The following is a 288,358-nucleotide window of genomic DNA, read 5'->3' on the forward strand; positions in this document are numbered from 1 at the left end:
GTGGATGACGGACACTGTTATGGGGGGATCTGTGGATGACGGACACTGTTATGGGGGGATCTGTGGATGACGGACACTGTTATGGGGGGATCTGTGGATGACGGACACTGTTATGGGGGGGATCTGTGGATGACGGACACTGTTATGGGGGGGATCTGTGGATGACGGACACTGTTATGGGGGGGATCTGTGGATGACGGACACTGTTATAGGGGGATCTGTGGATGACGGACACTGTTATGGGGGGATCTGTGGATGACGGACACTGTTATGGGGGATCTGTGGATGACGGACACTGTTATGGGGGGATCTGTGGATGACGGACACTGTTATGGGGGATCTGTGGATGACGGACACTGTTATGGGGGGATCTGTGGATGACGGACACTGTTATGGGGGGATCTGTGGATGACGGACACTGTTATGGGGGGATCTGTGGATGACGGACACTGTTATGGGGGGATCTTTGGATGACGGACACTGTTATGGGGGGATCTGTGGATGACGGACACTGTTATGGGGGATCTGTGGATGACGGACACTGTTATGGGGGGATCTGTGGATGACGGACACTGTTATGGGGGGATCTGTGGATGACGGACACTGTTATGGGGGGAACTGTGGATGACGGACACTGTTATGGGGGGATCTGTGGATGACGGACACTGTTACAGGGGGGGGGATCTGTGGCTGGCACTGTTACAGGGGGGGGGATCTGTGGATGGCAGTGTTATATATGTGCCATCCACAGACCCCCCCACCCCATACCAGTGCCATCCACAGACCCCCCACCCCATAACAGTGCCATCCACAGACCCCCACCCCTTAACTGTGCCATCCACAGATTCCATGTAAACACCCCCCCCCCAGTATACAAATATAAAATGTATTATTGAATTAAAAGTTATTAAACATGCCCCCCTCACTCCTAATTGTACCGTATATCTTAATTGCTTGTGTATAATGCCGGCAGGCAGGACGGGCAGCCGGCGCGTCACTCACTGACGTCACTTGCCTGCGCCGCCTGCTTCATTCATAAAGGAGGCGGTGCAGGCACGTGATATCAGGGCGTTACGCTGCCGCCCGCCCGGCCTGCATTCTACACAAGCAATTAGGATATACGGTACAATTATTTCCTGTGTAGAACGGCCAGCGACGCTAGAGGGCAGATGTTCTCTGGCTTGTAGGCTGCCGCGCATGCGCTGAAGAGGCGGCTTTCTTGTGTAAAAAAAAAAAAAAAAAAGCGAGAATAAAGAGGTGAAGGCTGGCGGCCGGCGGCGGCTGCGCGGGCCACATGACGAGGTCTGGCGGGCCGGATTCGGCCCGCGGGCCTTGTGTTTGACACCCGTGGTCTAGCAGATTTGCCAACTCTTCCAGGAGTTTGGGTGGTCTCCCTACGGGATCCTGTATATGTTCTGGGGGAGTTGGCAATTATGATTTAAAGGAAGAGTGAATTCACTATCTGCCAGGCAAATACTTCATCTACATGGTTGTCCATGTAACCATAGACAATAACTGGAACAATAAAAAAAAAAAACTGGAGCATGGAGACATCAAACAATAAGACAATACATTTTGACTCACCTTAAAAAACACAAAATTTAGAAAACTAATCTTCTCAACAGGTTATAATATATACAAACTTCCATGTATAATGGTGATGTTATCTCATTTTATATTTTTTGTTAAACTTGTATTATTTTGCTATTATATTTGTTAATAAAACAAAAATTTACAAGAAAACTAATCTTCTCAAAACTTTTCATGGTTTGACTTGTTTGACATGCTGTCCCTTTAATTTACTGGGCCAACACAGACTTATTGGATAACCTAATCTTGCTATTTACGTGGCGTCTCTGCAAAGCCAGTTTTTCAGTTTCTGATTATCACGCTCAACTGATAATAACTTTCTTTCCTAATGTCACTAATATGGAAGTGTATTTTATTTATGGTTTCCAGTTTCTCAGCTGCATTTTGTGAACTCTATCTGACACAGTTCTTTGTTTGTCCGCTTTTTTTTCCAGAAAATCTGGAATCAGATTTACCATGTTTTTTTTCCCAATTAAAAGGGTTGTCCCATCTCGCCATTTCTACTGTGAGATGGGACTCGGTGCCGGAACCAGGTGGTGGGGCTTATGGACACTGCTGAGCGGGCCAGCGCTTTGCTGTTTGTGTAGCATTGCAGTGAAGGGAGCTACACAAAACGCTGTTTTCATAGCTCGGGAGTTATACAGGGAGTGCAGAATTATTAGGCAAGTTGTATTATTGAGGATTAATTTTATTATTGAACAACAACCATGTTCTCAATGAACCCAAAAAACTCATTAATATCAAAGCTGAATATTTTTGGAAGTAGTTTTTAGTTTGTTTTTAGTTTTAGCTATTTTAGGGGGATATCTGTGTGTGCAGGTGACTATTACTGTGCATAATTATTAGGCAACTTAACAAAAAACAAATATATACCCATTTCAATTATTTATTTTTACCAGTGAAACCAATATAACATCTCAACATTCACAAATATACATTTCTGACATTCAAAAACAAAACAAAAACAAATCAGTGACCAATATAGCCACCTTTCTTTGCAAGCACACTCAAAAGCCTGCCATCCATGGATTCTGTCAGTGTTTTGATCTGTTCACCATCAACATTGCGTGCAGCAGCAACCACAGCCTCCCAGACACTGTTCAGAGAGGTGTACTGTTTTCCCTCCTTGTAAATCTCACATTTGATGATGGACCACAGGTTCTCAATGGGGTTCAGATCAGGTGAACAAGGAGGCCATGTCATTAGATTTTCTTCTTTTATACCCTTTCTTGCCAGCCACGCTGTGGAGTACTTGGACGTGTGTGATGGAGCATTGTCCTGCATAAAAATCATGTTTTTCTTGAAGGATGCAGACTTCTTCCTGTACCACTGCTTGAAGAAGGTGTCTTCCAGAAACTGGCAGTAGGACTGGGAGTTGAGCTTGACTCCATCCTCAACCCGAAAAGGCCCCACAAGCTTATCTTTGATGATACCAGCCCAAACCAGTACTCCACCTCCACCTTGCTGGCGTCTGAGTCGGACTGGAGCTCTCTGCCCTTTACCAATCCAGCCACGGGCCCATCCATCTGGCCCATCAAGACTCACTCTCATTTCATCAGTCCATAAAACCTTAGAAAAATCAGTCTTGAGATATTTCTTGGCCCAGTCTTGACGTTTCAGCTTGTGTGTGTTGTTCAGTGGTGGTCGTCTTTCAGCCTTTCTTACCATGGCCATGTCTCTGAGTATTGCACACCTTGTGCTTTTGGGCACTCCAGTGATGTTGCAGCTCTGAAATATGGCCAAACTGGTGGCAAGTGGCATCTTGGCAGCTGCACGCTTGACTTTTCTCAGTTCATGGGCAGTTATTTTGCGCCTTGGTTTTTCCACACGCTTCTTGCGACCCTGTTGACTATTTTGAGTGAAACGCTTGATTGTTCGATGATCACGCTTCAGAAGCTTTGCAATTTTAAGAGTGCTGCATCCCTCTGCAAGATATCTCACTATTTTTGACTTTTCTGAGCCTGTCAAGTCCTTCTTTTGACCCATTTTGCCAAAGGAAAGGAAGTTGCCTAATAATTATGCACACCTGATATAGGGTGTTGATGTCATTAGACCACACCTCTTCTCATTACAGAGATGCACATCACCTAATATGCTTAATTGGTAGTAGGCTTTCGAGCCTATACAGCTTGGAGTAAGACAACATGCATAAAGAGGATGATGTGGTCAAAATACTCATTTGCCTAATAATTCTGCACGCAGTGTAGAAGCAGCGTAGCTTGTTCTGCTAGTCTGGTTACGTAGCTGCCATTCACTGCAATGGAAAGAGCAGATCACTGGCCTGCTTGAAAGTTTCCGCAAGTCCAGCCACCTGTTTCCACAGCGAGATGGGACAATGCTTCAAATCCCATTATGTTGAAAATCCCATGTGGTTTTATGATCCATAACAATATTTTGCTACAACAGATTTTATTTTTTTATTTTTTTTTCTGCTTCCTATCAGATTGCTTCTGTTTTGTGTGAACGTTCCCTTAATCCTCTAAATTAATTCTTGACTTGTCCTCATCTGCCAAATTATTAAAAGTTTCGTTTTGGAATTGAAAAGCCAGGTGACAACTAGTATGACCAGTTCAATTCTGTCAGGGGTTATCACTCAGTTTCTGTAGTGGTGCATGGTTTACAACATCCGTTCTGCAATTATGCGGAACGGGTGCGGACCCATTAATTTCCGTTCCGTTCTGCGGCCCCGCAAAAAAAAGGTGTCCTATTCTTGTCCGCAATAAGCCTGTACAATCAGCAGCAACCACTACAGAGTGCTGGTAAGGGCTTGTTCACACAGCCGTTGTGGTTCCGTTCCGTGCATTGGGGACCGCAATTTGCGGCCCTCAATGCACGGGCAACATCCGTGCAGCGGCCAGGACAGATTGAGACCCATTCAACTTGAATGCGTCTATGATCCGTCCGCACCGCCAAAAAAATAGCGCAAGTTCTATTTATTTTTTTTGCGGTGCGGAGGCACGGACAGATACACCACGGAAGCACTCTGTAGTGCTTTCGTGGGGTTCCGATCCATGCTTCAAGTGAATGGGTCCGCATCCGTTATACGGAGTGCACACAGGCCGGTGCCTGTGTATTGCGGACCCGCCGTTTGTGGGCCGCAATACGGCCACGGAACCACAACGGCTTTATGAACAAGCCCTAATACACAGGGCAGTCATACTACATATCACTTCATGACTGGAGTTATAGCATCCATTCCACACACTAGGGAACCTTTATACATAAACTCTATCGCCCTCTTGTGTTGGTCAAGCTTAATTACACGTCTATTCATGAGACTAGCTGTCGTGTCATTCACGAGATACAGTAGACCAGTGTGCAGGCACTTCCTTGTTTCCACTGACGTAGTAGGCTGCCCCTGATTTTGGTGGCGTGTCTCCTCTGTGCCAGCCCAGATCCTCCTATGTACTGTGCCTGATTTGCTGGGCAGTGCATATGACGGGCAAAAAATGTGTGTTGGCACTATGTTGGCACAGTGGCTGTAACTTCATCTCCATGTTCCCTGTGGGTCTTCTACAGTCGACAGGTAGGTGCAGTGTACTGTTACTGTAACGTAATATGCAGCTTCATCTCTATGGTATTAGGGTCATTTCATGTGCCTTATCCATGTAATATGTACTCTCCAGGTTAGGAAACATGTTCTACTAAGCAGAGACCTTGATATATATATATATATATACCGGTGTATGTGTGTGTGTGTATATATATATATAGTATAAATACATAGTATACATTCATAGTATAAACTGGGTGACACTACAGCAACTCACCTCACAGCTGCTCCAAGGGCTTTCTACTAGTAGTTTAGTGTTGCAATCCTATATACATTCAGACATTGCGATCTGTTCAGCACATACTGTGATTTCTTATTATTTTATTATTTATTATCGATATAGTCCGAAACTATTGAACAATGCAGTTTGTGGTGTCCGAAGGCTATACAAGAAGATAGCTCTGCTGTAGGACATTTATTTTACATTGTTATAATTATTATTAATTATAATTAATATTATTAATAAAGTGCTATTTATTCCATGGCGCTGTACATATGATAATCGGTTAACATACATAAGGCTACTTTCACACTCACGTTTTGTGCGGATCCGTCTTGTATCTATACAGATGGGAGACGGATCCGTTTTCAATTGCACAATATTGTGTCAGTGAAAAACGGATCCGTCCCCATTGACTTACATTGTAAGTCTAGACGGATCCGTTTTGCTCCGCATAGTCAGACGGTCACCAAAACGCTGCAAGCTGCGTTTTAGTGACCGTCTAAAAAATGCAACGGAGACCAAACGCAGCCAAAGCGATGCATTCTGAACAGATCCTTATCCATTCAGAATGCATTGGGGCTTAACTGATCCGTTTTGGGCCGCTTGTGAGAGAGCCCTGAAACGGATTTCACAAGCGGACCCAGAAACGGCAGTGTGAAAGTAGCCTAATACAGACAATTGCACTAAGCATGAACAGGACGAGTTATAGGCTGGCACAGAAGGAGAGAGGGCCCTGCCCGTGAGAGCTTACAATTAGAGATGGTTTGGTGGTAAAAGCAGAATTGCGTTATGGTTCCATAACGCAATACTATGATGGAATGCATAACGGTATGCCTTTAGAGGCATTCCGTTATTCTTTCCGTCATAATAGAAGTCTATGGGCTGCAAAACTGATCCGTCCAGTTTCCGTTATGCAGGGGAGTCCTCTCCTGCATAACATGAAATTCGCTCATCTCTACTTACAATCTACAAGGGATGGAGTAAGGACACAGTAGGTGCGGGTGAAGCTGGTCATGGCGGTATAGAGGCAGCAGGGTCACTGGTTGTAGGCTTGTCTGAAGAGGTGGGTTTTCAGGTTTCTTTTGAAGAATTCCACTGTAGGTGAGAGAACGATATGTTGGGGTAGAGAGTTCCAGAGTATGGGGGATGCACGGGAGAAATCTTGGAGGTGGTTGTGGGAAGAGGTGATAAGAGGAGAGGAGAGAAGGAGGTCTTGTGAGGATCGGAGAATACGTGTGAGGATGTATTAGGAAAGTAGCTCAGAGATGTACCTTTATATTATATATATACACACACGCACACATATTTTCCAGACTATAAGATGCACTGGTTTTAGATGGAGGAAAATAAGGAAGAAAATATTTTGAAATGAAAATTAGAAATAAATGAGGAGTCAGTTATTATACAGACTGATGAATAAGCCCTTTATACCATGCAGAGGGTTCAGTTTATTTTCTTCACTCATCTGATTTATAATCACATATCTCGGAAGCCCCCTGGAATACAGTGCCCCCTTAGTTCTACACACGGCTGTATATAACCATAGACAAAGCATACTACTTTCTATCTTCATGGGCACGGTCCAGGCGGGGCAGCTAAAGAAAGACTGCACCTTCTCCAACACCCACTGTGCATCTTCAAACAATGACGTTCCAGCCGCACAGACCAAGACTGGGGGCTAAGGCGCCTCCAGGATGACCAACATCACCGTCATTCAGTAGATATTGCACGCCCCAGCAGTCTCTACCTTGTCACTATGTCTGTGCAACGCAGCCTGCCATTATCCCTATCCAGCACAGTAGTGCATGCTGCAATGTGTATTGTAGAGACCCTGCTGCATAGATGGGGCTGTCTTTTTTCTATTTTTACATACAGTGGGGGAAATAATTATTTGACCCCTCACTGATTTTGTAAGTTTGTCCAATGACAAAGAAATGAAAAGTCTCAGAACAGTATCATTTCAATGGTAGGTTTATTGTAACAGTGGCAGATAGCACATCAAAAGGAAAATCGAAAAAATAACTTTAAATAAAAGATAGCAACTGATTTGCATTTCATTGAGTGAAATAAGTATTTGAACCCTCTAACAAAAAAAGACTTAATACTTGGTGGAAAAACCCTTGTTTGCAAGCACAGAGGTCAAACGTTTCTTGTAATTGATGACCAAGTTTGCGCACATTTTAGGAGGAATGTTGGTCCACTCCTCTTTGCAGATCATCTCTAAATCCCTAAGGTTTCGAGGCTGTCTCGGTGCAACTCTGAGCTTGAGCTCCCTCCATAGGTTTTCGATTGGATTAAGGTCCGGAGACTGACTAGGCACTCCATGACCTTAATGTGCTTCTTCTTGAGCCACTCCTTTGTTGCCTTTGCTGTATGTTTTGGGTCATTGTCGTGCTGGAACACCCATCCACGACCCATTTTCAGTTTCCTGGCAGAGGGAAGGAGGTTGTCGCTCAGGATTTCACGATACATGGCTCCGTCCATTTTCCCGTTTATGCGAATAAGTTGTCCTGTGCCCTTAGCTGAAAAACACCCCCAAAGCAAAATGTTTCCACCCCCATGCTTGACGGTGGGGACGGTGTTTTGGGGGTCATAGGCAGCATTTTTCTTCCTCCAAACACAGCGAGTTGAGTTAATGCCAAAGAGCTCTATTTTGGTCTCATCAGACCACAGCACCTTCTCCCAGTCACTCTCTGAATCATTCAGGTGTTCATTGGCAAACTTCAGACGGGCCTGCACATGTGCCTTCCTGAGCAGGGGGACCTTGCGAGCCCTGCAGGATTTTAATCCATTGCGGTGTAATGTGTTTCCAATGGTTTTCTTGGTGACTGTGGTCCCTGCTAATTTGAGGTCATTAACTAACTCCTCCCGTGTAGTTCTAGGATGCTTTTTCACCTTTCTCAGAACCATTGACACCCCACGAGGTGAGATCTTGCGTGGAGCCCCAGAGCGAGGTCGATTGATGGTCATTTTGTGCTCCTTCCATTTTCGAACAATCGCACCAACAGTTGTCACCTTCTCTCCCAGCTTCTTGCTAATGGTTTTGTAGCCCATTCCAGCCTTGTGCAGGTCTACAATTTTGTCTCTGACATCCTTGGACAGCTCTTTGGTCTTTCCCATGTTGGAGAGTTTGGAGTCTGCTTGATTGATTGATTCTGTGGACAGGTGTCTTTTATACAGGTGACTAGTTAAGACAGGTGTCCTTAATGAGGGTGACTAATTGAGTAGAAGTGTCTAACCACTCTGTGGGAGCCAGAACTCTTAATGGTTGGTAGGGGTTCAAATACTTATTTCACTCAATGAAATGCAAATCAGTTGCTATCTTTTATTTAAAGTTTTTTTTTTGATTTTCCTTTTGATGTGCTATCTGCCACTGTTACAATAAACCTACCATTGAAATGATACTGTTCTGAGACTTTTCATTTCTTTGTCATTGGACAAACTTACAAAATCAGTGAGGGGTCAAATAATTATTTCCCCCACTGTATATACACAGAGGATGGACAGGACAGACTGGGGTAATGTGGGCTGTGGTAATGGAGACTGTAAACAAGTGCTGCCGCTCATTACCACATCCCCATCCTCCTCTCTGTACTTCATGTCTCCTCATGTCTCCATTCCTACAGATTCAGCTGAAGATCATATTATAAACTGCATTTAGGATCATAATTCCTGACAAGTAGAAGAGGAGGATAAGGCAGCTCTGACAAAATGCTAACATAATGCTGTCAGTGTTATTTAATAGATTCCAGAACTGTAAGGCTTACATAGCATCATAAATCAATATAATGCTATGCGACCCCGGCAGTGCTGAGAGGTCAGGACGGGAGCTGCCTCATACTTACGCTGCAAGTCCGGAGTGTCCAGCTCACTCGTCTAAAAGCGGCCTAAGGAGCTATAGTTTGAACAAAAAATTCATTAAACAAAAACATTTTCTACAGTTTCTCCCCAAAAAAACTAAACAAAATACTTTATTATGCCCTATGTCTCACTTAAAAAATGTTGCAAATATTATTTTGGTAGTCCAACGAACAAAAAAGTTACAACCTCTAGAACCACCTGCGCTAAATTGCAAAAAAGTGTCTGATCATTCCTGTAGGCCCCTGAAACAGAACATTCATACTTTCCTGCTCCGTACTCCCCCCGCTATCTCCATCTTACAGTCCCTGCACTGTTTACACTAGCAGTGCATGGACATTGTCACATGCACCGCTCCAGCAAATGACTGGCTTCAGTGGTGACATGCTGCTTGTGGACACATCACCCCTGAAACATTCCATGTCACTATGCCCACAGCCCGCCAAATGTAAACAGCACTGGGACTGGAAGATGGAGGCAGCAGGGGGAGTGCGGAGGACTGGAGCGACGAGGAGCAGGTAAGTATAACTTTTCGGTTTTATGGGCTATGCTGCAGGAACTTGTTAAAAAATCATTTTTACCGGGAAATCCCTTTAAGCCCCTGTTACACGGCACAATATTCAGGACAATTACAGGGAACAAGTCTTCGTAGGAACGCTCATTTCTGATATCTGGCCAGTATTATTGTGCCGCTGATCAGCCGATAAACTAGGGATCATTCATTTGTTGGTTGACTTGCATAATTTATCAGGATGAGAGATGTACGATAATCGTCAGCACATCTCCCTGCGTAATAACGGATGTGCTACCGATAATGAGAGAACTGAATGAGGGAGCAATGACTGTGCTAGTGATTATTCCTCCCCATTCACTTTGCATCTGGCCTATGTAATAGGCTGACGCAAACCAGCGCCGATCGCCTTTTTTTCCTGTGGCCCCTTGAAATAAAGCAATGTGACAATGCAGCCCCCAGACCAAAAAAGGTTGTGCGCCCCTGCTGTTGGTCATTTTTTCATGAGGAGGGCTCGGGCGGCCCTTTGGGCATCAGCCCACCGTCAAATTTCCCTGTAGAGTCTATGGCCAGTCTGCCCCTGGGTGCTAAAACTACATAGTTCTGTCCATTATGTTGTAGATACAACTGGTTACTGCCAGCTCGGTCCATTACACAATGGATGGAGCTGTGTAGTTTTGGTGCTCATCAATGGGGCCAAAGATGTTTTATTATCCTGCCCCCCCCCCCCCTTTCTTTGTGACATTGATGACCCATCCTGAGGATAGGTCATCACTATCAGAATACTGGATACCCCCTTTAAAATGACCATTCCATAAACTCTGTATGTTTTCTTCTGACAGACAATCACAAGTCAGTAAGGTTGATTCAGGCTGCTACTGCCCCATTCTTATAGTCCAGCAGGCATATTATAATGATTGAACATATTTGAGGAATGACAAAGCATGTTTATGTTGTTTGCAGAATAAAGAAAATGTCTGGTAATGAAGATTATCACCTACTGGTCCAAGGTATCTCTAGTATAAATGTCTCTGGGAACTGTGTACCGTGCCAACTTCTCCTGTCTGGTGATGAGGCTTTTCCAGTCCTAGCAAGTCCTGGAAAACATGTCCTCATTGCTGCCTCCAAGTATGGGAAGGGACGTGTTGTGGTCATGAGCCACGAGGGATTCTTGAACCTGCCACAATTCATGGATTTCCTAAAAAATGCAATCTCTTGGCTGAAACCTTCCTCAGAAGCCGTAATTGGTGTAAACAGCAACCTGGGTGATTTGGAACAGACTCTTTCTGCCTCTGGACACAAGACTGAAAAGATCTCTGGTCTGAAGGAAGCTCTAGGAGTGCTCTGCACAAGTGGATATAGTGATGGCCAGGCACAGGAAATAGTCTCCTTTGTTAAAAAAGGAGGAGGTCTTCTCATTGGAGCTCAGGCTTGGCACTGGGCGCAATGCCACAAAGAAGACAATGTGCTGTGTAATTTTCCTGGGAACAAAATAACATCAGTTGCTGGGATATATTTCACTGGTCAGTATGGAGAAACAGGAAATTTTAACGTGAGTGAAAAAATACCATGGTGCCCTTTCTACAAAAAGTAAGTACTATTGATTGTGTTCCAGTAGTCATCTAGAAAATAATGGATGTCTTTAAATATTCTGTCTCATTTCTCATTTCTTTAATATTATTATGTTTTCCACAGTGTGAACTTTTCAGCAGATCTAAAACATCTGATGCAAGGTGTTAGTAATATGGATATTAGCGGACAATGCGTCCCCTCAGAACTTCTCCTTCATGGACCTCTGACTTTTCCAGTTGGTCTGACCAACAGTAACCAGTGCTTTTTTGGTGCTGCGTATTATGGAAGAGGGCGTGTTGTTGTGGGGACACATGAAGGCTATCTTTGGAAACCAGAGCTGAAAACCTTTCTGCTCAATGCTATTTCGTGGCTGGCTATGGGAAGACAAGGAAAGATTGGTCTTGTTGAAAAACTGAACAATCTTGCACGTGTCCTACAGACTGAACGCTTACAATATGTGGTCTCTAATTTAGTCCCTGATCTCAGTGTGTACTGCTGCACATCATACTCTGACGCCGAGGCAGAAAAAATCCAGCAGTTTGTGGCAGAAGGTGGGGGGCTCCTAATTGCTGGCCACGCCTGGTACTGGTCTTACTCTCACCCAAATGTGCTTTCTCAATATCCAGGAAACAAAATCCTCAACAAGCTTGGAATAAGCATTTTAGGGAGCACTGCTGCTCAGGGGATTTATAAGGTTCTGGATCCTCAGGGAGAGGCTACTATCTACCATTTTCCTAGAGCAGTCTGTGAACTGTTATGTGACTTGAAGAGTGGGGCCGAGTTGACACCACATCTGAACAACTGGCTGCCTAAACTCAGACAAGATGTTTCTGCTTTCATGAAGTTGCCATCCAGCCCTCTTGTTTCATCTCTACAGGAAGAACTGGTACACCTAGTACATGGTTGTAGTATGCCCAGCATCAGCAAGCAATGTCCAGCAAAAAGCTGCTCCAAGGAGGCTTTCATGATGTGCCTGGCGCAAGAAGTTAGTTGTCTGGATAGACTACATGATGTAGAATGTGATGGTGGTCCATGCAAACCCCCTGTCACAGTGGAAATTGATGCCACAAACCCTGGTAGTGTATATTTCTTATATCTGAGTATATGTGACCAAATCTGGATGGGAATTTTCACAATGTTCATACAATCCATCAGATATGTCTAGTTTGCATTAAAGGGAACCTGTCATCAACTTTGTGCTGCCCATACTAACGGCAGAATAAGGCCTCCTGCAGACGAACGTGTGCTGCGGTTGCCGTATTGCAGACCACATTTGCAGATCCGCAATACACGGGCACCGTTCCGTGGGCGTTCCGCATCACGGATGCAGACCCATTCACTTCAATGGGTCCGCAAATCCAGAGATGCGAAATGGTGCCGAACGGAAACCCACAGAAGCACTACGGAGTGCTTCCGTGGGGTTTCGTCCCGTACTTCCGTTCCGCAAAAAGATAGAACATGTCCTATCTCTTTACGGAACGGGCGGATCGCGGACCCATTAAAGTGAATGGGTCCGGGATCCGCTGCAGCTGCCCCACGGTCGCAATTTGCGGGCCGCAGCATGGCAACGGGGCGCACAGGTTCGTGTGCAGGAGGCCTAAAGTAGAGACAGGTAAGTTGATATCAGCGTTCTGTGATTTAAAAGTTAAAAGTAAGTGGTTGCCGAGAACCAACATCACAATCATTGCAGACTAGGCCTGGAAAAGAGTCATGGCCACCTGAGAAGAGTCCTGGTTATCCATGAATTCCTGCTCTCCCTGCCCACCTGCTGATGACTGACAGTCTTCTCCCTTTCTCTCTTGGCCAATCTTCAGCAGGTGGGCAGGGAGAGCAGGAGATTATGAATAACTATGACTCTTCTCAGGTGGCCATGACTCTTTTTCAAGGCCTGGGCTGTAATGATTATGATGCTGGTTCTCAGCAACCACTTACTTTTAGCTCATGAGTGACACACCGCTGAAATCAGCATTTCTGTCACTATTTTATGCTGCCCTCAGTGAGATCAGCATAAAGATTCAGGTTCCCTTTAAGTTTTATGCAAGATACTGTATGTGTTTGACTTGTATAAAAGCTTTTCTGTTGGGGCTTGTTCACATACAGTAGGCAGTGAAATTAGCTTTCCTGCCTATAAAAAAAAGCCAGATATTTACCCATATGTGGTATCTTTCCTTTCCACCTGGCAGGACATTGGCTTAACAGTACCAGTTTGATGGCACACAGATTGTGACATTCCTTTAAAGAGGACCTTTCACCGATTATTACACTATGAACTAACTACACTGACATGTAGAGCGGCGCTAGGGGATCTCACTGCACTTACTATTATCCCTGGGCGCCGCTCCGTTCTCCCGTTATGCCCTCCGGTATCTCCGCTCACTAAGTTATAGTAGGCGGAGATTCCAGTCACTAAGTTATGGTAGGCGGAGTCTACCCTTGTTCTGCTCTAGCGCTGGCCAATCGCAGCGCAGAGCTCACAGCCTGGGAGGTTATTTTCTCCTGTGAGCTCTGCAATGCGATTGGCCAGCGCTACAGAAGAACAAGGGCAGACTCCGCCTACCATAACTTAGGGAACGGAGATACCGGAGGACATAGCAGGAGAACGGAGCGGCGCCCGGGGATAATAGTGCAGTGAGATCCCCGGGCGCCGCTCTACATGTCTGTATAGTTAGTTCATAGTGTAATAATCGGTGAAAGGTCCTCTTTAAGCTTAACCACTTGCCTACCGCCGCACGACTTTCTACATCGCGGCGGTATAAAACCCGATGTATAAAAGCGTTTGATCCTGGCAATATGTGATATGTTTATTTATTTATTGTTTATATATTTTATATGGGAAATTGGGGGATTTATACTTAATATTTTGGTGGGGTTTTTTAACTTTTTTTTTTTTTTACTTTTTATTTAATAACTATTTCCCCCCTTAAGGGCAAGAACCTGGAATCTTTTAATCCCTTGTCCTATTCACCCTGAGAGAGCTCTATGAGGGTGAATAGGACTTCACACTCTCCCTGTTGCCCTGTGCTCTGTGCAAACGGCAGCAGGGAGATTACCATGGCATCCATAGTAACCGATCGGAGCCCCAGGATTTCTCTGCTGGGGCTCCGATCACAACTGCCACTGTACTACCACCAATGAAGAGGAGGGGAGGGGACCCTGCGGGCACTGCCACCAATGATTTTAATACTGGTGGGGGGGGCACACTGCGCCACCAATTACTCTAATACTGGGGGGGGGGCGCAGGGCGCACTGCGCCACCAATGTTTTTTATACTGGGGAGGGGGAGGCGCACTGTGCCACCAATGAAAATTAAAGTCTAAATACAGATACAGGAGGAGGGTGCGGTGGCAGAATCACATAGCCGGCACCCTACCTCTGACAGGAAGATGCGATCAGCGGCAGTTAACCCCTCAGGTGCGGGACCTGAGGGGGTTAACTGCCGCTGATCGCAGCGCCCTGTCATAGAGGTCGGGTGTAGGCTTTGTGATTCTGCCGTCGCACCCGCTTCCTGTATCTGTATTAGACGTTAATTTTCATTGGTGGCGCAGTGCGCCCGCCCCTCTCTCCTCATTGGTAGAGGCGGCACAGGGGGAGGGAGAGAGTGACTCCTTCTCCCCTTCGCTGCTGAGGGAATATGGCACCCGCTGACAGCAGCGCGCTCCGTGTTCTCTGATACTGGTCTGCGCAGTAGCGCAACCTAGTATCGATAAAAGGCAAATTCCGGTACCGAACCGATACCGGGACAAAAGTATCGATTGGGTATCGATATTTTGATACCCGAAACGACCCTAGCCCATACATCTACCCTCCTGCCTTGCACCCTTTTAACTATCCACCATCAAGGGCATCCCAATTACCACAAAACAGAAGCCCCAATACCAGGGTGCACCTACCATTCACTGCATGGCCCCAGGGAGTGTAGGAGTGAGGGCATACGCTGTGAACTGCTACAACTCCCATCATAGCCATTACCACTCCCATCCTGCTCACAGTACTCCCCCTGTGGGCTGCCTTCTGGAAATATACCTTCCATTATAATGCTTCTGACATTTTGATATATGTTTACTCTGTCCCCAGGTGGTGATGCATGGAGAAGCACAGGGCTCTACTTGCCCCCTCGGAAAACAGCAACACTTGTTTTTCCAGCCTCAGCCGTGGGGAAAGGACTGCAGGTAATCTCCAGGAATGTCTCTGCGTTCCTATCTTCTCCTACTGTTTCTTGTATAATACATTATCACTTCTTGCGGTGCTACTTGTAGTAAAAGTCAAATTTATTACAGGTGCAGGTCGGCTGTCACTCCGATGACCTGAGTGGTGCGCAGCAGTTTTGTCGGGCACCAGTGGTTGTGAGCAAGAAAAGTATTGTTAATGAGAAGGTTTCAATATCCACAGTCTGGGGTGGACTTCTATACATTATTGTCAAAGACAAGAGCCAACTAGGCAGTATTCAGATTTCAGTGCAAGGAGTAGAACTAGCTCCTATGTTTATAAAGGGTAAGTATGCAATGCCCTGTTTTTTTTCTAAAATGTCCCAAGGTTAAACGGGTTATACAGAGGATAGGTCATCAATATAGATCAGCGGGGTTCTGACATTATCAGCTTTTAGAGGACGCCTGTGCTCCGGAAGCACTGTGGCCTCTTCCTAGGCCATGTGTTGTCACCGTACATCGGTCACATGGCCTAGTTGCAGCTCAGCCCCATTGAAGTGAAAGGGACTGAGCTGTAATACCAAGCACAGCCACTGTACAATGTATGGCGCTATGCTTGGGCGGCGGGTCCCTGTAACAGCTGATCGACGGGGGTATCAGGACTTGAACCCCCGCTGATATGGTAATGATGAACTACCCTGAGGTCATCATTATGTTTACCTGGATAACCCCACAAAAAATGGTAGAACAGTGCTTCAGAGTTGTATTTTATATACTTTGAAGTCTGCCTTATTTAAAGCGGTTGTCCCACAAAAAAATATTTTATATTTTTCAAACCAGAACCTGGATCTGAATAGCTTGTAATTGTAAGTAATTAAAAATGTAGTATAGTCCCTGAATTATTCAATAAAATGTATCTATACAGCGCCACCTGCTGTTTGTTCTTTTCCTCATTTCTCTGTCCACCTCAATAACATTGCTGAGTTAGTCGCACATGCTGTGACAGTTACAGGGAGAGAGCTGCAGCAGAAAGGACACAAAACCTGAGAAAGGACATACTGTACCCCTTAGCTGTGATAAGGAGAAAGCTGCAGCAGAAAGGACACCCATCCTGAGACAGGGCACATCCCCTGAGTGGCCTCGCTGAAATGAATCTGGCAGAGCAAATACAGCAATTCATGGGGAGATCTCTGGATCCATGTGAGGTACAGGGCTGGGTCTAGCTTTGTTAGAAAGAGATTGTCGCGTACTAATACTGTAGTTCTGTACTAAGCCATATTCTCAAATGACAGAACCTCATAGAACTCCTGAAAAAAACATAAGTACTCTGAAATTCTTCATTCCCCCCCCCCCCCCTTAGGTAAGACTAAGCGGGCATCTTGGGTGCAAAACATTCAGAAATATCCATCTCCTTGGGCTGAGCTCATTACAGAGAACATTATCCTTACTGTCCCATCTGATGCAATCCGCTCACTAGAAGATCCAGATGCCTTAATGTCTCAGTGGGATACGATCATGGAAGCGATAGCTGATCTAGCTTCAGTTCCAAAGAAGTTTCCACGTCCAGAAAGATTTGTTACTGATGTTCAGATATCAAATGGTAAGTGGGTTGCAAACGCTCATCATGGAAGTCAGTAGTTTACAATTTTAGTGATGTTTTAATTCTGTTAACTATTGTCATATGGATAGAACATTTATATTTTATTATAGTAGAAAGAATATCTTTCTACTACTTATAGATAGTTAAATAATTCTTCACTGGCACTTCTTCAGGGGTACACTTCTCCATGGAAATGATGGGCAGATGCTGCTGGAGAAGTTCCATCTTGAGATCATCAGTATTCAGACTTTTATGTAATCCAGTTGACAGTGTCATAGATTTGCTGATTTGAAATCCCCAGTAACAATGTTTTAATTTATCGCCGTAGGTTGGATGCATTCTGGATACCCAATAATGTGTCATTTGCCAACAGCATCTACTTTAGTAAGTGTTGCAGACATAAAGAAAGGTCTGTGGGGGCCTATACATGAGCTTGGTCACAACCAGCAGAGAGGAGTTTGGGAATTCCCTCCTCACACCACAGAAGCCACCTGTAACCTGTGGTCAGTATATGTGCATGAAACCGTACTGGGGATCCCAAGGGATAACGCTCATCCTGCTCTTAAGCCAGGAGACAGAGAAAAAAGAATCAAGCAGTATCTGACGAATGGAGCCAATCTTAATGAGTGGAGCGTGTGGACAGCACTTGAGACTTATCTTCAGGTACCAAAAATCACAGTAAAAATGGTGGGAGTAACAAGTATGTCACATAAGATGCCAACACCTTTTTATACTTTTGTATTCCTATATTTGTCCATTTTGCCGATATTTTCTGTTTTTGTTGGACAACTGGTATAGATTACAAGATGTCTTCCTAAATTGTGGGCATGGTAACAGTCTATATGTGTGATCCGTTATGTTGTTTCTACTTTTTCAGTTACAAGAGGCCTTTGGTTGGGAGCCATTTAAACGGGTTTTCTCAGAGTACCAAACAATGACAAAGGTCAGCAACAACAAGAATGATAAGATGAATCTTTGGGCGGAAAAGTTCTCTCTTGCAGTCAATAAAAATCTGGCTCCATTCTTCCAGGCCTGGGGATGGCCCATTAATGACACTACCAGCAGCAAACTGTCGATGTTGCCTCAATGGGACAAGGATCCTATGAAATCTTATGTCAGTTCAAAGTAAACCTTAAAGGGGTATTCCGGTTCACTGGATTGGGTCTGCTTTGAAAGCATTGTGCAAGTTTTCCAATTCTCTAATATACTGTAATAAACATTTTTGCACTGTTCTCTAATAATATCTACTTACTTCTTAGTCTCCATCTGCCTTGTTTACACTCCTGCATCTCCTAGTTACCACCTGTCTGCTCTCCTGCTGCTGGTCGATCATGCTCTGTGAAGCGCAATCTCTTGCACCTGGGACTAACTCTGATCCGGGCTTCTCTGCTCTGAACTTCCTGTCTGCTGAGAGAGGGAGCTGTCGGCGGATTCCACAAGGCATGTAAGGGAGCTATGCTCTACATCACCTGGTGGCTTGCTGAATAATCCTGACATGTAGCACTAAGCAGCGGTTTGGTTGTATTTTTTTTTTTTTTATACTTGCCTGTGCTCATTGTCACTTGGTGTTTCCCTATCTGCTTCATCTGTTACTTGCTGTTTCAAACTGCTTTGTGTGTCTGTGTCTTGATGCTGGTATATTTCTGCCTTTTACATAGCTGTCTGTCTGGATTTCTCTGTTTCTGCATTACTGTGTGTCTGTCAATCTGTCTGAGCCTGTCTGTCTGCAAATTTTACAGAGTGACTGTATGTTTTTCACTATGTATCTCTTAAAATTTTCCATATCTCTCTCTGTACGTATTGTTCTGTCTTTCTCATAAACATCAAATGTCAGAGGATGCACTCTACTGTGTGTTTCAAGAAATAGAAGAAAACTTCGAAGAAGTGGGGTTCATAATTCACAGTCACTTCAGAGGCAGATATGTATCAGGTTAGTTTAAGCGCACCACATACACACCAATGCCACAGGAGTTAAAAATGTTACATAACTGGAATACCCCTTTAAAACTCAGAAAGCCAGAACGTGAATTGTATACTGCCAGTTATTTTCATAATCATTCAGGAACCAAAATAAAATGCAATGCCCTGTATTTCTGCTTATCAATGTGGATGTTTCAAGTTGTAGATCACATATCACATTTTTATTGTAATCTTCTTTTTTCCATATGAGTCTGATTGAAAATAAGCATTGTATAAACGACTGCTTATATAGTTCCAGCCATAGTCACTGAGGGACCACTTGTACAATGCTTTGTATTTGTACACTTGTACAATGCTTTATATTTGTACACTTGTACAATGATTTGTATTTGTACACTCGTACAATGATTTGTATTTGTACACTCGTACAATGATTTGTATTTGTACACTCGTACAATGATTTGTATTTGTACACTCGTACAATGATTTGTACAATGTTTTGCTTTAAAGGTGTTCTCCAGGCTGTAACCCCTTCGCTACCAGCACTGTAAATGTACGGCGCTGGAGCGAAAGGCAATCATGGCTGTTTCAAACAGCAGAGACCCGTGGCTAATGACTGCAACCAGCAATAATGCCGATTACGGTCATTAAAGCCTTTAGATGACATAATCAAGTGTGATCACGTCATCTAAAGGGTAAAAAACTCAGAAGCTTGCGCTTCCAGGCTTACCGGCATCCTCCACAGCCAATGAGAAAGCCGATAACTGATTTCAATAAACTAGGTCTCTCTGAAGAGACCCAGGGTATTGAAGCTGCAATTCTTATTTTGGCCAGCAGGTGGAAGGCCAACCTAAGAAATTAATAATTCTGTACCAATATGGTTATATAATAAACTTATTGGTACAGAATAAAATTAAAAAAAAGACACCGTTTTGTAGCCTCAAACACAAGCTACAAAACCATAAAAATAAATACATAAATAAAAAATATAAACATCATGGGCATCACTGCATCCGAAAACTCCCGTACTATTAAAATATAAAAATATTTTTCTAATATGGTGAATGGTATAACGGAAAAAAGGGTCAAAATGGACCATTTGCCATTTTTTCATCGCTTCCCTTACCCAAATTTTTTTTTCAAAAATGTGATAAAAAAAAGTCACACACACTCCAAAATAACTCATGAACAGCGCCCTCTATTGGTTGCATAGTCTTATGACAAGACTATTCGCTGTTGTGAGATCGTGAAAACTCAGATCCAATGGTATATTCTAACCTGAGGCGTTCCCATAGTAATGGGGATGCTCTATCGCACGGCAACGGTCACTGTCTGGAGCGGGCAGAAATCCTAGAGAGCCCGGACAGATAAGAACAGTTTTTTTGGGAACCAGACACCCTAAGCAGGGAGGAATCATGCGTGTACTGTTCACTTCAGATGGATGATGAAAAATGACGAATATTCTAAAAACTATTATATAGCAATATATTCAATATATTGCTATATATTCATTTTTTCCGAATATATGACAAATATTCTACAAAATATTCGGCAAATATCGCGAATTCGAATATAGCCCCTTCCGCTCATCACTAGTGATAGGGCAGTATTTTGTGCTGCACTGTGGTATCTGGTTTTGCTAAGGCGATATTTTGATCTGCACTACGGTATTGCTGGCTCTGTCTGCTTCTGTTGTCCCTATCTACTTGTGGCTTGTGTTGGACTCGCCTACTTATGTTGGCCCTGCCTTCTATTAATTTGGACTCACCTACAAGATGGGGCCACTTTTTTTTTTCCAGGGCTACTTTAAAGGGATTCTGTCACCTCGTTTTAGCTTATAGAGCTGCGAACATACACGGCTAGATTGCCGCTAGTATGTCCGCAATATACCTGTCCCATAAAGCTGTGTCCTTTTATTGTGTTTAAAAAATTATTTTATAGATATGTAAATGAGCCTGGTAAGGTGCCCAAGGGGCTGTACTAACCTTCTTGGTGCCCAGTCACGCCCCCCTGTGAAGGAGCCCAGCGCCGCCTGCGTCCTCCGAATCTCCTCCTTGCTCAGAGTTAGATTGCCATAATCTGGCGATGCGCGAGCTCGCGCATGCTCAGTGCCGGTATAGTGTTCCTTCCCTGTGCTGGCATCAGCCTCAGGGAAGGAACTGCGCATGCGAGATTACGGCAATCTAACTGTGAAGAAAGGAGGAGATTCGGAGGACGCAGGCGGTGCTGGGCTCCTTCACAGGAGGGCGTGGCTGGCCTCCAAGAAGGTTAGTACGGCCCCTTGGCCACCTTACCAGGCTCATTTACATATCTATAAAATCATTTTTTAAACACAATAAAAGGACACAGCTTTATGGGACAGGTATATTGCGGACATGCTAGCGGCGATCTAGCCGTGCATGTGCGCAGCTCTATAAGCTAAAACGAGGTGACAGAATGCTTTTAAGTTCCCAGCCCGGCCATGATTGTAAGTAATTTCTTGTATAAAGCACACTCACACTCACAATCTGTCACGGATGTTGTAGGGGAGAACACCAAAGGACAACAAGAAGGAAGGGAAAAGACACTAGGCCTCACCGCTAGGGAAGGAAAAGGGTCAGCACCTATAAAACCCTGCTCCTGGCCCTAACTCCTATCCGTATGGGCACCTCTCGATGGTAGATATGCCCATACACAGGAACCTAGAAAACCCTGGTGGCCCTCAGTTGCCCTAATAGTAATGACCGGGCAGAGACAACCCGCTCCTTCCCTGGTGAAGGAACCAGCGTCTCGCTGAGGCCTAGTAAACAACAAAGGTGGGCGGGAATACAAAACACAACAAGCGGAACACTTAACTTCTGAGGCTGATGGATGATGGACAAACAGGACTTCACCATGAACCACACTCCAGCTCTTCCAAAAACCAAATGAAGCTATCCAGAGCAAGGAGTGATGGGTAAAGTGAGACTAAATAGGGGGAGGTGAAGGTCACATGATCCACACCTGAACAGGGGGTGTGGACATACCAGCAACACACAGACAAAGTGAAACCAAAAGAGGCTGTCCGATAACTAATGTGCAGATATTCTTTCAGACCTTCTCAAACCTGTCACCGGCGTGACACTATCATGACATAACCACAATAGGGTACTGACTGTAAAAATTGATTATTGTAAGAATCACCAAAGAGCACAACATAGATTCACATACATTCCTAATATAATTACAACAGGGCTATATAGCCATGGCTGGCCACCTGATGATTTATTCTCCCTTAGGCCTAGTTCACACGAACCGTTGGCTTTTATAGTTTTTTGCGATCCGTTGTTTCGTTTTTGAGTTCCGTTGTGTTTCCGTTTCCTTTCCGTTTTTCCGTATGCCATGTACAGTATACAGTAATTACATTGAAAAAATTGGGCTGGGCATAACATTTTCAATAGATGGTTCAGCAAAAACGGAACGGATACGGAAGACATACGGATGCATTTCCGTATGTGTTCCGTTTTTTTTGCGGACCCATTGACTTGAATGGAGCTACGGAACGTGATTTGCAGCCAAATATAGGACATGTTCTATCTTTCAACGGAAAGGAAAAACGGAAACGGAATGCTTACAGAACACATTCTGTTTTTAATGCGGAACCATTGAAATGAATGGTTCCGTATACGGAACACAAAAAAACGGTCCGTACACTCGCAAAAAAAACGATCGTGTGAACTAGGCCTTAAGCCAATATGTCGAAACCGTAGATCATTTGTATGTAAGGGATGTATTGTGTTGGGTTTTGGCTTTATATTACAGCCGACAACCTTCCGCAGTGACTAGAGTTGGAGATGACCCCGATCTTGGTCATTTGGCTCCTCAGATGCCACGATCAATAGCAAAACAGTATCTGAAACTAGGACAGAGGGAGTGGGATCCTGCTGTCCTTCAATTGGAGACCACGTGGTGAAATTGTAGGGTTCCCATTGGTTACTATGGCATCTTGGAGGCTTGTGACGCTGGGTTCACACCTGAACGTACTCTGTTGCGCTCTGTATGCGCGATTTTATCGGGCGTTTACATACGCGGCTCCGGAAACAAGCAAACGCCCATTGTCGCACGTTCCCGGAAGTCTATGTATGGGAACGCGCGACATTACGCCCCAAAGAAGCTCCTGTACTTCTTGGGGCGTAGGGCGTTTTACAGCGCGTTCGTACGCACTGTAAAACGCTCAGGTGAGAACCATGCCCATAGGGAATCATTGGTTCTTGCCTGTTGAACGTTTTACAGCGCGTAGGAACACGCTGTAAAACGCTCAGGTGTGAACCCAGCCTTAAGGTTATCAGGCCTGACATAGGAAACTGATTGCAGCAGGGCTTAATCGGAAGCCTGTAAACTCTCAGACTGCAATAGTACACTATTGCATTCTATGGTATAAGAGGTCAGAGGATCACATGTCCCCTAAGGGGACTAAAAATTACAGTAAAAAAAATATGAAAAAAGCACATAAATATAAAAGATTTAAATCAACTACCTTTCCTAATTTTCGATATAATATAGTGCAGCTATATTCTTCAATGATAATAATGCCCATATAGTGCACCTGGTAATAATAATGACCCCATACTGACTCACTATTAAAAATGCACCCTTGGGTAATAAAAATAATCCCTGTGATGCCCCAGTAATAATAATGTCCCCACAGTGCCCCGCAGTAATATCCCCCACTGCCCCCAGTCATTTTGCTATAGTGACCCCAGTAATGTCCTTCCACTGCCCCAGGTAATATCCCTATAATGCCCCCCCCCCCGAGTAATGTTCATCCCCCCACTGCCCCCAGTAATCTCCCTATAGTGCCCTCCAGTAATTTCCCCCACTCTTCACTCACATGTAATGGGGCTCCACCCACCCACTTGGTTTGAATAATACTGGTAGGGCAGCGCTGAGGCCTGATAGATGCCAGACAAGTGGATGGAATGCTGCTGTGATGAGCGCACTGACGGCGGCCCCGGCATGAAGTATAGTAACAGTGCCGGGCCCCATAACATGTGAATGCAGTGGCTCCCCCCACCACCCCTGCCGAGCCTGTTTGCGGTCGCACCCTCTACGACCACGATCATTATGTCTCTGTATCCTTGTATCTTGAGGGACCACTGTATACACATACATACATATACACACACGTCTGTGTGTATAATTATATATATACACTCACCTAAAGAATTATTAGGAACACCATACTAATACGGTGTTGGACCCCCTTTTGCCTTCAGAACTGCCTTAATTCTACGTGGCATTGATTCAACAAGGTGCTGATAGCATTCTTTAGAAATGTTGGCCCATATTGATAGGATAGCATCTTGCAGTTGATGGAGATTTGAGGGATGCACATCCAGGGCACGAAGCTCCCGTCCCACCACATCCCAAAGATGCTCTATTGGGTTGAGATCTGGTGACTGTGGGGGCCATTTTAGTACAGTGAACTCATTGTCATGTTCAAGAAACCAATTTGAAATGATTCGAGCTTTGTGACATGGTGCATTATTCTGCTGGAAGTAGCCATCAGAGGATGGGTACATGGTGGTCATGAAGGGATGGACATGGTCAGAAACAATGCTCAGGTAGCCTGTGGCATTTAAACGATGCCCAATTGGCACTAAGGGGCCTAAAGTGTGCCCAGAAAACATCCCCCACACCATTACACCACCACCACCAGCCTGCACAGTGGTAACAAGGCATGATGGATACATGTTCTCATTCTGTTTACGCCAAATTCGGACTCTACCATTTGAATGTCTCAACAGAAATCGAGACTCATCAGACCAGGCAACATTTTTCCAGTCTTCAACAGTCCAATTTTGGTGAGCTCGTGCAAATTGTAGCCTCTTTTTCCTATTTGTGGAGATGAGTTGTACCCGGTGGGGTCTTCTGCTGTTGTAGCCCATCCGCCTCAAGGTTGTGCGTGTTGTGGCTTCACAAATGCTTTGCTGCATACCTCGGTTGTAACGAGTGGTTATTTCAGTCAACTTTGCTCTTCTATCAGCTTGAATCAGTCGGCCCATTCTCCTCTGACCTCTAGCATCCACAAGGCATTTTTGCCCACAGGACTGCCGCATACTGGATGTTTTTCCCCTTTCACACCATTCTTTGTAAACCCTAGAAATGGTTGTGCGTGAAAATCCCAGTAACTGAGCAGATTGTGAAATACTCAGACCGGCCCGTCTGGCACCAACAACCATGCCACGCTCAAAATTGCTTAAATCACCTTTCTTTCCCATTCTGACATTCAGTTTGGAGTTCAGGAGATTGTCTTGACCAGGACAACACCCCTAAATGCATTGAAGCAACTGCCATGTGATTGGTTGACTAGATAATTGCATTAATGAGAAATAGAACAGATGTTCCTAATAATTCTTTAGGTGAGTGTATATATATATATATATATATATATATATATTTTATATATATATATATATATTAGCAGAAGGACCCGACTTTGCACGGGTATATTTCACTTAATGCTTGTGTGTGATATTGACAGTATCCCGCATAACAGTGAACTCCACAGCCCCCCCACCCCTTAACACTGACACTCCCACAGTGCCCAGCCTTCTTAAAATGGGACCCCCACAGCAGCCCATCCCCTTAACTTTGACCTTTACAGCAGCCCACCACTTTAACAGTGAGTTTTACAGCACCCCACTTCCTTGACATTGACCTCCTCAGGGGCCCGCCCTCTTAACAGTGACCTCTACATTACCCCGCCCCTTAACACTGAACTCCATAGGGGACCGTCCCCTTATCTGTGTACTCCACTGTTCCCTATTTTCATATAGTGCAATACTACTAATTGCCTACTCTTGACATGTGTAATTAATCATTGACATTAAAATATAGCTTTTATTACTAACTGCTTAAAATAATTATTTTAAGCAGTTAGTAATAAAAGCTATATTTTAATGTCAATGATTAATTACACATGTCAAGAGTAGGCAATTAGTAGTATTGCACTATATGAAAATAGAATCATTAATGCCTCTACATGTGTATGGTATATCTTTGGAACAAGTCTCCACTGTTCCCTGCTCCCTTAACAGAGAATTCCACAGCACCCGTCCCTTTAACAGTGACCTCCACAGTACCCCTCTCCCTTAACAGTGACCTCACAGTACCCTGCTGCCGTAACAGTGACCTCCACAGCAGATGCTCCTTTAATAGTGGCCCCTGCCCCCTTAACAGTGACCTCCACAGTGCCCGCCCCTTTAACAGTGACCTCCACAGCGTCCTGCCCCCTTAACAGTGACCTCCACAGCAGCTGCCCCTTTAATAGTGGCCCCTGCCCCCTTAACAGTGACCTTTACAGCGCCCAGCCCCTTTAAGGCTAGGGCTACATGACGACATGTGTCGAGCAACATTTTGTCGTACCAATGTCGAACAACAATTTTTTTAAGGATAGGCTATGATGTTGCACTGCAACATGCTGCGATTGCGACACGACAGTAGCAAAAAAAATCAATCCAAGATGGATGCATGTAGCAGTGTAGTTGTGCCCTATGTGTCATGCAGCCCTAGTCTAAAGCTGACCTACAGCAGTGAATAAAAATGACTGGGTTGTTATGGAAACCTGGAGTAAAACTGTGCGTATGTGGAGACTAAGGGCCTGCAAGCTTCTATTGGCTGATAAGGGATATGTGACCGTGTGTATGGTAGTTGGGATATGAAGAGAAAGACTTGCAGGCTTGTATTGGCTAATGCAGGTAATTTTTTGGGAATATCCCAGGAACGGTACATCCTAGAGAGCTGTGACCCCACAAGATTTCTTTCCAGGTAGCAAAGGATGTGTATACGAAGTTTCGTTGAAATCGATGGTTGTGTTTTTGAGTGATCGCGGAACATATATACAGTGGATGTAAACAGTCTACACACCCCTGTTAAAATGTCAGGTTTCTGTGCTGTAAAAAAAATTAGACAAAGATAAATCATTTCAGAACTTTTTCACCTTTAATGTGACCTATAAACTGTACCACTCAATTAAAAAACAAACTGAAATCTTTTAGGTGGAGGGAAGAAAAAAAAAAAACTAAAACAATGTGATTGCATAAGTGTGCACACCCTCTTATAACTGGGGATGTAGCTGTGTTCAGAATTAAGCAATCACATTCAAAATCATGTTAAATAGGAGTCAGCATACACCTGCCATATATACGTACTTCATATACACTGCTCAAAAAAATAAAGGGAACACTTAAACAACACAATGTAACTCCAAGTCAATCTCACTTCTGTGAAATCAAACTGTCCACTTAGGAAGCAACACTGAGTGACAATCAATTTCACATGCTGTTGTGAAAATGGGATAGACAACAGGTGGAAATTATAGGCAATTAGCAAGACACCCCCAATAAAGAGGTGGTTCTGCAGGTGGTGATCACAGACCACTTCTCAGTTCCTATGCTTCCTGGCTGATGTTTTGGTCACTTTTGAATGCTGCCGGTGCTTTCACTCTAGTGGTAGCATGAGACGGAGTCTACAACCCACAAAAGTGGCTCAGGTAGTGCAGCTTATCCAGGATGGCACATCAATGCGAGCTGTGGCAAGAAGGTTTGCTGTGTCTGTCAGCGTAGTGTCCAGAGTATGAAGGCGCTACCAGGAGACAGGCCAGTACATCAGAAGACGTGGAGGAGGCAGTAGGAGGGCAACAACCCAGCAGCAGGACCGCTACCTCCGCCTTTGTGCAAGGAGGAGCACTGCCAGAGCCCTGCAAAATAACCTCCAGCAGGCCACAAATGTGCATGTGTCTGCTCAAGCGGTCAGAAACAGACTCCATGAGGGTGATATGAGGGCCCGACGTTCACAGGTGGGGGTTGTGCTTACAGCCCAACACCGTGCAGGACGTTTGTCATTTGCCAGAGAACACCAAGATTGGCAAATTTGCTACTGGCGCCCTGTGCTCTTCACAGATGAAAGCAGGTTCACACTGAGCACATGTGACAGAGTCAGGAGACGCAGTGGAGAACGTTCTGCTGCCTGCAACATCCTCCAGCATGAGCAATTTGGCATTGGGTCAGTAATGGTGTGGGGTGGCATTTCTTTGGAGGGCCGCACAGCCCTCCATGTGCTCGCCAGAGGTAGCCTGAGACCCCTTGTGAGACCATATGCTGGTGCGATTGGCCCTGGGTTCCTCCTAATGCAAGACAATGCTAGACCTCATGTGGCTGAAGTGTGTCAGCAGTTCCTGCAAGACGAAGGCATTGATGCTATGGACTGGCCCGCCCGTTCCCCAGACCTGAATCCAATTGAGCACATCTGGGACATCATGTCTCGCTCTATCCACCAACGTCACGTTGCACCACAGACTGTCCAGGAGTTGGCAGATGCTTTAGTCCAGGTCTGGGAGGAGATCCCTCAGGAGACCGTCTGCCACCTCATCAAGAGCATGCACAGGCGTTGTAGGGAGGTCATACAGGCAAGTGGAGGCCACACACACTACTGAGCCTCATTTTGACTTGTTTTAAGGGCATTACATCAAAGTTGGATCAGCCTGTAGTGTGTTTTTCCACTTTAATTTTGAGTGTGACTCCAAATCCAGACCTCCATGGGTTGAAAAATTTGATTTCCATATTTAATTTTTGTGTGATTTTGTTGTCAGCACATTCAACTATGTAAAGAACAAAGTATTTCAGAAGAATATTTAATTAATTCAGATCTAGGATGTGTTATTTTTGTGTTCCCTTTATTTTTTTGAGCAGTGTATATATATTTATATATACACTTCAACAGGTAGGGCAGCACTTCTCCAAAACAGCAATTCTGGTGCCAGTGTTCGACCCTTGATTCCAGGTGTATAAGTAGCTATAGAAATCCACGGCACACCTCTGTAAATGGTGAAAAAAAAAATGTGTGTCTTTATTCACACATGTCACAGCTGCTGTGACATGTGAATAAAGACAGATTTTTTCACCATTTACAGAGGTCTGCCATGTGTTTCTATATATATATATATATATATATATATATTTGTGGTCACGGCTGCGGATGCGAAGACCTTGTGTAAGAAGAGGGGGACAGGTTTGCCCTGTTTACTTACCTCATACCTGGACTTAATGGCTGGTGGTGTGCCCTTAGCCATGAACGAGGGTAGGCCTATAAGGGGGCATACCCTGGTAGAAGTAGAAAATGAGGGAGGGTGGGAGGGGCACAGATAGCTCATGAGCAAGGAGGGACGCGCGCCCCGGCTATTTAAAGGCACCTCCGCCCCTCCCACAAATGCAGGCTGACATGTCAGCCTTAACTACTTGTGGTCACGGCTGCGGATGCGAAGACCTTGTGTAAGAAGAGGGGGACAGGACTGCCCTATTTACTTACCTCATACCTGGACTTAATGGCTGGTGGTGTGCCCTTAGCCATGAACGAGGGTAGGCCTATAAGGGGGCAAAGAATAAGCCAGGTAGAGTAGAAAAGGGAGTTTATTGTACATGCATAACGTCATAAAACCAGACTACAGAAGGCCTCGGATATCTCTTGGTGTGGATTCGGAATGTACCGCCCGTAGCATGCAGAGTGCCAGCGACCCATTTTTGGGATGATGTGAGCTGGGACATTATGCTTTGATGCTGCGGATGCAGCCCCAATACGGAAAGAATGCCCCGAAATGGATTTTGGATCATGACCTAAACCCGCCACTAGGGAACGGATGTGTGAAATGAATTGGGATGACGTGATGGATCTGACTTTGAAGGGAAGCAACGGGCTGTCTTGGGCCGAATCGCCCAACACCGCCAGAAGCTGCTGGAGGACCTGAACCGGGCACCATTCGTTGAAAGTGGGGAAGTACCTGATCCCCACTGGTGGACCGACTTGGGATGTCTTGGATGAAGCGAGGTACAGGATGAACTGGTCGCCCTGCCGGACCAGCTGGCCCCTGGTTAAGCCTTTGGTTTTAGCAGAGGAGTTGGTGAACTCCCCTGGCCTTAAAAAACGTAAAAGCTGAGGTACATGGCCGCTTTGACCACGGTACTAGCAAGGAGCCCTAAAGGATTACCATCTAGGGAGGTGGATAACTTCCTGAAGAGTTCTCCTGACACCGGCTGTCTAAGAGAGCTTGGGCCCCCGCTACTTTTTTGAATGCCCCTAAGGGTGGCTTTTATCGGCTGTGACAGGAAAATCGACCCACAGTCCGGATCTTCTAATGAGAGGAAATGCTGTACGCCGGCCAGGTATAGCTTTATGGAGTTGTAGGACAGTTTGAGCTCCAAATGGCAGTATGCCAAGAAAGCCATGATGTATGCAGTCTTGCCGGTATTATGTCTTGGGTGAAGGAGCGTGAACTTGTGGAACACATTCCAGCCTGTTCTATAGTTTCTGGACGTGTTGACCGATAAAGAATTTCTCACCAGACTTTTTGCTGAATCAATGAACGATTTTAATCCAAAATCAGAGTTTGGAACGCAGGAGGGGATAGACCCACTTGGTCCGCCTCCGGCATTGCCTGGAAAAAATCATGAAAATGAAATCGTGACAAGGCATCTGCGGCGATATTTTGTTTACCCTGGATATGCCTGCAAGTGACATGAAAATTGTGACGGAGGGAAAGCCAGACCAACCTACGGACAAATGACATGATGAACGGAGATTTTGACCTGCCTTTGGCGATTATGTCTACCACCGCCTGATTATCCGTGACAAAAACTACAGATGAATTGGCCCATTGACTGCCCCAAACCTGAGCCGCCGCTACAATGGGGTACACTTCTAGTGAAGGGGAAGATTTTAAAACTTGCTGCGCAGAAGACACCTCTGTGGGCCAGGGACCAGCGAACCACTGATTCACGCTTATTGCTGCGTAACCTGCAGAGGCAGCGGCGTCCGTGAAGATCGTGGCTGATGTGGGACCCCATAGTGGCACAAACATGGAGACACCGTTCCAGCTGGCGAGGAACGTGTTCCACATTGCTAAATCCGCGATCGCTTGGCTGTCTAGGCAGATGAGACTATTCTGCTCGGGGGCTGATGGAAGCAGCTGTAGCAACCGGGAGGTGAAAGCTCTGCCCTGCGGCATGATCCTAGTAGCAAACTTCAACATACCCAGCAAAGATTGTAACTCAACTTTAGTGAAACGCCTGGAGCCTGCTGCCTTGGAGATCTCTTCCCTGATTTTGGCAAGCTTCTCCTCCGGAAGCCTGGCTTGCATTTTAACGGAGTCCAACACTATCCCCAGAAAGGTAATTACCGTTGAAGGGCCTTCTACCTTTGAAGAGGCGACGGGAACATTGAGCTCAGAGAAGACCCGGAGAAGGGACCTGAGCTTGCTGGGTCTGTTGCCTGGGGATTCAACCAACAGGAAATCATCCAGGTAATGGATGACCAGTGGGCAATCGCAGCAGTTGACTAGAATCCAATGCAAAGCCTGCGCAAATTGGTCAAACAGCCAGGGGCTGCTCTTGGATCCGAAGGTCAGATGGCTAGCAAAATAATAAAGATTTTGCCATTTGATGCCATACAACCTCCAGAGCTGCGGGTGAATGGGGAGCAATTTGAACACGTCTGCGATATCCGCCTTGGATAGCCAAGCCCCTCTGCCTACCTGGAGAATGAGATGTATGGCTTCATCCACTGAGGAGTACCTCATGGAGAACTCTTCGGAGGGAATCAGAGAATTTAAACTCGGGATGTCGGAACCATGAGGCGCAGAAAGATAGTAAAAGAGACGTTTTTTATTTGAAAACTTTTTTGCCACAATGCCGATAGGACTGACCCTCCAAGAATCAAAGGGGACAGTGGAAAATGGCCCTATGAGGAATCCCTTCTCCAGCTCCGATTGTATGAGGACTCCTACCGAGTCGGGATCCTTGGCCGCTGAGAGGAGATTGGGACCCTCCCAAGTGGACTGGGGAAGTGCGACCAGACCCGTGTGGAAACCCTCGGAAAACCCGACTGTAAGAAACTGAACAAAACGGGGATTGGGATGGTTGTGTAGGAGAGTTGCCAGGAGATGCACGTTGACTCCGACTAGTCAGGAGGTCCTGGAGGAACGCTGTGGGCATGTTGTAATGCGGTGGGCTCTAAAGCAACCAGAGCAAATGTGCAGGGCTCGGCATTTATTATAATTACATATGGCCATGTTGTAATTGTTGCACAATTGACTATTACCCAGGAAAACTATGGGGCGGCCTAATTTATCGGTGGATGGAGTGGGTCTTTGTGCGAAACCAGAGGTGCTGGGAAGGAACCTGCCCTGGGAGACGGGAGGGACCACGTTGGGGCACCAATCTGATGAGTGGAGGATGGAATTACACGACGCACAAGCTGGAGCCTTGAGACCAGCAAAATGGCGACAAAAGAGCTCCATATCCATGGATGCCCAATTGGTGGTGTGGTGGAACTGGGCCAGAGTGGCGGCCGCCTTGGCCGAAAACGAGCGATGGTAATCATAGAAGGCGTGTCTGCCATACTTGTGGCCCAGATCCGTGACCCTGTACAGGTAGGTGTCCAGTTTCTCCCGTCTTCCAGGGCAGGCGGAGCAGATGTGTCCCTATATAAGCTGAAGGCCAGGACAAATTCGGGGATAGACAATTTTTTGTTGAGGCGGACGTCCCTGGCTTTTAGAGTGATGGAAACGTCGCCGCACACAATGGTCCTATTGTCGATGGTGTCATGGGTAGCAATGAGAATGCTAGCTAAATTGACGTCCCTGCCGTCTAGAATATCCCTTCTAATGTTATCTGGGACAAAGTGTGCCGGAGCTACCTCAGGTGTAAATGAAGCTCTACCTGGGGAATGGGAACACAAAGCAGTGACCAATGGAACCGGAGGGACTAGGTGACAGCCCTCTGGATTCTACCGCCACCAGTCTGGCCTGCATATCAGAGACAGAAGTGGCAATGTTATTGATTGTGGCATGCAACTGTGCCAATGATAGCTGAATAGTTGACATGGGCACTTGATCCGCTGGAGGGGCCGTGGGCTCGGACACCAGGAGTCGGTATAGTTCCGCCTTCCGAGCAGACGCAGGGTAACAAATCCCTCGGCTGTTGAGCTCTTTGATTAATTTTGGAATTGTCCAACTCCTGAGCGACATGGTGCTGCCATGGGCGGAAGAGTCAGGGATGGATAAGGAATCCTCGTGGTCTGATAGATGGGACATACTGTGGGAGTGAGAAATGATGACAGAGTTAAAGGTCAGAAGACCCCGGAGTAAACAGTGCCCCGTGATTTTTTTTTTTGTGCTGGTGCAGACCGGAGTGTGAGCGCTTACCTGTGTGGACCTGAAAAGAAAATGACAACTGGCGATTATGACGTGACTTAACCGTGGAGGGAGTGTACTGTGAAAAAGGTGCGCACCGAAGTGATAAAGACTAGACGGTACCTGAAGAATGACCCTGGAAAAACAAAGAAGCGCAACAACTGGCCCCGGACCTGAAGTGTACAGGACGATGATGTTAGTACACATGAGGCTGGGAGAGAAGAATCGAGAACATTGCCAAATTTTTTTTTTTTTTTTTTTTTTTTTAAAGGCAGAAAACCTGACCACTACAACAGGCCATGGGTACTTGACAAACCGAGAAAACATGGGCCCACGTGAACGGTTAGATAATGGTGAGTTTTAAAAACGTAAGCCTGAAAACGAACCAGGCAACAGAATTATTAATTTAAAAACGTAAACGAGCATAACGTAACAGGTAACGAAATTATAATCAGAGTTAAAAACGTAAATCTGGATGACGTGACAGGCAACATATTGAAGTTAAAAACGTAAGCCCGACAACGTAGCAGGCAACAGAATTTATAGAATTAAAAACGTAACCCTGCAGAACGTAACAAGCAACAAAATTATACTCAGAGTTAAACGTGAACCTGGATGACGTTACAGGCTGCATATTTAAGTTGAAAACGTAAGGCCAAAGACGTGGCAGGCAACAGAAAATCATACATGAATGTATTAAAGATGTAACCTGGACAATGTCGCAGGTATTCACCTGAAATGCTTAGTTAAAAACATGTGGCTGGGAAAAGAGTGACAGGCCCCAAACATGCAATAATCAGTTAAATTAAGAGTTATTTATATGAGCGGGAAAACGAAAAAACATGAACCCGAACGACGTACCCGCCCCTATGCCAAGACGGTGACCTACGGGAACAGTGGGCAGCCGTGTTGGGCAACGAAAGCGACTGATGATGAAGACTGGCAGTGTTTTTTTTTTTTTTTTGGTGGGTTAAGTATTTATGAATAGTTATTTATTTATTGTCAATTGTTTATGTAATAATTGTTTAAACTTTATTTTCCCCCAGGTTGGGCTTTGAATGAAACTTAATTACTTCCGCATGTTTCCTATGGATCCAGATGTGCTTGGCCCCTATTTTTTTTTTTTTTTTTTTTATAACTTTAACTGACAACCTCGGGTAACTTATGGTTGTCCTGTTTTTTTTTTTTTTTTTAACTTTATTGTCCCCCTCGTGTCTCCATGCTGCCAGCCTGTGAAGGACTCTGAGCGGCAGCAGGAGCAAGGAGGTGCCGAGCTATCGCGGGACTTGCGGCACCTGAGCGAGACCGAGGGATGCAGCGACGGGGGAGACAGCTTGTTGTAGGATCCGACGCCCGGCTCAGCCGCATAAACCCCGGCGACCAGAGCTGAAGGAAGCCAACGGTGGCCAAGGTACAGGGGGCAGCAAGCAGAGGACCGGAATGGCAGAACCTGGGAAAAAGGGGGGGCAGCCATGTTACCTGTGCGTTCGGCCGCAGCGCACCGGAGCAGCTTGTCAGTTGAAGGGAGCAGCGGCCCCAGCATACTTACGGGTGGCTGAATGAACTTGTGTGTTGGCAACGTGAGCACGGCGGGAAACCAGCAATAACTCCTCCTTGCACAGATAGCTCACGAGCAAGGAGGGACGCGCGCCCCGGCTATTTAAAGGCACCTCCGCCCCTCCCACAAATGCAGGCTGACATGTCAGCCTTAACTACATATATATAAAGAAAAAAGTGGCAGCACCGTATCTAATGCTAACAAGAGGGTGCAGCTAGCCCAATGTGGATATAAGCAAATCCAATGGATAGAGATCAAAAAAATGGGCAGCACTCCATGAAGTAAAAAAATACAAAAAATCTTTATTTACCCAAGTAGGACATGCAACGTTTCGGCTCTATGCTGGAGCCTTTCTCAAGCAGTGTACAGTCGTGGCCAAAAGTTTTGAGAGAATGACACAAATATTAGTTTTCACAAAGTTTGCTGCTAAACTGCTTTTAGATCTTTGTTTCAGTTGTTTCTGTGATGTAGTGAAATATAATTACACGCACTTCATACGTTTCAAAGGCTTTTATCGACAATTATATGACATTTATGCAAAGAGTCAGTATTTGCAGTGTTGGCCCTTCCTTTTCAGGACCTCTGCAATTCGACTGGGCATGCTCTCAATCAACTTCTGGGCCAATTCCTGACTGATAGCAACCCATTCTTTCATAATCACTTCTTAGAGTTTGTCAGAATTAGTGGGTTTTTGTTTGTCCACCCGCCTCTTGAGGATTGACGACAAGTTCTCAATGGGATTAAGATCTGGGGAGTCTCCAGGCCATGGATCCAAAATGTCAACGTTTTGGTCCCCGAGCCACTTAGTTATCACTTTTGCCTTATGGCACAGTGTTCTATCGTGCTGGAAAATGCATTGTTCTTCACCAAACTGTTGTTGGATTGTTGGAAGAAATTGCTGTTGGAGGGTGTTTTGGTACCATTCTTTATTCATGGCTGTGTTTTTGGGCAAAATTGTGAGTGAGCCCACTCCCTTGGATGAGAAGCAACCCCACACATGAATGGTCTCGGGATGCTTTACTGTTGGCATGACACAGGACTGATGGTAGCGCTCACCTTTTCTTCTCCGGACAAGCCTTTTTCCAGATGCCCCAAACAATCGGAAAGAGGCTTCATCGGAGAATATGACTTTGCCCCAGTCCTCAGCAGTCCATTCACCATACTTTCTGCAGAAGATCAATCTGTCCCTGATGTTTTTTTTGGAGAGAAGTGGCTTCTTTGCTGCCCTACTTGACACCAGGCCATCTTCCAAAAGTCTTCGCCTCACTGTGCATGCAGATGCGCTCACACCTGCCTGCTGCCATTCCTGAGCAAGCTCTGCACTGGTGGCACTCCGATCCCGCAGCTAAATCCTCTTTAGGAGACGATCCTGACGCTTGCTGGACTTTCTTGGACGCCCTGAAGCCTTCTTAACAAGAATTGAACCTCTTTCCTTGAAGTTCTTGATGATCCTATAAATTGTTGATTGAGGTGCAATCTTAGTAGCCACAATATCCTTGCCTGTGAAGCCATTTTTTTGCAATGCAATGATGGCTGCATGCGTTTCTTTGCAGGTCACCATGGTTAACAATGGAAGAACAATGATTTCAAGCATTACCCTCCTTTTAACATGTCAAGTCTGCCATTTTAACCCAATCAGCCTGACATAATGATCTCCAGCCTTGTGCTCGTCAACATTCTCACCTGAGTTAACAAGACGATTACTGAAATGATCTCAGCAGGTCCTTTAATGACAGCAATGAAATGCAGTGGAAAGGTTTTCTTTGGGATTAAGTTAATTTCCATGGCAAAGAAGGACTATGCAATTCATCTGATCACTCTTCATAACATTCTGGAGTATATGCAAATTGCTATTATAAAAACTTAAGCAGCAACTTTTACAATTTCCAATATTTATGTAATTCTCAAAACTTTTGGCCACGACTGTCTACAGACAAAGTGCCAAGTATATATAGCAGTGTGCTGATTCATAATAATTTACATAACGTGTAACCAATTCATAGCAATTTAACAAACAATCACAAAATAATACGGTGCAACAACAAAATAATAAAATGTGACCAAGACTATCAGTATCTCATGATCATATTATATATGACAGTAATTTAGGTGCAATCAAAAAATACAACCCATAAGTAAAAAATTCATATGTATACAGGGTGGGCCATTTATATGGATACACCTTAATAAAATGGGAATGGTTGGTGATATTAACTTCCTGTTTGTGGCACATTAGTATATGTGAGAGGGGAAACTTTTCAAGATGGGTGGTGACCATGGCGGCCATTTTGAATCCAACTTTCGTTTTTTCAATAGGAAGAGGGTCATGTGACACATCAAACTTATTGGGAATTTCACACGAAAAACAATGGTGTGCTTGGTTTTAACGTAACTTTATTCTTTCATGAGTTATTTACAAGTTTCTCTTTGTTTACAGCCATTGACATGTCGCCGAGGTTAACACGTGAGGAGCGGATAGAAATTGTGTTGATGTCTGGTGAACGCAGTAACCGGGTCATTGCAGCAGATTTCAATGCAAGACACCCTACGAGACCACCCATCTCCCATGCTACAGTTAGCAAACTGCTTGCTAAGTTTCATGAAACTGGTTCAGTGTTGGATTTACCAAAATGTGGACGCATGAAATCTGTCTCTAATGAAGAAACATCAGTGGCTGTCCTAGCTTCATTCAGCAAGAGCCCACAGCGTAGCACTCGCCGCATGTCACTGGAGGGTGGCATTAGTCGAACATCCCTTTGGTGGATATTAGCTGCTCACAAATGGCACCCTTACAAACTTCAGCTACTGCAGCATCTCAATGAGGATGACCTAGATCGGCGCACTGAATTTGCAGAATGGGCAAAACAAAAATTGGAACAGGACCCTCAGTTTACACAGAAGATTTTGTTCAGTGATGAGGCAAACTTTTATGTGAATGGTGAGGTTAACAAACAAAACCACCGCTATTGGTCTGACACTAACCCACATTGGATAGATCCCTCCAAGACTGTTGGAACAAAAAAATTGATGGCATGGTGTGGTATATGGGGTACAAAGATAGTGGGGCCATTCTTCATCAATGGAAACCTCAAGGCCACTAGATATGCGAAATTGCTACATGATGATGTGTTTCCCTCTTTATGCACTGAAGCTGGCACGTTCCCTGAGTTTTTCCAGCAAGATGGTGCACCACCGCATTATGGGTGTCAGGTCCGAGCATTCCTAGATGAACAGTTTCCTGGAAAGTGGATTGGTCGTCGTGGGCCAGTTAAATGGCCCCCAAGGTCTCCCGATCTGACCCCCTTAGACTTATCTTTGGGGTCATCTGAAGGCAATTGTCTATGCTGTGAAGATACGAGATGTGCAGCACCTGAAACTACGGATACTGGAAGCCAGTGCTAGCATTTCTCCTGCGGTGTTGCCATCAGTGTGTGAAGAGTGGGAGAAGAGGGTTGCATTGACAATCCAACACAATGGGCAGCACATTGAACACATTTTATAAGTGGTCAGAAACTTGTAAATAACTCATGAAAGAATAAAGTTACGTTAAAACCAAGCACACCATTGTTTTTCTTGTGAAATTCCCAATAAGTTTGATGTGTCACATGACCCTCTTCCTATTGAAAAAACAAAACTTGGATTCAAAATGTCCGACTTCAAAATGGCCCCATGGTCACCACCCATCTTGAAAAGTTTCCCCCCTCACATATACTAATGTGCCACAAACAGGAAGTTAATATCACCAACCATTCCCATTTTATTAAGGTGTATCCATATAAATGGCCCACCCTGTACATAATTGATATTAATGTCATCATCAGTGCCATGTGTAATCAATAATATAAAGTGCCGAGTGCTTACTGGAGGGAATTACAAACGGAGGGTGAAGGAGGAGTGAAGAGGCGAATGGCTACCATCCGTAGTGTAGCGTGCAGTCCGGCGTTGTCATGGTCTTACCTTCTTGCTGTTCTCCTTCGTTTGACATGTGCTGGCGGCCATCTTGGTTTCTGGGTTTCTTGTAGCCTTCCACCCTGCGGCTCCTCCTTCCCACTGGGAGGAGCTGGATGCCTAGCTCATATATATAGGAGGTCTGTGGCTTCAGTTCCTTGCTTGGTCCTCTTGTGTTCACATGCTTCTAAGACTGCTGCTGCTTCTGGTTCCTGATCCTGGCTTCGTCTGACTACCCTGCTGGTTCCTGATCCTGGCTTCGTCTGACTACCCTGCTGGTTCCTGATCCTGGCTTCGTCTGACTACCCTTCTGGTTCCTGACCTCTGGCTTCGCAAAGACTCTGCTCGGTTTCACCATCCGTTTGGACTTTTGCTTTACAGCTTTATTTTCAATAAAGCCTTCTTATTTTCACTTATCTCTTGTTGTACGTCTGGTTCATGGTTCCGTGACATTAGGACCAAGCCATGAATTCTGACGGTACAGGGCCATCCTCGCTACCCACGCTGGTTGCCAGACTTGATCAGCAGGATCACCTGTTGGGTCGGTTCGCTGTGGCGTTGCAAACCCTGCTTGAACCCACGGCTCATTTCGCTCCCGTTGCCGATGGGTCGGTTGTCGCTCCTGGGCTCGCTCCTACGGCCGCTCCGGTTGTTGCGCCAGAGTCTACCCCGACACCTGTTGTTGCGCCTGCGGTGTTTCGGGGTATGATCGGTTCTGCCCCTCTTCCACAGCGCTTTGGGGGAGAGCCAACTCAGTGCCGAGGTTTCCTTAACCAGGTGGGCATTTATTTCGAGTTGCTGCCACATGCCTTTCCCACTGAGAGATCAAAGGTGGGCTTCTTGATCTCGCTGCTCTCGGACAAGGCCTTGGCCTGGGCCAGCCCTTTATGGGAGAACAACAATCCGGTGGTTGCCGAGTTTTCCGGTTTTGTTGCTTCTCTTCGGAAGGTATTCGATGTGCCGGCTCGTGCTGCCTCTGCTGCGAAGCTCCTTATGTCCATCAGACAGGGTTCACGATCCGTAGCTGAATACGCCATTGAGTTTCGTACCCTGGCAGCAGAGGTGGGCTGGAATAATGAGGCTCTGGTCGCTGCTTTCTCTCATGGTCTCTCGGATGCCTTGAAGGATGAGGTTGCAGCTAAGGACCTACCAGTTGAGCTCGAGTCTCTTATTTCTTTCCTGATTTTGATTGACACCAGACTCAGGGAGAGACCTTCCTTTAAGGAGAACCTGCGGAGGTCTTCTAACAGATTGGTGCCTACGTTTGCTGTCCCACCCGTGCCTCCCTCTCCTCCCACGCCTCCTGGGGATGACTTGTCTGGGGGTGAACCCATGCAGCTGGGGTTTGCTCGCCTGTCCGAGGGGGAGAGGGCACTCCGGAGACGCGAGGGCCGATGCATGTACTGTGGTCTCGGTGGGCATTTTCGGTTGGCATGTCCGAACCGTCCGGGAAAACGCTCGTACCTGAGATCCTGTCGGGGGCAGATCTTGGGTGGAGTCTCCTCGTCCCCGGTTTCCCGTGTTGACAAACCACTGATCACTGTTGTCCTCTCCTGGGTCGGGGGCTCGGTGACGACCCAGGCGTTGGTGGACTCTGGTGCTGGTGGTTTGTCCATTGATAGTGTGTTCGCTGCCGCCAATTCCATTCCTCTGCAGGCTCGAGGTTCCCCACTGGCTCTTGAGGCGATAGACGGCAGACCCCTTCTGCCGCCACACGTGACTCATGAGACCCTTCCAGTGGGGATAGCCATTGGTGCCGTTCACAGAGAGTCGGTCTGCCTCCAGGTTATTTCGTCTCCACACTACTCGGTGGTCTTGGGGTACCCCTGGCTCCAGAAGCATAATCCGACTTTCGATTGGAGATCGGTCGAGATCCTCTCGTGGTCACCGCAGTGTGGGGCTAGTTGCATCCATGGGTCTGTCAAGTTGCTGTGTACTTCCTCGGACTCTCTGTTGCCTCCTGAATACGAGGAGTACCGGGATGTATTCGATAAGGTGCGCGCGGTTGCCCTACCTCCGCACCGCCCATACGATTGTGCCATAGAGTTACAATCTGGTGCCGTTCCTCCTCGTGGCAAAGTCTATCCACTGTCGGTAGCGGAGAATGAGGCCATGGAGGAGTACGTGAGGGAGGCGCTTTCACGCGGACACATTCGCAAATCTTCGTCCCCGGCAGGGGCTGGATTTTTCTTTGTGAAAAAGAAGGGCGGTGAGTTGAGGCCTTGCATCGATTACAGGGGTCTCAATCGCATCACGATCAAGAACGCTTACCCGATACCCTTGATTTCCGAGCTGTTCGATCGCCTTAAAGGGGCCACGGTCTTTACCAAACTCGACCTGAGGGCGGCATATAACCTGGTAAGGATCAAGGCGGGCGATGAGTGGAAGACCGCGTTTAACACCAGGACCGGTCATTACGAATCCTTGGTTATGCCCTTTGGGTTGTGCAATGCGCCCGCAGTCTTTCAGGAATTCATCAACGATGTTTTCCGTGACCTGTTGCAGCAGTGTGTGGTGGTCTATTTGGATGACATCTTGGTATATTCTGAATCCATGGAGGCCCACATTCTGGATGTCAGACGAGTGTTGCAACGGTTACGAGAGAACAAGCTGTTCGGTAAGCTTGAGAAATGCGAATTTCACCGATCCCAGGTAACCTTCTTAGGTTACATCATTTCCGCTGAGGGGTTCTCCATGGATCCTGAGAAGGTTTCGGCTGTCTTACAGTGGCCCCAGCCCAGTGGTCTTCGTTCCCTGCAGCGCTTTTTGGGCTTCGCCAATTATTATCGGAAGTTCATCAGGGACTTTTCCATGCTGGCCAAGCCTCTCACGGATCTGACCAGGAAGGGCAGTAATTCCCAGGTCTGGCCGCTCGAGGCCATCCGAGCTTTTGAGGCCCTAAAGTCCGCCTTTGTGTCGGCTCCGATTCTGTCGCATCCCAACCCTTTGTCCTCGAGGTGGACGCGTCTGAGACGGGAGTAGGCACCCTTCTGTCTCAGCGTAGAACACCAGAGGGTCCTCTGCTTCCTTGTGGGTTTTACTCCCGGAAACTGTCTTCCGCGGAGTGCAACTATCAGATTGGTGACAGGGAGTTATTGGCCATCGTGCAGGCCCTTAAAGAATGGAGGCACTTGCTCGAGGGTTCGGTGGTTCCGGTTCTCATCCTGACGGACCACAAGAATCTGACCTACCTTTCTGAGGCCAAGAGATTGACACCACGTCAGGCCAGATGGGCTCTGTTCTTGTCACGTTTTAATTACGTGGTCTCCTACCTACCCGGTTCCAAGAACATCAGGGCGGATGCCTTATCACGGCAGTACTCAGAGCTGTCCAGGGAGGAGTCGATTCCGACTTCGGTCATACCTCCGAATCAGATCCTGGCCGCCATTCGCACCAGCCTGACCTCTCCCCTGGGTGAGCAGATTTTGGCGGCTCAATCTGGTGCTCCCTCTGGGAGACCCAACGGCAGATGTTTTGTGCCTGAGGAGTTGCGCACTCGGTTGTTGCGAACCTACCATAACTCCAAGACCGCGGGGCATCCTGGAAAGAATCAGCTGTCCTGGGCTGTTTCACGTCTGTTCTGGTGGCCTTCCCTACGTTCCGACATCGCCGCATATGTATCGGCATGCTCCGTTTGTGCCCAGAGTAAGTCCCCTCGGCACCTTCCGTTGGGCCTTCTGCAACCCATAGCCACCGGGGAGCGCCCATGGTCACACCTGGGGATGGATTTCATTGTGGACCTCCCTGCATCCCGAGGCCATACGGTCATTCTCATGATTGTGGATCGGTTTTCCAAAATGTGCCACTGTGTTCCTCTCAAGAAGTTACCCTCTGCACAAGAGTTGGCCACGATTTTTGCCAGGGAGGTCTTCCGGTTGCACGGTTTGCCCAAGGAGATTGTGTCGGATCGGGGGAGTCAGTTTGTGTCCAGGTTCTGGCGCGCCTTTTGCTCCCAGTTGGGGATTCATCTCTCCTTCTCCTCGGCCTACCACCCTCAGTCCAATGGGGCCGCAGAACGATCCAATCAGGCCTTGGAGCAATTCCTTCGTTGCTATGTCTCCGATCACCAAGACAATTGGGTTGACCTCCTGCCTTGGGCTGAGTTTGCCAGGAACACGGCGGTGAACTCTTCCTCTGGGACGTCTCCCTTCATGGCCAATTATGGGTTCCAACCTGCCGTGTTACCGGAGGTATTCTCTCCCAAGGATATTCCGGCTGTGGAGGACCACCTTTCCGTCCTACGTGCTTCTTGGGTACAGATCCAGAAGTCCCTTGAGGTCTCTGCGCAGCGCCAGAGACTCCAGGCTGATCGCAGACGAGCGCCTGCTCCTTCCTACCAGGTCGGAGACCGTGTATGGTTGTCCACCCGCAACCTCAACCTTCGAGTGCCCACTCCCAAGCTGGCGCCTCGCTTTGTTGGTCCCTTCCGAGTGCTTCGCAGGGTAAACCCGGTAGCCTATGCCCTTGCGCTTCCTCCTGGCATGCGGATCTCCAACGTGTTTCATGTCTCCCTGTTGAAGCCACTGGTGTGTAATCGTTTCACTTCCTCGGTTCCTCGGCCTCGTCCGGTCCAAGTGGGCAATCGTGAGGAATATGAGGTGAGCAATATCCTGGACTCACACCTGGTCCGCGGTCGGTTGCAGTTTTTGGTCCATTGGCATGGTTATGGTCCAGAGGAGCGTTCCTGGGTTCCCTCCGCAGATGTCCATGCTCCTGCCTTGCTCCGAGCCTTCCACGCACGCTTCCCTCAGAAACCGTTTTGTGCTCCGCGGAGGAGGGGCCCTTGAGGGGGAGGTACTGTCATGGTCTTACCTTCTTGCTGTTCTCCTTCGTTTGACATGTGCTGGCGGCCATCTTGGTTTCTGGGTTTCTTGTAGCCTTCCACCCTGCGGCTCCTCCTTCCCACTGGGAGGAGCTGGATGCCTAGCTCATATATATAGGAGGTCTGTGGCTTCAGTTCCTTGCTTGGTCCTCTTGTGTTCACATGCTTCTAAGACTGCTGCTGCTTCTGGTTCCTGATCCTGGCTTCGTCTGACTACCCTGCTGGTTCCTGATCCTGGCTTCGTCTGACTACCCTGCTGGTTCCTGATCCTGGCTTCGTCTGACTACCCTTCTGATTCCTGACCTCTGGCTTCGCAAAGACTCTGCTCGGTTTCACCATCCGTTTGGACTTTTGCTTTACAGCTTTATTTTCAATAAAGCCTTCTTATTTTCACTTATCTCTTGTTGTACGTCTGGTTCATGGTTCCGTGACAGGCGTGCCTAGAGCGCAACAGCGCATGTCAGAATGATGTATGTTTCTCATTTCCAAGTTCCACCACCCTCGTTACCATGCAGTTGCGCACTGTTACCCTGACGTCAAGTCAACCATTTTGGGTGCGGGAATAACACATAAAGTATCGGGCGCATGCACGTTAATGCGGGTCCCATCTGATACACACAGGATCAAGGTAGTATTGCACATATGCGTGCATTAAATTGAAACAGGTGGCTATGTGGGATCAGATTAAGGCTACCACAACATGAAGGCTCTCTTTTTGTCCTAAAACAACTGCTAACTGGTTTGAACTTGAATTTGATTTACATGCCTTTTTTCGAGCTATTAAGTTAAAAGTCTGGTTTCACAATAGGGAGCGGATCGACCATGCCAAGACTAGCGAGTTGTCTCTTGGTAGGTTCGATCTTTCCCTTAAAAGTAACTTTAACCTTGTTATAAATGAACCTGCAATTGAGGCATACATGGCTGCTGTAAAATCTGACATCCAGACACTTAGAGCGATGCACTCTGAACAACCTTTTGGTCATCCCAATGTGACTGCTGATGAGATGGTGGCCCTTAGTGAATTAAAACACGACCCCGAGCTTACAATTAAAGCCGCTGATAAAGGCGGCGCAGTGGTCGTGTTGGATACCCATAAATATATTGCCGAAATTTTAAGGCAACTGGGCGACAACACCGTCTATAGACACATTGACTCTGACCCCAAGTTCAAGATTGCTGGGCTCATCAAGGATGTTTTAGCTGGGGCTTTGCGGGCGGGGGTCATTGATGAGGGACTTGTGGATTACCTTACTGTAACGCATCCGGTCACCCCGGTGATCTATGTGTTGCCCAAGATCCACAAGTCCCTCATTGACCCACCCGGCCGCCCCATTGTATCGGGCTCTGACTCAATCTTCAGTCATATTGCCATTTTCCTTGATAAAACATTGCAAAGTTTTTCATGTGGAGGCAGCTCCTATATACAGGATACAACGGATTTTTTGCTCAAATTGCAGATGATCAATTTGGAAGGTATACAGGGGGTGACATTAGCATCCTTTGAGGTCACCTCCCTTTATACCTCGATTGATCATCAAAAGGGGCTACTTGCTGTTTCGGGCATGCTGGAGAAATCATCACTCACTGGTGAGGCTCAACAATTCATAGTATCCCTTTTGGAGATTGTTTTGAGGTTTAATTATTTTTTGTTTCAGGACTCCTATTATATGCAAAAACAGGGCGTGGCCATGGGGTCCAATGTGGCCCCAACCTACGCCAATATTTTTATGCGTCGATTTGAGGAGGATGTCTATGGAAGCCACCATTTCCAGCATGTTATGGGGTGGTGGCGGTACATAGACGACATCTTCCTCATCTGGACGGGCACAGTTGAACAACTTTGCAGCTTTCATGTATTCCTCAATGGGATTGATAGTGCTCTTCAATTCACATTGGTGCATTCCCACACTGAAATGCAATTTCTGGATACTAACGTGATCTTGAGAGAGGGCAGGTTGCAGACAGAGCTGTTTACCAAGCCCACTGACAGGAACACGTTATTGACATACAGTAGTAACCACCCTAGACCAATGGTTAGATCTTTACCATATTCGCAGTTTCTAAGGGCCAGACGTATAGTCTCAGACCCCGGTGTGTTTGATAAAACTTTGGACACACTGATGAATAAATTCCACAGGCGGGGTTATCCAACCAAATTATTACACAAAAAAAAGGAAATGGCTATGAAGCTAAATAGGGAAGACACTCTCATAAGGAAGACACTACACTCTAAAGCGGTCAGGATTCCTTTTATCTCGACGCACTCTGAGCAGAGCGTGGATATAGGGAATATCATTAAACGCCACTGGAATATATTGGGAGGTTGTCACAATACAATTGAGGAATTCCACTCTCCTCCATTGATGTCTTACCGTAGGTCCAGGAGTATAAAGGACCAATTGGTTAAGGCTGATGTGGGGACACTGAAAACAACTAGACAGACAACATTGACCACAATTAGTGTTGGATGTTTCCCTTGTCTGACATGTGTCAATTGCAAATACATCATTAAAGGCAAAACCTTTGTATACCCTCAGACTGGCATCGCACATAAGATACGACATTACCTGACTTGCGATTCCAGCTATGTTATATATGTGCTTGTATGTCCGTGCAATCTGGTGTATGTTGGTGAGACGACCACTGATTTCAAGTCACGTCTCAACAATCATCGATACAGCATAAGGAAAAAATGACTCGATTTACCAGTTTCAAAAGCATTTTGTTGAGTTCAAGCACACAGAGAGAGATATGAAGTGCTGCATTATTGATTCTGTACCAATGCCCAGGAGAGGTGGCAATAGAACCAGTCTATAAAAAAAAAAAGGGAATTACAGTGGATTCATACACTGAATTCTCTAAAACCGCATGGTCTCGTTGATTACAAAATTGGAGCGATTTAGGATCGTGGCTTGCCCTCGTTCCATTTTCTGATTTGTTGTACTGTCCCTGTGTATTTTTGTGATTTTTTGTATTGGACAAAGTATATGTTCTTTATGAATTTTCACTTTTTTAATACTTTTTATTTATTCTTTATCACAGATGGTATGCCACGGAGTATGGAGAGAGGAAGTTCGAGGCTACATCAAGGAATGGCGTGCAGTCATTATTTACAATCTGTAGAGGATGCTTGTCTTTTAGCGTTTATTATTTTTCTTGGTCATATTCTGTTGTTATTCACTTGGAAGGTGGTTTTGAGTTGAGGAGAACCCTCTGGAAAGGTGGTGACAAGTGGGCTAGGATCATGGACACAGTGTGAGCCTGCACTAACGTGTGGGCTCGTAACTGATCGGTGGTCACGGATGGAGGCTCCATCTCTATTATGTTGTGGTAGCCTTCATCTGATCCCACATAGCCACCTGTTTCAATTTAATGCACGGATATGTGCAATACTACCTTGATCCTGTGTGTATCAGATGGGACCGGCATTAACGCGCATTCACCCGATACTTTATGTGTTATTCCAGCACCCAAAATGGTTGACTCGACTTCAGGGTCACAGTGCGCAACTGCATGGTAACGAAACATACGTCATTCTGACATGCGCTGTTGCGCTCTAGGCACACCGGACTGCACGCTACACTACGGATGGTAGCCATTCGCCTCTTCACTCCTCCTTCACCCTCCGTTTGCAATACCCTCCAGTAAGCACTCAGCACTTTATATTATTGATTACACATGGCACTGATGATGACATTAATATCAATTATGTATACATATGAATTTTTTACTTATGGGTTGTATTTTTTGATTGCACCTTAATTACTGTCATATATAATATGATCATGAGATACTGATAGTCTTGGTCACATTTTATTATTTTGTTGTTGCACCGTATTATTTTGTGATTGTTTGCTAAATTGCTATGAATTGGTTACACATGTTATGTAAATTGTTATGAATCAGCACACTGCTATATATACTTGGCACTTTGTCTGTATACACTGCTTGAGAAAGGCTCCAGCATAGAGCGAAACATCGCATGTCCTACTTGGGTAAATAAAGATTTTTTGTATTTTTTTACTTCATGGAGTGCTGCCCATTTTTTTGATCATATATATATATATATATATATATATATACACACACACATACATACATACACACACACACACACACACACACACATTGAACAAAAATATAAAACGCAACACTTTCGGTTTGGCTCGCATTTTGCATGAGCTGAACTCAAAGATCTGAAACATTTTCTACATACACAAAAGACCCATTACTCTCAAATATTGTTCACAAATCTGTCTAAATCTGTGTTAGTGAGCACTTCTCCTTTGCCGAGATAATTCATCCCACCTCAAAAGGTGTGGCATATCAAGGTGCCGATTAGACAGCAAGAATATTGCACAGGTGTGCCTTAGACTGCCCACAATAAAAAGCCACTCTGAAATGTGCAGTTTGATCACACAGCACAATGCCACAGATGTCGCAATGTTTGAAGAAGCGTGCAATTAGCATGCTGACTGCAGGAATGTCTACCAAAGCTGTTGCCCGTGCAATGAATGTTCATTTCTCTACCATAAGCCATCTCCAAAGGAGTTTCAGAGAATTTGGCAGTACATACAACCGGCCTTACAACCGCAGACCACGTGTAACCACACTAGCCCAGGACCTCCACATCCAGCATGTTCACCTCCATGATCGTCTGAGACCAGCCACCCGGACAGCTGCAGCAACAATCGGTTTGCATAACCAAAGAATTTCTGCACAAACTGTCAGAAACCGTCTCAGGGAAGCTCATCTGCATGCTCGTCGTCCTCATCGGGGTCTAGACCTGACTGCAGTTTGTCGTTGTAACCGACTTGAGTGGGCAAATGCTCACATTCGATGGCGTCTGGCACATTGGAGAGGCGTTCTGTTCACGGATGAGTCCCGTTTTCACTGTTCAGGGCAGATGGCAGACAGCGTGTGTGGCGTCCTGTGGGTGAGCAGTTTGCTGACGTCAATTTGTGGATCGAGTGGCCCATGGTGGCAGTGGGGTTATGGTATGGGCAGGCGTATGTTATGGGCAACGAACACAGGGGCATTTTATTGATGGCATTTTTAATGCACAAAGATACCGTGACGAGATCCTGAGGCCCATTGTTGTGCCATTCATCCACGACCATCACCTTATGTTGCAGCATGATAATGCACGGCCCCATATTGCAAGGATCTGTACACAATTCCTGGAAGCTGAAAACATCACAGTTCTTGCATGGCCAGCATACTCCCCGGACATGTCACCCATTGAGCATGTCTGGGATGCTCTGGATTGGCATTTACGACAGCATGTTCCAGTGCCTGCCAATATTCTGCAACTTTGCACAGCTATTGAAGAGGAGTGGACCAACATTCCACAGGCCACAATCAACAACCTGAACAACTCAATGCGACGGAGATGTATTGCACTGCGTGAGGCAAATGGTGGCCACACCAGATACTGACTGGTTTTCTGACCCCCCTCCCCAGTAACGCAAAACTGTGCACATTTCAGAGTGGTCTTTTATTGTGGGCAGTCTAAGGCACACCTGTGCAATATTCATGCTGTCTAATCAGCACCTTGATATGCCACACCTGTGAGGTGGGATGGATTATCTCGGCAAAGGAGAGGTGCTCACTAAGGGTACTTTCACACTAGCGTTTTTCTTTTCCGGCATAGAGTTCCGTCACAGGGGCTCTATACCGGAAAATAACTGATCAGGCATATCCCCATGCATTCTGAATGGAGAGTAATCCGTTCAGGATGCATCAGGATGTCTTCAGTTTAGTCATTTTGACTGATCAGGCAAAAGATAAAACCGTAGCATGCTACGGTTTTATCTCCGGCGAAAAAAAAATGAAGACTTGCCGGAAAGCCTGATTCCCCATAGGAATGTATTCCTATGCATTCAAAATACCGGAATGCCGGATCCGTCCTTCCGGCCTACGCAAACCAGTAAGAATGTGAAAAAAGATACAAGATGGATCCGTCTGTCCACATGACAAGCGGAGAGACGGATCTGTTCTTGCAATGCATTTGTGAGACAGATCCGCATCCGGATGCGTCTCACAAATGCTTTCAGTCACATCCAGATCGGCGGATCCGGCGGGCAACTGCCCGCCGGACCACACTGACGCAAGTGTGAAAATAGCCTTACACAGATTTGTGAACAATATTTGAGAGTAATAGGTCTTTTGTGAATGTAGAAAATTTTTCAGATCTTTGATTTCAGCTCATGCAAAATGGGAGCAAAACCGAGAGCATTTATATTTTTCTTCAGTGTATATATAGATTACACATATATATATATATATATACACACACACACACACATACATACATACACACACACACTAGCAGAAGGACCCGGCTTCGCACGGGTATATTTCATTTAATGTTTGTGTAGGTCATTAAAAGATCGACAGTATCCCCCTTAACAGTGATCTCTACAGCACCCAGCCCATTAACACTGACCTCCATAGCAGACCGTCCCCTTAACTTTGACCTCCACAGCAGCCTGCCCCTAGGGTGGCCAGAGGTCCGGTTTTAGGCTGGACAGTCCGGCTTTCAGACCTTCTGTCCTCCGTCCGGCGCAGGGCCTAGACAGACACAGGGATGTTCTTTTGACCAACTCACTCTCAGACAGAAGCACTGTGCTGTCTGAGCATGAGCTGCAGTAGGAAAATCACAGTCCTTCCCACCCCTGCATCTGACAGAAGTTGATTTTTGCCTTCACCTTTTCAATCCCTGTCGGCTGCGGAGTGGGAGGGTGTAAAACTGGGTGTACAGTCGTGGCCAAAAGTTTTGAGAATTACATAAAAATTGGAAAAGTTGCTGCTTAAGTTTTTATAATAGTAATTTGCATATACTCCAGAATGTTATGAAGAGTGATCAGCTGAATTGCATAGTCCTTCTTTGCCATGAAAATTAACTTAATCCCAAAAAAAACTTTCCACTGCATTTCATTGCTGTCATTAAAGGACCTGCTGAGATCATTTCAGTAATCGTCTTGTTAACTCAGGTGAGAATGTTGACGAGCACAAGGCTGGAGATCATTATGTCAGGCTGATTGGGTTAAAATGGCAGACTTGACATGTTAAAAGGAGGGTGATGCTTGAAATCATTGTTCTTCCATTGTTAACCATGGTGACCTGCAAAAAAACGCGTGCAGCCATCATTGCGTTGCACAAAAATGACTTCACAGGCAAGGATATTGTGGCTACTAAGATTGCACCTCAATCAACAATTTATAGGATCATCAAAAACTTAAAGGAAAGAGGTTCAATTCTTGTTAAGAAGGCTTCAGGGCGTCCAAGAAAGTCCAGCAAGCGCCAGGATCGTCTCCTAAAGAGGATTCAGCTGCGGGATCGGAGTGCCACCAGTGCAGAGCTTGCTCAGGAATGGCAGCAGGCAGGTGAGAGCGCATCTGCACACACAGTGAGGCGAAGACTTTTGGAAGATGGCCTGGTGTCAAGAAGGGCAGCAAAGAAGCCACTTGTCTCCAAAAAAAACATCAGGGACAGATTGATCTTCTGCAGAAAGTATGGTGAATGGACTGCTGAGGACTGGGGCAAAGACATATTCTCCGATGAAGCCTCTTTCCTCATCTGGAAAAAGGCTTGTCCGGAGAAGAAAAGGTGAGCGCTAACATCAGTCCTGTGTCATGCCAACAGCAAAGCATCCCGAGACCATTCATGTGTGGGGTTGCTTCTCATCCAAGGGAGTGGGCTCACTCACTATTTTGCCCAAAAACACAGCCATGAATAAAGAATGGTACCAAAACACCCTCCAACAGCAACTTCTTCCAACAATCCAACAACAGTTTGGTGAAGAACAATGCATTTTCCAGCACGATGGAGCACCGTGCCATAAGGCAAAAGTGATAACTAAGTGGCTCGGGGACCAAAACGTTGACATTTTGGGTCCATGGCCTGGAAACTCCCCAGATCTTAATCCCATTGAGAACTTGTGGTCAATCCTCAAGAGGCGGGTGGACAAACAAAAACCCACTAATTCTGACAAACTCCAAGAAGTGATAATGAAAGAATGGGTTGCTATCAGTCAGGAATTGGCCCAGAAGTTGATTGAGAGCATGCCCAGTCGAATTGCAGAGGTCCTGAAAAAGAAGGGCCAACACTGCAAATACTGACTCTTTGCATAAATGAAATGTAATTGTCAATAAAAGCCTTTGAAACGTATGACGTGCGTGTAATTATATTTCACTACATCACAGAAACAACTAAAACAAAGATCTAAAAGCAGTTTAGCAGCAAACTTTGTGAAAACTAATATTTGTGTCATTCTCAAAACTTTTGGCCACGACTGTATGTGGAGACTAAATACCTGTGCGAGCTTCTATTGGCTGATAAGTGATATGTGACCGAGTGTATGGCAGTTGGGATATGAAGAGAAAGACCTGCAGGCTTCTAGTCCTTCTTTGCCATGAAAATTAACTTAATCCCCAAAAAAACTTTCCACTGCATTTCATTGCTGTCATTAAAAGGACCTGCTGAGATCATTTCAGTAATCGTCTTGTTAACTCAGGTGAGAATGTTGACGAGCACAAGGCTGAAGATCATTATGTCAGGCTGATAGGGTTAAAATGGCAGACTTGACATGTTAAAAGGAGGGTGATGCTTGAAATCATTGTTCTTCCATAGTTAACCATGGTGACCCGCAAAGAATCGGCAGGATTATCATTACGAATGCTCGCTCCCGATAAAATGTCTGTGTAAATGTGCTGCCGATTACCTGACGAACCAGTAAACCGCTCGTTCATCAGGTGAAATGATCTTTCATGCAGCACATTAAATCATCGTTTCTGGGCAGCAGATCCGCTGTCTAAACAGTGGTTTTCTGCCCAGAAACAATGAATCTGTATGAGGAATAGCGATGGCAGTAGCCACTGCTTGCTGCGATACAGTGGAGGTGATTTCTGCATGTAAGTACAACTTCACTGACGAGTAGAGATGGCCTTGCGGTTCACCTGGTGATCGTTTTGCGGCGAACTTTGCTCGTTCGCGATTTGCAGAACATGCGAACAAATGGCGATATTCACACGAGCCATATTTTTTCGCATAGCGCCGAACTTTGACCCATGATACATCAGGTGGGACAGGACAGCCAATTGAGACGTTTCAGCACATGGACATACCCCCTACTTTATAAATAAACCTGATCTGGCCACCATTTTACATTCAGTTTTTTGCCAGTGTAGGGAGAGGTTGCTGTGTGGAGCAGGGACAGACTGTTAGGGATACCAAACGCAAGCTAATAGGGCCACAAAAGTCCTTTTAAGGACTGGTATAGGTGTACTATTGATAGGTGTGACATACAGAGGGGTGTAATATACTTATAATATACTTTCTAACATAGAAAGTATATTATAGTGCATTTGTATTGTGCAGCAGTTGTGTGCGGTTCTGCTGTGATACCGCAGCTATATAGAGGGACAAACGCTATTGGAATAAGTAATTGCAACAGGTGTGATATACCTGTTGTCCCAAAAAACAAAACTGATAGAGGGGTGTGATATACCTATAATATACCTTCTAACATAGAAAGTATTTTATAGTGCATTTGTATTGTGCGGCAGTTGTGTGCGGCTCTGCTGCGATACTGCAGCTAGATAGAGGGACAAACGCTATTGGAATAAGTAATTGCAACAGGTGTGATATACTAGTAGGCATTTATAGGTAGCACTTATGATGCTGAGTATCTCACATATAGCGCTCACAGTGGCATAGCGCATAAGCAATGAGTGTTGTTCATATATTGGTAGACAGTTGCAGGTAGCGCTTCAATTAAAAGTCTGTAAAGCTCAGCACTTACCCGTTAGTTGATACCCAAGGCGCTGGTGGCTCTGAGGCTTGGCGGTGGAACGCTTACCTTGAAGATGGATTACAGCAAGGATTTACGTCGAGTTGGAGCTGGATAGGCTATGGGGCTGTGCACTCAACCCCGCCTTATCTGGATCACGTTACCGCTCTTGCTGCTCCCCGCTATTGCTGGTAAATAAGGTGGTGTGCCTCTACACATTTTATTTCTATTACTTTTATAGAAATGGAGCTAACAGACTACCTTTAAATGCTGCCAGACCGTGAGTCCTGCTTTCTCCCACCCACACAGAGTGACTAGGAACGTTTCCTGTACACTCCAGTTGCTTTTTACAAGCCAATATTGCAATCAACTCATAGAAAACAATTTATCATTGAACTTGATGGACTTATGTTTTTTTCAACCATATTAACTATGTAACTCTAATTGAACACAAGAGACTGTCACGGCCATGGCTATTGCCGTGACTCCTTACCGCATGCGGTTGCCTGCGGTTTAGTTTGTGTGTTCAACCACAGGTGAGTGTCGCTGTGTGTGGCCTCACTTGTGGTTGCCGCGGGCAACTAGTTGTGTTCTGTAATTGTCAGCAGAGCAGTCTGAGCGGCGCTAGGCAGCTTGCTGCTTTGGCATGCGGTCTCACCTGACTTCCTTTATGTTAGGTGTGTGTGTATGTATGTTTGGTGTGCACTGTTTTATGTTACCTGTGCACCGGGACCTTTCCCCTCACTGTGGCTGTCCGTGGCAACGTTTAGTATGTGTACATGTGGTGGCAGTGTCCCGGCCTTCGGGCTGACTCCCAGGACACGCTTGCCACCCATGTCGTTGCCTGCGGCAACAGCCACGGTGTGTTTGTAGTTTGGACACTTCCCTTTTTAGGTTTCCCTTCCCTGTTGCTGGAAGGGTTAACTCCCTTTCAGTGTGTGTGAGTCATGGGGTGTGTCTGACTGTTGGGTGTGGCCTCTTGGCCTATAAAGCCTCAGTGTTTGGCATGTCTCAGTGGGTTGCTTCAGCCATGTGTAGCTGGAGCAGCCTCCTGTGTATATCACCTGCCAGTGGGGGCCACCCTTGTGGTCATAGCTTTATCTGTGTACTTTATGTCATGATGTTCAGTTGATGTTTTCCTTTGTCTCTGTTTATTGCAACTACGGATGTCCTGGGTACCTGTGTGTTATGTGTGCTATGTCCCTTTGTGTTCTGAGGACATGAGTTGGCATGCATGGGCTCCAGTCAGCGTGGCTGTGACAGGTATGTGTGGAACTTGTTTAGTTCGCCTGTCATATCTGTATGTTGTATGTGTTCCCCCATTCCTTGCAGCTTGGCCAGTGAGACCCCTGTTCCTCCGTGTCCAGAAGGAACAGTCTTACCCTGACTCCTAGTTCAGGGACCGGTCGGAGGGTGAGTTAGGGATCCGAGGTTCCTGAGCATGGGCCCTCCTACCTTCAAGGTCGGCCCATGCAGCTAGGAGTTAGGGTCAGGTTAGGGATGTGTTAGGAGGTGACCTGCTCCCTAATCCTGTCGTCCTGGCCGAGCCGCCTAACATCTTCTGTCATCGCACGGCTGAGGATTTCCCCCATCCTCAGCCGTGGCAGAGACCTGACAGAACCGCTTTCAGCCATTGCATAAAAAGTGCAACTGCGAAGAAGTAAATTATGGATGCTTGTACTTTTCAGCTTTGATATTTCATTTTGCAACAGAAAACACACATAGAATAGGTTGGTCCATGTCTGATACATAATGTTAATTAGTACTTGTCCTCACAAACCAAGATGACCAATATTTGTGCATTCCAATAATATATGCTTTGTATGCGTGAAATTGAATGCTAGGGTTCTGCATAGCGAAGCTCTCCCGAGTGACATGTCTGATGTTCTAAGAACTTAGAATAGTTCCTAAAGTTTTTCTCACAAGCCGTGCATTTAAAGTTTGTGTTGTGAGTCCTCATATGTCTGACCATTGAAGACTTCAGTCCAAATCTCTTGCCACATTCTGTACACATGAAGAGCTTCTCCCCGGTGTGTATTCTCTGGTGTACAATGAGGGATGACTTCCGTGTGAATTTTTTCCCACACTCTGTACACAAGAAAGGCTTTACACTGGACTGAGTTCTCCTTTGTATTTGATCAGACCCATGCCTTATGGCTCCTCCTAAATTGTTATCATTCAGCACATTTAATATAGGTTGCCCAGAATGGTTTCTGGTTTCATCTGTTTTCCCTGAACATCCTTCAATAGAGGATTCTGAAATGTTATGTTCATTTCCCCAGTATAGAGTACATGGAAGTGTGCCTACAAGTTCATTCTTCTGGCCATCAGTGGACTCCACATCTACAAAACCAAAAATATGATTCATTATACAATCCATGTTAACTTTAACCCTGAAAGCACTCTGCACCTTGCAACCATTTTAGATTTTACAATATAATAATATGCAGTCATCTGTGATGACTAGGGATGAGCAAACTTGTGTTTTCAAGTTCGCGGTACAAGGTTTGGGTTATCTAAGAATTCTGCTACCATGGACCAAAAGTTATGGTCCGTGGTAGCGGAATCCATAATGAAATTCTTAGATAACCCGAACATTGTACGCTGAACTTGAAAACACAAGTTTGCTCATCCCTAGTGAAGACAAATGATAGGACCTACCAAGAAACACAAGTGATCCTGTCTAATTTTTAGACAACGTAAACTAAAAATCAATAAATGGGACTGGTTTTGCAAGTCATAATATCAAAAAGTGTAAGAAGTACTGTATATACCAATATTTATTGAGTTACCAAAAGGTATAAATAACAGATATTGCACAATATAAAATGACGTCCTAGCTAAGAGTATAGAAGGTGGTGGAATTGTTCATAGCTATTAAAAGGGGTTTTCCGAGACTTTAAAGGGGTTCTGCAGTTTTTTTAAACTGATGATCTATCCTCTGGATAAATCAGCATCTGATTGGCACCCGGGACCGCGCCGATCAGCTGTTTGAGAAGGCAGCGGCGCACTGTTTACCGCAGGCCCAGTGACGTCACGACTAGTATCAACTGTCCTGGGCGGGGGCTAAGCTCTGTTCACTTCAATGGAGCTTAGCAGCACTCAGGCCAGTTGATACTAGTTGTGACGTCACTGGGCCTGCGGTAAACAGTGAGAAGGCCGCGGCGCTACTGCCTTCTCAAACAGCTGATCAGCGGGGGTCCCGGGTGTCAGACCCCCGCCGATCAGATGCTGATGATGTATCCAGAGGATAGATCATCAGTTTAAAAAAAATGCAGAACCCCTTTAACTGATGAACTATTGTCTGGATAGGTCATCTGTATCTGATCGGTGGAGGTCTGAGACCCGGGACCGCTGCCGATCAGCTGTTTGATAAGTCACCGGCACTTGTGTGAGCGCCGCAGACTTCTCCCCGCTTTTCCTAGGCCAGTGACGACACGTTCATCGGTCACGTGGCTTAGGCACAGCTCAGCCCCGTTGAAGTGGATGGGACTGAGCTGAGACACCAAGGACAACCGCTATACAATGTACGTGCTTGATGAGCAGAGAGAAGGCCACGGCACTACTGCAAGCACAGATGGTTTATGTGATATTTCTATTTTTTTATTTAACTATAAATAACTACCACTTACTATTAGCTAGGTTTCCTTTTGTATTGTGCAATATCTGTATTATTCATACTTTTGGTAACAATAAATTTTTGTATATACTTGATACACTTTTCTAAATTTTTACTTGCAGAACCTGTCCCATTTATTGACTGGGATCCTTTTTTTGCCGTTTGGGTATATAGCTGATTTGGCATACGTAATATTAGTCCTTTTCATCAACCGTGAACTTAGACTAGACAGTCTAAAAATACATAAGGATTATCATTATACAATGAAACTTCATTTTGGTAGCCCAGCCATTAGAGCTCCAAGCCGTTGTGTGCCGCCATTTGGAAAATCTCACTTCCCTATCAGTATGTCTTTTTGGAGTGTGAGTGTAAACCGAAGGAAACCCACGCAAACAAGGGGCAAACAGCAAACAAAAAAATCCATGCAGGTGTTTGTTGAATTCATCCCCAGCGCTGTGAAACCTCTTTGGGGGACGACCACTCAACATTGCATTAAATAACAAGATGGACAACATGAAACATGGAACTTGAAAACGGTCACTGGAAATGTGGTCTGCTAAAGGGATGGTCTTCTGAAAGAGGTGGTCTTTCATAGAGTCTTAACTGTATGGCTGTTTTCAAAGGAGCGAGTTCAATGTGTTGAACTTGCAACGTGTGTCTGCGAGAGCTCCTGTCCTGACCTGCGTAGCACTGATCGGATCGCATAGCATTATATTGGATTTAGGATGCAATGTAACCCTTAGAGTTCTGGAATGTATTGAATAACACTGACAGCATTAGGTCAGTGTTTTTCAATACATTCCAGAACTCTAAGGGTTACATCGCATCATAAAGCAATATAATGCCATGCAACCCCGTCAGTACGGGAGCTTCTGCAGACACAACGCATTGAACTCACTCCATTTTAAACGAAAGGTACATTCTTTTTCAGAAACCACAGCACATGTAAATTTTAGATGAGGTTGAACTTGCTCTTTAAAGCATCTGTAGATCATTGATCAGTCTATTGATTTCCAGCACTAGTACTACCGGTACTCACCTGCAGAGAGATGGTCAGAAGTCTCTTGCTTTATATTCAGAGATCCTTCGTGTATTCTCTCGTCACAATGTGGATCCAAATAATCATTTACGGATGAAGCAATAGGCAGTAGATCTCCACTACCACAAGGCTGCTGGTCCTTTTGTTGTAAATCTGACTCTTGCCCCTTCATTAAAGGTACTGGCACACCACCTTTATGTGCATTCACAGACTGCTGCATGTTAGGGTGGCACTGCTCATCTCTTGCTTCTATCTCTGACAAAGCATTGTGAGTAAAATGCGATGGACCTAAGTGATATTAACAGCAAGTTAGCTTGTTGAGTAAGAGGACAAATACCTATGATATATTTGGAAGGTGCTAAATGGTGTATGTCTTAGGCTACTTTCACATTAGCGTTTTTTTGTGGATCTGCAAAAACACTTCCGTCACCATAATACAAGCGCATGCACCCGTCATGAACGGATCCGGTTGTATTATGTCTTCTATAGCCATGACGGATCTGTCATGAACACCACTGAAAGTCAATGGGGGACGGATCAGTTTTCTATTGTGTCAGAGAAACGGATCTGTCCCCATTGACTTACATTGTGTGCCAGGACGTTTGGCTCCGCACCACATCGCAGACGGTAAAAACGCTGCATGCAGCGTTTTGGTGTCCGCCTCCAGAGCGGAATGGTGACGGAACGGAGGCAAACTGATGCATTCTGAGCGGATCCTTTTCCATTCAGAATGCATTAGGGCAAAACTGATCCGTTTTGGACCGCTTGTGAGAGCCCTGAACGGATCTAAGAAACGGAAAGCCAAAATGCTAGTGTGAAAATAGCCTTATACTATTATAGACACCCTTCCATACTGTTAAGGTGTCCATACACATGATATGTAAGTCAGCCGAACTTTCAGCTGGACCTTTTCTCTGGTTTATTACCTTTTCCCAAATAAGGAAGAGGTCCCGAGAGCACATTTTGCTCTAAGGCCTCTTTCACACGGGCGTCGCGCGTGAGGGCCGGATAGGATGCGGCTGCGTTGCGGGAAAATGCACAATGCTTTTTGCGCGCGCGAGAGAAAAATCGGCATGTTTGGTACCCAGACAGAAGTTTGGGTTTGGGATCAGTGTTGTGTAAATTGTATTATTTTCCCTTATAACATGGTTATAAGAGAAAATAATAACATTCTTCATACAGAATGCTAAGTAAATTAGGGATGGAGGGGTAAAAAAAAAAGAATAATAGTTTTCAACTGACCTCATCCACTTGTTCGCACAGCCCGGCTTGTCTTCTTTCTTCTTGTTTGAGGACCTGGGAGAAAAGGACCCCACTGCGCTCATCACATGGTCCATCACCATGGTGATGGATCATGTAATGAGCGCAGTGACATCATCAAAGGTCCTTTACCCAGGTCCTGAAGAAAGAAGAGGAGATCCGCTACGCGACCAAGTGGATGGGGTGAGTTAAATTTGTTTATTATTTTTTAACTCCTCCATCCCTAACTTACTTAGCATTCTGTATTAAGAATGCTATTATTTTCCCTTATAACCATGTTATAAGGGAAAATAATAAAGATCGGGTCCCCATCCTGATAGTCACCTAGCAACCATGCATGGAAAAAAAAAAAAAAAAAAAACGCACCGCATCCGCACTTGCTTGCGGATGCTTGGGATTTTCACACAGCCCCATTCACTTCTATGGGGCCTGCGTTGCGTGGAAAACGCACAATATAGAGCATGATGCGATTTTCACGCAACGCCTAAGTGATGCGTAAAAATCACTGGTTGTGTGCACAGCCCCATAGAAATTAATGAGTCCGGATTCAGTGCGGGTGCAATGCGTTCACCTCACGCATTGCACCCGCACGGAAAACTCGCCCATGTGAAAGAGGCCTAAGTGTGTGATTCCATCTACCAAAAACATTTAGTAATGATACAATTGAAAATCCATATATTCAATCAATGTCTGCAGTGTTCTTTTGAATCTTGTGGTTGGTTTTCTATAAATCAATCAATCTAAAACTTGCACTTTCTGTCTGGGGTTCTGAATATCCCCATGGACATCCCCTTTGGACACCAGAGAATGTTGTCTACAACTCCATTATGAAGAAGCAAAGCAGATCAGGAACACATTAGCTTTCTGAAACATGCAGTAAAAAAAAAAAAAAAAGCTTTATCCTGTCTGAGTCCTAAGCTCCGGAAAGGCTATAGCAAATAAAAAAACGATTTCCCTAATAAATGTGGACATAAAGCTGTACTCACATAAAACTATAGATTTCCACAGATTTTGTACAGCACAAAGCATTATACTAACCTGTATCCTGGCTGCTTTCTTCACCACCATACTGTGGCCAAGTCGTTAGGACATGCCTCTGGGTTCCCTCTCCTTTTTTTTTTTTTAACTAGAAGGATATGCAGCTTACCCCTTTACTGCCATCTACTCTATCAGGGCCCCTTACACTAATCCTCAACTCCATCTAGTTCACCCCTTCATCCCACGGTCTTGATCTAAATTAAGACAAAACATGAGGCAGTATCCAATTTTCTGTATACTAGGACAATACTAGGACGTCATGTTGTTTCTTATAATCTCTGAAGCTTGGCCTGCGTGTCCATAACATCATGGGGATCAAAATTCTCCATTCATCTCTTATTGTTCTGGGTACTGGTTATTGCCTGATATTTTTTGTGATGATCCATCAATTGTTTTGATCCTGTGTACATCTGGTCATCTTTCTTAGCCAGGTCTTAGTTCACCTGTTCAGCAACCATGGCTGGAGTCTATGATCATGGACAGGTCTTATCTTGTATTTGTCTTGCACCTGCATAAACCTGCTTCTGGCCAGTGACAGTTTTTTTTCTATCCCGACAGAAATCACCAATAGGGGATTACTCCAAAAGCTGGGGATCTGACAGTCCCTCTGAATTGGGTTAATGGTAAAGAATGGTAAAGATTACCAAGTCTCCAGTTCTTGCCTTAACAAAAGCTCTCTCATCTTTCCCACAAAGGAAGAAAAAGAAATGCATTAAGATACCTACGGTAATTTTATCTTCAACCTACAACCCCACTCATTAATCTCTCCCCATATCTAGCTAAGATCCTTTAGAAATAATATCATGTTCCTCCATCATTCCCTGACATCAGAAAGGGTTGTGTAATGTTGCACACATCTAGAGGGCTTCTCGGAAAAAGTATGTGTTTCTGGGAGCAATAGACCAATTCCTTTATCTCTTTCCATCCTCATTCATATTCCCACCACTCAGATCCTCCAAGATGAAGGGACCACCTATTTTCTATAAATGTATTTTACCTTAGAAGGTCACTTACCCATATGATTCTCTAAGTGTAATAACAGATCACAGTACCGACTGAAATATATGTCACATTCTGAGCAAGTATTGAGCATCTGCCCAGTGTGAATCCTCAGATGTCGGACCAGAGAGGACTTAAAACCAAATCTCTTCCCACACTCTGTGCACATAAAAAGTTTCTCTCCCGTATGTATTCTCTGATGTACAATAAGGGTTGACTTGCGAGTAAAATTTTTCCCACACTGGAGACAGTGGTAGGCCCTTCTGCTCCTGGACAATCTTGGTTTGCAAATGGAGCGGTCTATGAGACATTCATGCTTCACCACTTTCTCAGACTCTGTTGACACCGTATTACATACATCGTCTTGTGTCTTAAGTATTTTCAAGTTCATTTCAAGTTCGCAATTGCTTTCTGTTTCTAAATGTGGAACATTAGAATCTGCATCCGGCTTCAGATCCGTATGATACAAGAACTCGCTGTTATCTGAAAAGTACACAGAAAATTCCTGGCTAAATTTTTGGATGATGAAAAATACATTTGTAAGTACTATTTTCTAATCCTTCAGGTGAATGGCCAACCATGATGGTCAGTGAAAGTTTAGTCTTCAAAGAGGACTTATCATTGGAATAATATTATCTGTTTTAATTGAAAGATCATTAGATATTTTATTTAATATCTAAAGGAAACTAATGGACAAAAAAAAAAGAAGTTTAAAATAAATAAATAAATGTTTGTCCGATTTCTTTTTTTTTTTAAGACAACTTGACTTCTATGGGTTCGCCCCCAAAAAAATAAAAAAATAAAAATAAAAAAGGAGACATATTATTTGTGTGCTGTCTGCATCAGTGTATCCGTTCCACCTAAGTGTATATATCCTATTCTTGTCTATATTGTGGACAAGAATACTCACTTCTAGTGATGCAAGTGATAAAAATGCGGATTGTACACAGAAGTCTGTATTTTGCGGATCTATGGTTTTCCGACTGCAATACGGACATGGCAATGAGCATGAGGCCTTACATCATATGGCGCTGGGAAAGCATGGGAGTTCCTTGTCAAGTTGTTCAGACACAACCCCTGTGGAGACTTGGGTAATTTACATAAAGTGTGTGCTTACTATACTTAGACAATTTCATATTTTTCTGGGGGAATAATGATTTTTTAATTAAAAGGTAATGCTACCCCCAGTAAAAGGTCTTCTAAGTCTACTTAAAGTGGTTTTCTGGGGACTTATTTTTAAAGCGAACAGAAAAATTTAAAAATAAAAACGAACAATAAAAAAAAAAGAAGCAATACTCACCTCCACTGAGCCCCTGTCACTGCAGAGCAACAGGAAACGGAGCAGCGTTGGAACAGCACTCCCTGTCCCAGCTAAACACATCGGAAATAGCTTAAATGGCCCTTTCAGCCAATTACTGGCTAAAGTAGATCAATGCTAAGGCCAGAAATCGGCTAAGTGGGCCTTTTCTGGCATTTCTGGTTTGTTGAGCCAGGTCCGACAGTGTAGAGTAGCCGGGCAGCAGATTGGTGGAGGTGAATAATGCTTTTTGTTTTTGTGGCCCAGAAAACCCCTTTGACTTCTTAATGGCCACCCACTGTCTTATGACGGCGGGTGGTGCAGGGCCTCCATCTGCAACATCTTTTGGAGTTGCTACAGTGGAGGATGGTTGCCAGCTCCAAAAACTCTCCTGAGCCAAGAACCAGTTGTTGCTAACAGCTCTGGTTCTGAGTGCAGGCTGCTGCTTCACAGCCAGGGTCAGAGGAAGGTACGATCCCAGCTGTTAACCCTTTGAATGGCATTGTCCATGACAATGGCATGATCAAAGGGGGCTCCCCTTATTTTTGAGTCACTGGGAAACACTTATCAATGCATTTATGCCACAATTATGGCGTAAAAAAGTCTCACATTATGGCGCACGGCATCTGTGCACCAAAAATTGTGTTTTTTAGCTTTTTGCCATTTTTCTGAAGTGGCGAAAAAAAATGGGTGTTGCTTAGCAGAAAGGGGCATGGATTGGCTTTGTGCCGCATTTACTACAACTTTTGCCAGAAAGTGGCTGAAGTTATAGCTGAAGTCTACACCAGCCTGTAGCTGGCGTAGACTTCACTTTCTGGTGCACGGCAGGGTAGAGATGCGCCTGATTTGTTAAGGAGTAGATAGATCCGCCATTCTTGATATATCACCTCCACTGAGTTTCCCAGTGACCCAATCAAAGACTGGGGAAGCCATCTTCAGTCAGGACAGAGGACCTACAAACAATCCCAGGGCTGTCTGTCCAGTTATCCTGATGTTACTGCGCACTAGTGTTGCCGTAACAGCAGGCTATATCAAAGAGAGACAGGGCATAATATATTACCATATAAGAGTATGCAAATATATTATAAGTGAAAAATAAAGTTACAAAAGAGTAATCCCAAAATGGGATTTAAAAAAATAAAATAAAAAATGCTATAAATAACGTAATAAAAAAACAAAACAAAAACGCCATTACTTAGTATAAAATACATTTTATTGTGCACACATTCCATAAAAATAAAAAATACATATTTGGTATCCATATCACTATAATAACCTGAAGAATTTATTCATCAGGTTATATAGTACAAAACGTATTTTCTGTATTTCCATAGCAAAAAAATAGATAATCTCCTCCGCAATTTATATGTACTCCCAAAAAACCCTTAAGGGTATTTTCACACTAGCATTTTTGTTTTTCGGTATTGAGTTCCGTCACAGGAGCTTAATACCGGAAAAAAAACTGATCAGTTTTATCCTAATGCATTCTGAATGGAGAGCAGGATGCATCAGTTCAGTCCCTCTTATGTTTTTTGGACGGAGAAAATACTGCAGCATGCTGCAGTTTTCTCTCCGGCCAAAAATACTGATCACTTGCCGGAATGCTGGATGTGGCATTAATTTACATTGTATTAGTGCCGGATCTCTCAAAACGGATCCAGCTTTGCGGACCTTTAAAAATGCAAAAAAAAAAATATAATACAGGATCCGTTTTTCCGGATGACACCGGAGAGACGGATCCGGTATTTCAACTAGGGGTGGGCGATATGCGATATAAATTTGTGCCACGATATGGATTTTGAGCATATCGCCTATATCGCCAGACCACGATATGATCGCGCTCTCGACGCGCACAATGTTCTCCTGAGCCGGCACAGTGGAGAAGGAGGGAGTCCCTCCCTCTCCACTGTGCGCGGCTGCCGCTGACCACCAATGAGAACAGAGTAGGAGGAGGAGGGGAGGGACTGTGGCCACTGCGCCACCAATGAATGTGCCGGCCATATCACGGCCCCTATGACTGCACGCTGCGGGGCAGTTCTCTCATGTGGCTCCTTCCCAATCAGCTCCACCCACCAGCCGACCGCGACATGGAGATGGTGGCGGGACGTCCACAGAGATATTACAGAGCAAGACCGCCGTGTCACCACAATAGATGGAGGCGGAGTCCAGCACAGCGAAGGCCTTCACAACGATGTCTGCAACGATGTCTGGCAGTGGGCAGTTCCGATCGGAGTCCCAGCAGTGTAATGCTGGGGCTCCGATCGGTTACCATGGCAGCCAGGATTCACGCTACTGAAGTCCTGGCTGCCATGGTATGCTAGTGAGCAGCATTATACTCACGTGCGCCGTGGCAGCCGGTCGCTCCTTCTTCTGTCATAGCATTAGCAATGCGCCGCACAGACCTATGAGAAGAAGGAGCGTCCGGCGGCCACGAGTATAATGCTGCTCACTAACATACCATGGCAGCCAGGACTTCAGTAGCGTGACTCCTGGCTGCCATGGTAACCGATCGGAGCCCCAGCATTACATTGCTGGGACTCCGAACGGAACTGCCCACTGCCACCAATGATGGGGGGGGGGACCCTGTGGCCACTGCCACCAATGATTAATACTGAGGAGGGAGGGGTGGGTTTGAGTTAACAGAGGGGCTGATAAGAGGGAGAGGCTGGGGGGCACATGAGAGGCTGGGGGGCACATGAAAGGCTGGGGGGCGGATCAGGGGCTTGGGGGGCACATGAAAGGCTGGCTGCCATGGTCAGCTCCCTGCTGTTGTGTGCACAAAGCACAGGGCAGCAGGGAGAGTGTAAAGTCCTATTCACCCTAGCAGAGATCTATTAGGGTGAATATGACAAGGGTTCTAGCCCTTAAGGAGGCTAATAGTTATTAAATAAAAAAAGTTAAAAAAAAAAAAAAAAGGTTTAAAACACCCCCCCAAATATATATCGCATATCGCACATGCTTAAAATTATATCGCAATATAGATTTTAGGCAATATCGCCCACCCCTAATTTCAACGCATTTGTCAGACAGATCCGCATCCGGATCCGTCTGACAAATGCCATCCGTTTGCATCCGGATTGCCAGAATCCTCTGCTGCAAGTGTGAAAGTACCCTAAAAATTGCTAAAATTTCTCCTGCATAAAACAAGGCATTAGACAACCACGTCAATGAAAAAATATGTTGAAATGCAGAAGCAAAAACACACACATTTTGCTGGACATTAACCCCTTCAACCCCGGGCCTGTTTTCAGCTTCCTGCCCAGGCCATTTTTTGCAAATCTGACATGTGTCACTTTATGTGGTGATAACTTTAAAACGCTTTTACTCATACAAGCCATTCTGAGATTGTTTTCTCGTCACATATCGTACTTCATAATAGTGGTAAAAATGAGTAAAAAAAAACAAAAAAAAAATCATTTTTATTCATTAAAAAATACCAAATTTACAAAAAAAATTGGAAAAATTTGCAAATTTCAATTTCTCTACTCTTATAATAGATAGTAATACCTCCAAAAATAGTAATTACTTTACATTCCCCATATGTCTACTTCATGTTTGGATCATTTTGTAAATTACATTTTATTTTTTGGGGACGTTAGAAGGCTTAGAAGTTTGGAAGCAAATCTTGAAATTTTTCAGAAAATTTCGAAAACCCACTTTTTAAAAGGACCAGTTCAGGTCTGAAGTCACTTTGTGAGGCTTACATAATAGAAACCACCCAGAAATTACCCCATTTTAGAAACTACACCCTTTAGGTGTTCCACAAGAATTAATGGAAAATGGAGACGAAATTTCAGAATTTCACTTTTTACATTTTAATCCATTTTTTCCAGTAGCAAAGCAAGGGTTAACAGCCAAATAAAACTCAATATTTATAATTAGTGATTCTGCGGTTTACAGAAACACCCCACATGTGATCGTAAACTGCTGTACGGGCACACGGCAGGGCGCAGTAGGAAAGGAACGCCATATGGTTTTTGGAAGGCAAATTTAGCTGAATTGGTTTTTAGATGCCATGTCCCATTGGAAGCTCCCTGATGCGCCCTACAGTAGAAACTCAAAAAAGTGACCACATTTTGGAAACTACGGGATAAGGTGCCAGTTTTATTGGTACTATTTTGGGGTACATATGATTTTTAATGGCTCTATATTACGTTTTTTGTGAGGCAAGGTAACAAAAAAAAAATTGATGTTTTGGCACCGTTTTTATTTTTACAGCGTTTACCTGAGGGATTAGATCATTTTTATAGAGAAGATCGTTACGCACGTGGCAATACCTAATATGCCTACTTTTTCTTATTTATTCAAGTTTTACACAATAATAGCATTTTTGAAACCGAAATAATGATATTTTAGTGTCTCCATAGTCTGAGAGCCATAGCGTTTTAATTTTTCGACCGATTCTCTTCTTAGGTAGAGTCTCATTTTTTGCGGGATGAGGCGATGGTCTGATTGGTACTTATTTTGGGGGGCATACGCCATTTTTGATCACTTGCTGTTTTTTTTATTTTACAGGTTGTTGTTTTTTTTTACACTGTTCATCTGAGGGATTAGGTCATGTGATATTTATATAGAGCGTGGCGATACCTAATATGTCTTTTTTTTTATGTATTTCACTTCAGCACAATAATAGCAGTTTTGAAACAAAAAATAAAATAAAATAAAAAAAGAGATGTTTTAGTGTCTCCATGTTCTGAGAGCTATAGTTTTTTTTATTTTTCGGGCGATTGTCTTAGGTAGGGGTTCATTTTTTGCGAGATGAGGTGACTATTTTATTGATACCATTTTGTGGGACATACGCCTTTTTGATCGCTTGGTGTTTTTACACCGTTTTTATTTTTATTTTTTTATGGTGTTTATCGGACAGGGTGGATCATGTGATATATTTATAGAGCCGGTCATTATGGACGCGGCGATACCCATTAGTGGGTTTTGTTTGTTTTTTCAGTTTTTTATTATAAAATAAGGGGCGTTTTTTTTCTTTTTTACTTTATTAAAAACTTTTTTTTAACTTTTTTTTCTTTACTTTATTTATGATGTTCACTTTTGGGGGTCTGATCCCCTCTGCAATGCATTACAATACATCTGATGCTGGATCTCCTCGGCACCCGTAGAAGGCAGTTCCCGATGCCGTGCAAGGCATTGGGCAGCCTCTGCACGGGATCGGGCTGCCTTGTGACGCATCGGGTCCCCGCTACAGCAGTGCGGGGACTCTATGCGATCACTCACCCCTTGTATGTCGCAGTCAGCGCGGACCGCGGCATAGAAGGGGTTAATCCGCCGGCATCGGCTTTTACAGCGATGCCGGCGGATAAAGCAGGGGCCCGGCAACCACAGACTGCCGGGCCCCTGCAGTGATCGTGCGAGCACCGCTCCGGTACCCGCACGATCACTATGACGTACTATTACGTGAAATTGCGGGAATGCAGTGGTTCCCATGACGTAGTACGTCATAGGTCGGGAAGGGGTTAAAGAGAACCTGGATGGCGCCCGTGTGCCTTCCACAATTTGCGGAACAGAACGGGAGGCCTATTATAGAAATGCCTATTCTTGTCCACAAAACGGACAAGAATAGGACAGGACTCATAATTTTTGCGGGGCCACGGAACGGAGCAACGGATGCGGACTGCACACGAAGTGCTGTCCGCATCTTTTGCAGACCCATTGAAATTAATGGTTCCGTATACGGACCATATGCGGAACGCAGAAAACGCCCCGTATACGGAATGCAAAATACGTTTGTGTGAACGAGCCCTAACTCTTCATTTTAAACCTCTTTTCTTTTTATGCTACTTTCACATTAGCGTTTAAAGCTCTGCTCTGCATGGCAAACATGCTGCAGTTTTTGTCCGGCCGCCTCTCGGCATGTTTACCATGCTGCAGCCAGACCTTCAGCCCATCCCCATTATAGTGAATGGGGCCGGAGCAGACGTCCGGAGGCACACATGGGCTAGCGTTAGTACGGATCCGGCAAGCTGTTCCCCTGCCGTAACACATCAACTTACTGGGTTTACACTAAGGTTGTTGCGATACCCAAATTTTTATTCCGTTTCGATACCATAAAAAAGTATTGCGATACACGATGCCATGCGGAAAAAATAAAATACCAAAAAAAGCTGCGTGCATTCCGCATTTTATGGAAAGTCTGGCCCATAATTGAACAGTCCTATCCTATTTTTTTGGGGGGGGGACAAGGTGACTAAATAAAAATAAATAAAAAAGGGGAATCACGCAGTTTTTCTTTTTCTGTTACAGCGTTCATCGCATAGGAGTTTTTTTGTATTTTGGACATGGCGATATGTTTATTTATTGTTTATATATAAAATTGGGAAAAGGGGTGATTTATACTTTATTTTTTTTATTATTTTTTTTTTATTTAATAACTATTAGCTAGAATACAATAGGTGATCTCTCGAGATTCAATATAAAGTGTATCTTCTATGGGAATCTCTTATCTGTATTCATGCTGGTCTCTATTTGGATTGTACAGTATGTTCATAGTGTCGATTTTTATTATTCTTATAAAACTTTAATAAAATTTTGTTGAAAAAAAAATATATAATTGTACATATTATGTACTCAGCTCCTCCTGCTCTATAACATTCTGCCTGCATTGCAGTGCATTTCGTAGTTACTGGTTCCCTTTTTGGAGTATTCAGATGGCCATAGTGTTTTGTGGTCTTCAAATTGCGTATCAGCAAAACACGGATACGGTCCCGTGTGCGTTTCACATTATGCCGGCACTATGATAGAAAATGCCTATTCTTGTCCGCAATTGCGGACAAGAATAGGGCATGTTCCATCTTTTTTGCGGGGCTGCGTAACGGATCTACGAATGTGGACAGCACACAGTGTGCTGTCCACATCTTTTGCGGCCCCATTGAAATGAATGGGTCGCACCCGTTCTTGTGGACTCATTCATACAGTTGTCTGAATGAGCCCTTGCGGTTGCATGGCACAGCAGTGCAGACTGTGTATTTCGGTGAAGCTTGGTACACTGACAGTGAGGGAACGGCAGGAACCAGGAAAATAAAAATGGCAATCTATACTCCTTATCTCCAGGACTACTGTAAATAATAGTCCACAGTTGTGGTGACAGATTCCCATTAAGGTCTGTTAAGGCCCAGTCATTAAAGGGTTACAATTTCCCATGAAATAATGGCTAGTTTAGAGAACAGGATATGTGAACACTCACCTATATGCACTTTCTGATGCCTGATCAATAGATGTTGTTCGGTGAATAATTTCCCACTTTTCAGAGCATGAGGCTCTTCTGCACAGCTGTTGTAATGGTTCACTTGGTCTTGGCCAGGCTCTGATCCGCGATAGGACTTCTCTGGGTTATGTGTTCTTTGATGAAACATAAGTTGTGAAGCTCGAGAGAAGCTCTTCTCACACTGAGGACATTTAAAGGGCTTCTCTTTCCGGTGGACTTTTTGGTGCTGGAAAAGGCTGGAGTAGCGACTAAAGCACTTGCCACAATCTGAACAGATATTGAGGACTTTTGGAGAATGGGTTCTCATGTGTCTGACCAAGGAAGACTTCAGGCTAAACCGCTTACCGCAATCTGAGCACATGAAGAGCTTCTCCCCTGTATGTATTCTCTGGTGTACAATAAGAGAGGACTTCCGCGTGAAGCATTTGCCACAGTCCAGGCACGAGATGCTTTTTGCCTCACTGCTGGGTTTCCAGTATGTATTATCTCCAAGTTTAATGACAATGTAATTATCTACGTCTGAATGGGATGTCTCTGTGACATCAGTCTGTTCCTCTTTATAAACTGGCTCAGAAGTAATACGCTGTGTTCCAGATTCACCATCTGAGCAAGAAATGTCATTCTGGGTAGTTAATAGACAACTATTACCTAATGATCAAAAAAAACACACATGACTTTCAGTAAAAGATGGCCAATGTATATATACATATGCACATAGAACATGCCATGTATGGTAGCGGTCAGCGGACAAGCTCTCGCTCCCACCTCCCCCTCTTGGCAAGGTGTAAAGCTGGCCACACACATTAGTCTTTTGTTGGCAAGAATGGCGGATTTGGCCGACACACTAAGGCTACTTTGTCACTAGCGTTTTTGAAGATGCGTCATGGATCTGCAAAAATGTTTCCGTCACCATAATACAACCCCGCATGCATCCGTCATGAACGGATCCGGTTGTATTATGTCTTCTATAGCCATGACGGATCAGTCATGAACACCATTGAAAGTCAATGGGGGATGGATCCGTTTTCTATTGTGTCAGAGAAAACTGATTCGTCCCCATTGACTTCCATCGTGTGCCAGGACGGATCCGTCTTGCTCCGCACCACATTGCGGACAGAAAAACGCTGCAGGCAGCATTTTTCTGTCCGCAAAGGGGACGCAACAAAACGGAATGGAATGCATTTTGGTGCATTCCGTTTAGTCCCCATTGACAATGAATGGGGACAAAACTGAAGCGTTTTCCTCTGCTATTGAGATCCTATAACGATCTCAATAGCGGAATTGAAAACGCTAGTGTGCATGGGAGGCTCTCGAATCTCCCCCAACAGATGATGTCAGGGGAGACAAAGATCGAGCGAAATTAATATTTTCACCCAATCCTTTTCTTCTCCCAGGAGAAGTGTCTGGCAGTGGCTTTCTCCGGACTCCCCATAGAATACACATACATGAATGATATTGAATGTGTATGGACACCTTACCTCCCTGAGAACAAAAGGATCAAGCATGCTGAAATCTAACTGACCAATCCTCCTATCCCTAACATCCCCTGTCAGGGGCGAGGCAGGTGGTCCTCTTACACACTGCGTAGCTGGCCGGACCGCTGCCTCTTAATAAATGTGTTGCAGAACTGAAATCTACTCCATTCAAGGTGTAGAAAGAGCTCAAAGATGATCAAGAGAAAAGGGAGGCCCGCAGACCGAATTTCACGTGTTAAGCAAAGGGTCTGAATACTTATGGCTATGTAAAATGTTAGTTTTTACTTTTTAATAAACTTGCAAAAAAATTATTCTATAATTGTGTTTTTACTTTCACATGACGGAGCACTGAACGCACAATGAGGAAAACCTTGATTTTTTTATTTAAAGGGAACCTGTCATGAACTTTAAGCTGCCCATACTAACGGCATCATAAAGTACAGACAGGTGAGTTGATTTCAGCGGTCTGTCATTTATAAGTTAAAAGTAAGTGGTTGCCGAGAACCAACATCACAATCATTGCAGACTGGGCCTGGAAAAGAGTCATGTCCGCCTGAGAAGAGTCCTGGTTATCCATGAAGTCCTGCTCTCCTGCCCACCTTCTGATGACTGACAGTCTTCCACCTAGTTTTCTCCCTTTCTCTCTAGGAGAGAACTGCCAGTCATCAGCAGACGGGTGAGAGAGCAGGAGATTAGGAATAACCAGGACTCTTCTCAGGTAGAGTTGACTCTTTTCAAGGCCTGGGCTGCAATGATTATGATGCTGGTTCTCGGGAACCGCTTACTTTTAGCTCATGAGTGACACACCGCTGACATCAGCATTTCTGTCACCATTTTATGCTGCCCTCAGTGAGATCAGCATAAAGTTGATGACAGGTTCCCTTTAAGCACTAGACTGCCACCTAACAAAATGTGAAAAAGGAGAAAGGGTCTAAAGACTTTCCAAACACACAGTACATAGTAAAATACTTAACCTTTGTGTATCCTCTGGTGTCTTATAAATGCAGTTTGTCGTCTGAAGTGCTTTCCACATTCAAGACATACATGGGATTCTTCTGGATTTTTCCTTTTGGCATGATCATTCTCTTGGTTTAGAAAGTCAGAGTCTTCAGGTTCTGATTTTGGACAAACTTTTTCTGCTCTGTGATTTCTCTCATGAGCTACCAGTTGTGAAGCTCGAGAGAAGCTCTTCTCACACTGAGGACATTTATAGGGCTTTCTCCTCTTGTGGACCTTCTGCTGCTGGAAAAGTTTTTTGGGAGCGTGAGTTCTCATGTGCCTGACCATAGAAGACCTAAGGCCAAACCTCTTGCCACATTCTGAGCACATGAAGAGCTTCTCTCCTGTGTGAATTCTCTGATGTACAATAAGGGACGATTTCCGTGTGAAGCTTTTCCCACAGTCCATACACTGGACAGGTTTCCCAACTTTATGGGTTTTCCGAGCATAAAATGATCCATCTTTCATTTGGTCTAAACTGTTGACCATTTGCAGGGATGGTGGCACAGTACAATCTGCACTTCCATGAAAGGGGAGGTCATGTGCCAGTCTATCAATTCTGTTTCTGGGGACAATAAGAGTAGATTCTAGTGCAAAAAAGATAAAATAAGTAAAAAAAAAACATCTATAAAAGGCAAAAAGAAATCAGTTTAACTAAGTCTGTACAATTTAAGTGGCATATTAGGAGAGTGTACAAACACAAAGGTCTAAACTTTAGCATCTATTGTACCCTTACTTGCCCCAAATACTAAACAATAAAACTATTTGCACTGTAGTTTTGTTCATTTATGAAGTAACTATTAAAAGTTAAGTTTTACTGTTTAGAATCTGGGGCAAGTAAGGGTACAGTGGATGCATATCCACAAATCTCATAGGTGTCGGGCCCACCTATGGGACCTGTACCTGCTGTATCTCAAGAAAGGGCTAAGGTCCTGCAGTTACTGCAAATAAATTATGGAAATGGATAGTCATAAATACTCTCCTCAAGAAAAAAATAAGTTACAATCCTAAAGTGCAAGCGCTGAATGTGCAAGGAGAAGGAATGTCAGATAGAACAAAAAATATTGGCCAGCATTACCAGTATCAGCATACAATCGCACACCCATCATATTGAATGCAGCCAGGTCCCAACGCGCGTTTCAGTGTGCCCTCAAGTCAGGACGGGCGCCATGATTGGAACTGGAACTTTTTTCTTGAGGAGAGTATTAGTAACAATTGTATACACTTTAGGGGTTTACTTAGCCAGTGTTACATTAATCATGATGTCCAGTGACGTCGCTCCGTTTCTTCATTGTAATCATCATGGTTTTAATTGATTTTTTTAATATATTATTGTGATTTATAGATTTTTCAATAAAGTTGATATTTGGTATATAAAAAGCTCTCGTGTTTTGTAGGTAAATATGTCATAAATATTCAGAAGTGGGACCCTCACCCACTAAAGAATGGGGCATTGTCTTGTGGCTGCGCATGCTCTCTCCATTTACTTTTAAGAGACTTCCAAAAATGGGTGAGGGTACTTCACTATTTTTGGAACAACCATGTAAGTGAATGGAGAGAGTTGTGCACGTGCGCCCACTTCTCTATTTGAGCAACCGCAAGACCGGGCCCCATTCTCCAGTGGGCGAGGGTCCCACTTCTGAATGTTTATGGCATATCCTGTGGACATGGCAGCTTATCTCTCTCTTTATACAAAAGGATCAGGCTTTCTCTAGACCAGCGGTTCTCAACCTAGGGGTCGCGACCCCTTTGGGGGTCGATCGGCCCTTTCCGGGGGGTCGCCAGAGGCTTCCTATTGTGGGTCGCCCGCACAACGGCAGCGGCCCCTTATCCTCGCGCACAGGAAGTGATGTCCTATCACTGCCTGTGCTTGTAGAAGCCTGACGTCTGGACGGGTAAGTCGGGCCGCCTGTCTGCTGAGGTCCGAGTTTTTTCGTTAATGACACCGCCACTGAGCACCACTGCCACCAATGATTTAATTGAGCCTGGCTGAGCCTGGCTAATTTTATTTTAATTATTTGCCTGAGCAAGGCTTAATTTATTTGGGGGGACATGAAGCACCGCTGATTTATTTATTTGGGGGACCCTGAGCACCACTGATTTATTTGGGGGAGACCTGAAGCCCCGCTGATTTATTTATTTGGGGGACCCTGAGCACCGCTGATTTATTTATTTGGGGGAGACCTGAAGCCCCGCTGATTTATTTATTTGGGGGTACCCTGAGCACCACTGATTTTTTATTTTTTTTTGGGGGGGGGGGGGGGGTACTGTGAGCACCACTGAGTTATTTATTTGAGGGGTACTGTGCGCACCACTGATTTATTTTTTAGGGGGTATTTGTTGTTTATTATTTATTTTAAAGTTATTTATTTGGTTTAGAAATATTTTGTATTTATGCTAAAGTTCTGTGGTTATGAATGAATACTTGTGTATTTGAATTAACCTTTGGTGTATTGGTGTCTGTGTGTGTTTTTGGTGGGTCATCATAACAGTAGCAAAATTAGTTATGACGTAGCAAGGAAAAAAAATGTAATGGTTGGGGGTCACCACAACATGAGGAACTGTATTAAGGGGGTCACGGCTTTAGAAAGGTTGAGAACCACTGCTCTAGACACTTGGGGAAAGGTGTCAGGAAACCCCCATACACATCAGATAGTAAGCCAGCCTCACTGAAACCTTCAGCTGATGTCATTTGTGTGGGCATTTTTAGAGGCAAGATGTGTAATAAGAAAGCACAGGATGCTGTAGAGTGCAATCTGAAATGCTCAGTTCCCAATAACCCATACTTGTCTTCCTTACCTTTATGTATTCTCTGATGTCTCATTAGAGATCTGTGTTCTTTAAAATATCTCCCACACTCCAGGCACATGGCGCTTTTTTGGGTGCCGAGTCTGTCCAGATCACTGCCATGTTCCTCACAGTCCGATCTTCCTGGCTGGGCCTTGCATTTGTGAATTTTTTGATGAACAACTAATTGTGATGCCCAAGTAAAGCTTTTTTCACAGTACGGACACCGATAGAGTCTCTCCTTTCTATGGACTTTCTGATGCTGGGAAAGACTAGAATAGCGGCTGAAACATTTCCCACAGTCTGGGCAGATTTTAAGGGTCTTTGGCGTGTGAGTCCTCATATGTCTGACCATAGAAGACTTGAGGCTAAACCTCTTCCCACACTCCAAGCACACGAAGAGCTTCTCTCCGGTGTGTATTCTCTGGTGTACAATAAGGGATGACTTCCGTGTAAAGCTTTTCCCACAGTCCATACAGTGACATGTTTTGTGTGCGCTGTACTTTTTCTTACTATTCTTAATAGGTTGCTTCCTAGCGTCCGCTACATTTTCACATTTCCCAGGTTTTTCTTCTTGCTCTTGCACAACATCCACCTTATCTTGATCCATGTTCAGATGCTAGCAGTAGCCCTACTTACTGTAGTAGGCCTCTCACTTCCCATTCTCATACTTTGCTCCTCCACTGTTAATCCTTTTGAGCTTTGTATGCAGAATATTCTTCTGTTTAAAGAGCATAGAATAATAATTTAGTCATATTCATTCCAGTAGATATTTTTGACATTAACAAGAATAGGTCTGACTTTGAATATTCTAATAGTCACAGCCTGCAAGGAAAGCAGGTAGTGTCTACTAGCATATCATTGCTCAACCACTTTGGATCATTCATGGTATATTAACAGGATAGGTCATAAATGTCTCACATATGCAGGTCCCACTCCTATTTGGAGCACAGCTGCTCGGCTTCCGTGACTGCCATAAAAGTGAATGGGGAAAGGCACGGCCACCGTTCCATCCTTTCTCCACTTGGAGGCAGCAGCAGGCACTCACTTCACTGGGTCAACCCTTGTTTTCCTCACTAGTGCAGGTCCCAGAGCTTGGGCCTGCATGTATCAGACATTTATGGTGTTTCATACTTGTTCCTAGCTTGAGGAAGGACTTGAGAACCAAAATGTTACCCAGATTAAGTGCAGAAATTATCTGTATATTAATTGAAGCCTGGATTGTGGTTCCTTCACTCTCTGCTCAATATCTTTGAAGGTCCCTAAGTAGTGAGGACCCAAACTCGGTCAGAGAACCACAGGACTATCATGCCAGAGGAGAGTGCGAACTTTGGATATTATTCTATCCGAAATTAACAGTATATCCTGATTATATACACTGCTCAAAAAAATAAAGGGAACACAAAAATAACACATCCTAGATCTGAATTAATTAAATATTCTTCTGAAATACTTTGTTCTTTACATAGTTGAATGTGCTGACAACAAAATCACACAAAAATTAAAAAATGGAAATCAAATTTTTCAACCCATGGAGGTCTGGATTTGGAGTCACACTCAAAATTAAAGTGGAAAAACACACTACAGGCTGATCCAACTTTGATGTAATGTCCTTAAAACAAGTCAAAATGAGGCTCAGTAGTGTGTGTGGCCTCCACGTGCCTGTATGACCTCCATACAACGCCTGTGCATGCTCCTGATGAGGTGGCGGACGGTCTCCTGAGGGATCTCCTCCCAGACCTGGACTAAAGCATCTGCCAACTCCTGGACAGTCTGTGGTGCAACGTGACGTTGGTGGATAGAGCGAGACAGGATGTCCCAGATGTGCTCAATTGGATTCAGGTCTGGGGAACGGGCGGGCCAGTCCATAGCATCAATGCCTTCGTCTTGCAGGAACTGCTGACACACTCCAGCCACATGAGGTCTAGCATTGTCTTGCATTAGGAGGAACCCAGGGCCAACCGCACCAGCATATGGTCTCACAAGGGGTCTGAGGATCTCATCTCGGTACCTAATGGCAGTCAGGCCACCTCTGGCGAGCACATGGAGGGCTGTGCGGCCCTCCAAAGAAATGCCACCCCACACCATTACTGACCCAATGCCAAACCGGTCATGCTGGAGGATGTTGCAGGCAGCAGAACGTTCTCCACGGCGTCTCCAGACTCTGTCACATGTGTTCAGTGTGAACATGCTTTCATCTGTGAAGAGCACAGGGCGCCAGTGGCGAATTTGCCAATCTTGGTGTTCTCTGGCAAATGCCAAACGTCCTGCACGGTGTTGGGCTGTAAGCACAACCCCCACCTGTGAACGTCGGGCCCTCATATCACCCTCATGGAGTCTGTTTCTGACCGTTTGAGCAGACACATGCACATTTGTGGCCTGCTGGAGGTCATTTTGCAGGGTTCTGGCAGTGCTCCTCCTGTTCCTCCTTGCACAAAGGCGGAGGTAGCGGTCCTGCTGCTGGGTTGTTGCCCTCCTACGGCCTCCTCCATGTCTCCTGATGTACTGGCCTGTCTCCTGGTAGTGCCTACATGCTCTTGACACTACGCTGACAGACACAGCAAACCTTCTTGCCACAGCTCGCATTGATGTGCCATCCTGGATAAGCTGCACTACCTGAGCCACTTGTGTGGGTTGTAGACTCCGTCTCATGCTACCACTAGCGTGAAAGCACCGCCAGCATTCAAAAGTGACCAAAACATCAGCCAGGAAGCATAGGAACTGAGAAGTGGCCTGTGGTCACCACCTATAGAACCACTCCTTTATTGGGGGTGTCTTGCTAATTGCCTATAATTTCCACCTGTTGTCTATCCCATTTGCACAACAGCATGTGAAATTGATTGTCACTCAGTGTTGCTTCCTAAGTGGACAGTTTGATTTCACAGAAGTGTGATTGACTTGGAGTTACATTGTGTTGTTTAAGTGTTCCCTTTATTTTTTTGAGCAGTGTACAATAAATGTTTAAGGTGGAGATTGCTTAAAGGGAACCTGTCACCGGGATTTTGTGTATAGAGCTGAGGACATGGGCCGCTAGATCGCCGCTAGCACATCCGCAATATCCAGTCCGCATAGCTCTGTGCTTTTATTGTGTCAAAAAAACGAATATATGTATGTAAATGAGTCTACTAACATTTCCGGGGCCCAGCCACGCCCACTGTGAAGGAGCCCAGCATCCACCGAATCTCCTCCTTGCTCCCCGACGTCACAAAGCTAGAGCGCCGGAATCTTGCGATGCGCGATCTAGCGCATGCGCAGTGTTGGCATAGTGTTCCTTCCCTGTGCTGGCATCAGCCTCAGGGAACGAACTGCGCATGCGCTAGCTCACGCATTGCGAGATTACGGCGCTCTAGCTTTGTGACGTCGGGGAGCAAGGAGGAGATTTGGAGGATGTGAGGTGGTGCAGGGCTCCTTCACAGTGGGTGGGGCTGGGCTCAGAGTCAGAACGCTGGACTCATCTCTCAAGCATGAAGGAGACAGGACTCATCTAAGATTAATTTACATATCTATAAAATCACAATAAAAGCACACAGAGCTATGGGGACTGGGTATTGCGGATGTGCTAGCGCCAATCTAGCAGCCCATGTCCTCAGCTCTATTGCCAAATTCCAGATGACAGGTTCCCTATAAGCTTAAAAAAAAAAATTATCCATGCAAAATATGTACTGCACAAATGAGGCGGCAATTCAATAGCCTACATTGGTTGTATGTAGGGTTGTCACGATGCCAAAATTTTGATACGATACCATAAAAAAGTATTGCGATACTCGATATCACGCGAAAAAAAATAAAACACCAAAAAAGCCGTGTGCATTCCGCATTTTATGGAACGTCCGGCTCATAATCGAACAGTCCTATCTTATTTGAGGGAACAAAGTGATTAAAAAATGGCGAATCGCGCAGTTTTTATTATTTATTTTTTTTCTGTTACGGCGTTCACGGCATAGGAGATTTTTAAAAATATTTTTATAGTTTGGACTTTTCGGACGTGGCGATATGCAATATGTTTACATATTTTAAATGTAAAATTGGGGGTGATTTATACTAAATATTTAGGAGGTTTTTTTTTACTTTTTATTTAATAAATATTTCCCCTCTTAGGCCCCTTTCACTCGAGCGAGTATTCTGCGTGGGTGCAATGCGTGATGCGAACCCATTGCGCCCACACTGAATCACGGAAGGTTGCTAAGAGGTGTTGTTTGTAAACATTCAGTTTTTTATTACGCGCGTGCAAAACACATTAAATCGGATTGCACCCGCGCGATAAAAAAAATGAACGCAATCGCAGGCAAAACTGAATTAACTTGCTTGCGAAATCGCACATTTTTAACTGACCGCTTCCGGATCTAATCCATATCGCTCGTCTGCAAGGGGCCTTAGTGGCTAGAGCCTGGGATCTTTTCATCCCTCGTTCTAATCACCCTGATAGACATCTATGAGGTTGAATAGGACTTCACACTCTCCCTGCTGCACACAGCAGCAGGGAGATTACCATGGTAGCTAGGGCTTCAGTAGCGTCCTGGCTGCCATGGTAACCGAACGCGATTACACTGCTGGGGCTCCGATCGGAACTGCCACTGCACCACCAATAAATGGAGTAGAGGGGACCCTGTGGCCACTGCCACCAATGATTATAATACTGGGGGGGCGCACTGCGCCACCAATGAAAATAACTAACGTTTAATACAGATACAGGAGGCAGGTGCCGGCTATGTGATTCTGCCACCGACACGCGCCTCCTGTATCAGTATAAGGGTCCATTCACACGTCCATGAATGTGTCCGCACCCGTTCCGCAATTTTTTGCGGAACGGGTACGGACCCATTCATTCTCTATGGGGCAGGAATGGATGCGGACAGCACACAGTGTGCTGTCTGCATCCGCATTTCCGGAGCATGCCCCCGATCTTCCCGTCCGCGGCTCCGGAGAAAAATAGAACATGGCAGTTCTATGGGAGTGCCGGCCGGGTGTACCACGTATCCGCTATACACTACGGACGTGTGAATGGACCCTTAAACGTTAGTTATTTTCATTGGTGGCTCAGTGGCCACAACCCCTCCCCTCCTATGCCTTGCTCTCCTCTCATTGGTGGTGGCAGCAGCAGCAGCAGCACGGGGGGGGGGGGGGGGGGGGGGGGGGCAGGGAGAGAGTGAGTTCCTCTCCACTGTAGGGAACATGGCGCGTGCCATGTTGTGATACTAGGTACAAAAGTATTGATAATTCGATACTCGGTGCAACCCTAGTTGTATGCACACGATTTATTACAGGGGCACACGCTAGATCTTTGATGGCTAACCTCCGGCACTAACCTCCTAAGATGCACACTTGCTTGGCTGTTCGCATAACTCCATAGAAATGAATGGAGCATGCTGGGAGTCGTAGTTTCACCACAGCTGGAGTGCCAGAGGTTAGCCATCACTGCACTAGATGATAAATGTGGTGCAGGGAGAGACACTTTTGTCTAAAGGCAGATTTATGGCTGATTGAATTATTTCTTGGTGCAAAACGTTAAGTATTAGGTCACGCCTCTTTCCCGCAAAGACACAAATAACCTCCAGATAGGCCATCAGTATCAGATCAGTGGGGGTCCGACACCAGACGCCCCTGTAGAGAACACAGCACTGGTATGAGCGCTGCCTTCTCTTCACCCTTTACCTGCTCACCGTCGACAGTGCGAGGATGTAATGACAGCTGCCCTATCCCAGTCCCATTTACTTGTAACTACAACTGCTCCTTCTTATTCACGTGACGCTGTAATTACAGTGCTCGCCGCAGGTGTGGTCCGGAAATGAGCATGCTGCTGGGCCGCATTGTGTACAGAACACAGCCTGATACTTTCTGTTACTGCTATGACACTGAACTGGTTGTACAAGTTTTGCCTATGTTTTTTGCCATGATGTAACCTCTCACCATGAGATACAATGTACTCTGCAGGCAGCATGTTATAGAGCAGGAGGAGCGGAGCAGATTGATAGATACTTTTTAAGATGTGTACACATAGGTAGCTGTCAATCACTGATATCACCGCCCACTTGGTCAAGTGAACTCAGAAAGGCCAGCACTTTCTGCACTGGTCTTGAGATTCCCTGCAAAGTCCTCGTCATAAATTAGGCATATCCTCCTGCAGTCCGTGCGCCAAAAAGTTCAGAGCTACCGTAGATTTCTGGCTTCATTTGCGCCAGAAAACTTGCATAAATTTGTTGCTGGCCACACCCCCTTTATGAAAAGTGGCAAGGGCGGTGGAAAAAGTGGGAGACGCAACAATTAAAAAAAAGTCACAGTTCAAAAGTCACAAAAACATAGCTTGTGAGTTTTAAATGCCACTATTCAGGTGTAAGGGAGAGTATATCAATCTGCTCAGCTCCTCCTGCTCTATAACAGAGTACACTGTATTACACGGTGACAGGTTACCTTTAAAGGGGTTTTCCTGGACCGTAATATCAATGATCTACCTTTAGGTTAGGTCATCAATATCAAATTGGTGGCAGTCCGACTGCTGGAACCCCCACCAATCAGCTGCATGCAGCGGTATTTGTCCAGCGAAACCCAGCATTTATGCTGGAAAAATCAGGCGGATCACCCCTGGATCCCATTATAGTCAATGGGGATCCGGCGGTACGGTTGTATCCGGCAATACCGCATACAGTGAGCTCCAGGAGTTTGACCCTCAGCTGGATCAGACTACCAGAATTCAAATGGGGCCTTAGGCTACATTCTCACTAACATATTATGTTTCCGTCTCCGTTCCGCTTTTTTTGCGGATTGGATAAGAACCCAATTATTTCTATGGGCCCGTAAAAAATGTGGACAGCACACCGTGTGCTGTCCGCATCCATATGTCCATTCCGTAGCACCGCAAAAAATATAGAGCATGTCCTATTCTTGTGTTTTGCGGACAAGGATAGGCATTGTTACAATGGATCCACAAAAAAAAACAGATGCAATACGGATGCCAAAAGGACGTAATCCGTACAGAAGCACGGATCTGTTCTATTTTTTTACGGTGCAGACGGATCACGGACCCATTCAAGTTGAATGGGTCTGGATTTGTCGCGGCTGCCGCACGGATGGGGCCCGTGCATTGAGGACTGCAATTTGCAGCCCCCAATGCACAGAACGGCCAAACAACAGCCGTGTGCATGAAGCCTTAGGACTCATGCACACGACTGTATGTATTTTGGGGTCCGCAAAAAACAGATCTGCAAAAAATACGGATGACATCCGTTTTTTGCGGAACGGAACAGCTGGCCCCTAATAGAACAGTCCTATCCTTGTCCGTATTTTTTGGCGGAACGGAGATACGGACATACGAAAACGGAATAACTTCCATTTTTTTTGCGGACCAATTGAAATTAATGGTTCCGCATATGGTCCGTCAAAAAAATAACGGAACGGACACGGAAAGAAAATACGTTCGTGTGCATGATCTCTTAGACAGAGTATCCACAGCATCAAAATCAGTAGCAGATAAGTAGCTGTTTTTGGTTGCAGATTTATAATTTGCTGGAGGTCTTAGGATACTTTCACACTTGCGTTGTTTGATTCTGGCAGGCAGTTCAGGCAAACTGTATGCAAACGCATGCAATTTTTTCTGACTTATCAGACATTTTTCTGACTGATCAGGATCCTGATCAGTCAGAAAAATGCATTGCAATACCGGATCCGTTTTTCCGGTGTCATCAGGCAAAACGGATCAAGTATTTATTTTTGTCACATTTTTAAAGATCTGCGCATGCGCAGACTGGAATACCGGATCCGTCAATGCAGCAATTTGAATGCCGGCACTAATACATTTCTATGGAAAAAAAATGCCGGATCCGGTATTCAGGCAAGTGTTCAGTTTTTTTGGCCGGAGATAAAACCGTAGCATGCTGCGGTATTATCTCCGTCCTGAAAAGTCAAAATGACTGAACTGAAGACATCCTGATGCATCCTGAACAGATTACTCTCCATTCAGAATGCATTAGGATAAAACTGATCAGTTCTTTCCGGTATTGAGCCCCGACGACGGAACTCTATGCCAGAAAAGAAAAACGCTAGTGTGAAAGTAGCCTTAGGCCTATTGCACACGACCGTATGGCTTTTTCAGTGTTTTGCGATCCGTTTTTCACGGATCCGTTGTTCCGTTTTTTGTTTCCGTTGTGTTTCCGTTTCTGTTCCGTTTTTCCGTTCCGTTTTTTCGTATGGCATATACAGTATACAGTAATTACATAGATAAAATTGGGCTGGGCATAACATTTTCAATAGATGGTTCAGCAAAAAACGGAACGGAAACGGAAGACATACGGATGCATTTCGGTATGTGTTCCGTTTTTTTGCGGACCCATTGACTTGAATGGAGCCACGGACTGTGATTTGCGGGCAATAATAGGACATGTTCTATGTTAAAACGGAACGGAAAAACGGAAATACGGAAACGGAATGCATACGGAGTACATTCCGTTTTTTTTGCGGACCCATTGAAATGAATGGTTCCGTATACGGACCGTATACGGAACGCAAAAAACGGCCAGTAAACGGAAAAAAAAAACGTCCGTGTGCAATAGGCCTTAGAGGAGTTTTTACAAGAGTATTAGAAGAGGTTTTTTTTTTTAGGTTCTTCTGCTTCCCCATTGACTTCTATGAAATCCACAGTCAAATCTGTTTCAAACAACGTAATTTGTCACTTCTCAGGGTTTTTTAAAAACAGCTACTGAAAAAAACTATATATATATTTTTACATTGTGTGCACATGGTCATGCACATTTAAAAAAAATGTTTACATTAAAGGGAACCTGTCACCGGGATTTTGTGTATAGAGCTAAAGACATGGATTGCTAGATGGCCGCTAGCACATCCGCAATACCCAGTCCCCATAGCTCTGTGTGCTTTTATTGTGTAAAAAAAAAACAGATTTGATACATATGCAAATTAACCTGAGATGAGTCATGTACGTGACTCATCTCAGGTTAAGGCCTCATGCACACGGCCGTGTTCCGTGGCAGAGAGCGGTCCGTGGTAACCCGGCCGGGATTCCTTCTGACAGCAGGAGCGCACGGCGTCATTGGTTGCTATATGATGTATGATCTATACCAGTGTATCACTGTACAGCAGCGGCGGCATGAAGCGCACGGCGTCATAGCAACCAATGACGCCGTACGCTCCTGCTGTCAGAAGGAATCCCGGCCGGGTTACCACGGACCGCTCTCTGCCACGGAACACGGCCGTGTGCATGAGGCCTTAACCTGAGATGAGTCACGTACATGACTCATCTCAGGTTAATTTGCATATGTATCAAATCTGTTTTTTTTTTACACAATAAAAGCACACAGAGCTATGGGGACTGGGTATTGCGGATGTGCTAGTGGCGATCTAGCAACCCATGTCCTCAGCTCTATACCCAAAATCCCGGTGACAGGTTCCCTTTAAAGCTCTGAACATACCCACATTTTCACCCCTCCGGCCCCTGTGATATGGGCATTGGAGAATTTCATGCTCCGATGCTCTCCCTTGCCCTGCGCTGGGAGGCTTCCGCCCAGTAGTGTTCCTGGTGACGTCACCCGCTCTGATGGGCCGGCTTTAGTGCTGCCCTAGCCATTTTACAGGTTAGGGCAGCGCTAAAGCCCGCCCATCAGTACCGGTGACATCACCAGGCTCACTGCTGGGAGGAAGCCTCTGCCTGGATGTCCCTATGGAGAGCCCGATTTGTCACCGTATCTCCTGAAAATGCCTTTGCCCTGTGCGATTCAGTGCAGGGAAAGGGAGAGCATCAAATGCTCTGGTGATCATCTCAGGGGGGCTGACTGGGTGAAAATGGGGATATGTCCGGGTTCAGCTCTGAGGTTGTCTCATCTGAGACATTGGTGGCATATACTGGTGATATAGCTAGGTGCAGGTCCTGTCCATCTCCAGGGACCCTAGAAGTGAGCGGACAGCTGCCGCCCTCCACTCATTTCGAAGGGACTGCCGAAAATAGCCGCGCGCTGTCTCCAGCAGCAGAGCGGTGGCCCTGCTTGAAAGGGGGAGTGCGCCGCTCATGCGCAGTGTACTTTCCTTCACTTTCTGGGGTCTGTTCTGGAGATACATGCGGATCCCTGGGGTGGACCCTGCACCTGACATTGGTGGACATCCTAGCAGTATGCCACCAATGGGGAAACAGTTGGTGGAGTTTTGGTGCTGCTGAATCGGTGTCTGGTTTTAGCTGTGTGAACATGCCCTGCACTGGATGGCAGCTGCAGTACAGATAGGGGAGGCCTGCTCTGCTTCCAGCCCTGCCACTATCTGAGAGCACAAGCAGTACATAGCATGCGACCGGATTTACTACGAACCTCGTTCTCTTCTGATGCAGCACCCATGACCCTCAGTTGTCGGAATTTTTTTTTCCTTCCGGGTTTTACAGCAAAGGCTGCTGGGAGTTGTAGTCCAGCTCTGCATAAAAACGACCGGAAGCTGTGACTGCAGAATGACTGTAAATATTGTATGGCGCTTCAGTGCCTATAGAGGGCAGTAAAGAGTAGCGCACTCCGGTAACTATGGCAACAGCAGACCACCGCCAAAAAGCCTCTCGCGCAGTAACTGCACTTACCCTTCCCTTGCACTAGCGCCCCCGTCCGTGGCGTGTTCCCGCAGTGCTATGCGCTAAATGTGCGGAGCCTAGTCATGTGACCGCTCAGTGTCATGTGACTTGTACGTCATGCCGTTCAAGATCAAGTCTATTCCAGACACGACCGCGACAGGCTGGCAAACAATATGTTAGCGGTGACTGGCAGGAGAGCGGTGCCGTGGGGACTCGGGGCAGGCTGGGCCCCGGGGGCGCTGCTGCTGCGACAGGTCAGACACTTGTTATAGAGAAGCCAGAGTACAGACCCACCACTCCCCCCACAGGGTCACCCATATGGTTTATTCCGGGTTCCTTGTAAGCCTCACAACTGGGTGACTGGCTGCGTTCCCACCAATCAGGTTTTTTTTGTCATGTATTATTTTTTCCTATAGTAACACAGGCAATAAATCTGGATGCAGTCTAGTCTGTTACTTAACCCTTAGGATACCGGAGGTTTTTTCGCGGTTTCATTTTTCTTTCCTATCTTCCTTGAGCCATAACTTTTTTATTTTTCCGTTCACAAGTTGTACTTTCTAATGCCACCATTTATGGCATACAATGTAGTGGGAAGCTGGAAGAAAATTCCAAATGGGGTGGAATTTAAAAAAAAAATAATAAAAATTCCACCACCGTTTTACAGGTTTTTTCCCCACAGTGTTCTGTTTGCGGCAAAGCTGACCCATGCCCTTCATTCTCTGGGTCAGTACAATTACAACGATACCCCATATGTATAGGTTTATTTATGTCTAAATAGTGTAAAAATAAATGTAATCTTTGAGAGAGAAAAAATATATATTTTTTTATATCACCATATTCTGACTCCATAACTTTTTTATAGTTATGTCTACTGAGCTGTGTGGGGGCTCATTTTTTGCGGGACAATCTGTATTTTTTATTGATACCATTTTGGAGTGTGTGACTGACTTTTCGATCACGTTTTATTACTTTTTTGGGGTAAGAGAAGCAATGAAAAAATAGCAAATTGGCCATTTTGACCATTTTTTCTGTTATGCCATTCGCCGTATTGGAAAAATATTTTTATATTTTAATAGTACGGGGGTTTTCGTTTACCCATGATGTTTATATTTTTTGTTATTTATGTATTTATTTATGTATTTTATGTGATTTAAACTTATATTTTTAACAACATTTTTTTTATAATTATTATATTTTTTGTACTTTTTTGTTATGATTTTGAAGCTCGTATTTGAGCGTACAAAATCCAATTTATTTATATTTTTAATTCTGAACAATCATGGATCTGAGAAATGCTCATTTCTTATCTTGGCCTGCCACTTAGTGGCCAAAATAAGAATTGCAGCTTAAATGCCCTACGTCTAAATCCAGCATATTTAAATCAATTACCGGCATCCTCACTGCCCGCAGAGGATGGCAGTAAGAAGCCCGGAAGCACGATCTGGTAGCGAAAGGGTTAGAGGGGTTTTCTGGCCTGGAGTCCCAAACCACTGGGGTCCTTCACTGTCCCCCTTACATAAAACACCACTCTGCAGTCCTGCCGCTGCTACGTTCCCAGCTGCTTCCAGTCCCCTCAGAGCAGTGAAGTGGCTTGGTCCTGTGACTGCTGTGGCCAGTCACCGGCTTCAGCGGTCACATTGGCTTAAAGAGGACCTTTCACCGATTCTTACCCTATGAACTAAGTATACAGCCATGTAGAGCGGCGCCCAGGGATCTCTCTGCACTTACTATTATCCCCGGGCGCCGCTCCGTTCTCCTGCTATGCCCTCCGGTATCTCCGTTCCCTAAGTTATGGTAGGCGGAGTCTGCCCTAGCGCTGGCCAATCGCATTGCAGAGCTCACAGCCTGGGAGAAAATAACCTCCCAGGCTGTGAGCTCTGCGCTGCGATTGGCCAGCGCTAGGGCAGACTCCGCCTACCATAACTTAGGGACTGGTATCTCCGCCTACTATAACTTAGTGAGCGGAGATACCGGAGGGCATAGCAGGAGAACGGAGCGGCGCCCGGGGATAATAGTGCAGTGAGATCCCCGGGCGCCGCTCTACATGTCTGTATAGTTAGTTCATAGGGTAAGAATCGGTGAAAGGTCCTCTTTAACGCATCGTTCATAAGCCACTACCTGCTTCCTTAGCAGACCAGACAGGTCAGTGGTGTTTTTTTTTTTTTTTACATCAAGGGACTGCTGAAAGGCTGGACAGGCCCTTTAAGGCTTGGCAATTATTTTTTTGATCTCTGCCTTAAAAAGCGAAAACCTTTTTAGTTTCCTGTTGACAAGGACTTGGTTTATGGGGGATGAGTTGTATTATTTAATGCAACAGTTTCATGTACATCAGTTGAATTGTAGAAGATTTAAAAATATTTAGGTGACTGTGAAAAAACGACAGAAATCCATTGTTTTTAGGGTTTTGTTTTCACCGTGTTCACTGCGATGTAATAATGACATTTAAACTATTCTGCAGGTCAGTAAGATTATGGAAATACGAGGTTCATCTGGTTTTAGTTGTGTTTTATTACTTATAAACCAAAACTATTAAATTCTTTTTTTTTTTTTAAGATTGCCTTGTGTCACCATATTCTGACGCCCATGACTTCATTATTTTTTCATTGTTTGCGGGGTGAGCTATAGTTTTTATTGATACTATTTTTTTAGGATGCACGGAACCTTTTGATCTTCTTCTTTTTTTTTTTTTTACAAAGATAGCAGTTTTGTTTATTTTTTTTATAAACTTAAAAACTGTATTGACCTTCCTTTCTATTCCCTCTAGGGGACTCCTGTATTACAGTGCATAGTCATTCTGACAGGCAGTCTATTACCTTCTGAAAAAGACACATATAAACAAGCCTGGGGTCCTTCAGAAGGCCCCTGGCTGCCATGCCAAACACTTAGCACCTCGCAAATTGCATTTGTAGGGTGGTGATCAGAAGACAGACCAACCCCTCAAATGCTGCGGTTACTATTGCGTGCGGCATCTGAATGGGATCGGAGTTATTTCCAATCCCAGCAGTGAGACCCAGTTGCCTGCTAGATAATACAGCCAGCACCCACAAGCAAAGGCACAGTCCCTGACTGGGACTTACAATTACAGCACAGTGTGAAGTACCAGCAGTCGGTGGTGTAATGGTAGTCACAGGGCAGTAACAGGTTAATGGGGCTTTAGAAAGCAGTAACTAAACTAAAAAATAAATGTTATCTACACATATGATGGCGATAGACATCGGTAATCTCTGAAATGTATATCCACCATGCATTTTCTTAGGGAACATGCAAATTAGCCAGGCCTCTTTAGTGCCACCTATTGGCGGTAGCTACCCTTTAAGTTCATGCCTGACCCTTCAATGGGCCTTGCAATGTGACTTGGGATATCAGCCAAACCAAAGTCTTCTCCATAAGGAAAATCCTCATGTGACCTAATGCACTGTACATACCGCAGCAATGGGGTCCCTCTCATGTATTCGGTGTGGAGATGTGGCGGTTCATATTTGTATTGCAGTAATTATGTAACAGTATATTATCAGCATTATTTACTGGTGAAACTCCTATATTTGACAGATCAGCGCTTTACCAAACTATTCTCTCCCTAAAGAGGTAAAGATAGTGGAAGTGGGACCTAGGGATGGACTGCAGAATGAAAAGGTAGGTGCCATCTTCAGTGACTTCTTACTTGACCTGTGCTTACACTCGTGGCCCGGCGTTATTGTGAAGATTTCTCAGTACTCCTTAAAGGGTTTATCCGAGACTAAAAAATGCCCCCATGTGCCCGGGCCTCTCATACTGAATCTACTTACCTGACTCCCCGCGTTTTTGGGGGCATTTTTTAGTCTCGGATAACCCCTTTAAACTTCAGCGCACACTTCTTTATATTTTCTAGGCTATTGTTCCAACTGAAGTTAAAATCCAGCTGATCAATATGTTATCCGACTCTGGGCTACAAGCAATAGAAGCGACGAGCTTTGTGTCTCCAAAATGGGTTCCGCAGGTATGTACAGTAGAAAAGGTAATGAAGACAACATCTTAGAGGGACGGTCCATTCTGGAGCTGTCTCTCCAGCATCTAGTCCATGGTTTTAGCCGCCATGTTGCAGGGAAAGGCATTATGTCACGTAAGGAAATCAGCTGTTTGAGGCAACATTAGGGTACCTTCAATCTATGTCACCATTTTGTCTGCATATGTCATACTGCTGAAGACAGTGATTGGCTGCAGTGGTCACATACCGTATAGCGGCACATCTCCTCTGCGGTTTGTAAACAAGCAGTGACAGAAGGATCAGCGCTGTAGAGAATGATGCCAGAGAGAGAGAGAGAGAGAGGGGGGGGGGGGATGATTTTTTTTTATCATAAGCTATTGCAGGGCTTGTCCCAGATTTTTGACCTCTTCAAACAGCAGACATCTGGGGCTCATGTGTCACGGACATTTAACAATTCAGATGCCGTGGTCAATCCTGACTACGACATCCAGTCGCGCGAAAACCGGCTGCCTCCAACAAAGATCGAAGGAGCCAGAGCTTGTATACAGCAGCGTCATAGAGAATGACAGGAGGCTGCTGCATAGTGCTTCCTATGGAGCCCCTGCCTGTAGACTCTAATGTTTGCTTGTTATAGGTCCCTATGGGAACTGTAAAAAAAAGAAAAAGAAAGTTTTTAAAAATAAAAAAATATATAAAAATTCAAATCACCACCCTTCCCCCAAAATAGGAATTAATAAATACACATCGTGGGTATCGCCACGTGCGTAAACGCCTATACTTTAAAAATATAAAAAGATTTTCCCCACACAGCAAATTGCGAAACAAAAAAGTCAAAATGGCCAATTTGCCGCTTTTGGTCGCTTCATTTCCCACAAAAATGTAATGAAAAGTGATCAAAAAGTTGTACACACCCCAGAATGTTATCAATTCGCCCCACAAAACAGGAACCCTCACACCTCTCTGTACACATAAGTTATAGGGGTCAAAATATGGCGACGAAAAAATCTGATTTTTTTTTCAAGGTTTTTATTATTTTATCAGTATGAAAACACAAGAAAAACTACACATATAAGGTATCACCGGATTTGTATTGACCTGGAGAATGAAAGTAACTGGTCAGTTTTATTGCATATTAAACATCGTAATTAAAAAAAACTAAAACTGGGGCAGAATTTCTTTTTTTTTTTTTACAGTTCCACCCCATTTGGAATTTTTTTCCAGCTTCCCACTACATGGTATGCAATATTAAATGATGGCATTGAAAAGCACAACTTGTCCCGCAAAAAACAAGCCCTCGTACAGCTGTGTGGGCGGACAAATGGCTCTGGGAAGGCAACGAAACGAAAACACACACACAAAAAAAAAAAACTCGGGTAGAAAGGGTTAATTATCTCCTGACAATCCCTTTAAAGGGGTTATCCGAGTTAATAAAAAAAATAAAAAAAACACTTAAAATCCATCAGGATATACATATAATTTGGTTAAGCTAGATTTCATCAAGTTAAAACCCATATTTGCACCTTTTCATGGTTCTGTCATTGCTTTGTTTACATGCTGAAGTACAAGGTGAGGGGGCGTGTACCAACAAAGCCTGAGCTCTGCCTCATGAATATTTCTGGGCGTGAACAACCTGACCTTCCCCTCCCCCTGCTCTGCACTTTGCATAAAAATAATAAATACACACACAGGGCAGAAGATCTTCCTGTCACATTGCAGCTGCACAGTGTAAGTTATGTTATTTTACATACATTTCTTTCATGTTTGGTTTTGTTTCTAGTCTAAAAATTTTCTTTCTGTTATTACAGTATATCAAGGAGGACGTATTTGCACTAATTCCAAATTCCGTCACCATAGAAAATGAATGGGTCCGCACCCGTTCCGCAAAATTGCAGAAAAAATGCGGACCCATTTGAGGATGTGTGAATGGAGCCTAAAGCTACTTTCACACTAGAGGCAGGATCGATCCAACAGGCTGTTCACCCTGTCGGATCCGGCCAGCCGCTATTTTGCCGTGCCGCTGGACTGCCGCTCTGTCCCCATTGACTATAAAGGGGACGGTGGTGGAGCTATGGCGCAGCACGGCAGTGCACAGCGAGCGGCCACTTGACTAAAAGTCCTGGATTTTCGACTTTTTATGGTACTTTCACACTAGTGTTAGTGTGATCCGGCAGGCAGTTCCATCGTCGGAGCTGCCCGCCGGATCCGCCAATCAGTGTGACAACTGACAGCATTTGTAGACGGATCCAGGTGCGGATCCGTCTAGAAATGCATTGCAATAACGGATCCGTCTATCCGCTTGCCATGTCGATGGACGGATCCCTCTTGCAGTCTTTTTCACAGTTTTCATGTTCTGCGCATGCGCAGACCGGAAGGGCGGATCCGTCCTTCAGTTGTTTTGCAACGCCGGATCCGCAAGGCAGCTCCGTCGTCGGAGCTGCGTGCCTGCTGGATGCGCCGATCAGTGTGACAAGTGACAGCATTTGTAGACTGATCCAGGTGCGGATCCGTCTAGAAATGAATTGCAATAACGGATCTGTCTATCCGCTTGTCATGTTCATGGACGGATCCCTCTGTCAGTCTTTTTCATAGTTTTCATGTTCTGCGCATGCGTAGACCGGAAGGACGAATCCGTCCTTCAGTTGTTTTGCAACGCCGGATCCGAACGGCAGCTCCGTCGTCGGAGCTGCGTGCCTGCTGGATCCGCCGATCAGTGTGACAACGGACAGCATTTGTAGACGGATCCAGGTGCGGATCCGTCTAGAAATGAATTGCAATAACGGATCCGTCCAGCGGCACCTTCAAATAGCGGCAGGGCGGATCCGACAGGGTGAACAGCCTGTCGGATACGTCCTGCCGCTAGTGTGAAAATATCATTAGCATTAACGTTTACACAGCCTGGACACTCCCTCAAGCAGGGAGACGGCTGTAAACGAGACGTCATCAGCACAGCAGAGCCGGGCAGTGTGAGGAGAGCTGGAGGGGGGAGGGCACCAGAGGCTCTGACGTCTCGTTTACACAGCCTGGACACTCCCTCAAGCAGAGAGAAGCTTGTAAACGAGACATCAGCAGCACATCAGAGCCGGGCAGTGTGAGGAGAGCTGGAGGGGGGAGGGGGGAGGGCACCAGAGGCTCTGACGTCTCGTTTACAGAGCCTGGACACTCCCTCAAGCAGAGAGAAGCTTGTAAACGAGACATCAGCAGCACATCAGAGCCGGGCAGTGTGAGGAGAGCTGGAGGGGGGAGGGCACCAGAGGCTCTGACGTCTCGTTTACACAGCCTGGACACTCCCTCAAGCAGGGAGACTGCTGTAAACGAGACGTCATCAGCACAGCAGAGCCGGGCAGTGTGAGGAGAGCTGGAGGGGGGAGGGCACCAGAGGCTCTGACGTCTCGTTTACAGAGCCTGGACACTCCCTCAAGCAGGGAGACTGCTGTAAACGAGACGTCATCAGCACAGCAGAGCCGGGCAGTGTGAGGAGAGCTGGAGGGGGGAGGGCACCAGAGGCTCTGACGTTCCGTTTACAGAGCCTGGACACTCCCTCAATTAAACGAGACATCAGCAGCACATCAGAGCCGGGCAGTGTGAGGAGAGCTGGAGGGGGGAGGGGGGAGGGCACCAGAGGCTCTGACGTCTCGTTTACACAGCCTGGACACTCCCTCAAGCAGGGAGACTGCTGTAAACGAGACGTCATCAGCACAGCAGAGCCGGGCAGTGTGAGGAGAGCTGGAGGGGGGAGGGCACCAGAGGCTCTGACGTCTCGTTTACAGAGCCTGGACACTCCCTCAAGCAGGGAGACTGCTGTAAACGAGACGTCATCAGCACAGCAGAGCCGGGCAGTGTGAGGAGAGCTGGAGGGGGGAGGGCACCAGAGGCTCTGACGTTCCGTTTACAGAGCCTGGACACTCCCTCAATTAAACGAGACATCAGCAGCACATCAGAGCCGGGCAGTGTGAGGAGAGCTGGAGGGGGGAGGGGGGAGGGCACCAGAGGCTCTGACGTCTCGTTTACACAGTCTGGACACTCCCTCAAGCAGGGAGACTGCTGTAAACGAGACTTCAGTGCCTGAGCAGGGTTACTGACGTCAGGTGTAACATGACCCTGAACTGAACTGGCCAAACAGTGATAGATAGGTGATGAAAGTGATTTTAAGAATCTTTCACTGGTCTACAATAAATGCAATTAGAATAGATTTATTTAAGTCGGATAACCCCTTTAAGCCAAATCCATTACTGACCCAGTGGGTCCTCATCTCCTGTTGGCATGGTTACATTTTACCTAACGAACTTTGAAAAGTCTTATGATTTAAAGCACATAAATCATATTATTCTTGATTGGTAGCAGTAAGTACTGTTCCTGGGCTGGAACCACCATGTTTGCAATATCACTTTGTGCGTCGTGTTTCCATTATATTCAAGAACTTTGCTGTCAGTGAATGGAAACATGCTGAAAACCTGTTCTGAGCTAGTGCTTAATAAAGGTATAAATCGGTCATGTGAAGAAATCTGGGAGTCCAGCCAGCCCTATGATAGAAATGCCTATTCTTGTCCGCAATTGCAAAGAATAGGACACGCTCTATATTTTTTGCGGGGTCGCGGAACGGAACTACGGATGCGGACAGCACACCATGTGCTGTCCACATCTTTTGCGGTCCCATTGAAATGAATGTGTCTGCACCCGTTCCGCAAAATTGAGGAACGGATGCGGACCCCGAAATACAGTCGTGTGAATAGACCCTAAAGGAGATGTCCAAAAAATGGGATGGTAAAAGGTAGGACACAGGAAGGGGGGTATAAAATAAACAGTATTTATGTGCTGAATTGAAAAAAAAACATTTTGCAGTGGAGTTCCTCTTTAAATAGATTCTCTCATAAGGACAATCCTAGTTGGGTTAGAGGTTGTCTGTTTCCTAGACCTTCCTAGCCATCCATAGGAGCTTTCCTGTTAGTTGCAGATGCCCAGAATGTAGAGCACAGGGCTGTGCTGCTGGAGCGTTTCACTCATTTGCTACAGGCATCCTCAAACTGCGGCCCTCCAGCTGTTGTAGAACTACAACTCCCACAATGCCCTGCTGGAGGCTGATATCTGTAGGCTGTTCGGGCATGCTGGGAGCTGTAGTTTTACAAAAAAGATAGAACATGTTGTATTCTTGTCTGCAATTGTGGACAAGAATAGGCATTTCTATTATAGGGCCGGCCGCCGCACATGGCCGGTATCTGTATTTTGCAGACCGCAAAAAAACGGATACGGTCGTCTGAATGAGTTTATTATAATGGGATTTCTGAATTATTTCTGGAGGTGCACTGAAATTGTGGAGACAGTACTGAACTATATAATCGGTAACCTTCTTTCCCTCACTTAGATGGCGGATCATATCACTATCATGCATGGAATAAAGAGGTTCCCCAATGTCAGCTACCCAGTGTTGACCCCAAATCTCGCAGGATTCCAGAAGGCGGTAAGTTACTGTGTTGAACAGACTTATTAGACTTTTTTACCCAGCTCTAGATTTACATTGTGTAACAGATGAAGACCCACAGAGCTGCAGACGCTCAGTCACTTCCCATAACAACCAGAAGATCTCCTTGTTATTCTAATATCAGCTGAAGATAATCTGCGTAACAAATGTTCAGGTTGCCCAAGTCCCATGGAGAGCGATGCTGCGGTATTGCGTGAGTAGCACTGCGGATCAGGACTCTATATTGCTACTTTGTATTGTCCTGTTCCCCTGCTGTCAGCCCTCAAAGCTGCACTGGAATACACAGTCCTGACTGCTGAGCAAACCTAAAGGAGAGTCCTGTGCGTATGCACAGAAGTCCCGAAAATGTATATCAGTGCAGAAAAAAACACTGGTAGCAGGGTAATGGAGGGCAAGAGGAAAAAATAAATAAAATAGTGATCTGGCCTCCTTATCCATCGTACTACTCATGTATTACTGCAGGTAATAGTGCAAGATCATGGTGACAGATTCCATCATGGTCAGCATCAGTCACGGTAGAAATATAGATGTACATCTCAGCATAATCTTTTTTGAGAAAATGGCAATTTTCAGAGTCGTTAATGGAGGGGAAGGGGCAAACATTTAAGCAAAAATTTTTTTTTAGGTTTACCCTATATCCCTGGAATAACCCTTTAACAATACATCTGAAGAAGTTGGGGTTGTCTTACTTCGGCAAATGACATTTATCATGTAAAGAAAGTTAATACAAGGCACTTACTAATGTATTGTCGTTGTCCATATTGTCTCCTTTGCTGGCTGAATTTATTTTCTCAATCACGTTATACACTGCTCGCTTCCATAGTTACGACCACCCTGCAATCCAGCAGAGGTGGCAGTGCTTGCAGACTATAGGAAAAAGCGCTGGCCTCTCTGGTGGCCGGGACCGTGGGAGTTTACCTAGGCTGGTGCTTTTTTGTATAGTGCGCAAGCACGGCCACTGCTGCTAGATTACAGGGTGGTTGTAACCATGGAAACTAGACGTGTATAATGTGATGGAAAAATGAATCCAGCCAGCAAAGGAGGCAATATGGACAATCACAGTACATCAGTAAGTGCCTTGTATTAACTTTCTTTACCTGATAATTGGTGTATGCTGACGTGAGACAACTCCTTTAACATTCTCTACATAATAAATGCTATTTGCTGAAGTGACACAACCCCTTTAAAGTTCAGCTTGTATGTACTATTATAAATTCCAGCCAGCCACTCCATGTCATCTTTTTATATGGTCTTTTTATACATGGGGAAACAAACTGCATAAATTACCATATTTTTCGCCCTATTAGACGCACCAGGTTTTAGAGGAGGACAATAAGTAAAAAAAAATATTTTTCATTAGACCTAAGGTCAGACCAGCAGTCAGACCCCCAATGTTAGTCAGACCCCCAATCAGACCTCAGCTCAGACCCCAATGTGAATGACCCCCAATCAGACCTCAGATAAGAGCCCCATGCCTCTAATCAGCCCCCATATGAGCCCCCATGCCTCTCATCAGCCCTCATATGAGCCCCCATGCCTTTTATCAGCCCTCATGCCACAGAGAACTTAAAAAAAAGAACACCTCTTCCGCTCCGGACGCCGCCGCTCCTCAGCTACAGCGCGATCCTCTTCATCCTGCTGCCGGCTGTGCTGTGAACCGGCGTGCACAGCGTGAGGTCACAGAGCGCCTAAAGCTGTGCGCAGCCATAGCACAGCCGAGGACCAGGAAGCGGTGAGTACAAAGTCTTTACCGCTTCCTGGTCCTCCAGTACTAATTAGTATTCACCCCATGAGACGCAGGGACATTTTCCCCCCACTTTTGGGGGAAAAAATGCGTCTTATGGGGCGAAAAATTACGGTATATTCAGAATTAGTTTGAACGTAGCAGACAAAACAATAATCCTAATTTTCTTGCCTGAATAAGAGCCTCACATTTGCAGATTGAGAAATAGCATTAGGCTGGCTACAGGATCCTTGACATTCATTCATTTCAATTCTAAAGGATTCCATTTGACCTGCTTTCTGTATGTTTCTGTCATTTTTCATGGACAGAATAACATATTCTATCAGGTTATTCTGTCTGGGAAAGCAGCATCCATCAATCCGTTTGCCTCTTTGAAGTGAACGGATCCATCGAAATACACTGTTGAATATCGTTTTCAGGTATTCAGATGTTTAATACCACGGAAAGTCCAGTGGGGATCTAAACGCAGTGACCCAACGTTATTAGTTCATCATCTTTCTTCTCATTCAGGTTGAATGTGGTGCCAAAGAAGTAGCCATATTTGGTGCAGCTTCTGAGCTTTTCAGTAAGAAGAATATTAACTGCACCATAGAAGAAAGTTTGCAGAGATTCCAGGCAGTGACAGAGGCAGCTAAAGAAGCAAATATACCTGTACGAGGGTAAGGCGCTGAACCTTTATTTTAGGAGGATGTCAATCTGCATAAGGCCCCAGACCAGACCAGCATGTCCGGATTAGGTCCGGATGCGTTGCGTCTGCGATCAGGGAAAATCGTGCGAGTGTGTACGCAATTTCAGTCAGTTTTGACTGCGTTGCTCATTTTTTTTCCTCACGAGTGCAATGTGTTTTGCACGCGCATGAGAAAAAACTGATTGTGGTACCCTGTGGCGAAACCAACCTCGCCACGGTGTTTTGGAGAGGACTGGCTGCTGGCCTCTTGCCCCTGGATTATGGGCCATATACTAACTTTTAAACCCCTGAACCGATTCAAGTGAATTTTGGATAGGTTTGTCCCCACGTTATACTGTTTGAATTAATGTAAGTTATATGTATGGCCAATGTAAACTCACAAAGTTGTAACAATCTATAATAATTGTAACTTGTCAGCTTGGGAGGAAAATGCTGGGTGTGTTTCTATTGTGCCATTGTCCCATTGTGTGTTTAAATGGTGATGTCTGTCCTATTGTCCGCACATGTGTATTGGCGATCTCCCTTTGTCCTCAGAGATAATTGGATTGCTCTTCAGGTTGTCTGGACAGAGAGGAGGAAACCATGATGCATTGTGGGGATATGTTGTCCTATGTCAGTCTTCATTCTGGTCCTCTGGGGGCGTGAACGATTGGTTGCTGTAGTTACATTGTATGTCTTGTAATATACTGATTGGTTGTATTTCAAACCCCTGTGGGCAGTACTATGTTTGTTTTTTGTGAATAAAAGAGGCTGTACTTCAAGTACAGTCAGACCACTGCTTGACCCTCAAAACGGAGCCTTGTCTCGTTATTGGGGGGATTCACTGTATGCTGTTAGAAGACCGATTGCCAGGATTGTATGCTTTTCCTGTTCGTCTCCTAGCAGCTATTCGTGAGGTTCCAGTTTGGAGTGCTACTTTGTATCCAGTTCGGGAGTTGGTGTTCTGCAGTAGCTGTGCCTGTCTCTCAGAAAGGGGCTTATCGCCTAAACGGATTTTAACCCCTTGTCTGCTGAAACGGTCCGTTACATACCCAAACCTGGACTTCTTCACTGAAGTTCGGGTTTGGGTTAGGTGGTTCTGTAGATTTTATTATTTTCCCTTATAACATGGTTATAAGGGAAAATAATAGCATTCTTAATACAGAATGCTTACTAAAATGTGGCACGAGGGGTTAAAAAAAATAAAAAAAATTAACTCACCTCATCCACTTGTTTGCGCAGCCGGCATCTTTTTTTTTTTCTTCTTCTTTCAGGACCTGCCAAAGGACCTTTGATGACTTAATCGCGCTCACCAGATCCTTCTATCTTCATTCAGCAGGACCTGCGCTGACGTCACCGCACTCACCACGTGGTGAGCGCGATTACGTCATCAAAGGTCCTTTGGCAGGACCTGAAAGAAGAAGAAAGAAAAAGATGCCGGCTGCGCAAACAAGTGGATGAGGTGGGTTCATTTTTTAAAAATTTTTAGCCCCTCGTGTCACATTTTAGCAAGCATTCTGTATTAAGAATGCTATGTTATAAGTGAAAAATAATACAGTAAATTGACTTTAATCAATTTACTAACATTATCTCCTAGCAACCGTGCGTGAAAATCGCATTGCATCCACACTTGCTTGCGGATGCTTGCGATTTTCACACATCCCCATTCATTTCTATGGGGCCTGCGTTGCGTAAAAAATGCAGAATATAGAACATGCTGCGATTTTCACGCAAAGCACAAGCGATGCGTAAAAATCACCCCTCATCTGCACAGCCCCATTGAAGTGAATGGGTTCGGATTCAGTGCGGGTGCAATGCGTTAACCTCGCGCATTGCACACGCGCAGAATTCTTGCCCGTGTGAAAGGGGCCTAACTGTGATTAAAATGTACCACTTTTAACTGCGTGATGTGAAAATTCAGTACAGTATCTGTTTCCAGTGTGTACCAGACACAGCAATGTCCACTATGGAACCAGTTGCATTCTGATGTTTGTACCTGGAGGGCAATTGTGGGGAATTTGGGATCCCTATGATTGTTCAACATTTTTGGCACTTATACAGTACTTACAAAGGGAGATTATAAATAATTTCAGAACTTTTTCCACCTTTTTAGGGCTCATTCAGACGGCCGTATGCTGTCCGCAAAAATCCAGATCCGTTTTTTTGCAGACAGTTCAGCATGTCTGCAATAAAACTGATTGCATTCCGTTTTTTTTGCTGATCCATAGACTTCAATGGGGCCATGTTCTGATTTTCACTGACAAGTATAGAACATGTTTAATTTTTTTGCTGAGCCGTGCAATGGAAGAAAAGGGCCCCATAGAAGTGAATGGGACAGCATTTAATCCGCAAAAAAATGGATCCGCATTTTTGCGGACAGCATACAGCAGTCTGAATGAGCCCTTAATGTGACCTATAAACTGTACCACTCGATTGGAAAACAAACTGAAATCTTTTAGGTGAAGGGAAGAAAACAAAAACCTAAATGTACAGTCGTGGCCAAAAGTTTTGAGAATTACATAAATATTGGAAATTGGAAAAGTTGCTGCTTAAGTTTTTATAATAGCAATTTGCATATACTCCAGAATGTTATGAAGAGTGATCAGATGAATTGCATAGTCCTTCTTTGCCATTAAATTAACTTAATCCCCAAAAAAACTTTCCACTGCATTTCATTGCTGTCATTAAAGGACCTGCTGAGATCATTTCAGTAATCGTCTTGTTAACTCGGGTGAGAATGTTGATGAGCACAAGGCTGGAGATCATTATGTCAGGCTGATTGGGTTAAAATGGCAGACTTGACATGTTAAAAGGAGGGTGATGCTTGAAATCATTGTTCTTCCATTGTTAACCATGGTGACCTGCAAAGAAACGCGTGCAGCCATCATTGCGTTGCACAAAAATGGCTTCCCAGGCAAGGATATTCTGGCTACTAAGATTGCACCTCAATCAACAATTTATAGGATCATCCAGAACTTCAAGGAAAGAGGTTCAATTCTTGTTAAGAAGGCTTCAGGGCATCCAAGAAAGTCCAGCAAGCGCCAGGATCGTCTCCTAAAGAGGATTCAGCTGCGGGATCGGAGTGCCACCAGTGCAGAGCTTGCTCAGGAATGGCAGCAGGCAGGTGTGAGCGCATCTGCACGCACAGTGAGGCGAAGACTTTTGGAAGATGGCCTGGTGTCAAGAAGGGCAGCAAAGAAGCCACTTCTCTCCAAAAAAAACATCAGGGACAGATTGATCTTCTGCAGAAAGTATGGTGAATGGACTGCTGAGGACTGGGGCAAAGTCATATTCTCTGATGAAGCCTCTTTCTGATTGTTTGGGGCATCTGGAAAAAGGCTTGTCCGGAGAAGAAAAGGTGAGCGCTACCATCAGTCCTGTGTCATGCCAACAGTAAAGCATCCTGAGACCATTCATGTGTGGGGTTGCTTCTCATCCAAGAGAGTGGGCTCACTCACAATTTTGCCCAAAAACACAGCCATGAATAAAGAATGGTACCAAAACACCCTCCAACAGCAACTTCTTCCAACAACAGTTTGGTGAAGAACAATGCATTTTCCAGCACGATGGAGCACTGTGCCATAAGGCAAAAGTGCTAACTAAGTGGCTCAGGGACAAAAACGTTGACATTTTGGGTCCATGGCCTGGAAACTCCCCAGATCTTAATCCCATTGAGAACTTGTGGTCAATCCTCAAGAGGCGGGTGGACAAACAAAAACCCACTAATTCTGACAAACTCCAAGAAGTGATTATGAAAGAATGGGTTGCTATCAGTCAGGAATTTACCCAGAAGTTGATTGAGAGCATGCCCAGTCGAATTGCAGAGGTCCTGAAAAAGAAGGGACAACACTGCAAATACTGACTCTTTGATAAATGTCATGTAATTGTCGATAAAAGCCTTTGAAACGTATGACGTGCGTGTAATTATATTTCACTACATCACAGAAACAACTGAAACAAAGATCTAAAAGCAGTTTAGCAGCAAACTTTGTGAAAACTAATATTTGTGTCATTCTCAAAACCTTTGGCCACGACTGTAGTTGCATAAGTGTGCACACTTATAACTGGGGATGTAGCAAACTGGGGAATTAAGCAATCCCATTCAAAATCATGTTAAATAGGAGTCAGCATACACCTGCCATCATTTAAAGTGCCTCCGATTAACCCCAAATAAAGTTCAGCTGCTCTAGTTGGTCTTTCCTGAAATTTTCTTAGTCGCATCCCACAGCAAAAGCCATGGACCACAGAGAGCTTCCAAAGCATCAGAGGGATCTCATTGTTAAAAGGTATCAGTCAGAAGAAGGGTACAAAAGAATTTCCAGGGCATTAGATATACCATGGAACACAGTGAAGACAGTCATCATCAAGTGGAGAAAATATGGCACAACAGTGACATTGCCAAGAACTGGACGTCCCTCCAAAATTTATGAAAAGACGAGAAGAAAACTGGTCTGGGAGGCTACCAAGAGGCCTAAAGCAACATTAAAGGAGCTGCAGGAATATCTGGCAAGTACTGGCTGTGTGGTACATGTGACAGCAATCTCCTGTATTCGTCATATGTCTGGGCTATGGGGTAGAGTGGCAAGACAAAAGCCTTTTATTACGAAGAAAAACATCCAACCCAGGCTAGATTTTGCAAAAACACATCTGAAGTCTCCCAAAAGCATGTGGGAAAAGGTGTTATGGTCTGATGAAACCAAGGTTGAACTTTTTGGCCCTAAATCGAAAAGATATGTTTGGCGCAAAAACAACACTGCACATCACCAAAAGAACACCATACCCACAGTGAAGCATGGTGGTGGCAGCATCATGCCAAGGGGCTGTTTTTCTTCAGCTGGAATTGGGGCCTTAGTTAAGCTAGAGGGAATTATGAACAGTTCCAAATACCAGTCAATATTGGCACAAAACCTTCAGGCTTCTGCTAGAAAGCTGAACATGAAGAGGAACTTCATCTTTCAGCATGACATCGACCCACATCCAAATCAACAAAGGAATGGCTTCACCAGAAGAAGATTAAAGTTTTGGAATGGCCCAGCCAGAGCCCAGACCTGAATCCGATTGAAAATCTGTGGGGTGATCTGAAGAGGGCTGTGCACAGGAGATGCCCTCGCAATCTGACAGATTTGGAGTGTTTTTGCAAAGAAGAGTGGGCAAATCTTGCCAAGTCAAAATGTGCCATGCTGATACTCATACCCAAAAAGACTGAGTGCTGTAATAAAATCAAAAGGTGCTTCAACAAAGTATTAGTCTAAGAGTGTGCAAACTTATGCAACCATGCTATTTTATTTTTATGTTTTTTCTTCCCGCTACATAAAAGATTTCAGTTTTTCAATTGAGTTGTACAGTTTATAGGTCACATTACAGGTGGAAAAAGTTCTGAAATGATTTATCGTTGTCTAATTTTTTTACATCACAGAAACCTAACATTTTAACAGGGGTGTGTAGACTTTTTATATCCACTGTATATATGTGTGTGTGTGTGTGTGTGTGTGTGTGTGTGTATGTATGTATGTATGTATGTTCCGCGATCACTCAAAGACGCAACCATCGATTTCAACGAAACTTGGTATACACATCCCTTGCTACTTGGAAATAAATATTGTGGGGGTCATACGCCCCTACACAGCAGCTGCATGGAGTTTCTATGCTCCAACTGTTTTTGCTACACACATATTGCTCTGTAACTCAAAAACTCATCAATCAATCGATAACATGCCGGTAAACAATAAGTTTCTGTCTGTCCCGACGTCTGTCTGTCTGTTCTTTATGCACGACCAAACAATTTGACCGATCTTCACTAAATTTGGCACACATGTACATCAGGTGTCCGGGAAGGTTTTAGACCAGGTCTCCGCTCTCTCTTCCCAAAAAATGACCTGCATTAGGCAATACAAGCCTGCAAGTCTTTCTCTTCATATCCCAACTGCCATACACATGGTCACATGTCCCTTATCAGCCAATAGAAGCTCGCAGGCCCTTAGTCTCCACATACACACAGTTTTACTCCAGGTTTCCATAAAGCTTTAGGCTAGGGCTACACGACAACATTTGTCGTGCTACAATAAGTCGCACAACACATAGGGCACAACTACACTGCTACATGTGTCTCACGACAATTTTTATAATGATAGTCTATGGTGATGCACTGCGACGCGACAGTCGCAGAAAAATCCATTTTGGATGGATTTTTTTGCAACTGTCGTGTCGCAGCATGTCACATGTCGCAGTGTGACACCATAGCCTATCATTATAAAAATTGTTGAGACAAAATGTTGCGCGACACATGTTGTGTAGCCCTGGCATTAAAGGGGCAGGGCGCTGTCAAGGTCACTGTTAAAAGAGCGGGCACTGTTGGAGGTCATTGTTAAAGAGGCGTTCACTGTGGATGTTATTGTTAAGAGGGCAGGCCGCTGTGGAGGTCACTGTTAAAGGGGTGGACACTGTTAAGGGGCAGGGGAAACTGCTGTGGAGGTCACTGTTAAGGCAGTGGGGTACTGTGGACGTCACTGTCAAGGGAGTGGGGTGCTGTGAAACTCACTGTTAAAGAGGCGGGCTGCTGTGAAGGTCAAAGTTAAGGGGATGGGCTGCTGCGGAGGTTCCATTTTAAAGTGGTGGGGCACAATGTTAAGGGGTGGGCCACTGTGGAGTTCACTGTTAAAGGGACGGGGTGCTGTAGAGGTCACTGTTATGGGGGATACTGTCGATATAGTTTAATGACACACAAACATTAAATGAAATAGATGAAATATACCAGTGCGAAGCTGGGTCCTTCTGCTAGTTGATATATAAGGAAACAGATTTGCTGCCCCTATATTCTATGAATGGAGAGAGGAGATAGGTTCGCCACCACTGTTCTATGGGATGGGTGCCAGAGGCGGCACTCGGAGCCCTCTCTATGGGCCCTCGCACCCTGGAAAAAGTCTATGGTGTACCAATATGCCTTAGAGTTTTCCTACCATTCATAAGCGCAGGGCGCACTATGAACAGCACAGGCAGCGCATTGAATGCAGGCAGGATATATCTGGTGGATTGATGGCTCATAGTACATCATTTTTTCTATAGTTTGCAAGCATGGCCACCATTGCTGGATTGCAGGTTGATCGTAACTATGGAAACAATCAGTGTATAATGTGATGGAAAAATAAATCTAGTCAGCGAAGGGAGCAATATCGATAATAACAATACAGTGGCTTGTATTAACTTTCTCTACATAATAAATGCCATTTGCTGAAGCGACACAACCCCTTTAAAGGGAGTCTGTAGCTAAGGGCGGGGATATTAACAAGAGGATGAGCAGCCTGGGTTCAAAAGAAGTTAACGCCGCCCCTGGGCTCTTGCAAGCCCTAATTTACATATGAATAAAAGCCCATTTTTGCCGCAGGTGAACCGTAGAAGAACGCAACAAAGGTACCATTTGATTAATCTAAAGCAGGTGTGCACGGCCCGCGTGCAGCCCGCACAGCCAGTTTTTGTAGCCCCCGTACTCCTGCACAGAGACACAGCTGATCGTCTGCCTCTGCGATCAGCGCGTCTCTGTGAAAAATAAAGCCGGCTCAGAAGGCCCCGCCCCCTGCAACTGCCCTCACTAGATTCGGCTCCAGCCCGGAGCGCTCGGAATGCCCCGCCCCCTGCAGCTGCGCTCACTACTCACCGCCTCCCAGAGCCAACACACAGGTCCCCGCCTCCCCCCGACCTCTCACTGACTGAGCGCTCCCTCGTGCGCCTGCACCGCATCACAAACTGGGCCAATCAGCATTAGCAGTGTGCAAATATCCTGCTGCTGATTGTCCCAGTGTATTGCTGGCAGGCAGCAGGCGCGCATCCAGGGTGAAGAAGTTAATGAGTTGTGCTACCCGCCCACCTCACCAGTGCCACCCAAAACAGTCATACCACAGCCAGTCCGGACCTGTGCCACTGCCAGCCGTCCACACAGTAAGACACTGCCCCAGCCACAATCTTTACATACAACCAGGTGTTCTATTAAAAAACCTTAAAGGGGTATTCCCATCATGGACAATGGGGGCATATCGCTAGCAGCATATGCCCCCATTGCCTGATAGGTGCGGGTCCCACCACTGGGACCCACACCTATATCGAGAACGGAGCGGGGAGCGCTGTGTCTGGAGAAATCTGGGGTCCATCCACCACCAAGCGCTTCTCCCCGCCTCTCCCATAAAAGTGATTGGGAGCTTACCGCGCATGCGCGGCCCATGCTCCCATTCATTTCTATGAGGCCGACGGAAATAGCCGAGCCAGCACTCAGCTATTTTCGGCGGCCCCATAGAAATGAATGGAGGGAGGCTGCGCATGCGCAGTGCGCCCTCCTTCACTTTTGGGGCTCCGTTCTCTATATAGTTGCAGGTTCCAGCGGTGGGACCCGCATCTATAAGACAATGGGGGCATATCCTAGCGATATGCCCCCATTGTCCATGATGGGAATACCCCAAGTCACTAAAAAACCTTACCCCACGTGACTTCCGGGGGGGTGCACCTCCGCACAAGTGCAGTACCAGGGCATGGGAAAGCTAAAATTACAGTGAGCATTGACTCATGGATGCGCCCACGGACACCACGCATGCGCTCTCAGGGGTAAGGAGATCTGACTGTATTTTGTCTTTGATCTGACTGTATTAAATCTCCTTACCCTCACACTGCGCACACGCGGATTGTAAAATCTTCTTACCCTCACTACACAGCACGCTTCAGATTCATTGCTGGCTGGCTTCGACCAGGATCAGGTTGGTCTCTCTGTGCAATGAGCGCTGTGTAGTGAGGGTAAGGAGATTTTACAATCCGTGCATGCGCAGTGGGAGGGTAAGGAGAATTAACAAGACACAAGACCGTCAGATCTCCTTACCGCTGAAAGCGCACGCACAGTGTCCGTGCACGCGTCCATGAGTCAACGTTCACTGTAATTTTAGCTTATCCATGCCCTGGTACTGCGCTTGCGCGGAGGCGCACACCCCCGGAAGTCACGTGGGGTAGGTTTTTTTTTTTTAACAACGTAATAAATAAATTCTCTTACCTCTCCTGTTCCGCTGCTACTCTCCAGGTCCAGCGATTTCTCCTGCAGTCACACTCCCTGATCTTCTCTGGGCTCACGCCGCATGCAGCCTCAGGTCATAGCGCGCACACTACTTTCTGGCGATGTACACAGTCAGGACACACAGCAGCGCAGCCCAGAAGAGACCAAGGAGGAGGGGGAGTACAGCGCTTCACTCACTGCTCCCCGCGAATCCTGCATACTAGTGAGCTCTTCCATAATGAAGCACTCACTAGTATTCGCTTTATCTTATAAAGTAGAAAATATGCTATAAATTTGGTATCGCCAAGATTGTGCTGACCCGAATAAGGCTACTTTCACACCAGCATTTTTGCTGGATCCGTCATGGATCAGTAAAAACACTTTTGGCATGATAATACAACCATCTGCATCTGTTATGAACGGATCCGGTTGTATTATCTTTAAAATAGCCAAGACGGATCCGTCATGAACTCCATTGAAAGTAAATGGGGGACGGATCCGTTTTCTATTGTCTCTGAGAAAACAGATCTGTCCTCATTGACTTACATCCGTCTTGCTTCGCATCCCAAGACGCACTCAATAACACTGCTTGCTGCACTTTTGTGTGCGTCATGGGAACACAATGAAACAGAACGGAATACATTCTGGTGCACTCAAATCCCTTCAATTCGGTTTTGTCCCCATTAACAATGAATGGGGACAAAACTGAAGTGTTTTCCTCCGGTATTGAGATGTGCGAAAGTAGGCTATTAAGGTCAATATTAGTGCACAGTTAAACCTTATCTGAAAGTTTAAAATGTAACAACTGTCATTTTATTTTTGTAATGTATCGGGGCAGTCATACTGACCATTTTTGTAATATACTTTAATTACGGAAATTGTACATTTCTATTAGAAAAATAGCTCTAAAGTGGCCCTTTCTCAGCCTCAGCAACGCTCCTCTGTCTTCTGCTTACATAACACAGTCAGTGTTGAGCGAGTCTCCACTGTAATATAAACAGAAGACAGAGGAGCGTTGCTAAGGCTCAAAATGGGCCAATTTACAGCTATTTTTCTAATAGACATGTACAATTTCAGTAATTAAAGTATATTACAAAAATGGTCAATTTCACTGCCCCGATACATTACAAAAATTAAATTAAAAATGACAGTTACATTATAAATTTTCCTGTTCAACAACCTATATGTGATATGTTTTTCACAGATCTGAGACAGCTAAGGGTCTTTGCTGCACATACCTAAAATGGATGCTGCAGGCAGTGCAAAGAAGAGAAAAATTGCAGATGAGAACAGGAAATTGAATGAGACCTGGACAGAAAAATTCTTCTTTATTGAAGAAAGAGGAAAGCTAGTTTGAAGAAAGAGGAAAGCTAGTTTGAAGAAAGAGGAAAGCTAGTGTAGTTGCAGTGCCGAAGGAATTCAATGTTAAGCGGCACTACGAAACCAAACATTCAAATTTTGAGCAATGTAAGGGAGAATTGCGCAAACAAAAGATCTTATCTTTACAGCGCAGCCTAACTGTACAGCAGACTATGTTCACCAAGATATCTAAAGAAAGAGAAATGGCTATGGAAGTTAGTTATGAAATATCAGAATTGATTGCATAGTCTTCCAGACCATTCACAGATGGTGACTTTGTAAAAAAGTGCTTAATTGTTTCTTCACAGAAACTATGCCCAGAGTCTGTTAAATTTTTTTAATCTACCGTATTTTTCGCCCTATAAGACGCACCGGCCCATAAGACGCACCTAGGTTTTTGGGGAGGAAAATAAGAAGAAAAAAATTTTTAACCAAAAGGTGTGCTTTTGGTGGGTTTGGAACTAATGGTGGTCTGTGGATGGCACTATTACTGGGGATCTGTGAAGGACACTGTTATGGGGGGATCTGTGGATGACGGACACTGTTATGGGGGGATCTGTGGATGACGGACACTGTTATGGGGGGATCTGTGGATGACGGACACTGTTATGGGGGGATCTGTGGATGACGGACACTGTTATGGGGGATCTGTGGATGACGGACCATGTTATGGGGGGGATCTGTGGATGACGGACACTGTTATGGGGGGGATCTGTGGATGACGGACACTGTTATGGGGGGATCTGTGGATGACGGACCATGTTATGGGGGGGATCTGTGGATGACGGACACTGTTATGGGGGATCTGTGGATGACGGACACTTACAGGGGGGATCTGTGGATGACGGACACTGTTACAGGGGGGATCTGTGGATGACGGACACTGTTACAGGGGGGATCTGTGGCTTGCACTGTTACAGGGGGGATCTGTGGCTGGCACTGTTACAGGGGGGATCTGTGGCTGGCACTGTTACAGGGGGGATGTGCCACCCACAGACCCCACCCCATAACAGTGCCATCCACAGACCCCCCAGCCCATAACAGTGCCATCCACAGATGGGGGGGGGGGGAGTGCGTCTTATGGGGCGAAAAATACGGTATTAGCCTCGTATGACTGTTCAACGCAGGATTGCTGATATGGCTGCAGATGTTTCAGGACAGACAGAAGAAAAGGCAAAAAATATTTTTTTCTTTTCTCTGGCGGCAGATGAGTCAACAGATATCAGTTCCACTGCTCAACTACTGGTTTTTATTCGGGGGATCACCACAGATTTTCATATTTTTGAGGGATTACTTGGGATGATCTCATTTCAAGGGCAAACAAAGGGAAGTGATTTGTTAAGCGGTATATTGGAATTATGTGCCAAGATGGATCTAGATTTAAGTAAGCTAGTTGGAATTGTTACTGATGGAGCTCCAGCCATAATAGGCTCCAAAAGTGGTATGGTTTCTCTGTTAAGGCAACACCTTGGAGAGCACAAGCACTAACTGATTCAGTTTCATTGCATCATCCACCAACAATCCCTGTGTGGAAAAGAGCTTGGATTTGAAAATGTAATGAAAGTTGTTGTCAGCGTTGTCGTCAACTTCATAAAATCGCGAGGACTTAACCATCGGCAGTTTAAATCTTTTCTAGAAGAGATTGATGCTGAATATCAGGACCTGGTTTTTTATACAGAAGTAAGGTGGATGAGCCGGGGGAAAACCTTGCAATGTTTTTTTGAATTGTTGGAAGAAATAAAATTATTTCTTGTTCGGAAGGATAAAATGGTTGAAGAACTACAAGATGACAAGTGGCTGTGTGACCTTGCTTTCTTGGTAGACATCACACAACATCTGAATGCAAAACTACAAGGGAAAAATCAGTTTGTTAGTAATCTTTGTAACTATATATTTGCATTCCAATCCAAGCTAAAATTGTTCTAATCTCGCCTTGAAAATGGCAATCGTGTGCATTTCCCAGCATGCAGACAAAAATTTGTCAGTGGTGCAAACATGTCTGAGTATGTCGCAAAACTTGCACATCTCCAGTCCATATTTGAGCACCGCTTCACTGATTTTAAAAATGAGAAAAAGGGTTTAGAAATGTTTTCAGACCCATTTTCAGTTATTCCTGACGAAGCACCCCCAGAATTCCAACTGGAACTCATTGCTCTTCAGTCATGTGACAGTCTACGAAACAAGTTTAAGGAAGGGGATTTACTTAAAAAGGACCTTTCACCGATTATGACAATGTGAACTAAGTATACAGACATGGAGAGCGGCGCCCGGGGATCTCACTGCACTTACTATTATCCCCAGGCGCCGCTCCGTTCTCCCGCTATGCCCTCCGGTATCTTCGCTCAGTAAGTTATAGTAGGCAGAGATTTCAGTCACTAAGTTATGGTAGGCGGAGTCAGCCCTTGTTCTGCTGTAGCGCTGGCCAATCGCAGCGCAGAGCTCACAGCCTGTGAGGTTATTTTCTTCCAGGCTGCGAGCTCTGTAATGCGATTGGCCAGCGCTACAGCAGAACAAGGGCAGACTCCGCCTACCATAACTTTGTGACCGAAGATACCGGAGGGCATACCGGGAGAACAGAGCTGCGCCCAGGGATAATAGTAAGTGCAGTGAGATCCCCGGGCACCGCTCTCCATGTCTGTATACTTAGTTCACATTGTCATAATCGGTGAAAGGTCCTCTTTAACTTCTATAAATGCGTGCCAGGAGATGAATATCCAAAATTGTGTGAAAGAGCAGCTATTTATGCCTGCCTGTTTGGGTCAACATACTCTTGCGAGCAGGCATTTTCTATTATGAACATTAGGAAATCAAAATTTAGGAGCAGACTTACTAATGAGAATCTTCAGTCAATTCGGCAACTAGCCACAACTGAGCTGAGACCTAACATCCAAAAACTTGTGAAAAATATGCAACCACAGAAATCACACTAACTCCTCTTTCACACGTCAGTGAATTACACACATGTGCTGTTTGTGTTCTCCATGGACAGCACACTTACCCACTGACTTTAATGTGCTTATTTACACATGAGTAGTTTTCCCACCGGTCCATGGATCTATGAAAACCACTGACCATGAATGGCATCCATGTTCTGTCAGCGGTCTTCACAGACCACTAGTAGGAGATGTTCTGGAAACAAATTTTCAGCCTACAATAAACGTGGAATACGGATGACACATGGAGGCCAGAAGCCAAGGACCAAACACGCATCCTTCACGGACAAACTACTGACCACCTTGTTATGGATGTCATCATGAGAAGATCCTGTTGGAACTTGGGCTTGTGGTGGGGCACATGGAACAGATGCATTGCCAGTCTTTTGAGAGCAGATAATCCTGGCCCTCGCTTTTTTCAATATGCTTTTATCCCAACATTGGTTGTTACATAAAATGCATTTTGGCCCATCCAGAGCCTTTGTTAATAGGGATGAGCGAACCCGAACTGTATAGTTCGGGTTCGTACCGAATTTTGGGGTGTCCGTGACACGGACCCGAACATTTTCGTAAAAGTCCGGGTTCGGTGTTCGGCTCTTTCTTGGCGCTTTTTGAAAGGCTGCAAAGCAGCCAATCAACAAGCGTCATACTACTTGCCCAAAGAGGCCATCACAGCCATGCCTACTATTGGCATGGCTGTGATTGGCCAGTGCAGCATGTGACCCAGCCTCTATTTAAGCTGGAGTCACGTAGCGCCGCACGTCACTCTGCTATGATCAGTATAGGGAGAGGTTGCAGCTGCGACGTTAGGGCGAGATTAGGCAGATTAACTCCTCCAAAAGACTTCATTCTGTGATCGATCTGCAGCTGTGGATCATTGAAGTGCTATTATTGACTTGCTCACTTTTTTGAGGCTGCCTAGAGCGTTTTTAGATCACTTTTTTTCTGGGGTGATCGGCGGCCATTTTGTGACTTGTGGTGCGCCAGCACAAGCTATCACCAAGTGTATTTAACCATCGATAGTGTGGTTATTTTGTGCTATATCCTACATCAGCTGCAGGCTGAGCCTGTGTCACCCAAGTGCATTTAGCCATCAACAGTCTGGTTATTTTTTGGCCATATACTACATCTGGTGCAGGCTGAGCCTGTGTCACCCAAGTGCATTTAACCATCAACAGTGTGGTTATTTTTTGGCCATATATTACATCAGGGGCAAGTTGAGCCTGTCACCCAGTGCCTAGAAAATAGACCTGACATTTCTATTCAACCAAATCTGTACTGTTTTAGCTGGTCAAGTTATTTGTAGTGACCGTAAAAGCACACTTTTTTTTCTGGGTTGAAAAACCATTCCCAAATTTGCCATTCTCAAAATAACTAGTTTCTGGTATTTGAGGCCTACTTGAAATCTATCCCAAACAGAATATCTTACATTGAAGCTAGTGATAGTGTCATTCAGAAAAACCTAAGACACACGCTAGCGTGCTGATAGAAATCTGATTCTGTGATTAAACCTATACCTGTCACACAGCGCAAAAAAAAACAGGCCTCACATCTCTATTTAACCAAATCTCTACTGTTTTAGCTGGTCAAGTTATTTGTAGTGACCGTAAAAGCACACTTTTTTTTTCTGGGTTGAAAAACCATTCCCAAATTTGCCATTCTCAAAATTGTGGTGAACGGGAACAATGAGGAAAACATCTAATAAGGGATGCGGACGTGGACATGGTCGTGGTGGTGTTAGTGGACCCTCTGGTGCTGGGAGAGGACGTGGCCGTTCTGCCACAGCCACACGTCCTAGTGAACCAACTACCTCAGGTCCCAGTAGCCAGCAGAATTTACAGCGATGTTTGGTGGGGCCCAATGCCGTTCTAAGGATGGTAAGGCCTGAGCAGGTGCAGGCATTAGTCAATTAGGTGGCCGACAGTGGATCCAGCACGTTCACATTATCTCCCACCCAGTCTTCTGCAGAAAGCGCACAGATGGCGCATGAAAACCAAGCCCATCGGTCTGTCACATCACCCCCATGCATATCAGGGAAACTGTCTGAGCCTCAAGTTATGCAGCAGTCTCTTATGCTGTTTGAAGACTCTGCTGCCAGGGTTTCCCAAGGGCATCCACCTAGCCCTTCCCCAGGGGTGGAAGAGATAGAATGCACTAACGCACAACCACTTATTTTTCCTGATGATGAGGACATGGGAATACCACCTCAGCACGTCTCTGATGATGACGAAACACAGGTGCCAACTGCTGCGTCTTTCTGCAGTGTGCAGACTGAACAGGAGGTCAGGGATCAAAACTGGGTGGAAGACGATGCAGGGGACGATGAGGTCCTAGACCCCACATGGAATGAAGGTCGTGCCACTGACTTTCACAGTTCGGAGGAAGAGGCAGTGGTGAGACCGAGCCAACAGCGTAGCAAAAGATCGAGCAGTGGGCAAAATCAGAACTCCCGCCGCCAAGAGACTCCGCCTGCTACTGACCGCTGCCATCTGGGACCGAGCACCCCAAAGGCAGCTTCAATGAGTTCCCTGGCATGGCACTTCTTCAAACAATGTGCTGACGACAAGACCCGAGTGGTTTGCACGCTGTGCCATCAGAGCCTGAAGCGAGGCATTAACGTTCTGAACCTTAGCACAACCTGCATGACCAGGCACCTGCATGCAAAGCATGAACTGCAGTGGAGTAAACACCTTAAAAACAAAGAAGTCACTCAGGCTCCCCCTGCTACCTCTTCTGCTGCTGCTGCCTCGGCCTCTTCTGCTGCTGCCGCCGCCTCGGCCTCTTCCTCCGCCTCTGGAGGAACGTTGGCACCTGCCGCCCAGCAAACATGGGATGTACCACCAACACCACCACCTGCGTCACCAAGCATCTCAACCATGTCACACGGCAGCGTTCAGCTCTCCATCTCACAAACATTTGAGAGAAAGCGTAAATTCCCACCTAGCCACCCTCGATCCCTGGCCCTGAATGCCAGCATTTCTAAACTACTGGCCTATGAAATGCTGTCATTTAGGCTGGTGGACACACACAGCTTCAAACAGCTCATGTCACTTGCTGTCCCACAGTATGTTGTTCCCAGCCGCCACTACTTCTCCAAGAGAGCCGTGCCTTCCCTGCACAAACAAGTGTCCGATAAAATCAAGTGTGCACTGCGCAACGCCATCTGTGGCAAGGTCTACCTAACCACAGATACGTGGACCAGTAAGCACGGCCAGGGACGCTATATCTCCCTAACTGCACACTGGGTAAATGTAGTGGCGGCTGGGCCCCAGGCGGAGAGCTGTTTGGCGCACGTCCTTCCGCCGCCAAGGATCGCAGGGCAACATTCTTTGCCTCCTGTCTCCTCCTCCTCCTCCTCAGCTTCCTCCTCCTCTTCTTCCACCTGCTCATCCAGTCAGCCACACACCTTCACCACCAACTTCAGCACAGCACGGGGTAAACGTCAGCAGGCCATTCTGAAACTCATATGTTTGGGGGACAGGCCCCACACCGCACAGGAGTTGTGGCGGGGTATAGAACAACAGACTGACGAGTGGTTGCTGCCGGTGAGCCTCAAGCCCGGCGTGGTGGTGTGCGATAATGGGCGAAATCTCGTTGCAGCTCTGGGACTAGCCGGTTTGACGCACATCCCTTGCCTGGCGCATGTGCTGAATTTGGTGGTGCAGAAGTTCATTCGCAACTACCCCGACATGTCAGAGCTGCTGCATAAAGTGCGGGCCGTCTGTTCGCGCCTCCGGCGTTCACACCCTGCCGCTGCTCGCCTGTCTGCGCTACAGCGTAACTTCGGCCTTCCCGCTCACCGCCTCATATGCAACGTACCCACCAGGTGGAACTCCACCTTGCATATGCTGGACAGACTGTGCGAGCAGCAGCAGGCCATAGTGGAGTTTCAGCTGCAGCACGCACGGATCAGTCGCACTGCGGATCAGACACACTTCACCACCAATGACTGGGCCTCCATGCGAGACCTGTGTGCCCTGTTGCGCTGTTTCGAGTACTCCACCAACATGGCCAGTGGCGATGACGCCGTTATCAGCGTTACAATACCACTTCTATGTCTCCTTGAGAAAACACTTAGGGCGATGATGGAAGAGGAGGAAGAGGGGTCATTTTTAGCACTTTCAGGCCAGTCTCTTCAAAGTGACTCAGAGGGAGGTTTTTTGCAACACCAGAGGCCAGGTACAAATGTGGCCAGACAGGGCCCACTACTGGAGGACGAGGAGGAGGTGGAGGAGGATGAGGATGAAGCATGTTCACAGCGGGGTGGCACCCAAAGCAGCTCGGGCCCATCACTGGTGCGTGGCTGGGGGGAAACACAGGACGATGACGATACGCCTCTCACAGAGGACAGCTTGTCCTTACCTCTGGGCAGCCTGGCACACATGAGCGACTACATGCTGCAGTGCCTGCGCAACGACAGCAGAGTTGCCCACATTTTAACGTGTGCGGAATACTGGGTTGCCACCCTGCTGGATCCCCGGTACAAAGACAATGTGCCCACCTTACTTCCTACACTGGAGCGTGATAGGAAGATGCGCGAGTACAAGCGCACGTTGGTAGACGCGCTACTGAGAGCATTCCCAAATGTCACAGGGGAACCAGTGGAAGCCCAAGGCGAAGGCAGAGGAGGAGCAAGAGGTCGCCAACGCAGCTGTGTCACGGCCAGCTCCTCTGAGGGCAGGGTTAGCATGGCAGAGATGTGGAAAAGTTTTGTCACCACGCCACAGCTAACTGCACCACCACCTGATACGGAACGTGTTAGCAGGAGGCAACATTTCACTAACATGGTGGAACAGTACCTGTGCACACCCCTCCACATACTGACTGATGGTTCGGCCCCATTCAACTTCTGGGTCTCCAAATTGTCCACGTGGCCAGAGCTAGCCTTTTATGCCTTGGAGGTGCTGGCCTGCCCGGCGGCCAGCGTTTTGTCTGAACGTGTATTCAGCACGGCAGGGGGCGTCATTACAGACAAACGCAGCCGCCTGTCTACAGCCAATGTGGACAAGCTGACGTTCATAAAAATGAACCAGGCATGGATCCCACAGGACCTGTCCATCCCTTGTGCAGATTAGATATTAACTACCTCCCCTTAACAATATATTATTCTACTCCAGGGCACTTCCTCATTCAATACTATTTTTAATTTCATTTTACCATTATATTGCGGGGCAACCCAAAGTTGAATGAACCTCTCCTCTGTCTGTGTGCCGGGGCCTAAATGTGTGACAGTGGCCTGTTCCAGTGGTGGGTGACGTGAAGCCTGATTCTCTGCTATGACATGAATACAGATTCTGCGCTGACATAAGGCCAGATTCTCTATTACGGGACCTCTCTCCTCTGCCTGGGTGCCTGGGCCTAAATGTGTGACAGTGGCCTGTTCCAGTGGTGGGTGACGTGAAGCCTGATTCTCTGCTATGACATGAAGACAGATTCTGCGCTGACATAAGGCCAGATTCTCTGTTACGGGACCTCTCTCCTCTGCCTGGGTGCCTGGGCCTAAATGTGTGACAGTGGCCTGTTCCAGTGGTGGGTGACGTGAAGCCTGATTCTCTGCTATGACATGAAGACAGATTCTGCGCTGACATAAGGCCAGATTCTCTGTTACGGGACCTCTCTCCTCTGCCTGGGTCTAAATGTGTGACAGTGGCCTGTTCCAGTGGTGGGTGACGTGAAGCCTGATTCTCTGCTATGACATGAAGACAGATTCTGCGCTGACTTAAGGCCAGATTCTCTGTTACGGGACCTCTCTCCTCTGCCTGGGTGCCTGGGCGCCTGGGCCTAAATGTGTGACAGTGGCCTGTTCCAGTGGTGGGTGACGTGAAGCCTGATTCTCTGCTATGACATGAAGACAGATTCTGCGCTGACATAAGGCCAGATTCTCTGTTAAGGGACCGCTCTCCTCTGTCTGAGTGCCGGGGCCTAAATGTGTGACAGTGGCCTGTTCCAGTGGTGGGTGACGTGAAGCCTGATTCTCTGCTATGACATGAAGACAGATTCTGTGCTGACATCAGGCCAGATTCTCTGTTACGGGACCTCTCTCCTCTGCCTGGGTGCCGGGGCCTATATGTGTGACAGTGGCCTGTTCCAGTGGTGGGTGACGTGAAGCCAGATTCTCTGCTATGGCATGAAGAGACTGATTCTCTGCTGACATGAAGCCAGATTCTTTGCTATGGCATGAAGAGACTGATTCTCTGCTGACGTGAAGCCAGATTCTCTGCTATGGGACCTCTGTCCAATTGATATTGGTTCATTTTTATTTTTTTAATTTTTATTTTAATTCATTTCCCTATCCACATTTGTTTGCAGGGGATTTACCTACATGTTGCTGCCTTTTGCAGCCCTCTAGCTCTTTCCTGGGCTGTTTTACAGCCTTTTTAGTGCCCAAAAGTTCGGGTCCCCATTGACTTTAATGGGGTTCGGGACGAAGTTCGGATCGGGTTCGGATCCCGAACCCGAACATTTCCGGGAAGTTCGGCCGAACTTCTCGAACCCGAACATCCAGGTGTTCGCTCAACTCTATTTGTTAACTAAGGACATGGAAGTGTGAAATCCGCATCTTTCATATGTCACATGTGCTTAGCCCACATAACCATTGATTTTAATTTGTTAACACAGTTTTTGTTGTATTCACACAGTTTTTGTTGTATTTTTGTAGTTTTTTTTTTTTCTTGCATTGCTGTGTTTTTGCAGAAAAAATACCAGCTGCGTAAGCTGGCTGAAAGTCTATGGAAATTTTTGAATAAAGGACACGCATTTTATTTCAACTGGGAAATGTTTTTGAAACGCAGCATTTTGATGAAGTTCTCTGCAGGGAAAAATACCTCAAAAATGTATTTTAGACAGTTTTTTTCAACATTGAATGTTAATGTTCAATTTTATTTTATTAGAGTTTCTTAACAAAAAATTTGCTGAAATCAACACCCAGTTGCTTTTATATTTGCAGTCCTAAAGTTGATTTTACTAATCTCTAATTACCATTTATGTAGTACTGTACGGTGCGGTATATGTTATTTAACTGTTATGGTATGTAAACCTTGTTCTGTTTATTGTGAGCAGGATACATAAATACACAGAATATATTTGTACTCCCAATCCTGTTATGAGGAATTTTCTCATAATTTTTATGGCTATTACGTTCTATCTTTTTAGTAGGCCTCTGTGCCATTCAAAATTGTAGTATGAATTAAAGGGAACCTGTCACCGGGATTTTGTGTATAGAGCTGAGGACATGGGTTGCTAGATGGCCGCTAGCACATCCACAATACCCAGTCCCCATAGCTCTGTGTGCTTTTATTGTGTAAAAAAAAACGATTTGATACATATGCAAATAACCTGAGATGAGTCCTGTACGTGAGATTAGTCAGGGACAGGACTCATCTCAGGTTAATTTGCATATGTATCAAATCGGTTTTTTTTACACAATAAAAGCACACAGAGCTATGGGGACTGGGTATTGCGGATGTGCTAGCGGCCATCTAGCAACTCATGTCCTTAGCTTTATACACAAAATCCCAGTGACAGGTTCCCTTTAATTGGCAATCCAATGGCGGGTTTACACAACCTGATTGTAGGTTATCAGGTACGAATGTTACTATGAATGCTTGTTCCTGATAATCGGCCTATGTAAGGGTGCTGCCGATTGGGTGAATTGATCTGTCATGCAGCACATTCAATCTGTGAACAAAGCTCTGCTGTCCAGAAACAATGAATCTGTATGAGGATGAGAGATGGTAGTAGCAATGTAAATGAAGCTCTTTAGTTATTGGGAAGGAACCGTTCATAATCAACTGCTCCATCTGCTCCCGTATTGGTATTGCTACATGAATGCATCAATGTATACTAAATATTAATGATGCAAAACAAGTTATAGTTTTCATGCAGTAAACTTTTACCGTTTAAGCAGCTAAGGCCTCTTTCACACTTGCGTTGTTGGGATCCGGCATGCACTTCCGTTGCCGGAGGTGCCCGCCGGATCCGGAAAAACGCAAGTGTACTGTAAAAGGGGGGATCTTACTCACCAATATTTATGCAAATATTGATACTTAATATTCATAAATAGGAGGAGCCGTCTATTGATAACTCCGCCTATTTATACCTTTATATAATAATAACAATACCTTCACTATGCCTTACACTGATCGCTACACTAGCTGCATGCGCCTTACTAACTAACTATCGCCAATAACTACACGTTACCGACGGATACAAATATAACAGTATTTATTAACAATACACTACGCAATACATTTACAATACAGCACTAGATATACAGTACTCAACTACACTACACAGTCCCAATTCCACCCACAAACTAACTATACGATACACACATTCAATATTAACAGCCCACCCACCTAGTACTATAAACTATCCCTATGGGGTAGACGAAGGTTGACGGTGGTCTTACTAGAGTGTAAGCCAACCATAAAGCATAAATATACCGCGGGAGGTGATTAGGGTAAATCAGGGAAGGGATTACTAGGGGTGTTGGATTATCAGGGGTAATAAGGGGTAGGGTACCAGGGGTATATAGGTTAGGGTTACCAGGGGTATATAGGGTAGGGTACCAGGGGTATATAGGGTAGGGTTACCAGGGGTATATAGGGTAGGGTTAGGGTTACCAGGGGTATATAGGGTAAGGTTACCAGGGGTATATACCAGGGGTATATAGGGTAGGGTTATAGTGAGTGAGAGTAGTGGGGTATATAGTAGGGGGGTATATAGTGGGGTATATAGGGAGTGAGAGTAGTGGGGTATATAGAGTAGTGGGGTATATAGGGAGTGAGAGTAGTGGGGTATATAGTGGGGTATATAGGGAGTGAGAGTAGTGGGGTATATAGGGAGGGAGAGTAATGGGGTATACAGTGAGGGTGAGCGTAGTGGGGTATATAAGGAGTAATGGGGTATATAGTAATAGGGGGGTATCAGAGGGGTACTTAGGTATAATGCTCGTTGTCCAGGGGTTGCTCGTTCGTCCAGGGATGATCCTCTCCGGCTGGGGCTCTGTACAGAAGTGCCTCAGCGTAGCGCCGCCTGACTATTTAAGTTTGGCGGCGCTCGCTCCCGAGGCAGCACGTCCGGACGTGCACGTGCGCGCCGCCGGCCAGAACACGTGGGCCGGCGCGGTGATATGACGTCACCGCGCCGGCCCGCGCATCCCGGAGCGCGCTTCCAGGCGGAGGGTTCCTTTGATCCTCCGCCTGTAGCGCATCTGCATACCATGCGGTGCGATAATTATCGCGCCGGAGGTGTGCAGATAACAGAGGGAGGGACGTTTGTTCCTCTCTCTGTTATGTTAACTATCCCCAACGGTTGGGGATAGTTAAATACCAAAAGGCATCGGATCTCTATTGATCCCATGCCTTTTGAGGTCACCAGAGGCTGGACATAATTGTCCAGCCATCTGGAGACCTTCTCATCCCCTGCAGGGATGCATGAGGGGGGGGGCGGCACGTCTGGTTCCTATACTATATGTGTATGGATGCTTGGGGCACATCCATACACATATATATACATATATACAGTTATATTATAAGTATATGCACAATCATGGATGTTTGGGGCACATCCACAAATATGCATACACCCACACGTGACAATAAGCCCATCCATACATATATATATATATATACATAGAGATGTATGCCTGTCAAGGAGGCCTACATGCATTTCCATGTATATCCCCTGGTCCCACCTGGACGGGCCCACAGTCAAGGGCCAATATACATGTATATATGTCAGGGCATATATACATATATATTTAAATATAACACTTCCTTCAACAATCCCCCTGTTGTCGGGAATACGACAATAAACATTTTGGGGGAAGGGTTGGGAGGTATTTACCCCCTCTCAATCGCACTCTAGGTGACAATTCAGGAAGGACTGAAGTAGTATGACCCTTAGGTACCTAGACATCACCTGTCATGACTAACATCTCCGACCTGCCCTTCACCAACGCCTCCGTCCACCGAATACACCGTCTTTTCCTTGGATAACTTCCTCGGCATCTTACATTATGTTCCTCAGGTGTCAGCCACTCCCTATGTAGTCTATTTCTGACTCCGGAATGGCTTCACCCTTGCAGTCTCTCTCTTAGCGATAGTGGCGAAAAAAAAATATAGGAAGGCGCTCATAGGGTAATAGGTTCAATTAAAGATATGAAATCAAAACATCGAAAATTATGCTCACCTTCTGGTGTTGTGCATACGTAGGCACAACACTCGTGAGAACAAGGGGTCGGTGCAGCCGGTATCTTCTCAGTCCTCGTCGGTGGAGTAGCCTAAGCTCCAGAGGAGTGATATATATTGCAAACAGAAAAAGATTGATGGTGCACTGGTGTGGTGCACCAATTGATACCTTCCGGCGCAAAAACACGACCTCGGTGGATAGATAAGGGGGTCTTTTATTGATGATAGACAACGCGTTTCGGAGTTGGTACACTCCTTTTTCAAGTCTAGGAAATCACAGGTTTAAAGGGGTGGAGGTTTTTTGGTACAGAATAAAAATAAATGACATTATATAAAATGTATACACGTGTTAAAAATGGATTAGGAGTAGATGTGCACGTAGCAATCTGTGCGCATATACAAGTCAAATAAAACGCAAGAGCACTAAAATGCGTCGTTTGGAGAAATTGGAATTGTCCACACATGGATGATAACACAAATGAGGACGGGTAAGGAGTTGATAGTATAGTAAATTAATATTATGACGTGATAAAACTAAAATAAATTAAATTAAAATAAAATAAAATACATAGAGAGATGTGTGTATATGGGGGGATGCATGCAAAAACACATGCAAGCGCATGCGTGGCCGCATGTGTAATTACATATAGGGCTGGAGTCACTTTTGGAAATAAAAAGTTAATTAATTAAAATAGGCTGGAGTGCCATAGATATGGTGGTATATATCATATATAAATCAATAACGATGGTCATCATAAACGATACCACAAATGTGATGGTGTAGCTGATAGTAGTGGTCGGATCGCTGTGTATACACATCTATAAGATGTATCCTAGTTTGGCATGGAGTATGGAGATCTATACGTGCATAGTAACAATAATAACAAGCATGCACATATACAAACAGATGTGCCCACACCTGCACAAGCATGATGGACACAGGAGATATAAGCATGTACACAGATGTGCCCATATCACAACCATGTATAGTAAAAAGCATGGCCAGGGCAACCAGATGAGACTGGGATTGCTGGTCCCACATTAATTCAAACAATAGGAAGGAAAAATAACCAATGGATGATTAAATAGCTGTATAAGTCATAATGCAATAGCCTGAATGAATGGGGGAGATGCAGCGATTGGTATACAGATGGTTCAAACCACTGTAGGATACAGACAGTGCCGACCGGAACGGCACAACTGGGGAGTGAGCCTAAAATGATTTGAATTAGCAAGGTGGGCATGAGGAGATGTGGAGCACATGGCTGCTGTTCTTACCTGTCGGGTCCGTGCTGGGGCTTGGAGCGCGGCCTTGCACGCCTGCTGGAAGGCGCGCTCAGAAGAGCAGGAGGGAGGGGGCGGAGCTTGAGGTTGACAGCTGTTCAGTCTGTCGGCCCGGAGCTGTCTTAGTGAACAGCGCATGCGCCGAGCGCTGTGTGAAACGCTGGCTCTCTGAGCCACAGGGAAGGGATCGCTCTCAGGGAACATACCCAAAAGGGGTGATAGCTAAATGGGGGACATGAGTGGGGGGGAGTGGTGTGGGGTGGTTTGGAGGCTAAGGGCTGGTTGGGTGATGTGACTGAGAGTATTGGGCAGTTGTGGACTGGATGATAAGGGAAATATGTGATTGGATGGACATGTAAGTGTGAATGTTGGTGGGGTGGGCACAATTGGAATGGGGGAGCATTTGTATTGCCCTGATATATAGATAACTGGTGTAGGGATGAGTATACAACATAGAGGGACTGGTAGGGGGCTGAGCCAGTGGGATGGAACTGGTGTATGGGTACGTGGGTATATATGGGTGATTGGGGGTAAGGGATGATGGCAGGAGGGCTGTGTGCTGAAGGGAAATAATCCTATGTAAAGGGTATGTCGACAAGAGGTATGGGGTGGATGGCAAGTGGCAGCTGGGGAAATTGGTGGTAGAGGACGTGTAGTGTGGTGATGGTAGGGGCTGCGGGAGATGTGAAGTGATTGGAGCATAGCTGATAAGGCAGTGGGCTGATAAGGAAAAATGCATGACCCAGAGCTAGTGGTTGGGAGAGGACTGGTCAAAAACAGTTACTCTCCAGTGATTCGTTTAAACCGTAAGGTTCTATGGTTTGCATTTTGAAAATCCAAAACATTTCTTTCCGTCTCAATTTCTGGAATCTGTTTGAGTGGGTAACCGGAATTTGTTCAATTGGAGTTATGGAGAGGTTTGTTGGGTCTTTATTATGGACCTGGAGGAAATGTCTGGACACACCATGTTTGGTGTAACCATTTGAGATATTCCAACGGTGGTTATTGATCCTTTCTCTCAATGCTTGGGTGGTGCGGCCTATGTATTGTAGTCCGCATGAGCATTCTAATAGATAGATGATATAGCTTGAGGAGCAATTTAAGAAGGATTTTATCTCAAATTGCTCTCCTGTAGAGTTGCTTGAAAATTTTGAGATCCGAGAGGAAATATTCAAGCAACATTTGCAACGGCAGTGTCCACATTTATAACTTCCGAGTAGTTGGGGGAAGAAAGAGATCGGATTTGTTGTGTTCTTTTTGCAGTCCCGTAGACGGCTTGGAGCAATAATATTTTTAAGCGTTTGGGCCCTCCTGAATGTTAATTGGGGTTTTTGTTGAATGTGTTTTTTCAAAAAAGGATCCGCCTGTAAGATATGCCAGTGCTTATTGAGGGTATTCCGCAAGGTATTGTGATTGGTATTATATGTCGTAATGAAGGCAGATTTGAATTTTTCTGCGGCTTTTGAGTCACCTGGTTTGGTTGAGCATGAAGTGAGACACTCTGTTTGGGTGTACCCCTCAGCTCGCTGGTATGCTGCCTCTATAATTTCCCTAGGGTACCCTTTCTTTTGGAATCTTTTTTTGATTACTTGGCTCTGGTTTCTGAAATCTTCATCCTTAGTACAATTTCTGCGTATGCGCTTAAACTGACTGAATGGAATGTTGTTTTTCCATTTTTTGTGATGGGAACTCTGGTAATCCAGATAACTGTTTCCGTCAACTTTTTTGAAAAAAGTTTTGGTCTTAATGACGTTTCCTTCTGAGGATATGACCAAATCTAGATATTCTACGGCCGTCTTTGAGTAATTTGCGGTAAAGGTGAGGTTAAATGTATTGTTGTTTAGATGAGACGTGAAACTGGCAGCGTCTTCCATATTTCCATCCCAAATTAGTAGCAGGTCGTCGATGTATCTCCTATAGAAGATCAGTCGCTTGTGCCAAGGGTGTTTGTTATAAATATATTGGGTCTCAAATCGACCCATATATAGATTTGCGTAGCTCGGCGCGAAACGCGTGCCCATCGCGGTCCCTTTTGTTTGCTTGAATATTTTATTTTCGAAGGTGAAAATGTTGTGGCTCAGAATGAAATCTATACCATCCAGAATGAATTGACTTTGTAGGTCTGGTAGAGTTTCATCCTGTTGGAGAAAAAGCTGTATTGCACTTATGCCCGCTGCATGTGGAATGTTGGAATACAGTGCTGAAACATCGAGTGTTATCCACATGTAGGACTCTTTCCATTTGATGTCTTTCAGGAGGGAGATAAGACTCGCTGAATCCTTCAGATACGATGGTAATTCCATTACATATTTTTGTAGCAAAATGTCAATGTAGTGTGACAGATTGCAGGTTAAGGAAGAGATGCCAGAGATGATGGGTCTCCCCGGCGGATTATTGATAGATTTGTGCACTTTTGGTAGATGGTAGAAGAGAGCCAGGTTTGGATGGTCCACTAGGATGTATTCTTTTTCTTTTTTTGATATGACTCGATTTTTCTCAGCAGTTTCCAGTAGATGGATTAGTACTTTGGTGTCCTCCGCCGGGGAGACCCATCATCTCTGGCATCTCTTCCTTAACCTGCAATCTGTCACACTACATTGACATTTTGCTACAAAAATATGTAATGGAATTACCATCGTATCTGAAGGATTCAGCGAGTCTTATCTCCCTCCTGAAAGACATCAAATGGAAAGAGTCCTACATGTGGATAACACTCGATGTTTCAGCACTGTATTCCAACATTCCACATGCAGCGGGCATAAGTGCAATACAGCTTTTTCTCCAACAGGATGAAACTCTACCAGACCTACAAAGTCAATTCATTCTGGATGGTATAGATTTCATTCTGAGCCACAACATTTTCACCTTCGAAAATAAAATATTCAAGCAAACAAAAGGGACCGCGATGGGCACGCGTTTCGCGCCGAGCTACGCAAATCTATATATGGGTCGATTTGAGACCCAATATATTTATAACAAACACCCTTGGCACAAGCGACTGATCTTCTATAGGAGATACATCGACGACCTGCTACTAATTTGGGATGGAAATATGGAAGACGCTGCCAGTTTCACGTCTCATCTAAACAACAATACATTTAACCTCACCTTTACCGCAAATTACTCAAAGACGGCCGTAGAATATCTAGATTTGTTCATATCCTCAGAAGGAAACGTCATTAAGACCAAAACTTTTTTCAAAAAAGTTGACGGAAACAGTTATCTGGATTACCAGAGTTCCCATCACAAAAAATGGAAAAACAACATTCCATTCAGTCAGTTTAAGCGCATACGCAGAAATTGTACTAAGGATGAAGATTTCAGAAACCAGAGCCAAGTAATCAAAAAAAGATTCCAAAAGAAAGGGTACCCTAGGGAAATTATAGAGGCAGCATACCAGCGAGCTGAGGGGTACACCCAAACAGAGTGTCTCACTTCATGCTCAACCAAACCAGGTGACTCAAAAGCCGCAGAAAAATTCAAATCTGCCTTCATTACGACATATAATACCAATCACAATACCTTGCGGAATACCCTCAATAAGCACTGGCATATCTTACAGGCGGATCCTTTTTTGAAAAAACACATTCAACAAAAACCCCAATTAACATTCAGGAGGGCCCAAACGCTTAAAAATATTATTGCTCCAAGCCGTCTACGGGACTGCAAAAAGAACACAACAAATCCGATCTCTTTCTTCCCCCAACTACTCGGAAGTTATAAATGTGGACACTGCCGTTGCAAATGTTGCTTGAATATTTCCTCTCGGATCTCAAAATTTTCAAGCAACTCTACAGGAGAGCAATTTGAGATAAAATCCTTCTTAAATTGCTCCTCAAGCTATATCATCTATCTATTAGAATGCTCATGCGGACTACAATACATAGGCCGCACCACCCAAGCATTGAGAGAAAGGATCAATAACCACCGTTGGAATATCTCAAATGGTTACACCAAACATGGTGTGTCCAGACATTTCCTCCAGGTCCATAATAAAGACCCAACAAACCTCTCCATAACTCCAATTGAACAAATTCCGGTTACCCACTCAAACAGATTCCAGAAATTGAGACGGAAAGAAATGTTTTGGATTTTCAAAATGCAAACCATAGAACCTTACGGTTTAAACGAATCACTGGAGAGTAACTGTTTTTGACCAGTCCTCTCCCAACCACTAGCTCTGGGTCATGCATTTTTCCTTATCAGCCCACTGCCTTATCAGCTATGCTCCAATCACTTCACATCTCCCGCAGCCCCTACCATCACCACACTACACGTTCTCTACCACCAATTTCCCCAGCTGCCACTTGCCATCCACCCCATACCTCTTGTCGACATACCCTTTACATAGGATTATTTCCCTTCAGCACACAGCCCTCCTGCCATCATCCCTTACCCCCAATCACCCATATATACCCACGTACCCATACACCAGTTCCATCCCACTGGCTCAGCCCCCTACCAGTCCCTCTATGTTGTATACTCATCCCTACACCAGTTATCTATATATCAGGGCAATACAAATGCTCCCCCATTCCAATTGTGCCCACCCCACCAACATTCACACTTACATGTCCATCCAATCACATATTTCCCTTATCATCCAGTCCACAACTGCCCAATACTCTCAGTCACATCACCCAACCAGCCCTTAGCCTCCAAACCACCCCACACCACTCCCCCCCACTCATGTCCCCCATTTAGCTATCACCCCTCTTGGGTATGTTCCCTGAGAGCGATCCCTTCCCTGTGGCTCAGAGAGCCAGCGTTTCACACAGCGCTCGGCGCATGCGCTGTTCACTAAGACAGCTCCGGGCCGACAGACTGAACAGCTGTCAACCTCAAGCTCCGCCCCCTCCCTCCTGCTCTTCTGAGCGCGCCTTCCAGCAGGCGTGCAAGGCCGCGCTCCAAGCCCCAGCACGGACCCGACAGGTAAGAACAGCAGCCATGTGCTCCACATCTCCTCATGCCCACCTTGCTAATTCAAATCATTTTAGGCTCACTCCCCAGTTGTGCCGTTCCGGTCGGCACTGTCTGTATCCTACAGTGGTTTGAACCATCTGTATACCAATCGCTGCATCTCCCCCATTCATTCAGGCTATTGCATTATGACTTATACAGCTATTTAATCATCCATTGGTTATTTTTCCTTCCTATTGTTTGAATTAATGTGGGACCAGCAATCCCAGTCTCATCTGGTTGCCCTGGCCATGCTTTTTACTATACATGGTTGTGATATGGGCACATCTGTGTACATGCTTATATCTCCTGTGTCCATCATGCTTGTGCAGGTGTGGGCACATCTGTTTGTATATGTGCATGCTTGTTATTATTGTTACTATGCACGTATAGATCTCCATACTCCATGCCAAACTAGGATACATCTTATAGATGTGTATACACAGCGATCCGACCACTACTATCAGCTACACCATCACATTTGTGGTATCGTTTATGATGACCATCGTTATTGATTTATATATGATATATACCACCATATCTATGGCACTCCAGCCTATTTTAATTAATTAACTTTTTATTTCCAAAAGTGACTCCAGCCCTATATGTAATTACACATGCGGCCACGCATGCGCTTGCATGTGTTTTTGCATGCATCCCCCCATATACACACATCTCTCTATGTATTTTATTTTATTTTAATTTAATTTATTTTAGTTTTATCACGTCATAATATTAATTTACTATACTATCAACTCCTTACCCGTCCTCATTTGTGTTATCATCCATGTGTGGACAATTCCAATTTCTCCAAACGACGCATTTTAGTGCTCTTGCGTTTTATTTGACTTGTATATGCGCACAGATTGCTACGTGCACATCTACTCCTAATCCATTTTTAACACGTGTATACATTTTATATAATGTCATTTATTTTTATTCTGTACCAAAAAACCTCCACCCCTTTAAACCTGTGATTTCCTAGACTTGAAAAAGGAGTGTACCAACTCCGAAACGCGTTGTCTATCATCAATAAAAGACCCCCTTATCTATCCACCGAGGTCGTGTTTTTGCGCCGGAAGGTATCAATTGGTGCACCACACCAGTGCACCATCAATCTTTTTCTGTTTGCAGTCTCTCTCTTGGCCATTGTTGTTCTTCTGGCGTCCGTTACCCCCAATGTTAGTGCCGGTAATTCATGTAGCACCTCCTTATGGGGTATGGACGGCCGTACCTTTTAACACCAGTATGATTTTCATCTTAATTGAAGACTGAGTTGTTAGAGAGGTTCTCCCATGGACAGATACATAGGTTTTTACAAGGCAGGTCAGATTTTCTGGGGGGGGGAGGTGATGTCATAGTACCTAAATTCTACCTGCGGGAAAGAACCCCGCACTACCATCATTCAATCCAACCCCTACAAAAAGTCACCATTGTCGATATTGAAGCGGCAAATACTTTAGTAGATGAGGGGCCTGACCCTAGGGAATCTACTCTACCCCACTCACACGAACATGTCATATCCCTCCCAATACAGCCCAATTCAATTCAGTGAGTACCCATAGAGACTCATGCCTTGGCCTACTCTCTATACCTCCCAAGACACTGGTAGTTAACAGACCTTTGTGTCCTTGGGGAAACGACTATAGGATGCAAGTGTGCGTCCAGCCATATTGTAGTATGGCTGTCGCACATCTACACCTAGAGTGTCCATGGGTACATGAGGACACATATATACAAATAATCAATGTAAATCTATACACAATATGATGAGGTCACAGGGTGGCCTATGATTATACCCCTATCCTTCTTACGAAAATCTACTACAATACGTGATATACATGTACATAATGCTATGAGGTCACAGGATGGCTTTGGATGTTCACCCTGAACCCTCATAGGAAAAACCTACTACAACACAATATTTATATACCCCCACCCCCACACACAATACTATGAGGTCACAGGATGGCTTTTGGATTTTTCATCCCGACCCTCATAGGAAACAGTATGTCCATGCGATCTCTGGCTCCAGGACTTTGTTGGAGCTAAGTCCTGAGCCTCCTACGATTAACTTCGTGAAGTTCTGTCTGGTTCTGGTTTAGTTGGTCCGCAAGTCTCTTGACCCTCCTGTAGATTAGACACAGTCCCGTGTACATGATGATTACCAGAACCAGAAGAACTATCACCGGATGAATCAATAGGTTGAAGAAGGATGTTGCCTTTGGACTGTAGCCGAACAGACTTTCCCACCAGGAGATCTTGGAGTCTTTGTCCAACGCAGTTGTGATTGCCGTTATTTTATTCTTGTCGTGCATCAGTTGGATGGTGGCCTGTTTCTCTGTTTCTCGAAGATTCTTAATTATTTCGTCTTCTTGGCTGAAGTCTAGCAGGAGATGTTTGAGTTCTATCCCAAAGCCAAGAGGGATCTTCTGGAGTCTCACGGGTACGTCAGGGCGGATGTCGAGTCTCTTCTCCGGGGTGATTGGTGTCCTTCCTTGTAACTCTGCGACATCTAAACCTAGGACGGGACTAAGGGTGCAATACGCTCCAGGGAGGAGCTCTCCTCTCTCAGTGCAGTTAGTTCCATAGATTGTATAAGACATGTTTTGCCTTTGGTACCAGCACCAATACCCCTGTCCCAAGTATTTAAGGGAGGAGGGTATTGGGCTGGCCTTCATCTCACAGGACCCCTCGGTGCTCCAACATTGGTGTCTTAACACCCGATCCTGACTACCTTGACAGAGGATAGCATCCTCTTTCTTCCAACATCCCTCTGTGTCTAACAGATAAGGATGGCCTCTTTCATAGGTTAGAACGCCCGGGGGGAGCTGTGGATGAAGCACCGTCTGGTTATTTATGACAATCCCTAAGTTAATTGCACTGTAACCCTGTCTAAGATGGCCAGATACAGGAGCCAATGATGAAGCAGTGCAAGTGAGATTCCTACAGCCGTGCCACTGGACTACCCACCAGTTGGTGTGATTGGCTGCAAAAGGAGATATAAGAGGACTTACCCGTTGGCGGAGGTTAAATGGGAAGTGGCCGCCGTACAATGATGATACAATATGTTTAAGGTTGCCTGAGAGTTCACTCTGGACCTGCGTACACGCCAGAGCGAGCTGAGCTCTATCCTGTTCTTCCAAGAGACCCACAACTAACCTTCTAAACTTCTCTCGTAAAGCAGAAGATAGGGAGGTAGTGGCATCTATGTGCGAATGCTGCAAACCCTCTAAGACGTGGTTTACATCAAGCTGGGTCTCGAATCCTTCTCCGGCGTGTCGCGCAACATCCCCAAGTTTACCTCTCAGGACTTCCATATCCATAGTGTTCAGGGCGCCCACTCCCAATGCACCTCCGCCTAGTCCCATGGCTATCAGATCTCTTCTTCCCCGGTGATTTCTATGTATGAGATCGTCTTTTCTTACCTCTTGCCCTGCCTCTATCCAACCTCTTATCATGTCAATTTGGTTCCTCACAAACTCCCCACATCTGTGATCCCACTGGTCGACTCGGAAGTCATCTACAGAAATTCTCCAAGTAAATAGGACGAATTTTGTCCCCGTGATGATCTTCCATGGGGAGGACAGTTGAGGAGCTATAGGATCTGCCAATTGATGGATAGGGGCGTTGCAAGAGTCTAAATGCATTTTTACAGGTTGTAGACCTGTCGCTTCATAGGGGATCCTTACCACCGTTACACAAACTTGCCCTCTACCTCTGAACGGATACCATTGGTCATTTTCTCCAACCTGTAGCACTAGTTTTCCTACGGGTTTGGATTTAGACAGATAGGCCCATTGTGTAAATGTCCAGCACCCTTCATCTACTGCCTCGCAAAAAGGCCATCTAAACGAACCATCTATATTGATGTCAAAGTTAATATCCCTGCCACTGGGGTCTTTCCAATCGGAAGACACATACCTACCCCGGTATTCCTCATTCATAGGGGTACCGTCCATCCATACATCCACTGTAGGGGTATCCACCCCATTGCACACTAAATCCCAACTCCAGGGATTAGTGTCCAAGGTTACCATCTGGGTATCTTGTTCCCAGTGGGCATAGGTGACGAAATAATATCCAGTCACCTCCTGAACACAATTGTCTCTCATGATGGTGATCATAAAGGACCGTATGGATGGAGATCCCTTTAACTGAGCATACCTGGGATCCTTGGCATCTGTCCGTACTTTTAAAACGGTGGCTCGGTAAAAGCCTTCCAGTTTTACCGGACCACTCTGGTCATTCCATAAGGCCTGGCCAGAGTTACTGCAGTTTAACTTTAGCATCACTATACTGGTTCGTATGTAATCTGTGGACACATGTCCTTGAACATAACTGGATTCCCTAGTGATAATCATCTGGGAATCTCTTAACATACAATAAGCTTTTAGGGTGCCCTTTACCGGAATGGGTCTGTCAAAATATGTCCTTACCCTCAGCCCATCTTGGCTATCCCTCCTTATGAAGGTAGCTTTAAGGATATACCAGCCACTATACTCTGCACCCGTGACATCCTCGGGACTCAGAACCCCCTCCTTGGTACACAACACTGTGGTAGTGTTGGCTTCCACTTGTTTGTAAGGATGTAAGTGAGGGTCCTTAGACACCCATCTTAAGGATCTCATAGGAGTAGGGTCAGAGTCCCGAAAATGTCTGAATTCTTTGAGGCAGAGTGCATGTAAATCATGTTGTATGGCAGACACATTCTCCACAGGGGTATAATGTTGAATTACACCTTGGGCAAAACTCTCCCTCTGGAAACCATACAGATACCACTGTCCTGGTGTAAATGAAAAGTTCTCGTATGGTGTCAGGATTTTGCCCTCCAAACATTCCACCATTAAAAGGCCGGGTTTATTCATAGATATGTCAGCCATATCTATATTAACTCCCAGGCCCTCCCCCAAAGAGGTTGAACCTGCCATCATCATGCTTACCACCAGTACCACAAGTTCGGGATATGCCATGTTCAGAGGATTTCTATATCTTTTCAGGCTAGTCGTAACCTTGGTGAGTCTCCCTCCCGTGATCTGTTAATTCAATGTGAATGTAATTAGCTTCATGGATCCACCTTCGACCCCACCAAAACACCCCCCCCTCCCCCCGGTCACCCAACTCTGTGAGGGTTCATGTTATTGAGTTGGGGAGGCTCGGGTGGCTTTGGCCTGGTCGATATGGATCCATAAAACTCCCTGTCGCCTACGTGACTTTTTCTTGGTCGTCATCGGCCTTTGCACCTTTAGCATGGTGTCACCCATTACTTCAAGGACCTGATAGGGTCCTTCCCAGTTTGCATCCCAGGGGCCGGCCCGACGGAAGATTTTCACCATCACTGGCTCTCCTACAGAGGGCATTGGCGTTTCCCCCTGTAGATACGGTCTGTGTAGCCGTATCGCTGCATGAGGCAATAACTCCTTCAGGTTTAGTTGTACCTGTTGGAGAAACAGGTCTCTGGCGATGGCGTTCTTCACTGGTTCTGACACTAGGGGTTCATTGGGTAGGCATAGGGGCATTTTGCGTCCGGTCATTAGTTCAAATGGGGTGATACCGGTACTAGTAGCCTCGGTAGCTCGGATTCCCATTAGCACGGCTGGCAGAGAGGTTACCCATGAGGAACCTTTCTCCAGTAGTGCTTTAGAAAGTCGTGTTTTTATGGTCCGGTTCATCCGCTCCACGATGCCCGCAGACTGAGGGTGGTAAGGCACGTGAAACCTTTGCTTTATATCTAAAAGACCACAAAGTGCTTTCATTACCTTACCCGTGAAATGGGTCCCTCTGTCCGACTCTATCAATCTGGGGATACCCCATCGTGACAGAACCTGTTCCCAGAGAACACGGGCAGTGGTTGTAGCCGAATCATTAACCGTGGGGATGGCTTCTACCCACTTAGAGAAGACATCCACTACCACCAGTGCGTAACGATAGTTACGACTTCCTGTTGGTAAAGGTCCTATAAAATCTATTTGTAGTGCGGACCATGGACCATCTGCAGGAGGAACTCGCTGCAACACCGGCTTCAGGGCTGACGCCCTTGGGTTAACCTGAGCACAAACCAGGCACTGTTGTGTTACTTCCTCTACTGTGTTGGACATTCCCGGCCAGTATAATTTGTCTCTCAGGAGAGACAAGAGTTTATCCCGGCCCAGGTGTCCAAACAGTTGGTGGTTCAATCTGGTTAGCTCTGCTTGCAGATGCTGTGGAACCACAGGAAGAGGAAGTTGCTGTGTACCGGTATCGTAACACAGGATCCCCTGCTGTATTGACCAGGGATGCTGTGGAGATGTGAGGTGTGTCATTAGAAGAGGATCTTTTGCTTGTTCCTCCTCAAATGACACCGGGCCTTTACTCAGGTTGGTACGAACTGCAATCTGGTAGGCTGGTAACGGCTCAGTGTCTGTTTCCTGAAGGATCCCAGACACTGCCGCTAGTTTGGCCAATTCATCCGCCTTGTTGTTACCCAACGTCAAAGGCTCATCCCCTTTCTGATGCGCAGGGATTTTTATGATGGCTGCTTCCGCCGTGTGTGCCATGCCCCATTCCCAAAGTTCTTTCAGGACCGACAAATGAGCCAGAGGTTTGTTTTGGCTATCCACAAATCCTCGTCTTTTCCATGTGTCCAGGTGCAGGGTGAGAGAACGAACTACATATGAACTGTCGCTATATATAGTTCGTTTCCCTGGGGGTTGAAGAAGCAAGGCTTCCTTGACCGCCTCCAGTTCCGCCCGCTGTGCCGACATGTGACCTGGTAACTTGACCAGATTCTGGGTACCTGTGGTCTCATCCAGCACAGCAAAACCTGTGACATAGGTCCCATCCATGAAAAATCGAGAGCCATCCACAAAGATGACTCTGTCTTCTGGATGTTTATCGGTCCTGAAAATTTGTGGCGCGTTGATATGCGCTGGTTGGCCACAGTCATGTTCGGTGCCAGTTAGGTTCAATAACTGGGACAGAACATACTTGGCTTTGTGGTTCACCTGCAGACTCCGGCCACTGAGATCCATAATCCACCTCCCGAATCTCTGTTGGGAGACTCCGGGGAGTGTATCACGGAGCAAGAGGGCCAATGGAGAGTGTGGAGTCTGTAAAGTGAGGGGCCTGAAGCCTACAATATGCTCAGTGGTTTTGACGGCATAGTGTATGGCTGCCAGTTGTTTGGCACACTCATCGAACCCTCGTTCAACAGGCGAAAGTAACCTGGAGAAGTATCCCAGCGGTCTAGTGTCATACCCTATCTGCTGTAGGAGGACCGCTGAGATAGACTCCGTCCCTGCATGCGCCTGTATGGCTATTTCCCCTTCAGGATGGGGAGTGGCCAATACAGGGGCAGAGGAGAGGTCCCTTTTCAAAGTAGAAAAGGCCCCTTCCTGTGCATCAGACCAACCTTTGATTGAGGGGTCTTCTCCTCTGAGGAGTTCATAGAGGGGTTTTGCTTTGGCAGCAAAATCCTCTATGAACTCCCTCATAAAATTAGCAACTCCCAGGAATTTTCTCAAATCTTGTAGAGTGCCCGGTCTAGGTAACTTTACCATGGCTTCCACTCTGGCTGCCACGATTCCTTTGGCTCCAAAAGAAATTTGGACTCCAAGGAAAGTTACCTCTGTTCTGGCCAAATTTGCCTTGTGGGGACTCAGCTTGAGTCCTGACTTGGCCAGGAGTCCCAATAGTTCTTTTAACAGAACCAAGTGTTCTTCTATGGTTTCTGTGTGTAAGAGCAGGTCATCCACGTATTGCAGAAGGCATTCCGGCCGTGAGAATACACTCAGAACGGCCGCCAATGCCTGGTGGAAATACGTGGGACTACTGTGGAACCCCTGGGGGAGTACACCGAACATGTACTGTTTGTCCCCTACTGTAAAGGCAAATTTGTACCTACAGTTTTCAGTGAGTTCAATTGAGAAGAACCCATTGGCAACATCTATGGTTGAGAATATGCGACTTTTGCCGCTTATTCTGGCCATGATGTCAGGAGTCTGTGCCACCACTGGAGCGGACATTGGGGTGTATTTGTTGAGGACCCGGAGGTCTATGGTGAGCCTCCATGCATTGGTGTCCTTTTTCTTTACTGGCCAGAGGGCATTGTTGCATTTAGAATTGCCCTCTATGACCACCCCCCTAGTTTTTAATTCTTGGACGGTGTCCAAAATTGAATGGGTGGCTTCTGGCGGAAAGCGGTATTGGCGTTGAGGTGGAGGGTCGGGACCCTGTATGTCCACCTGAACACCAATCAGTCTGCCACAATCGTTTTTTCCCTGGGCCCACAGATCGGGGTACTCATACACAATAGCCTCAAGGTCTGGATTATGTGAGATATCAGGCCATTTGTGTTCAAGTACTTCAGTAGAGTCATCTATTGTTGGCAATGGTGGTCCCAGAAACTGGCGTTGGATGACAAACACCTTGGATTGTCTGGGACCCTTCCATACAATACTATTTGCCAGATCTAAGATCCACCCATTTTGTGTCATTACGTCGGTTCCAATAATGTTGTCAGAACCGGGGTAATACCACATGGGGATCCTAAGGGTCGTGTGACTGGTAATCTGGACAATTACTTCTTCTATTCTGTGGGCCCTCACCCCCCCTTGTTGGTGATCAAATCCGATCACCACACACTGAGGGCTGTTGGGATGTAAATCATGTTTGACATTGGTAATGGAAATTTCCGCACCAGTGTCAAGCATGATTTCGGCGTCCTGATTTTTGATTTTGGCCTTTATGTGGGGTCTCTCTGAAGAATCCAGTATGATGGGACATACTGGCGCCAGATCTTTAGGGATCCCTGATCTTCAATCAATTTCTACCAGACTCCCAGTAGGTACCTGTGAGGTACATACTGCCACTTGTGGGTTCTTGCTATGAACCCTTCGTGTGGATTCCAGGGATTCCACACTCATTACCGAACGCGCTGGGTCATTCACAACAGCCACACGTTTTGGTGTCTGGACCTGTGAATGTCCCAGATATTCCCCCACTGGTTTGGCATAATTAGGTTTCATCTTGAAACCGTTATTATTGCCTGTTCTCTCAGGATTTGTCCGGTTGTTACGTGACCATTGTGGACAATTCCTCTTTATGTGCCCGTATTGTAAACATAGGAAGCATCGAATGCCTCCCATCCTTTCCAATGGCGGGGCTGTGGGGCGAATAGCCGAGTTCCCTTTTGTGTGCTGTACCCGTTCATCTTGAGATGTATCGTGTACAGGCGCACGCTCCGTCACTTTGACGGATTTCTTATTGAGCAGTGTATCCTGTCTGCACTGCTCAATAATCATAGCAGCATCCGTGAGGGATGGCTCCCTAGCTGCACTCAACCGGATTGCAGTGTCAAGGTATGGAAATTTTTCCACAAACATACGTATCATACCCTGTGGAATTCCAATACCGTGATCTTTCGTAACCCTTCTGTACATTGCTTCAAACCGACTACACATAGACAGAGGTTCGTCATGTATAGTGGGTTTGAACTTGGACAGGATATCCGGAGTGACGTCCCAATGGCCCGTTGCCAGTCTCATGAGTATGGAGAGACGTTCCTCCTTGTCATAAAACTGTCCATTCATGGGTTGCGTCCTCCCCGTTACCTCATACCTTTGGTTTAGGTGTGTAGGTAACCATAACTTGAATAACTCCATGCGATATTCGTGAGCCACTGAATACTTGTTACAGTGACCCTCGAAGATATCACATGAAGTAAACGGATCTACACTGGGATCGTATTTTGGGATCTCCTTGCAGATCCGTAACAGGAAGTTTATCCTTTCCATACTGGAATGGTTAGGATAAAAATCTTCCTGTCTTTCCGGACGCGTTGGCGGATTGGAAGTGGTAAATGGCCAACCACTTTCCTCTCTCCAATCATTGCCCTGTTCCTGGGATCGGTTGCTACTATTCTCCCTGGGTGTGTGGGTGAATTGTAGCGTCCGTTCCACCTGTCCCCTAGTGTCTACTGTATCGGATGTTTGATCCGTGGAAGATCTTGGCGCTGTCGCCGCTATCTCCCCCTGTGCCGTTTCCGAAACACAAACCTGTTTCGTGGGCACCATACTGTTAGCACCAGGCCGTGACAGATTCGAGATGACCTGCTGCAAATCCGCAATGGTTTGCGTTTTTGCAGCCAGGTCCTCTCGAAGTTGAACAATCATGTTATCCATAGATACCGTATTGTTCCTGAACTGGTTTATCTCAGTGTACAGTCTGAGCAGTTCCTTATCCATGTCAGAGTAGAAACTCTCCTTGTCCGAGAGTCTAGACTCTAACACGCAAATTTCCCTGCCCCTCTCGACCGTACACTGGGATTTCTCTTGTAGTTGTGTTTGTAATGTGTGTAACTGTTTAATGTTCTCAACACAACAATTGCAGTGGAAGTTTGCAGTGTTGGAAACTTCCTCTGCCTTTGCCGTGCTGTTAAGTGTTTCCAGATGTTCCGGCTTCCAAATGATATCCTCAAAGGTGTGAACCAATTTGGCTAACATTTGGAGCCGTTTTTTGGTTTTTTTAAACATGCTGCGATTAATGCAGAGTTTGTCATGAGCGTATGCCTGGTCCAATAAAGTGGACCATAGCAGCTCAGTGGATTTGTAGGTGGTGGGAATGATGGGGTTGTATGTGCTATGTTTGCTGAGGTGTTGCAGTGTGGCGAAGTTCATACTTACTTTTTGACGAGAGGCCATCTTCATTGGTGTCGTTTGTTGTGCTGTGTTGCTGCGTGGAGGAGGTCCTTCAATATTCGGAACGCCTTCTCCCGACCAGCCAGACGACTTATGTTCGACTTCAATGACGACGGTTCTCTCTTCAGTGGTGTAGGTGATGACTTTTCTCCAGTGGGCGTGTAAGGGAATCAGAAAATATTAATACAGAAAAATCAGAAAAGATTTTAGATTCTCTGCTGTAGAGATTGCTCTGTGTCTGGTTCTGATTGAACAAACCGCTTTACCTATACGAACTATCAGGCAATGGACGCTCAGAATCCACTGACCGCGTCCCTCCCGCCTGACTAGTTCACAGCGTAAGCGATTCTTTTCGCCAAAACCAAACACAGAAAACAAATTCTTAGCAGTGGGCCTGGCTCGCCAATGTAAAAGGGGGGATCTTACTCACCAATATTTATGCAAATATTGATACTTAATATTCATAAATAGGAGGAGCCGTCTATTGATAACTCCGCCTATTTATACCTTTATATAATAATAACAATACCTTCACTATGCCTTACACTGATCGCTACACTAGCTGCATGCGCCTTACTAACTAACTATCGCCAATAACTACACGTTACCGACGGATACAAATATAACAGTATTTATTAACAATACACTACGCAATACATTTACAATACAGCACTAGATATACAGTACTCAACTACACTACACAGTCCCAATTCCACCCACAAACTAACTATACGATACACACATTCAATATTAACAGCCCACCCACCTAGTACTATAAACTATCCCTATGGGGTAGACGAAGGTTGACGGTGGTCTTACTAGAGTGTAAGCCAACCATAAAGCATAAATATACCGCGGGAGGTGATTAGGGTAAATCAGGGAAGGGATTACTAGGGGTGTTGGATTATCAGGGGTAATAAGGGGTAGGGTACCAGGGGTATATAGGTTAGGGTTACCAGGGGTATATAGGGTAGGGTACCAGGGGTATATAGGGTAGGGTTACCAGGGGTATATAGGGTAGGGTTAGGGTTACCAGGGGTATATAGGGTAAGGTTACCAGGGGTATATACCAGGGGTATATAGGGTAGGGTTATAGTGAGTGAGAGTAGTGGGGTATATAGTAGGGGGGTATATAGTGGGGTATATAGGGAGTGAGAGTAGTGGGGTATATAGAGTAGTGGGGTATATAGGGAGTGAGAGTAGTGGGGTATATAGTGGGGTATATAGGGAGTGAGAGTAGTGGGGTATATAGGGAGGGAGAGTAATGGGGTATACAGTGAGGGTGAGCGTAGTGGGGTATATAAGGAGTAATGGGGTATATAGTAATAGGGGGGTATCAGAGGGGTACTTAGGTATAATGCTCGTTGTCCAGGGGTTGCTCGTTCGTCCAGGGATGATCCTCTCCGGCTGGGGCTCTGTACAGAAGTGCCTCAGCGTAGCGCCGCCTGACTATTTAAGTTTGGCGGCGCTCGCTCCCGAGGCAGCACGTCCGGACGTGCACGTGCGCGCCGCCGGCCAGAACACGTGGGCCGGCGCGGTGATATGACGTCACCGCGCCGGCCCGCGCATCCCGGAGCGCGCTTCCAGGCGGAGGGTTCCTTTGATCCTCCGCCTGTAGCGCATCTGCATACCATGCGGTGCGATAATTATCGCGCCGGAGGTGTGCAGATAACAGAGGGAGGGACGTTTGTTCCTCTCTCTGTTATGTTAACTATCCCCAACGGTTGGGGATAGTTAAATACCAAAAGGCATCGGATCTCTATTGATCCCATGCCTTTTGAGGTCACCAGAGGCTGGACATAATTGTCCAGCCATCTGGAGACCTTCTCATCCCCTGCAGGGATGCATGAGGGGGGGGGGCGGCACATCTGGTTCCTATACTATATGTGTATGGATGCTTGGGGCACATCCATACACATATATATACATATATACAGTTATATTATAAGTATATGCACAATCATGGATGTTTGGGGCACATCCACAAATATGCATACACCCACACGTGACAATAAGCCCATCCATACATATATATATATATATATACATAGAGATGTATGCCTGTCAAGGAGGCCTACATGCATTTCCATGTATATCCCCTGGTCCCACCTGGACGGGCCCACAGTCAAGGGCCAATATACATGTATATATGTCAGGGCATATATACATATATATTTAAATATAACACTTCCTTCAACATGTACTGAAAGCATTTGAAGACGGAACCGTCTTCCAAATGCTTTCAGTGTTACTATGGCACCCAGGACGCTATTAAAGTCCTGGTTACCATAGTAGTAGTGGGGAGCAGGGGAGCGGTATACTTACAGTCCGTGCGGCTCCCGGGGTGCTCCAGAATGACGTCAGAGCGCCCCATGCGCATGGATGACGTGATCCATGTGATCACGTGATCCATGCGCCTGGGGTGCCCTGACGTCACTCTGGAGCACCCCGGGAGCCACACGGACGGTAAGTATGCTGCTCCCCCGCTCCCCGCTACACTTTACCATGGCTGTCAGGACTTTAGCGTCCCGGCAGCCATGGTAACCACTCTGAAAAAGCTAAACGTCGGCTCCGGCAATGCGCCGAAACGACGTTTAGCTTAAGGCCGGATCCGGATCAATGCCTTCCAATGGGCATTAATTCCGGATCCGGCCTTGCGGCAAGTGTTCCGGATTTTTGGCCGGAGCAAAAAGCGCAGCATGCTGCGGTATTTTCTCCGGCCAACAAACGTTCCGTTCCAGAACTGAAGACATCCTGATGCATTCTGAACGGATTTCTCTCCATTCAGAATGCATTAGGATAAAACTGATCAGGATTCTTCCGGCATAGAGCCCCGACGACGGAACTCTATGCCGGAAGACAATAACGCAGGTGTGAAAGAGCCCTAAATTTTTTTTTTTTTTGTGGCCCCAGGAGGCAAAACAATGTGACAATGCGGCCCTCAGACCAAAATAGGTTGTGCACCCCTGATCTAAAGTTATTCCAGAATGCTATTTAAGCGGTCTATAATGTCCAAATGTGGCGACAGACTCCCTGTAATGTTTGCTTTCATTATGAAACTGCGCCGACTGCATTTACCCGACTTCTGTTGATATTTCAGGTATGTGTCGTGTGTTCTTGGTTGCCCATATGAAGGAAAAGTGTCTCCTAGTAAAGTGGCAGAGGTACGTTGTATTATAAAGGCTTACACACGGCAGAAGAATCCCATTTGCAGTCTACAAAACATCATATTGTGCTTTTTTTTTTTCTTCTTCTTGTCAGGTGGCACACAAGATGTTTTCCATGGGTTGCTATGAGATCTCCCTAGGGGACACTATTGGAGTTGGAACACCTGGCAGCATGCGTGAAATGTTGACCACGGTTCTGGATGTAGTTCCTGCCAAGGCGCTAGCCGTTCACTGTCATGATACGTATGGGCAGGCTCTGGCAAACATACTCGTGGCTCTGCAGGTAATATGTGCACTGTGGCAAGAACAGTTTAATAAATGTCAATGATAGTTGCTCTGTCTTTGAAAAAATATTTTATTTTCTTAAAAATTAACTGCCCTTTTTAAATGTGTAGGGCAGGGATGCTCAACCTGTGGCCCTCCACCTACTGTAAAACTACAACTCCCATCATGTCCTGCTGTAGGCTGATAACTGTAGTATGTACGGACATGCTGGGAGTTGTAGTTTTGCAACAGGTGGAGGGCCGCAGGTTGGGCATCCCTGGTGTAGGAGAATTGTGATTATTTTTGCAATATACATTATTAGGTGATTTGTAATAAAAAAAAATTAAATAAATAAAAACGTCTGTGAAGGTGTCCTTAATCCGTCTTCAGCACAATCCTGAGGCTGCTCCCAGCTGACTCTTAGGCCTCATGCACACGAACGTATTTTCTTTCCGTGTCCGTACGATTTTTTTTTGCGGACCGTATACGGAACCATTCATTTCAATGGGTCCGCAAGAAAAGGGAAGGTACTCCGTGTGCATTCCGTTTTCGTATGTCCGTATTTCCGTTCCGCCAAAAAATAGAACATGTCTATTAGGGGCCAGCTGTTCCGTTCCGCTCCGCAAAATACGGAATGAACACGGACGTCATCTGTATTTTTTGCGGACCGCAAAATACATACGGTCGTGTGAACAAGCCCTTACATGCAGATATCTTACTGCCCTGACTACCTTCCTCCTATACAGCAATATGTGACCTTATATACCATATTTTTCGCACCATCTGCGTCTTACGGGGCGAATGCTGACATTTTTACTCTGCTAACACTGATACATCGCCGGCTGCGATGTATCAGCGAGGCAATCACTGTACTCTAATACACCGGGTCCCGCACACATCAGTATGCCTTAGGCCTCTTGCACACGACCGTATGGCTTTTTCTGTATTTTGCAGTCCGCAAAAAACGGATCCGCAAAAAATACGGATGACGTCCGTGTGCATTCCAGAACGGAACAGCTGGCCCCTGGTAGAACAGTACTGTCCTTGTTCGTTATGCAGACAATAATAGTACATGTTCTATCTTTGAACGGAAATATGGAATTGGAAGTACCTTCCATTTTTTGTTGCGGATCCATTGAAATGAATGGTTCCGTATACTGAACGCAAAAATCGGAATGTAAACGTGTGCAAGGGGCCTTAGAGTTACCCCAATATTGTAATTGTATGACTAAAATGTATCTGCACTGTAGAGTGATATGAATATAGTGACCTCTAGTGGTGACCAGCCTATAACCATGCAGTCACTTCATAGGTCCCTCACTAGTATACTGATACACATTGATTGTGCATAGCGAATAATAACTTTGTGTCTCTTCCTTTGTGACAGTTGGGAGTGCAGGTGGTGGATTCCTCTATTGCAGGTTTAGGTGGGTGTCCTTATGCACAAGGAGCTTCTGGGAATGTAGCCACGGAAGATGTCGTTTACATGTTACAAGGCCTAGGCATCCACACAGTACGTACAAATTACTTTTTATGATTGTCTCGTTTCCAAGACGATAATGATGATATTTAATGTTAATGCTGTAATTTAGGCGAGGTCTGTAACTGCTTTGTTTGAATTCCTGCTTTTCTAGGGCATTGATTTAAAGAAGCTTACAGAAGCTGGGGCCTTCATCTGCAAAGCTCTGGGACGAAAGAGCAGTTCTAAAGTGGCGCAAGCAATGTGCAAACTATAAGATTAAACCCATGGAGGGTGCACAATGTCCCCTCTAAACATCAGGGCTTTTCTGTTTTTTTTGAGATCTGTTTCTAATGGATCAGCGGATGGATTTCCAAAAAAAGAAAAAACCTTTCTTTGTTCAAGAACGCACACATGTGATTACAGGAGCGGCTCTTGCTTTTTTTGTGCGGTTTATAATGTTTTACAGATCTGTTAATGATCCCAATGGGATAATGTGTGTGTTTGAGAGTAATTATACTAAAAGTATTAAATGGAGGCACACAAGAAACCCTCTACCAGCAAGTTCTGCCTGTGAAAATGCAAACTTTGTTTCCACGTTCTCCTGCTGATCATTGATCTGCTTGACTGTTGTCGTACATATTTTTATTTCTACCCATTCGTCACACCAGTCTGTGATAACCAGGCGCACTGCAGGATGCTATTACTAATTCATAACGAGGCATACCCTAAGTCATCAATTAGACGCAGCATCCTGCACTCCGTGCGCCTATACTGATATCTCTGATACAGCAGAAAACTGGCGTAAAAGATTTCTTTTTCTGGGAATGTAGTGAGGCTGGTGGAGAAATGCCACTTGCGCATATAAAAAGATGCAAATGTGCACCACATCTATCAGCCATGTTTCATCTCTGCAGAGTTTACCACACAGAGATCTTAGGTTTCTCACTTTTTCATCATCCTCCCCCTCCTGATGCCCCAACATTGTTATCCTGCTGCTATCTCCAGTACTGTGCACGCTGTGCTCCCCAATGCCCACAAACGCTATACTGCAAAAATAATCATGCCATACAGATAATTCCCCATAGTAATAGTCCTCCCCAAAGTCCTATTAATAGTAATAATTCTTTCCCATAGTGCCCACAATAGCAATTATTACTCCCCAAAAGTGTCCCCATATAGTAGCAATGCCCTTCATATTGTGTACTATAATGCCCACTGTACAATAGTGCCCCCTGTAATGCTTTGCGCCCCCCCCCCTCCCGTAGTGCCCACACATATTAACCCGTAGGATACCAGCGCCGTACATGTACGGCGCTGGAAACTGGGACAGAAATCCCAGCGCTATACATGTACTGCGGGCTGATCGGGCGGGTGCAGGAGCTGCGCCCGCCCGATCAGCTGCAGGGGTCCGGCATTCACTGATAGCCGGACCCCTGCTGTATGCGCCAGCATCGGTGAAAACACAGATGCCGGCGCATTAACCCTTACACTGCTGGGGTCAGCGCTGACCGCGGCACATACGGGATCCTGCTGGGTGCGGGGTGGCCATAGGGTCCCCGCGCTGCTGTGACGGGGACCCGAAGGCAGCCCGAAGCTGTAAGTGTATTACAATGTTTAATACACTTACAGCCAATGCATTACAATACAGAAATATTGTGATGCATTGTAAAGGGGATCAGATACCCAAAAGTCCCAAAGTTTTACAAATATTAGGCATCACTACGTCCGTATCGAGCGGCTCTATAAAAATATCACATGACCTAACCCATCAGGTGAACACCGTTAAAAAAATTAAATAAAAACTGTGTAAAAAAAAAAAGCAATTTTTTTGTCACCTTACATCACAAAAAGTGCGATAGCAAGCGATCAAAAAGTCATACACACCCCAAAATCATACCCCATACCACTCAAAGCGTCATCTCATCCCGCAAAAAATGAGCCCCTACATAAGACAGTCGCCCAAAAAATAAAAAACTATGGCTTTCAGAATATGGAGACACAAAAAAAATCATATTTGGTTTTGTCGCATACGTAACAACCTGCTCTATAAAAATTCCACATGATCTAACCTGTCAGATGAACATTGTAAATGTCAAAAAATAAAAACTGTGCCAAGGAACAGCTATTTTTTGTTACCTTGCCTCACAAAAAGTGTAATATAGAGCAACCAAAAATCATATGTACCCTAAACTAGTACCAACAAAACTGTCACCTTATCCCGTCGTTTCCGAAATGGGGTAATTTTTTGGGGAGTTTCTACTCTAGGGATGCATCAGGGGTCTTCAAATGTGACATGGCAACTTAAAATTATCCTAGTAAAATCTGCCTTCCAAAAACCTTATGGCATTCCTTTTCTTCTGTGTTTCCGTACAGCAGTTTACATTCTGAAATTTCATCTACATTTTCCTTTAATTCTTGTGGAACACCTAAAGGGTTAAAGTTTGTAAAATCTGTTTTAAATACCTTGCGGGGTGTAGTTTCTAAAATGGGTTTCTATTATGTAAGCCCCACAAAGTGACTTCAGACTTGGTCCTTAAAAAGTGGGTTTTGGAAATTTTCTGATTTGCTTATAAACTTCTAAGCCTTCTAACGTCCCAAAAAAAGAAAATGTAATTTGCTAAATGATCCAAACATGAAGTAGATATATGGGAAATGTAAAGTAATAACTATTTTAGGAGGTATCACTATCTTTTAAAAGCAGAGAAATTGAAATTTAGAAAATTGCAAATTTTTCCAAATTTTTGGTTATAAATAAAAATGAAATATTTTGACACAAATACACCACTGTCATGAAGTACAATGTGTCACGAGAAAACAGTCTCAGAATGGCTTGGATAAGTAAAAGCGTTCCAAAGTTATTACCACATACAGTGACATGTCAGATTTGCAAAAATCAGCCTGGGATTTAAGGTGAAAAGTGGCCCGGTACTGAAAGGGTTAAAAAAAAAAAAAACACTTACCTGGCTCACGCTCCATCCCACCATCTGAGCTGCAGGCCTCTTATAGTAGCCCCAGGCCTAAGTTGCCACGTTCTGTTGCAGGCAGTTGTGATGACATCACCGTGCGCCATCTCTCAGGTGGTTTGATGCAGGCATTCATGACCACACATCATTGTGCGGCCTGAGACCTGGCATAAGAGGTCTTGATGATGTCATCGCAACTGCTTGCACTGTTCTACTGCCTCACACTTCAAGCCTAGTGGCTGGAGTCACAGGGTCCAGTGTCCCTCCATAAACTGCTGCTACCTCAGAGGCAGGTCAGCAGCCTGACATGAGACATTCATCTCTCCTCATAGCAGATGCAGCCCTGCTGAGACAAAGAGACAGAATTTCTCAGCCAAGAGCTGTGCCCCTTCCACTCATCATCTGCTGAAGATGGAACTGTAGAAATATGAGCTTAAGATGCCTCTCCAAGGAGAGACAATCACAGCCAAAGGAGCGTAGCACTCAGCTGTGCCCTCAACTGTTATTAAAGCCCAGACTACCGTAAAAGCTACAGACTGTCATGTCATGCATGGGCGTAACTACCATAGTGGCAGACCATGCGACTGCTATAGGGCCCAGGGCAAGAGGGGGCTCAGTCTTAGGCCTCTTTCACACTACCGTTTTTGCGGGCCATTTTTTGCTTTCCGTATACGGAACCATTCATTTCAATAGTTCCGCAAAATAAAACGGAATGTACTCCATATTCATTCCGTTTTTCAGTTCCGTTGAAAGATAGAACATGTCCTATTATTGCCCACAAATCACGTTCCGTGGCTCCATTCAAGTCAATGGGTCCGCAAAAAAAAAACGGAACACATACGGAAATGCATCCGTATGTATTCAGTATCCGTTCCGTTTTTGCAGAACCATCTATTGAAAATGTTATGCCCAGCCCAATTTTTTCTATGTAATTACTGTATATGCCATACGGAAAATCGAAACGGAAACACAAAAACGGAACAACGGATCAGTGAAAAACGGACCGCAAAACACTGAAATAGCCATACGGTCGTCTGAAAGAGGCCTTAGTTGGGATTATCTCCTCTTCTACTGGAGGTGAAACTTGGTCTGGACTCTACCCTCTAAACTTTAGAGTCTAAAGGAACAACTTTTTGCAAATGAGGCAGTGGAAAAATGGCTCAAGGGTCATTGAAAAGGGTTTAGGCAGAAACCCTTCCGTCCTGTGTGGGGGGCCTGGTTTGATCCTTCCTATTTGGCCTTACTTCTCACTGCATGCAGGAGGAGGGCCACAGTCGCAATCCCTTATTCTGAGTCTCACTTTTGTAGGGCAATGTTAATAAATGCAGACTCTTGACCACCATGTGTATGACCACATTTTCTTTGTACAGATTAATAACACATAATTGTTCACAATAAAATGTTGATTAAACTTTTCTGTATAAGACAGTCATACAATGTATTGGTTCTGCTTCTGTATGCCAGCAGAAATACCACTCAGTTATCTTTATTTTTGTAGCTTTTGTTCAAATTTTCAAAATAATCCTTCGACGATTCTGATGTCCATAAAAAGTTGAGAAGGTTTTCTGGCAGGAAGCTTAGAGCATAACTCTGTAAAAAAAAAAAAAAAAAATACAAAGATATATTGATCAAATTTATATGATAAATGGGGAGATAAGAATTTGAACTTTAGCTCTATCTGTATTATTGGAGTATGTGTTTATAAAGGAATAGTTATAAGACATATTGGGGGATTGCTTTTCACGCAATTCTGTCATATTCTTGTCAGTACACTAACAGTGACCTTACCATACAGCATGAAACAACCCAGTGGACCTGTTGAGAACTACTAAAATGCATCTAATACCTCACACACATGGCCATATGTATTTTGCAAAATACTGATACCCACCATGTGCATGCTGATTTTTTATTTTTTTTCCAGGCCCAGTAGTAGAGATGCCTATTTTTACACCAAATGGAAAAGAATAGGGCATCTTGTATAATTTGTTGGACGGACACATGGATGAGGACGGCACACAGACGACATCCATGTTATGTCTAAATTTTTTGCTGTCCCACAGAAATTAATGCATCTGAACCGCAAAAAATGGTGATCAGACACAGGCCAAAAATACGGCCATGTGTATGAGCCCTAACTTTGAAATTTATGTCAAAGCATAATGGATTTTACCTGTAGAGAGTGCGTGAGACATCCACTAGTTCGATCTGTATATCCAACAGTGTTCAAAGCTTCACAGGCAAATGCATCAGCAGATTTCACAAGGATGTTTGGTTTCATTTTCAAGGTCATGTCGGTTGAGACAAATAATGGCATCACACACTGTGGATTTAAAATAACCTATTAAGGGCTACATACAGGTGAAACTCCAAAAATTTAAATATTGTGCAAAAGTTCATTTATTTCAGTAAGGGTTCGTTCACACGAACGTGTGAAGCCCCTGCTGTGGACCGCAAATTGCGGTCCACAATGCACGGGCACTGTCCGTGGGGCAGCCGCATGGGGATTGTGGACCCATTCACTTGAATGGGTCCGCGATCCCTCCGTTCCGCAAAAAGATAGAGCATGTTTTATCTTTTTGCGTTCGGAGGAATGGAAACATAGAAACATAGAATGTGTCGGCAGATAAGAACCATTTGGCCCATCTAGTCTGCCCAATATACTGAGTACTATGGATAGCCCCCGGCCCTATCTTATATGAAGGATGGCCTTATGCCTATCCCATGCATGCTTAAACCCCTTCACTGTATTTGCAGCTACCACTTCTGCAGGAAGGCTATTCCATGCATCCACTACTCTCTCAGTAAAGTAATACTTCCTTATATTACTTTTAAACCTTTGCCCCTCTAATTTAAAACTGTGTCCTCTTGTGGTAGTTTTTCTTCTTTTAAATATGCTCTCTTCCTTTACCGAGTTGATTCCCTTTATGTATTTAAAAGTTTCTATCATATCCCCTCTGTCTCTTCTTTCTTCCAAGCTATACATATTAAGGTCCTTTAACCTTTCCTGGTAAGTTTTATCCTGCAATCCATGTACTAGTTTAGTAGCTCTTCTCTGAACTCTCTCTAGAGTATCTATATCCTTCTGGAGATATGGCCTCCAGTACTGCGCACAATACTCCAAGTGAGGTCTCACCAGTGTTCTGTACAGCGGCATAAGCACTTCACTCTTTCTACTGCTTATACCTCTCCCTATACATCCAAGCATTCTGCTGGCATTTCGTGCTGCTCTATTACATTGTCTTCCCACCTTTAAGTCTTCTGAAATAATTACTCCTAAATCCCTTTCCTCAGATACTGAGGTCAGGACTGTGTCAAATATTCTATATTCTGCCCTTGGGTTTTTACGCCCCAGGTGCATTATCTTGCACTTATCCACATTAAATTTCAGTTTCCAGAGTTCTGACCATTCTTCTAGTTTTCCTAAATCCTTTTCCATTTGGCGTTTCCCTCCAGGAACATCAACCCTGTTACATATCTTTGTGTCATCAGCAAAAAGACAAACCTTACCAGCGAGGCCTTTTGCAATATCACTTATGAAGATATTAAACAAAATCGGTCCCAGTACAGATCCCTGTGGAACCCCACTGGTAACATTACCTTGTTTTGAATGTTCTCCATTGACTACAACCCTCTGTTGTCTGTCACTCAGCCACTGCCTAATCCACTCAACAATATGGGAGTCCATGCTCAATGACTGCAGTTTATTGATAAGTCTTCTATGGGTGGGGGGCGGAGCCTGACCGCGTTAGATGGTGGAAGCTTGAGAGCTGAGCTCCCGCCACCGAGCCTCTTCTAAGCCTATTTACCTGCACACCAACACATCGGTATGGTGAAAATACAGCCGAAGAACTCTCTGGACTACACGGCACCTTCCTCGGAGAGCTCACATCAGAGCATGGAGAAGTTTGTGAGCCGTCAGTCCCAGCAGCAGGCTGGGCGCGCTGCCAAAATGGCGCCTCAGCTGAAAGAAGCGCCGCTCCCTCGCTCTGAATCTCCGGTCTCAGGCGCCACTGATGCAAGGGAACCCTTACACCCTGAGGTGAGCGATCCTGCAACCCTCACTAGGAGCTATCTGGACGAGGCTCTGTCCAGGGCTCTGGCCCCTATAGCTGCCGACCTGACGGTCATCAAGGCGGAGGTCCGCCATATTGGAGATAGAGTGGAGACCCTGGAGCAAAACCAAGACGCACTGCTAACATTTAATACTGCAGTTAGGGTCACTCTGGACACTCATCGCACGGCAATAAATAACTCCCTTCTGCTCCTGGAAGACCAGGAGAACAGGAGCCGAAGGAGAAACCTGAGAATCAGGAACTTTTCAGAATCTGCAGATACTGAAGATTTATTTAAAGTCATGGGGTCCCTTTTTGAGCTTCTGCTCGGCTCTGACAGGGCTAATAGTGTGGTAGTGGAGAGAGTCCACAGAGCCCTGCGCGCAAAACCCTCACCCTCTGAAAACCCCAGAGATGTCATTTGCGGGCTACTTAGCTTCAGAGATACTGAGGCCATATTACAGAAAGCCAGATCGATGGGAGAAATCCAACTGCTGGGCTCAAAGGTCCAGATATATCAGGACATTGCCTCTTCTACTCTGCAAAAGAGGCGGCAGTTAAAACCCCTCACGGACACGCTGCGCTCCTCAAAAATTGCTTATCGCTGGTTATTTCCCTTTGGCCTCCTCATCACTCATGGGAATAAGCGTTTTACGATTCGCACGCCAGAGGATCTCCGACAGATTTGGATGCCACTTAATCTGGAGCCTATGGCCCTGTCCTCATGGTTGCCGATCCCACTAGAGGAAGATTTGCCACCGTTGCAGATCCCGTCGAAATGGTCTACAGTTAAGAAGCAAAAGACCAGAAGAAACGGAGGCCCCTCTAGGATGGACGCTAATGATTGATTTAGCTATAAGCCATTTTATGTTTTTTCACTTTACTGAATGTGGCACCTAGATGTGCCTGTTTTTCAGATACCTAATGTGACCGGCTGCTCTTGTTTGAAGTTAGTCTGATTCTAGCTGTGTTTCCCCCCCCCCCCCCCCTCCCCCTCCCCCTCCAGCCCACTTCCCTTTCTTCCCTTCCTTACTTTCCACATATTCCTTGCACCCTGCAGCTCCGGTCTTCCTTTTGCAGTCCATCAGGGCCTGCAAACAAAATGTTCTGGTATTTTCCTTGTTCACTATTCCAATGATGATGTTGGTTCATTTGACTTCTTTCTGTCACAGGCTTGGATCACGAGGCTTGGGCAGATCAGGCTACATATGGTTGTTCTCCCCAACCCACATGACTGTGTGTATACCTGGTATGCGCTTAAGCGGGGCCTAAGTTCCAATAGGCTCCTGTTGATTTTTGTTTGTATTTTTTGTTGGATCATAGAGCAAACTTCAGACAGCCCGCGATCTAGTTTTAAAATCATAGATGTCTGACCTAAAACTTAATGTGACCACCTTTAATGTTAACGGAGGTAATAATCCTATTAAGAGGAGCCGCATCTTCCAATTGCTGAGGGCGAATAGGACGCAGATAGCTATGCTGCAAGAGACTCATTTCAGGAGTGGTCAGGTTCCCAGCCTGGCACGCTCCTCCTTTCAGCATTGGTATCACGCGTGTAATTCCTCTGCGGCTACTAGAGGGGTTAGCATCGGAATTCATAAAGATGTCCCCCTATGTGTAACAGCGGAATTAGCAGACCCTGAAGGCAGATTTCTTCTTCTAAAGGGTACCTTGGGAGGCGTTGAAGTTACCCTTTGCAACCTATATGCCCCCAATAACCATACCCCCAAATGGCTATCCAAGATTCTTCACAAGATTTCCATTTTTGCCTCAGGTATATTGATAGTGGGTGGAGATATGAACTTAGCGTTGAACCCCCTTTTGGACACCTCTGCTAACAAATCTGCGATCTCTGCCGGTGTACTAAAGGGGATTCTTAGCAAGCTCAGGAATATGGGTCTGTGCGATGTGTGGAGAACTCTGAACGCCGATAAAAGAGATTATTCCTACTATTCTCATCCCCATAAATCCTTCCAACGCCTGGATTACTTTTTTGTCTCTGACAGGTTATTGCCTCAGATCAGGAATGCTATAATTCATAATATCACTATCTCGGATCACGCTCCGGTTTCTTTTACATTTATAGCCCCTGGAGTATCTGGGAAGGAGTGGGTTTGGTCCCTGAATCCTACACTTTTGAATTCTCAGGCGGACACCATCTCGTTTGAGGGAAAGCTGACAGAATATTTTTCTATTAATGCCCAAGCTGGTGTAGCTTCAGCTTCAGTATGGGAGGCCCATAAGGCTGTTGTGCGGGGAGAATTTATAGCATTAGGTGCATTTTTAAAGAAGAAGAGGGACAGTCGTCTAAATTCCCTACTTTTAGAGATCTCTTCTCTTGAACAAGCACACAAACGATCTATATCAGATACTGATTTGAAGGCTCTGACTGCATTAAGGAGGGAGCTGAAAGACCTTCTGAATGTTAAGGCTGCTAAGGCTTATCTAAAAATCCGTCACCGGCAATATGCTCATGGAAATAGAGGTAATAGATTACTGTCAGCCCAAATCAAACAGAGAAATGATCAATCCTATATTGCCAAGATGTGCAATGATAGAAATGAGACAGTTGTAGACACCCCAGGTATAGCTGGGATTTTTACTTCCTACTACTCTGCCCTATATAACCTCCGGGGGAAGGAATCTCCTGATACTATCCAGGACAGAAACACCCTTACCAACTCTTTCCTATCCTCGCTCAATTTACCAAAACTGTCATTGGCAGACAGTGAATCCTTGACCTCCCCCACATCCCTTTCAGAGATTCAGAAAATCCTCTCCTCCACCCCCTCGGGTAAAAGCCCTGGCCCCGATGGCCTCCCAATTTCGTACTATAAGAAATTTTTTCAAATACTGGGACCTCACCTGGTGTCTTATTTTAATTCTATGCTAGATGGTGCTCCTCCTGCTAGACAGGCTCTGGAGGCTCATATTGTGGTCCTTCCAAAACCTAATAAAGATCCAGTAATCCCTTCTAGTTATAGACCTATATCCCTTCTAAACGCCGACATAAAATTGTGGGCCAAATTGTTGGCTTACAGAATAGCCCCCTTCTTGAAATCTCTAATCTCTTCTGACCAGTCCGGCTTCGTGGGTGGGCGTGAGTGCAGGGACAGCACATTTAGGGTTCAGATGCTAATCCAACATGCTCTACGAACTAAAAGTAGTCTGGCTCTATTGAGTACCGATGCCGAAAAGGCCTTCGATAGGGTGGATTGGGGTTTTATGGAGGCTGCTCTCATCAGATTTGGTTTCCATCCTAAATTCGTGGGAGCTGTGCTGTCCCTGTACTCGGCTCCCCATGCCCGGGTAAGGGTTAATGGTGTTTTGTCCCCTTATTTTGACATCTCTAACGGAACTCGACAGGGGTGCCCATTGTCCCCATCCCTCTTCATCCTCTGCCTAGAAGCCCTTGTTCAAAAAATTAAGCAAAGTAACGTTATTAAGGGGTTAAAAGTCGGCTCCACTAGCCACTGTGTGGCGGCCTTTGCAGATGATATGCTGCTTATAATGTCGGACCCGGTCACTGCTTTCCCAGAGGTTTTGAGATTGTTAGACGAATTCGGTCATCTCTCTAATTTCAAAGTCAATTTGGCTAAATGTTCAGCCATGGGCATTAATCTCCCTAGGAAGACCTTATCTAGCCTTTCATCCTCTTACCCCTTCCTCTGGTCTACAACTCATATTAAATATCTGGGCGTCAATTTAACGCCCTCCCCTAGTCAGCTGTACCATTCAAACTATTTGCCCCTATTGTCGGACATTAAAGCACAATTAGAGAACCTCAAAATTCCCTTTCTGTCCTGGATAGGTAGGAAAAACCTTTTAAAAACGTACGTCCTCCCTAAGCTACTGTATCTGTTCCAAACCCTTCCGATTTCCCTTCCAGCTTCCTACCTTTCTCAGATCCAGAAACTTTTTTCTTCCTTCGTGTGGAAGAGGTTGAAGCCGAGACTTTCATACAGCCGTTTGTCCCAGCCTATTGCCAGGGGTGGGTTTGGCCTCCCAGACATCAGAAGTTATTATTTGGCCAATCTGATGAGACTCCATTCAGAAATTCTCAACCCTCATTCTCCTAAACTAGGCTGCCAGATAGCTAATATTTCGTGGGAGCCTGGGGAACTGATTAAACTCTGGGAGTCCTCGCCCTCTATGGTAGGGGGTGACAACCTAGCTAGCCCCTCATTTGTTGGGATCTGTAGGGAATGGAAGAAATTTGCGTCTCTACTGTCGCTTCCAAGGGGACTTACCCCTTTCACACCAATCCGCCTAATTCCATATCATCTGAACCCAGGTTATGTAGATGTTCTTAACATATGGTCTGGCCTTGGTAACGTTGCTGTAGGTGATGTGTTGAAGGGCGATAAGGTCCCTGACTTAGAGTCCTTGAAAAAGTCCTTCGGGGCGTGCAATTGGTCTCACCTACATTACTTACATTTCAGGAAAATTTGCGTAGCCTACTTGAACACCGCCCCTAAGGAGGAGTACATTCCATCTTGGTATGATGTCGTTCTCCAGTCCCCTAGCCCTAGAAGTAAATTACTTTCAAACATATATAACAAGACTCTGGACCTGGGGGATTCGGGTAGACCTCATTACATTACCCAGTGGGAATCTGAACTTAATATGCAATTCTCAGATGGTGATGTGAAAAGGATCTTGAGCCACTCTCATGGTTTCTCCCGCTGCATATCCATACAAGAGAACGCGTTCAAGATAGTTACAAGGTGGTACCGCACACCGGATGTATTAAGCAGAATGTTCCCTGGGGCATCTGAGAACTGTTGGAGGTGTTTGACGGGAAAAGGTACAGCTTTGCATGTTTGGTGGTCCTGCCCGGATATCCGCCCTTTTTGGGATGATGTGGCTAGCGAAATAAGGAAAATATGTCCGGCCAGTACAGCCCTAACACCCACAGCTGTTCTTCTAAATTTTTCTGATCTCAATTGCCCCCTTAGCAAACACTCCCTATTATCACACCTTATCTCAGCTGCGAAACTTTTAATCCCATTAAAGTGGCTCTCGGTTCAGCCTCCTACGGTGCAGATGTGGAGGGAGAAGGTGCACGAGATCTGCAGATTTGAGGAGCTGACTAGTTGGGAGACATTGTCACACGATAAGTATCTGACAACCTGGGCTAAGTGGTTGGGTAAATCCTAGGAGTACTTGTTTTAAAATCTCTATTCCTCTTAGATTAACATGGTCACCCTTGTTTCCTTCTAAGTGCATACATCATTTGTCGTGGTTTTCACATGAGGTATTGTATGTATGTGTACTTCATATGCGCGCCATTGTCGAGTTTTTCTATGTAAATGCTCTGCTTTATGATCCTTGGACATGTTGTCCTTTATGTTTATAAGTGTATATTTCGATTTATTATGCTTAATAAAAAGAAATTTGAAAGAAAGATAAGTCTTCTATGTGGGACAGTGTCAAAAGCCTTACTAAAATCTAGATATGCGATGTCTACTGCACCTCCACCGTCTATTATTTTATTCACCCAGTCAAAAAAATCTATAAGATTTGTTTGACATGATCTCCCTGAAGTAAACCCATGTTGTTTTTCATCTTGCAATCCATGGGATTTTAGATGTTCCACAATCCTATCCTTTAATAGGGTTTCCATTAATTTGCCTACTATTGATGTCAGACTCACTGGTCTATAGTTGCTCGATTCCTCCCTACTACCTTTCTTGTGAATGGGCACGACATTTGCCAATTTCCAATCTTCCGGGACGACTCCTGTTACTAATGATTGGTTAAATAAATCTGTTAACGGTTTTGCCAGCTCACCACTAAGCTCTTTTAATAATTTTGGGTGTATCTCATCAGGCCCCTGTGACTTATCTGTCTTCACCTTAGACAGCAAACTTAGAACATCTTCCTCTGTAAAGATACATGCATCAAACGATTTAATAGTCATTCTTTCTAGTGAAGGTCCTTCTCCTTTTTCTTTTGTAAAAACTGAACAGAAGTATTCATTAAGGCAGTCGGCTAGCCCTTTATTCTCTTCTACATACCTTCCGTCCTTTGTTTTTAATTTAGTTATTCCTTGTTTTAATTTCCTTTTTTCATTTATATATCTAAAGAATGTCTTATCCCCTTTTTTCATAGACTGAGCTAGTTTTTCTTCTGCCTGCGCTTTAGAAGTTCTTATAACTTGCTTGGCCTCTCTCTGCCTAATCTTGTAGATTTCCTTATCTTCATTGCTCTGGGTTTTTTTATAATTACAAAATGCTAGCTTTTTATTTTTAATGATTTGGGCCACTTCTGCTGAGTACCACATTGGTCTCCTCCTTTTTTTGCTTTTACTGACGAGTCTAATGCAATTTTCTGTTGCCTTCAATAATGCACCTTTTAAGTAGTCCCATTTCTCCTGGACTCCATGTAATCCGTTCCAGTCTGATAAGGACTCATTTATGACTAATTTCATTTTTGAAAAGTCTGTTTTTCTAAAATCTAAAACTTTTGTTTTTGTGTGGTGGGACTCTTTCACAGTTCTTATATTAAACCACACTGACTGGTGATCACTAGATCCCAAGGTTTCGCCTACAATGACATCATATACCGAATCCCCGTTTGTGAATACCAAATCCAAAATGGCCTCCCTCCGGGTTGGCTCCTCAACCACTTGTTGTAGAGATAACCCCAGTAGGGAATTTAGAATATCTGTACTCCTGGTAGAACTTGCTATTTTGGTTTTCCAGTTTATATCTGGAAGATTGAAATCTCCCATAATGATAACTTCTCCTTTCATTGTCATTTTAGCTATTTCTTCAACTAGTAGATCATCTAGTTCTTTAACTTGACCAGGTGGTCTATATATCACACCTACATGAGTTACTGCATGGTTAGCAAACTGCAACGTAACCCAAACTGACTCTATGTTGGCCTCACCAACTTGTATTAGGTTAGATTTAATGCTATCTTTCACATACAGGGCCACTCCTCCTCCTTTCTTGCCTTCTCTGTCTCTTCTGTATAAAGAGTACCCTGGTATGGTTATGTCCCAGTCATTTCTTTCATTAAACCATGTCTCCGTAACAGCCACTAAATCTACATTCTCAGATGCCATTATTGACCCAAGTTCATTGATTTTTTACCTAAACTGCGAGCATTTGTAGACAGGACTCTGAGCTTATCATTTCTTAACCTCAGTGCTTCTGGCCTGTTCTGGCATTGTTTCGGGGGGCAATTGGACTCTTTTATTTTCACTCTTTTGCCCCCCCTTCCTAGTTTAAATACTCTTTCGCAAATTCTTGGAGTTGTTCACTAAGTACATTTGTTCCTTTGAGAGAAAGATGCAAACCATCTTTTTTGTACAGTTCCTTTCTATTCCAAGTAGAGCTATCATGAGAAACAAAGCCAAATCCTTGCTCTTGACACCATTTACCAAGCCATATGTTGAACTCCTTTATGCGCCTCTGCCTATCATTCTGAACATTATGCACAGGCAGAACTTCAGAAAATGAAATGGTGGATGCAAAATCCTGTACGTCATTACCAAGTGTGATAAAAGATTTTTTCACCTCTGACACTTCATTGCAAGCCAGGTCATTTGTCCCTAGATGGACAAGAACATCCACGTCCCCTTCCTGCTTTGCTTGCTTAACAATATTAATAATACGTCTTCTATCTCTTCTAGCAGTAGCCCCAGGGAGACATCTCACAAAACCATTTTCTTTAAGCTCCACACTTCTTATGATTGAATCACCCAGCAACAGCTGCATCCTTTGAGACTTCACTTTATCTTTTTTGTTGCATACATTAGACATAGGAGTCGATGGTTTCTCACCCTCTGTGCTTGAGTCCATATCCATGTTGTCCTTACATTCTGAGAGTGCTGCAAATGAATTATGGAGAACCACCGACTGTGGGACATGTCTTCTATCCACCACTCTAAGACTTCCAGAACCTACATTAACCCATCTGCCATTTCTGGGGGTCCTCTGTGGCAGTGGCATTGCAGCAGTCCTAGCTGGAGTTTGTTTAACAGATAATTTAAATATTTCAGCTTTCAAAAATGCAATTTCCTGCTGCAGTAAGGAGAACTGTCTACAGATCTGACAGCATCCGAATCTCCAAAGAGTGGAACATGAAATAAATGCACAACAATTCCTGCACTGAACCAAGTCTGCCATTTTAAAGAGGAGAAAAAAATAAAAAAATAAATTTGTAACTTTAAATCAAACAAATCTTACCTTTTTTTTTTGTATTGTTTCCACCTTCCAGCCTACCTCCTGACTATCTCCTGCAATATCTCTTTACTAGTACTTAATGTAGTACTTTCAGCTAATGAATTAGGCCAGCTAATGAGTCTGTCTCTATATATACACACACTCCTTCCCAAACTCCTCCCCCAGCAACAAATGTAACACCTTAGTGAGCTAGGCTCATTAGCAAACGCACAATAGCAAACAGCTGACCGAATTCCTTACCTCTTCTCAATCAATGATCAGCAAAAACAACACAGATGAGCCAGTTGGAGACTCTAAGCCAATCTCTTGCCAACCCCAGGAAGCACTCCGTAGTGGTTCCGTAGTGTTCCATTCCGTGCTTCCGTTCCGCATCTCCGGATTTGCGGACCCATTGAAGTGAATGGATCCGTAATGTGGAATGCACACGGAACGGTGCCGGTGTATTGCGGTCCGCAATACAGCAACTGGCAGCACACGTTCGTGTGAACAAACCCTAATGCAATATAAAAGGTGAAACTAACATATGAGAGACTCATTACATGCAAAGCGAGATATTTCAAGCCTTTATTTGTTATAATTTGGATAATTATGGCTTACAGTTTATGAAAACCCCAAAGTCACAATCTCCGAAAATTTGAATTTTGTGAAAAGGTTCAATATTCTAGGCTCAAAGTGTCACACTCTAGTCAGCTAATTAATCCATAACACCTGCAAAGGGTTCCTGTGCCTTTAAATTGTCTCTCAGTCTGGTTCAGTAGGAATCACAATCCAAAGGTGCACAAGCAGCAGGGATGTCCGCAGCCCGGAGAGGATTGTCAGGAAAAAGCCATTCAAAAGTGTTGGGGACTTACACAAGGAGTGGACTGAGGCTGGAGTTAGTGCATCAAGAGCCACCACACACAGACTGATCCTGGACATGGGCTTCAAATGTCATATTCCTCTTGTCAAGCCTCTCCTGAACAACAAACAACGTCAGAAGCGTCTTACCTGGGCTAAAGAAAAAAAAGAACTGTTGCTCAGTGGTCCAAAGTCCTCGTTTCTGATGAGAGCAACTTTTGCATCTCATTTGGAAACCAAGGACCAGAGTGGAGGAAGAATGGAGAGGCACACAATGCAAAATGCTTGAAGTCCAGTGTGAAGTTTCCACAGTCTGTGTTGATTTTGGGAGCCATGTCATCTGCTGATGTTGGTCCACTGTGCTTCATTAAGTCCAGAGTCAACACAGCCGTCTACCAGGAGATTTTGGAGCACTTCATGCTTCCTTCCGCAGATGAGCTTTATGGAGATGGTGACTTCATTTTCCAGCAGGACTTGGCACCTGCCCACACTGCCAGAAGTACCAAAACCAGGTTCAATGACTATGGGATTACGGTGCTTGATTGGCCAACAAACTCACCTGACCTGAACCCCATAGAGAATTTATGGGGCATTGCCAAGAGAAAGATGATAGACATGAGACTGAACAATGCAGAAAAGCTGAAGGGTGCTATTGAATCATGTTGCTCTTCCATAACACCTCAGCAGTGCCATAGGCTGCTAGCATCCATGCCACGCCGCATTGAGGAAGTAATTGATACAAAAGGGGCCCAAACCAAGTACTGAGTACATATGCATGATTATACTTTTCAGTGGTCCTACATTTTTCTATGTAACATCCTTTTTTTATTGATTTCATGTAATATTCTAATCTTCTGAGACTGTGAATTTGGGGTTTTCATAAACTGTAAGCCATAATCATCCAAATTATAACAAATAAAGGTTTGAAATATCTAAGTTTGCATGTAATGAGTTGTTGGAGACCTCAAGGAGAGCACCATCAGCCACTGTTGTCACCAGCATCTGGTAGTGGTGTTACAGTGTGGGCAGGTGTGTCTAGTCAATACAGAACTGCCCTACACTTTGTGACTGGTAAGTGAGAAGCCCATACTACTTGAATAACCGCATTAATCCAATCATTGTGCTTCTGTCACGGATGGTGTTACAGAAAACTAGAAGACACAAATGAAGATCAGACTGACTTGATCCAAAACTAAGGAACAGAAGGGTAAGCCCTGTAACAAGCCTAGCTCTCTCCCTAACTGCTCAGCATATGCAAAAATCTCAATGGTAGAAAACTGCATACCCTCGTTCCTCGACTGTATGACACCTGAACACCCTATAATAGTGAGGGGACACGACCACCAGCTCCCTACACTTAATACGGAGGGAGTCAGGGTCACCTAGCATCAAGCCCACAGGAAAACAGGAATAAAGAAACAGACTTATCTTGTGGGTGCAGCAGAAACAGCTTCTAGCATCAGCACACTCCAGGAAGTTGTATAAACCGCAAAGTGATGCAGTATGGCAAACAGAAAAAGATTGATGGTGCACTGGTGTGGTGCACCAATTGATACCTTCCGGCGCAAAAACACGACCTCGGTGGATAGATAAGGGGGTCTTTTATTGATGATAGACAACGCGTTTCGGAGTTGGTACACTCCTTTTTCAAGTCTAGGAAATCACAGGTTTAAAGGGGTGGAGGTTTTTTGGTACAGAATAAAAATAAATGACATTATATAAAATGTATACACGTGTTAAAAATGGATTAGGAGTAGATGTGCACGTAGGAATCTGTGCGCATATACAAGTCAAATAAAACGCAAGAGCACTAAAATGCGTCGTTTGGAGAAATTGGAATTGTCCACACATGGATGATAACACAAATGAGGACGGGTAAGGAGTTGATAGTATAGTAAATTAATATTATGACGTGATAAAACTAAAATAAATTAAATAAAAATAAAATAAAATACATAGAGAGATGTGTGTATATGGGGGGATGCATGCAAAAACACATGCAAGCGCATGCGTGGCCGCATGTGTAATTACATATAGGGCTGGAGTCACTTTTGGAAATAAAAAGTTAATTAATTAAAATAGGCTGGAGTGCCATAGATATGGTGGTATATATCATATATAAATCAATAACGATGGTCATCATAAACGATACCACAAATGTGATGGTGTAGCTGATAGTAGTGGTCGGATCGCTGTGTATACACATCTATAAGATGTATCCTAGTTTGGCATGGAGTATGGAGATCTATACGTGCATAGTAACAATAATAACAAGCATGCACATATACAAACAGATGTGCCCACACCTGCACAAGCATGATGGACACAGGAGATATAAGCATGTACACAGATGTGCCCATATCACAACCATGTATAGTAAAAAGCATGGCCAGGGCAACCAGATGAGACTGGGATTGCTGGTCCCACATTAATTCAAACAATAGGAAGGAAAAATAACCAATGGATGATTAAATAGCTGTATAAGTCATAATGCAATAGCCTGAATGAATGGGGGAGATGCAGCGATTGGTATACAGATGGTTCAAACCACTGTAGGATACAGACAGTGCCGACCGGAACGGCACAACTGGGGAGTGAGCCTAAAATGATTTGAATTAGCAAGGTGGGCATGAGGAGATGTGGAGCACAAGGCTGCTGTTCTTACCTGTCGGGTCCGTGCTGGGGCTTGGAGCGCGGCCTTGCACGCCTGCTGGAAGGCGCGCTCAGAAGAGCAGGAGGGAGGGGGCGGAGCTTGAGGTTGACAGCTGTTCAGTCTGTCGGCCCGGAGCTGTCTTAGTGAACAGCGCATGCGCCGAGCGCTGTGTGAAACGCTGGCTCATCCATTGGTTATTTTTCCTTCCTATTGTTTGAATTAATGTGGGACCAGCAATCCCAGTCTCATCTGGTTGCCCTGGCCATGCTTTTTACTATACATGGTTGTGATATGGGCACATCTGTGTACATGCTTATATCTCCTGTGTCCATCATGCTTGTGCAGGTGTGGGCACATCTGTTTGTATATGTGCATGCTTGTTATTATTGTTACTATGCACGTATAGATCTCCATACTCCATGCCAAACTAGGATACATCTTATAGATGTGTATACACAGCGATCCGACCACTACTATCAGCTACACCATCACATTTGTGGTATCGTTTATGATGACCATCGTTATTGATTTATATATGATATATACCACCATATCTATGGCACTCCAGCCTATTTTAATTAATTAACTTTTTATTTCCAAAAGTGACTCCAGCCCTATATGTAATTACACATGCGGCCACGCATGCGCTTGCATGTGTTTTTGCATGCATCCCCCCATATACACACATCTCTCTATGTATTTTATTTTATTTTTATTTAATTTATTTTAGTTTTATCACGTCATAATATTAATTTACTATACTATCAACTCCTTACCCGTCCTCATTTGTGTTATCATCCATGTGTGGACAATTCCAATTTCTCCAAACGACGCATTTTAGTGCTCTTGCGTTTTATTTGACTTGTATATGCGCACAGATTCCTACGTGCACATCTACTCCTAATCCATTTTTAACACGTGTATACATTTTATATAATGTCATTTATTTTTATTCTGTACCAAAAAACCTCCACCCCTTTAAACCTGTGATTTCCTAGACTTGAAAAAGGAGTGTACCAACTCCGAAACGCGTTGTCTATCATCAATAAAAGACCCCCTTATCTATCCACCGAGGTCGTGTTTTTGCGCCGGAAGGTATCAATTGGTGCACCACACCAGTGCACCATCAATCTTTTTCTGTTTGCAATATATATCACTCCTCTGGAGCTTAGGCTACTCCACCGACGAGGACTGAGAAGATACCGGCTGCACCGACCCCTTGTTCTCACGAGTGTTGTGCCTACGTATGCACAACACCAGAAGGTGAGCATAATTTTCGATGTTTTGATTTCATATCTTTAATTGAACCTATTACCCTATGTGCGCCTTCCTATTTTTTTCGCCACTATCGCTGTATATTTCTGAGACTCTCAGAACTAAGGCTAACACCGTTGGTCTGGGAATACGGCTGCTCTAGGTTCTGTTTATCTCCACGCAACAAGCGGCAGCTGTAGATCCGAAATATGGACTACTGCCTCCAAAGAATTCAACAGCGGACAATACTGGTGTCAACCTGGACCAGTACACAGAACAAGAACGATGGAAACAACGTACTACAACCACCAGAAAGTGACTCCACAGAGGCAAAGATTACATCAAACGATCTACTTCATTTGTTCTTTGGACTTGAAAGACTCCTGAAGGAAGAGATCCAACATCACATGGATTGGCTCCTTTTAGAACTATACCTCAAGGAGGACCTTGTGCCTAGAGGCCTAAGACTACGCTTTGAAAGCGCTTTCAAAAATGACCCAATTTTTTCAAAAGAATGGGACGAATATATGCTAATTTGTGCCCGGGGTATGTTAAATAGACTCCACACTAAACGCAAACAACTCTGTGAGATACTTAAAACACAGATCGATGAACATGTGGCTAACCTAGCCCAGCATTCTACACATTATGATTTTATCAAGTTTGATCGACTCATTACCACTAGAGTACTTAAATATGAAAAAGAAACCATAGAAACAAAGTCCTTCAAACTAAATAGAGACAGAACTGATTTTTGCAATAATAACATAAAGTTCTGGTCAAACAGACATAATAACCAACAATTGCCTGACCCCAATTCTACCATACCACCACTTCTCAACTGTGTCCGATCTATGTCTAACCCGGCACAAAGGGCCACCCAATCCCCTAGAGTCCGTTATCGGGCTAACCAACCACTCAATACGCCATCAAGGCCCCCACGCCCATTCGACCAGGACGTCAGACATACCAGATCACAACACCAAAGGAATATCTTTATTAATAGTAATAGAATGAAACACACTAATGAACCCCCCCCTCGTAATGGGGATCCAAGCCCCGCCTTTGGAGCACATGCCCCAGCTGAGCCTGTTGCCATTCCCCCTCCACTCCTCTCAACTAATTACCACAAATTAGGTAAGGATCCGCCCCCCAAAACTCCCAACAAATCAATACCCCAGAAGCTTTTGCCAAACCAATGTACTTTGCCATCTCACATGGAGCCCAGCGACCCTTCTATTGATCACTTGAGCCTCCCCGCCACCATATTTGGTCCTTCCACTGCGGCTCGACCTCCACTTCCCCCTTCACCTACTTCTCCTTGCTTGCCCATTGTCCCTTTGCCTCCTACTCCAGTTATTGCTCACAATTTAGCAGTTGATCCCAACCGCTCTGCTACATTTGAAGATTCACTCATCACTATCCACAACACCAGTACTGAGGACAACCCGGACCCTATCGATCAGCAGTCTTTTTTACCGCTACCCGGGGCCCTGACCCCGGAAGCAGTATACGTCCTGCGACAACCCTCAGGGACTACAGTGATCACGGATTTTTTCCGACCGGCTCCGAACAGAGGATTGAAAAGAAGAATAAGCTCAGAAGAGGGCGGCGAGGAGGAAAAGCGAAATCAAGCGAACTCACAAAGCAAAAACAACAAAAAAACTGTGACCAGCAACATAAGCCCGAAGAGAAACAGGAAGAGGCACTAGTCCGTATTTTTAATCTATCTTCACATCCACTGAATGAGGCTGAAACGAGCCTGCTACAGAAAGGCCTATCCTTCTGCCCCACTGGCAAATTCAACGAATTTGAACTATTTGTGGACCTAAATTCCTTCATCCGCAAACTAACGCTACATCGGCATTTCGAGATCCAAGCATCGAAACCCAAAATTGTACTGCAAACAATGCCAGAAAATACCACAATGGACCTAGATACAACACCAAAAGTTGTCAACACGGGGCTTAAACCTAAATCAACATTTAACCCCATATACCATAGGGGAAACCACATAGAAACCTTCTCTGCCCTGGTGACCAAAGAAATCAGAACCATCAACAAAGGTCTAAACATCCCTGATAACCTCAACAAGAGGGAGAAGATAGCCCTAACGGATCTCACGAATAACGAGTCCATTGTGATCAGAAGCGCGGACAAAGGAGGAGGTATTGTGATTCAGGATAGAAGTGACTATCTGAATGAAGCATTTAAAATCCTGGGAGATGAAGACTACTATCAGGTCATGACGGAAAATACACTAAAAGAGGACACCAAAGTACTAATCCATCTACTGGAAACTGCTGAGAAAAATCGAGTCATATCAAAAAAAGAAAAAGAATACATCCTAGTGGACCATCCAAACCTGGCTCTCTTCTACCATCTACCAAAAGTGCACAAATCTATCAATAATCCGCCGGGGAGACCCATCATCTCTGGCATCTCTTCCTTAACCTGCAATCTGTCACACTACATTGACATTTTGCTACAAAAATATGTAATGGAATTACCATCGTATCTGAAGGATTCAGCGAGTCTTATCTCCCTCCTGAAAGACATCAAATGGAAAGAGTCCTACATGTGGATAACACTCGATGTTTCAGCACTGTATTCCAACATTCCACATGCAGCGGGCATAAGTGCAATACAGCTTTTTCTCCAACAGGATGAAACTCTACCAGACCTACAAAGTCAATTCATTCTGGATGGTATAGATTTCATTCTGAGCCACAACATTTTCACCTTCGAAAATAAAATATTCAAGCAAACAAAAGGGACCGCGATGGGCACGCGTTTCGCGCCGAGCTACGCAAATCTATATATGGGTCGATTTGAGACCCAATATATTTATAACAAACACCCTTGGCACAAGCGACTGATCTTCTATAGGAGATACATCGACGACCTGCTACTAATTTGGGATGGAAATATGGAAGACGCTGCCAGTTTCACGTCTCATCTAAACAACAATACATTTAACCTCACCTTTACCGCAAATTACTCAAAGACGGCCGTAGAATATCTAGATTTGGTCATATCCTCAGAAGGAAACGTCATTAAGACCAAAACTTTTTTCAAAAAAGTTGACGGAAACAGTTATCTGGATTACCAGAGTTCCCATCACAAAAAATGGAAAAACAACATTCCATTCAGTCAGTTTAAGCGCATACGCAGAAATTGTACTAAGGATGAAGATTTCAGAAACCAGAGCCAAGTAATCAAAAAAAGATTCCAAAAGAAAGGGTACCCTAGGGAAATTATAGAGGCAGCATACCAGCGAGCTGAGGGGTACACCCAAACAGAGTGTCTCACTTCATGCTCAACCAAACCAGGTGACTCAAAAGCCGCAGAAAAATTCAAATCTGCCTTCATTACGACATATAATACCAATCACAATACCTTGCGGAATACCCTCAATAAGCACTGGCATATCTTACAGGCGGATCCTTTTTTGAAAAAACACATTCAACAAAAACCCCAATTAACATTCAGGAGGGCCCAAACGCTTAAAAATATTATTGCTCCAAGCCGTCTACGGGACTGCAAAAAGAACACAACAAATCCGATCTCTTTCTTCCCCCAACTACTCGGAAGTTATAAATGTGGACACTGCCGTTGCAAATGTTGCTTGAATATTTCCTCTCGGATCTCAAAATTTTCAAGCAACTCTACAGGAGAGCAATTTGAGATAAAATCCTTCTTAAATTGCTCCTCAAGCTATATCATCTATCTATTAGAATGCTCATGCGGACTACAATACATAGGCCGCACCACCCAAGCATTGAGAGAAAGGATCAATAACCACCGTTGGAATATCTCAAATGGTTACACCAAACATGGTGTGTCCAGACATTTCCTCCAGGTCCATAATAAAGACCCAACAAACCTCTCCATAACTCCAATTGAACAAATTCCGGTTACCCACTCAAACAGATTCCAGAAATTGAGACGGAAAGAAATGTTTTGGATTTTCAAAATGCAAACCATAGAACCTTACGGTTTAAACGAATCACTGGAGAGTAACTGTTTTTGACCAGTCCTCTCCCAACCACTAGCTCTGGGTCATGCATTTTTCCTTATCAGCCCACTGCCTTATCAGCTATGCTCCAATCACTTCACATCTCCCGCAGCCCCTACCATCACCACACTACACGTCCTCTACCACCAATTTCCCCAGCTGCCACTTGCCATCCACCCCATACCTCTTGTCGACATACCCTTTACATAGGATTATTTCCCTTCAGCACACAGCCCTCCTGCCATCATCCCTTACCCCCAATCACCCATATATACCCACGTACCCATACACCAGTTCCATCCCACTGGCTCAGCCCCCTACCAGTCCCTCTATGTTGTATACTCATCCCTACACCAGTTATCTATATATCAGGGCAATACAAATGCTCCCCCATTCCAATTGTGCCCACCCCACCAACATTCACACTTACATGTCCATCCAATCACATATTTCCCTTATCATCCAGTCCACAACTGCCCAATACTCTCAGTCACATCACCCAACCAGCCCTTAGCCTACAAACCACCCCACACCACTCCCCCCCACTCATGTCCCCCATTTAGCTATCACCCCTTTTGGGTATGTTCCCTGAGAGCGATCCCTTCCCTGTGGCTCAGAGAGCCAGCGTTTCACACAGCGCTCGGCGCATGCGCTGTTCACTAAGACAGCTCCGGGCCGACAGACTGAACAGCTGTCAACCTCAAGCTCCGCCCCCTCCCTCCTGCTCTTCTGAGCGCGCCTTCCAGCAGGCGTGCAAGGCCGCGCTCCAAGCCCCAGCACGGACCCGACAGGTAAGAACAGCAGCCTTGTGCTCCACATCTCCTCATGCCCACCTTGCTAATTCAAATCATTTTAGGCTCACTCCCCAGTTGTGCCGTTCCGGTCGGCACTGTCTGTATCCTACAGTGGTTTGAACCATCTGTATACCAATCGCTGCATCTCCCCCATTCATTCAGGCTATTGCATTATGACTTATACAGCTATTTAATCATCCATTGGTTATTTTTCCTTCCTATTGTTTGAATTAATGTGGGACCAGCAATCCCAGTCTCATCTGGTTGCCCTGGCCATGCTTTTTACTATACATGGTTGTGATATGGGCACATCTGTGTACATGCTTATATCTCCTGTGTCCATCATGCTTGTGCAGGTGTGGGCACATCTGTTTGTATATGTGCATGCTTGTTATTATTGTTACTATGCACGTATAGATCTCCATACTCCATGCCAAACTAGGATACATCTTATAGATGTGTATACACAGCGATCCGACCACTACTATCAGCTACACCATCACATTTGTGGTATCGTTTATGATGACCATCGTTATTGATTTATATATGATATATACCACCATATCTATGGCACTCCAGCCTATTTTAATTAATTAACTTTTTATTTCCAAAAGTGACTCCAGCCCTATATGTAATTACACATGCGGCCACGCATGCGCTTGCATGTGTTTTTGCATGCATCCCCCCATATACACACATCTCTCTATGTATTTTATTTTATTTTTATTTAATTTATTTTAGTTTTATCACGTCATAATATTAATTTACTATACTATCAACTCCTTACCCGTCCTCATTTGTGTTATCATCCATGTGTGGACAATTCCAATTTCTCCAAACGACGCATTTTAGTGCTCTTGCGTTTTATTTGACTTGTATATGCGCACAGATTCCTACGTGCACATCTACTCCTAATCCATTTTTAACACGTGTATACATTTTATATAATGTCATTTATTTTTATTCTGTACCAAAAAACCTCCACCCCTTTAAACCTGTGATTTCCTAGACTTGAAAAAGGAGTGTACCAACTCCGAAACGCGTTGTCTATCATCAATAAAAGACCCCCTTATCTATCCACCGAGGTCGTGTTTTTGCGCCGGAAGGTATCAATTGGTGCACCACACCAGTGCACCATCAATCTTTTTCTGTTTGCAATATATATCACTCCTCTGGAGCTTAGGCTACTCCACCGACGAGGACTGAGAAGATACCGGCTGCACCGACCCCTTGTTCTCACGAGTGTTGTGCCTACGTATGCACAACACCAGAAGGTGAGCATAATTTTCGATGTTTTGATTTCATATCTTTAATTGAACCTATTACCCTATGAGCGCCTTCCTATTTTTTTCGCCACTATCGCTATAAGTGATGCAGTATGGGAGGGGATTTAAAGGGATGCAATCAGTGCAACTAGATGACAGCTGAGAGAGGGAAACGAGATGACAAAACGAAAGAAAAACAAAAGAACCTCAAGCAGGAGGTTCTGAAGGACGTCTGTCAGAGCTTCTCAGATGTCTGGCGGTGACAGCTTCTGCATGAACAACACAGGCCTAATTTCATCTTCATGGATGAGAATGTGCCAGCTCATTGAGGTCGCATCATTAGGGAACGGCTGCTGGAGACAGGGGTACCTCAACTGGAGTGGCCTGCACTTTCTCCAGACCTGAATCCAATTGAAAACCTATGGCAGGGATCAGCAACCTCTGGCACTCCAGATGTTCTGAAACTACAACTCCCAGAATACTCCATTCACTTCTATGGGAGTTGTGAGAACAGCTGAGCACATTTGCATGCTGGGAGTTGTAGTTTCACAGCACCTGGAGTGCCGAAGGTTGCTGATCCCTGACCTAGAGAATCAGCTGAGTCGCTGTGTAGAGTCTCATAACTCTGTACCCCAGAACCTAAATGACCTGAGGGCCGCTGTTCAAGAAGAGTGGGATGCCATGCCTCAGCAGACAATAAGTTGAATTGTGAACAGCATGAGACGTCGTTGTCAAGCTGTAACTGATACTCAAGGCCACATGACAAGTTATTGAGACACTGACATTTTTGTGGGGGGTATACCCACCACTGTTGTTGGCTTTTGTTTCAATAAACAGTTTGAGATGAGGAAATCTCCATTGCATGCTTCTACTTAAATGCCCTACTTTCATGATATAATATCACGGTAGAGTGAAGTTTTCCATAAATTTCACCTGAAAGCCAATTATCCCTAACTTTTTGTGAGTAGTATAAGTGTGTCCAAGCAGTACTGCTGTTTCGGACAGCTCTCTGCTCTTCTTTCCCCCTCCCTTCTCTCGTTGTTAGGGTACATGCACACGGCTGTAAACGTTTTTGCAATCCGCAAATTGCGGATCCGCAAAACACAGATACCGGCCGTGTGCGTTCTGCATTTTGCGGAACGTAATGTCCGGCCCATAATAGAACAGCCCTATCCTTGTCCGTAATTGTTGTATTTTTTTTTGCCGGTGTAACGGAACGGACATACGGATGCGGTTGTCTTGGTCACAGTTGCGTTTCTTATTTTTTAGAACAGCATTTTATACTGTATGAGATGTAAAAGAATTAGGATTCATACCTGCACTGTTATTCCTTGAGACTTGTATTCTGTACACAGAGCACGAGAAAAGAAATCCACAAAGACCTGACAGCGAGTGGATAGAAATCACAGGTTTATTTCTTTCTCTGGCACTCGTAACTTAGTTTCCATATGGCAAGGTATAATGGGAAAAGTAATAATATAACAGTAAATGTAATTCCAGCTGTATGCAGATCAGTGGTACTGTATGGGATTGCAGTGCAAGTCTTATTTTCAGGATTAAGTAGTTTTTAATTAATAGTGCACCGATTATTGAGGCAGCCCATGCAGCTGCTATGGGACTTCAAATAAAAATATGCTCCAGGACTCCTAAAAAATCCACTTCTTTATTTCATCTTAAATATATCATGGCTAAAAAAAAAAAAAGATGCTTGAGTAAGCTATAAGTAAGAACTTGTCATACATAGTTCGAAACGTGTAAACATCTTTCTTTTTTTTTTACCATGCCAGAGATATTTTTTAAGAAGATGAAATAAAGAAGTTGATTTTAAGGAGTGCTGGAGCATATTTTTATTTGAAGTTTCACTCCTCCCTGCACCCGTTATCCGGTGGCTGATCTTGATGTCCACTTAGGTTATATGGACTGAATGAATAGAAGGGCGGATGACTATGGGCGGTGGAGAATAACTGGCATAGGGCAACCAGCCTAAATATGATATAAATAAAGGATAAAGCCCGGAGTGAATGAATGATATGTTTTCTCAATAAAGAGCCCCGAAAGCTATCAGATTGTAATGGATGCGTCCGTGCGTATATGCATATACTCAGGGAGGATGCAGGACAAGGTGTTTGTCCGTCCCTGGGTGTATGCATATATGCAGGGGATCCAGAAATATGTATTGATGCGCCCTTGGATTGAGATGGGTGCCTGGGTCTCAGCCCCGCTGGAGACGGAGATTTGCGAGGGGATCAAACTACACCAGCACTATTCTTTTGCATATATTAAAAGAAAAAATATGTATATAGAGGATATTTATAATGTGATAATATGGCAATAGTTACATTTTTTAAGAATGTCCGCTGTCAGGAGATAATGTTCAGTAGCCGCTACGCAGTGAGGTCTATGCCAGTCATGTGATTAGGTCATGTGGAATAGTAGGAGAAAGTACACGTGACCGAGAAGGGCAGAACCAGAGAAGGACTGCTCATGATGACGTTAGCTGACCGAGATGTCAGACGTCACCAATGACGTAGCGGCGCATGCGCAGAGAGAGGAAGAGGACGCCAAACACACCACGTGAGGTGTGGGAGAAGTGAGTTAATGGAGCGCGCAGTGTACCCTCCATGGATGTGTCTCACGGCCTGAGATAGGGGTAAGAAATGGAGTAATGGATCAGTTTAAAGACCGGATGTGTCTATTAAGTGATGTGGCTGACAAAGGATACGTTTTTTAGCTTGAAGGGGGGGTATCTATATCCAATTAAGGTGGAGTTTAGTTTGACCAATTGTTGGGATCTGGTGATTATATATATGTTCACTATTGGTATGTATTTACGAGCTTGATAAAGACTTAAAAGGTCGAAACGTTGCGGAATTTGGTGTAAAAATGTTTAACGTTTTCTATGACATTGGAGTGCCGCAGTTTTCTATAATATTGCAGGTGGTCAACTGAACACTTTGTGTTTGTTAGCTACTGTGGAAGTCTAATCCAACATGTCAATAATAGGGGGTCCAGTTTGTTCCCTGCTATGGTAACCATCTCTAGAAAAACCCCTTTAAAGTTTGTATCATTAACCCTTAGGATATCAGAGGTTTTTTCATTTTTATTTTTCTTCCCTATCTTCCTTGTGCAATAACTTTTTTATATTTCCATTCACATAGCTGTATTAGGGCTAATTTTTTGCGGGACAAGTTGTACTTATTAATGCCACCATTAATTCCGGCATACAATGTAGCTGGAAGCGGTAAAAAAATTCCAAATTGGGTGGAATTGGGAAAAAAATGCAATTCCTCCACCGTTTTACGGGTTTTGTTCTCAAAGCATTCAGTTTGCAGCAAAACTCATTCTCTGGGTCGGTACGATTACAATGACCCATACGTTTTTTATATCTAAATAGTGTAAAACCAAATTTAAACTTTGTAAAAAAAAATAAAAAATTTTTTTTTACATCACCATATTCGGACCCAATAACTTTTTTATCGCTATATCTACTGAGCTTTGTGGGGGCTCATTTTTTGCAGGACAAGCTGTAGTTTTCATTGATCCCATTTTCTACTGTGTGTGAAGTTTTGATCACATTTTATAAAAAATTTGGGGGTAAGAGAAGCAATGAAAAAATGGCGTTTTGACCCTTTTTTTCCGTTACGCCATTCGCCATATTGTAAAAATATTTTTATATTTTAATAGTACAGGCATTTTTAGTCGTGGTGATACCCATGATGTTTATATTTTTTGTTATTTAGGTATTTGTTTATTATACGGAAAGGTGAGGAAAGTGATTTAAACTTTCATTTTTTATTTGTTTTTATTATATATTTTGTAAGTTTTTTTCACTTTTTTGTAATGATTTTGAAGCTCGTATTTGAGCGTATAAAATCAATTTTTTTTATTTTTAATATTGAACAATCATGGATTTTTAAAATGCATTTATTACTGACTATTGCTCATTTCTTATGTTGGCCTGGTGGCCATAATAAGAATTGCAGCATGAATGCCCTCAGCCTCTTCTGCTAAGCTGAGCGCATTCAAATCAATTACCGGCATCCTCACTGCCCGGGTTTTGGACCCGAGCATTATTGCCGGTCGCGGTAATTAGCCGCAGGTCTCTGCTGTTTGAAACAGCAGAGACCTGCCGGCCATGACGCCCACTGCATGTGCGAGTGGGTGCCATGTTTGTTTATCACTGGTAGCGATAGAGTTAAAGGGGTGTTCCAGAATTTTATGATATTGATGGCCTATCCTCAGAATAAACAGGGTGCGAATCCAACACCCCGACTATCAGCTGTGGAGTAGCTCTGGCTCTGGAACTACTCAACTCAATCCATTCTGTAGTGGACAGAGCTGGTTACTGCAGTGCTGCTCTGTACTATGGACAATCCTGGACAAACCCTTTAGGGTCCATTCACACGTCCGCAAAATGGGTCCGCATCCTTTCCGCAATTTTGCGGAACGGGTGCAGACCTATTAATTTTCAATGGGGCCGGAATGTGCTGTCTGAATCCGCATTTGCGGATCTGCACTTCCGTATCCGTGCTTCCGTTTCCGCAAAAAAATAGAACATGTCCTATTCTTGTCCGCAATTGCGGACAAGATTAGGCATTTTCTATTATAGTGCCGGCAATGTGCGGTCTGCAAATTGCGGAATGCACATTGCCAGTGTCCGTGATTTGCGGATCCGCAAAACACTTACGGACGTGTGAATGGACCCTTAAAGTGATTTTTACTACAAATCAAGCAGACCTTTTATAAATGTATGACCAGTTGGAATAATGTACATTCTGTGATTTTTTTTTGGAGGGGCCAGGGTTTCATTTTATTAAATTTTTATATATTTTACTATAATTTTTTTTCTTACTATGGGAGCAGAGTTCAGTCGGAAACACATTATCTCAGTGATCTCATCATGCAATAACCCATTCATTTACCGTATTGTGGGCAGGAGCGAAGAAGTTAACAAATCTTGTACATTTAAATTGAATGATACATTGAGCATCCAATAAGTTCCTCATGTGATGCCATCTCATGTCATTATTTAATGTAAATGTCAATCTGGCAGTTTTATTATCCTATAAAAATTGATACACCAGCAGATATACTTCATCCATACCTTGGAGGCACTATACATGACTACCATTGGATATGGACGATTCCCAACTTCTGAGGAAATATTAATAACCAACCCTTTCTTCCTAAGAAATCATAGTGAAATCTTACATTAAACAGTTGCACATTTTGTTAGTTTTTTTTCTTTTGTCTACATATATGTTTCCACACCTAAAGAAAACGATATTTAAAATTACCTTTGTAACATCTGAGGAAGAATGATCCGTGTCATCTGAAGAAAACAAGAGCATAAAGTCTTTTATAAGCTGCGTTGTCGTCACGAAGATATTTAGCATTGTGAAATCAATAGTGGACATTATACATGTTTGTTCATAGCAACCAAATAGTTTTCAGATTTCATTTCTCTGTATTTTAGGCATGCATAACAGTTTTCTTCCTTGGACTCCGCTGTCAGATTATACTATATAAATATAATAAGCATTTTAATATAATGTATGTTACACATTAGATGCTCAAAAAATGGGCTTTATTTACAATCAGGTCCATAAATATTGGGACATCGACACAATTCTAACATGTATGGCTCTATACACCACCACAATGGATTTGAAATGAAACAAACAAGATGTGCTTTAACTGCAGACTGTCAGCTTCAATTTGAGGGTATTTACATCCAAATCAAGTGAACGGTGCAGGAATTACAACAGTTTGCATATGTGCCTCCTACTTGTTAAGGGACCAAAAGTAATGGGACAATTGGCTTATCAGCTGTTCCATGGCCAGGTGTGTGTTATTCCCTGATTATCCCAATTACAATGAGCAGATAAAAGGTCCAGAGTTCATTTCAAGTATGCTATTTGCATTTGGAATCTGTTGCTGTCAACTCTCAAGATGAGATCCAAAGAGCTGTCACTATCAGTGAAGCAAGCCATCATTAGGCTGAAAAAAACAAAACAAACCCATCAGAGAGATAGAAAAAACATTAGGCGTGGTCAAAACAACTGTTTGGAACATTCTTAAAAATAAGGGACGCACCGGTGAGCTCAGCAACATCATAAGACCCGGAAGACCACGGAAAACAACTGTGGTGGATGACCGAAGAATTCTTTCCCTGGTGAAGAAAACACCCTTCACAACAGTTGGCCAGATCAAGAAAACTCTCCAGGAGGTAGGTGTATGTGTGTCAAAGTCAACAATCGAGAATCCTTTACCAGAGTGAATACAGAGGGTCATCACAAGATGTAAACCATTGGTGAGCCTCAAAAACAGAAAGGCCAGATTAGAGTTTGCCAAACGACATCTAAAAAGGCCTTCACAGTTTTGGAACAACATCCTATGGACAGATAAGACTAAGATCAACTTGTACCTGAGTGATGGAAAGAGAAGAGTATTGAAAAGGAAAGGAACTGCTTATGATCCTAAGCATACCACCTCATCAGTGAAGCATGGTGGTGGTAGTGTCATGGCGTGGGCATGTATGGCTGCCAATGGAACTGGTTCTCTTGTATTTATTGATGATGTGACTGCTGACAAAAGCAGCAGGATGAATTCTGAAGTGTTTCGGGCAATATTATCTGCTCATATTCAGCCAAATACTTCAGAACTCATTGGACCGCGCTTTACAGTGCAGATGGACAATGACCCAAAGCATACGGCAAAAGCAACCAAAGAGTTTTTAAGGGAAAGAAGTGGAATGTTATGCAATGGCCAAGTCAATCACCTGACCTGAATCCGATTGAGCATGCATTTCACTTGCTGAAGACAAAACTGAAAGGAAAATGCCCCAAGAACAAGCAGGAACTGAAGACAGTTGCAGTAGCGGCCTGGCAGAGCATCACCAGGGATGAAACCCAGCGTCTGGTGATGTCTATGCATTCCAGACTTCAGGCTGTAATTGACTGCAAAGGATTTGCAACCAAGTATTAAAAAGTGAAAGTTTGATTTATGATTATTATTCTGTCCCATTACTTTTGGTCCCTTAACAAGTGGGAGGCACATATGCAAACTGTTGTAATTCCTACACCGTTCACCTGATTTGGATGTAAATACCCCCAAATTAAAGCTGACAGTCTGCAGTTAAAGCACATCTTGTTAGTTTCATTTCAAATCCATTGTGGTGGTGTATAGAGCCAAAAATGTTAGAATTGTGTTGATGTCCCAATATTTATGGACCTGACTTATATAAAACTATACAATTCCTTTAAAAGAGCTCTCTGGGATTACTAAACATGGCTCTTTATATCGTATGTATTACAGCTCAGCCCCATTCACTTGAAGGGGGCTCAGCTGTGCCTAGGCCATGTGACCAATGAACGTGACATCACATGGCCCATGAAGAGGCCTAAGTACCCACCGAGCGCAGTGGTCTTTTCATACATTTGATCGGCTTGGGTCCCAGGAGGCAGACACCTACCAATCTCATATTAATGACCTATTCTGAGGATAGACCATCAATACATAAATCCTGGAGAACCCGTTTAAATCTGTTGTGAGCAAGGTTACAGGTAGATAACAATATGGAAAGTTGTCACAAAGCAACAGCACATCCTGTTTGCTAACTGTTTTGAGATATGGCAGTGACAGTATGGACACAGTAGCCTTGCTTCAGTGTCTCTTAGTATCATAGGCAGTACACAGGAAAACAAAAGAAAGCTGTCCTTCTCCTATCAAACCATTGCTTACTACTTACACTGCTAGCGCTGCTGGGGAAAAACAACAATGCTTTGACCCCCACAGGCGTTTCATAGAATTTAGAAACACTTTGCTGTGAAAATTAAAAATTCATATTTTTTCTGATAAAATATTGCTTTAACCCAAGACTTTTCATAAGGGTTAACAGGAGAAAAAGCACCCATAATTTGTTAGGCATTTTCTCCTGAACATGGCAACACCCCATATGTGGTTGTAGACTGCTGTATGGGCACAGAGCAGGGCTCCGAAGAGAAAGAGCGTCATATGGCTTTTGGGGGGCAGATTTCACTGGAATGGTTTTTGGGCACTGTCACATTTGAAGAGACCCTGAGGTACCCCTACAGTGGAAACACCCAAAACGTGACCCCCTTTTGGAAAATACAACCTACAAGGAATTTATTAAAGGGTGTAGATTGTGTTTTGACCCCACGGGTTTTTGAAAAATTTTTGAAATACTTGGCTGTAAAAATGAAAAATTTAATTTTGCCAATAAAATGTGGCTTTAGCTCCAGGTTTTTCATTTTTACAAGGGGTAACATGAGAAAACGCCCACCCACAATTTGTTACCCATTTTCTCTTGAATATGGTAACACCTCATATTTGGTCATAAAATGCTGTTTGGGCACATGGCATGGTTCAGAAGAAAAAGAGACTATGTGCATTTGAAGTCTAGATTTGTGATTTATACAGCACCGGCTGTGAGGTGAAATAAAAAAAAGAAACCCAATAAGTGAACCCATTTTGGAAACCACAAACCTCACAGAATTTACCAAGTGGTGTAGTGAGCATTTTGGAAGGAAAAAATTGTATGTTACAGTGGCTCGACCTCCTGTATCACCTGAGTGCGGTGCCGACCCTGGCGTCCTACCCCTGATCGCAATAAATTGAAAACAGTAATATAAAAAGAATAGGGGGCACTTAACTATCTGGGTCCAAATAGATAATAATTGCAGTATACAGTTATTGTGAATATTCTAAAATTTAATTACATTTGATCAAACTATTTAAAATACATCATAAACATATTGCATCACATAAAAAGGCGCCAATATATATATAAACAATAAATATAACACTAAATATGTTAAAATTGGAATCATACACAACGCTAATTGTTGCACCAAGTCCAACTGTCATTGGACTCATATTTATTGTTTATATATATTGGCACCTTTTTATGTGATGTAATATGTTTATGATGTATTTTAAATAGTTTGATGAAATGTAATAAAATTTTAGAATATTCACAATAACTCTATACTGCAATTATTATCTATTTGGACCCAGATAGTTGAGTGCCCCCTATCCTTTTTATATTACTGTAGTGAGCATTTTGACTGGACAGGTGTTTTACAAAATGTAATTTTCAGCAGATTGTACAAAGATATGACACCTTAGTGCCCAATATGTTGTGCCCAGCATATGCCAGTGTGAAAAGCAAGCTCTCTTATTATTAGGGCTCATTCACATGACTGTGGTTTTGGTCCGCATCCGAGCCGCATTTTTTGCGGCTCGGGTGCGGACCCATTCACTTCAATGGGGCCGCAAAAGGTGCGAACAGCACTCCATGTGCTGTTCGCATCCGTTGCTCCATTCCGCGGCCCCGTAAAAATTATGTCATGTCCTATTTTTGTCCATTTTGTGGACAAGAATAGGCATTTCTATAATGGCCCTCCTGTTCCGTTCTGCAAATTGCGAAAGGCACAGGGGCGGCATCCGTGTTTTGCAGATTCGCAATTTGCGGACCGCAAAACACGGCACAGTCATGTGAACAAGCCCTAATGCTGTGCTTCCTAGTTTTAGAAACACCCTACATGTGGTACTAATCTTTTGCCTGGATATAACAGGGATCAGGAGTAAAAGAGCACTATGTGCGTTTTTAGGCCCAATCTGGTGATTTACGCATCTTGCACTGACAACTGAAGAGCCTCTGGGGTGAAATAATAAATGGAACCCCTGAGAAGTTACCCCATTTTGGAAACTACTCCCTCATGGTATTTATTAAGGCTTAGGGCTCATGCACACTAACATATTTTCTTTCCGTGTCCTTTCCGTTTCATTCGCGGACCGTATGCGGAACCATTCATTTTAATGGGTCCGCAAAAAAAACAGAAGCTACTCCGTGTGCATTCTGTTTGCATATGTCCGTTCTGCAAAAAAATAGAACGTCCTATTATTGTACTGTTGTATTAGGGACCAGCTGTTCCGTTCCGCAAAATACGGAATGCACAAGGACGTCATCCGTATTTTTTGTGGGACCGCAAAATACATACAGTCATGTGCATGAGCCCTTAGAGTGAACATTTTGACCCCACCAATGTTTTGCAAAAATTAATTCACAGCAAATTGCACCAAGTGAAAAATTGTACATTTTCCACAAATATGGCATTCCCGTGTTGAGTGCCCATTGTGTGCCACTGTGAAAGTCAGTCCTCTTATTATGTTGTGTTTCCTGGCTTTAAAAACACCCTACTCGTGGCCCTATTCTTTTGCGTGAACATATGAGAAGGCTCAGGCATAAATGTGCACCGTGTGCATTTGAGGACCAAAGTGGTGATTTACACACTTGTACTGACAACTGTAGAAGCTCTGGAGTGAAATAATAAATGGAACCCTGAGAAGTGACCACATTTTGGAAACTGCCCATCAAGGTATTTAGGGGTAGAGGCAGCATTTTTTTTTTTTTGAAACAAAGTTTTCTTTATTTTATTCAAAATAAATTCTCTTACATAACATTTTCCCTGCATGTCACAAGGCTTTGTACAGAAAATACGTTTTACATTTTAGAATATCAGTCATAGTGTAAAGACATCAAGGTAGGATATTCAATGTGGTACATGTCTTATAGAGAAAATAAAATTATAAATATAAAGCATAACAAATATAAAGCATAACAAAACCCCTCCCTCCCTAGCCCTCCCACCCCAAGCTCCAGGATGTCTAATCCTCATTCCCCTCCTCTTATTGTACCAACAATACAATATATTTCAAATATATGGTGTTGCATTATGCAATCTCTAATTGCTTATAGACAGTCTCCCTATGGTCCCACTCATTACCGCCTTTGAATACCACTCCGTATATCTAAAGGATGTCATCAGCACTTCGATATCGTCCCGTGGGAGGTGTTTTTCAATAAAGGTTTGCCATTTACGAAAGAAACCCTTTGTCTTTTTTTCTTTTTGATGCTCCGTGTTTAGCTTGTCTATGTACATAAAATGGGACATCTGAGAAATTAATTCACTGAGTTGAGGGATATTTGGTTTAAGCCAATTGTTTAAGAGGCCACGGAGAGATGTCAAAAGAGCAACTTCCACTATCAGTTTAGGTTTAGAGACTTCATCATACATGTGAAAAAGGAATGTCTCAGGACTGTACGATAGAGTTTCCCCCCATGTTCCCCTGATCCAATCAGACACCTCCATCCAGAAAGTCTGGACATGTGCACACTCCCAGACACAATGTAGCAAGTCTGCTCGATCTGCATCACATTTCGGACATTTAGTTAAGTAGTCTAGTTTAGGGGTTTTTCTTAAGATATTAAATGCATAAATCGCTGAGTGCATAAGGCGGAAGTGTGATTCTCTCCACTTTTCACAGGGCACTGCTTTACAAATTCTCATCCACCCCGTCAACACCTCTTCCACTGGCAAGGATTTTTTAAGTTTCCTCTCCCATTTCTTAAAAAGGCCGGCAACTACTTTTTTGTCTGCTGACTCTCTCATATTGCTATATATGTGGGAAATAGAGTGTTTACCGTCCCCATGTGTTAATGAGAATGCTAGAGACTGATCTGTACATTCACCAGAGACATCCAATAGCCTCTGTTTACAGAAATGCATTAACTGTTGGTAAGCCAAAAACTGGGATTTTTCAAGGCCGAACCTGTCACATATCTCTGGAAATGTTAGATATCTTTTCTCAGACAAATGAAGCACATCCAAGAGTCTATGTATTCCTTTGGACCTCCAAGTCCTAAACATTTTGTTTTGTGCCCCTAAGGGGAACTCTGGGTGTTTCCATAATCCCAGGTATCTAGACGCCAGGAAAGATTTCTTGGTTAGCTTCCGTACCTCTTTCCATGTTGCCATGGTGTCTTTTAATATCAGTGAATGTCTTAGATAGGGTGAAAGTATCCGTCTCCTAGTATGTAACAGGGTCAACAATGGCCAATCACCAGCTAGTTGCTGTTCCAGAGAGGTATTTGAGTAGTGATGAGATCCATGCGCCCAATCTAAGCAGTGTCTGAATAAACATGCTAGATTATACAATCTTATATTCGGGATGTTCAGACCCCCTTGATGTCTAGGCAACATTAGTTTAGATAGGGACACTCTAGGTTTTCTCCCTGACCATAAAAAGGATGTGAACATGGATTGTATACCTTTAATATCAGAGTGCTTCAAAAGTAGCGGCAATGTTTGCATGGGGTACAAGAGTCTAGGGAAACATATCATCTTAATTAGGTGAGCTCTGCCCGTTAGAGACAATGGCAAATTTTTCCACCTTTCTAAATCATTTTTTATTGCTTTGAATAATGGTATGTAATTCAAAGCATAAAGTGATTCAGGGGTTCTTCCTATTTTAATACCCAAGTATTTAATGTGTTCAGTAGCTAATACTATTTGACTACAGGACTCTGGTAGCTTAAACTTTGGCGAGGGAGATCTCAATGTGAGCAATATACACTTGTCCAAGTTTATTTTAAAACCTGACACCGGTCCAAAAGATGATAATAATTGTAGCACTTTTTCAAGGTCCACCAACGGGTAGGCAAGGAAAATGAGCAGATCATCCGCAAATAGCGATGTACGTACTTCACTCTTCCCCACTTTTATGCCCTGAAAAATATTCCCTTCCTCTAGTAGTCTGATCAGGGGCTCCAGGGCTATATTGAACAATAGAGGCGAAAGGGGACATCCCTGGCGTGTTCCTCTGGCTAAGTTAAAAGTTGCTGACAGGAATCCAGGAGTCGAGATTCTTGCCCTAGGGTCACTATATAATGCAGAAATGAAGGTTCTGAACGGACCAAGAATCTGCATTTTGTCCATCACTTTGCCCAACCAATCCCATCTCACATTATCGAATGCCTTTTCCGCATCAAATGCAACTAGCGAAGGCATAATTGACCTGTCAGATTTCCCTCTCACTGCATCTAGTACTGTGAGGACTTTGCGGATATTAGAGACCGCTGCTCTGTTTTTGATAAATCCCGATTGCGATGGGGATACCAAGTCAGGCATTATCAATGAAAGTCTGTCAGCTATTATTTTGGCGGCTAATTTTAGATCGACATTGATAAGTGAGATGGGACGAAAAGACGATGGAAGCAGAACATCCCTTCCGGGCTTGGGAATCAATTTGATGTATGCTACGTTATCAGAAGAAGACAATGGTGTTCCCTTAAGGATTCCATTGAAAACTTTTGTGAGAGGTTCTACTATTTCTCCTGCCATCATCTTGTAAAACTCTATTGAGTACCCATCAGGACCTGGTGCCTTATGTAATTTCGAGTTTTTTATTGCTCTCATAACTTCTGAATCAGTGATGGGTGAGTTCAGAGCCTCTAACTGGGCCTGCGATGGCGAAGGGAGATTAGCGCACTTCAGAAAGAACTCGGACATTGGGTCAATCGGTCCAGGATCCTCATACAGCTCTGCATAAAAGTCGCGTAATACAGAAACTATTTTCTCTGGTTTTTTATGTGTCTCGCCCCTAGAGTCAGTAATTGACGTTATGTGATGCTGTCGCTTAACATTTTTCACTAATGACGCCAGAAGTCTACCTGACTTATTTCCCTCTCTAAAAAACTTGGCCGTGGAGATTGACATGTCAATTTTTGCTTTTCTTTCATACCATAACTCGTAATTTTCCCTGGCTACTTTCCATTTTGCTTTGTTTTGGTCGGAGGGGTTGGACATATGCTCAGTATATGCTGAACGAAGCAATTGACTATATTTTATCAATTCATGTGCTACTTTCTTTTTGATTCCCTGCGTGTATGCCATAATGCGACCTCTTAGCACCGCTTTAGCCGTGTCCCAATAGATGGATGGTGAATCCTGATAGGCACTATTATCTCCCCTATATTCCCAGAACCAACCCCTAAGTAGATCTTCAAAATTCTCATCGTGATATAAAAATGATGGGAATCTCCATAGAATGTCTGAACCTCTAGGCTGTTGTTCTGCTATATTTATGGAAATGGGGGCATGGTCAGATATGATTAAATCATGGATTTTGGTTCCTGTAATTCTACTAGATAGGTTAACTGAGGTAAGAAGGTAATCGATTCGTGACCACGAGTCATGGGGATTAGAGTAGAAAGTAAATTCCCTACTATCAGGATTCAAGAGCCGCCAGGAGTCTATCAACGCCGTGTCCTCCAAAAAGTTTACCAAAACCCCTTCCATTATAGGCATCTTTTCCCTAGTTATCCTTGGGGATTTCCTATCTTCTTTCAGGGAGTACACAGCGTTGAGGTCTCCACCTACTACCTTTTTGGCAGACGCATCCTTAATAATAACCCCAGCTAGATCAGAAAGGAAAGGCCTGTTGTCTCCATTAGGCGCATATACATTATAAATTGTGAGTTCATCCGTTCCCAGCGAAATTCTTACCATGCACCATCTCCCCTCACCATCACACGACCTATCCAATACAACTGAGGGCAAATTTTTGTGCATTAGTATTAAGACCCCCGCTTTGCGATTGACCGCTGCCGAGCCTATCACAGTGCCCACCCATGTCTTCTTCATTCTGGCATAGTCCTCCTCTACTAAATGTGACTCCTGCAAGAGGGCTATATCAGCTCGAAGGTTTTTCAGGTGTCTAAGTATCTTATTACGCTTTTGAGGGGAGCGCAACCCCTTTACGTTCCAGGAGACTATTCTCATGGAGGTCTCCGTTGAGCGTTAATTTGTATGTGAGAGCGGGAAGAGATAGACATCCTTTTACCAAGAGCAAGCAACTTTACCCCATCACCCCCCAAAGAACAATAACAAAAAACAACATAACAGGTATTAAACTTTAGAGCACTAGGCCCTAGATATGACCCAAAAGGCCATTTTCTGTTTTCTTGAGCCTTCACTTTTTTCCCCATGTGTAAGCGAGCGACCAAAGCATTAAGATAGCGTGATCACTCCACTCCCCAACCACCTTGTATCTATATACGTACTTCCATCATCCTACCCAACACACATTTATGTTGGCTAACTAATCAAACCAGACCAGGCCATTCTTGATAACAGTTAGATTATGTGATGTGCCGTCACCAGACTAGATTATTGCATAACCTTATTACCTTAATGTTAAAGTGTCATATCGCCACGGTAGACTTGCCCCTCGGATTCAAGAGAGCCGGGCCCTAGAGATTTGGTTTAACTTGATCATCTCTACAGGAGCAAAATCGCTCCCGGTCTCCCCCAATTCAAGAGGTCACTCCCACATCATATCCGCTATGACACTTTGCAGCCCAAGTTTCTTCACTACTCCATACAGTAAAATACATTTACATGTCTTCGTAAAAAATGAATAAATCTTATTCATGATATAATGACCAGGTAAGTTGGTACGGTGTATCCACCCTCTACAATCATAGAAACCGGGCCCCAGGGATCAAACGGATTCTGGTCATCCCCGTGAGAGCGAAATCGCCCCCTGGCTTCTTTTATATAGAAGGCTGAACCCCCAAACAATCATACCGGTATTGGCGCTTTTCAGTCCACGCGTTTATCCTGGACCTGTATGGTAAAGTGTAATAAAGAACTTAGGCGCCATCTCATCTTGTCTCACGCTGCTGGCTTGAACCTGCTCGGCCTGCATATGAACATTCATGGGACCCCTGCATCGGCGGGTCATTTGTTGGTTCACTTGGCCTCCCATCTCGATCACGTTGTCGCGGCGATCTCTGTAGTCCCCGAGGAGATGTCCCTTTTCTTTCCATGGAGTTAGACGCCTCATCAGGGGAGTGATAGAGCACGGAGGAGCCATCCGGGCGATATATTCGCAGTGAGGCCGGGTAGATCAATGCAAATCTGATGTTTTTGTTGTGTAGCTGGGTACATATCGGAGAAAAAGCTTTCCGCCTCCTGGAAACCTCCGCTGAATAGTCCCCGAATAACAAAATTTTTGCCCCTCTCAATATAATAGGGCCTTTACGTGCTTTGTACGCTCTGAGAATGAGTTCCTTGTCGGAATAGTCCAAATACCGCATGATGACCTGCCTGGGTCTGGCGGGCTGACGGTCATCGCTGCGGTTACTCGGGCCCACTCTGTGTGCGCGTTCCACCTTGCAGTGGCGCGAAATTCCCAGGAAGCCGGGCAATTCACTCTCGCATATGGCCATTAGATCTCCCACCGGAATCGACTCTTGTAGCCCCACCAGCCTCAGGTTATTGCGTCTGGAGCGATTTTCCAAGTCCTCCACTTTCTCGCCTAATCTTTTATTTTCTGTGATAACTTTATGTAGTTTATGTAGGATCGACTCTGCAGTGTCCTCCATCACTTGTATTCTGGATTCGGCCACGTCCAATCTGGCATCATGTTGTTGCACAGTGTCTTGTAACTGCTGCATCATATGAGTGACCGAAGTGGTCAAAGTTTCCCGCAGGTCTGGGGCTAGGTGGGCAGCCACTTCCACTGCGAGTGTTTTATAATCAATATATCTTATCAGAGAGTCCGGCATAACATTCTGTACCTCTTTCCCCTCTGTTAGATGCCCCGTCAGGGTTTGGGTCCCGGCCACTTCCGCAGCGTCTGGGGTCGGCGCCATGCTGTTAGATGTCTCGTCTTGCTGCAGCGGCGACGAAAGTACTCTGCCTTTCAGTTTTTTGCCCATGTTCACAAGGTAACGATCCATGCAAGGTTACCGCACCTTATGATCTCTTTCCCCCCAGCAGAAAGAAGGTTGCACGGGCAGTTTGTCACGATATGTGGTGGATAACTGAGGAGCTTCACTTCCAAGCGGCTTCACATGGCGGCGCCGGAACCGGAAGTCAGAGGCAGCATTTTGACGCCACAGGTATTTTCAGAAATTAATGCACAGGCTTTTGCCATCTGGGACACACCATGCCCTGTTCTACTTGGTACTGAAATGCCATAAATGTGAATGTACACTGCTGTTTGGTTACACTGCACCGTTTTTTGTCTGGTCGAATATCCGCCAGATCCCATTATAGTCAATGAGGTCTGGTGGTGAACGGCAGTATCCACCTAGGTCGGATATGGTGAACCCCAGCAGGCTGTTCCTCTGCCGGATAGCTTTAGCACAGGTGTGAAACTAACCTAATTCCAACACATATGCCAAATTCATGTATACATATCTGTCATTTTTGTGAATATGGAACGTCTGATAAAACAGTGTACCCTTTTCATCCATAAAAAAGTATAAAAAAATAATAAACATGCCCCAAGTTTATAATATAAGAGAATGTAGACTTAGATTTTGATTCCACAGTCAATACAGCATTGATATTTACCTGTACAGCTGACAGTATGTTGCAGTTTATTATACAGTCCAGCACCTGGCAAAGACAAAAACGAACGTCATCCAGTATAAATTTTAAGATATCTTCAGAGAATAAAAACTATGCACATAAATATGAAAGGGAAAGCACTGCAGCCTTTTCATTGTCTGTAGAGCTCAGTACATGTAGCATTGATTTTTTTCTATTTTTGCAGATGACACCAAACTTTGTAATACGGTCCAGTCTATGGAAGATGTTAATACGTTACAAGCTGACTTGGATAAACTTACTGTTTGGGCCTTTACTTGGCAAATGAGGTTCAATATAGATAAATGTAAAGTAATCCACCTGGGGGCGAATAATCTGCATACAGCATATGCCCTAGAGCTGTGATAGCTAACCTCTGGCTCTCCAGCTGTGGTGAAACTACAACTCCTAAGATGCCTCCTTGCTTGGCTGTTCTCAGAACGCCATAGAAATGAATTGAGCATGCTGGGAGTCGTAGTTTCACCACAGCTGGAGTGCCGGAGGTTAGCCCTCATTGCCTAGGGGGAGTAAAACTGGGAGAGTCACTTGTTGAGAAGGATCTGGGTGTATTAGTAGATCATAGACTAAATAATAGAATGCAATGCCAGTCAACTGCCTCTAAGGCCCGTTTCACATGAGCGAGAATTCCGTGCGGGGGCAATGCGTGAGGTGAACGCTTTGCACCTTATAACCATGTTATAAGGGAAAAATAATAAAATGAATAGAACACCTAACGCAAACCCGAACTTCAGTGAAGAAGTCCGGGTTCGGGTCTGGGTACCACATTCAGTTTTTTCTCACGCGCGTGCAAAACGCATTGCAAAAAACTGAACATCGGAACGCAATCACAGTCAAAACTGACTGCAATTGCGTGCCTACTCGCGCGGTTTTCCCGCAATACACACGCGACGCATCCGGAGCAAATCCAGAATGCCTGTGTGAAAGAGGCCTAAGGCCAACAGAATTTTGTCTTGTATTAAAAGTGGTATGGACTCGCGGGACAGGGATGTGATATTACCACTATACAGGGAGTGCAGAATTATTAGGCAAATGAGTATTTTGACCACATCATCCTCTTTATGCATGTTGTCTTACTCCAAGCTGTATAGGCTCGAAAGCCTACTACCAATTAAGCATATTAGGTGATGTGCATCTCTGTAATGAGAAGGGGTGTGGTCTAATGACATCAACACCCTATATCAGGTGTGCATAATTATTAGGCAACTTCCTCAGAAAAGTCAAAAATAGTGAGATATCTTGCAGAGGGATGCAGCACTCTTAAAATTGCAAAGCTTCTGAAGCGTGATCATCGAACAATCAAGCGTTTCATTCAAAATAGTCAACAGGGTAGCAAGAAGCGTGTAGAAAAACCAAGGCGCAAAATAACTGCCCATGAACTGAGAAAAGTCAAGCGTGCAGCTGCCAAGATGCCACTTGCCACCAGTTTGGCCATATTTTAGATCTGCAACATCACTGGAGTGCCCAAAAGCACAAGGTGTGCAATACTCAGAAACATGGCCAAGGTAAGAAAGGCTGAAAGACGACCACCACTGAACAAGGCACACAAGCTGAAACGTCAAGACTGGGCCAAGAAATATCTCAAGACTGATTTTTCTAAGGTTTTATGGACTGATGAAATGAGAGTGAGTCTTGATGGGCCAGATGGATGGGCCCGTGGCTGGATTGGTAAAGGGCAGAGAGCTCCAGTCCGACTCAGACGCCAGCAAGGTGGAGGTGGAGTACTGGTTTGGGCTGGTATCATCAAAGATGAGCTTGTGGGGCCTTTTCGGGTTGAGGATGGAGTCAAGCTCAACTCCCAGTCCTACTGCCAGTTTCTGGAAGACACCTTCTTCAAGCAGTGGTACAGGAAGAAGTCTGCATCCTTCAAGAAAAACATGATTTTCATGCAGGACAATGCTCCATCACACGCGTCCAAGTACTCCACAGCGTGGCTGGCAAGAAAGGGTATAAAAGAAGAAAATCTAATGACATGGCCTCCTTGTTCACCTGATCTGAACCCCATTGAGAACCTGTGGTCCATCATCAAATGTGAGATTTACAAGGAGGGAAAACAGTACACCTCTCTGAACAGTGTCTGGGAGGCTGTGGTTGCTGCTGCACGCAATGTTGATGGTGAACAGATCAAAACACTGACAGAATCCATGGATGGCAGGCTTTTGAGTGTCCTTGCAAAGAAAGGTGGCTATATTGGTCACCGATTTGTTTTTGTTTTGTTTTTGAATGTCAGAAATGTAAATTTGTGAATGTTGAGATGTTATATTGGTTTCACTGGTAAAAATAAATAATTGAAATGGGTATATATTTGTTTTTTGTTAAGTTGCCTAATAATTATGCACAGTAATAGTCACCTGCACACACAGATATCCCCCTAAAATAGCTAAAACTAAAAACAAACTAAAAACTACTTCCAAAAATATTCAGCTTTGATATTAATGAGTTTTTTGGGTTCATTGAGAACATGGTTGTTGTTCAATAATAAAATTAATCCTCAAAAATACAACTTGCCTAATAATTCTGCACTCCCTGTACAAAGCATTGGTGCAGCCTCAACTGGAATACGTGGTTCAGTTCTGGGCACCAGTCCATAAAAAGGATGCCCTGGAGTTACAAAAAGTACAGAGGAGAACAATTAAACTAATAAGGGGCCTGGAAGATCTTAGTTATGATCAAAGATTAAATGAACTGAATTTGTTTTGTTTCAAAAAAGACGTCTAAGGGGGGACATGATTAACCTGTACAAATATATAAACGGATCATACAAAAAATATCAAGGGAAGCTATTCTTTGTTAAACCCCCTCAAAAAACAAGGGCACACTCCCTACGCCTGGAGAAAAAAAGATTCAGTCATAAGAAGCGACAAGCATTCTGTACAGTAAGGTGAATAGCCTGCCGCAGGAGATGGTGACAGCAAATACAGTAGATGGCTTCAGAAAAGGTTAAGATGACTTTCTAATTCAAAATAACATTGAGGCTTATGACAATGTATAGAAATCTTGTTCAACACACCCTTTTCCTTTGGCCCATTTTAAAAAGGAAGATGGACATTGATCCAGGGATTTGTTCTGTGGATCAATATAGCAGGATTACAGTTTGGATTTGATGGACTTTTGTATTTTTCCAACCTTTACAACTATGTAACTATGATTACATTTCGAAGTGATTGTAATGGATATTGCAGTATTGTCTCTTTCAGGTGAACACGAGAAAGCTGCAATACCCAACACAGGGAATATGTCACCAACACAGATTCTTTTGTTTATGGGGGTGACCATTTTGCCTACGTTGTTAACAACATTTAAATGTGCTTTACAGCAGCCACAGGGACCACCCACATAATAGACTGGAGAAGACTCATTTAGGTCTATGGCAGGAGTGTTCTAGGCATGTTCTGTGACCTTTCCAGAGTTTAATGTGCAGGGAAGGAGTAGATAAGCTGTGGCCATTATCTATTATGAATAATGGATCTGTGCTATTTATATCTAGGTATTACATGTCATTGTAATCCTACGTGTGAGGACTGCTGAGAGGTGATATTCACAGACCAGGAAGTCTTGTCATATTATTAGAATTAGGCTAGGTACACATCTGGGAGGAGGTTCCAGCAGGAGCCTCTAATGCAAATTCCAGCATAAATAAGGGATGAAATACAATTATTTTATCTGTCAAAATTTCAGTATCCACATTGTAACCTGACGGACCCCATTAAAGTGAATGGGACTCATTGGTCATCAGCAGTGTCTGGCATATGCCGGATCCAGCCATTCCAGTATAGTGTTCGTACATTATACTCAAATATACAGCCAGGTCCATAAATTTTGGGACATCGACACAAGTCTAACATTTATGGCTCTATACACCACCACAATGGATTTTAAATGAAACGAACAAGATGTGCTTTAACTGCAGACTGTCAGCTTTAATTTGAGGGTATTTACATCCAAATCAGGTGAACGGTGTAGGAATTACAACAGTTTGCATATGTGCCTCCCACTTGTTAGGGAACCAAAAGTAATGGGACAATTGGCTTCTCAGCTGTTCCATGGCCAGGTGTGTGTTACTCCCTCATTATCCCAATTACAATGAGCAGATAATTGCTATTTGCATTTGGAATCTGTTGCTGTCAACTCTCAAGATAAGATCCAAAGAGCTGTCACCATCATTAGGCTGAAAAAAAACAAAACAAACCCATCAGAGAGATAGCAAAAACATTAGGCATGGCCAAAACAACTGTTTGGAACATTCTTAAAAAGAAGGAACGCACCGGTGAGCTCAGCAACACCAAAAGACCCGGATGACCACGGAAAACAACTGTGGTGGATGACCGAAGAATTCTTTCCCTGGTGAAGAAGACACCCTTCACAACAGTTGGCCAGATCAAGAACACTCTCCAGGAGGTAGGTGTATGTGTGTCAAAGTCAACAATCAAGAGAAGCCTTTACCAGAGTGAATACAGAGGGTTCACCACAAGATGTAAACCATTGGTGAGCCTCAAAAACAGGAAGGCCAGATTAGAGTTTGCCAAACGACATCTAAAAAAGCCTTCACAGTTCTGGAACAACATCCTATGGACAGATGAGACCAGGATCAACTTGTACCAGAGTGATGGGAAGAGAAGAGTATGGAGAAGGAAAGGAACTGCTCAGGATCCTAAGCATACAACCTCATTAGTGAAGCATGGTGGTGGTAGTGTCATGGCGTGGGCATGTATTGCTGCCAATGGAACTGGTTCTCTTGTATTTATTGATGATGTGACTGCTGGCAAAAGCAGCAGGATGAATTCTGAAGTGTTTCAGGCAATATTATCTGCTCATATTCAGCCAAATGCTTCAGAACTCATTGGACGGCGCTTCACAGTGCAGATGGACAATGACCCAAAGCATACTGCAAAAGCAACCAAAGAGTTTTTTAAGGGAAAGAAGTGGAATGTTATGCAATGGCCAAGTCAATCATCTGACCTGAATCCGATTGAGCCTGCATTTCACTTGCTGAAGACAAAATGAAGGGAAAATGCCCCAAGAACAAGCAGGAACTGAAGACAGTTGCAGTAGAGGCCTGGCAGAGCATCACCAGGGATAAAACCCAGCGTCTGGGGATGTCTATGCGTTCTAGACTTCAGGCTGTAACTGACTGCAAAGGATTTGCAACCAAGTATTAAGAAGTGAAAGTTTGATTTATGATTATTATTATGTCCCATTACTTTTGGTCCCTTAACAAGTGGGAGGCACATATGCAAGCTGTTGTAATTCCTACACCGTTCACCTGATTTGGATGTAAATACCCTCAAATTAAAGCTGACAGTCTGCAGTTAAAGCACATCTTGTTTGTTTCATTTCAAATCCATTGTGGTGGTGTATAGAGCCAAGAAATTTTGAATTGTGTTGATGTCCCAATATTTATGGACCTGACTGTAGGCACAGGTGTGCACCTAGCCTTAATGACCAGTGCGAAAACTGAACAATTTTAGGATTTAAAAAAAATATAGTGACATGAAAAATGTAAAAATAAAAAATCACCAATTTCTTAAAAATCTGTTTAACTTAAAACATTTTTCTGATGACACATTTCCTTTAGACCACTTTTCACAGTGTTCAGTCAGTGATTTCCATCAGTGATTGTGAGCCAAAAGCAGGTGTAAATCAAAAACACGGAACAGATAGAAATCTTTCCAATATACCTTATCTCTGTGTAGCCTTCTCTCCTGCTTCTGGCTCACAATCACTGATGGTTATGATCTTCTCCTCCCACCCATCTCCTGGATCCACTGCTGTTTCTACACTGTGGAATGCCATTTCTCAAGTAATCCAACTCAAACATATACATCTTTAAACATACCTTGAAAGATTACTTCTTCGGGTGCACTACGGTTATAACTTTTAATTACAGTTTATGTCGGTGGACTATTTTTTGTTTTTGTATATCATTGGGTATATTATTTTATTGATGGTGATTCATATATCAACTGAAGGATTATGGTCCACTGCAGCTAACGCCCAATTATTCCTGGATTTAGACTGTAATAATAGGTATTTGTATACATTTTATTGAGGGGTTTTTAGGCAACTTTTTATTCCAAATCCATTTTCTTGTGGGTACCGTGTTTTAAGCTAATGCACTTGCCGCTTTTATTACTATCTTTTACATACATACTATACATATTATCTTTATAAAAACATACATACCAACGTATTAGTTGGTAAATTCGGGGCATCAAAGTCTCACACTAGAAATGCCATACCCACCCAGGACCAATTTCCGGACTGCAAAACATGGCGCGGTTGTGTGCATGTAGCCTTATCCTGAGGATAGGTCATCAATATTTAAGTCTCAGAAAACCCCCTTAGGGCTCTTTCACACCTGCGTTCTTTTCTTCCGGCATAGAGTTCCGTCGTCGGGGCTCTATGCCGGAAGAATCCTGATCAGGATTATCCCCATGCATTCTGAATGGAGAGAAATCCGTTCAGGATGCATCAGGATGTCTTCAGTTCCGGAACGGAACGTTTTTTGGCCGGAGAAAATACTGCAGCATGCTGCGCTTTTTGCTCCGGCCAAAAATCCTGAAGACTTGCCGCAAGACCGGATCCGGAATTAATGCCCATTGAAAGGCATTAATCCGGATCCGGCCTTAAGCTAAACGTCGTTTCGGCGCATTGCCGGACCCGACATTTAGCTTTTTCTGAATGGTTACCATGGCTGCCGGGACGCTAAAGTCCTGGCAGCCATGGTAAAGTGTAGCGGGGAGCGGGGGAGCAGCATGCTTACCGACCGTGCGGCTTCCCGGGCGCTCCAGAGTGACGTCAGGGCGCCCCAAGCGCATGGATCACTTGATCGCATGGATCATGTCATCCATGCGCATGGGGCGCTCTGATGTCATTCTGGAGCGCCCCGGGAGCCGCACGGACTGTAAGTATACTGCTCCCCCGCTCCCCACTACTACTATGGCAACCAGGACTTTAATAGCGTCCTGGCTGCCATAGAAACACTGAACGCAATTTGAAGACGGCTCCGTCTTCAAATGCTTTCAGTATACTTGCGTTTTTCCGGATCCCGCGTGTAATTCCGGCAAGTGGAGTACACGCCGGATCCGGACAACGCAAGTGTGAAAGAGGCCTTAAACAGGTTCTTCTACTAACCTGCAAGCAAATATCAGTGGCAAAAGATTGTGATTTTGATCTATTGGATGTTTTGGTTTTGTTTAAGAAGTACAAACCTCTTGCAACTGAAAATCATTTCCATTCTGAATGTCTTAGGCCAAGCATATATATTTCTAAAGAGCCACCATGCTGAATAGTACAGTACAGTATCTGTATTGAAAAGCATAATCAGCTATACTTTTCAATACAAGGGGATCTTGCAAAAACATATACTGTAAGCTTTTTCCTTTTTGTCACAATGGGAGACTATGTAACTTTATAGGCATAGGTTATGTATGTAATGGGCATAAGTGCACTAGCCCACTATCAGCATGACAGCCAATGGTAAGCACCAAACATAGTGTGAACAAAGTCTGATGTCAGGGGAAGGAATGATCATGTACATTGGATTTCAACATGCATGATCCTTACATGTGAAGAACAGGGAGATTCCTTAGACTCCCCACCGCAGTCTAGCCCGCGGCACACTGATTGCGAGAATCCACTTATCCGGTAAGAAACATATAACTTTTCCTGTACTGTGACACAGTGTTCATTATCTCTATACTATGGCAATATTATGACATCACGGTGTGCACTCTCCCTGGACTGTGATATCACTTTGCACATTATCCCACATATACTAGATCACTGTGTGCATTATTCCTGTACTCTGCTATCACTGTAAGCAATATCTCTGTGCTGTAACATCACTGTGCTCTTTATTTCTGTCTTAACTTCTCATGCATTTTCCCTGTACTTACATCACTGTGAGCATTATCCTTGTGTATCAGGGAGAGCAAAATACTCCTCATGTTTTCTGAACTTAGTGGGGGCCCAATCCAAGTTCTCCAAGCTGTGAAACCCATGGTTACTTATTACGCCCCGTATTATTCTCCTCTCCTTATTTAAACAAATATGCACAGATGCAAAGTTTGCCCTACTTATAAAGAAAGGGAGTAACTCTGTATTAGTAATGTGTCGTGTATGTTGCCACATGTATTTGCCTCAAACAACATGTGGGCAAAACTAAAAAGAGAGTTTCGGAGGCGTATAGGGGAACACCTTTCCAATATTAGCAAACAGGATGATACACCCATTGTGCAGCATGTCATGGAATGTCACTCGGGAGTGAACAACTGCATCACATTTCAAGGCATCGAACATGTGAGAGGCTCCCCCAGAGGGGGTGATGTGGACAACCTACTGTTGCACAAAGAAGCGCAGTGGACCTTCACATTACAGACACTCAAACCAAGCGGCTTGAAGATTTTATTTCATATACTAGCTTCATCTAAATGAGATATTAAAGGGAACCTGTCACCGGGATTTTGTGTATAGAGCTGAGGACATGGGTTGCACACAGAGCTATGCGGACTGGGTATTGCGGATGTGCTAGCGGCCATCTAGCGACCCATGTCCTCAGCTCTATACCCAAAATCCAGGTGACAGGTTCCCTTTAAATCTGCTGCTCTTTAGTGGCAGTTAGATACAATATATGAACTATGCCGTTATTATGCCAAAACAACCTGCTGCATTTTATCAACGTCAGCGCTATGCATAATATGAAGGACGGCATGAGGGGAGGTTCTATTCTGCCTCGTCCAATCTCTGCCGCCTGTAGCTCCGCCTAGTGGGAGTGGCCCCATCTATGTTACCTGGCTCCTCCAGCGTGCAGCATTATTCCCTGTTTCTCCCATATGCAGTCACGCTAAAACACATAGGCGAGACGCAATGGGAGCCAAGTCACTCTGCTCCTGATGACAGACTGCCCCTACTGGTCAGCATAGAAACGCGTCGAGTGGACGCTGCATTAGGCTACGTTCACACCTGAGCGTTTTACAGCGCGTTCCTACGCGCTGTAAAACGCTCGACAGGCAAAAACCAATGTTTCCCTATGGGCATGGTTCTCACCTGAGCGTTTTACAGCGCGTACGAAAACGCCCTACGCCCCAAGAAGTACAGGTGCTTCTTTGGGGCGTATTGTCGCGCGTAACACCTCTGTTTTTCATTGTACGCCTCTGTGGTCAATAGCAAGAACGCGCGTACGACGCGCGTTTCCAAAATACGCCTCAAAAACGCCCAATAAAAACGCCTGTAAACAGCGCTTAACGAATACGCTCAGGTGTGAACCCAGCCTTAGGCAGGGACTATGCACTATAGAGCCTACAACTAGGTCTCAGAGCATGACGGCTGTTTGGGGCATGATTGCTAGCTACAAACGCACAAGCAATCACCCCCTCACCCTGTGAGTGCTGCTATTAGCTCTGCTTGACCTATTAACCCATGATACACACCACAAATAAGAAGTGTATCTACTCTGAGAGCAGTGAGGCCTCATGCACACGACGGTTGTTTTATTCCATGTCGTTGTTCCGTTTTTCGTGATTTTCTGCGGACCCATTGACTTTTAATGGGTCCGTTGAAAACTCGGCTAATGCACCGTTTGTCATCTGCGTCCGTGATCCGTGGTTCCAGTCCATCAAAAAAATATAACCTGTCCTATTTTTTTCACGGAAAACGGTTCGCGGACCCATTCAAGTCAATGGGACCGTGAAAAAATGCGGAGGCACACAAGATTGTCATCCGCGTCCGCGTCCGTTTTTTTCCTATAATTTGTATGGCAAACTTGACTTAGACTTTTTTTTACTTTCCTTCATGTCTGGTGATCCTCCAAAAATAAAGGAAGACACACAGAAACAAAAACGGATCACGGAACAACGGAACCCCATTTTGCGGAATGGAACACAACAACGGTCGTGTGCATGAGGCCTTATTCTGGTGGAGATTATATCCAGCGCTGCACACCGAAGTACTATTGGTACTAGTGGAGTTAGTGGCTGAATATCATACCGACAGTCCACTACCCCACTGCACCTAGCCTGAATTGTATTGTTGGCCGGTAGCCACGACATTTTTAACTTTATCAGAATAAATGAACAATTTTAAGCGTTCTTGTCAGGCAGTAAACACTACTTATAAAGAAGCATAACATATATGGAAGATAAACTGAATTCTCGTTTTTTAACTGCTTCTGTAGCAGTTTTAACATTCAGAAGTAGCAGAAGGTAGAACGTACCTTTTCAAGGTTAGGTGTATCCAGAAATTTACAGATCACTTCTGAGTGTTTCATACCTACATTGTTTACTAGAAAGTAAAAAAACAAAATAATAATATAATAATCATATGTAATATGTCATATACGCATGCCATCCTGCGAACAGGTGACAACAGTCCACAGTTAAAACTTACAGAGGATGTGGAGTGAGGCTACATCCAGATCTGCGTCAGGGCATTCCGGTACTTTGTTCTGGTAGAGGAGCAGGGTACCGGAATTGCTGTATCTGGCATAGCCGGACACCACAGAGTACCGCCAGATATCCGTTCACTATAATGGAATCAATCGGTTTCCAGAACGTATGCCGGCTTTTTCTCGGAAAAATACTGCTGCATGAACAGAGTACTGGAATGCCCTACCGCAGATGCGGACGAAGCCCAAGTCCACTTTTACACTGCATTATTTTGCATCAGTATCTGTAGGTCAAACCCAGGAGTGAAACATACCCAGAAAAACTACAGATGAAGATTCTTTTAAAAGTACCGCATAGGGACTGTGGGGGAACACTTTAACCTCTGCACCTATTCACTAGAAGGGTGAGAATTGTGGGAAAATCACATCTACATGGTGCACGCTGTGATTTTCTCTGCAAGGAGCAATGGTCCATGTGGAAAATTGCACATGTGATTTGGCCTATTGACTATAATTGGTCAGTGTTCATTCCTGGTGTTGTCGGTTATACACTTGAAGATGGCCAATCTGAATGAGCCCTTACCCATTCAGGAAACAAACACTTGTGCAAATGCCTGTGCCCGATAATTGGCCCATGTGAATGTGATGGGCCATCAATCACTTGACAAACGAGCAAACGCTTATCTTTAGGGCGATTGTGTCACTGATCTTCGGGGCTGTAACTACCCTGTGTAAATGGACCCTATGGCCTCATGCACATGACTAAGGCTTAAATGATTACTTGATTGAATCGAGTAACTCGACACAAAAAAATCCTTGATGCAAATTTTTTGCATTGAGGATTTTTTTTGGTGTCATGTGACCAGGGAACGTGAGTGAAGGGCTTGCTATTACTCACATAAGCGCGCACTATGACCCGACGCTGTGTGACATCAGGAGGACAGTGCAGCAGACGGAGAAGAAGATGGATGAGCTGTGGAGCAGCGCCCCTACAGGAGAGGTAAGTATTTTATTTCACTGGAGCTGGGGACATGGCTAGGAGGGGGCAGTGATGGCACTGGGGGGAACCTGATTGCACTGGGGGGGGGGGGGGGCTGATGGCATGGGGGGAACCTGATGGTACTGGGGGGGGGAGCCTGATGGCATGGGGGGAAGCTGTTGGCACAGGGTCTGATGAGTTTTTATAAAGAAAAATGTTCCTTTAGTTTTTTGTTATTAGTATTTTGTTATTGAGTACTCGATTAATCGTTGGATTAATCAATAGAATACTCAATTACAAAAATAGTCGATAGCTGGAGCCCTACACATGACCATATGTACCATATTTTGCGATCCACAAAATACAGATGACGTCCATGTTGCATCTGTTTTTTTTGCAGACTCATTGACTTCAATGGGTCCGTGGACGGCATTTTGCAGCCAAAGAGTAGGACATGTTCTTCCCTTTGTGGAAGGGACATACAGATGCAGAAAGCACATGGATCATCACGGACCACAAAATACATACGGTAGTGTGCATCCAAACACCCATTAAGAATTGAGGTGGTTCCAGTAATTGCCTTTGCACAGACACATTGACTTTTGACAGATACCCTTTAACATTACAGAGATTAAATAAGACCGGTCATTTCTCTTGACATGCGCGTTATAGTATTTACTTGTATCCCCCATATGATAGTGATGAAGTGTGAAGCATCTTTTTTGACAACTCTATTATTACTACTAGAAATCTGTAAATAAATTGGCAGCTTGGCATTACCATTCTCATTGTCAAAGAGGTATGTCCCTACACGATCTGACAGTGACAGAGACACATACCCCAGATTAATTCATCAAATTCTATGAGGAATGACAGGAACAGCACAGAGCAGAATTTTATGAAAAGATATTGAGGAATACTATTATACAGTAAAGTGGACAAGTCTTTATTATCTTCAGTCAAGCTGTCATCCTGATCATCACCATATAAAGCAGTACACAGCTTTATTACCCAGAATTCCGATTTCCAAGCCTTTTAGTTCCTCTTGAATCCTAGGGTAGATGTCTGATCCATTTGTGAAGTCTGCCTGTATATACTTAATCTTGCGTCCAGATTCTTTCTCTGCCAATAAATATTGTAACACTGTATACAAGTATATTACGACATGTAGTATCTGCATCACATCTACATGCAGAAATGGTAAAGGCATGCAACTAGATGTAAAACATGGCGGTAGCAAGTTACCATACTGCATATCTGCAATTTCAAAATCAGAACCTACAGTCGTGGCCAAAAGTTTTGAGAATGACACAAATATTCGTTTTCACAAAGTTTGCTGCTAAACTGCTTTTAGATCTTTGTTTCAGTTGTTTCTGTGATGTAGTGAAATATAATTACACGCACTTCATACGTTTCAAAGGCTTATATCGACAATTACATGACATTTATGCAAAGTCAGTATTTTCAGTGTTGGCCCTTTTTTTTCAGGACCTCTGCAATTCGACTGGGCATGCTCTCAATCAACTTCTGGGCCAATTTTTGACTGATAGCAACCAATTCTTTCATAATCACTTCTTGGAGTTTGTCAGAATTAGTTGGTTTTTGTTTGTCCACCCGCCTCTTGAGGATTGACCACAAGTTCTCAATGGGATTAAGATCTGGGGAGTTTCCAGGCCATGGACTCAAAATGTCAATGTTTTGGTCCCTGAGCCACTTAGTTATCACTTTTGCCTTATGACACGGTGCTCCATCGTGCTGGAAAATGCATTGTTCTTCACCAAACTGTTGTTGGATTGTTGGAAGAAGTTGCTGTTGGCGGGTGTTTTGGTACTATTCTTTATTCATGGCTGTGTTTTTGGGCAAAATTGTGAGTGAGCCCACTACCTTGAATGAGAAGCAACCCCACACATGAATGGTCTCAGGATGCTTTACTGTTGTCATGACACAGGACTGATGGTAGCGCTCACCTTTTCTTCTCCGGACAAGCCTTTTGCAAGATGCCCCAAACAATCGGAAAGAGGCTTCATCGGAGAATATGACTTTGCCCCAGTCCTCAGCAGTCCATTCACCATACTTTCTGCAGAAGATCAATCTGTCCCTGATGTTTTTTTTTGGAGAGAAGTGGCTTCTTTGCTGCCCTTCTTGACACTAGGCCAACTTTCAAAAGTCTTCGCCTTACTGTGCGTGCAGATGCGCTCACACCTGCCTGCTGCCATTCCTGAGCAAGCTCTGCACTGGTGGCACTCCGATCCCGCAGCTGAATCCTCTTTAGGAGACGATCCTGGCGCTTGCTGGACTTTCTTGGACACCCTGAAGCCTTCTTAACAAGAATTGAACCTCTTTCCTTGAAGTTCTTGATGATCCTATAATTTGTTGATTGAGGTGCAATCTTAGTAGTCACAATATCCTTGCCTGTGAATCCATTTTTATGCAACGCAATGATGGCTGCACGCGTTTCTTTGCAGGTCACCATGGTTAACAATGGAAGAACAATGATTTCAAGCATCACCCTTGATGCCATTTTAACCCAATCAGCCTGACATAATGATCTCCAGCCTTGTGCTCGTCAACATTCTCACCTGAGTTAACAAGACGATTACTGAAATGATCTCAGCAGGTCCTTTAATGACAGCAATGAAAGTTTTTTTTGGGATTAAGTTAATTTTCATGGCAAAGAAGGACTATGCAATTCATCTGATCACTCTTCATAACATCCTGGAGTATATGCAAATTGCTATTATAAAAACTTAAGCAGCAACTTTTCCAATTTCCAATATTTATGTAATTCTCAAAACTTTTGGCCACGACTGTACATAAGCATACCTCCCAACTCAAAATCACAAAGAGGGACAAAATGTGCGGTGCAGATCACAGCAGTTTTTCTCATACTAGGCCACGCCTCTAACTCCGCTCAAAGCATAATTACTGACCCCATCAGAACTGCAGCAGCTGGGGATCGGTTAGATGAGTGCAAGTTCCTTTACTTTTACAGCATGTGGAGCCCCTGGGACAATTTTTTTTCCTTGCGATTCAATATCCATTTAAATATTAGCAGATAAATCATCAGATTATAGATATTTTAAGGTCCAATTAGCACAAAATAATGAAGTTCTGGTCTAATATACAGGTAGAAATCATACAGATAGTTTAGTAAGGAGCAATTTAGTAAATGTATTAATGCACATTTATGCATTAATTCCCCAGGTCAAAAAGAGGGACATTTAGGGTCCATTCACACGTCCGTGTGTGTTTTGCGGATCCACGTATCCGTGGATCCGCAAAAAACACGAACATCGGCGATGTGCGTTCCGCATTTTGAGGACCGCACATCGCGGACCGCACATCGCCGGCACTTAATAGAAAATGCCTATTCTTGTCCGCAATTGCGGACAAGAATAGGACATGTTCTATTTTTTTCGGGATCGGAATTACGGACCTGGAAGTGCGGATCTGCAATTCCGGAGCCAGTCAGCACATCGTGCTGCCCCATAGAAATAAATGGGTCCGCAATTCCGTTCCGCAAAATGCGGAACAAAATTGCGGACGCGTGAATGGACCCTTAAAGAGGTTGTCCAGGCTTTTTAATACTGATGAACTATCCTCAGGATAGGTAATCAACATCAGAGCGGCGGGGGCAGTGGCGTACATAGAGAAATAAGGGCCCCATAGCAAGGATCAAACCAGGCCCCCCACACAGGACAGAAGGGTTTCTGCCTAATTCCCTTTTCAATGACCCTTGGACCATTTTTTCCACTGCCTCATTTGCTAAAAGTTGTTTCTTTAGAAGGTAGAGTCCTAACCAAGTTTTAACCCCAAGTAGAAAAGGAGATGATCCTAACTGGGCCCCTTCTTACCCTGGGCCCCATAGCAGTCGCATGGTCTGCTGCTATGATAGTTACGCCCCAGGCCAGGGGTCTGACACCCGGCACCCCTGCAGATCAGCTGGCACTCCTCTTTTGGAGTCACAGTCCCTCTTTTTGACCCAAGTCCCTCTTTGATCCTTAAAGGGGCTCTCCGGGCTTTTTAATATTGATGACCTATCTTCAGGATAGGTCATCAATATCAGATTGGCGGGGGTCCGACACTCGGCACCCCCGCCGATCAGCTGTGTGGGGAGATGGCGTGCACAGTGTGCAAGTGCCATCTCCCGTCTCCCTTCTTGCTCGCCGCTGCTGTATGTCTATGGTAACTCCAAAAGAGGGACACTTGTACATGCATATGTAGCATTTGTTTAACAAGGTTCATCATATCATAAATGTTCATTTGGCATGCCATGCAGGTAAAGACAAGGTCTGCTGTATCCAGTGGCGTACCGCCAATATAGGCAGACCACGCAGCTGCTATGGGGCCCGTGCCGGGAAGGGGGGGCGGGGGCGGGTCCTGGAGTGCTTGGAAGGCCCCGTCCCCTACGTCTGCAGACTCAGTTGATATATTATGATCGAGATCGCTGTCGGGCATTGGCACAGGCCCACAGCAGGCTTGTCTTCCGTTGACTCCCGGACCCTGCTTCCCCTCTGCTCAGGGCCCCCTCCCCCATTGTGTACACAACTTACACCAATGTTCCTCCCTGTGTGACCCAGCCAGTGACATTGCAGCAAAACGCTCTCTCTTCTGTCTGCTGCGCACTGCACTGGCCAATCAGCCTTTAGCAGTGCAAAGCTCCTGCTACTGATTGACTAGTCAGCTCAGCTGACAGAACTGTGCAGGCGGGCACGGGCAGCAGTTGTATACTGCCAGACACTGGACCAGAGAAGAGAATGGACTCCAACAGCCCTGCCCCAGCATCACTGCCACCGGCTCGGCAGGCAGCAACACTTGCCCCTGTGGTGTGCCAATGCCACCTGACCACAGTCAGCACAGCAGTGAGTGCCAGTAACTCTGTTTAAAAAAAGTTCATGGGGGGAAGACAGAGAGCAGCAGCAAGCAGAGTTCCTGTGGGGTTGGGAGGACACTGTTCTGTAGGGTCATTATTAGATAGAGGTCAAAGAGACCAAAAGGGCCTTTTTTCTACATGTGCTTTTTGCTACATATTAAAACATAACCTTTATTATTACTTATAGGTATAAACATCTACTGACTAAATAAAACTATCTAAAATGATCAGCTGTGTCACTGGGTTATTTTGTATCTCATATGCTTGTAACACTGTTCACTTCACATGTAGCAATTGCAGGGAATAAACTATGTCCATATATTCCTGTGATCTCGCTGTTCCTCTATCCCTGCGCTACATAATTCATCCACTTCCTAATATGCTGCTTAAAATCACTTTACACACTGCCCCCCGACATGTTTCCTCAGGGGCTCAGGTTATCTGGTGAAACATGTCGGGGGCAGTGTGTAAAGTGATTTTAGGCAGCAGGTGTAATTATTATACAGAGGACTCAGGACAGTGTGCTCCAGCCCCCCCTATGAACTCTACTTGCTGTTGAATTGGTCATATAGAGTGTGCCCATCCCAACTAAGGCACCATGAAGTGGGGGGCAGGCCTGGTGCACACTAATGGTGCATTCACACGGCCGTGCCGTGTTTTACAATCCGTAAATTGCGGATCTGCAAAACACGGATGCAGGCCATGTGCATTTTGCATTTTGTGGAACTCACTGTATAGAAAATGCCTATTTTTGTCCACAATTGCGGACAAGAATAGGACATGCTCTATATTTTTTGCAGGGCCGCAGAACAGAACAACAGATGCGAACAGCACATGGCCCTATCTTTTGCGGCCCCATTGAAGTGAATGGGTCCGCACTCGTTCTGCAAAGTTGCAGAATGGATATGGACCTATTCATACGGTCGAGTGAATGAGCCCTAAGGATCAGCAGCAAGGAGTTTAGATGTGGAAAAGTCCAGGGGTGGGTAGTTGGTGGAGTTAGGGGGGCCCAATTCAGATTCTTGCTATGGGACCCAATGATTTCTGTGTACACCACTGGCTGTAGCTGTAGCTTTTTTGCCATTTGACACGATGGGGTTGTCAATTATTTTGTCATTTGGAATGTTATACTCATAAATTAACGTATATGTATACATGTACACCATCTATAGGGTGGTGTAAGGATGTAAAATGCGTCTAACAGACCTAGTGTGCTCTAAATTTGTGATACTTTACACAATTTGGTGAAATTTGCACCATTGCTCCGAAGTCTTGAATGCATAGATCCATGATTAATGTAAAAAATTAAAATCAGACAGCATCTAGTACGTGACAATCTTGTTCCAACAAACTTAGAACCAGCCCTGTACCTCACATGGACCCAGAGATCTCCCCATACATTGCTCAAAGCTGGCTGCTTAGGGTGTGTGTACATTCCCAGGGGGGGTGTCCTTAATGCTGCAGCTGGTGGCAGTTGAAGGATGGAACTGAGCATGTATGTCAACCCTAGTGAGCAGGACAGAGAATTTGGAAAAAGAACAAACTGCAGGTGGTGCAGTACAGATAGAGTTCAGTGGCGATACTTCATTTTTTTAATTACATGCATGTGCAAAGTTATTCAGATCCAGGTGCTGGTTTGAAAAATGTAGACCATTTTTAGTGGGACAACCCCTTTCGGGTCACGCTATTTTATATGTAATTTAATTAACCTCTGACTTTACCTATCTCCGCAGCCACTCTTTTTAGTTTCTCTAGGGTTCTGCTTATCAGGACAACATCCAGGCCTCGCTTTGCAAGCTAAAAATGAAGAAGTCAGGCATTGTTAATGAAAAAATACAACAATTTCTGGAAACAATATTCATATGCTGGTTCATAGTTATGATACACATTACAGAAATGATAAAAACTAAGTCAATAGAATAGCATTGGTGGGTGGGGGGATTGTCACAGCCAGATTTACAAGAATGTGAATGTGTGCCTTGTCTATGAAAATGAAAACTAAAACTTTTACTGCCGTTGAGATTCTCTCATTAACTTGTAGATAGAATATGGTGACCTGACAGTGCTATCTGATGTATCCTACGTAACGCCACAACAGAGGACCTCCGGCCCTGCATTAAAGGGGTTCGCCGGGCTTTTAATATTGATGACCTATTATGGAAGAGCTTAGACTAAGGCCTCATGCACACGGCCGTGCCATTTTTTGCGGTCCGCAAATCGCGGATCTGCAAAAAACGGAAGCTGCCCATGTTGCCTTCCGCAATTTGCGGAACGGAACGGGCGCCGGCAATATAAATGCCTATTCTTGTCTGCAAAGCGCAGACAAGAATAGGACATGTTATATTTTTTTAACGGGGCCGCGGAACGGAGCCACGGATGCGGACAGCACATGGAGTGCTGTTCGCATCTTTTGCGGCCCCATTGAAGTGAATGGGTCCGCATCCGAGCCGCCATTTTGGAAGCGCTGATTAGTACCGGAGGACCGGGAAGCGGTGAAGAATCGGTACTCACCACTTCCTGGTCCTCGGCTGTCGGATGTGCAGGGCTGCGCACAGCGTGAGTCGCTCTGTGACGTCACGCTATACGCGCCAGCCGACAGCAGAAGGAAGAAGATTGAGGTGCCGTTGAGGAGCGGCGGAGTACAGGAGCAGGAGAGGTATGTTTTTTTTGTTTTGTTTTTTGCTGGCGGTATAATGGCCAGACTGCTGGAGCCTGAGAGGCATAATGGGGGGCCTGAGAGGCATAATGGGGGGCCTGAGAGCGGCATAATGGGGGTTGATGAGAGGCAAAAGGGCTGATAATGAGGGCTGAGAGGCATAAGGGATGATAATGGGGCTAATGAGAGGCAGGGGGGCTGATATGGGGGTGATGAGAGGTCTGATTGGGGGTCTGATTTGAGGTCTTATTGGGGTCTTATTAACATTGGGGGTCTGATTGGTGGTCTGACCTGAGGTGTCAGACCACCTAGGTGCATCTTATTGGTCTCCTTTCTGAACTGCAGAGCGGTGCCCACTTTCAGCCCTGAGCCCAGCTGCCACTGCCCAGAGCACTGATCCTGAGCCTGCTGGAGTCTTCAGAACTGTAAGTATTTACAGTCATTCACTGTAAGCTACATTCTATATATTACTTGTTTTATGTGAGTAAGAGTTCTGGGTGGTTGGAGAAGGGGGTGGGGGGATAGAGAAGGGGGAGTGAGGGGCACAGTACTATCTGCACATTATAAAAAAAAATAATCTGCAAAATACTATATATTTGTGTCAAAAGTTGGGCTTTTTAAATTTTTTGAATAATGATACAGCCATTTTATTTGATACTTTTGTGCTGATTATTTTTCTTCTCTATATTAAGGGACACTATAGTCTGAGTCTGCTGACAAGCAAGTTAACCCGAAGCTCAGGAGTTAAAGAGGACCTTTCACTAGAATAAAAAATGTAAACTACGTATACAGACATGGAGAGCGGCGCCCAGGGATCTCCCTGCACTTACTGTTATCCCTGGGCGCCGCTCCGTTCTCCCAGTATAGCCTGAGAGAAAAAAAATTAGCTGAGCGCTGCGATTGGCCAGCGCTACAGCCTGGGAGAAGGAGACGCCGGCAGGCTCAACCCAGTGGAGCGGAACATATGAAGATACCGGAGCCTATACCGGGAGAACGGAGCGGCGCCCAGGGATAACAGTAAGTGCAGGGAGATCCCTGGGCGCCGCTCTCCATGTCTGTATGTTTAGTTTACATTTTTTATACTAGTGAAAGGTCCTCTTTAAAAAAAAAGGGGGTGGGGAAAACTCAGGACTGGAGGGGAGGGGTAATTCATATAATTAAAATGGTTTCATATAATTAAAATGGTTGGGAGGGTCCACCACCCTACCCTTCACTCTAGGATTATGTTACACAAGACCTGCTAGAGTCTCCGCTACCTCACACCGAGCTGTTTCAAACGGATCAGCTCAGTCAGATGAATCGACTCCTCCAGTTCAGTGAAAGGAATCAATTCAAAAGAACGATTCGTTCAAGAACTGGACATCTCTAAGTGACACTCGAGATGAGGTCCAAAGAAAGTCCTACTTTATTGTGGTTTCAAATAACATAAACAAAAGGCCTTTACATTTTAGGAAAAACACTAAATAAAAACCTGCTCGTCTGAGCACTAACTAAACAATATTTTACTCACTGTCCGCCTTGCAGTTCATCACAGCCAACGCCTCGCACACACCAGCATATCAGGTCTTAGGCCCAGACTCTCTGCCTGGGTTCTCTTTATGCAACTGGTGCAGGTGCAGCTGATCAGAGACAGCAGGCTAGAACTCTTCCCGGAAGTGGACTGCGGATTGGGGAACCTGCCCAACTCTTCCCCAGTCCAAAACTCCAGGCCCTATACCAGCTTTTCTACAAAGCCACTTCAGAAAAGCTTGGCTTTCCACTACATACTGGGCATTTCCTGGAGCTTAAGCTGCATATGACAAGATTCTGGGGGAAAAGTACCTGCCATCAATCACTCTACCTGTCACTGTCTCACTAAATATAATCATTTAGTTTATCCAACCAAACCCATGATGCACTTCTCCTTTCTCTGCCACTGCTCCAGCACCGCCCCTAACGACACCCAGCTAGTTTATAGCTCCTCCCACCAGCTAGTTTATAGGATTTATAGGCACCAGCCACTGACTATGTGGACTGGCAGCATAACCGCCGAAGTAGGGCATTTAAAAAGTAGAGGCCCCACCCCATTTCTTGGGGTGAGCCTTCTCGGCAGTGACTCAGATGAAGAGGGCGTGACTACAATCGTAAGTGCAACCCTACACCTGCCCGCCATTCTTATGATCAATAGGAAAGTCCCCTGTGACGTGCACAGGGGGCGGCCCTCTGTCAGATCGGTAAAGAACCTGCGCTGTGGCGCTTCTGATAGGGGTGTGGCTGATGCCTAGTTATAACGTCCCACACCAGAGCACCACTCCTTTATCGCAGTCGTTTCCTGTAATATGACACGCAAGTCACACTGTGTGTAGGGATCAAAAGGCGACCTTGATCATATAAACTGCCAGAGGAATAAGATTATTAGAGGGAGAGTATGAGTGTGCGGTGATGTCAGAACCAGCACTAGATGCCATTGGTCATAAGATTGATGTGTAAAGATCAATTTATGATGTGTTAAAATCAAACACAATGCCCGACCCAGGTTTCGCTCTGCTCCGCAAGGAAATCCAGGGTCGCAGATGAAGTGGAGCGAAACCTGGGTCGGGCATTGTGTTTGATTTTATGCACAAATAAACAAGAATCTTGCAAGTAAATTAAGTGCTTTGGTGAAAAGTTTTTAGCGGATCTATGCCGTGTTAATTTTCTTCCAGAGGTGGGGCATATAAGATCTGAAGCCGCCCGTGCGTTAAGAAATACCGGAGCGGTTCCTGTGAAGAGGAGAGGAAGGACACAGTGTTACCGCATTGCGGAGGATTCGGCGTTCTGTTTGTCTGTATAGCAGCCTCTTGACTGTATCATGGCGCGGATCCAAAACTATTTATTACAGTAGGTAATCATAGTTTGGTCACCAACCAAATGTCCTACGTTTGTCCTACAATGTCATAGAGCAGCAGGAAATGCTAGCAGAATGCTTGGGTGTATAGGGAGAGGCATTACCAGTAGAAAGAGGGAGGTGCTCATGCCGCTCTACAGAGCACTAGTGAGACCTCATTTGGAGTATTGTGCTCAGTACTGGAGACCATATCTCCAGAAGGATATTGATACTTTGGAGAGAGTTCAGAGAAGAGCTACTAAACTGGTACATGGATTGCAGGATAAAACTTACCAGGAAAGATTAAAGGACCTTAACATGTATAGCTTGGAAGAAAGACGAGACAGAGGGGATATGATAGAAACTTTTAAATACATAAATGGAATCAACAAGGTAAAAGAGGAAAGAATATTTAAAAGAAGAAAAACTGCTACAAGAGGACATAGTTTTAAATTAGAGGGGCAAAGGTTTAAAAGTAATATCAGGAAGTATTAGTTTACTGAGAGAGTAGTGGATGCATGGAAAAGCCTTCCTGCAGAAGTGGTAGCTGCAAATACAGTGAAGGAGTTTAAGCATGCATGGGATAGTCATAAGGCCATCCTTCATATAAGATAGGGCCAGGGGCTATCCATAGTATTCAGTATATTGGGCAGACTAGATGGGCCAAATGGTTCTTATCTGCTGACACATTCTATGTATCCCCGTCCTCATTAAGGGCCCCAGGGTTCAAAAGGGAGTCTCAATTCTGGCTCAGGGAGTGCTGGTATGCCTGTGCCAGGATGTGTTGCGGATACACCCTCAAACTGGTCTTAAAATTGAGAGATTAGCCAACATGTCCTACATGAGGACATAGTAAAAAAAAGTTTCACAGGTTCCAATACGTCTCTTGTAGGTGGATCTTCTTTATTTACATAATAAGTAAAAGATGTGTAGAACAACGCGTTTCGGGGCTCAAATTGTCCCCTTCATCAGGTTAGCAGGTAGTCACAATAACTAGTAATAAATACAGGTTCATATAGATGGAAAAACCGCCAAAAAACAGATTACCTGAGGGCTGCCCACAAATGGGAGGGGCTCGCCCCAGGTATAGTGTCACAAATTAGAATATAGCTTTTTAACTTTTAAACCTCAGCATATATATTGTTAATTGCTGCTAGTGATGCATTAGTGGGACAATACAGATAATGAATAGGCGATTATATAAAACTATACTGTATGTAATGCGGCCGGTAAACTAAAGTCACATGACCGCTACACTGCGGTCATGTGATAGGGGCAGGCCGGCTGCTGGATTCAGTGAGCGCTTGGCGCATGCGCTCTGCTCCCTCTGGGCCGCCCGGTCATGTGATCGCTAGACTCGCGAATCGATCACATGGCCGGTATTCATGACTGCAGAGACGCTTCTATGTGGCTTAGCAGAGCGCAGTGCCCAGGGAACCATCGCACTCAGCTCGATATGGTAATGTGGAAAAGAGTGGTAGCAAATATCTGGGGGTCCAGTATGTAAATTAGATGAGTATAGATATACACATACAAGGTGAGGCCTCACCAGCACTGAATAAAATAAATGAATAAATAATTAAGTATAAAATTATTATAAAAAGCCTAGAACCAGGATTTGATACATATTCTCCCCCTCTCCCCCCCTTTTTGTTTCCAGATAATTTTATTAATTAATTAATTTTATTCATCATTACTGAGGGCATATTAATTTTATATTAATTATAACACTACTAACATTTATTATGTATTATTTATTAATTATTATTTTTTAACTTTTATACAGATATATGTATATTTATATATTCATATATTTTTATATATTTTTATATACTATATGAGTAGTGTTTCATCTTCAGGAGCTTTTTTAGCATGAATACATATACTTAATTATTTATTCATTTATTTTATTCAGTGCTGGTGTGGCCTCACCTTGTATGTGTATAACTATACTCATCTAATTTACATACTGGACCCCCAGATATTTGCTACCGCTCTTTTCCACATTACCATATCGCGCTGAGTGCGATGGTTCCCTGGGCACTGCGCTCTGCTAAGCCACATAGAAGCGTCTCTGCAGTCATGGATACCAGACATGTGATCGCGAGTCTAGCGATCACATGACCGGGCGGCCCAGAGGGAGCAGAGCGCATGCGCCAAGCGCTCACTGAATCCAGCAGCCGGCCTGCCCCTATCACATGACCGCAGTGTAGCGGTCATGTGACTTTAGTTTACCGGCCGCATTACATACAGTATACAGTCGTGGCCAAAAGTTTTGAGAATGACACAAATATTAGTTTTCACAAAGTTTGCTGCTAAACTGCTTTTAGATCTTTGTTTCAGTTGTTTCTGTGATGTAGTGAAACATAATTACACGCACTTCATACGTTTCAAAGGCTTTTATCGACAATTACATGACATTTATGCAAAGAGTCAGTATTTGCAGTGTTGGCCCTTTTTCAGGACCTCGACAATTCGACTGGGCATGCTCTCAATCAACTTCTGGGCCAATTCCTGACTGATAGCAACCCATTCTTTCATAATCACTTCTTGGAGTTTGTCAGAATTAGTGGGTTTTTGTTTGTCCACCCGCCTCTTGAGGATTGACCACAAGTTCTCAATGGGATTAAGATCTGGGGAGTTTCCAGGCCATGGACCCAAAATGTCAACGTTTTGGTTCCCGAGCCACTTAGTTATCACTTTTGCCTTATGGCACGGTGCTCCATCGTGCTGGAAAATGCATTGTTCTTCACCAAACAGTTGTTGGATTGTTGGAAGAGTTGCTGTTGGAGGGTGTTTTGGTACCATTCTTTATTCATGGCTGTGTTTTGGGGCAAAATTGTGAGTGAGCCCACTCCCTTGGATGAGAAGCAACCCCACACATGAATGGTCTCAGGATGCTTTACTGTTGGCATGACAGAGGACTGATGGTAGCGCTCACCTTTTCTTCTCCGGACAAGCCTTTTCCCAGATGCCCCAAACAATCGGAAAGAGGCTTCATCGGAGAATATGAATTTGCCCCAGTCCTCAGCAGTCCATTCACCAAACTTTCTGCAGAAGATCAATCTGTCCCTGATGTTTTTTTTTTAGAGAAGTGGCTTCTTTGCTGCCCTTCTTGACACCAGGCCATCTTCCAAAAGTCTTCGCCTCACTGTGTGTGCAGATGCGCTCACACCTGCCTGCTGCCATTCCTGAGCAAGCTCTGCACTGGTGGCACTCTGATCCCGCAGCTGAATCCTCTTTAGGAGACGATCCTGGCGCTTTCTGGACTTTCTTGGACGCCCTGAAGCCTTCTTAACAAGAATTGAACCTCTTTCCTTGAAGTTTTTGATGATCCTATAAATTGTTGATTGAGGTGCAATCTTAGTAGCCACAATATCCTTGCCTGTGAAGCCATTTTTATGCAACGCAATGATGGCTGCACGCGTTTCTTTGCAGGTCATCATGGTTAACAATGGAAGAACAATGATTTCAAGCATCACCCTCCTTTTAACATGTCAAGTCTGCCATTTTAACTCAATCAGCCTGACATAATGATCTCCAGCCTTGTGCTCGGCAACATTCTCACCTGAGTTAACAAGACGATTACTGAAATGATCTCAGCAGGTTCTTTAATGACAGCAATGAAATGCAGTGGAAAGTTTTGTTTAGGATTAAGTTAATTTTCATGGCAAAGAAGGACTATGCAATTCATCTGATCACTCTTCATAACATTCTGGAGTATATGCAAATTGCTATTATAAAAACTTAAGCAGAAACTTTTCCAATTTCCAATATTTATGTAATTCTCAAAACTTTTGGCCACGACTGTAGTTTTATATAATCGCCTATTCATTATCTGTATTGTCCCACTAATGCATCACTAGCAGCAATTAACAATATATATGCTGAGGTTTAAAAGTTAAAAAGCTATATTCTAATTTGTGACACTATACCTGGGGCTAACCCCTCCCATTTGTGGGCAGCCCTCAGGTAATCTGTTTTTTGGCGGTTTTTCCATCTATATAAACCTGTATTTATTACTAGTTATTGTGACTACCTGTTAACCTGATGAAGGGGACAATTTGAGCCCCGAAACGCGTTGTTCTACACATCTTTTACTTATTACGTAAATAAAGAAGATCCACCTACAAGAGACGTATTGGAACCTGTGATTTTGCGCCTGATCAGAACTTTTTTTAGTTCTGATCAGGCACCCTTTGGGGGATTGGGCACCCGATCCCAAAGACACTTCTTCTGCGGCTGCATTCACTGATCCTAAAGGTCTATATATATCTACATATCTACAATAGAGTTGTGTCTATTATTGCACAACCCTTTAAGGTGAGCACCTCTATTTGTCAAACAATTCAGTTTGTATTGAACATACTACCCTATTGTGCGCCCCCCACCCCTTTTCTTTTGTCTCTACGTTCCCCTCCTGACCGAGGGGAATTTAGATTCGCCCGTGGTTATCAAGACTACATGAGGACATATCTGAGCCTGAGCACCGCGCCAAGGTTTCTCAAGTAGCTCAGGTCCTAACACTCACCTACCTGAGCCGTATGGGCAATACCAGGGGCCAGTGGGCGAATTACAGGAGTGTGAGGACCGACTCACAGACCACTCACCAGTTAACTCCAGCATCTACCATACCAGCAATGGGAGGAGGGAGGAGCCTACAGGATACATTTAGGTGCACCTGTGAAGCCTGGGCCATACCAGCCAGTCTTGAGTGGGACTTGCAGACTCCTCCCTCCTCCCATTGTTGGCATTGTAGATGTTGGAGTTAACTGGTGAGTGGTCTGTGAGTCGGTCCTCACACTCCTGTAATTCGCCCACTGGCCCCTGGTATTGCCCATACGGCACAGGTAGGTGAGTGTTAGGACCCGAGCTACTTGAGAAACCTTGACGCGGTGCTCGGGCTCAGACATGTTCTCATGTAGGACATGTCGGCTAATCTCTACAATTTTAACAACAGTTTGAGGGCTTAGTAAGATCGCATCGTGCACCTGTCCTTGTTATTAGATTGTTATACTGTTTATCACATCCACACAATTGCTATCTTGTGTAGGATGTCTCTTGTGGTACTTGTGGTCCGCTGCAGGCATCCTCCACTGTTTGCATTTTTGCTGGGCATCGCCATTAGCAATGGGCCACAAGTGTAGGATTTGCTCCCCTGTATATATGTGCATAACTGCATATGGGTTTGAGCATTTCCTGCCTGTTGAACACCATGCTATTTCTGTTAGTTTGACAATATGCAAGGTTCTTAATTCCCATCATAGGGATACTATCCTGATAGCCTCGAGTAGGTATTAATGACCGCTATAAATGTAGTCTCATGAAATGTGCGGGGATTGAATTCGCCTACTAAGAGATCTCGGGTGCTTCAACTGCTCAGGTCACTCTGCGAAGATACAGCAATACTCCAAGAGACCCATTTTAAACAGCGTAAGCTTCCTACCCTAAGACTTACTTTTCACAATGGTTCCACTCCTGCTACCCTAACTCCAAAACCAGGGGTGTAACCATTGCCTTGAAAAAAATCACTCTCCTTCACTCTGACATCCAGTCTCACAGATCCCGATGGCAGATTCCTGTTCCTGAAGGGCCAAATAGCAAACATGACAGTCACACTTGCAGGTGCATATGCACCTAATGTGCAACAGGTACCTTGTCTGGTTAATGTTCTTCAGTTTTTGCAGTCTTTTCTGGAGGGGATCTGCGTATTGGGGGGTGATCTCAATATCACACTAGACCCCTTACTCAATTCCTCCAACCCCACTCACCATGTGTCATATAGAAAACTCAGAGCATTGAAATAGGCCCTGATCTCCAAGAAACTCACTGATTCATGGCGTATAGTTAACCCCTTTGGTAGGGATTATACATACTACTCTGATGCCCATGACTCATACCAGAGACTGGACTACCTTTTCCTCTCTACTTCTCATTTACCTGCATTGACTAAGGCTATTGTAAATAATATCACACCATGCCTCAATCTCGCTTGCTTTGATGGTTACATCTCTCCCCTCTCATACCTTCACCTGGCGCCTCAATGAGACGCTCCTCAATGAACCCTCACATAAAACTTGCATCGACAACTTGTTGGAACACTATTTCTCCGACAATGTGTCCCCTGACATTTCCCAGACAGTAGTATGGGAAGCCCATAAGGCTGTAGTGAGAGGAGAACTCATATCTCTGGGCTCACATGTTAAGAAGCGTAGGGGAGGAGGAGCTGGAATCTACTCTTAAACGCATTGAAACCTTAGAGAGGCAAGAGACACAAGAGAACTCTAGCTCTTGCCACCAATGCTGAGCTAACTTCCAGAGGGAAAAACTGACGCAACTTCTCAACTTAAAAGCTTCTAAAGCTTACCTTTATGCCAAACATGCTATGTACTTGCATGGTAACAAGGGCTCCATGCTTATGGCCTACATGGCCAAGCGGACTCAGGAACAAGTTTATGTTAAATCTATCAGATCTTCCACTGGACAGTTGGCTACAGATACAGCAGCTATAGCAGAACAATTTAGAACTTTCTATGAGGCCCTGTACAACTTGAGATCTGGGGAAGCTGAGAAAGACCTACAGACTAGACAACAGAAAATACAATCCTTCGTCCACTCACTATCTGTTCCATCCCGGGATGTGACACAATGCTCCCAGCTTGCCGCTCCTTCTCTCTACCTGAATTGCAAAAGGCTCTAAAAAACTCTCCTATGGGAAACAGCCCCATCCCCGATGGGTTACCATTTATGCATTACAAATCATTCCAGCACATTCTCCTCCCTCGTATGCTCTCGGCTTTCAAATCAGAGTGCTGACAATGCATTTTCTCCTCAGACTCTGGAGGCCCATGTCGCGGTCTTGCCCAAGGAGGGAAAGGACCTGGCTCTTTGTGGGAGTTATCGCCCAATCTCTCTGCTCAATGTGGATATTAAAATATATACGTTACTGGCTAACTTAGCCAGTTCCTCCCCTCCTTGGTCAACGCTGAGCAGGTAGGTTTCATAGACTTTAAGAGTCCTGCATTTAATCCAGCTGGCCCGGCTGATAAAATCTCCCTTAGCATTATTATCTACCGATGCTGAAAAAGCGTTCGACCGGATCGACTGGGTCTATATGCTTGCCACTCTGCCTAAGTTTGGTCTTCCAGAAGTCTTTATAATGTATGTTTCAGCCCTTTATACGTGCCCCTTGGCAATGGTAAGAGTTAATGGCACCTTGTCCTCTCATTTTTGGATATCTAATGGAACAAGACAAGGTTGCCCTCTCTCTCCTCTCCTTTTTGTCCTTACCATGGAAACCCTTATTCAGTCTATAAGACAGCACCCTGAAATATGAGGGTTCCGGACTGGGGGAGTTGGCCATCACACAGCAGCTTATGCAGATGATTTAATGATTGTTACCTCCAGCCCAGAATCCTCAATCTCGGCCGTGATCCGAATTTTTTAGCAATTCCACCTACTGTCCAATTTTAAGATAAATCTGACCAAGTCGGTGGCATTGAATATCTTATGCCCCACTTTCTCGATTGAAGTAGCCAAACACTCCTCATCCTTCCCATTGTCCTCTTCCTCTATCAAATACCTAGGCCTTCATATATCCCCCTCTCGTGACACATGGTATACCCTGAACTACGGTATGTCCCCCTCTTGAACATAGAGACTACTTTACACTCCTGTAAGATCCCCTATATCTCTTGGATAGGCCACTCAAATTTGCTTAATGGGAACCTGTCACCGGGATTTTGTGTATAGAGCGGAGGACATGGGTTGCTAGATGGCCGCTAGCACATCCGCAATATCCAGTCCCCATAGCTCTGTGTGCTTTTATTGTGTAAAAAACTGATTTGATACATATGCAAATTAACCTGAGATGAGTCCTGTCCCTGAGATGAGTCAGGGACAGGACTCATCTCAGGTTAATTTGCATATGTATCAAATAGTTGTTTTTTTTACACAATAAAAGCACACAGAGCTATTGGGACTGGGTATTGCGGATGTGCTAGCGGCCATCCAGCAACCCATATCCTCAGCTCTATACACAAAATCCCAGTGACAGGTTCCCTTTAAGGTCATAGTCCCCAAAATCCTGTACTTGACGCAGACCCTGCCTATCTACTCCCCCCCCCTCCTTTTTTCTTCGTAAACACTTCCTGAAATATTTTGGGGTTCATCCCATCACAAATTGGCTTACAATACCTTAATTAAGTCCAAGAAGGAGGGAGGGATTAGATTCCCAGACATTGCATGGCTATACGAATCTATACAACTTTCTAGTGTTCTCAATTGGCACAAGCACCCCAACCCTAAACTGTATGTACCCATTGAAGAGGAAGTGACACAAAACCCTCTGCCATCAGATCTTAATCTATTGACTAAAGCTCCATTGTGCTCATGGAAGAATGCAGCTCAGAAACAGTCTATTTGGCCTACCCCATCGCCATTAATGAGCTTACGAGATTTACTAGGACTCAATGACCCGTATTCTTCTCATTGGCTACCACTCCAAAGGAAGATGAGGTGCTACCTGCTTGGAGACATACTACAAGATGTGTCTTTCCCTGTTCTTGCCACCCTCCAGTCTCTGGTTACGGATGTCACACTGGACAGCATCACATATAATCACTTGATTCTAAATTTTAAACTAGTGATTAAGAAAGGGAACATTATTACAGATCCTACATGGTTTGAGAAGTTGGCAGCTTCCCAGTCCCTAGTTCCAAGGACTATATCCAAAATCTGTAATGGCCTATGCTCTGCCCCCTCTGAAAGATACTCTCTACCGTACATATCAGCATGGGAGAGAGAGCTTTCTTTGACACTCTCAGACTCAGAAGTCTGAGTTGGGGACTTTGTAGGGGACCCTCGAGTTGCATTTTACTGCAAGAGTCCGCCTACAAGCTGATTAGTAGGTGGTATAAGACCCCCTTAGTCTTGAATTGCATTAACCCAACTAGACACACTTCATGCTGGAGATGTACCAATGGCAAAGATTCCTAACTCCATATATTCCAATAAAAACAAAGACGGTCCAGCTTCACTGAAAAATACTTGAGGCTTTATTTAATCCCGTGCAGATAAAAACCAACATACAGCAATGCAGAAAATCGACCAGTTTCGGATCACTACTGTATAGATGTGGATCCTTAGTCATGATGTGCATCAGTAGGAGGTGAAGTCGAGACTAAATAGTGAACCACTGAGAACAGGTGATCACAATCAGGTACAGGACACACCTCCTGATGACATCCTCCACTAATAAAGTGCATAACAATTACAACATGCCAAAAGACATAGAAAGTAAGATAAAATTTACAAATTACAATAATAAAAAATAAATAAAAATATTAGTAATGTAGAATAGTATCATGACGCCTGTTCAATCCTGACGGTATCCGTGAGCCTAATTTGAAAATCCAAAAGCACTCACGATTGAGCAGCTTTTTCTTGTGATCACCGGCTCTGCTTGGTCTGTTAACCCTCTCCACTCCTTGTACTGACATGCCATCTGTATTACCATTATGAACCGCAGCGAAATGCAAACTTGCGGCAGAAACATTTTTTATTTTAGCATGGGGTACATCAGAGATATGACGGCAAATTCGAACTTTTAAGCAGTTTGATGTGCACCCGACGTACTGTAGATTACACAGAGAACATGTTATGCAATATACCACATATGTGGTGTTGCACTTAATGTATTGCTGAATGGTGTGAGTAGTGTGATTACTTGTAGACAAAATATGCGGGCCCATCCTCATATGTGAGCAACATGTGCATTTTTTATGTCCACATTTAAAATTACCTATGCGTCTCAGCCAGGTAGGCCGGGACCCAGGTTTATCCTGGTAAAGAGAGGGGCTCACCATATTAGCTAAAGTAACAGCACGTCGGGCAACACATTTAACACCGCTTTTTACAACATCACCCCAGACTTGGTCATATTTGAGAAGATGAAAATGTCTTTTGACAATATTACATATTTGTGAGTATTCACAGCTATAACTTGTGGAAAAAATCACTTGCTTCTCTTTATGACCAAGTTTGGGCTTATTGTTTGGGAAAAATTAGATTATCCGGAGACATAGTGGAAACCATATTTTTGGATCGGTTTAAAAGTCTGCTGGGATAATTCCTGGCTAGGAGACGGGTGGTGACAGTATTAATTTCTTCAATACAGGTTTCACTAGAGGAGCAATTGCGCAAAGCGCGAATATATTCACCCCTGGGGATGTTGTGGACAGTATGTGCAGGATGACAGGATCCCGCATGCAGGATGGTGTTTCCTGCGGTTACTTTTCTATACGTGCGATTCTAACACAACTTTTCAGAGTTGTATTATTTCTTATGCAGCACAATTATTTTATGTTCAATGGGAGGTTTTTTCTCCTATGCAGAGGAGTCTCTATGGGGGCCCGTTTCTCACCATCGCTTGCAAACATTTATATGGCATGTGGGAACATCATTTTCTTTTCTCTGATTCCAACCCATGGAGTGGATCCGTCCAGTGTTACGGTCGCTACATCGATGACCTGCTCTTTGTTTGGACGGGCGATGTGGCGGCCGTACCATCATTCAAATCCTTCCTCAATGCTAATAATTGCAATTTACGTTTTTCTCTAAATTCGCATAAGACCCTAATATCCTTTTTGGATTTGTGTTTGGTGGGGGACGTGGGGGATGGCCGTGTACAGAGTCGCACGTATAGAAAAGTAACCGCAGGAAACACCATCCTGCATGCGGGATCCTGTCATCCTGCACATACTGTCCACAACATCCCCAGGGGTGAATATATTCGCGCTTTGCGCAATTGCTCCTCTAGTGAAACCTGTATTGAAGAAATGAATACTGTCACCACCCGTCTCCTAGACAGGAATTATCCCAGCAGACTTTTAAACCGATCCAAAAATATGGTTTCCACTATGTCTCGGGATAATCTAATTTTCCCAAACAATAAGCCCAAACTTGGTCATAAAGAGAAGCAAGTGATTTTTTTCCACAAGTTATAGCTGTGAATACTCACAAATATGTAATATTGTCAAAAGACATTTTCATCTTCTCAAATATGACCAAGTCTGGGGTGATGTTGTAAAAAGCGGTGTTAAATGTGTTGCCCGACGTGCTGTTACTTTAGCTAATATGGTGAGCCCCTCTCTTTACCAGGATAAACCTGGGTCCCAGCCTACCTGGCTGAGACACATAGGTAATTTTAAATGTGGACATAAAAAATGCACATGTTGCTCACATATGAGAATGGGCCCGCATATTTTGTCTACAAGTAATCACACTACTCATACTATTCAGCAATACATTAATTGCAACACCACATATGTGGTATATTGCATAACATGTTCTCTGTGTAATCTACAGTACGTCGGGTGCACATCAAACTGCTTAAAAGTTCGAATTTGCCGTCATATCTCTGATGTACCCCATGCTAAAATAAAAAATGTTTCTGCCGCAAGTTTGCATTTCGCTGCGGTTCATAATGGTAATACAGATAGCATGTCAGTACAAGGAGTGGAGAGGGTTAACAGACCAAGCAGAGGCGGTGATCACAAGAAAAAGCTGCTCAATCGTGAGTGCTTTTGGATTCTCAAATTGTGGAGGATGTCATCAGGAGGTGTGTCCTGTACCTGATTGTGATCACCTGTTCTCAGTGGTTCACTATTTAGTCTCGACTTCACCTCCTACTGATGCACATCATGACTAAGGATCCACATCTATAGTGATCCGAAACCGGTCGATTTTCTGCATTGCTGTATGTTGTTTTTTTTCAGTGAAGCTGGACCGTCTTTCTTTTTATTGGAATCTGATGTGCGCCTAAGGTTCAGGGCGAGGTCCGGGCTCCTGGCTTCCTGTGGATGAGTGCGACATTTTCCAGTGTTGCTCCTAACTCCATATATGGTGGGAGTGCCCAGCGCTCAAACCCTTTTGGAATGGAGTGCAGGAAGTCATTTCTAAATTGTGCCCTACTGCCCCGCCGCTGACCCCCAAAGTTTTATTTCTTGAACCTTATACCGACTTCTAATACTAAATACAATAAAATCCTGTGGCTGCAATTAGTTCTGCTAGTCAAAGCCATGATCCCGCTCTATTGGAGACAAAAAAACGCCCCCCTATCTCTCACTGGCTACATAAGATAGCCCAAGTAGCAAGACTGGAGGAACTGTGTTGTGGAGCGCGATATGAACATTCTAGATATAAGCTTACTTGATCTTCTTAGATGTTATTCACACATGGTGCGGAGATACTACCGTTCTTGTCCACTCAGGAGTAAGATGAGCTCGTCTGACCTGGACGCCGTGAGTCTAGGACTGGGTTTGATATCACTTCCTATGGCTTTGGTCCCGACGCATTCCATTTAATTTTCATTTCATTTCATTTTAATTTCATTACATACCAACTTTTGAAAGAGACTTGTTACTGATGTTGTGAGTTTCACGATGAGATGCTCTTATTAAGCATGTTATACTATGTACCCTGGCAGGGTTTTGGGATCGGAAACTAGAATCCTTTTAAACTGTCCCTGCCTTCTGCTACCTTGTTGTAAATGCTTTTGTTATTACTTTATGTGTAAAACTAATAAAAAGAGATTTGACACAATTTGTTAATAAGTTTTGCTTGAAGAGCTTCTGAGAGGATGTTGTGTAATTGTGAGTGAAAACCAGTAAGGGGGTTTGTGGTGAGGATATCATAGCAGGATCTATCATCCAAGATGTGATTGCACATCTGGACATATTGCATGCGGTCCATCACTACAATGTTCCCTTCTTTGTCTGAAGGTTTAATCATGATAGTTTCATCCTTTTCTAGTGACACCAGACCTCTCTCAAAATGTTTGATGACCCAAAATGTCTCCCCTCAAGCTGTTTAAGCTGGTCGGTCACGACCCTAAGGAATATATGTAAAGGGGTGTTATCCCCTATTGGTGCATTTTTCACTGAGGGGAGTCTAAGGTTGGAAAAAGGCCCTTCACCAAGACCCCTTTCCCCTTCCTCAAGGAGGTCAGCTAGCAGTCTAATATCTGACAGGTCCTCGGGTTCTACTCTCAACTCCATGCATTGTAATATGCAACACATACTCTTAGGTGATGTGCCCCAGGGAGTGCATGAGATACAGTCAGGTCCATAAATATTGGGACACCAACACAATTCTAACATTTTTGGCTCTATGCACCACCACAATGGACTTGAAATGAAACGAACAAGATGTGCTTTAACTGCAGACTGTCAGCTTTAATTTGAGGGTATTTACATCCAAATCAGGTGAACTGTGTAGGAATTACAGATAAAAGGTCCAGAGTTCATTTCAAGTGTGCTATTTGCATTTAGAATCTGTTGCTGTCAACTCTCAAGATGAGATCCAAAGAGCTGTCACTATCAGTGAAGCAAGCCATCATTAGGCTGAAAAAACACAACAAACCCATCAGAGAGATAGCAAAAATATTAGGCGTGGCCAAAACAACTGTTTGGAACATTCTAAAAAGAAGGAATGCAACGGTGAGCTCAGCAACACCAAAAGACCCGGAAGACCACGGAAAACAACTGTGGTGGATGACCGAAGAATTCTTTCCCTGGTGAAGAAAACACCCTTCACAACAGTTGGCTAGATCAAGAACACTCTCCAGGAGGTAGGTGTATGTGTGTCAAAGTCAACAATCAAAAGAAGACTTCACCAGAGTGAATACAGAGGGTTCACCACAAGATGTAAACCATTGGTGAGCCTCAAAAACAGGAAGTCCAGATTAGAGTTTGCCAAACAACATCTAAAAAAGCCTTCACAGTTCTGGAACAACATCCTATGGACAGATGAGACCAAGATCAACTTGTACCAGAGTGATGGGAAGAGAAGAGTATGGAGAAGGAAAGGAACTGCTCATGATCCTAAGCATGCCACCTCATCAGTGAAGCATGGTGGTGGTAGTGTCATGGCGTGAGCATGTATGGCTGCCAATGGAACTGGTTCTCTTGTATTTATTGATGATGTGACTGCTTACAAAAGCAGCAGGATGAATTCTGAAGTGTTTCGGGCAATATTATCTGCTCATATTCAGGCAAATGCTTCAGAACTCATTGGACGGCGCTTCACAGTGCAGATGGACAATGACCCAAAGCATACTGCAAAAGCAACCAAAGAGTTTTTTAAGGGAAAGAAGTGGAATGTTATGCAATGGCCAAGTCAATCACCTGACCTGAATCTGATTGAGCATGCATTTCACTTGCTGAAGACAAAACTGAAGGGAAAATGCCCCAAGAACAAGCAGGAACTGAAGACAGTTGCAGTAGAGGCCTGGCAGAGCATCACCAGGGATGAAACCCCGCGTCTGGTGATGTGTTCCAGACTTCAGGCTGTAATTGACTGCAAAAGATTTGCAACCAAGTATTAAAAAGTAAAAGTTTGATTTTATGATTATTATTATGTTCCATTACTTTTAGTCCCTTAACAAGTGGGAGGCACATATGCAAACTGTTGCAATTCCTACACCGTTCACCTGATTTGGATGTAAATACCCTCAAATTAAAGTTGACAGTTAAAGCACATCTTGTTTGTTTCATTTCAAATCCATTGTGGTGGTGTATAGAGCCAAAAATGTTAGAATTGTGTCGATCTCCCGATATTTATGGACCTGACTGTATATGGTCTTACTGCATCAATTTTGCAATTACCCTCCACTAATTCAAACTAAATGTGTTACCCAGGCACGAATCCCCCACTGACCAGATGTGTCAGTAAATATTATGGATGCACCTGGTGTACATGTGTTGAGGAGCGGTTGAGACGTATGCATATATATCCATGCATGCCTGCAAACACGTGCGGGCATGTATGGTATATATATGCATACATTAACCACCGCATCATGGGGTGATGTGCGCAGATGTGCCCAGCATCTGCGCACGTCTGCCCATGGTGATCCCCAGGGGCTCATGGTGGCCCCTGTGGGAAATATGTGGTCCCTGGAAGCTGTGCCCCCTTATATTAGTAAATATATGTGCCCTCTTATATATGACCCCTGTATGCCCCAGATATATGCGAGGGTGTGTGTATATATAGATATGTGTGTATGTATTTGCACACGTGTCTATGTATATACACTTATGTCAGCATGACAGTATGTATGTGGGCTTATTGCTGCCCATTCATACCCCCGGTTTTGTCCCCCAAGCATCTGTGGATATATATATGCATATATGCAATTCCAACTGTTATCTACAGAGTTGTTATAGCCTGTAGGATAACAGCTTATTAGCATCTAGTCCCCTTTTGTTCAGACCCAAAGCAATCAGACGCTTTGGCACCGTTTGTGAGGGGACCTTCTAACCAGACATCAAGAATCTGAGAACCTGTTTTTCCACACCTCTGCCCATGGCTAAAACTCCATCCCACTACTCCCAGCATCTTTGGGACTAGGGGGGGGGGGGACTCTGGGGATTGTAGGCAGGCATACGTCACAGTGACACTATGATGTCACATCCCTGAGGAGGGGGTTGCTTTTGGGCTATAAAACCCCCAGCATGGCAGACATGCGGTCTCTTGCAACCAGACTAGATACATGGGAGAGTGCAGCTCCATGATGAACGCCTGGAAATGGCCTACTAACGCTGGAAGGATTAAGTATATCCCCTGACCCCCGACCGCTATATCTCTCCCCTGGTTAACCCACACCCCTGGTCCTGTAACCCCTATATTTGTGTCCCTGATGTGTACCCTGGGCCCTGATTTACCCTTGATGTGATGTGACCCTGGGCCCTGATTTACCCTTGCCGTGTTACTGGACACCCTGATCCCCAAACCCTTGCCTTATTGGATACCCCTGTTGTACCCCTGATCCTGTGGCCCTGCTGTGTCCCTGATCCCTGCTGTAAACCCCTGGTGGTAACCCCTGCTCTAACCCTCCCCCCCCCCCCCCCCCCCCTTCCCACTGTACACTTGCAGGATATTCACCCTTGCATTGCTGTACAGTTCTGATATTATCCCCATTGTTAACCCTTTGTGTTTGTGGTCGGTTTACACCCCTGTGAGGCCACCATTAACCCTCGTCGTACCCCGTAGGGACAGTGAATAGTCAGGTGGGGTGGGTTACTGATATTTGTGTGTATGATGTATTATTGTAATGTATAGATAGTATGTGGGGTGGAATTTGGGATTGTGTAGTGTAGTTAGGCTTGTATTGTGTTTATTGTAGTACTGTTTCTGCACTGCGGTGTGTACGTCTATATGTATATATATTCATATCCATTGATCCATGAATATATATAGATATAACGTATTGCTAGACTAATATACTTGTATGTGTGAACTGTCTAGTTAGTTTATGGGTGGAATTGGGAATGTGTAGTGTAGTTTAGGATTGAATATTTAGTGCTGTATTGTAGTGTACTGCGTACGTAGTGTATTGTAGTGTATTGCTAGACTGATATAATTGTATATTGTAATGTATAGATAGTATGTGGGGTGGAATTTGGGATTGTGTAGTGTAGTTTAGGATTGTATATTTAGTGCTGTATTGTTAGTATTGCGTGCGTAGTGTATTGTTAGTAATAAATACTGTGTTTGGTTTATAACTATCTGTGTGGCGTGTGGTTATTGGCGATAGTTAGTTTAGTAAGGCGCATGCAGTTAGCATAGTGATCAGTGTAAAGCATAGCGAAAGTATTGTATTGTTATATAAAGGCATAAATGGGCGGAGTTATCACTAGGTGGCTCCTCCCATTTATGAATATTAATTATCGATATTTGCATAAGTATTGGTGATTAATATGCCCCCTTTACATTGGCGAGTCAGGCCCACTGCTTAGATTTTGAAATCTGTGTTTGGTTTTGAGGCTATAGTTCGGTTATACTGTCAATTATCAGGCAAGAGAGACGCGGTCAGTGGTCTGAGCGTCTAGGACCTGATAATTCGGACAGGTAACGCGGCTCTACCTCACAGCACCAAACACGGATCAAAATCTTTAGCAGAGAATCTATTGTCTATCTGTGTATTAATATTTTGCTGTTTGCTTTACACGGTCACTGCATCGCTCAAGTGATTGCAAGGGAGAAGAAGACACATCACTGAAGGAGATCCATCTTCGTGGGAGCGGCGTACAAGTCAGGCTGGTCGGGAAGAGGCGATCCGGGAAAATGGACTTCTTCCAAGCAGCTGCGAGGTACGGCGCCAAGAAGAAGATGGACACTCATCAAACGGTGAGTATGGACTTCCCCACACTGCAACACTTGAGCAAACACAGCACATTTAACCCCATCCTCCCCACTACATACAAGTCAGCAGAAATGCTGTGGTCCGATTTGTTAGCACAGGCTTGTAGTTACGACAAGCTTTGTGTTAACAAACGGACGGTTTTGAACAAGGCCACCAAACGGCTTCGGATGCTGGCCAAACTCGTTCATACGTTTGAGGCTAGCATCTGTAAGCCAAAGGAAGTTGCGCTGGTGTCTCGGTCAACGGAGACAATTCCTCCGGCCATTCACTGCCAGTGCTGTGCCAGTAATTCGGACCAGGTTTCGACATTGCAGGCACAGCTGGCAGAGAATGTGCAGTCTACTGTTGAGCAAGATGCGCAGGTGGCTAGGATGGAGTCACAGTTGGTAGAGCTGCAGAGGCAGAAGGAGGAAATTGAGGCTAAGTTGACTCAGTCTTATACTGAAGTCAATGCCTTCAAGGAGCGGACTGCCTCTACTGACGTGACGGTAGCCAAATTGAAGGCTCAGGTTGCTGTAAGGTCCCAGCTAATGTCTGGCATGCAACAGGTTATCACCAAGTTGGTGCCGGCCCTTTCTTTTTCCGTAAAGCCAGGGTCGGAATCTCCCAAAACGTTGCCCTGTGCAGGGCCACAAGGGGGGAGAGTAGTCTGTGACCGGTCTGATCATCAGGTCAAGCCGGTCCAGACTAACAGAGATTTTTCCCTGACTTTGGGAAAAACAACTGTGGTGAAGAGTGCGTCCCTGAGGATGGAACAATTCAGGAGAAGGGAGCACGGATGCAGTGTAGATGGACCTGGGCCATGCAGAGCAAACATCAGATGTTTTGCATGTGGTGGCCTAGGTCACATAGCGAGACACTGCGAAACAGATGGGAACATAACACACAGGACAGGAAACCAAGTCACGTGTTTCAGGTGTAGGAACAAAGGACACATTGCAAGGAATTGCCCTTGTGCAAGTAATTGCAATGTGTCCAACAGTATCAGCCAGGTAACAAGTTGTGCAGTGGGGTCTAGTCAGCCTGGCCATAACGGGGTTACCTCTCGGCAGCATCACCAGCTGCTGAGAGGTCAGAGTGGCCAAGCTAGGCTAGGCAACATTTGACACCCCTGTACTATTTGTTACACAGTTTGTTCCCTGTGTATGTCCATGTTGTGTGTTTTTGTTATCTGTTTGTACGTTCTTCTTGATGTTGATGGTGGTAGTCCTTGTCTACGGATGTGTTCTACCATGCTGATTTATGTAGTGTTGTAAGTCCCGTCTGCTGTCTTTGTTTCATTCTGTGTCCCCTTGGAGTGGAACAGTGTTATACTGTGGATCGAGAACGTATAGGTTCGCGAGCAGATAATATCACACGGGAAATCCTGCTGGTCGGGAGAAGGCATAAGGACCTTCTCCATGCAGCACACAAAGGATGATGTGATATTATTCTGGGCAACCAGGGTCTCAGATCGATACAGATAGCACTGTTGTGCTCCAGGTTTTCGGTAGGGCTGTGTTGCGCTGGGGACTGGGGCGGACAGACAACATTGGTGTAATGTTGTGCTGCGCACTTAATTCTAGTCCGGTCGGGTAGCACAGCTCTGATAGGGATTGGACGCAGAGTGTTTGGCAGCAGAGTGTGGACTGTGTTCTTGTGTTGTGGGGTCCTGGGGAACCAGGGCATGACTATGCCATTGGTTCTGCGGGCCTCCACAAGACGGGATCACAGGGGGAAATCAGCCTGGGTACACATGGGTGGACAGGGATGCGGTGCCATCAATAACAAGATGGTGCTTTGTCCACAGAACTCCAGTTATCCTAACCTAGTAGGGTGGCCATCCTTATCTGTTGGCGCAGAGGGATGTGCAGCAGAGGACTCAATCCTCTGAAGGTAGGGTGTTCAGACACCAGTGTTGGGATAACGAGGGGTCCTGTGAGATAAAGGGCAGCCCAATACCTTTCTCTACCCATGGGTCAAAGGTATTGGGGCTGGGAATTTTCACATTAATTGCACTGTTAGGGGAGAATCTCCCCTGGGAGCGCCTGGTATTTTCTTCTGCCATAGGTGTGATTTTTATATGGAGCGGAAGAAAAACCTAGGAGATGCCACAGAAGAGGCCAGCTATTCCCCCTGACACTGTTTTGAAGCTCCAGAGGATCCCACTGGATTTTGGCAACTAAGCGACCTCTGCCTAGAGGTGTTCTAGAGTAGACTGTGCCACAATCCAGCGGGAGCATTATTTAAGGCTCTGGAGGAAGACTTGGGAGACGTTCGGGTGGAAGAACTTATTCAATTGTTTCACCCAGTGAAACTTCTTCTGGTTCTGGTCATCGTAATCTGAGGGTCAAGGGACTTACTGACCAAATACACCAGAACCAGACAGAACTTTACAGAACTATCCGGAGGAGGAGGCTCAGGACATAACTCAAACATTGTTCCTGTAGCCAAATATTGTATGGACACACTTTGTTTCCTATGAGGGTTCGGGACGTATAACTTGTACTACCCTGAAACCCCATAGCACATTGTATTTATTGATTGATTATGTTGGTTGATTGTGTACCCATAGAGACTTTAGGTACAAATGTGTGACAGCCTATACCCAGGGAAACTCGCCCAACGCATTGCGGTGAGTTATTATTTGGCTGTACACATTTGCATCCTATAGTAGTTTCCCATTGACACAGGGGTCTGCGACCTACCTGTGTCTTTGGAGGTGTAGAGATATGCCAGGTTGCATTAGTCTCTATGGGTACACACATTTAATGGAATTTGGTGGTGTTGGGAGGGATGTGGCATGTATTTTGTGTGAATGGGGATAAGGTTAGGTCACGATAGGGACAGGCATCATTCATTTGCCACCTTGAACCCTGGAACGGTGAGGTTCTTAAGGGAAGGGCTGGAGGTGTAGTGTGGCGGAGGTGTTCTCCGCAGTAGAATTTAGGTACTATGACATCACCGCTTAAGAGTCTGACCTGCCTTGTAAAGACCTATTAATCTGTCCACGGGAGAACCGCACCCATCAAGTGGATAGAAGAAAGTTGGGACTGAGACTGTGAGGGTGAACCCGCTCCAGATGCCTTGGAGGCGGGCCATACCTGAAGATCGGCAGAACTACCGAGAGACTGTGGGGGTGTGGCCACTCCAAAGTGGGGGTGGCCGACACCAAGAGACTGTTAAAGAAAGGCCAGTTAAAGACTGTAAGGGTGAACCCACTCCAGAATTGGGGGGGCGAAGATACCTGAAGATCGGCAGAATTACCGAGAGACTGTGGGGGTGTGGTCACTCCAAAGTGGGGGTGGCCGACACTAAGACTGTTAAAGAAAGACCAGCTAACCAAGAGACTGTGGGTGTGTGGTATCCTAAAGATGTCAAGAAGAAGACAGAAGGGCAGGTCGGAGGAAGCTGGATTGGGGATGTCTAAGTACCTAAAGATCAGTGTGCACTACAGTTCTTCCTGAACTTCCACCAAAGATGGGGTTGAAGGGGGGCAAACATATCTCAACCCGTTCCCCCATTATATTGTCGTATTATATTCCGACAACAGGGGGATTGTTGAGGAGCGGTTGAGACGTATGCATATATATCCATGCATGCCTGCAAACACGTGCGGGCATGTATGGTATATATATGCATACATTAACCACCGCATCATGGGGTGATGTGCGCAGATGTGCCCAGCATCTGCGCACGTCTGCCCATGGTGATCCCCAGGGGCTCATGGTGGCCCCTGTGGGAAATATGTGGTCCCTGGAAGCTGTGCCGCCTTATATTAGTAAATATATGTGCCCTCTTATATATGACCCCTGTATGCCCCAGATATATGCGAGGGTGTGTGTATATATAGATATGTGTGTATGTATTTGCACACGTGTCTATGTATATACACTTATGTCAGCATGACAGTATGTATGTGGGCTTATTGCTGCCCATTCATACCCCCGGTTTTGTCCCCCAAGCATCTGTGGATATATATATGCATATATGCAATTCCAACTGTTATCTACAGAGTTGTTATAGCCTGTAGGATAACAGCTTATTAGCATCTAGTCCCCTTTTGTTCAGACCCAAAGCAATCAGACGCTTTGGCACCGTTTGTGAGGGGACCTTCTAACCAGACATCAAGAATCTGAGAACCTGTTTTTCCACACCTCTGCCCATGGCTAAAACTCCATCCCACTACTCCCAGCATCTTTGGGACTAGGGGGGGGGGGGACTCTGGGGATTGTAGGCAGGCATACGTCACAGTGACACTATGATGTCACATCCCTGAGGAGGGGGTTGCTTTTGGGCTATAAAACCCCCAGCATGGCAGACATGCGGTCTCTTGCAACCAGACTAGATACATGGGAGAGTGCAGCTCCATGATGAACGCCTGGAAATGGCCTACTAACGCTGGAAGGATTAAGTATATCCCCTGACCCCCGACCGCTATATCTCTCCCCTGGTTAACCCACACCCCTGGTCCTGTAACCCCTATATTTGTGTCCCTGATGTGTACCCTGGGCCCTGATTTACCCTTGATGTGATGTGACCCTGGGCCCTGATTTACCCTTGCCGTGTTACTGGACACCCTGATCCCCAAACCCTTGCCTTATTGGATACCCCTGTTGTACCCCTGATCCTGTGGCCCTGCTGTGTCCCTGATCCCTGCTGTAAACCCCTGGTGGTAACCCCTGCTCTAACCCTGCCACACCCCCCCCCCCCTTCCCACTGTACACTTGCAGGATATTCACCCTTGCATTGCTGTACAGTTCTGATATTATCCCCATTGTTAACCCTTTGTGTTTGTGGTCGGTTTACACCCCTGTGAGGCCACCATTAACCCTCGTCGTACCCCGTAGGGACAGTGAATAGTCAGGTGGGGTGGGTTACTGATATTTGTGTGTATGATGTATTATTGTAATGTATAGATAGTATGTGGGGTGGAATTTGGGATTGTGTAGTGTAGTTAGGCTTGTATTGTGTTTATTGTAGTACTGTTTCTGCACTGCGGTGTGTACGTCTATATGTATATATATTCATATCCATTGATCCATGAATATATATAGATATAACGTATTGCTAGACTAATATACTTGTATGTGTGAACTGTCTAGTTAGTTTATGGGTGGAATTGGGAATGTGTAGTGTAGTTTAGGATTGAATATTTAGTGCTGTATTGTAGTGTACTGCGTACGTAGTGTATTGTAGTGTATTGCTAGACTGATATAATTGTATATTGTAATGTATAGATAGTATGTGGGGTGGAATTTGGGATTGTGTAGTGTAGTTTAGGATTGTATATTTAGTGCTGTATTGTTAGTATTGCGTGCGTAGTGTATTGTTAGTAATAAATACTGTGTTTGGTTTATAACTATCTGTGTGGCGTGTGGTTATTGGCGATAGTTAGTTTAGTAAGGCGCATGCAGTTAGCATAGTGATCAGTGTAAAGCATAGCGAAAGTATTGTATTGTTATATAAAGGCATAAATGGGCGGAGTTATCACTAGGTGGCTCCTCCCATTTATGAATATTAATTATCGATATTTGCATAAGTATTGGTGATTAATATTCCCCCTTTACAACATGCAATAGTCGTGTCTGGGCAATCAGCCCAGCAATATCAACCAAACCTATTGAGCTACTGGCTGAACCTGATAAACTGCCCTGTTATTATCCTGCTACTAAATAGCTCTAAATATGAGTGTGTGGATCATCAGGAGCAAGAGGAGAGCATTGGAAGCATTAAAAAATGCCCACCACTGGTGGTGTGGAAGGGCAAGAGTTGCAGCATTTACATAGTTTGCTGAGACATTTTTGTATACATTTTCTGGGCTGGAATTTACTTGGACTGGTGGCTAGGCTTGGTAGAGGGAGTTGCCAGTCCACACCCTTCCAATACGGGTTTTCCTTTTTACCTGATCGCAGGTGATCGCAGGTGAGGCCTGCTGTAATCAGGCTGGCATAAAGCGCCTCAGAGTAGGTCAGTCTGGGGAGAGATACGCTGTGAGATACAGAGACCCAGAGCAGAGGCTCTGTGCGTGGTCTCAGCTCGCCAGACTAAGAGACCCTGGGGCACTGTGACAGCCCGAAGTTTGGGGAACGCCGTGACGCCGGGATTCAAGGGTCACAAGGCAGGAGTCGGGAGGACTGTTGGGCCACACTTCCCCATACAGGTACAGGACTGATTACAGCCGGAGAGGCTGGGGAACTACGCGCTGAGAAAAAGCCGCATATGGGTTCCGTGTGTGAACAGGGTTCTGTAGCTGAGTCAGGGTCATGTTAACAGGTGTAGTGAGAGCCCAGCCGGGCAGGTATTTGCTTTGTTTTGATGTATGTGGGAACCTCACCACCCCAGTGATTATTAACTGGACTGTTCCGTGTATGAAAAATGTCACAATAAATGCAATGTTTGGCCTCGAAAGCTGCGGTGGACGACGATTCTTGTGAGAATGACCCCCCAAGTACAGCGATCCTTTACACTATTTTTAAAGAATTATTGATGATTATTTTTAATTTTCTAGGTCTATATCTATATTTAAACAAAAAACATAAATTCCTGCATTCTTTGCACTGGTCACTAAGACTAATAATTGGCGCCTCTTCTTGGTCTGTACAGATCACTTTACTGCAGTTATAAATTATTCTAAAGCTGCTTACAATGATAAGGAGATATCACCTCTGTGTACAGATAAGACAGGATTCTTCATTCACAATAGGTGATGTCAAAGCTTATCTATCTTCCATGTACTGTGACCTCTGCACAGGTACACAACATGCCTAGAAACCTCATTGTGTCTATGCAAGACTGATGATGTGAGATCATATATCTCACGCACCTCTGAAGAGTGACCTCTAAGGGTATGTGTTGCATATTTACCACCCCTTCCTGCCTATAGACCCGTTGATTTGGGATCAGTAAGGCTACTTTCACACCTGCGTTTAGGTCGGATCCGTCTGGTATGTGCCCAGACGCTTAGATCCGTTCAGAACGGATCCGTTTGCATTACCATGAACAAAAAAAAAAATATATATATATATATATATATTTTTTTTTCATGATAATGCAAACGGATCCGTTTTGACTTTACATTGAAAGTCAATGGGAGACGGATCCGTTTGAAAATTGAGCCATATTGTGTCAACTTCAAACGGATCCGTCCCCATTGACTTACATTGTAAGTCTGGACGGATCCGTTTGCCTCCGCACGGCCAGGCGGACACCCGAACGCTGCAAGCTGCGTTCAGGTGTCCGCCTGCTGAGCGGAGCGGAGGACAAACGGAGCCAGACTGATGCATTCTGAGCGGATCCGCATCCATTCAGAATGCATTAGGGCTGGACGGATCATTTCGGGGGCCGCTTATGAGCCCCTTCAAACGGAACTCACAAGCGGAGCCCCGAACGCTAGTGTGAAAGTAGACTTAGGTAGCCTCTCTGATTTTATCTAAAAAACGAATAAAGTTTTTTTATTTTGAGTTTTAGCTTTTTCATTAGGCAGTGATGTCGTTTCGTTACAAAACACAAACATCCTATATCCTCTAATCAGCAACTGGAACACCCCTTTAATCACACTCTGATTAGGCAGCACAACTCCTATCCCTTTCTTTTTGTCCTTCTGGTTTTTTATATTCTGACAGGAGGGTTAGGTTTTCCTGTACTATAACAATTTCATATTCTGTTTCTCTTTTCTTATCCTATGCAACTCCAATATTAGAACATAATACAACGCAGTGCTACATAAGTATCAAAATATTATATAATCTTTATTCATTCACATAAATATCTAAGAACAGTAGGTGACAATGGCAAACACACACAAATACATAAAACACACTGTCAGTAAGTAATTATACATAATCTGCTGGATTTAGGCTTAAAGGTAACTAGACCCCGCATTTATTATACATTATACCACATAGTAAAGTGCACAGTGTTTTATCCAATGTTTTTATCCTTCTCCACTCCCTCCCATACAGGTATAATACCTATGGGTATGTTAATCATAGGCTAATAGGCTGTGTGTTTCTCCACCACATCTGCTTGTTCAGTCCTGCATATAAGTACAGTAATATCCTGATAGTTTTTAAACATACAAGGTTAAATAAACCATAGGGGCATAGGTGTGCATTAGTACTAATTAAAACTTACAGTTATGTCCCTTGTACCATACTTCACTACCAATATTACCGGCTATCCCTTACCTCCAGAGCATAGGCTTTCCCGATCCCATCAGTAGCGCCAGTCACCACTGCAAAACAAAAGATGAAAATGAGACAATGGACAAAATCTTCCACAGTATGCTAGACAATGCATTGCCTTGCTTCACCATGATATACTGCTTCCTGCAAATTCTTGTTTATTAATCAATTAAATCTCAAAAGGTAGTTAAAAGAAATCCTACAAAGCAATCAGAGTATGTAGACCGTGCTACTACCATCTGTCTTGTCACAGGGGGATGGAGTTGGGTGCATTCAGGTTAATAACTGAAGAAAATGTATTTCACTTTTGTTCAAATAAAAATAAATAAATAAATAAATCTGCAGGATCAAACAAGTCAATACATTTTTTGCACCTAGTGAGTTTATTCTAACCTCTGTCTACAGTGTGAAATAGCGGTATATACTAATTTACAGATTTAGGGTTGGGAAGAGGTCAAATTGCTATAGAGTTCAGTACTAAAAGAGTAAGGGCTGTTTCACACGTGCATGACCTCATTTCTACAGAATGATAGTGACAGCTTTATGTCAGTATGATCCTGTAGCAGTAAGGTCAAACAGAGGCACACAGCATTATAAATCAGTATAATGTCGTGCGCTCCTGGAGCAGCGTCCAGAACAGAGGAGCGCGCTCACACACGGAGCGTGATTCCCGCAATTAACTTGTTCATGTGAAAGAGCCCTTAAAAACAAGTTTTTGAATTGGGAGTGGTCAAGTAACATATTAGAGTTAAGGGCCCATTAGATCGATGATTTTTGAGCTAATTGCTCGTTCCTACTAATTGGCGCATATAATCATGGCACCAAATGATGGTGATAAATAAAGGTGTTACATGAGCAAACGCTCATTTGTTGGCTGATTTGCATCTTTTATGAGGATGAAAGATTCACGATTATTGAGTGCACATCTCCGTGTATAATCATGGATGTGCTGCCGATAATCAATAGAACTGAATGACATGGGACCACTGCATAGTGATCATTTGTCCCCCATTCGCTTTGCATCAGCCTGTGTAATACGAGCAAAGAAGTGCCAATGTTTATCGTCAGTCGGCACGGTACGTGGCTCCGCAAAAAAATAGAGTATGTCCTATTCTTGTCTGCAGCTGCGGGCATAAATAGGAATGCTCTATATAGTGCCGGCCATGTGCGGTGTCAGTGTTTTGCAGTCCGCAAAACACTACGGATGTCTGAATGGACCCTAATATATACTAAAGAGAGACCTTGCAAATATAGAAAAATTACCAGCTTAATAAAAGTATCTCATATATATATATTTATAGTACAAAATAGAGTAATAAAGCATAAATAATAAATCATATCTCAAATCAGGTCACCCATATAGTTGTATACAAATCGGATGAATAAATAGATATATGCATTAGACAATTAATAAATATTTTATAACTAGAAAAGCTACAATTTCTGGGGAAATTGTGTGAAGTGTTCTTGCCTCCACCAGTAGTCTACAACTGGAGTGGGCGGAGTAACTAGGTGGAGTGTCTTGAGTAACTGTTGTGTGGTTGGAGTGGCTGGAGTAACTGTGGAAAGGTTGGACTGGGCAGAAAAACTTTATGGAGTGGGTAGAGTAACTGGGTGGAGTGTTTGGAGTGAGTAAAGATAGTAAACATTACACTAACCAATTGATTGATCAAATTTAAAAAGTGCACATGGCAAGCTTGATAGAGTGAGAAATGCATTTCAACTTTTATTTATTTATATAGCACATTAAATTGCAATGTTGTTGCCCAAAGTGCTTCACAGTTACATTTAAACATACATTTATAAAAACATTAGTGGCATTATCAAGCCTAGCAGATGAAGGTATGACCACATGCATTTGGGGGGTCTCAGCATCTTGACGTAGAATGGAGGTGAAGGTGTGCTATCTGTTTGATGATAATCAGTGTTCACAACCACTGTTTCCTGGCAACGCTCATGCCCCGTTTATGCAATCTCTAAGCGTGTGACACCACATCACTATGTACCTCCTGGCACATTCACTGTCACAAACCTCCATTTCCACTATGCTGCTGTGGGGCTCCTGATCCCGAATGTCACAAACCTCCATTTCCCCTATGCTGCTGTGGGGCTTCGGATCCCGAATGTCACAAACCTCCATTTCCACTATGCTGCTATGGGGGCTCCGGATCCCGAAAGCGTGGGTATGAAAGGTCCAGTTTAGTCCAGCGTATCTTTGCAACTTTAGATCTCTTTCCTTTAGATGGCATGATTATATTCACACAGCTGTAATTTATTTTTGTAAATGTAGCTAGTTGTAACACCTCAAATACTCTCTACTGTATAAAACTCCTTAAGGACACAGCCTTATTTCACCTTAAGGACCAGGCCATTTTTTGCAAATGTGACCAGTGTCACTTTAAGTGGTAATAACTTAAAAACGCTTTGACTTATCCAGGCCATTCTGAGATTGTTTTTTCGCCACATATTGTACTTCATGACACTGGTAAAATGAAGTATAAAGAAATACCAAATTTGCCAAAAATTTTGAACAATTTGCAAATTTCCAAGTTTCAATTTCTCTACTTCTATAATACATAGTAATACCTACAAAAATAGTTATTACTTTACATTCCCCATATGTCTACTTCATGTTAGGATCATTTTGGGAATGACATTTTATTTTTGGGGGATGTTACAAGGCTTAGAAGTTTAGAAGTAAATCTTGAAATTTCTCAGAAATTTTCAAAAACCAACTTTTTAAGGACCAGTTCAGGTCTGAAGTCACTTTGTGAGGCTTACATAATAAAAACCACCCAAAAATGACCCCATTCTAGAAACTACACCCCTCAAGGTAAAACTGATTTAACAAACGTTGTTAACCCTTTAGGTGTTCCACAAGAATTAATGGAAAATAGAGATACAATTTCAAAATTTCACTTTTTTGGCAGATTTTCCATTTTAATATTTTTATTCCCGTTACAAAGCAAGGGTTAACAGCCAAACAAAACTCAATATTTATGGCCCTGATTCTGTAGTTTACAGAAACACCCCATATGTGGTCGTAAACTGCTGTACGGGCACACGGCAGGGCGCAGAAGGAAAGGAATGCCATACGGTTTTTGGAAGGCAGATTTTGCTGGACTGTTTTTTTTGACACCATGTCCCATTTGAAGCCCCCCTGATGCACCCCTAGAGTAGAAACTCCATAAAAGTGACCCCATCTAAGAAACTACACCCCTCAAGGTATTCAAAACTGATTTTACAAATGTCGTTAACCCTTTAGGTGTTCCACAAGTATTTATGGAAAATAGAGATACAATTTCAAAATTTCACTCTTTTGGCAGATTTTCCATTTAAATATTTTTTTTCCAGTTACAAAGCAAGGGTTAACAGCCAAAGAAAATTCAATATTTATGGCCCTGATTTTGTAGTTTACAGAAACACCACATATGTGGTCGTATACTGCTGTACGGGCACACAGCAGGGCACAGAAGGAAAGGAATGCCATATGGTTTTTGGAAGGCAGATTTTGCTGGACTGTTTTTTTGACACCATATCCCATTTGAAGCCCCCCTGATGCACCCCTACAGTAGAAACTCCAAAAAAGTGACCCCATTTTAAACTACAGGATAGGGTGGAAGTTTTGTTGGTACTAGTTTAGGGTACAGATGATTTTTGGTTGCTCTATATTACACTTTTTGTGAGGTAAGGTAACAAGAAATAGCTGTTTTGGCACCGTTTTTCTTTTTTAGTTTTTTACAACATTCATCTGACAGGTTAGATCATGTGGTATTTTTATAGAGCAGGTTGTCACGGATGTGGCGATACCTAATATGTATACAATTTTTTTATTTATGTAAGTTTTACACAATGATTTCATTTTTGAAACAAAAAAAATCATGTTTTAGTGTCTCCATAGTCTGAGAGCTATAGTTTTTTCAGTTTTTGGGCGATTATCTTAGGTAGGGTCTCATTTATTGCGGGGTGAGATGACGGTTTTATTGGCACTATTTCGGGGTGCATATGACTTTTTGATCGCTTGCTATTACACTTTTTGTGATGTAGATGACAAAAAATTGTTTATTTATTTTTGATTTTTGATTTTTTACGGTGTTCATCTGAGGGGTTAGGTCATGTGATATTTTTATAGAGCCGGTCAATGCGGACGCGGCGATACCTAATAAGTATACTTTCTTTTTATTTATGTAAGTTTTACACAATAACAGCTTTTTTAAAACAAAAAAAATGTTTTAGTGTCTCCATATTCTGAGCCATATTTTATTTTTTTGGGGGGCGATTGTCTCAGGTAGGGGCTCATTTTTTGCGGGATGGGGTGACGGTCAGATTGGCACTATTTTGGGGTGCATATGACTTTTTGATTGCTTGCTGTTGTACTTTTTGTGATGTAAGGTGATGAAAAAATTGTTTATTTAGCACAGTTTTTTACGGTGTTCATCTGAGGGGTTCAGTCATGTGATATGTTTATAGAGCCGGTCAATACGGACGCGGCGATACATAATATGTTTTCCCCCCCCCTATTTTTTATCAATTTTTTAGCAATTTATTTTAACTTTATTTGGGGAAAATGACGTTTTTGTTTATTTTTACTTGAAACTTTTAACTTTTTTGGGGGAAAACTTTATTTTTTAAACTTTTTTTTCACTTTATTTTTTGTCCCACTTTGGGACTTCAACTTTTGGGGGTCTAATCCTTTACAATGCATTCCAATACTTCTGTATTGGAATGCATTGGCTGTATGAGTAATACTGTGTGTATTACTCATACAGCTTCCGCCCTGTGAGATCCAGGGGGCTGGATCTCACAGACACGTCACAGGAAGGCAGCAGCGATGCCTCAGGAAGGCATTGCGCTGCCTTCCATGCCATCGGGTCCCCCCTACAGCCCCATGGGGACCCTATGGCACCGCCACCGCCCTCACCATAAAAAGCCGCAAACCGCAGGTCTGAATTGACCTGCAGTTTGCGGCGATCGCCGACATGGGGGGGTCATGGGACCCCGCCGCGCATTTAGCCGAGGCACCTGCTCAATAAGTAGTCACATGACATCCCCACCCACCTCTGTTCCTATAGAGACAAGAGCCCCTCAGACTTCTGTACAGACACAGCAATAGAAAGCACACACCCCAGTCCCAGCAGTAAAGAGAGGTCACTTCACTGGCGGTTGCCATCTTCAAACTGTTGTAGTTTAAAAACTATAAATCCTACAGCGAAGAGCTTTTTTATTGTAAGAATCACAAGACCCAGACCTACATTTGATGCATAGTATGTCTCTGAAATATTAAAAATGAGGGCACAGTCGCAGTTTAGAAATTGCCCCTCAAATTTGAGGTGGCTAGAGTAGAGTTTCAATGAATGTCAATGGGCGGCGTGAGATACAAACAAATAGTCATATTGTGAAAACTATCAGGACTATGGCTTAGCAGGGATAGCTGAACGTTTTGATATAAGATTTGTCTAGGTGGACTTGAAAACGAGGGAGTGGTGGCAGTTTAGATATCATGTCCTGATTTTTCAGCTCACACTCTAGCTTTTGTCAGCTCCCACTCTAGTTTTGATCATTCCGCCATTAATTCCTATGGGACCAATTTCGCCACAAAAACGCTGATATTTCGTGAACCATTCGGCGAAACGTTCCACAAAGTAATGCACACCAATCGGGAACAATCCGCACGTTTCGGTATATTACTGTCTATGTAGTGTAAAAACTGTGGGAGGAGATAGGGTGGTAAATTTGGCTATAATAATAAGAATATATATGTGAGATAACAGTAAGTGGTCTTGCCATGCAAGAACACTTAATAATTAGTGTACATGAATGAATAAATAAGTACATAATTCATGAATGAAATAAATAATCCATAATTGTTAGTGCACAGGGAATAGATATATTTATAATTCATAAATCACTCAATAATTAACAATAATTAGTGCACAGGGGGCAGATAAATTCATAATTCGTAAACGTACTGAAATAATAAAAAAAAATTCATTAAATAATCTATGATAACCAAAGTGACCCATTAATTGTGCAATAATAAATACAAAACGTATAAATAAAATTCATAATCCATATTTCATAACCAAATATCCAGTGTGTATGAAAAATAGTAGTGATACCTTTTTGACATAATAATACATACTCAGTCACAATACATAATACCTACACCATGCCCACTGACCTGTCTATTTCTGGCTGGGCTGTGTTCATGTGTTTCCATTTTGAAACTGGTGATTGTAGGTAGTGTGTCAGATCTATGTCTAGTCCACACACTGTTCTGTAATTGTATACAATGATTTTATCTTGTGGGTTTTGTGTTTTCTAATAAAATATACCGATTTTTATAATAAGAGGTGCAGCCTTGTATGCAGTATTTCTTTTTGTTTATTCTATGATTGTGCTTTAATACCGTGGTTTGCATTCTGTTCAGCATACTGGGTGTGCCCCCTAGTTTTGGCTTCTTTATCATCCTGCTCCAACATGGGGTAGTATATGTTTACTCAGATTTTTATTATTTTCATAAAATGACAAAAGTAGCATGACAGTCTCTTGAAAATGTATAAATAAGACTATAGGATCACGCAGGATCCCCGCAATTTAAGCTTCTGCAGTTGAAACCACTAGGAGAATTGCTGTGAACTTCGAGCAGTAATAAATTCACTTTTTAAATCAACCTGTTCTGTCGTAATATTTGAACGTTTACACGTAGACTGGGGGGGGGGGGGAGACGGTGGGGGAAAGAGAAGGGAGGGGAAGATAGAAAGGGGGGTATTCTGTAAGAACGGCCAAAGTCATCTGAATCATCTCATAAGTTAAAGCATAAGTTAAACTCATCTAGCGTTAGAGAAGGTTTTGTGAGCTAAGTGACAGCAACCACCCCATTGTCAATTGCCACAGAGAATTCAGAGGAGCCAAGGAAATCAGAGAAACAACGCCACCTGCGTTTAAATCTCTCGCTCTGTTCATGCAAAAGAGCGATCAATTCTTCCATTCTCAATAAATGCCTAAATTCCTTAGCCCATTCACAAAGAGAGGGTATTCTGACAGATTTCCAGTGTCTCGGAATCGTCATGCGAGCTGCCGTGAGGAAGAATCTAAGCGTGTTTTTCTTCACTTGCGCCAAAGAACCAGGCACCAGCGAGAGAAGGGTAATTTTTAGAGTGTTCTCAACTGTAACAGGGCGCCAAAGGCGCACTCGGTCTCCCATCAGCCGCAGACCTGCTGCTTAGATTCGGGAGCGAGGATCTGTGTTTGGCCTCGTTCCCAGGGCAGCTTTGCTAGCTGGGAGGCTTCCTGCACCTAGGTCTGCCTTGAATTGACGTGACCTCCCGGACCGACCTCGGCTAGTTGACCCGCCATTGCCTTTCCCATCACTGGGTACTGTTGTCTTATCTACCTCCCTGTCTATCTATTAGTCTTGTGTTCCGCCTTCTGCCCTGGCTGTCTGTTCCTCTCTTTCTCTGTTCGCTCTGCTCTACACTTACGTAGGTCACGGACCGTCGCCCAGTTGCGCCCCGTCACCTAGGGTGGGTGGTGCAAGTAGGCAGGGACAGGGTTGAGGGTGGCAGTTTAGGGGGTGCACTTCCTCTCTACCTTCCTTACCCGTGACATCAACTTCCTTCCCAGAGAACTTCTTATAGACCCGTAGCACCTTGTCCCAGAAGTTTTTGATCATTGGGTATGCCTACCAAATATGTAACAGAGTACCGTCATCTGCCTTGCAGCTCCAACATAAATTGGAAGCAGAAGGAAACATTTTATGAAGGGTTGATGGACAGTAATACCATCTAGAAAGAATCTTGAAGTTTTTTCCTGGCTGAAGCTGATATGGACAATCCATGAGAGAACGTACACATTTTGCCAACCTCTTCAGGCCAGAAGGACACTCGGAGATCCGTTTCCCATTTTTGGAAATAGGGCGCTAAATCACCATTACATTGTTTCAATAAGATTTTGTAGAGCTGTGAAAGCAGTTTGTCATGTGCGTCGGATTTGAGAAAGAGGGAGTCAAAATCCGCCATTGCCGGATATGAGGAGAGTGCAAATAATCCTTCAACAAATGCTTTCAACTGAGCATAATTGAGCCAAGAACTCCCCTGTCTCACATCCGAGGGCACCAATGCATTAAACCGAGTCAATGTACTGTAGAATCCGTCATGGCATAACTAACTCGGATAAGTGGATTGGGGCCATTTCAGAAATCTGTTCACTTGACACTCCGGGGAAAAGGCGGGATTGCCCATAAGAGGAGTCATTGGACCTGGTCTATAGGGATAATTGAGAATTTAGGAGCCATCTATCCAATAGAGGGAGGGTATGTCGCACTAAAAAGGGCCATTCCTCCATTAGAGGTCTAGCTACAACCCTTATCCAGGGCGCTGTTTTTAGATCCATTGGAGAGAGATCAAATTCTAATTGAACCCAGAGCTCCGCACCTGACCCTTCAGACCAATTCAGAATCCAAATCAGTAATGCCTATGCATGATAAAGTTTCAGCTCCGGCATGCCCATGCCTCCTCTGTGTTTGGCTTTAATCAATGTCCGATTGCTCACAACATGGGGTAGTATAGTAGAGTCCCATGGAGAGCAGAGCTGAATTGCAAACATGGCATTCAGTCAGTGGTGATGGACATAACGGTGGGAGAAAGTGATACACATAAGTACATGGATTGCAAATATTAAATACAGTGCAGCTGGTTGTATAAAGCTCCAGAGGAAACATGTAATACATTTGTAGTGACAGCAGTAAAGCTATCTACTTCACATATCATATGCAATCCCTATCTTATACCATAATACTGTCACACATTGTAGCTGTCACCAACATGGCACGCTAAAAAAAATCTCTCATCTCTGCCTTATATTTAACACTTTCCACCCATAAAAAACACATGCAAAGTTCACAGCAAAAAGCCTGTGCATGCACCTAACACCACCACATAGCAGTATATGTAAGAACCTCCTCATTACCTGCCCACTGTCCATACTGCGTGAGGTCTGTCCTGCACCACCAGGATACAATGTGGTTCCTCAGCCCGCATATTGCCTTCCATGCCTGGATTATTACTATATAAGCTGCTGTCAATATCCCAAACAGGGTGAAAGCCTGCGTGCACAGACAGAACTCCTCGCCTGCCATGCTGCCTCTGAGTACTAGCCAGGAAGCGCTGAGCTAGGACCTCCTCCCTCCATACTTAATAACACACAGTGCTCTTTTATCTGCACCACCCATTCCACAAGCTGAATTTACAGGCACACCAGTAAAAAAAAAAACAGTGCCTACATGTATATGAACATGTGTCATACAGACATTATCATGTTTGAGTCAGAAATAGAAATAGGGGTATACTAAGGCCTCTTTCACACGGGCATGTCCGGATTAGGTCCGGATGCGTCCCGGTGCATTGCGGCAAACCCACGTGAGTAGGAACGCAATTGCAGTCAGTTTTTTGTCTTAATATGTCTTGCAGTCTCTTCTGTCTTAATCTGTGAGCAATAGGACCTTTGATGACGTCACTGCGTTCATCACATGGTCCATCACCATGGTGATGGATCATGTGATGAGCGTAGTGACGTCATCAAAGGTCCTATTACTCACAGATGAAGACAGAAGAGATGCCGGCTGCGCGAACAAGTGGATTAAAATGAGTTAAATTATTATTATAATTTTTTTAACCCCTCCAGCCCTATTGTACTATGCATTCTGTATTCAGAATGCTATTATTTTCCATTATAACCATGTTATAAGGGGAAATAATAATGATCGGGTCCCCATCCCAATCGTCACCTAGCAACCGTGCGTGAAAATCGCACCGCATCCGCACTTGCTTGCGGATGCTTGCAATTTTCACGCAACCCCATTCATTTCTATGGGGCCAGCGTTACGTGAAAAACGCACAAAGAGGAGCATGCTGCGATTTTCACGCAACACACAAGTGATGCGTGAAAATCACCGCTCGTGTGCACAGCCCCATAGAAATTAATGGGTCAGGATTCAGTGCGGGTGCAATGCGTTCAACTCACGCATCGCATCTGCGCGGAATACTCGCCCGTGTGAAAGGGGCCTAAGAGATCTTTCACACTTGCGATCCGGAAATCCGTGTGCAAACGGATAGCATTTGTAGACGGATCCAGATGCGGTTCCGTCTAACAAATGCATAATTTTTTGGCATTTTTAAAGGTCTGCGCATGCGCAGACCGGAAAATCAGATCCGTTTTGTCAGAACACTTGGTGCCAGATTCGGCATTAATGCATTTCAATGGAAAATAATGCCGGATCTGTCATTTCGGAAAGTGGTCCGGAATTTTGGACAGAGAAAATACTGCAGCATGCTGCAGTATTTTCTCTGGCCAAATATCGTAAGAGTGACTGAACTGAAGACATCCTGATGCATCCTGAACAGATTGCTCTCTATTCAGAATGCATTAGGATAAAACTGATCAGTTTTTACCGGTTTTGAGCTCCTAGGACGGAACTCAATACCGGAAAAGAATAACGCTAGTGTGAAAGTACCCTAAGGAATGAAATAGATAATATAATATCAGGAAAAGATACGTTTAGATTTTAGAATAGGTCACTCTTAGGTGTCAAGCCTCCAATTCCTACTGTAGGTACTGTTGCAGCAAGCACATGAGAGGGAAGAGCATAGAAGTAGTAGTTGCTCACTCTGTTGCACCCATGCCCTGTACAGTGAAAAAAGGGCGCACCTTTCTTCCCTTCAGGGCACTCCCTGGCTTTGGGGATTCTCCTGCTTGATGGGTTGTTCGGGATGCCCATGGTGGTGTTAGGTTTGAGGTGCAATGCTGGGTCCTGAGTGCTAAGTCAATGATAAGGACATATTTAGTGCAACAAGTTCACAGTTTTTTACTGGAGCAGTTAGTGGATGTTTCACATAGGCATTTCACACATTAAATGCAGTCTTTACAGTTGCCATATGTAACTCCTAAGGCTGATCTTCCCAACTCGACCAAGGGGTGCAACTGATCTATCTCACTACACTGGTATCTTCATCAATATAGTAAAGTCTCTAAATAGAGATGTCGCGAGCATAAAATTTTCCGTTCGCGAACGGCAAACGCGAATTTCCGCAAATGTTCGCGAACGGGCGAACCGGGCGAACTGCCATAGACTTCAATAGGCAGGCGAATTTTAAAACCCACAGGGACTCTTTCTGGCCACAATAGTGATGTAAAAGTTGTTTCAAGGGGACTAACACCTGGACTGTGGCATGCCGGAGGGGGATCCATGGCAAAACTCCCATGGAAAATTACGTAGTTGACGCAGAGTGTGGTAAGTTGAATTCGCAATGCGATTAATATAACCTATATTAATCGCATTGCGATTACAACTTAGATCTGAGTTCCTAATGGTTGTATTGCTAGAATTGACGAATATAACGAATATAGCACTATATTCTCAATCTTCGTTATATCCTAGCAATACAACCTGTATTAATCGCATTGCAATTACAACTTGAACCATTAGGAACCCAGCTCTAAGTTGAATTCGCAATGCGATTAATATAACCTGTATTAATCGCATTACGATTACAACTTAGTCAAATTTGTGACACTGCAGCTTCAGAATGAATCTAAGATGGATGCTGTCCTTGCTTTTTGATAGGAGGTGGGAGGGTCTGGGAGGGAGGGTTAGCTGATTGGCTGGAATGTGTCTGCTGACTGTGAGGTACAGGGTCAAAGTTTGCTCAATTATGATGTATAGGGGGCGGACCGAACATATGTTTGCCTGCTGCGGCAAACGCGAACAAGCTATGTTCGCTGGGAACTGTTCGCTGGTGAATAGTTCGGGACATTTCTATCTCTAAGCAGTCAGTTCTTTTGTATAATAGGAAGCCTCAAGCTAATTTGCTCCAACCACATGCAGAGAAGTCTGTAGCCCCCATGTAGGTACTTTACATTTCTCTGCAATACACCTTGTATGGATGCTGAACTTTCTGCTGTGGTTGGTAATGCCTTCTTTTAAGGGTTGGCACATAAGCCCACTTTTGTCAATTAGAATCGACAAGGGCGGTGGCTTTCTTGTTCAGCACTGCTCCCCAATGGCGGATTAACATGGGGGCGTTTGGGTCGGCAGTACTTACCAGAATGCCCAAATACTGCGGTGGGGCATTCGAGCACATAGTTCCCTGCCCCGCCGCCAATCGCAGCCATAGTTCAGGCCTAGTAGTATAATCCCGGCGCAGGTATGCGCAATGACATCATCGCGCGCCTGTGTCGGGACGCAGGACAATAAAGACGTCCCGGACACGGGTAAGTATTAGCTTTTAGTTAACTTTTTCTTTATTTTCGTTGTGTGCCAACTTTGGGGGGCAGAAAAGGACATAGAGGCAGTGTGGGGGAAAATCACTTCAGGGGGGCAGTGTGGGGGCAGATTATTACTTGGGGCAAATCACTTCATGGGGCAGTGTGGGGGCAGATTACTTCATAGTGGGCAGTGTGGGGGCAAATTACTTCATGGAGGGCAGTGTGAGGGAAAACAATTTCTTGGGGGCAGTGTGGGGGCAAATTATTTCAGGGAAGGGCAGTGTGGGGGCAACTTATTTCATGGGAGGGCAGTGTGGGGGCAAATTACTTCATGGGGGCAATGTGGGGGCAAAATAATCATGGGGGCAATGTGGGGGCAAAATAATCATGGGGGCAGTGTGGGAGAAATTACAATATGGGGACAGTGTGGGGGAAATTACTTTGTGGGGGCAGTGTGGGGGAAATTATTATATGGGGCAGTGTGGGGGAAATTATTATATGGGGCAGTGTGGGGGAAATTATTATATGGGGCAGTGTGGGGGAAATTATTATATAGGGGCAGTGTGGGGGAAATTATTATATAGGGGCAGTGTGGGGAAAATTACTATATGGGGGCAGTGTGAGGAAAATTACTATATGAGGGCAGTGTGGGGAAAATTACGATATGGGGACAGTGTGGGGGAAAATTACTATATGGGGCAAATTGGGGGAAATTACTATATGGGGCAAATTATTACTTCATGGGGGGCAGTGTGGGGCAATTTACTTCATGGGGAAGTGTGGGGGAAAATTACATCATGGGGCAGTGTGGGGGCAAATTACTTCATGGGGGCAGTGTGGGGGCAAATGAATCATGGGAGCAGTGTGGGGGAAATTACTGTATGGGGGCAGTGTGGGAGAAATTATTGTATGGGGCAGTGTGGTGGAAATTACTATATGGGGCAGTGTGGGGGAAATTACTATATGGGGCAGTGTGGGGGAAATTACTATATGGGGGCAGTGTGGGGGAAATTACGATATGGGGGCAGTGTGGGGGGCATTTCTATTACAAGGACATATTAGGGGACATTATTTTTGAGGGACACTATACAGGCATTATTACCTGGGGAACAATATAGGGTGTTATTATTATTACTGGGGGCACTCTAGGGGATATTATAACTGCTGTAGACACTATAGGGACCTTTGGGATAATTTATCAAACTGGTGTTTGACAGCTCCTTTGGAAAATGAAAGGTGGAATCTGATTGGTTGCTATGGGCAACTAAGCCAGTTCTACTTTACACCAGTTTGATAAATGACCCCAATTATGAGAAATCTAACTTGTCTGTGTAGAGACGAGATGCGGCTGAAAGAATTTGTCATGGCGGTCTGGGTCAAACGGAGGAGAAGAGGAAAGAAAAGATCTATATGACAGGAGATGTCACTGGAAGTAAGAGGTATGTGGTGCTGTATTCTCCTATATGTAGAGTGGGCTCACTACTGTCTTTTTATCATAATCATATGTATTTTAAATTTGGCAACTAAAATTTTAATTTGTAGATGTCACCTGCAGTCCTTTGTAACAGCCCAGTTAACAGTGATAACAGCCATTCAGCTGTTTGAGGAGACCGTGATGTTCCAGTGAGCGCTGCAGCCTCTTTGCTCCTTACCAAGCACAGCGCAGTCCATTTGATAGCACTGTGCTTGGTATTGCAGTTCACCCCTAATCACTCAGATGGGACTGAGCTGCACCTAGGCCACGTGAACAATGAATGTGATGTCATATGGCCTAGGAAGAGACTGTGGCGCTCATGAAGCGCCACAGCCTCTTCATACAGAAAAAAAACGAAACTAAAATGGAGGGAGGAGCCCGAGTTGGGTAGACAGCCCCGGGTCTATCATGCACTTATTCCGCCCCTGCTGCTCCCTTGTTGCTTTCTAGTCTACAGCTCACACTAGACTGAACTCACTTCCTTCTAGAGATAAAGTGGTGGTCCCCGCCTTGACTACCTACAGTAACTAGGGAAACCCCCACAGTCTCCATATACACCCCATGGGATACAGTACACAAAATAAGCATAATACTAGGAATGGGACATTGCACTATGATACTCCCCCATCAGAGATGCACCTAGCTGTTAATGTCAGAAAATCTGAAGAACAATGCCCTGTATGTTGCACATATTTGCTTAACATCTGACCTTAGGTTTTATACTTTGCAATGCAAAGGGTAAAGTCTGTGGTCTAATTTAGGGAGCACATAATGGCAAAACCTGATGTAGAACATTCAGATTTTGCTGCTAATTTTTGAGGCTTGCCCTCAGCAAAAACACTTGCGTAGGTGTAGTATTGTCTTTTGTGGTTGTTAGGCCGAATGCACACGGCCGTGTTCCGTGGCCGAGAGCGGTCCGTGGTATCCCGGGCTGGATTCCTGTTCAGAGCAGGAGCGCACGGCGTCATTGGTTGCTATGACGCCGTGCGCTTCATGCCGCCGTTGCACTACAGTAATACACTCGTATAGTGTATTACTGTAGTGCAGCGGTGACATGAAGTACACGGCGTCATAGCAATCATTGATGCTGTGCGCTCCTGCTCTGAACAGGAATCCAGCCCGGGATACCACGGACCGCTCTCGGCCACGGAACACGGCCGTGTGCATTCGGCCTTAGTGAAAGAGTTACAGGTGTATGTAAGTGAATGAGTGAAGTACCTGCTGTCCAGTGGTATGCTGACTGGTTTACCAATTAGTGGTCCAGGCTGACAACTGTTGAATTCAGGAATCCAGAACACACAGATGCACATCATATATACACACACATGCACATCATATATACCCCCTTAAGGACTCGGCCCTATTTCACCTTAAGGACTTGGCCATTTTTTGCAAATCTGACCAGTGTCACTTTAAGTGCTGATAACTTTAAAACGCTTTGACTTATCCAGGCCATTCTGAGATTGTTTTTTCATCACATATTGTACTTCATGACACTGGTAAAATGAAGTAAAAAAAAATTACCAAAATTCTTTTTAAAAATTGCAAATTTCCAAGTTTCAATTTCAATTACTTTCATAATACATAGTAATACCTACAAAAAGAGTTATTACTTTACATTCCCCATATGTCTACTTCATGTTAGGATCAATTTGGGAATGATATTTTATTTTTGGGGGATGTTACAAGGCTTAGAAGTTTAGAAGAAAATCTTGAAATTTTTCAGAAATTTTCAAAAACCCACTTTTTAGGGACCAGTTCAGGTCTGAAGTCACTTTGTGAGGCTTACATAATGGAAACCACCCCAAAATGACCCCATTCTAGAAACTACACCCCTCAAGGTATTCAAAACTGATTTTACAAACTTTGTTAACCCTTTAGGTGTTGCACAAGAGTTATTGGCAAATGGAGATGAAATATGAGAATTTCCATTTTTTGGCAAATTTTCCATTTTAATCCATTTTTCCAGTAACAAAGCAAGGGTTAACGGCCACACAAAATGCTATATTTATTGCCCCAATTCTGTAGTTTGCAGAAACACCCCATATGTGGCTGTAAACTACTGTACGGGCACACAGTAGGGCGTAGAGGGAAAGGTGCGCCGTATGGTTTTTGGAAGGCAGATTTTGCTGCACTGTTTTTTTTGACACCATGTCCCATTTGAAGCCCCCCTGATGCACCCCTAGAGTAGAAACTCCATAAAAGTGACCCCATCTAAGAAACTACACCCCTCAAGGTATTCAAAACTGATTTTACAAACTTTTTTTTAACCCTTTAGGTGTTGCACAAGATTTAATGGAAAATAGAGATACAATTTCAAAATTTCACTTTTTTTGGCAGATTTTCCATTTTAATATTTTCTTTCCAGTTACAAAGCAAGGGTTAACAGCCAAACAAAACTCATTATTTATGGCCCTGATTCTGTAGTTTACAGAAACACCCCATATGTGGTCGTAAACTGCTGTACGGGCACACGGCAGGGCGCAGAAGGAAAGGAATGCCATACGGTTTTTGGAAGGCAGATTTTGCTAGACTGTTTTTTTTGGACACCATGTCCCATTTGAAGCCCCCCTGATGCACCCCTACAGTAGAAACTCCAAAAAAAGTGACCCCATTTTAGAAACTACGGGATAGGGTGGAAGTTTTGTTGGTACTAGTTTAGGGTACATATGATTTTTGGTTGCTCTATATTACACTTTTTGTGAGGCAAGGTAACAAGAAATAGCTTTTTTGGCAGTTTTTTATTTTTGTTATTTACAAAATTCATCTGACAGGTTAGATCATGTGGTAATTTTATAGAGCAGGTTGTCACGGACACGGCGATACCTAATATGTATACAATTTTTTTATTTATGTAAGTTTTACACAATGATTTCATTTTTGAAACAAAAAAAATCATGTTTTAGTGTCTCCATAGTCTAAGAGCCATAGTTTTTTCAGTTTTTGGGAGATTATCTTGGGTAGGGTATGATTTTTGCGGGATGAGATGACGGTTTGATTGGCACTATTTTGGCGTACATGCGACTTTTTTGATCACTTTTATTACCTTTTTTGGGAAGTAAGGTGGGCAAAATTTCAATTTCCTCATAGTTTTTATTTTTTTATTTTTATGGCGTTCACCGTGCGGGGAAAGTAACATGGCTGTTTTATAGATCAGGTCGTTACGGAAGCGGCGATACCTAATATGTGCAGTGTATTTTATTTTATTTTTTTATTCAGTGATAAATGTGTTTTTTTTTTATCTTAACTTTTTTCACTTTTTTTTTTTTTTAACCCAGACCTACTTGGTTCTTGAAGATCCAGTGGGTCTGATGTCTGTATAATACAGTACAGTACACTATATAGTGTATTGTACTGTATTTTACTTAGACTTTGTCTGAACAGATCTATGCCTTTAGCACAGATCTGTTCAGCACCATGGACAGCAGGATGCCTGAGAAGGCGTCCTGTTGCCATGGGAACCTTCCCCGTCTGCTCAGTTGTGGCCACAACTGAGCAGACGGGGAAGGGTAAGGAGGGGGGCTCCCTCCCTCTGTCACCCCATCCTGTCGGGGGGCTGCAAAGGCACAGCAGCCCCCCAATGGGAGTGGGAGGGAGCCCCCTCTTACTGTTAACCTATTCCATACAGCGGTCTGTACGGACCGCGGTATAGAAAGGGTTAAACGGCTGACATCACAGCACAGATGTCAGCCGTCTATACCAGAGTGTCAGCAATGTGCTGACACTCTGGTATACCACTGGACGCCGATGAATATTCAAGAGGAGGCGGGCGGGGGATCGCGATCCCGCCTGCCACACCGCCCGCCTCCCGCACCGCCTGCAACACCCCCCCTGCACCACACGCCGCCATAAAATCATTCAGGGGTGCGGGGGGGGGCGTGCTTAAAACTTTATCTGGGGATCAGAATCGGCGGAAGGCGCAGCAAACCGCAGGTCTGAATTGACCTGCGGTTTGCTGTGATCGCTGATACGGGGGGGTCATATGACCCCCCCCGGCGTTGTGACAGGATGCCATCCGATTAACCCCCGCAGCTCCGCAATCTCGATTTAAACTCATGACGTACCGGTACGTCATGGGTCCTTAAGGACTCAGGAAACATGCCGTACCGGTACGTCATGCGTCCCTAAGGGGATACACACATAGACAGCATATACACACCATCATTCACTATTTTTCACATGCCTCCCATTTACATATGACCCCCAAACATCACTAACTTAATCACAAGTGAAAGTATCCTTTCCTTCTCAATGCACCCTGATTTCTTCTCCATCGACAGGCCTGGAGAACTATCAATGACACATACAGTATGATGTCAGAAACAGCTCTGTTTTAATCTTAACCATACGGGCCTTTTATACATCCATCCATACATACAAGAAACAGCTGCGGCTCACATTACAATAGTGCTGACTAGAAACAGTTCCTTATACAGACAGAAGGCCAATGTAAATATATTCACCCTCTAGTATGATGTCACCCAACCTCCTGTCCTTCATACAGATCATATAGCTTATTCTATTTAACCCTTCAATCCCCTCTTAAGTCATGAATATGACATATCTTTTTTCTCTCATAGAGAGATAAGTAGCATATGATTGTCCAGGGTCTGTGGGTTTTGGACACTCAAATCCGGCAGCCAGCTCAATAACCAGTCCCACCAAGCTTGAATATGGGACTAGATTGATCTAGAATGGTCAGATAAATTAAAGCAACACATTCCTTTAAAATCTTGACATCCTATATTATGTTTAAGTGACAGATAATCCACTTTTTATGTCTCTACTATCACAATATAAAGTCATATCCTGGGAAAAGGTAAAACAAGTCTCTGCTGCAGTCACGTTAATAGTAGTTATTCTAATATTATCCCTGCTATTTCCTAATTTCTGACACTCCCCACAGAAGTCATACAAGGGAATAAAAGATTGTGTATTTTTAGCCATCGACCAGACTTCAAGGAGGGATTCATTGGGTGTAGGCACAGCAATAACACATGTTCGTATAAGATCCCGTGGGGTCTGTAAGTCTTTAAGGCACAATGAACTAACATTTAGGGCATTTGCCATCCTGTCTATACTATTCTGTTCAGAATAAAAGGGGACGGGAGCAAAGGGATCTTGCTCCTGAGCTCTTTTATATACTGACTGATTATTTGGTGCACTGCAGAAGAAACTCATCTCCTCTGGGTGATAAATACATGCAGTAATAAGCCAGACTGGCAAGAAAACACAAAGATTAATAATTATCAGCAGACAAACAAATCTCCCAGAATATTGTGGGGTCATCATCTTCAGCCTGTGGCAAGGCACTTTTCAGGGAAACTTCTTCTGAGCTCCCTTCTTTGTTCAGGGAATTCATACCTGCTTCACCCTCTCTGTCTTTGTCCGTCACCGGGGAAGAAGCCTCAGGGACCCTTTTCACTCTGCTAGTGTGAATCCAGATTGGAGCCTCTTCTGTGAGAATCGCTGTTCTGGTGACTGCTACCACTCGGGTGGGTGGTCCAAATGGGAACTCAGTCTGTTTTTGTCCTTTTGCCAGGCGCTGGACTATCACCACGTCTCCTGGTTGGAAAGGATGCGTAAGTTCCTGTGGAGAGAAAGGAGAGGCACGAGCAACATCTTGTTCAATTTGATCTAAGACCTGGTATAAAAAAATCTCTCTGAATGAGGTCAGTGGTTGCCTGTGCTCCTCTATGGCCAAGACCATGATATTGTGCAATTAAAATCGGGGCGCTTGCAACTCTCTCTCTCTCTCTCTCTCTCTCTCTCTCTCTCTCGCATGCATCTTGTCTCTTTAGCCTGCATCAGCTTTTTCTATATTTCTCTCATCCTCTCCCCATTTTCTATTGTTTCCCCTTTCCTCACTTTCACCTATACAATCTTTTTTTAACCATTATCCTCTGCTTCCACTTCTCCTCTCCTCACATTCTTCACAGTTTTCGCTCACTCTTCCCCTTCTCTCACGGCCACTCTCTTCCCTTTACTCTATTTTGTGCTGCTGTTTACTCACCCTCTCTTACATTCTTAACCTCCCTTGCCCCTTTTTGGTTAATTATTTTACCATTTACCTATTTTTCCCTTTCTCCACCCCTAACACGACACTTGCCCCTCTTACTCTAATTTTCTCTCACCTGCTCGGTCCTTCACCTATGTCTTTTTTTTTGTCCCTGTTTCCCCCGTTTAATTTCTCTCTTGCCCCCTCCCACTCCCTTCTTATCCATTATCCCCTTTCTCCTCATCTAGCCCTCTTCTGTTCCTCTTTATGCTCCACCTTTAACTCTTTATTGCCTTTTTCTTTCTATCACCATCTCTTTTTCTAACCCCCTCTCCCAGAGTTCCCCCTCCACTCTTCCTTTCTCCCACATCCTATCTTCTCGTCTTCATGTTTTCTTCTCTAGTCTTTTCTTCTTTTCTCATCCCCCTGGCATTTCTTCCTCACTCTTCTCCTTCCCCTCTCTCCTTCACCCATGTCTTTTTTTTGTCCCTCTTTCCCCTTCTCTATTTTTCAATCGCCCCCTGCTGCTCTCTCCCTATCCATAATCCCCTTTCTGCCTTTGTCCCTTTCAGGTTTACCCCACTCTTTCACTTCTGTCATGTACCCTTTCATCCCTTTATTCCCAGCTATGCTCATGTTTTTCTCACCATCTCTTACATTCTTGTCTTCTCTTGCCCCTCTCTTGCATGCCACTTGTCTCTTTACCCTACTTTCTCTTTTTCTATATTATTTTCACCCTCTTCCCTTTTTCTATTGTTTGCACTTTCCTCACTTTCACCTACCCTATCTTTTTTTTTTTTACCATTATCCTCTCCTTACCCTTATCCACCTCTTATACTCTCCCCAGTTTTCCCTCACTTTTCGCCTTCTCTCACGTTCCCTTTCTTCCTTTTACTTCCTGTTGTGCTCGTGTTTTCTCACCCTCTCTTACATTCCTGTCCTCTCTTGCCCCTCTCTCTCTCTCGCATGCATCTTGTCTTTTTACCCTACTTCAGCTTTTTCTATATTTCTCTCATCCTCTCCCCATTTTCTTCTGTTTCCCCTTTCCTCACTTTCACCTACCCAATCTTTTTTTTTACCATTATCCTCTCCTTCCCCTTCTCCACTCCTCACATTCTTTCCAGTTTTTGCTCACTCTTCCCCTTCTCTCACGGTCCCTTTCTTCCCTTTGCTCTATTTTGTGCTGCTGTTTGCTCACCCTCTCTTACATTCTTGTCCTCCCTTGCCCCTTTTTGGTTTATTGTTTTACAATTAACCTATTTTTCCCTTTATCCACCCATAACATGCTCCTTGCCCCTCTTACTCAAATTTTCTCTCACCTGCTCTTTTTTTACCCTCTCTCCCCCAAACCCTTTCTTTCTCTTGACCGTTCACTTTTATATTTTTCTTCTATTTCCTTCCCTATCCCTGTCTTTCTACACCTCTCCCTATATTTTATTAATCTCTGTTTTTATGATTACCCGTTAAGTTTCTTTACTCATCCTAGTCTGCCTAACTGTACCTCACTTTCAACCTCTCCTACTCTCTTTTTTCTTTTATCCCCAATTTAGACCAATCTCCTCTTCTAGCTCTCATTTTCATTCTCTCCTTTTAGCCCTCTCTTTCTAATCCTATATCCTATATACATTAAGCCTGAGATAGGTCAGTAGGCCCCTAGCATGTGTTATATATATTAGTGTCTATAGCATGTAAAAGGAACATATTATCATGCCTTTGACTTTTTATAGGTGACTGATGCCCTGTGAGACGATGGAATCTGATATTTTTCCTGGTCAACTGCGAGAAAAGAATGATAAAACAGGTAATTAATATTTATATTAATTACTGATAATAATCAGGCTAGACAAGAGTTCTGTTCCTGAAGTATATTCCTTTTACATGTGGATATACAGTATGTGCTTACCATAACTATATCATTTTGGACACTTCTATTATAACACAAACATATCTCAGGTACAGAGATAAAGAAGTTTGTTTTTCTTTACCCTCTGTTTTCTACTATCAGGAATGCCCTTATATTTTTGTTAGGAAAACTGTGTTATGGTTCTGTTGACCATAAAATTGGGTTATGGCCATTGTTCTTCTTAAAACATTTCAGCCAGTGTGCTGAATGTTAGGGCCTGGGTGCTGTTTAGCACCACCCTATCCTCTCTATCCCGCTCAACCCCACCCTTTCTCCTCCTCCTCTTCCCTTTCAGCTTCTCTCTCCCTCTTTTTTCTCCCTTTTTCCACTCTCTAATCCCCCTCATTCTCTCCCACTCTACACATTTTTCCCATTAATATTCTCTCTCCTCCTTTTCTCTTCTCTAACACTTCTTGTCCATCTCTATCTATTTTTCACTTTCGGTCTCTTTTAACCTTATGTTCACCCTCAAACTCTTTCTCTCTTGTCCTTTCTCTACCCATTCCTTTCTTTTTCTCCCCATCTTGACCTCTTTCATTTTTACTATTTATGCTCTACTTTTCACCCTTTATTTCATTGTCCTTCCTTCTTTATATCACCATCTCTCTCTATCCCTATCTCCCAAAGCTCTCCCTCCCCTCTCTCTTTTCCGCTTCTCTCATTCCCACTTTCACTCTTTTTATCTCTGCTCGTTTTTTTTTTCTTTCACTTTCCGCCATTCTCATCTCTTATTCCCGATTTCGCTCACATGCCTCCTTTCTCTTTTCCATCTTTTTTTCTATTCTCAGTCTCCTCAACTTCAGACCAATAAATTCCATCCTTTATTCTTCTCCTATTATTTCTCACTTGAATCCCTTCTTCCTTTCTCTTTCCTCTCAAATTTCTTCCTCACTCTTCCGCTTCCCCTCGGTCCTTCACCTATGTCTTTTTTTTTGTCCCTGTTTCCCCCTTTCAATTTCTCTCTTGCCCCCTCCCACTCCCTTCTTATCCATTATCCCCTTTCTCACCATCTAGCCCTCTTCCGTTCCTCTTTATTCTCCACCTTTCACCCTTTATTGCCTTTTTCTTTCTATCACCTTCTATTTCTAACCCCCTCTCCCAAAGTTTCCCCTCCACTCTTCCTTTCGCCGTCTCTCCTTTTCCCACTTGTAATGTCAAGGGCCTCAATTTGAATGCTAAGAGGTGCATGGCACTTAATGAGATGTGGTCCTCACGAGCAGATATCACCTTCCTCCAGGAAACTCATTTGGACAGAGCTTGTACGTTTTGGGTCAAAAGGAGTTGAAATTCTGTTAGCACGACAGCGGCCCATTCAGAGCTGTTTATAATGCAGTCGGCTCTACTTTACCAATTCCTCACGGTGCTTCCATTTAGGGATGGCATCTAAGATACATCTGTTGTAAAAAGACCAGCACTTGCTTCATGCAATTAAACGCTTTATTGTTGCTGTTGAGGAAGGGTTGAGACGCTTGCATATATATACATACATGCATGCAAACACGTGCGTGCATGTATGATATATATGCATGCATTAATGGTCACTTTATGGGAGGATGTGTGCAGATGTGCCCAGCATCTGCGCACGTCTGCCCATGGTGACCCACAGGGTCTCATGGTGGCCCCTGTGGGAAATATTTGCCCCCTTAGTATATATATATATATATATATAAACTGTGGCCCCTTGTTATATATACATGTCTATAATCCCCCTTTATAATATGTATAGGGCTGTGGCCCCTTGTTTACATGTGTATGGATGTTCCCCATGCATCCATACACATATATCTTATACAATATTCCCCCCCCTCCATACACCTGAAACCAGATGCATCGGTGTGAATGTCCCCCAAGCATTCACACAGATGCAATCTGGTTGATTGCATCAGAATGACCGGACTAAGGTCCGGTCATCCTGATAACTGCAAAGGACTCGGATTCCACAGAATCTGAGCCCTTTGATATAATTGTCGTCAGCGCCGCTGGAGACAATTATACATGATAGAAAAAGGGGAGAAGCCTCCCCTCCTTCTATTATGCGCATTTCGGCAGCGAAATTAACATCTCGCTGGCCGGAATGCTGAGTACCACAGGCGGGAGATCAAAGGCTTCCCCCGCCTGTTGGCATGCAGCGCGTCCCCGATGTGCGGGCCGGCGCAGTGACGTCATATCACTGCGCCGGCCCACGTGGATGATGGGCGCGCGCGCGCCCCCTGGTGGGCGGTGCTGGAGTGCGGGGAGGACCTGCACTCAGGGAGGAGGACCGGACCCCCCCCCGCTCTTGAAGGAGAACGCGATTGGCGCTCAGGGGGACGGAGCGGTCCCCCCCCGTTGGAGAGAATCACCCTGGACAACGAGCAGAAACATTAAGTATCGCCCCCTATTAACCCCTATTCCCCTATCCCACCAACGATAACCCCTATTCCCCTATCCCACCAACGATAACCCCTATTCCCCTATCCCACCAACGATCCACATCCCCTATCCCTGTACCCCTCCCATATATCCTCTGATCCCCTACTGCTCTCCCCTGGTTAACCCTATTACACCCCTTGTTACCCTATTACCCCTGGACACCCCTTGCTAACCCTATTACCCTTGGCACTACACCCCTTGTATGATTAGTGTCCCTGATGTGCACCCTGGGCCCTGATTCCTTGTTTGTGTCCCTGATGTGCACCCTAGGCCCTGATTAACCCTTGCCTTGTTTGTGTCCCTGGTACTGGGCACCCTGATCCCCCAAACCCTGGCCTTATTGGTATCACTGGTTAACCCTTGTCCCTGATTCCCTGATCCTGTGCCCCTGATTGTATTTGTGGTTTACTTACACCCCTGTAAGACCACCATTAACCCTCGTCGTACCCCGTAGGGACAGTGAGTAGCCAGGCGGGTGGGCTGCTAATACCTGTGTGAGTGTATTGTATAGATAGTTTATGGGTGGAACTTGGGATTGTGTAGTGTAGTTTAGTACTGTATATTTAGTGCTGTATTGTTAGTGTATTGCGTGCTTAAGTGTATTAGGTATTAATAAATACTGTTTTATTTATAATTATCTGTGTAATGTGCGTTTATTAGCGATAGTTAGTTTAGTAAGGCGCATGCAGCTAGCTTAGTGACTAGTGTAAAGTATAGTGAAAGTATTGTATTATTGTTATATAAAGGTATAAATGGGCGGAGTCATCAATAGACGGCTCCTCCCATTTATGAATGTTAATTATTGATATTTGCATAAATATTGGTGATTAATATTCCCAGATTTTGAAATCTGTGTTTGGTTTTAAGGCTAGAGGTCCGTTACACTGTCAATTATCAGGCAAGAGACGTGGTCAGTGGTCTGAGCGTCTAAGACCTGATAATTCGGACGGGTAACGCGACTCTACCTTACAGCACCAAACACAGATCAAAGTCTTTAGCAGAGAATCTATGTTCTATCTGTGAATTAATATTTTACCATTTGCTTTACACGGTCACTGCATCGCTCAAGTGATTGCGAGGGAGAAGAGGACACGTCACTGAAAGAGATCCATCTTCGTTGGAGCAGCGTACAAGTCCGGCTGGTCGGGAAGAAGCGATCTGGAAGAAAAAGGACTTCTTCCAAGCAGCTGTTGGGACGAAGAGGTACGGCCCCAATGAGAAGATGGACGCACAGCAAACGGTGAGTATGGACTTCCCCAAACTGCAACACTTGAGCAGACACAGCACATTTAACCCCATCCTCCCCACCACATACAAGTCAGCAGAAATGCTGTGGTCCGATTTGTTAGCACAGACTTGTAGTTACGACAAGCTATGTGTTAACAAAAGGACGGTGTTGAACAAGGCCACCAAATGGCTTCGGATGCTAGCCAAACTCGTTCAGATGTTTGAGGCTAGCATCTGTAAGCCAAAGGAAGTGGCGCTGGTGTCTCAGTCAACGGAGACAATTCCTCCGGCCATTCACTGCCAGTGCTGTACCAGTAATTCGGACCAGGTTTCGGCATTGCAGGCACAGCTGGCAGAGAATGTGCAGTCTACTGTTGACTGAGATGCGCAGGTGGCTAATATAGAGTCACGGTTAGTAGAGCTGCAGAGGCAGAAGGAGGAAACTGAGGCTAAGTTGACTCAGTCTTATACTGAGGTCAAGGCCTTCAAGGATCAGACTGCCTCTACTAATGTGACGGTAGCCAAATTGAAGGCTGAGGTTGCTGTAAGGTCCCAGCTAATGTCTGGCATGCAACAGGTTATCACCAAGTTGGTGCCGGCCCTTTCTTTTTCCGTAAAGTCAGGGTCGGAATCTCCAAATACTTTGCCCTGTGCAGGGCAAAAAGGGGGGAGAGTAGTCTGTGACCGGTCAAATCATCAGGTCAAGCCGGTCCAGACTAACAGAGATTTTTCCCTGACTTTGCGTCCCTGAGGATGGAACAATTCAGGAGAAGGGAGCACGGCTGCAGTGTAGATGGACCTGGGCCATGCAGAGCAAACTACAGATGTTTTGCATGTGGTGGCCTAGGTCACATAGCGAGACACTGCAAAACAGATAGGAACATAACACACAGGACAGGAAACCAAGTCACGTGTTTCAGGTGTGGGAACAAAGGACACATTGCAAGGAATTGCCCTTGTGCAAGTAATTGCAATGTGTCCAACAGTATCAGCCAGGTAACAAATTGTGCAGTGGGGTCTAGTCAGCTTGGCCATAAAGGAGTTACCTCTCGGCAGCATCACCAGCTGTTGAGGCGTCAGAATGGCCAAGCTAGGCTAGGCAACATTTGACACCCCTGTACTATTTGTTACACCGTTTGTTCCCTGTGTATGTCCATGTTGTGTGTTTTTATTATCTGTTTGTAAGTTTTTCTTGATGTTGATGGTGATAGTCCTTGTCTACGGATGTGTTCTACCATGCTGATTTATGTAGTTTGTTGTAAGTCCCGTCTGCTGTTTGTGTTTCATTCTGTGTCCCCTTGGAGTGGAACAGTGTTATCAGGGCCGGTACAAGGCACGGGCCGAAGGAGCGGGTGCCCTGGGCGCTACCATTTGCGGACAGGAGGGGGGCGCAGGTGAAGTGCCAGCAGTCAGTGGCATCGCCAGGGGGGGGCCAGAGGGGGCCACGGCCCCCCCTACATCATGCTGTGCCCCCCCATGTGCCCCCCCAACTAAAATGACCCCCCCCCAAGTGAGCAGCCGCCGCCGGGCACAGGGAGATGAGCGCTTCCATTGCGCTCATCTCCATTGTAAACTGTCTGTGCCAGCGGAGGTGCAGGGGAGGGAGAGGCGTGTCCCTTCCCTTTCCTCTGATAGGCTGCAGGCAGGTACCGAAGTGGAGGAGAGGCCCCGTCCCCTAATTACTCCTGTTTACCTTTCTAAAGCTAAAGGACCTTTGATGATGTCATCACAGGTCCTGTAAGGGAACTGCACAGTGTAAAGTGTAGTTCCCAGGTTAGAACAGTGCATCTGCCAGGACCTGTGATGACATCATCTTCAACATCACAGGTCCTGCAGAATCTAGCAAAGGAACTGCACCAAAAATGGTGTAGTTCCTAGGTTTCAAAGGTACATCTGCCAGGACCTGTGATGACATCATCACAGGTCCTTCAACCCCTAACAGCAAGTATTAAAAGTTCACAAGCAGCTCTGTATTGATCCATACAGACTGGAATGGAGAGGTAAGAGGAGGTCCTCCACTTTTCATCATTTACCCCCCCCCCCTCCATGCCCTGTTTTTACTCATTGCTCACTCATGTATACTACTTCAGACAGTTACCACTACCTCATGTACCTCACAGTGACTATAATGCATAACTGACCACATATTTCTATAAACACTGCATCTACAGTATTATACCTTCTATGTGTCACATCAATACACTATATATATATATACACACACATACATGCACACACACTGCATATATTACACAGTATTATACATGCAATATGTACAGATATATAGTATATACCGCAGTGCACTGATATGTGAGGTATGAGGTATAATAGATGCAGTGTGTACAGATATCAGTACACTTCTGTATATACTATATATGTGAGGTACGAGGTATAATAGATGCAGTGTGTACAGATATATAGTATATACAGCAGTGTACTGATATGTGAGGTACGAGGTGTCAATACACTGCTGTATTTACTATATACCTGTACACACTGCATCTATTATACCTCGTACCTCACATATTACACTACTGTATATACTGTATACACTGCATATATTATACCCCGTACCTCACATATCAGTACACTGCTGTATATACTATATACCTGTACACACTGCATCTATTATACCCTGTACCTCACATATCAGAACACTAGGGAATATACTATATACCTGTACACACTGCATCTATTATACCGCGTACCTCACATAACTGTACACTGCTGTATATAATATACATCTGCATCTATTATACCTCTTTTGTGTGCCAGGGCTGTTTTGTAATCCCATTCCGGCCCTGATGGCATAAATTATAAAACGCAGCAGCAAGAATAGTTCATGGAACAAAGGGAGGGGCTATAAAAGGGGAATGGGGGCCCAATTTAGATTCCTGCTATGGGGCCCAGTGATTTTTATGTACGCCCCTGGCTGCAGGCACTAGGCCGGCAGCCTATCAGAGGCCGGCGCAATGACGTCATCGTGCCGCCTGAGCCTTACATTACAGCGTGGGACACAGGAAGAGGCTGCATCGCATCGCTGACACTTAGGTAAGTATAAGTGTTTTTTTTTTGTTTTTTTTTACAATAGTGTTACTGGCACATTGGGGGGGCTTATTACAAAACTGGCACATGATGATGGGGGGGACTTTATACTGGCACATGATGATGGGGGGGAACTTTATAGTCCCACAGTCCTTTGTTCTATTGCTTTAAGTATATTCTTGTTTTGAAACAACATTGATTCTTTCTTAAAAACGGGGGGGGGGGGGGGGCGCAGTTTGCCATCTTCGCCCTGGGCACCAAATGGCCTTGTCCCAGCCCTGAGTGTTATACTGTGGATCGAGAACATATAGGTTCGCGAGCAGATAATTTCACACGGGAAATCCTGCACAAAGGATGATGTGATTTTATTCTGGGCAGCCAGGGTCTCGGATCGATACAGATAACGCTGTTGTGCTCAGGGTTTTCGGTAGGGCTGTGTTGCGCTGGGGACTGGGGCGGACAGACAACATTGGTGTAATGTTGTGCTGCGCACTTGATTCTAGTCCGAGCAGGTAGCACAGCTCTGATAGGGATTGGACGCAGAGTGTTTGGCAGCAGAGTGTGGACTGTGTTCTTGTGTTGTGGGGTCCTGGGGAGCCAGGGCATGACTATGCCATTGGTTCTGCGGGCCTCCACAGGACGGGATCACAGGGGGAAATCAGCCTGGGTACACATGAGTGGACGGGGATACGGTGCCATCAATAATAAGATGGTGCTTTGTCCACAGCACTTCAGTTATCCTAACCTAGTAGGATGGCCATCCTTATCTGCTGGCGCAGCGGGATGTGCAGAGGACGCGATCCTCTGAAGGTAGGGTGTTTAGACACCAGTGTTGGGATAACGAGGGGTCCTGTGAGATAAAGGGCAGCCCAATGCCTTTCTCTACCCATGGGTCAAAGGCATTGGTGCTGGGAATTTATGACATTTAATTGCACTGTGAGGGGAGAGATTCCCCCGGGAGTGCCTGGTATTTTCTTCTGCCATAGGTGTGTTTAATATGAAGCAGAAGAAAAACCCAGGAGATGCCACAGAAGAGACCATCTATTCCCCCTGACACTCTTGTGAGGCTCCAGAGGATCCCACTGGATTTTGGCAATCAAGCGACCTCTGTCTAGAGGTGTTCTAGAGATGGAAGACTGTGCCACAATCCAGCGGGAGCATTATCTCAGGCTCTGGAGGAAGACTTGGAGACGTTCGGGTGGAAGGGATTATTTTCACTTGTTTCACCCAGTGAAACTTCTTCTGGTTCTGGTCATCGTCATCTACAGTATCGGAGGGTCAAGGGACTTATTGACCAAATACACCAGAACCAGACAGAACTTTACCGAACTAACCGAAGGAGGAGGCTCAGGACATAACTCAAACATTGTGCCTGTAGCCAAATATTGTATGGACACACTTTGTTTCCTATGAGGGTTCGGGACGTATAACTTGTACTACCCTGAAACCCCATAGCACATTGTACATTTATTGATTTTGTTTGTCGGTCGATGGTGTACCCATAGACACTCTAGGTACAAATGTGTGACAGCCCACACCCAGGGAAACTCGCCCAACACACGGTGGTGAGTTATTATTTGGCTGTACACATTTGCATCCTATAGTCATTTCCCATTGACACGGGGGTCTGTGACCTACCTGTGTCTTTGGAGGGGTAGAGATGCCAGGTTGCATGAGTCTCTATGGGTACACATACATATAATGGAATTTGGTTGTGTTGGGAGGGATGTGGCCTGGTTTTGTGTGAATGGGGATAAGATTAGGACACGATAGGGACAGGCATCCTTTGTTTGCCATTTGCCACCTTGAACCCTGGAACGGTGAAGTTCTTAAGGGAAGGGCTGGATGTGTAGTGTGGCGGAGGTGTTCTCCGCAGTAGAATTTAGGTACTATGACATCACCGCTTAAGAGTCTGACCTGCCTTGTAAAGACCTATTAATCTGTCCACGGGAGAACCGCACCCGTCAAGATGAAACAGATGTTGGACGAAAGTTGTGATTAAAGAAAGTTGGGACTGAGGTTGTGAGGGTGAACCCACTCCAAACGTGGACACTAAAAGACTGCTAAAGAAAGGCCAGTTAAAGACTGCAAGGGTGAACCCGCTCCAGATTTGGGGGGGGGGACACCTGAAGATCGGCAACTACCGAGAGACTGTGGGTGTGTGTGGCCACTCCAAATGTGGGGAGTCGCCGACACTGGAAGACTCTAAAGCAAGAAAGTTCCCGAAGACGGTGTATCCTGTGGACGGAGGAGTAGGTTACGGTGAAGGGCAGGTCGGAGGAAGCTGGATGAGGGAGGTCTAAGTACCTAAAGATCAGTGTGCACTACAGTTCTTCCTGAATTTCCACCTAGGATGGGGTTGAGGGGGGGGGGGGGCGCAAATATCTCAACCCTTTTTCCCCAAGATATTGTCGTAAAAATTCGACAACAGGGGGATTGTTGAGGAAGGGTTGAGACGCTTGCATATATGTACATACATGCATGCAAACACGTGCATGCATGTATGATATATATGCATGCATTAATGATCACTTTATGGGAGCATCTGCGCACGTCTGCCCATGGTGACCCACAGGGGCTCATGGTGGCCCCTGTGGGAAATATGTGCCCCCTTAGTATGTATATATATATATATATATATATAAACTGTGGCCCCTTGTTATATATACATGTCTATAATCCCCCTTTATAATATGTATAGGGCTGTGGCCCCTTGTATACATGTGTATGGATGTGCCCCATGCATCCATACACATATATCTTATACAATATTCCCCCCCCTCCATACACCTGAAACCAGATGCATCGGTGGGAATGTCCCCCAAGCATTCACACAGATGCAATCTGGTTGATTGCATCAGAATGACCGGACTAAGGTCCGGTCATCCTGATAACTACAAAGGACTCGGATTCCACAGAATCTGAGCCCTTTGATATAATTGTCGTCAGCGCCGCTGGAGACAATTATACATGATAGAAGAAGGGGAGAAGCCTCCCCTCCTTCTATTATTCGCATTCCGGCAGCAAAATTAACATCTTGCTGGCCGGAATGCTGAGTGCCTCAGGCGGGAGATCAAAGGCTTCCCCCGCCTGTTGGCATGCAGCGCGTCCCCGATGTGCGGGCCGGCGCAGTGATGTCATATCACTGTGCCATTCCACGTGGATGATGGGCGCGCGCGCGCCCCCTGGTGGGCGGTGCTGGAGTGCGGGCCGCCGGGGATAAATATCCGGCGGCCCTTGCACTCAGGGAGGAGGACCGGACCCCCCCGCTCTTGAAGGAGAACGCGATCGGCGCTCAGGGGGACGGAGCGGTCCCCCCCCTGTTGGAGAGAATCACCCTGGACAACGAGCAGAAACATTAAGTATCGCCCCCTATTAACCCCTATTCCCCTATCCCACCAACGATAACCACTATTCCCCTATCCCACCAACGATAACCCCTATTCCCCTATCCCACCAACGATCCACATCCCCTATCCCTGTACCCCCTCCCATATATCCTCTGATCCCCTGCTGCTCTCCCCTGGTTAACCCTATTACACCCCTTGTTACCCTATTACCCCTGGACACCCCTTGTTAACCCTATTACCCTTGGCACTACACCCCTTGTATGATTAGTGCCCATGATGTGCACCCTGGGCCCTGATTCCTTGTTTATATCCCTGATGTGCACCCTGGGCCCTGATTAACCCTTGCCTTGTTTGTGTCCCTGGTACTGGGCACCCTGATCCCCCAAACCCTGGCCTTATTGGTATCACTGGTTAACCCTTGTCCCTGATTCCCTGATCCTGTGCCCCTGATTGTATTTGTGGTTTACCTTCACCCCTGTAAGACCACCATTAACCCTCGTTGTACCCCGTAGGGACAGTGAGTAGCCAGGCGGGTGGGCTGCTAATACCTGTGTGAGTGTATTGTATAGATAGTTTATGGGTGGAACTTGGGATTGTGTAGTGTAGTTTAGTACTGTATATTTAGTGCTGTATTGTTAGTGTATTGCGTGCTTAAGTGTATTAGGTATTAATAAATACTATTTTATTTATAACTATCTGTGTAATGTGCGTTTATTAGCGATAGTTAGTTTAGTAAGGCGCATGCAGCTAGCTTAGTGACTAGTGTAAAGTATAGTGAAAGTATTGTATTATTTTTATATAAAGGTATAAATGGGCGGAGTCATCAATAGACGCTCCTCCCATTTATGAATATTAATTATTGATATTTGCATAAATATTAGTGATTAATATTCCCCCTTTACAGTTGCATCAATTCACATTGATGTGACAATAACGCATTGAATTGCATAAAGCAAGTGCCAATCTTATTGCAACAAATGCCCCATCAGGTCACTTCGTCCATCTCTGACCCCAGTGGAAGATATGTCATATTGTCCTGCACTCTGCAGGGCTCTCCCTTGATTTTCTGTAATGTTTATACATCTAAACAGGAGCCAAGTGGGTTTCTGTTTAGCAGATCTCCTGCAGTGGTTCTGGTGGGAGGAGAACAAAGTACCAAACTAAGGCTACTCCTAGGTATTCACCAGATCCTGCTGCGAGACAGGATGGGCTTGGCTGCTAGGGACCCAGGATAAGTCTGCAGAGCTTGATAATAGAATACTGATGTGGGTACACTAGTAGCAGACCATTCAGAATGGCCAGGGAGGTAAAGAGGAGTCAGCAAGCAGGGTCAAAAAACCAGGAGAAGCAAACATGATAAATGCAGTACACAAGAGGTAAATCCAGATACTAGCCAGAGTCAATACCAGTATAGTAGATGTAAGCAAAATCAGCAGCCAAAATAATAATCCAAAAAAACAAGCGAGAACTAAAAAACCATAGAAGTCTGAAGTAAGCTGCACACTACAGAGGGAAGACAAATGCAAGACAATGATGATGGGAAACATCTGAAATCCCCCCTCCCCCACCTCTAGGATTGGATACAGAGAGACATAATCCTGATTGACACGGTTTCCAATCATACTGACAGGTCCAACAGCCTCGGCTTGTCTGGTCTGCCTGAGGACCCTCGACAACCCTCCCAGTTCAGTCCTTCATAATAATTTGAGGTAAACTCTTGAGATATACACACACTAGAGGTACTATGAACGAGGCAATAAAGCTCATTCCCTCCTGGCCAAACAGCTCAGGGACCTATTAGAACAGTCCCCACTTCATGCCCTTAGAAAATGAGACAGCACACTAATTAATAACCCAAACTCCATCTAATCCTTCTTTCATGACTACTCTAAATTATGCTCCCTCCCTGCTAATCCCACTGCACAAGATGCGCTATTCAAGAACTTCATTGCGCTTGCATTCTTACCTATGTCATGAAGCTCTATCCTCTCTTCATGACAACTTTGGAATTTATTTCCCACTTTCCATTACATTCTATGCAATATTAAATGGTGGCGTTGGAAAGTACAACTTATCCTGCAAGAAATAAGCCTTCATACCACTATGTGAATGGAAAAATAGAAAAGTTATGGCTCTGGGAAGGCGGAGAGCGAAAAACAAAAATGCAACGTAAAAAAAACCTCCGGTGTAGAAAGGGTTAACAACTGCATGCCTCAAAATAACACAAAATGAAGTGCAATATACAGACAGCATGTAAAGAGCTGAAGAAACTGAGCAGAGTCACTGCCCTTAAAAAAACGGAATACAGATTGTACTTTCTAATGGCTCCCTTTAATATTCCATGTGTTGTATTGGAAAACTTGGAAAAATGGGGTAGAACTGGAATATAAATGCAATTGAGCTATTGTTCTACAGGTTTTGTTTTTAAATTGTTCACTGTGTTTAAACAATAGCACACACATCTTTATTCTCTGGGTCAGTACAAATACAGCAATTCACTTTTGTTATGTGTTAATACACTCACTGACAAACTGAGTTCATTGACGCAAAAAGAAAGAATTATTAGAATTAAAAGAAACTGTAAGTGTGAATGTCATGGTAATATATATAAGCGATTACAATATTTGAGAGAAGGGATACATTTATTGGGCAAAACTGTACAATTGAAAGGAGTCTCTAGTACCCTGTTGGGCCACCTCTCGCCTGGATAATACATGATTTGGCATGGAGGAATACTGGTTCTGTATGGTATCCTGTTCGATGTTGCAGCTAGGCCTGTAGACCCTGCACACGTAGGTTGCTGAAGCTGAAGTATCAGTTGGTTCCATAAATGTTTAATTGCCAATAAATCTGACGACCAGGCAGGTCAAGGAAGTGCTGCAATCTAGCCAAGACATTTCTGGAAAACCCTTGCTATGTGTGAATGAGCAATATCCTGAAGATAGGTCATCAATATTAAAAAAGCGGACAACCCTTTTTAGTTCCAATAAATGTTGATCGCGCTGCCTATGAGTGTAGGGTTCCAATCCCAGATCCTTTATTTATTGAGCCAAGATCCCTTCCATGGACCGCCCATAAATACAGACCTTTTTTTTTTCCTTATTTGGATACTCATCAGAACTCAAGCAATAATAAATAAACATATTTCCTAAAGCCCACAAGGGCTAGCGGTATTCTGACACAAAATTAAAACAATTCATCAACTTTTCAGAGCGTATAATTCACACATAACTACTAACCCTCTATTTTCCATTCATAAAAAAGGTCACGTGGTGACACTCCGATCACATGATTCCCCCGAGCCAATCACAGCCCACTATATTCTATTCATTCATAATAAACGGCAACAGGTATCCAATAACAGCCGCAATATACCACCCCCCACTTACAACTTTTCCTTATTTCACTTGAGAAAAGCCCGGCTATTACCTTGCATAGTAATCCTAAACAGGTCAGTAGCGGCAGCGATACAACTTCCCCCCCCTAACAACTCCTCCTCATTCCACCAAGCACGGCTTCAGATCAAACTCAGCATTAAGCCCTGCTGGTTTCAAGGTTTCTAGTCTGTATATCCATCCAACTTCCTTGTGGTTAATGTTGGCAACAGGATCCCCTCCTCTCCAGTTTCTCTCCACCTTCTCCAAACCACTAAACCTCAAGCCCGCCGGATTTTTTCCATGCGCAAGCTTGAAGTGTAGTGGAACACTATGATCCTCTTTACCTTTCCTGATATTCCCTATATGCTCCTGCAGTCGGGTCTTCAGTTTGCGAAGGGTCCTGCCCACATACTGGAGCCCACAAGGGCACTCCAGCATGTAGACAACCCCCATCGTCTCACACGACATTTCACCTTTGATCTTATGTATCTGCCCTCCTTTCGATACAATTTCCTGCTGGTTTCTTTTCTTCTTGTCCTCTCTGGTGCGGTTTCTGCACGCACCGCAGAAACCGCACCAAGTGAACTGATCCCTACTTGTTTTTTTATTTTTCACTATGCAGCTATGTACCAATGCATCTCGCAGGTTTGGTGCTCTTTTATATAGTACTCTCGGCCGCTCGGGGATAACCTGTCCCAGCACTGGGTCATTTTTTAAAATGAACCAGTTTTTCTGCAAGGAGTTCTTTAGCGGTCCTATCTGCGTGTTATATTGGGTAAGGAAGGTAAATTTAAAATCCCGCATTTTATTCTCCTTATCTGTTTCCTTCTTTCTATTAAAGTTTTTAACCCCCCCATCCCATTCTTCCACTTCTTTCCTGATCTTCTCCAAAGCCTCGGGGTTGTATCCCTTCTCTTCAAACCTCTTCTGAATCACCCTACTTTGTTCCCTGTAGTCTCTGACCTCAGTACAATTACGACGAACACGTATAAATTGTCCCTTCGGAATATTTTGTTTCCAGGGAACATGGTGGCAGCTCTGCATTTCGATGTAGCCATTCACATCTGTTGGTTTGAAGTAAGTTTTTGTCTTCAGCTGACCTTGATACTACTGGGGCTCATTTCACTTGTAAATCTTAGGTTATAGGTATTCTGGTTCAATCTGTTCATAAATTTTTCCAAGCCCCAGCGTTCCCCCTCCCACATAATCAGGCAATCGTCGATAAAGCGCTTCCACAATATCAACGTGCCTCCTTCTTGGACTGTTTTTAAAAGGGGGTCAATTGCTAACTTTTCCCAGGCAGCCATGTACAGATTAACCTTTTTTAGGCCTATTTCACATTTGTGTTTTGAGATCCAGCAGGCTGATTTCTCTGAATTCCGCATCGCTGATATCCGGCCACAATACGGCAAATAGCACACAGCACTATTTATTCTGCCAATTCTCTACATATTTTCTGGGTTGCGGCTGGATCTCCGCTGGTCCCCATTATAGTAAACGTGGCCGGATGATGATGTAGTTGCATATGGCAATGCCGGAATTCCAAAACAGCCTGCCGGACATTAAAATGCAATTGCAAAGCAGGCATAAATCACACACTTGCTAACAAACAGAAGAACGCTCACACACTCGCATTTATGGCAGTATACAGCAGTATAATACAGTATATTCAGTATATTCAGTATATTGGGCAGACTAGATGGGCCAAATGGTTCTTATCTGCCGACACATTCTATATAGTAGTATACAGCAGTATATCACAGTGTATAGCAGTATATAACAGTATATAGTAGTATACGGAAGTATATCACAGTGTATAGCAGTATATAGCAGTATGTAGAAAAAGAAAGAAAAAAAGCAGCACACATTAAATGCAGGTGCAAGTCCTCTTGGGGGCCTGAGACCAAGGTCCCAAGTGTATAGAGAAGAGAAAAAAGGCAGCACTCCAAATTGTGATGAAAAAAAGTGGACGATTTATTCACCCATCAGACAGCAACGTTTCAGCTCTCTCATTGGAGCCTTTGTCCAGCTGAATAACATGTGCAAATTGGCATACATACACTCACCTAAAGAATTATTAGGAACACCTGTTCTATTTCTCATTAATGCAATTATCTAGTCAACCAATCACATGGCAGTTGCTTCAATGCATTTAGGGGGGTGGTCCTGGTCAAGACAATCTCCTTAACTCCAAACTGAATGTCAGAATGGGAAAGAAAGGTGATTTAAGCAATTTTGAGCGTGGCATGGTTGTTGGTGCCAGACGGGTCGGTCTGAGTATTTCACAATCTGCTCAGTTACTGGGATTTTCACGTACAACCATTTCTAGGGTTTACAAAGAATGGTGTGAAAAGGGAAAAACATCCAGTATGCGGCAGTCCTGTGGGCAAAAATGCCTTGTGGATGCTAGAGGTCAGAGGAGAATGGGCCGACTGATTCAAGCTGATAGAAGAGCAACGTTGACTGAAATAACCACTCGTTACAACCGAGGTATGCAGCAAAGCATTTGTGAAGCCACAACACGCACAACCTTGAGGCGGATGGGCTACAACAGCAGAAGACCCCACCGGGTACCACTCATCTCCACTACAAATAGGAAAAAGAGGCTACAATTTGCACAAGCTCAACAAAATTGGACTGTTGAAGACTGTAAAAATGTTGCCTGGCCTGATGAGTCTCGATTTCTGTTAAGACATTCAAATGGTAGAGTCCGAATTTGGCGTAAACAGAATGAGAACATGTATCCATGCTCTGATGGCTACTTCCAGCAGGATAATGCACCATATCACAAAGCTCGAATCATTTAAAATTGGTTTCTTGAACATGACAATGAGTTCACTGTACTAAAATGGCCCCCACAGTCACCAGATCTCAACCCAATAGAGCATCTTTGGGATGTGGTGGAACGGGAGATTCGTGCCCTAGATGTGCATCCCTCAAATCTCCATCATCTGCAAGATGCTATCCTATCAATATGGGCCAACATTTCTAAAGAATGCTATCAGCACCTTGTTGAATCAATGCCACATAGAATTAAGGCAGTTCTGAAGGCAAAAGGGGGTCCATTACCGTATTAGTATGGTGTTCCTAATAATTCTTTAGGTGAGTGTATATAGTGCAAACAATTTCATGATTACAAATTGGTAGTTAAACATTAAAGTGCAAGTGCATCGAAAGTATAACAGTGTTAAAAAGTGTAGTTCATCTGTCGTCATGTTTGAATCTCATATGGTTGTAAACATGATCGTGTGAAAGACATATCGTCATTGGTACAGTGAAAAATCCATGAATATACATGATTGGCAATCAAATATGGTGGCGTGTGCACAGTGTGTAACAATCTCGAATCAATAAAAGCATTAAAAATGGATCACTTTGAACCATGGAGACCTGGTGGAATCAGCTGGCGTCCGGAAGAACAGTCGGCGCATGCGCCGCTCCTATGTGCTCTCGCGAGGCACGTATTGATAACCAAGAATAGGGGAACCACATCAAAGATGGCCGCTGTCAAACTTTGCACCAGAGCGCATGCTCATGCCCAAACAGGCCAGCCGGTGCCTTATACAATTGTACCAGACGCTATATAGTATCTAAAGCCCCGCAGTGTAAAGCAGATAAGGCTAGTCCACTGTGGTGAAACGTGTAAATTGTGGAAGAGGTGACACAGGAAAGGTAATTATTATAATTCATTTTAATTATCTGAATGAACAGTGGATATAAAAAGTCTACACACCCCTGTTAAAATGTCAGGTTTCTGTGATGTAAAAAAATGAGACAAAGATAAGTCATTTCAGAACTTTTTCCACCTTTAATGTGACCTATAAACTGTACAACTCAATTGAAAAACAAAGTGAAATCTTTTAGGTGGAGGGAAAAAAACAAAAACTCTAATAATGTGGTTGCATAAGTGTGCACACCCTCTTCTAACTGGGGATGTAGCTGTGTTCAGAAATAAGCAATCACATTCAAAATCATGTTAAATAGGAGTCAGCATACACCTGCCATCATTTAAAGCATTTAAAGTGCCTCTGATTAACTACAAATAAAGTTCAGCTGCTCTAGTTGGTCTTTCCTTAAATTTTCCTAGTCGCATCCCACAGCAAAAGCCATGGTCCACAGAGAGCTTCCAAAGCATCAGAGAGACCTCATTATTAAAAGGTATCAGTCAGGAGAAGGGTACAAAAGAATTTCCAAGGCATTATGCAGTGTCCCACTCACGTGACCGTGGGCCCCGCAAACTTGCTTTAATTATGTATTAATGTCATGTGATATGCCTGTATTTTGTATTTTATCTCCTGTCATATTCTCCATGTCATAATGTGATTCTATATGCAAAGATCCTTTACACAGGCCTAGTCAGGGTGCACTACACTTGTTTCTCCACTAGATGGAGCAGTGTCAGTGTGTATAAATAGCTTAGCTCAGACCTAAGTTTGGCAGTTGAGAACAAGTTCAAACCGGATCAGTTCAGTTCCTGGTTGAGGTCAATCCAAACCAGCGCAGATGAGCTCAGGTCAATCCAAGTGAGAGTTCAGTTCAAAGCAGTTCTCTCATGAGCCTACAAGAAAGCAACAGCAATGTAGCTGAATACCTGGAGGGAGGCATCTTCCTAGCCTCTCTGCTCTGTCCCTGTCGGCTTCACAGTCCAGGGTTAAAGCCTGCAATCATTCTACCTAGAGGTGAGCAATCCACTCCTATAGATCGCTCTTCCAGGGTGACCAATGTCTAAACTGCATGCAGCCGAGTATTTAAGGAATTATCACGTTTATGCAAGACAAGGGATTAGCAAGATAGTCATTACCTGAAGACTTATTAGGCACCTTTGTAGTAGGTGTAGGAGACAGCATAAGGCATCCACACCTCCAGTTTAAAGGGCACCTGTCATGTGGATATTTGATTATAATCTAATTATATACAATCATTAACTACTAAAAAGTGCCTTAGATGTATTCACTTACTGGTGTGACAGATGGTTACCTCATAATATACATACAAAGATGCCACATCCTGCATGCTAATGAGCTGATTTGAGTCCAGCGTTTTTTTAATTCAGAGCTATAGCCACTCGCCTGCCCACCTGCTGCTGGTTCATATGGAAACAAACTGTCAATCAGCAGCAGGTAGGCAGGAAGAGTCAGGAGCTCATGAATATTCAGGACTCATCATTATCAGCTGGAGATTTTCAATACAAGATGTTGGCAGATTGACTTGGTCAATTAAAGAAAGTGACCCATTATTTTGCTAACAGAATCAGTCACTTATTTATGATGCCCTTATTTAGGACACCATAAAACTGGTAACAGGTTCCCTTTAAATCCTGAGGACAGTCAGGCCAACTGTCAGAACAACATTGGACTAGTAGTTTCAGGATTCAGAAAAGCACCTTTAGGGTCCATTCACACGTCCGTGTGTGTTTTGCGGATCCACGAATCCGCGGATCCGCAAAAAACGGACATCGGCGATGTACTTTCTGCATTTTGCGGACCGCACATCGCCGGCACTTAATAGAAAATGCCTAATCTTGTCCGCAATTGCGGACAAGAATGGGACATGTTCTATATTTTTCGGGATCGGAATTGCGGACCCGGAAGTGCGGATCCGCAATCCGGGCAGCACATCGTGCTGCCCCATAGTAATGAATGGGTCCGCAATTCCGTTCCGCAAAATGTGGAACGAAATTGCGGACGTGTGAATGGACCCTAAAATCAAGGATTAGAATCAGGCCGGAGTTTTGACCAGTGTAAGATTTTCATATTATTACCAGCCTAGTCTGAGCAGTAGCTTTCTTATGTATTACAAGAGCCTGTATTTCATTGAGGATTTGCATTTCCCTTTCCCCATATGTATGGGAGATTGTGCTTAATGCCGGATTGTATCAAGAGACTGTTTTAGTGCTTTGGATGTACTGTTATCAGAAGTCATCTTCAGTAAAGTTCCACCTTGAGTTTCATCTTGCTTGCCTCAGTCTCAAGTTCCTCTATTAACACTATAGTAAATGGTTGTACCCCCATACAAAAGGTACTGGCCTCACGACTACAAAGGACCTTGCCACTGGCACATTAATACAGACCATCAAGGGCACCTCGAACCACCATCTGGCCAGTGTCCCTTACACCAGAGTGTGCCCCAGAGAATCCTTGTGCAATTCTCCTTTTCACTTATGCGAGCCTGCCCAGGGACGAGATAACCGTGAGTAACCAGAACAGTATTTACCTCGGCCCACATATTGCTCACACCGTGACCTTACACATAATTCATCTGCAAGGTCTAGCATACCGCAATTACATATACCATGGAACACAGTGAAGAAAGTCATCATCAAGTGGAGAAAATATGGCACAACAGTGACATTGCCAAGAACTGGACTTCCCTCCAAAATTTATGAAAAGACTAGAAGAAAACTGGTCTGGGAGGCTACCAAGAGGCCTACAGCAACATTAAAGGAGCTGCAGGAATATCTGGCAAGTACTGGCTGTGTGGTACATGTGACAACAATCTCCCGTATTCTTCATATGTCTGGGCTATGGGGTAGAGTGGCAAGACAAAAGCCTTTTCTTACGAAGAAAAACATCCAAGCCAGGCTACATTTTCCAAAAACACATCTGAAGCCTCCCAAAAGCATGTGGGAATAGGTGTTATGGTCTGATTTTGGCCATAATTCCAAAAGATATGTTTGGCGCAAAAACAACACTGCACATCACCAAAAGAACTCCATACCTACAGTGAAGCATGGTGGTGGCAGCATCATGCTTTGGGGCTGTTTTTCTTCAGCTGGAACTGGGGCCTTAGTTAAGCTAGAGGGAATTATGAACAGTTTCAAATACCAGTCAATATTGGCACAAAACCTTCAGCCTTCTACTAGAAAGCTGAACATGAAGAGGAACTTCATCTTTCAGCATGACAACGACCCAAAGCATACATCCAAATCAACAAAGGACTGGCTTCACCAGAAGAAGATTAAAGTTTTGGAATGGCCCAGCCAGAGCCCAGACCTGAATCCGATTGGAAATCTGTCGGGTGATCTGAAGAGGGCTGTGCACAGGAGATGCCCTCGCAATCTGACAGATTTGGAATGTTTTTGCAAAGAAGAGTGGGCAAATCTTGCCAAGTCAAAATGTGTCATGCTGATAGACTCATACCCAAAAAGACTGAGTGCTGTAATAAAATCAAAAGGTGCGTCAACAAAGTATTAGTTTAAGGGTGTGCACACTTATGCAACCATATTATTTTATTTTTATATTTTTTACCTAAAAGATTTCAGTTTGTTTTTCAATGGAGTTGTACAGTTTATAGGTCACATTAAAGGTAGAAAAAGTTCTGAAATGATTTATCTTTGTCTCATTACATCACAGAAACCTGACATTTTAACAGGGGTGTGTAGACTTTTTTTATCCACTGTATATTAATTCTAGGCCAGCAAGTTTTTATTATAATCAGGATATTTTTATATATGAAGATCATTTTCTATATATTTGATTTACTATACAGGTGAAACTCGAAAAATTAGAATATCGTGCAAAAGTCCATTTATTTCAGTAATGCAAATTAAAAGGAATTGCATTTATGCAGCTTAAAATTAGCATTTTGTGAAAAGGTTCAATATTCTAGGCTCAAAGTGTCACACTCTAGTCAGCTTATTAATCCATACCCCCTGAGCAAAGGGTACCTCAAAATTGAGACTTTGGGGTTTTCCATAAGCTGTAAGCCATAATCATCCAAATTATAACAAATAAAGGCTTGAAATATCTCGCTTTGCATGTAATGAGTCTATCTCATATGTTAGTTTCACCTTTTAGGTTGGATTACTGAAATAAATGAACTTTTCACGATATTCTAATTTTTCGAGTTTCGCCTATATATGGTTTTATGATATCTTGTTGAATTTCCTATAAATATAACTTATGCACTTACGTATATTACAGTGCCATTTCAGAGACACGTGTAGTGTCCCACTAGGTAGGCGTGGGCACTACACAAGGGTCAATTGGTTCACGTGTTACTTCTGCTCACAAGGGACAGTAATATTATATTTAACTATGTACTTTAATGTATTTTCTATGTGCTTTTACATGCAATGTTTCCCCCTGTGTCATGCATAGCAGGCCTATTAGGGTGTAGTTAGGCATCCTAGACACTAGAGGGAGATAGGGAGCCCCTAGTATAAATGTTCAGGCCCAGACAGGGAGGGGTTAGGTCATAGTCAGGAGTCTGTGGAGACAGAAGTGAGAAGGCACCAGCCAGAGATATGCTGAGGGCCTCCTTCTGACATGCAGCTTGATAGCCCTGGCTGCTAGCTATGACCAGGAGGCTAGTGAAGAACTCTAGCCTGCCTGTAGATAAAGTGAGCCGCAGTTAGCTCAGAAGACACCCCAGTAGTAGGAGTGCACCTCCTGGGAGAAACCTGCAGTCACCTATCTAATCCAGCAGAGAATCCAGCTCATAAGCAAAGGTACTGTGATAGTTAAAGCAAGTGCCAATACTGGAGGAAGGAATTCATATACCAAGGATTTAAGCCAGCAATTAGGCATCCGGGCCTTGGGATCCAGCCAGCTAGAATAGCTGTGGGGATAGAGCAGCGTTGCACTGCAAAGCATTAACTGTATACCCTCCAAGTATCTTGCAAGATTGAAACCTGCTGTGCTGTGAAGTGAACCTGCTGTGCATTTGTACTATAAAGGACTGCATTATTATCACCTACTGCAACTGTCTGTATAAAGTTGGACTATTTCCTAAAGTAAAGCAATGTTTGGTTTTCCACCTGTGTACTCCATTAATCCTCCTGCAAATCGGTGTGCCACCGTTACAGGCACTGGCGTCACAATTCTTAAAAGGACCTTGCAACATCCAGGGCACCTCACCCAACATCAGGCCAGGTCTCTCCATACAGAGTGTGCCCCAGAGGAACTTGTGTCTACCTCTCATTCACTGCCGCATGCCTGCCCAGGGTTCTCCTCCAAAAAGTGAGTAACCCTCGATTGCCATAACCGTGACCTCACTGTCGCAATACCCTGCAGGTCTGGCGTGCTGCACACGTAAAGGGCTTCATATGCCTAAATACAAAGTGACCTTGTGTCTCATTACAGCCAAAAGTTAAACTTTCATTTTCAGACCTGAAAAATGAAATGTAGACTCAAACTGCATTATGTCTTCTGTCATAGAACCAGAGGTGGGACTGCTGTTGTAGTAGCTATAGCGACTGCTACACTTAGGGGGCATGAATACTGTGTGGGCCATTAAGGGGGAATAACTACTGCGTGTGGGCACAAAGAGGGCGTAACCACTGTGTGGGAGCACTAAGGGCTTCCAGCATTTTATTTTCATATCTTTTACATGACTGAGTGGGTGGGTTTTCTTGACTAGTGCAGATCAGACATTTGTCACCAGAGGGAGCACACGCAAACAACTAGCAAGAGATGTGGCAAAGACAAGATGACACAGGAGAGGTAAATAAATCCTAATTATTGACCATCATAGGGGTGTAACGAGCACGGTCGCAGAATGCTCATCTCAGCTGCATCATAAGCGGTCGGTCCAGAATCTATCAGGCCCCAGCGCTGCCCTACTAGTACTACTCACAAATGAAGCAGGTGGGTGGAGTCTAACATCATTCAGGCTCCGCCCATCCGCTTCATTTGTGAACAGTACTAGTAGGGCAACACTGGGGCCTGATAGATTCTGGACCGACCGCATGTGGTGCAGCTGAGATGACAGCTGTGATGGGTCCGGCATTAAGTACAGTCACAGTACCAGGCCCCGTTACATGTGATTGAAAACTAGGGCAGTGGGGGACATTACTAGGGACAGTGGATGGACACTACTGGGGGCACTATAGGGATATTACTGTGCACGCTATAGTTACATTAGTGGGGGGAATATTTTTATTACCAGAGATCAGGAGTGTAACGAGGATCGCAGAGGATTGAGAGGCCCGATCCAAAGTTTACCCTGGGGACCATAGAAATCTAGTTATACCACTGGGTCATAGTTCAAGGGCAGGAAGTTCTGCAAGATCTTTATATCACAGATTCTTGCATACAGTACATTTCAATCAATACAACATCATAAATGAGGACAACCTAAACTAAAGTCTCATTATTGTCATGTAAACTTGCTAAGGATGATTAAGTCTATGATGTCATGGGGGTCCACATGCAAAAACAAATGCACACACTCAAACACACTAAAATCTTTCATAAAGATTTCTAATAATTCAGACAAGTAGAAACACGACAAGACCAGAATCAGAACATTAACAGACTATTTTGGGTTTGCTTCTTAGGGTTTCTCTATCTAAATATGTGTTTTGAGCCTTTCCATTTGTCAATACAGTATGCAAATTAATAACGTCATTTGTTAATCCAGAGATCTGTTCAGTTATAAGTAGGAGATAAAGGGGGAATTTTTCCCACTCTAGTGAAGTGGTCTATACCATCCATGGGTGGATTGTACTTTCCTTAGTCCTTAGTCTGTAGTGATATTTTTACCATAAATATGTCACAACCTTCCAGAAAATCCTAATGGATCCAACTAAACTAAATGAGGTCCATTAGATTCAGGGCTCATTGAGATGGCCGTATAAATGGGTCCGCATCCTTTCCGCAATTTTCCCGGGTTGAGGGCAGCATTTCAGGGCATAGACTGGTAGAATATACTGTCACATATTAATACTGAGGATAAATGGGAGAGCTTTAAATCCATATTGACTACACTACAAAATTAATTCCTGTAGGTAACAAGTATAAACAGCTAAAATTAAACCCCTATGGCTTACAGCTGTGTAAAAAGGGCATTTAAAATACAAACCTCAGGGGTCAGCTGTAGCCTTTGAAGTTTACAAAGGGCTTAATAAAATCTGTAAAAATAAGATACAATCTGCAATAATGCAAAATGACCAGTAGGTGGCAAAAGAGAGCAAATTCTTTAGATTATATAAATGCTAAAAACGAAGGTCTGAGCAGGTAGGTGTCCTAAATAATGGTAAAGGGGGGGATAGTCACTGAAGATAAGGAAAAGGCAGAGTTACTAAATGGGTTTTTTAGCTCAGTATATACAAAAGAAGAGAAAGGATCTGATATCGGTGGTGCTAGGGCTGTTAGTACATCCAGTAATATACTTAACTGATTATCATTATATATGGTCCAAGCTAAATTAAATAAGGTAAATGTGAACAAGGCTCTGGGTCCAGCTGAATAACACCCAAGAGTTCTTAAAGAACTCAGTTTAGTCATTGCTGTGTACCTGTTTTTAAAGATTCTCTAGGTACTAATACAGTGGCAAGTGACTGGTGCTAGGCAAATATTCCCATAGTCAAAATGGGATCTAGGTTCTCTACAGGTAATTATAGACCACTTAGTTTAACTTCTGTTGTGGGAAAAATGTTTGAAGGTCTCTAAATGGACTATGGGAAAAAAATGGTGAGAAGATCCAGCTCTTTTAAACAACAGGAAACACTATTCGTAATGTGGTAAAAACTTTCCAATCCTCATACGCAAGAGACAATCTACGCGTTTCGGACCCTCATGTTTCGGTCCTTAATCATGACATAAATGATATATATCAAGCAGTTACTTATATACTCCTCCCACACCAATCCATAGTGGTTTAGATGTCACATGACCAGAAACTGCTCGATAAAATCAGAACACATAATATATACAGTATATATATATATATATTTTTTTAAACTTCCATATTCCAATCAAATCAAATCAAAAAAGTCTGACAATGCAATATTCGGCTATAAGAGAGCTGCAATTTTCTTCCTTTCTAAATGGACTATATACAGGAGTATGTGACCCTAAATAATATCATAAGTGATAACCAGCATGGGTTTACTAAGGACAGAAGTTTTCAGACTAACCTGATTTGTTTTTATGAGGAGGTGAGTAGAAGCCTGGACAGAAGGGCGGCTGTGGATGTTCTAGATTTTGCAAAGGCTTTTGACGTTGTCCCTCATAGACGTTTAATAGGTAAAATAAGGTCTATAGGCTTGGAAAGTATAGTTTGTAATTAGATTGAAAACTGTCTGAAGGCCCGTGTCCAGAGAGTTGTGGTCAATGATTCCTATTCAGAATGGTCCCAGGCTATAAGTGGTATACCTCAAGGTTCAGTGCTGGGCCCTCTATTATTTAATTTATCTATTAATGACATCAGGGATGGGATTAATAGCACCATTTGTATTTTTGCAGATGACACTAAGCTATGTAGTATGGAAGATGTCCACAAAATACAAGCTGACTTGGTCACTCTGAGTGATTGGGCATCAACTTGGCAAATGAGGTTCAATGTGGATAAATGTAAAGTTATGCATCTTGGTAGCAATAATCTCCGTGGATCATATGTCCTAGGGGACATAACACTGGGGGAGTCACTTGTAAAGAAGGATTTGGGTGCCCTTTTAGATCGTAGAATAAATAACAGCATACAATGTCAATCAGCTGCTTCTAGGGCTACCAGAATATTGTCATGCTTTAAAGGAGGCATGGACTCGTGAGGCAGGGATGTAATATTACCACTTTACAAAGCTTTTGTGCAGCTGGAATATGCAGTTTAGTTCTGGGCACCAGTCCATAAAAAAGAATGCTTAGGAACTGGAAAAAGGTCACAGCGGTTGCATTTGCAATTGTGCCCCCAAGCTAGAGGGGCCCACAGGGCATCCCTTGCCAGTGGCGTTGTATTTTTCCCTTTATAAGATGCAGTGCATCTTTTAAAGGGAATATTAGTGAACGCTCCCATTATGTAAGCGCTCACTAATCTGCAGGAGGCGTGGGAGTGAATCGCTGTACTTGCCTCTCCCTGTTTGCTCTTTCTAAGGGCCCGCACTGCTGTGTCCTGGCTGCCTTCAGTGTCAGGACATACAGATAGCACTGTAACCTTACGCTGGGGAGACCGCCAGACCTGGAGAGTGGCGGTGGAGCAGGAGAGGTAAGTTTATTTATTTATTTTGAAGTCTGATATGGGGGGTCTGGAAGTCTAATGGGGGTCTATTTGGGGATCTGGAGGTCTAGTGGGGGTCTGGAAGTCTAATGGGGGGTCTGAAAGTCTGATATGGGGGCCTGGGATTCTAATGGGGGTCTGGAAGTCTTATGGGGGTCTCATTGGAGGTCTGGAGGTCTAGTAGGGGTATGGAAGTCTAATGGGGGCCTGGAGGTCTGGTCTGAGGTCTGATATGGGGTCTAGGAGTCTAATGGGGGTCTGATAAGGGGGTCTGGAAGTCTAATGGGGGTCTGGAGGTCTAATGGGAGTCTGGAAGTCTAATGGGAATCTGATATGGGGATCTGGAGGTCTAAGAGGGGTCTGGAAGTCTAATGGGAATCTGATATGGGGGTTTGGAGGTCTAATGGAAGTCTGGAGGTCTGGTCTGAGGTCTAAAAGGGGTCTGGAGGTCTGGTGTGAGGTCTGATATGGGGGTCTGGAGGCCTAATGGGGATCTGGTCTGAGGTATGATATGGGGGTCTGAGAGGTCTAATGGGGGTCTGAGAGGTTTAATGGGGGTCTGGTTTGAGGTCTGATATGGGGGGTCTGGAGGTCTAATGGAGTCTTATCTGAGGTCTGATATTGGGGGGTTTGACATGGAGGTCTAATGGTGGTCTAATCTGGGGTCTGATATTGGGGTGGTCTGACATGGAGGTCTATTGGGGGTCTGATCTGGGGTCTGATATTGGGGAGTGTGAGAGGTCTAATGGGGGTCTGGTCTGAGATCTGAGATGGGGTTTCTGACATGGAGGTTTAAAGGGGATCTGATGTGAGGTAAAAAAAAATTATATGGGGTCTAACATATAGGTCTAAAGGGGTCTGGTCTGAGATGTGGGGTCTCATAAGAGATTTGATATGGGGGTTTGATCTGAAAGGTAAGGGGGTATTTTTTGTACTGGCGCACAATATAAAGGGGTATTTTTGCACTGGCTACTAGTATTTTCAGGGGGATTGTTTCTTCAGGAGAGTATTAGGGGTACAGTGGACACAGTATTGAGGGTAGCAGGATAGGGTGTTGAGAAGGTGAGGAGGATGATGGAAAAGTAGGAAACTAATACAGTGGGGGAAATAATTATTTGACCCCTCACTGATTTTGTAAGTTTGTCCAATGACAAAGAAATGAAAAGTCTCAGAACAGTATCATTTCAATGGTAGGTTTATTGTAACAGTGGCAGATAGCACATCAAAAGGAAAATCGAAAAAATAACTTTAAATAAAAGATAGCAACTGATTTGCATTTCATTGAGTGAAATAAGTATTTGAACCCTCTAACAAAAAAAGACTTAATACTTGGTGGAAAAACCCTTGTTTGCAAGCACAGAGGTCAAACGTTTCTTGTAATTGATGACCAAGTTTGCGCACATTTTAGGAGGAATGTTGGTCCACTCCTCTTTGCAGATCATCTCTAAATCCCTAAGGTTTCGAGGCTGTCTCTGTGCAACTCTGAGCTTGAGCTCCCTCCATAGGTTTTCGATTGGATTAAGGTCCGGAGACTGACTAGGCCACTCCATGACCTTAATGTGCTTCTTCTTGAGCCACTCCTTTGTTGCCTTTGCTGTATGTTTTGGGTCATTGTCGTGCTGGAACACCCATCCACGACCCATTTTCAGTTTCCTGGCAGAGGGAAGGAGGTTGTCGCTCAGGATTTCACGATACATGGCTCCGTCCATTTTCCCGTTTATGCGAATAAGTTGTCCTGTGCCCTTAGCAGAAAAACACCCCCAAAGCAAAATGTTTCCACCCCCATGCTTGACGGTGGGGACGGTGTTTTGGGGGTCATAGGCAGCATTTTTCTTCCTCCAAACACAGCGAGTTGAGTTAATGCCAAAGAGCTCTATTTTGGTCTCATCAGACCACAGCACCTTCTCCCAGTCACTCTCTGAATCATTCAGGTGTTCATTGGCAAACTTCAGACGGGCCTGCACATGTGCCTTCCTGAGCAGGGGGACCTTGCGAGCCCTGCAGGATTTTAATCCATTGCGGTGTAATGTGTTTCCAATGGTTTTCTTGGTGACTGTGGTCCCTGCTAATTTGAGGTCATTAACTAACTCCTCCCATGTAGTTCTAGGATGCTTTTTCACCTTTCTCAGAACCATTGACACCCCACGAGGTGAGATCTTGCGTGGAGCCCCAGAGCGAGGTCGATTGATGGTCATTTTGTGCTCCTTCCATTTTCGAACAATCGCACCAACAGTTGTCACCTTCTCTCCCAGCTTCTTGCTAATGGTTTTGTAGCCCATTCCAGCCTTGTGCAGGTCTACAATTTTGTCTCTGACATCCTTGGACAGCTCTTTGGTCTTTCCCATGTTGGAGAGTTTGGAGTCTGCTTGATTGATTGATTCTGTGGACAGGTGTCTTTTATACAGGTGACTAGTTAAGACAGGTGTCCTTAATGAGGGTGACTAATTGAGTAGAAGTGTCTAACCACTCTGTGGGAGCCAGAACTCTTAATGGTTGGTAGGGGTTCAAATACTTATTTCACTCAATGAAATGCAAATCAGTTGCTATCTTTTATTTAAAGTTATTTTTTCGATTTTCCTTTTGATGTGCTATCTGCCACTGTTACAATAAACCTACCATTGAAATGATACTGTTCTGAGACTTTTCATTTCTTTGTCATTGGACAAACTTACAAAATCAGTGAGGGGTCAAATAATTATTTCCCCCACTGTATGTCCATTTGTTAAACTATGCAGAGACGATACATGGCTGAAAGAAATCATCATGGCGGTCGGGTCTGAAGGGAGAAGATAAGGAAAGAGAATATCTACATCAGAGGAGACATCACTGGATGTAAGAGGTATACAGGTGGAGCTGTATTACCCTGTATGTTCTGTAGCACTGTATGTAACGTTTTCAAGTATGTCTTTAAAGGGGTTGTCCACTTCTTTTTTTCCGTACGAGCGATGTCTTCTCTGCTCTGTTTACCCGCTCTCCACTGCAATTGCTGCAGAGCAGAGCAGAGAAAGCAGCTCTCATATGAGCGCTGCCTTCTCTTCAAACAGCTGATCAGCTAGGGTGCCAGGGGTCGGAGCCTTGCCGATCTGATATTGATGACCTATCTTGAGGATAGGTCATCAGTAGTAAAATTAAGACAACCCCTATAACAGTAGGACTGGAGGGAATGGGTTGGGTTGAGAATTTAGCATGGGGGTGTCTTTTTATTTTTTTGTTCAGGTAGAAGAAAGGCTACGTGCACCCCTGCCCCCTGCCACAAAGGGAAGGGGGGGCCCAAGCTGAACTCTTACACAAGGGCCCATGAGCCTTTAGCTATGCCCCGGCAAAGGAAAATTATTAAACTGTTAAGGGGCATGCAGGGGCGTAGCTAGAAATGCATGGGCCCCATAGCAAAAAAAATGTATGCCCCCCCCCCAGCCCCTACATATCTATCGGGCCTCCCACCACCCCTTCCAGAGCTCCCACCCAAACACTCATCCTAGAACTCCCACCGCCATGAGCAGTTTCACACTTGCGGCAGGACAGATCCGACAGGCTGTTCAGCCTGTTGGATCCATCCTGCCGCTATTTCGCCTTGCCGCCACTCAAACCCCATTGACTATAATGGGACCGGGGACAGAGCTCCGGTGCAGCGCGGCAGTGTGTAGTGAAAGGCTGGCGGCCGAAAAGTACTGCAAGTCCGACTTTTTCGTCCGGTGGCCTCTCACCGCGCAGTGCCGTGCTGCGCCGGAGCTCCGCCCCCATCCCCATTATAGTCAATGAGGACAGAGCAGCGGTCCAGGGAAATAGCGGCAGGACGGATCCGACAGGCTGAACAGCTTGCCGGATCCGTCCTGCCGCAAGTGTAAATGTACCCTTAGTCTGTCATATAAGGAGGGGGGGGGGGGTGGAAGAAACCCCAGAACTAGAGTGTGCCCCCCAAAAGAAGGAAGGGGCGCCCTCCTTATTACTGCTGGCATCTCTTTTTAACTTCAGATCATCAGACTCTCACTAATTACAGCACACACCCCTGTAGTGTCCACCATCAGACACACTCTAGTTCCCCCTAGTTCTTCCCTCCCCTGTCTGATGATGGACACTAGAGGGTGTGTGTGCTGTAAATTTGTAATTAGTGAGAGTCTGATGATCTGAATTCTGAAGTTAAAAAGAGCTGCCTGCAGACCTGCAATGATAAGGAGGGCACCCCTTGCTTCTCTTGGGGGCCCCACTCTGCAGGCAGCTCTTTTTAACTTCAGAATTTAGATTAGGTATCTCAGAAATCATAAGTTCTCACTTTCTCACTTTCTTAAATTCACTTTGACTTCTTACTTTTATTTAGAGTCACAGCAGGCACAGACTGGAGTGGCAGGACTGGAGACCAGTTGAGGAGGAGGCAGGAGCACCGAGCAGAGGACCGGTCCAGTACAGCGCAGGCAGGCACAGGCTGGCAGCAGTAGCAGTGCGAGACTGAGGTTCCTCTCTCTCACTCAATCTCAGTCAGAGAGCGCAAATCTGACTGGCGCCAGTGCGGCCGGCGGACCAGTCCCTCCCTAGTCCCTCCAGGCCTCCGGCTCCACAACAGGTACACCCCCGGCCCGGCCCGCTCCACCGCCTGAGTCCGCCTCCTCCCTCTAGTTACTACGAGGAAATCTTTCCTTCCTGCGCTGGTGCCTGGCTCCGCCTCCGGGTGACATAACCACAGGTCCTCCACTCACTCACTCTTTAGAATCCCCTCCACACTAAACTCCGCCCCTATTGTAATTGATCACATGACTGTGACATCCTCGCAGGTCCTTCACATTACAGCAGACCTCACAGAGTGGCCAACCCACAGGTACGCCCCCGTTCCGGCCCCCTCCACCGCCTACCTCATCTTCTGCTGGTGCGGCAGTGCGCCCCGGGCCCGCCTGCTCCAGTTCTGACCTGACTACTCCTTGGCTTCCCCCCAGCCAGGCCCGAGCTGCGGACCGCCCGCGCCCCGCCCACACCCCGCCCACTACACTGAGCGGGCGGTCGGACCTGGCTGCCTGTGTTTGTTAATAAAAAAAATAAAAAATAAAAAAAAATGAATGCGGTCCGGACGGGCCCCCAGTGGCGTAGGGCCCCATAGCCACTGCTATGGTTGCTATGGCGATCCCTACGCCACTGGGGGCATGGAGGGCCTTGCTTATGAAGAAAGATTAAGAGTCACCCTTCTCTCACATTCCCTTTCTTCCCTTTACTTCCTGCTGTGCTCATATTTTCTCACCCTCTCTTACATTCTTCTCCTCTCTCTCTCTCTCTCTCTCTCTCTCGCATGCATCTTGTCTTTTTACCCTACTTCAGCTTTTTCTATATTTCTCTCATCCTCTCCCCATTTTCTATTGTTTCCCCTTTCCTCACTTTCACCTACACAATCTTTTTTTAACCATTATCCTCTCCTTCCACTTCTCATCTCCTCACATTATTCACTGTTTTCTCTCACTCTTCACCCTTCTCTCACGGTCCCTTTCTTCCCTTTACTCTATTTTGTGCTGCTGTTTACTCACCCTCTCTTACATTCTTAACCTCCCTTGCCCCTTTTTGGTTAATTATTTTACCATTAACATATTTTTCCCTTTCTCCACCCCTAACATGACACTTGCCCCTCTTACTCTAATTTTCTCTCACCTGCTCAGTCCTTCACCTATGTCTTTTTTTTTTGTCCCTGTTTCCCCCTTTTAATTTCTCTCTTGCCCCCTCCCACTCCCTTCTTATCTATTATCCCCTTTCTCCCCATCTAGCCCTCTTCTGTTCCTCTTTATGCTCCACCTTTCACCCTTTATTGCCTTTTTCTTTTATATCACCATCTCTTACTAACCCCCTCTCCCAAAGTTCCCCCTCCACTCTTCCTTTCGCCGTCTCTCCTTTTCCCTTTCACTCATTTTTTCTTTATTCTGCCTTTTTTTATTTCATGCTCTCGGCCATTCTCATCCCTTTTTCTTCATCTCGCTGACATGCCTCCTCTTTTTTTTTACCTTCTTCTTTCCCTTTCCCTCTTTATTCCTCAATCTCATTCTTCCTCTATCTCCCACATCCTATCTTCTCGTCTTCATGTTTTCTTCTCTAGTCTTTTCTTCCTTTCTCATCCCACTGGCATTTCTTCCTCACTCTTCTCCATCCCCTCTCTCCTTCACCCATGTCTTTTTCTTGTCCCTCTTTCCCCTTCTCTATATTTTTCGATCGCCCCCTGCTGCTCTCTCCCTATCCATAATCCCCTTTCTGCCTTTGTCCCTTTCAGGTTTACCCTCTCGTTCCCTCTCTCATCCTATCTTTATCCTTTACTTTTTCTCCCTATCCAACCCTTTATTCATGCGCCTTCACTTTCTCATTTTATATATCGCTTCTTTATTCTCTCTGATGTCATGTATCTCACACTCTCCCTAGTTTCCCCCCTCTCTTTCACTTCTGTCATGTACCCTTTCATCCCTTTATTCCTAGCTATGCTCATGTTTTTCTCACCATCTCTTACATTCTTGTCTTCTCTTGCCCCTCTCTTTCATGCCCCTTGTCTCTTTACCCTACTTTCTCTTTTTCTATATTATTTTCACCCTTTCCCCTTTTTCTATTGTTTGCACTTTCCTCACTTTCACCTACCCTATCTTTTTTTTTTACCATTATCCTCTTCTTACCCTTATCCACTTCTTATACTCTCCCCAGTTTTCCCTCACTCTTCCCCTTCTCTCACGTTCCCTTTCTTCCCTTCACTTTCTGTTGTGCTCGTATTTTCTCACCCTCTCTTACATTCTTGTCCTCTCTTGCCTCTCTCTCTCTCTCTCTCTCTCTCGCATGCATCTTGTCTTTTTACCCTACTTCAGCTTTTTCTATATTTCTCTCATCCTCTCCCCATTTTCTTTTGTTTCCCCTTTCCTCACTTTCACCTACCCAATCTTTTTTTTTTACCATTATACTCTCCTTCCCCTTCTCCACTCCTCACATTTTCCCAGTTTTCGCTCACTCTTCCCCTTCTCTCACGGTCCCTTTCTTCCCTTTACTCTATTTTGTGCTGCTGTTTACTCACCCTCTCTTACATTCTTGTCCTCCTTTGCCCCTTTTTGGTTTATTGTTTTACAATTAACCTATTTTTCCCTTTATCCACCCATAACATGCTCCTTGCCCCTCTAACTCAAATTTTCTCTCACCTGCTCTTTTTTGACCCTCTCTCCCCCAAACCCCTTTCTTTCTCTTGACCGTTCACTTTTATATTATTCTTCTATTT

At 44.5% G+C, this 288,358-nt stretch overlaps 4 protein-coding genes across 7 annotated transcripts; 2 read left to right on the forward strand and 2 right to left on the reverse strand.

Moving 5' to 3' along the window:
- The first annotated feature begins 4,967 nt into the window (after positions 1-4,967).
- Positions 4,968-18,286, forward strand: LOC120985577 (TRPM8 channel-associated factor homolog). The gene is made up of 8 exons (XM_040413589.1): positions 4,968-5,116; positions 10,699-11,325; positions 11,431-12,383; positions 15,382-15,476; positions 15,585-15,798; positions 16,813-17,052; positions 17,381-17,715; positions 17,930-18,286. Exons 2-8 carry the CDS (start codon positions 10,709-10,711, stop codon positions 18,179-18,181), a joined length of 2,706 nt encoding a protein of 901 aa, XP_040269523.1. The 5' UTR covers positions 4,968-5,116; positions 10,699-10,708; the 3' UTR covers positions 18,182-18,286.
- Positions 18,287-54,925: 36,639 nt separating this feature from the next.
- Positions 54,926-85,647, reverse strand: LOC120985578 (zinc finger protein 271-like). 3 transcript variants are annotated; one of them, XM_040413590.1, is made up of 8 exons: positions 85,587-85,627; positions 85,330-85,429; positions 75,038-75,746; positions 72,214-72,825; positions 69,744-70,412; positions 61,267-61,734; positions 57,955-58,242; positions 54,929-55,639 (listed from the first exon to the last, which is right to left on the reverse strand). In XM_040413590.1, the coding sequence occupies exons 3-8, from the start codon at positions 75,633-75,635 to the stop codon at positions 55,137-55,139; spliced, it is 3,138 nt and encodes a 1,045-aa protein (XP_040269524.1). In that variant the 5' UTR covers positions 75,636-75,746; positions 85,330-85,429; positions 85,587-85,627; the 3' UTR covers positions 54,929-55,136. The 3 variants fall into 3 exon arrangements, with proteins under 3 accessions (XP_040269526.1, XP_040269524.1, XP_040269525.1); XM_040413591.1 differs by lacking the exon at positions 85,330-85,429 and having other exon boundaries at positions 85,587-85,647; XM_040413592.1 differs by lacking the exon at positions 61,267-61,734 and having other exon boundaries at positions 54,926-55,639; positions 85,330-85,633.
- A 29-nt stretch (positions 85,648-85,676) lies between these two features.
- Positions 85,677-144,307, forward strand: LOC120985579 (hydroxymethylglutaryl-CoA lyase, mitochondrial-like). Of its 2 annotated transcripts, none has more exons than XM_040413594.1 (9): positions 85,677-85,831; positions 89,127-89,210; positions 89,446-89,553; positions 94,901-94,996; positions 97,272-97,420; positions 140,958-141,021; positions 141,119-141,307; positions 142,676-142,801; positions 142,923-144,306. In XM_040413594.1, exons 1-9 carry the CDS (start codon positions 85,751-85,753, stop codon positions 143,022-143,024), a joined length of 999 nt encoding a protein of 332 aa, XP_040269528.1. In that variant the 5' UTR covers positions 85,677-85,750; the 3' UTR covers positions 143,025-144,306. The 2 variants fall into 2 exon arrangements, with proteins under 2 accessions (XP_040269528.1, XP_040269529.1); XM_040413595.1 differs by having other exon boundaries at positions 85,708-85,831; positions 89,161-89,210; positions 142,923-144,307.
- Positions 144,308-146,854: 2,547 nt separating this feature from the next.
- On the reverse strand, positions 146,855-242,310 carry LOC120985580 (very-long-chain 3-oxoacyl-CoA reductase-like). Its single transcript, XM_040413596.1, has 11 exons — positions 242,130-242,310; positions 233,163-233,209; positions 204,009-204,084; positions 198,426-198,536; positions 196,265-196,332; positions 186,019-186,063; positions 174,085-174,119; positions 173,892-173,973; positions 170,104-170,169; positions 147,887-148,036; positions 146,855-147,303 (listed from the first exon to the last, which is right to left on the reverse strand). The coding sequence occupies exons 1-11, from the start codon at positions 242,296-242,298 to the stop codon at positions 147,190-147,192; spliced, it is 963 nt and encodes a 320-aa protein (XP_040269530.1). The 5' UTR covers positions 242,299-242,310; the 3' UTR covers positions 146,855-147,189.
- Between the last annotated feature and the right edge of the window lie 46,048 nt (positions 242,311-288,358).

This window comes from Bufo bufo, chromosome 1 (assembly GCF_905171765.1).
Source record: "Bufo bufo chromosome 1, aBufBuf1.1, whole genome shotgun sequence".
Classification (NCBI taxonomy): Eukaryota; Metazoa; Chordata; class Amphibia; order Anura; family Bufonidae; genus Bufo; species Bufo bufo.

Coding starts and splice junctions, on each gene's coding strand:
- LOC120985577 (XM_040413589.1), top strand. CDS start 10,709: ATGTCTGGTAATGAAGATTATCACCTACTGGTCCAAGGTATCTCTAGT. Junction 15,799..16,812: donor AGCTCCTATGTTTATAAAGG/GTAAGTATGCAA, acceptor CCCCCCCCTTAG/GTAAGACTAAGCGGGCATCT. Junction 17,716..17,929: donor CACTTGAGACTTATCTTCAG/GTACCAAAAATC, acceptor CTACTTTTTCAG/TTACAAGAGGCCTTTGGTTG.
- LOC120985578 (XM_040413591.1), bottom strand. CDS start 75,635: ATGGATCAAGATAAGGTGGATGTTGTGCAAGAGCAAGAAGAAAAACCT. Junction 70,413..72,213: donor ACACCAGAGGATACACAAAG/GTTAAGTATTTT, acceptor TTTGATCATTAG/GTAATAGTTGTCTATTAACT. Junction 61,735..69,743: donor GCATCAGAAAGTGCATATAG/GTGAGTGTTCAC, acceptor TGTACTTTTCAG/ATAACAGCGAGTTCTTGTAT.
- LOC120985579 (XM_040413594.1), top strand. CDS start 85,751: ATGTTAGCGGTGACTGGCAGGAGAGCGGTGCCGTGGGGACTCGGGGCA. Junction 89,554..94,900: donor CTCCAAAATGGGTTCCGCAG/GTATGTACAGTA, acceptor TCCCTCACTTAG/ATGGCGGATCATATCACTAT. Junction 141,022..141,118: donor CTCCTAGTAAAGTGGCAGAG/GTACGTTGTATT, acceptor TCTTCTTGTCAG/GTGGCACACAAGATGTTTTC.
- LOC120985580 (XM_040413596.1), bottom strand. CDS start 242,298: ATGGCAGGCGAGGAGTTCTGTCTGTGCACGCAGGCTTTCACCCTGTTT. Junction 173,974..174,084: donor CTTCCTCAGATGTTACAAAG/GTAATTTTAAAT, acceptor ATGATTTCTTAG/GAAGAAAGGGTTGGTTATTA. Junction 170,170..173,891: donor TCATGTATAGTGCCTCCAAG/GTATGGATGAAG, acceptor ACTCGCTGTCAG/GTCTTTGTGGATTTCTTTTC.